The sequence below is a fragment of the Suncus etruscus genome, chromosome 3 (genome assembly GCF_024139225.1).
Source record: "Suncus etruscus isolate mSunEtr1 chromosome 3, mSunEtr1.pri.cur, whole genome shotgun sequence".
NCBI classification, from domain to species: domain Eukaryota; kingdom Metazoa; phylum Chordata; class Mammalia; order Eulipotyphla; family Soricidae; genus Suncus; species Suncus etruscus.
Window position 1 is genome coordinate 2,665,327 of NC_064850.1, and position 288,358 is coordinate 2,953,684.

Genomic DNA, 288,358 nt, shown 5'->3' on the forward strand with positions numbered 1-288,358 from the left:
CATTCTTTGGGATAGAATACATGCTGGCTCATAAAACATATTTCAATATAATCAAGAAAATAGAAATTGTGCAAATTATCTCTCAGATCATAATGCACTGAAATTAGAAACTAACTACAAACAGACACATAGAAAAAACTTTAAGATATGGAAATTAAATAGCTCACTACCAAACAACCAGTGGATCAGACATATAATCAAAGAGGAAATAAAAAGTTTCTTGGAAAAATGCAAACATAGATGCAAATTATCAGAATTTGTGGAACACATCAAAAGCAGTACTAAGAGGAAAATTTATAGCTTTGCAAGCACACATAAAAATGGAAGAGGGGGCCTTCATAAATAACTTAATGACACAGCTTATAAAATTAGAAAGTAGTAACCCTTGAGCATCACTGGGTGTGGCCCCAAAACTCAACCCCCCCAAAAAAACAAACAAACAAAACAAGATCAATAAATCACCAACAAAATTCTTAAAAGGGGGAGGGGAGAGAAACTAAATAAACCAAATTAGAAATGAAAAGGGGAGATCACTATAGATACTACAGAAATTTAAAGAGTAATCAGAGACTACTTTGGGAAACTCTATGCCACAAAACAAGAGAACCTGGAAGAAATGGAAAAATTCTTGGACTCTCATAATCTTCCATGGGTGAATTAAGACGATCTAGCATATCTAATACCCAGAGATGAAGTCTGGTTCTTCCACACATCTCAAAGAACAATCACTGTTGGCATGGATGAGGAGAGAAAGAAACTCTCATTCACTGCTGGTGGGAATGCTGTCTATGGAAAACAATATGGATGTAGAATTAAATAATTAAAGATGTTGCTGGATGGAGATGGATGGAGGCCTATATTCTTACGCCATGGCCACGTGGCTTCATCCTCCATCAACCGGCGGGTCTGGGGTCCAGGAAAGCGATGGGTATTGAACTCACTCACAGGCAGGCTTCAGAAAGCATCAACTTTATTCAGGCCCTATCCACCACATGTGTGGTCAATCTCAACCATTTATGCATGCTATCCTTAGCTTGCCCTGCATCTTAACTTGTCTGGCCATGTCTTTTCCTCATACCTCCATTCTGGTAGGAAGGGGCAAAAGGCCCTAATCCTCTCTGGTCAAAGCCTTATCTACCCTTCCCAGGACCCTTCCCAGGAAATGGGCGGGGTCTTGCAGGTATGGTTAACGTAATATCTGGTTCCCAAGGCCCCGCCCAGAAATGGGCGGGTCTCAGGTAGATACACCTAAACCCAGGGTGGAGTCACATATGGATATATCTTAAAATACTGGACATTGAGCTTTCATATGATCCAGCAATACCACTCCTATGAAATACCCTAGGAACACAAAAACACAATACAATAATGCCCTCTGCACTCCTATATTCATAACAGTGCTTTTTACAATAGCCAGAATGGGAAACAACCCTATGTCTGACAACAGAAGAGAGGCTAACGAAATAGTGATACACAGTAGAATACTCTGCAGCTGTTAGAAAAAAATGAAGTTATAAAATTAGCCTATACATGGATGAATTTAGAGACTATTATGTTGTGCAATATACATCAGAGGGAGAGAGATAAACATAGAATAGTCTAACTCATCTCTGTGATTTAAGAAAAATAAAAGACTGTATAGTAATAACACCCAAAAGCAATAGAGATGAGGGCTGGAAGGACTAGCCCAAGCTATGAAGCTTATCACAAAGAGTGATAAAGGCATTTAGAGAAATAACTACACTAAGGAATACCATGGCAGTGATAGGGAAAATACAATGTGATACAGTGATAGAAAAAAATACAATGCCTGTCTAGAAGATAGTCAGGAGATGGGGAGGAGGGAAATAGGGGACATTTTTGAAGGGGGATGTGCATTTTATGGCTGAAATCCAATTACAAACATGTTTGTAACCAAAATAAATAAATAAAATAAAACAATAGGATACTCTTAACCAAAATGTTGGTGGTAATGGGTTTGAGGGGTTCACACTGCATTTAATAATTACTCCTGGTGGGGGGGGCATATGGAATGCCAGAGATCAAATATTAGTCAAGCATTTTCAGGCAAATGCCTCTATATTATTTCTCCAGCCCCAACCAGAATTTTTTTTCCTAAGGAATAAGGTTTCAGGTGCTTTTATTTAATTTTCTTTTTTTTTTTTTTTTGAGACACTCCCAGTGATGCTTAGGGGTTACTTCTGACTCTGCACTCAGCAATCACTACTGGAAATCTCAGGGGTCATATGGGTTGTGGGCATTGAACCCAGATAGGCTGCATGCAAGTGCTATTGCTCCAGCCTCAAGGTTTTAGTTTCAAGAGAAGAATATCTTACATGTAAAATTCTTCATTTTTTCACCTGAGTTCAAATTGTAATCATTTTTATATGCCTTCATCAACTCCAGAGTAATTTTTTGAGATCTGACAAATAGCTTTTCTTACTATTTTTTCAGTTACATAGATATTACCAAATAAGCTCACCATATAAAAATAAAAATAACCTGCAAATATTCTCACTGTCCTGATTGTGTAATCATCAAGACAGGCTAAACATTTGCTATAATAAGACGATGCATGTCTCCCCAGATGTAGTTCTTTACCTACTTAGATCTGGATTTAGAAAGGATGGTGATAAATCAAATTAAATAAATAAAGCTTTACTGATAGAGTCAAAGATCCCATTGACCAAGTCTCTAAATTCTTTCTCCAGAATTAAGCATTAATGTTGTGTTAGGGTTACAATTAGGGTCTTCCACAATTTTTTTCACTGTATATACTTGTCTATATGTATACTCATAGAAAGCATTCCAAATTGTTTTGAGTGGTTTCTATGTAAGAGTGCTGTACTGTTCACATTTTTCTAAAAACTTGTTGAAGCAGTTCACATGTACAACAGTGACAACAGTTTACCTATTTTATTCCAAATACAGACATGTATTTTCTAATTACTCTTAACAGCAACTCCTTGATGTAGTTCTCGTTATCATTTGATGTAGAAATGGAAGCACAGAAAGAAGTAGGGAAACATGCTCCTACAGGCCTCCTTGTAGTCAAAGTGGAGTTAAAACTTACACTCCTCAATATTTTAAATTGCTCTTAACTAAAATTGAAGTGAGAGGTCAGCAGCTTCAATAGAAGGAGCCTTCAGCTCTAAGTGCTTTCCAAATAGGACACAGCGAATTAACAATTAACCTTTGTTTTGATAGGCAAGAAGGGAGGTTAGTAAATATTTAAATTCCTGTTATCATAAAGGTCAAAGAGAGCTGTAATTATTTTGCATCTTAACAGCATGCAATTTAAATTGTTGGTCTGTTTGCTCTAAATGGCAAAGAGCTTTAATAAAGTCAAAGACTTTGACTTACAGGCTTTGTAGAGGAAATGTCAATAAAAATAAAATTATATGATAGTTAGAATAGTATAGAAACTGTCACCTTTGAGCTCATATGGTTTACTCTGTGACTTGGATTCCACTGATCCAGTCCTAGCACAACAAACATCATCACTGAAAATTCAAAGCCTACTTCAAGGCACTCTGTTTATCGAAAAACATTCTTTTAAAAATAGAACAAAATGATTCTAACAAATTAAAGTCCGATTTCGGATTATCTTTCGTCTCCAAAGTTGAACTATTTTCAAACACGTTCTTATTCCAGAGCTCTTTTAACCAACACATGATCATATCACATGACTCTATCGTCCTTACTTTGTACCTTCAATATGATATCCCATAACATATAACCTGTTTATTCGGTCCACTGCCACAGATAGTGATTTAATTGCTTTTAAATACTTTGTAATTCATAAAAATGCTGTGAGTTCACTATGCTCCTTCTTCTCCAAGCCTCCTTGCTCTTGGACACAGCGTTTCTCCAGAGCAGCAGTTCTCAAAGTATGATTCCTAGAATAGAATAACTGCCAACAGCTGCAACTCCTTGGAAATAGCAGACTCTTAGGACAGGTCATAGAGCTAAGCATCTGTGTTTTAAGAAGCCTCTGGTTGGATTTTGATGTACGTGCGAACTTGAGAGCCACCATATTATTGGGGCTAGTGATTGGTACAACTGAGAGCTCTTACATAAGAAAATAAACCCTCCTGAAACAACAAGCATGAAGAAGAAATGCAAGAAATATTATGACTTAACCTAACTTTTTTCATTTTCTTGTGGAGAAGGCTTTAGACCACAGTTAGTGGTGCTCAGGGCTACTTCTAACTCTATGCTCAGGGTTGTTCCAGCAGGTGCTGAAACCAGTACTGACTTCACAAAAGGCAACAGATTGCCTTACTCCCCTCTACTATTTCTCCAATTTTTTGACTGTTACCAAACTTTATTATATTTTGTGTGAGTTTTATGAGAGGATGATTGTCTTTTTCAAAATTTCCAAATTTTTTATTAATAATTTTTATTTTGACCAAAGTGGATTACAAATCATTCACAGTAGTATTTTTGGTACATAGTGATATTGAATCAGGGGCATTCCCACCACCAATGTTTTCCTCTCTCCACCCCTGTTCCCAGCATGCATCCCATATTTCTCCAATCTTTAATCTGACTTTAAAGGGAAAAAAATCTTCTAAAAGTCAAACATATTATCTAATAAAATATAGAATAAAAAAGTAAATTTTCGCTCAGCATTTATATTCAAGCATTACTATTGTATTACAGAGGACTTGAAAGAACAGTCTAAGAAAGTCTTCTAATACATAGAGGGACTAGCCCACAGAAGTCTTAACATCTTTCTGAGGTTTTAAGCTGGTTAGTAGCAGAGGATTGAGATAAGAATCCTAATTAGACCTTGACTCTTAAGTTCATCAGAAATTCATCACTCAGTTTTAATCAAAAATATCACTTAAAGCAGGGGTCTCAAACTCAATTTACCGGAAGGCCGCAGGAGGCAAAGTCGGGGTGATCCTTGAGTGCAAAGTCAGTAGTAAGTCTTGAACATTGGGGGGTGTGACCCAAACCAAAACAAAACAAAACAAAACAAGATTCCTCTAGGGCAGAGCCACAAAATGTTGTACGAAGGGCCATTTGCGGCCCATGGGCAGCGAGTTTGAGACCCCTGACTTAAAGGTTTTACCACCACCTTGAAACATATTAATAGAAAATATCTTTGAAATAATTTTGAAAGTAATAAGAACTGTGTATGTTGGGCCCGGAGAGATAGCACAGCAGCGTTTGCCTTGCAAGCAGCCGATCCAGGACCAAAGGTGGTTGGTTCGAATCCCGGTGTCCCATATGCCTCCCCTTCCCCCTAGCCCCCCCCCCCCCCCCCGTGCCTGCCAGGAGCTATTTCTGAGCAGACAGCCAGGAGTAGCCCCTGAGCACCGCCGGGTGTGGCCCAAAAAACAAAAAAAAAAAAAAACAAAAAAAAAAAACAAAAAAAAAACTGTGTATGTTTAATCTAGAAGAATGTTGTTAAAATCAAATGATTCCACTACAAAGAAAATGTTATTCATATGTTTCTAAATAAAGTTCTTCATCAACTTCCTCAATCACATTCCCATTGTTTTTCTCACTCTATTTGACAATTTATATTGTAAAATATACTTATTTATATTAGAGCATAATAGGAAAACTCTAAATATCTCTAATACTTTTTTTTACCTACTTCTGAAATCTTTCCATTTCCTAACTATGGACATTTACCAGCTGTGACCCAGGAAACATACATGTTCCACATTTTTTTTATCTTAAAATATTTGGTGATTATTCTTCATTATTTCCTGTCGCTATGTAATAGTCATAATTTATGACAGTTTAGTGAAACTTTTGGAACCCAGGGCTCCAAAAGGAGGTTCTGATGAGATGAGAGTCTGGAAGCAACCATTGATGCAGGATACAATCCGCACAGTGAAAAGGTACAAGAATGGGTTCAGGAGATCCAGCACTCAAGCCAGGAATCCCACCACACAAGCCTTCTGCTCCTAAGAAGGAAAGCACCTCAGTGGTGGAGTGTCACTGACCCGTAGGTCTTGACACAAAGCAATCTTCTGGGGTCCCTTGAAAGATGTGTACCAGGGTTGGCAAATGGGTAGCAGAGACCAAGGAGTCAAGTTAGGTTTAGGCTCTGTTCCTTTTATTCAAGGCACAGGTGAAATACTTGTACTCAATTCTTGACAGATTATTAGGCCAATTTACCAACAACAACAAAAAAAAGGCATAGGGCCAAATTGTTCAAGGCCTATTTCTGGCGCAGGATAGTTTCCATTTTGAGGCTGCTTCTTGCAGCCAATAGTTTCTCAGTAACAAGGTCAGTTGAGAATTGTTTTGGTTTTATGCACACTGAAGTAACTCTTAGATGGCTGTACCTAGGCGAAGAGCAAAGTTAGATTTAAGGGTGACTAATTATTCTGTGAGACTAAATAAAAATACTAGAATCTACACAAATGTTCCTCATAAGGTGTGTTTATATATCTGAGTGATTTTTAAGAGAGGCTCTAGGAAAAGTGAGTGGTAACTGCTACACGAAGAGTATTTGAATCCATGTAAATATGAGAGCTGAGTCGTCTTAGAATGTCTCAACTGATATTTATGCTACAGACCTAGACTTTCTGAATGCCTCGTGGACAGGCAACCAAGGTATTTAAAGGGCCCTGTGCCTGTGAGGGCAGGTTATTTTTTTTTCAAGCATCTTTTCTTACAGGTGCTACTTTTTCAAACGTCCTCTCTGAGAGTACAGACTGCTTTGAAAAAGTTCCTGTAATAGTAGACAGCTTTAAAAAAAAAAAAAAAAGTCCCGGGGCCGGAGAGATAGCATGGAGGTAAGCCATTTGCCTTGCATGCAGAAGGTTGGTGGTTCGAATCCCAGCATCCCATATGGTCCCCTGAGCCTGCCAGGTGCGATTTCTGAGCTCAGGAGTAACCCCTGAGCGCTGCCGGGTGTGAGCCAAAAACAGACAAACAAACAAACAAAAATGTCCCTTAGGCAATTAGAGCCTTTATAAACTTGGTGCCTTCCTAGGTCTCAGGATTTGTTAACACAGGGGATGGAGCAGAGGAAGACTGAAGAATGAGCAAGCGCCTGCCTTCCTCGGACCCCTGCTTTTACTGTCAAGAACCAGGCACGGGTCGGTGAGGTGGCGCTAGAAGTAAGGTATCTGCCTTGCAAGCGCTAGCCAAGGACCCCGACATCCCATATGGTTCCCCCAAGCCAGGGGCGATTTCTGAGCACTTAGCCAGGAGTAACCCCTGAGCATCAAACAGGTGTGGCCCGAAAAAAAACAAAATAAATAAATAAATAAATAAAATAAAGAACCAGGCACATCCTAGGATGGGAGTAATATAATAATCCCATCATCATATCACACCTTAGGGTGGAATGTGAATTTGTGAATATTGATTAGGGTAGGACCAATAATCCAACAGAATTTTTTTTTTGGTTTTGGGGCCACACCCAGTGGCACTCAGGGGGTATTCCTGGCTCTGCACTCAGAAATCACTACTGGCAGGCTCAGGGACCATATGGGATGCCAGGGACTGAACCCAGGTCTGTCCTGGGCCAGTTGTGCAAGGCAAATGCCCTACCACTGTGCTATCATTCTGGCACTCAGACTAATTTTTAGTGTGTTTTTTGGGGGTGTCACACCCGGCAGTGTTCAGGGGTTCCTCCTGGCTCTATGCTCAGAAATCTCCCTGGCAGGCTCAGGGGACCCTATGGGATGCTGGAGTCTAACCACCGTCCTTCTGCATGAAAGGCAAATGCCTTACCTCCATGCTCTCTCTCCGGCCCCCCGTCAGACCAATTTTCATATCATAATCCTACTGTGACCTTTTTATACATTTTTCTTTCTTTGCTGAATTACTTCACTGGGATAAATGCAAAAAATCAGACCATGAAGGCATTGAGCATGAATATGATTGTGGTCCTTTCATCATTTCCCTTTCTCTTTGTTGTTGATGTAATGATCAGTGTCGCACATAAATAGTACAGAGAGATAGTACAGATCTTGGTTGCAGTGCATTAGAGATGGATCATTTGTGTTATGAGTTCACTGCCATAGAAATCCCACTAAGCACGTGAATGGTATTAGGAAGCCAACTCAAGACTTCACACCAGGCAGTCTATCACTGAGGGGAAAAAAAAAGCCCTTAAGTATGGTTCTTTGCTCAGGAATTCCTTCTGGTGATACTCAGGGGACCAAATGTGGTTCTAGGTATTGAACCCAGGACAACTTCATGCAAGGCAAGACATTACGCACTGTGCTCTCTCTCCTGTCCCTCCTGGTTCTAAATTTGAAATACCAAACTCATTCTCAGTGGCCCAGAAAAATGTTATCTGGGAGGCCAAGTGTCTCATTCTAGGAGTGTAGCAGAAAAGGAAAGACTGAAATCAAATTAGATTAAAAGAAACCATATTTTAAATAAAAAAAAGAACACTAATAATATCCTATAATACTTAAGTTAGACCCATATCACTATCTTAGATTCTATCTCTCAATTAATTTGGTTGATTAGTTATTTGGATTTTGAAGGGCAGCCTCCTAAATGTTGATCAGAAGCTCCAAGGACCCCTCCCCACAATTTTTGGCCAACTAGGAACAACAAGGTTCAGCGAGAGGGCAGAGGATAAAGTGATGCTCAGGCCCTGCAGTGCTGGGAAGTATCCAAGCCACAGAGACAGTGTTGGGGGCCTCCAGCACCATACTCTACAAGTTGTCTGGGGCATCCAAGGTCACACCAGCAACAGGGTCAGTAGCATGCAACTTTATGGAATTTAGTGAATCTCCCTTAAAAAAAAAAAAAGACATTTTCTCGATTTTTTTCTACCTTCAAAATGAGAGTAAAAAAATTTTCTTGTACACCCTAGAGAGAAAATAGAAATAAAGAGGATATTATGTTGATGAATACTTTCTAAATAAAAACACTATGAGTTTTAAAAACTATCCACCTCTATCTAGAAGTCATAAAACAAGATGGTGGTCAGGTTCCAGCATCTACTCCTCCAGCCCTGCCAGCAGGGGAAAATCCAGTCCTCATGACTTCTTAAACTAGGGGTGTTAGGAGGAGGGGTAACCCTATGAGAAAGTTGGAAATGAAAAATGTACTTACCATATTAAACAATTCATAAACCAATCATCTGTTACAAGAAATACTGGAATGATGCAACCAGCAGTTTATCCTTCTCTAGGTAAACTCTGCAGAGAAACCCCAATTATAACTAGCAAGAAGGCTGCTTGGGCGATTGCTTCTATGACTCAGTTGTTGGATAGCGTCTGCTCTGCTGCCTCCTTCTCTAGCGAGTCAGACTGAGCTGTGTCTTGAGGTCTGGGTAACCTCAGGACAGTATGACCATGTCAACGCTGGACTCAGAACTTTCCTGTCTGCTGCTCCCCTGGCCAACAATCCCTGCTTCTGAAAGACTTTTCCCTTCACAGAACATAATAGCTTAAATCAAGCTCCTGTCAGTGGTTATCTACCTGGGAAGAATTTCTTGCCATTAGGGACAACTGTGCCCATCTCTAACTTCATCTCTATTGACTGATGGTTCACACTCAGGTTAATGGATTGCCAAAAAAAATGGATCACCCAATATTTAATTCTATTCTACAACCACAGCAATACAAAAAGTGGCAACTCAGTGTTGTTAAACCAGGCCCTCGTCATGTTACTCCTGGCTCTGCACACAGGAATCACTCCCAGTGAGCTCAGAGATCATATGGGATGCCAGAGATATAATCAGGGCAGGCCACATGCAAGGCCAGCACTCTAACCTACCTACCTACCTACCTACCTACCTACCTACCTACCTACCTACCTACAAGAGCCACATCTCTTGTTATTTTTAATTCAACACAATTCAAATGATGAAAGATCCTAAATTAAGTGAATCCAAATTGATAAATTTTAGTATGGTTATTATACAAGCTTAAAACAAAACAAAACAAAACAAAACAAAACAAATTTAAACGATAATCTTTTGGGGCCAAAGTGAAACAGCTGGCAGGATGCTTGCCTTGCTCCTGGCAACCAGATTCAATTCCCAGCACTACATATGGTCCCCCAAGCACAGCCAGGAGTAATTCCTGAGTGCAGAACCAGGAATAACCCCTGAGCACTGTGGTTGTCATCCAAAGAGGAAAAAGTATATAAAAGATAATCTTTTATATAAATCTCTGCTTTAAATATGCCACCCTATTATAGCCCCACTATGAAATATTTGAAATAATATTTTTTTTTTTGTTTTTGGGCCACACCCAGTAACGCTCAGGGGTTACTCCTGGCTATGTGCTCAGAAGTTGCTCCTGGCTTGGGGGACCATATGGGACACCGGGGGATCGAACCGCGGTCCGTCCAAGGTTAGCGCAGGCAAGGCAGGCACCTTACCTTTAGCGCCACCGCCCGGCCCCTATTTGAAATAATATTACCACTTTCACTTTCACCTTAGGCAGAAATCTTATTTTTAGCATTGAAACTCTTGCCTTTTACAAGAAAGTAACTGAACTAAAAGCTAATTTCAGCTACTCTTAGTTTTTTTTTTCTTTCAAAATTATGGATAAAAATTTCATCTAGGTTTTATGAAGATAAAGTACATTTGTGATTAACAGGATCTGGAAAAGGAGAAATGAATATGTGGTTTTTAAGAGATAGTGGAAATATTCTTGAATTAGATCATTAGTCATGATGTGTATAAGCTTTTGAATATATGCTAAAGAATAGTGGTTGTGGTTAAAATCAGTTTTAAAGAGTGACTCTTATGATGTGTGAATTATGTATCAATTAAAATTAATTCAGTGGGTTGGACAGATAGTCCAAAGGTTAAGTAAGGTGTTTTCATTGCATCGAACTGACCCAAGTTTGATCCCCAGCACAGCACAGGCCAAAGCACTGCACAGTTCACCCCTGAGCAGAGTCAGAAACGGTCCCCTGTCATCTCTGGGTGTTTGCCCAAAACACAACAATGAATAAATAAATAATTAATAACAATTTGGGATTTCTGACTATTGCACTTGGGCATTGCTCATTATGTAGGTATAAAAGTTACTAAAAACTTAAAGAAATTTGTTTACTATGTTTAAATAATCTTGATTTTTTTTCGAAGGAATCTAAGTATTGATTAATAGAAATCACATTCTTTATTTTCCTTTTTTTTTTTTTTTTTTTTTTTTTTTTGGTTTTTGGGCCACACCCAGTGATGCTCAGGGGTTATTCCTGGCTGTCTGCTCAGAAATAGCTCCTGGCAGGCACGGGGGACCCTATGGGACACCGGGATTTGAATCAACCACCTTAGGTCCTGGATTGGCTGCTTGCAAGGCAAACACCGCTGTGCTATCTCTCTGGGCCCAGAAATCACATTCTTAGTAGGAGATTGAAACCTTTACCATTTTCTTCTTTGATGAAGATTTAGTCAAAAGCAGCAATCCACCGCCTGGACACTAGGCAGATAATAAGAAAGCAACACCATCTCTTCTCCAGATGGCAAGGTTTTGTATAGTTGCAGTGCTTTGTATTCAAGTCAAAACTTAGGGGCGGGGGGTGGGGGGCAGAGCAATGGTACAGCATAGAGGGAACTTGCTTTGCATGCAACCAACATGAGTCCAATACAGGCAGCAAACCAGGGTGCCAGAAGTGATTCCTGAGTGCAGAGCCAGGAGTAATCCCTGAGCACCACTAGGTGGTGTCCCATCCACCCTTTACCCCCCCCCCCCAAAAAGTCCAATGCAAAAAGAATGACATAGATATGCATTTAAGATGTTAGATTTATAAAAATGTGGTCTAATGGGATGCATACTGGGAACAGGGGTGGAGGGAAGACAACATTGGTGGTGGGAATGCCCCTGATTCAATGTCATTATGTACCTAAATTTTACTGTGAAAGATTTGTAGTCCACTGTGGTGAAAATAAAAATTATTTAAAAAAAGAAAAAAAGGGTCAGAGGTATGGCATTTGCCTTTTATGTAGAAGGTAATTGGTTCGAATCCTGGCATCCCATATGATCCCCCGAGCCTGCCAGGAGCGATTTCTGAGTGTGGAGCCAGAAGTAACCCCTGAGCGCTGCCGGGTATAACCAAAAAACCTAAAAAAATTAAAAATTAAAAATAAACAAAAAATATTTTTAAAATGTGGTCTGCAAATGATTTTTTAAGTGAATAGCTCCTCCAGAATTCACTTATATATCTCAAGTGCACTGGTAGAGAAGAGGGGGTTATATTTGACCTCACGTAATATTAAAGGCGGGTAGGAAAAATAATGCAGTGGGTAAGGGAGGCAGCTGACTCATGTTGGATCCCCAATACTGTATTTGGTCCCACAAGTAAGTAATTTATTCCCATAAGTAAGTAATTGAGTCCCACAAGTCCCACTGTATTTAGTTCCCTAAGGATCACTTCCAGTAATGATCCTAAAGCCCGGAGCAGGAGTAAGCCCTGACCACAACCAGATATGGACTCAAAACCCGAGATACTACTAATAATAATATTACAAATTATTAATATTATTATTTTAAATGGCCTGGGCATTTAGTAGGCAAACTCAAACATAATGTTTTCCAAATATTCAAAGGAAAAACATCAACTACATGCAAAATAAGTAGGGCTGAGTGCTTTTCTAATAAAAATAGGCGCATACACAGTTTTATTTTTTTCAGAGCCTGCCCTCTTTTTCAGATAAGAATGTGTAATTCACATCATACTTTTGTATGGTGTTAGGCAATTAATTATCTTTTTATTTATTTGTTTGTTTTTGTGCTACACCCGGCAGTGGGCAGGGATTACTCCTGGCTATGGACTCAGAAATCACTCCTGGCAGGTTCCAGGGTCCATATGAGATGCCGGAATTTGAACCCGGGTTCGTCCCAGGTCCTGGGTCAGCAGTGTGCAAGGCAAATGCCCTAATGTTGTGCTATCACTCCAGCCCCGCAATTAATTTATCTTAAACAAAGAAAAACTGAACGTATTTTTCATAGTGTTGTTACCTCTAAGAAATTATGTAAGTTATTATTATCACAATATATGGGCCCTGATGGACTTAAATTCATAAACGAAGAACTGCAAGCAGGAGGTTGGGTTCTAACAAGATTTGATACCGTTTAACCTATGTGTTTGATAAGTTTTTATGTTTGTTGGGGTTTTTGTGGGGGATTTTTTTGGGTTTTGTTTGGTTGGCTTGGTTTTGAGCTACATCCAGCAGCGTTCAGTCATTGCTCCTAGCTTTGAGCTCAGAAATCACTCCTGGCAATGCTCAGGGGACCACATGGGATGCTGGGGGTGGAACCTGGGCTGGCCATGTGCAAAACAAACGTCCTACCTGCTGTGTTATCTATTGCTCCAGCCTCCTGATGGTTTGGGTTTTGCCCGCCAGCAAATCCCAGCCAACAGAACCACATTCACGAGACCTGAAGGTGCTGCACTGCTCGCACCCTGCAGTGCCAGTATATGTAGACCACCCCAGTGCTCGGGGTCATGTTGTGCAGGGACTTTAAGCCCAGCTCAGGCATGCTCTCTAAACTCTGCCAAAAGAGTAGAGTGATAACTGCCGAGATATGTGAATGATTTGTAGTAGAATCATGACCAGTATTCTGTCCCTCAACCTAACGGTTTCATTTCCCAGAACAACCAAACTACTTTCATGATCTAATCGGGGGGCATCAGAGCAGGGCTCTTGCAGAAGGCCATATTCACAGTATTTGTTTTAGCATGATCTGTTTGTGTAGACAAACTCTTCCCTACCCATGATTGCAGACCAATCTTGTGTCTTGTGTCTTGTGTCTTGAGATAGACACAGAATGCAATGGTGAGAATGATCACAAACTTTCCTCATTAGGTAGCATAGACTGATCTTAATGCTTTGTGTTAGCTTTTTTAAATTCCTTTAATGAAGCTATTAAACTTATTATCTAGATCAGAAAAATGAGATATGAAGTAGTTAAATGAGTTTTGCCCTAAGTCTCATGTAAACTTTAAATTGTACCTCGGAGTGCCTGACTCCCCATTTGGCTCTGGGATGGAAGCCAAACAAGGTTTGTTGTAGTTGTTGTTTTAGTTTTGGGGTCACACCCAACAGTCCTCAGAGCTTATTCCTATTTCTGCACTGATAAATCAATTCTGGCAGGGCTCAGGGGACCATATGTGGTGTGGGAGATCAAGCGCAGGTGAGTCATATGCAAGTTACATGCAAGTCATATGCAAAACACCCTCCCTACACACCACACTGTACCATGGATCCAATCATAAATCAAGCTTTTTTGTGGCTTTCACAATATCTACTCTGCTGACTCACAACACCTGTTGTAAGTGGCAATGTTCTTTCTTATCTTAGTGCCATATAAAGTTTTCTGTGGGAGACTATATGGGAATAATTACTCTTTATGGAAATACTGCCTTGCAAGATATGAAAAGCATAACTTTCAAGAATCCAAGAACCCAGAAGACTGTAATCCCTAGGTTCCATTGTCTCCAAGGGCAACTATGAACTTCAAACACAAATCAACACTTCTACTGTATCTACATGCCTTTTTTCTTCCTAAAATTATAGAATAAATTTATATGTATATGCATACATACTCCCCCAAACCCTACATGCCCCACCACCCCTTCTTCCTTCACTGTTCTCTCCTACCACCATTAATACTCTTCAAAATAGTCCTGAGAACTTCTCCGCATAGCCCCCAAACAAAAACAAAAATGTGAAGGTTTTTACTCAAGCAATGTAAAGTTTACACTCAATATAAGAGGTAGCTGCAAGATTTCTTTTGATGAAGCTTCAAAAGTCTCAGAAAAAACAGTCTATCGTTAGTGTATTTTAATCAGTGAAACCAAGGAAACCTAAGAAATACAAAGTAGACTCCATCAGTCACAAATTAATTGGTGGCCTTCTTTAACCTCCCTAAGACGGGTTGCTAGACAAGCTTTCACACTACTCACATACCTATTGCCTACTTGGATCCAAAGGAAAGAAAAATGAGAAATTGAAACAAGCATTTGATAAAATTTGCAGTGCTTTCTTACCGTTTTTAGAGTTCTGGGAAAACCTGCTCTAAATTGATATAGAAGAAAAAGTGTCTTTGCCTTCACCAGCTGTCAACTGCTAGCTGATGGAGCTAGCCTGATGTTAAACTTCTCCTCTTTATTAAACAGAAGCAAGTGTCTTGGTTATATCAGTAAGTTTTCAGGACCCCATAAGCTCCCAGATATCCTGGTATCAATTTTCATTCTATAAAGAATTAATAAAAGTGCAAAAAAAATCATACACATCTATGTCAGAGTATACCCATTGGACTTGGTTCTGGAACTTGTTATAATACACGACTTGGAAGGCTCCTTGAAGTTTGTACTGAATAATGACTTCCAATAAATAATGTAAAAAAACAATTATCCTGATCATGTGTTGACAAGAACATAAGACTAAGGAAGGTGGAAATGATAGAAATGTTTTATAAAAATTGCAAGACCACAAACAATATAATCAGAAAAACCCAAAGGCACTTCATTAAGACAATAAAGAATGTGTGATTGAGAAATATTTGGAAAAAATTTGTCTTCTAAAGACCAGTATTGGAGGCCTCAGTGATAGCTCAGTGGGTGGGGCATTTGCCTTGTATGTGGCCAAGTCGATTGGATCTGCAGCATCCCATATGGTCCCTTGAGTCTTCCAGGAGCAATTCCTGAGCACAGAGCCAGAAGTAACTACTGAGCACTGCCAGATGTGACCCCAAAACCAAATAAATAAAGTTAACTATTGAACATAGAAAAACTGCCACTGAGCTAAGTTTCATAAAAGAAGTAGAACAAAGAGGATTCTGTAATAGCCAAGAGAAGGGTTAACCATCAAAAGCAAAACTAATGATATTATCATCGGCATCAGTAAATTCCTTGAACACCATGTATCTTTAGTAATCTGAAAAGAGCAGAAAAAATGATAGGTGGAGAGTAAATCAGAGAATTAAATTCTATAACAAATAATATGAAAGACCTATAGAGAAAAAAAATCTGTATGAGCGTCATAATGAAAACCTTGGTCCCTCACCTTATTTTTAAATCTAATTCAAGATAGAAAACTGGAATTTATTGACAAGGGAAAGCTATATCTGACTGTAGCAGAAATTTCTAGAAATACAATTTAATAATTTATTGAAACTCTCCCCCAAATATATGTATCTTTTAGCAAGAATAACCAAAAAAAATAGAGTAACTTTCTGGATAAAGGAGGATAAAAGGGAAAATTCAATATAATACTGAAATGCAGTGACTTCCTTTTTAAATCTTCTTTTACTTTTGTTTTGAGGCCATGCTCAGGGATTACTCCTGGCTATGCACTCAGAAATTACTCCTGGCAGGCTTGGGTACCATATGGGCTGCTAGGGATTGAACCTGAGTCAGCTGTATGAAAGGCAAGCACTCTATGCATTGTGCTATCACTTCAGCCCCCAAATTGACTTTCTTATAGATTGGGTGGATATATAATGTTAAATTGAGATATGTATGCTTAATAATTTATAAAAACCTTCCCATTAATTTCTTTTTGTTTGGGCCATACCTGGCAATGTTCAGGAGGTTACTCCTAGCTCTACATTCAAGAATCACTTCTGGCTGACTGACTCAGGGGACTAAGGGAGGCTGGAGAGAGAACCCAGGTCAATGGATGGAAAGCAAGCATTTGACCCAATGTACCACTTCTATGGCCCCTGCATTAATTTTTTGTCCTTTAAAAGAAAAACTAGAATAATAAGTTATATGGATGCTTCTGAAATCATTTCTATAACTTTGTAAGATAATAAGCCAAAAGTGATATCACATTTCATGTGGAATTCAGACCTTAAAATTGTCTTCAAAGACTTACAATCCCCATCAAGTTACTTAGATTATTCACTGAAAAAGCCAGATGAGTGAAGACAAAGCACTTCATAAAGGCTGCCATGAAATTCAAAAGCAACCCAACTGTCAATGTAGAATATCATGTACAGTATCTTCACTAGAACAAAGCAACACACTTTGATATTTGATATATGGCCACTGATCTAGCAAAAATTTTCATCTACACCTTTAACATAGAGTATCAAAGAACTTGCTTTTAATATAGGAAAAAGAACAGAAAACATACATTAGTTTCTTGTATAAAAACTCTCCCAATAAGGGCCAGAGCTGTGGTGCAAGCAGTAGGGCATTTGCCTTGCATGAACTGACCTAGGACAAATGGCAGTTCGATTCCCTGGCGTCCCCCAAACCAGGAATGATTTCTCAGTGCATAGCCAGGAGTAACCCCTGAGTGTCATCAGGTGTGGTCCAAAAGCCAAAAAAAAAAATCCTCTTCCAATACAGTCTACAAAAATGCCAATGTTAGCTTGATATACTGAAGATATCACATTTGTCTACCAATGACAAGTGAAGGAAACAAAAAATAAGCTACTATAAATATCTACAAAGAAATATGTATGCCAGAGATATTGAAAAACTCTACATATATTCAGAAATTTGCCTCATCGATAAAACCTTTAGAGGTATAAAAATCTGGTCTGCCTGGTAGATACTCTTTAAAGTATCTTTAAAGGATAAATTTTCATATGTTGTGTTAAAATGTAATTTAATTTAATTTAATTTTAATTTAAAGATTTAATGTTTAGTGGAATTCTTTGAATTTTAAAGATGCAAATATTGTACTTGGAAATGATGTTCCAATTCATACATTAAATTACTAAGAAGCTATTAGTTTTGAGTATCAGGCAAAAGGAAGATGCTTCAGTAAATCAAGAAAGCGTGGACTAGACTTCCCTATAATTGGGGTCATGTAACTCAGTGAGTTCAATGTGATAAAGATAATTATTAAAGATGAAAAATTTCTCTGGAGTATAAGACCCACTAGGAGAATCTTTAGTTTCAAAATTAAGCCACACACCTTCCAAAACAGAATATTTGCTTTTCTGAGAAATACCTAAAGAGCCAATAGACACTGGCAGAAACTGAGTTACTATTAGCCCATAGTTTCCCATCAACACTTGGGTATGTTCACATCCACCAAATCACATGATCAGCAAGTAAAATAGCAATCATTGTTCTATAAACTATACATTCAGAGTTAGGCTTAGTAGGTTCTAAAATCAAACATAAATTATATGGAGAGTTCACCCAGATTCCTTTGAACCATAAGTGTTGTTTCTTGGTATCTTTCCCTTAATGATTAGACCAATGGAAGAGGAAGACTGTCAAGCTCAAGACACAGGTTCTGCTCAATATAAGGATGACAACTCTAAAAAGAGTCCTAACACCATGATTACAAGCATGGTTGTAGTTGGGTTTCAGTCATAAACAGAACACCCTCCCTTCACCACTCTTCCCACCATCAATGCCCCCTTCTTCCTCCCCCACCCCTACCTGCATTCAAGACAGGCATTCTACTTCTCTCACTCATTAACATCGTCATGCTAGTTGTTCGTGCAGTTATTTCTCTAACTACATTCACCACTCTGTGTGGTGAGTTTCATATTGTGAGCCAGTTCTTTCAGCCCTCATCTCTATAGTCTCTGAGCATTATTACAATAATATCTTTAATTTTTCTTAAAGCCCATACATGAGTGAGACTATTCTATGTCTATCTCCCTCCCTCTGACTTATTTCACTCAGCATATTGAATTCCATGTACATCCACATATAGGAAAATTTCATGACTTCATCTCTTCTGACGGCTGCATAATATTCCATTGTGTCTATGTACCACAGTTTCTTTAGCCATTCATCTGTTGAAGGGCATCTTGGTTGTTTCCAGAGTCTGGCTATTGTAAATAGTGTTGCAATGAATATAGGTGTGAGGAGGCATTTTTGTATTGTATTTTTGTGTTCCTAGAGTATATCCTTAGAAGTGGTATAACAGGATCATATGGGAACTCGATATCCAGTTTTTTTGAGGAATCTCCATATTTTTCTACCATTTTATTTTTTCCAGTTTTTACATTTTAATGTAGATTAAGTTAGATGATTACAGTAGTGTTGATATTTATAGTTTTGCTATACAAAGTTACTGTATCTCCACTACCAGCAACATGCCCAGCACCCTTCACCACTGTCTTCTATGTCACTTTAAGTCTACCTTTTCCTTCCACCCAACCTACTTCCCCCACTGATTGGCAATATATTCAAAGGTCAAGCATTTGTCATGCATCATTTGGTCATTTCACTTTTTTTTTTTTTTTTTTGGTTTTTGGGCCACACCCGGTGACGCTCAGGGGTTACTCCTGGCTATGCGCTCAGAAGTCGCTCCTGGCTTGGGGGACCATATGGGACACCGGGGGATCGAACCGCGGTCCGTCCTAGGCTAGCGCAGGCAAGGCAGGCACCTTACCTTTAGCGCCACCGCCCGGCCCCGGTCATTTCACTTTTTAACAACTGGCCTATTAGGAGAAATTGCCCTGATGGAGGAATAGAAAAATAGTACTATCAATTTAGGAGTCTACTGTGAACAATTATACACCAAGAAAATTTGATATCCTAGAAGAAATAAATAGAAACACTTATCCTAACAAGACTGAATCATAATAAAATAGAAACTCTAAACAAACCAATAAGAATGAGTAAGGATGTTGAGTCAATAATAAAGAACCACTCAGCATACAAAATTCTAGAGCAGATAACTTTACTCATGAGTTCTATATAAAAAATGTTAAATATTTCTTTTCAAACACTTCCCAAAATATTGAAGTGAAGAAAACAGTCTCAAATTCATTCTATAAGGCTAGCATTTACTTAAAACAAAAGCCATATTAAGTACAATAGAGGAAAATAATAGGCAATATAGTATTATTTTAAGTTATTTTTATTTTAAATTTATTTTTTAAATGCTAGTGAAGGAGTCTTCTTCATATGGGAGGGCAGACTAAAAACATTCTCAAACAAAAATGATCTTGCATTATTTGCGGAAAAAAAAAACGATCCTAAACGACCTACTCAGAGACGAATTACAAAATCCAAACCCCCAATTGTAAAAACAACCACCCTACGCAGCACAACTGCTCAACAGTCCTCTCTGTCAATAATCTCCCTAAATGTTAACGGTCTAAACTCTCCCATTAAGAGACACATAGTAGAGAACTGGATTAGAAAACATAAACAGGACTTCTGCTGCCTGCAAGAAACACACCTACAACTACAGGACAGGCACAGGCTTAGAATAAAAGGATTAAAATTAATTATTCAGGCTAATAGAAACAAAAAAGAGCAGGGACAGCCGTTCTTATATCAGACCAAATTTTATTAAACCTCAAAAAAGTGATCAGAGACAAAGAGGGACACTACTTACTGATCAGGGGAACACTAGATCAAGAAGTACTAACCCTGGTCAATATTTATGCACCTAATGTAGAGCCAGCAAAATATGTAAGGCAACTGCTCACAAACCTGGAGAAACACATGAAGGGAAATGTGATAATAGTAGGAGATCTCAATACTCCATTATCACCACTGGACAGATTCACCAAACAGAAAAACAGCAAATAAATAAGAGTCCTAAATGAAAAATTAGAAGATCTAGGGCTAATATACTTATATAGGACCCTCCATCCCTAGAAAGCAGAGTACACATTCTTCTCAAGCCCACATGGAACCTTCTCCAGAATAGACCATGTCCTAGGATACAAATCTAACCTATATAAGACCACAAATGTACAGATCATTAGAAGAACCCTATCAGATCACTATGCAACAGAGGTCAAAATTGACTACAAGAAGAAGCAATGGAGAAAAACTAATACCTGGAGATTAAACAACATGCTGCTCAACAACAGCTGGATCAAAGAGCAAATCAAGGAAGAAGTAAAAAGATTCCTTAAGACAAATGATAATAAAGAGAATTTGCCAAAATCTGTGAGACACAGCAAAAGCAGTAATTAGGGGAAAACTCATAGCAATACAGGCCTATGTCAAGAAACAGAAAAATGACAAAACCAACAGTTTAAAGGATCACCTCAAGGAATTGGAACAATAGCAGCAAAAAAATCCAACCACAACCAGAAGGCAAGAAATAATAAAAACCAGAGCAGAAATAAACAACATAGAAACTAAGAAAACAATACAAAAAATCAATGAGGCCAGGAGTTGGTTTTTTGAAAAAATAAACAAGATAGACAAACCACTGGCAAAACTCACCAAAAAAAAGAGGAAAAACACCCAAATAAGTAGGATCACAAATGAAAGGGGAGAGATTACAACAGAACTCCAAGAAATACAACAAATCGTGAGATCATACTATGAACAACTATACTCAGGCTAGAGAACCCAGTAGAAATCGACAGATTCCTGGAGAAATACCATCTTCCGAGACTAGATAAGGAAGACCTAGAAAGCCTAAATAGACCAATCACTTCAGAGGATATTGAAGATGTAATTAAGAAACTCCCTAAGAACAAAAGTCCAGGTCCAGATGAATTTACAGGCAAATTCTATCAAACATTCCGAGAAGACTTACTACCACTTCTCCACAGGCTCTTCCAAACCATGGAAGAAACAGGAATCCTCCCCAACTCCTTTTATGAGGCTAATATCACACTCATTCCCAAAGATGGCAAAGCCACCACCAAGAAAGAAAACTAAAGACCAATCTCACTAATGAACATAGATGCAAAGGTTCTCAACAAAATTTTAGCAAACCGAATTCAGCACTTTATCAAAAAGATCATACATCATGACCAAGTGGGTTTCATCCCAGGAATGCAAGGTTGGTTCAACATATGCAAATCAATCAACATCATACATCACATCAACAACAAGAAAGACAATGATCATATCAGTCGATGCAGAGAAGGCATTGGACAAAATCCAACACCCTTTCATGTTGAAAACACTCAGCAAGGGCCCGAAGAGACAGCACAGCGGAGTTTGCCTTGCAAGCAGCCGATCCAGGACCAAAGGTGGTTGGTTCGAATCCTGGTGTCCCATGGGGTCCCCCATGCCTGCCAGGAGCTATTTCTGAGCAGACAGCCAGGAGTAACCCCTGAGCACCGCCAGGTGTGGCCCAAAAACCAAAAACCAAAAAAAAAAAAAAAAAAAGAAAGAAAGAAAGAAAGAAAGAAAACACTCAGCAAAATATGGTTAGAAGGAACCTTCCTCAAGATAGTTACAGCTATCTATGAAAAGCCCACAGCCAACACTATCCTTAATGGCAAAAACCTAGAAGCATTTCCACTAAAGTCAGGAACTAGGCAAGGCTGTCCATTCTCTCCACTCTTACTCAGTATAATCTTAGAAGTCCTAGCAATAGCAATCTGACAAGAGACAGGAATCAAAGGAATCTAAATTGGAAAAGAGGAACTCAAACTCTCTCTTTTTGCAGATGATATGATGATATACATCGAAAACCCTAAAGAGTCCACAGTAAAACTCCTAAAAACAATTAAACAATACAGCAAAGTGGCTGGCTACAAAGTCAATACACAAAAGCCAGTAGCATTTCTCTATACAAGTAACAAAGTTGAGGAGAGAGAGATTAAAAATACAACTCCATTTAAAATAGTATCAAAAAATATAAGGTACTTAGGAATCAACCTTACAACAGAAGTGAAGGAACTATACCAGGAAAACTTCAAAGCACTCCAGAAAGAAATTGAAGAGGATCTAAGGAAATGGAAGAATATCCCATGCTCATGGGTAGGTAGAATCAACATAGTCAAAATGACTATTCTACCAAAACTACTATATAAATTTAATGCAATCCCGATCCAAATTCAGACATCGTTCTTTAAAAAATTAGAACAATCAATCACAAAATTTATCTGGAACCACAAAAGACCCAGGATAGTCAAACACATATTGAAAAACAAGAAGCTGGGTGGCATCTCTTTACCTAATTTGAAACTATACTATAAAGCCATAGTGGTCAAAACAGCATGGTACAGAACAAAGACAGGACCTCAGACCAGTGGGTTAGAACAGAATTTCTAGACATAAACCTCCAGATATACAGTCAACTAATATTTGACAAAAGAGCCAAGAACTTGAAATGGGATAAATAAAGTCTCTTCAACAAATGGTGTTGGTACAACTGGAAAACCACATGTAAGAAATTGAAAATTGACCCATACCTCACTCATTATACAAAAGTCAACTCAAAATGGATCAAAGACCTTGAAATCAAACCCAAATCTATAAAGTTTATTGAAAATAAAATAGGTAGAACACTCAAAGACCTACATATTAAAAACGGTCTTCGAGGATGGAGCACCAATGGCAAGAACTTTAGCATCAAACATAAACAAATGGGACTACATCAAATTAAAAAGCTTCTGCATGGCAAAAGAAACCCTACTTAACACAAGAAGACAGTTAACTGACTGGGAAAAAATCTTTTCACTCTAACATATCAGATAAAGGGCTGATATACAGAATATATAAAGCACTCAGAAAGCTGAGCCCCCCAAAACCAAATAAAGCCATAAAAAATGGGAAGATGAAATGATAGACACTTCTCTGAGGAAGACCAAAAGATGGCCAACAAACACATGAAAACATGCTCACCTTCACTCATCAACAGAGAAATCCAAATCAAAACAACAATGAGGTATCACCTCACACCAGTGAGAATGGTTCACATTAAAAATAATGGGAACGGAGAGCATAAAAACCGGCTAACCTTTGCAAAAGCTGGCTCCCTGTGTGTGACACCAGGCGGGAAAAATCCGCGAAAGTACACCGGCCCAGTGGGGCTCAGCTGTGAAAGACTGTGAGTGTGACCTGTCTATGTCTGTCTACTGTCCTCTTGCGTGAAACTCTTGCGAGTGGGGCAAAAAGAGCCTCCAGAAACCTCGCTCGCCCAGACGCCATTTTCAGGGAGGGACTTCAGAGCATAAAAACCGGCTAACCTTTGCAAAAGCTGGCTCCCTGTGTGTGACACCAGGCGGGGAAAATCCGCGAAAGTACACCGGCCCAGTGGGGCTCAGCTGTGAAAGACTGTGAGTGTGACCTGTCTATGTCTGTCTACTGTCCTCTTGCGTGAAACTCTTGCGAGTGGGGCAAAAAGAGCCTCCAGAAACCTCGCTCGCCCAGACGCCATTTTCAGGGAGGGACTTCAGAGCATAAAAACCGGCTAACCTTTGCAAAAGTTGGCTCCCTGTGTGTGACACCAGGCGGGGAAAATCTGCGAAAGTACACCGGCCCAGTGGGGCTCAACTGTGAAAGACTGTGAGTGTGACCTGTCTATGTCTGTCTACTGTCCTCTTGCGTGAAACTCTTGCGAGTGGGGCAAAAAGAGCCTCCAGAAACCTCGCTCGCCCAGACGCCATTTTCAGGGAGGGACTTCAGAGCATAAAAACCGGCTAACCTTTGCAAAAGCTGGCTCCCTGTGTGTGACACCAGGCGGGGAAAATCCGCGAAAGTACACCGGCCCAGTGGGGCTCAGCTGTGAAAGACTGTGAGTGTGACCTGTCTATGTCTGTCTACTGTCCTCTTGCGTGAAACTCTTGCGAGTGGGGCAAAAAGAGCCTCCAGAAACCTCGCTCGCCCAGACGCCATTTTCAGGGAGGGACTTCAGAGCATAAAAACCGGCTAACCTTTGCAAAAGCTGGCTCCCTGTGTGTGACACCAGGCGGGGAAAATCCGCGAAAGTACACCGGCCCAGTGGGGCTCAGCTGTGAAAGACTGTGAGTGTGACCTGTCTATGTCTGTCTACTGTCCTCTTGCGTGAAACTCTTGCGAGTGGGGCAAAAAGAGCCTCCAGAAACCTCACTCGCCCAGACGCCATTTTCAGGGAGGGACTTCAGAGCATAAAAACCGGCTAACCTTTGCAAAAGCTGGCTCCCTGTGTGTGACACCAGGCGGGGAAAATCCGCGAAAGTACACCGGCCCAGTGGGGCTCAGCTGTGAAAGACTGTGAGTGTGACCTGTCTATGTCTGTCTACTGTCCTCTTGCGTGAAACTCTTGCGAGTGGGGCAAAAAGAGCCTCCAGAAACCTCGCTCGCCCAGACGCCATTTTCAGGGAGGGACTTCAGAGCATAAAAACCGGCTAACCTTTGCAAAAGCTGGCTCCCTGTGTGTGACACCAGGCGGGGAAAATCCGCGAAAGTACACCGGCCCAGTGGGGCTCAGCTGTGAAAGACTGTGAGTGTGACCTGTCTATGTCTGTCTACTGTCCTCTTGCGTGAAACTCTTGCGAGTGGGGCAAAAAGAGCCTCCAGAAACCTCGCTCGCCCAGACGCCATTTTCAGGGAGGGACTGCAGAGCATAAAAACCAGCTAACCTTTGCAAAAGCTGGCTCCCTGTGTGTGACACCAGGCGGGGAAAATCCGCGAAAGTACACCGGCCCAGTGGGGCTCAGCTGTGAAAGACTGTGAGTGTGACCTGTCTATGTCTGTCTACTGTCCTCTTGCGTGAAACTCTTGCGAGTGGGGCAAAAAGAGGCTCCAGCGGAGCACGGCCGCGTAGCAAAGCAGAGCGGCCATGCACTCTTTCTAAGGAAAGAACTCCATTGCAACAAGAAGAAAAAATCACAATAAGAACGGCGCTATATCACAGAAGCAAACATTTCTCTCTGGACTGTCTTCTCTGTTGCATGCTCGGGCCTAAGATTTGACCCAGTGTGAGGCTTCATCCACGGAGGACTCCCCTCCCTTAGAGGCAAGTCAGCCCATCCAGAAAGGGAGGAGCCAGAGGAGTGTGCTGCCTACATCATATAGACAATGAATACCACCACAACACGTAGAAAAACCCACAATACAAGTGTGACAATGGGGAAACAACGCAGGCCAGCATCAGACATAGAGAATGAAGATGACAATTCTGAGGACCAGATAATGACTGAACAACTAATCAACCTCTCAGATAAGGACTTTAGACTAGCAATATGGAAGGTGCTCAACAGACTCCAAGAAACCATGGATCGAGTTGAACAGAACACTAATAAGAACCAAGAAAATATGAAGGCAGAAATGACAAAACTCCAAACTGAAATAACATGTCAACTAACAGGACTGAAAAAGTCAGTAAACGAAGTGAATGACAAAATGGATAAGCTCTGGGACAGGGTATCAGAAGCTGAGAATAGACTTGGTGCTGTGGAAGATGAGATACATAACAATTCCATACAGCAGGAGAGATTGGACAAAAAACTTAAAGCAAATGAGCAGACAATGGAAAAATTAGTCAAAGAATGGGAACAGACGAAAATAGAAGTCTATGATAAGATCAACAGAAACAACTTAAGAATCATTGGAGTCCCAGAGACCCAGGAAGAAAATTTCCAGGAAGAATCAATGGTCAAGAACATCATTAAAGAGAAACTTCCAGAGCTAAAGAATATATGTGATCAAATCCTGCATGCCCGAAGAGTACCAACCAAAAGAGACCCCAGAAAAAACACCCCAAGACACATCCTAGTCACAATGACAAATCCCACAGATAGAGACAGAATTCTGAAAACAGCAAGATCAAAAGGGGAAATCATGTTCAAGCAAGCTTCCCTGAGATTTACAGCAGACCTGTCACCAGAAACGCTCAATGCCAGAAAGCAGTGGTGGGATATTGTGACAAGACTGAATGAAATGAATGCTTCACCCAGAATACTATACCCAGCAAAACTCACTTTCCGGTTTGATGGAAGAATACATGGTTTCACAGACAAAAAACAGCTCAGAAACTTCACAGACAAAAAACCAATCTTAAGAGAAAAACTGAAAGACCTAATCTAAGACAAGACTACCCAAAAGACACACCAAATTTTGAAATAAAGATGGCGTTAAATCCCAGGACAATTCTTTCTCTCAACGTCAATGGACTAAATGCACCAGTTAAGAGACACAGAGTGGCTAAATGGATCAAAAAACTCAATCCAACCTTCTGCTGCCTACAAGAAACGCACCTGAATAGTCAGAACAAACATAGACTCAAAATAAAAGGCTGCAGAAAAGTTATCCAAGCAAACAACACCCATAAAAAAGCTGGAGTGGCCATACTAATATCAGATAATGCAAACTTTATACTCAGGAAGGTTGTAAGGGACAAAGACGGACATTTTATATTAATCAAGGGGTACGTAGAGCAGGAAGAATTCACTCTCCTAAACATATATGCACCGAATGAGGGGCCAGCAAAATATTTAATACAACTGTTGACAAATCTGAAAAATAATATCAACAACACAATAATTGTGGGGGACCTTAACACGGCTTTGTCAACACTGGACAGGTCAACCAGACTGAAACCCAACAAGAATATACTAGACCTGAGGAGAGAAATGGAAGAAAGAGGCCTAGTGGATATATATAGGACACTCCATCCCCAGAAACCTGGATACACATTCTTCTCCAATGTACATGGGACATTCTCCAGGATAGACTACATGCTGGCACATAAAACATACCTCAATAAGATCAAGAGGATAGAAATTTTGCAGACTACCTTCGCTGACCACAAGGCTCTGAAATTATTTGTGAATTCCAAAGGGACTCAGAAGAAACACTTTAACACCTGGAAGTTAAACAGCCTCATGCTCAATAACCAGTGGGTCCGAGATGAAATCAAGGAGGAAATCAAAAGGTTCCTGGAAACAAATGACAATAAAGACACAAACTCTCAGAACTTATGGGACACAGCAAAAGCAGTACTGAGAGGAAAATTTATAGCTTTGCAAGCACACATCAGGAAGGAAGAAGGAGCTTACCTGAGTAGCTTAATGACACAGCTAATAGAACTAGAAAATGCTCAACAAAAGGACCCAAGAATAGGAAGACAGAAGGAAATAACAAAGCTGAGAGCAGAAATCAACGAAGTGGAAACTCAAAAAACAATCCGAAAGATCAACGAAAGCAAAAGTTGGTTCTTTGAAAAAATAAACAAGATTGATAGACCACTGGCAAACCTAACAAAGAAAGAGAGAGAGAGAAACTTGATAACTCGTATCAGGAATGAAAAAGGAGAGATCACTACTGATATGACAGAGATTCAAAGGGTAATCAGAAACTACTTTGAAAAACTCTACGCCACTAAAAATGAGAACCTGGAAGAAATGGATAAATTCTTGGACTCTTATAATCTTCCACGGTTGAAGGAAGAGGATGTAGCATATCTAAACACCCCCATCACCATTGATGAAATTAAAACAGTAATCAAATGTCTGCCGAAAAACAAAAGCCCAGGTCCAGATGGATTCACTAATGAATTCTATCAAACTTTCCAAGAGGAACTACTGCCTATCTTGGCAAGACTCTTTCATGAAATTGAACAAACAGAAACACTCCCAAATAGCTTTTATGAAGCCAACATCACCTTGATACCTAAACCAGACAGAGACGCTACCAAAAAAGAAAATTACAGACCAATATCACTGATGAATGCAGATGCAAAGATCCTCAACAAAATCCTGGCAAATAGGATTCAATGCCTCGTTAAGAAGATCATCCACTACGATCAAGTAGGTTTCATCCCAGGAATGCAAGGCTGGTTTAACATCCGTAAATCTATCAACATAATACACAACATCAATAACAAGAAAAATAAAAACCACATGATCATATCAATAGATGCAGAGAAAGCATTTGATAAGGTCCAACACCCATTCTTGATCAAAACTCTCAGCAAGATGGGAATGGAGGGAACCTTTCTCAATATAGTGAAGGCCATCTACCACAAGCCAGTGGCAAATATTATCCTCAATGGAGAAAAACTGAAAGCCTTCCCTCTAAATTCTGGCACAAGACAAGGCTGTCCTCTCTCACCACTCCTATTCAACATAGCACTGGAAGTACTTGCTATAGCGATTAGGCAAGAAAAGGATATCAAGGGAATCCAGATAGGAAAGGAAGAAGTCAAGCTCTCACTGTTTGCAGATGACATGATACTCTACTTAGAAAACCCTAAAGACTCTATCAAAAAGCTTCTAGAAACAATAGACTCATATAGCAAGGTGGCAGGCTACAAAATTAACACACAAAAATTAATGGCCTTTCTATATACCAATAGTAATAAGGATGAAATGGACATTAAGAAAACAACCCCATTCACAATAGTGCCACACAAACTCAAATATCTTGGAATCAACTTGACTAAATATGTGAAGGACCTATACAAAGAAAACTATAAAACTCTGCTCCAAGAAATAAGAGAGGACACACGGAAATGGAAACACATACCCTGCTCATGGATTGGCAGGATTAACATCATCAAAATGTCAATACTCCCCAAGGCATTATACAGATTTAATGCCATCCCTCTAAAGATACCCATGACATTCTTCAAAGAAGTGGATCAGACACTCTTGAAATTCATTTGGAACAATAAACACCCTCGAATAGCTAAAGCAATCATTGGGAAAAAGAATATGGGAGGAATTACTTTTCCCAACTTTAAACTGTACTACAAAGCAACAGTTATCAAAACAGCATGGTATTGGAATAAGGATAGGTCCTCAGATCAGTGGAATAGGCTTGAATACTCAGAAAATGTTCCCCAGACATACAACCATCTGATTTTTGATAAAGGAGCAGGAAATCCTAAATGGAGCAGGGAAAGCCTCTTCAACAAGTGGTGTTGGCACAATTGGATAGCCACTGCAAAAAATTAAACTTAGACCCCCAGCTAACATCATGTACAAAGGTAAAATCCAAATGGATTAAAGACCTCGATATCAGCCCCAAAACCATAAGATATATAGAACAGCACATAGGCAAAACACTACAGGACATTACAGGCATCTTCAAGGAGGAAACTGCACTCTCCAAGCAAGTGAAAGCAGAGATTAACAGATGGGAATATATTAAGCTGAGAAGCTTCTGCACCTCAAAGGAAATAGTGCCCAGGATACAAGAGCCACCCACTGAGTGGGAGAAACTATTCACCCAATACCTATCAGATAAGGGGCTAATCTCCAAAATATACAAGGCACTGACAGAACTTTACAAGAAAAAAACATCTAACCCCATCAAAAAATGGGGAGAAGAAATGAACAGACACTTTGACAAAGAAGAAATACGCATGGCCAAAAGACACATGAAAAAATGTTCCACATCACTAATCATCAGGGAGATGCAAATCAAAACAACGATGAGATACCACCTCACACCACAGAGAATGGCACACATCACAAAGAATGAGAATAAACAGTGTTGGCGGGGATGTGGAGAGAAAGGAACTCTTATCCACTGCTGGTGGGAATGCTGTCTAGTTCAACCTTTATGGAAAGCGATATGGAGATTCCTCCAAAAACTGGAAATTGAGCTCCCATATGATCCAGCTATACCACTCCTAGGAATATACCCTAGGAACACAAAAATACAATACAAAAACCCCTTCCTTACACCTATATTCATTGCAGCTCTATTTACCATAGCAAGACTCTGGAAACAACCAAGATGCCCTTCAACAGACGAATGGCTAAAGAAACTGTGGTACATATACACAATGGAATATTATGCAGCTGTCAGGAGAGATGAAGTCATGAAATTTTCCTATACATGGATGTACATGGAATCTATTATGCTGAGTGAAATAAGTCAGAGAGAGAGAGAAAAACGCAGAATGGTCTCACTCATCTATGGGTTTTAAGAAAAATGAAAGACACCCTTGTAATAATAATTTTCAGACACAAAAGAGAAAAGAGCTGGAAGTTCCAGCTCACCTCAGGAAGCTCACCACAAAGAGTGATGAGTTTAGTTAGAGAAATAACTACATTTTGAACTGTCCTAATATTGAGAATGTATGAGGGAAATGTAGAGCCTGTTTAGGGTACAGGCGGGGGTTGGGTGGGGAGGAGGGAGATTTGGGACTTGGGTGATGGGAATGTTGCACTGGTGATGGGTGGTGTTCCTTTTATGACTGAAACCCAAACACAATCATGTATGTAATCAAGGTGTTTAAATAAAAAAAATTATGCATTAAAAAAAATAAATAATGGGAACGGGGCCGGAGAGATAGCATGGAGGTAAAGCGCTTGCCTTTCATGCAAAAGGTCATCAGTTCGAATCCCGGAGTCCCATATGGTCCCCGGTGCCTTCCAGGAGCAATTTCTGAGCATGGAGCCAGGAATAACCCCTGAGCACTGCTGGGTGTGACCCAAAACCACAAAAAAAAAAAAAATAATGGGAACAGTCTCTGTTGGCGGGGATGCAGTATGAAAGGCACACTCATCCACTGCTGGTGGGAATGCCCCTAGTACAACCCCTATGGAGAAAAGTCGGGAGAGTGCTCAAGGAACTCAGAATTGAGCTGCCATTTGACCCAGCAATTTCTCTCCTAGGTATCTACCCCCAAGTTGGAAGGACATTCATCCCGAAGTATGTACGCACCCCACTATTTATCGTAGCACTCAGTATAATAGCCAAGTCTTGGAACCAACCTTGATGTCCAACAACAGATGAGTGGATCATTAAGATGTGGTATCTATACACAATGGAATACTACATGGCAGTCAGAAATGATACAATCACAGACTTTGCAGCAACGTGGATGGACCTAGAACATATTATGTTAAATGAAGTAAGCCAGAAGATGAAAGATAAACACAGAATAATAGTACTATTCTGAAGCACTTAGAACATATAACATATACACAACTAATACTCAATGATCAAATACAGGGTTTAACTGGGTAGAAACTCCAAACACTGTAACAGTCAACAGGTACTGGGGAGTAGTGCCCAAATCACATGAAAGAGGAACAACACAAACTCTTGACTACACATTATACCATAAAGAAACTAAAAACAGCAAAAACAGCAGCAAAGAGAGAACAGGTATGTAATCAGCCTTTTACTACAAAGGCCCATAATAATCTCTTAGGGATCCTATACAGGATTACAGGTAAAGATTACCATGGTAAATCACTGACTCCAATAGAAGCATTTCAAAATAATATGATTTAATGCCTTAGTCTTACTATATTTAAAATAACCTCTCAGATTTTTTTGTTCACAGGCGTTCTTGGATACTAAGGGTGGACAATGTAAGATGGCACCTTGGGACTCAATCACATGAGATACCATACCCAGCTCACGATATAAAGAGATCTCGATAAAAACTCTTTAACATACCCTTTATTTCTAGGTTATACCTTCTTTTAGGACCAGCCAGATCACTGAAGCAGCAACTGTGACCTACAGATTTATACTACAGGGCCTACTCATCGAACACATTCAAGCAAACTAACATGCCTATGCTCTTTTCTCCTCTTTTCTCACTATTTTTTCTTTTTTTCCTTTTTAATCTTTTTTGCTCTTTTCTTTTTTTCTGCCCCTTCCATATACTTCCCCCATTCCCCCCTGTTAGAAATCCAACTAACCCCTCACCTCTCAATCTCATCCAGATTTCCCACCTTATTAAAACTCTTCACCCTCAGTTCTTAATCTATTAGGCATCAAGACTGACCTCCTACCCCAACAAACCAGTATCCAGCACCCAAGCGGAGGGACACCCACTCAAACCCACACCACATTCCTGTCAAGAAAAGTCAACCAACACTCCTGCTGACACACCACCTTTGTGTGGCCCTCCTTACCAACTCTTCCTAATGCGGACTGTTGCTTGATACCGGACTTAGCTCTAAAAGGACTCCCAATGCAAAAACTCTACCCGAGACTTCCCTGCAGCAAATCTTTTGCCAATCTCAAGAAGGTCAGATTGTTAGATGAAAAGGTGCCCGGGAACCCACACCCCTCAAGAAAATCTCAAAAGACAATGGGGAAACCTATAGTTCCATTATAAGGATAAGCCTTGTATAACACTACCTCTTTACCTACTCTTCCCCAAATATAAGGTAGTCTCCTGCATCACTTTGTTCCTTTAATTACTTTTTTATTTCATTTATTATTATTATTAAAAACTTTTTCTTTATACATATATTTTTATCTCTATTTTTATCTTTTTTGGATGTGTGACTTGCTTCTGTTTTCATCTCTTTCCACCCCCAAATGCACCGGTAATATAATGTAGCACCATTTCTTCCTGCAAAGGCACACTAAAAAAAGGGGGTAAGGTTTCGTATAAAAACAAGATCTTATCTACTAGGGATAAGAACTCATACTTTTTTACACACAAGGGCATCTCCCACCTTGAATATATGTCATGTGGACCCAACTTAGACCCCAGTGATTAGACGCCGACCGTTCAACCTGGAACCTTGTATCCCAGGCATAGAAACGACACAGTTCTTCACAACAGCTACAAAAACAAAATCCCATCTGGGACATACTGCTCAAACACCAACATGACCAAGCTCTAATATGATATTAGGAAATTGGGAACAACTTGACCTAAGACAGGTTATCCTACCTCACCAGCTAACAATAAGACAAAATCAGAAGACTTGTCACCCTTTGGTCTGTGCAAAAGCCAAGATTGTGATCTACAGATGACTAGCTGATAGAACTATGACTGGGCAGAATGTATCCTGGAACAATAAAAAAGCCCTAGTCTAGGGTTTGATCTACGACCTGCACAACAACCATGATCTCTAACTCCAGAGGTCTGACTGAGACAGTAGCAACTGAATGGGTCTCCTAGTAGCATAACAAAAGACGCTATCCCAGGCACCATCGTAGGATAAGCCCAAGGACCAAGACCACCAACCACAGAAGACGGATTAAAATGACACTAAGGGAACAGAACTTCTAGAACCACAAAGAAAGACTTTATCATAAGTTCCATCCTTGACCTATGCAGAGACTGAGATCTCTAGATACAGAGACCTGACTTTACCACCCAGGACGGAGCAGAAGTCTCCCATACACCACAAAAGCACCAACAGGAGAGAAAATGAACTAGAAAGGACTCTATAGTTAATCCCATGACAATATACTCCAAGGATGGAGAAACCCTGTATCTCTTAGGCCAAGGGAATTCTTTTTCAAATGACCCCAATGTTTACTGTGCCTATGCAGGAGGGGAAAAAAATAAATATATATTTAAAAAAAGAGAAAAAGCACAAAATAATCTTTTTTTTAATCTATAGTTTTTGTCGATTTCTTTGAATCGGTGTGGATATTGAACTAGTTGATTCCATTTTTTTTTAATTATTTTTTCTTTCTTCTCTCTTCTGCTTTGTGCTGTCATGTTTTTATATCAGGTCCATGGCAAGTATATGGTGCCTATCTTTATTGCTGTAGTACTCACTGGATATTTTATTCGATAATTCTTTTTATACTGTTGTGGTGTTTCACCTTCTTTTTCCCCTTAGTCTCCCAAACCGAGAATGAGAGCCTCTAGAAGGGCTCCGCCCATTTTCGACATATTTGATTTTTACCTCATCTTATTACTTTTCTTCAAACAAAACCACATAACTTTAACTATCTAGTCCAGCTTCCCAATTAGAGGGGAATATAATGGAGGTACCATGACCAAAGAGTTGTAAGATTATTAAGTAGTAAGCTAGGCACAGAGGGGACCACTCATTCTAGCAGCCCCAGGGGTGAGGGTGGAGGCTATGGGAGGCAGGACGGGAATGGGGGTGGAGGGAGGACAATTCGTGGTGGGAATTCCCCTGACTCAATGTTAATATGTACCTAAAATATTACTGAGAACGATATGTAAGCCACTATGGTTAAAATAAAAATTATAAAAAAAAATGAAACTTGTCTGATAGACCAAATTTCAAGTTCAAAACATGGTTGTATTTCTTTATCACTAGAATGTGACTATTTTGGAGAGAGTCAATAAATAGTAAAATAGGAGAAAATTAGGCCATTACCTGGACCCTAATCCAGTCTGGATGGCATCTAATTTTAAAAATGTGGAGAACCAGGAGGTACCCTCAGAGGACTTGTGAAGCCTCACTGAGAAGAAAGCCATCAGCAAGACCAAGATCAAGGCCTCTACAGAAATCTACTCTAATGCCACTTTCATTTTTAATTTCTAGATATCATAACTGAGATGTCTTTTATTGAAGACACCCAGTCTATGGTATTTTGCTATGTAAACCTATGAAAATTAATACACTGAGAAAATAAATGTAATTCAGGAAAATAAAAGAGGAAAATCCTCAAGCAAAAAAAAAAGGGGGAGCCAAAATGGACCTCACACTTAAAGGATAGTGCAATAAATAGGATTTATGTCAAGGATGAAAGAATGTTCTGTAGGTATATCATTAGATATATTATTAAGATACACTACATTAAATGAAAGACAAAGATTATATAATCTCAATAATAAGCACAAAATATTTTACAGATTTTAACATTCATTTAATAACTAATTAATTAATAATGAATAAAAATTATTATCATATTCAAGAGTGAAAAACTGGAAGCTTTCATTCTAAGACAAGGATACCTACTTTTGCCAACTTTTGTCTTCCAACTTAGTAATGGATGTCTAAGCAAGAGCTACTAGGGAAAAAAAGAGGTAGAAGCATTCAGATCAGAGCATGTGTAAAACTGTTTAATTTGAGAGTAAAATAAAATAATGTAAAGATTTTATTTTCGGTTTCTGAATCACACCTGGCAACACTCATGAGTTACTCCTGGCTTTGAACTCAGATATTGCCCCTGCCAAGCTCGGGGATCACATGGGATATCAGGAATCGAACAACCATCGGCCCTGGGTTGGCTGCGTGCAAGGGAAATGCGCTAGCACTGTGCTATCCCTCCAGCCCTAATGCAAAGATCTTAAGCTTTGACAAGGGAGTCAAGAAAAATAGTCTCTTCAATAAATAGTGATGGGAAACATAATTTATATGTAAAATAAAGTCACCTATATATTCAAAATAAGTTAATATAGGTATTATACTGAGTGACATGTCAGATGAAGACAAATACCTTATAATATAACTATTCTGTGGACTCTGAATAAAAACTAAATTTATTTAAACAAAAATAGAATGACAGCTGCCAGAGGTTGGAGTTGATAGAAAAAGGAGAAGGAAGGAAGGAAGGAAGGAAGGAAGGAAGGAAGGAAGGAAGGAAGGAAGGAAGGAAGGAAGGAAGGAAGGAAGGAAGGAAGGAAGGAAGGAAGGAAGGAAGGAAGGAAGGAGGGAGGGAGGGAGGGAGGGAGGGAAGGAGGGAGGGAGGGAGGGAAGGAGGGAGGGAGGGAGGGAAGGAGGGAGGGAGGGAGGGAGGGAGGGAAGGAGGGAGGGAGGGAGGGAAGGAGGGAGGGAAGGAAGGAAGGATGGAGGGAGGGAGGGTGGGAGGGAGGGAGGGAAGGAAGGAAGGAAGGAAGGAAGGAAGGAAGGAAGGAAGGAAGGAAGGAAGGAAGGAAGGAAGGAAGGAAGGGAGGGAGGGAGGGAGGGAGGGAGGGAGGGAGGGAGGGAGGGAAGGAAGGAAGGAAGGAAGGAAGGAAGGAAGGAAGGAAGGAAGGAAGGAAGGAAGGAAGGAAGGAAGGAAGGAGGGAAGGAAGGGAGGAAGGAAGGAGGGAAGGAAGGGAGGAAGGAAGGAGGGAAGGAAGGAAGGAAGGAAGGAAGGAAGGAAGGAAGGAAGGAAGGAAGGAAGGAAGGAAGGAAGAAGGAAGGAAGGAAGGAAGGAGGAAGGGAGGGAAGGAGGGAGGGAAGGAAGGAAGGAAGGAAGGAAGGAAGGAAGGAAGGAAGGAAGGAAGGAAGGAAGGAAGGAAGGAAGGAAGAAGGGGAAAGTAGGGAAGAGGGAGAGAGGGAGGGAGGAAGGAAAGAAGGAAGGAAGGAAGGAAGGAAGGAAGGAAGGAAGGAAGGAAGGAAGGAGGGAGGGAGGGAAGGAAGGAAGGAGGAAGAAAGGAAGGAAGGAAGAAAGGAGGGAGGGAGGGAAGGAAGGAAGGAGGAAGAAAGGAAGGAAGGAAGGAAGGAGGGAGGGAAGGAAGGAAGGAGGAAGGAAGGAAGGAAGGAAGGAAGGAAAGAAGGAAGGAAGGAAGGAAGGAAGGAAGGAAGGAAGGAAGGAAGGAAGAAGGGGAAAGTAGGGAAGAGGGAGAGAGGGAGGGAGGGAAAGGAGGGAGGTATGTGGCTACCATATTTAACCACAGTTTTTTCATCATCATATAAGGTTCTTTTTGATGGAGCTATGAAATAGATACAGCATTTGGTCACAAATATATAAGCAAAAAAACAAGTATAATTCAAAGTTCAGAGAGAGAGAAGGGTTCTCCCCTATTTCTTGAACCTGATAATACTAACTTACTTCTGAGCTGTCTTCTCATACTGTGCCCTTGGTATCACCTCTGACAGCAGTGGCAGCAAAAGCAACAATATTCCATCCAATTGAAGAGAGATGGATATTTTTTCTTGGTAACATTTAATACTACTTCACATGAAACAATGACTCTTTTTCACATTTACTTTCCTGTGAGTTCAGAACAACAACCTGAACAACTGTCTGAGGTGGAAGTTGTTAGGATTATCCCCAGTTCAGAGATGAAGTAACTGAAGTCTAGTTGGAGCACAGAGTGGTGAGACTAGAAAGAAGGCTGTTCTTATGATCACTGATGTAATTTGGTTTTATTCTTACCAAAAAATTGGATCTACCATCTATGCTCTATGCATTCTCAATGTTCTGAACAAATAGATTAGTATCTGTATGTATTTATTTTTTGCCTGTCTTCATCTTTGAGGGCTGCTTTCTCCTTAAAAAAATTTTTAGCCGGGGCCGGAGAGATAGCATGGAGGTTAAGGCATTTGCCTTGCATGCAGAAGGACAGTGGTTCTAATCCTGGCATCCCATATGGTCCCCCGAGCCTGCCAGGAGTGATTTCTGAGCACAGAGCCAGGAGTAACCCCTGAGTACTGCCGGATGTGAACCAAAAACCAAAAACCAAAAAAAAAAAATTTTTTTTTAATCCCAAGACTTTGCTCTTAACAGATTTTTCCTGTTGTTTTTTGGGGGTGGGGCTACACTCTGTGGTTCTCAGGAGTCACTCCTGGCTCTACAATCAGAAATTATTCCTGGCAAGCTCAGGGGACCATATGGGATAGTGGGGATCGAATTCGGGTGGGCTGTTTGCAAGGCAAACACTCCCTACCCACTGTGCTATATCTCTTGGGCCCTCCTCTTCACAGATTTTGAAGCCCAAATGAATGTATTCAAAGACTGTATTCAGCAAGACTCTCTGATACAGAAAATAAATGCCGGTAAATTTGAAACAATAAAATCACTACCAAGTTATGTTGCATACACCTAAGAGAATCGTGTAAGTGCTGGGTTCGTTTTGGCAGCCATTTCTAGGTTTTTCATAAACACATAACTAAGGAACAAAATTACTATATTACTGCAATAGATTTTCAGGGTCTCGCCCTCTCTTTTTTTGCAAAGCAAAAGTGTGTTTTTATGAGTTCCCACCACCCGCCAATCATTAAGAATATCATTTAGGGCTCTTCCAAGACTAGCATCCCCGAAATGAGGCTTTTGCACAACTCTGGACCCTCATCCTCAAATCAAAAACTGTGTCAGCAGACATGATCAAAATGGGTGTACACACACACACACACACACACACACACACACACACACACACACACCTCTTGGGAAGATGTTTTCAAGGCAGATTCTTCCACTGCAGATGGGGTGGGGGGAAGGAGCAAACTTTGGGGATGCTGAATTGGCATCACTGAGCAGCCAAAACCTGCTGTCCCTGAAGAAATGGCTTCCAGACTCACTCTAGCCAACAATAGTTCAGTGTTGGTTCTGGAGTCTGTGAGGCTCAGAAACTTTAGGTGTTGCTTCCTGACAAGTATGTTATCAGCAAAAACAAAGCTGGACACTGCTGAAAGGGCTTCCTGGCACCAGCTGCGCCCACAGCTGCTCAGCTTCCCAGCTTCCCTGATGAACCAGCATTCTTCTTGGGGGCCAGGATGCTTCCTCTGTTCCCGAAAAGCTGAGAGCTGATCGAGTGCTGCAGGGTGCAAAGAAGCCAAGGGCAGAGGAACAAGCCAGAGCCTTGGGGAGGGGATGACATAAGCCAGGAAGAACATGGAACTAGTCTGGTGGTCTCAGAGATGTTGCCTGCTTTCTCCTTTGCTTCTGGGAGATACAGTAGCTTCTGAAAAAGTCAAGGCATTGTCCCATCAAGTGTGTTTGGACTGTAAGGCTCTGAGTTGACACCGAGTCGGCGCTGAGAATCAAAGACCACCTCGGCTAATGCAAAGCACAAAAGAAAGTTTATTCTGCTGGCCGAGGTTCGAGTCTCATCCAACCAAGGGAGTCTTGACAAGGACCCTGAGTCAAATCTTCAAGCAGTTTATGTAGAAATCACAAAGATTAACAGAACAATTACTTCATTGTATAGATGTCTTAATGCATCATTGTTTTTCTGGCTCAACTTTGACTGTCTAGGGATACTCTGATTCAAACCTGGCTGTCAGGGGATACTCTGATTCAAACTTTGGTTATTAAGGGAGCCTTTGGTTGTTGAGGGACTCTTATCAAATAGAACATTTCGAGCTCACTCAATCCCTAGTTCTCATCCCTGGAGGGCACCAACTTTGCTCTTATTTCTGAGTTAATTCTCTCGGCTTTAACCTGTCTCAAGAAGACTACTTCACTGGGGTAAGTGATTGAACCCAGGGGGCCTTGGTTCTTACAGGACCCCTAACCCAAAGTGTGTTTGGATCCCTTAAGACTCTCTCAATTGATCAGGGAAAGAAGATGTCAACCCTAGTTCTAGCTGTTGCTGATCCCATCCAACAACTCCCTGTTCTGCATGGTTTGGACTCTACTCGTAGAGATCCAGGCACCTGGTGCTCAGGTCCTGCCCTGTGGGTCGAAGAGGACAGGCACCTCTCTCTCCTTCTACCTGGGAATCACTCTGACTTATCCCTCTTTGATGCTGCCTTTGAACTTCAGGCTCACAGATATTTTGAATCTACCATACACAAAATTTTTCTGGCCTGATGTGACAGCCATCTTAGAGGTCTTAGTATCATATTATGATCCCCTAAAACTCAAGTGGCCCTATCCTTTGAATATCAGTGGTACTTTGAGATGGGATGGGGTTCAGGACACCCCATCCTGCCAGGACAATGAGGATGAATTTGACTTCAGAGAGCTATGCTGAATTTTGACATATATAAAATCACTTCTGCGGTATAAATGAGCATCTTAATGCTGTTTGGGGAAATTTGTGTGATTCCCCTTAGGGAATATATTTTATTCATTTTATGGGGCTTTGTTCTGAGTTTAGCCACTTAGGTGGAGGGCAGGAAATTTTCCTATTTCTGGGAACTTTCTTCCCTTCTCTTTAGGAAGAGAGGGCTTCACCTTCCTTCCCTTGTTCAGGAGTCTTGGTGTAGGAAGCTGTAACCCCAGGTCCATAATCCTCCAGACCAGGATCTTTCCACAGTGGCTGCCACGTGGAGCCACTGTCCACATGGTAGGGTGCACAGGATAAGTGGGGGAGATATATCCACTTCCCAGGTTTGTCTTTTCAGGTGGAAGAAGTAAGTTGGGTAATCTACTAAGAATGAAAGTGCTTGGAGAAAATTGCTATGCTTTACAAAGATAATAAAATCTGATAGTTAGATCACAAGACTGACTGTATGTTTTATTCCTGGGAAAGGCAAAGAACAAGAAAATGTGGGGAAGACGGTAAAATCAAATTTGAACATGAAACAAAACAGAAATTTTTGAAACGATAAGTGCACCAACCCATAAAACAACTGCCCCTAAACATAAATATACAGTTGTATCTTTCAATTTTTTTTCAATGGAGGGCAGTAACAATGGCCATTGACAGGGAGAAAGGATTGAGCTGACTTAAATGTTTTCTTCACCTGAGAAATTAAAAACTCAGCAAGCTGTTTTCTGATTAACAAAGCAGAAGTGCAACATGAAATTTCACCATTAATTTAAGTTGTATAAAAATTATGCCATGCTCTGAAAGAGTGCAAGAAGGAAATAGGAAGAAGTAAAATGTTCAATGAAAAGAATGGCAGGGTATTTTCTTTCTTTTTTTTTTTTTTTTTTTGTGTGTGTGTGTGTGTGACATTGGGCAAATTTTTTTTTAATTTATTTAAACACCTTAATTACATACATGATTGTGTTTGGGTTTCAGTCATGTAAAGAACACCACCCATCACCAGTGCAACATTCCCATCACCAATGTCCCAAGTCTCCCTTCGCACCACCCGACCCCCGCCTGTACTCTAGACAGGCTCTCCATTTTCCTCATACATTCTCATTATTAGGACAGTTCAAAATGTAGTTATTTCCCTAACTAAACTCATTACTCTTTGTGGTGAGCTTCCTGGGGTGAGCTGGAACTTCCAGCTCTTTTCTCTTTTGTGTCTGAAAATTATTATTACAAGGGTGTCTCATTTTTTTTAAACCCATAAATGAGTGAGACCATTCTGCGTTTTTCTCTCTCTCTCTCTGACTTATTTCACTCAGCATAATAGATTCCGTGTACATCCATGTATAGGAAAATTTCATGACTTCATCTCTCCTGACAGCTGCATAATATTCCATTGTGTATATGTACCACAGTTTCTTTAGCCATTCATCTGTTGAAGGGCATCTTGGTTGTTTCCAGAGTCTTGCTATGGTAAATAGTGCTGCAATGAATATAGGTGTAAGGAAGGAGTTTTTGTATTGTATTTTTGTGTTCCTAGGGTATATTCCTAGGAGTGGTATAGCTGGATCGTATGGGAGCTCGATTTCCAATTTTTGGAGGAATCTCCATATCGCTTTTCATAAAGGTTGAACTAGACGGCATTCCCACCAGCAGTGGATAAGAGTTCCTTTCTCTCCACATCCCCGCCAACACTGTTGATTCTCATTCTTTGTGATGTGTGCCATTCTCTGGGGTGTGAGGTGGTATCTCATCATTGTTTTGATTTGCATCTCCCTGATGATTAGTGATGTGGAACATTTTTTCATGTGTCTTTTGGCCATGTGTATTTCTTCTTTGTCAAAGTGTCTGTTCATTTCTTCTCCCCATTTTTTGATGGGGTTAGATGTTTTTTTCTTGTAAAGTTCTGTCAGTGCCTTGTATATTTTGGAGATTAGCCCCTTATATGATGGATATTGGGTGAATAGTTTCTCCCACTCAGTGGGTGGCTCTTGTATCCTGGGCACTATTTCCTTTGAGGTGCAGAAGCTTCTCAGCTTAATATATTCCCATCTGTTAATCTCTGCTTTCACTTGCTTGGAGAGTGCAGTTTCCTCCTTGAAGATGCCTGTAATGTCCTGGAGTGTTTTGCCTATGTGCTGTTCCACATAACTTATGGTTTTGGGGCTGATATCGAGGTCTTTAATCCATTTGGATTTTACCTTCGTACATGATGTTAGCTGGGGGTCTAAGTTCAATTTTTTGCAAGTGGCTATCCAATTGTGCCAACACCACTTGTTGAAGAGGCTTTCCCTGCTCCATTTAGGATTTCCTGCTCCTTTATCAAAAATTAGGTGGTTGTATGTCTGGGGAACATTTTCTGAGTATTCAAGCCTATTCCACTTATCTGAGGACCTATCCTTATTCCAATACCATGCTGTTTTGATAACTGTTGCTTTGTAGTACAGTTTAAAGTTGGGGAAAGTAATTCCTCCCATATTCTTTTTCCCAATGACTGCTTTAGCTATTCGAGGGTGTTTATTGTTCCAAATGAATTTCAAAAGTGTCTGATCCACTTCTTTGAAGAATGTCATGGGTATCTTTAGAGGGATGGCATTAAATCTGTATAATGCCTTGGGGAGTATTGCCATTTTGATGATGTTAATCCTGCCAATCCATGAGCAGGGTATGCGTTTCCATTTCCGTGTGTCCTCTCTTATTTCTTGGAGCAGAGTTTTATAGTTTTCTTTGTATAGGTCCTTCACATATTTAGTCAAGTTGATTCCAAGATATTTGAGTTTGTGTGGCACTATTGTGAATGGGGTTGTTTTCTTAATGTCCATTTCATCCTTATTACTATTGGTGTATAGAAAGGCCATTGATTTTTGTGTGTTAATTTTGTAGCCTGCCACCTTGCTATATGAGTCTATTGTTTCTAGAAGCTTTTTGATAGAGTCTTTAGGGTTTTCTAAGTAGAGTATCATGTCATCTGCAAACAGTGAGAGCTTGACTTCTTCCTTTCCTATCTGGATTCCCTTGATATCCTTTTCTTGCCTAATCGCTATAGCAAGTACTTCCAGTGCTATGTTGAATAGGAGTGGTGAGAGAGGACAGCCTTGTCTTGTGCCAGAATTTAGAGGGAAGGCTTTCAGTTTTTCTCCATTGAGGATAATATTTGCCACTGGCTTGTGGTAGATGGCCTTCACTATATTGAGAAAGGTTCCCTCCATTCCCATCTTGCTGAGAGTTTTGATCAAGAATGGGTGTTGGACCTTATCAAATGCTTTCTCTGCATCTATTGATATGATCATGTGGTTTTTATTTTTCTTGTTATTGATGTTGTGTATTATGTTGATAGATTTACGGATGTTAAACCAGCCTTGCATTCCTGGGATGAAACCTACTTGATCGTAGTGGATGATCTTCTTAACGAGGCATTGAATCCTATTTGCCAGGATTTTGTTGAGGATCTTTGCATCTGCATTCATCAGTGATATTGGTCTGTAATTTTCTTTTTTGGTAGCGTCTCTGTCTGGTTTAGGTATCAAGGTGATGTTGGCTTCATAAAAGCTATTTGGGAGTGTTTCTGTTTGTTCAATTTCATGAAAGAGTCTTGCCAAGATTGGCAGTAGTTCCTCTTGGAAAGTTTGATAGAATTCATTAGTGAATCCATCTGGACCTGGGCTTTTGTTTTTCGGCAGACATTTGATTACTGTTTTAATTTCATCAATGGTGATGGGGGTGTTTAGATATGCTACATCCTCTTCCTTCAACCGTGGAAGATTATAAGAGTCCAAGAATTTATCCATTTCTTCCAGGTTCTCATTTTTAGTGGCGTAGAGTTTTTCAAAGTAGTTTCTGATTACCCTTTGAATCTCTGTCATATCAGTAGTGATCTCTCCTTTTTCATTCCTGATACGAGTTATCAAGTTTCTCTCTTTCTCTCTTTCTTTGTTAGGTTTGCCAGTGGTCTATCAATCTTGTTTATTTTTTCAAAGAACCAACTTCTGCTTTCGTTGATCTTTCGGATTGTTTTTTGAGTTTCTACTTCGTTGATTTCTGCTCTCAGCTTTGTTATTTCCTTCTGTCTTCCTATTCTTGGGTCCTTTTGTTGAGCATTTTCTAGTTCTATTAGCTGTGTCATTAAGCTACTCAGGTAAGCTCCTTCTTCCTTCCTGATGTGTGCTTGCAAAGCTATAAATTTTCCTCTCAGTACTGCTTTTGCTGTGTCCCATAAGTTCTGAGAGTTTGTGTCTTTATTGTCATTTGTTTCCAGGAACCTTTTGATTTCCTCCTTGATTTCATCTCGGACCCACTGGTTATTGAGCATGAGGCTGTTTAACTTCCAGGTGTTAAAGTGTTTCTTCTGAGTCCCTTTGGAGTTCACAAATAATTTCAGAGCCTTGTGGTCAGCGAAGGTAGTCTGCAAAATTTCTATCTTCTTGATCTTATGGAGGTATGTTTTATGTGCCAGCATGTAGTCTATCCTGGAGAATGTCCCATGTACATTGGAGAAGAATGTGTATCCAGGTTTCTGGGGATGGAGTGTCCTATATATATCCACTAGGCCTCTTTCTTCCATTTCTCTCCTCAGGTCTAGTATATTCTTGTTGGGTTTCAGTCTGGTTGACCTATCCAGTGTTGACAAAGCCGTGTTAAGGTCCCCACAATTATTGTGTTGTTGTTGATATTATTTTTCAGATTTGTCAACAGTTGTATTAAATATTTTGCTGGCCCCTCATTCGGTGCATATATGTTTAGGAGAGTGAATTCTTCCTGCTCTATGTATCCCTTGATTAATATAAAATGTCCATCTTTGTCCCTTACAACCTTCCTGAGTATAAAGTTTGCATTATCTGATATTAGTATGGCCACTCCAGCTTTTTTATGGGTGTTGTTTGCTTGGATAATTTTTCTCCAGCCTTTTATTTTGAGTCTATGTTTGTTCTGACTATTCACGTGCGTTTCTTGTAGGCAGCAGAAGGTTGGATTGAGTTTTTTGATCCATTTAGCCACTCTGTGTCTCTTAACTGGTGCATTTAGTCCATTGACGTTGAGAGAAAGAATTGTCCTGGGATTTAACGCCATCTTTATTTCAAAATTTGGTGTGTCTTTTGGGTAGTCTTGTCTTAGATTAGGTCTTTCAGTTTTTCTCTTAGGACTGGTTTTGTGTCTGTGAAGTTTCTGAGCTGGTTTTTGTCTGTGAAGCCATGTATTTTTCCGTCAAACCAGAAAGTGAGTTTTGCTGGGTATAGTATTCTGGGTGAAGCATTCATTTCATTCAGTCTTGTCACAATATCCCACCACTGCTTTCTGGCATTGAGTGTTTCTGGTGACAGGTCTGCTGTAAATCTCAGGGAAGCTTGCTTGAACGTGATTTCCCCTTTTGATCTTGCTGTTTTCAGAATTCTGTCTCTATCTGTGGGATTTGTCATTGTGACTAGGATGTGTCTTGGGGTGGTTTTTCTGGGGTCTCTTTTGGTTGGTACTCTTCGGGCATGCAGGATTTGATCACATATATTCTTTAGCTCTGGAAGTTTCTCTTTAATGATGTTCTTGACCATTGATTCTTCCTGGAAATTTTCTTCCTGGGTCTCTGGGACTCCAATGATTCTTAAGTTGTTTCTGTTGATCTTATCATAGACTTCTATTTTCATCTGTTCCCATTCTTTGACTAATTTTTCCATTGTCTGCTCATTTGCTTTAAGTTTTTTGTCCAATCTCTCCTGCTGTATGGAATTGTTATGTATCTCATCTTCCACAGCACCAAGTCTATTCTCAGCTTCTGATACCCTGTCCCAGAGCTTATCCATTTTGTCATTCACTTCGTTTACTGACTTTTTCAGTCCTGTTAGTTGACATGTTATTTCAGTTTGGAGTTTTGTGATTTCTGTCTTCATATTTTCTTGGTTCTTATTGGTGTTCTGTTCAACTCGATCCATGGTTCCTTGGAAGTCTTTGAGCATCTTCCATATTGCTAGTCTAAAGTCCTTATCTGAGAGGTTGATTAGTTGGTTGGTCATTATCTGGTCCTCAGAATTGTCGTCTTCATTCTCTATGTTTGATGCTGGCCTGCGTTGTTTCCCCATTGTCACACTTGTATTGTGGGTTTTTCTACGTGTTGTGGTGGTATTCATTGTCTATATGATGCAGGCAGCACACTCCTCTGGCTCCTCCCTTTCTGGATGGGCTGACTTGCCTCTAAGGGAGGGGAGTCCTCCGTGGATGAAGCCTCACACTGGGTCAAATCTTAGGCCCGAGCATGCAACAGAGAAGACAGTCCAGATAGAAATGTTTGCTTCTGTGATATAGCGCCGTTCTTAGTGTGATTTTTCCTTCTTGTTGCAATGGTGTTCTTTCCTTAGAAAGAGTGCATGGCCGCTCCGCTTTGCTACGCGGCCGTGCTCCGCTGGAGCCTCTTTTTGCCCCACTCGCAAGAGTTTCACGCAAGAGGACAGTAGACAGACATAGACAGGTCACACTCACAGTTTTTCACAGTTGGGCCCCACTGGGCCGGTGTACTTTCACGGATTTTCCCTGCCTGGTGTCACACACAGGGAGCCGGCTTTTGCAAAGCTTAGCCGGTTTTCATGCTCTGTAGTCCCTCCCTGACATTGGGCAAATTAATTGCTTCATGCCACCAGTGTCCATACATAAAACAAGCTTAACTGTTTATAGTTAAGCCTTCCTAAGATTTTAAAGTGTAGATGTTTTCAGGACTCCAGATAGTACAGTAAGAAGAAGTACTTGAACACTTCTGACCTGGGATCAATCCCCAGCACCACAAGGCAGGGTATTTTCTTCTTTATTTTTTATTTGTGTGTATTTGGGCGGTGGTATTTAGGCCACACCCAGAAGTACTCAGGAATACTTCTAGCTTTGCTCTCAGAAATTGTTTCTGGAAGGCCAGGAGGACCATATGCAATGCCAGGAATCAAATCTTGGTTGGCTATATGCAAACCAAACCCCCTACCCACTGTGCTATAGCTCTGGCCTCGACATTTCCCTTTTATGCTATTAGAGCACCTAGAATATTACTGAGAATGCTGTGGCCTCTGACCCATAATTCATCCACTCAGAATAACATTGAAAACTTTATCCAGGAGGAAACTTGAGGGGGGGAACAACTTTTGGGGGGGTGCATTAAGGTAGTGTGCAGCTCTCACAAACTGAGCATATTGCCTCTGTGACCCAATGCTGTCCTCCACCCAGAAATACCCAAAGATGGGTATCAGAAAGAGAACCAGAGGGCTCCTGCTGACCTGTTTCATCCTGGGATCAAGCCATCACTTGCTATCTCATGGGGAGGCATGTTCCATCCATTAAGATCACCTCCAGTCAAATCCTTCTCACCTTGACAAAGAAGTTTCTAGACTACTACACCATGAGTCACACTATGGTCTCTGTCTCAATGCTGCCTTTGACTGCCTTTGGACTGATGTGAGTAGCTCAAGTTTTTTGGTCTTCTTTTGTACATAGAATCTTTTGCACATAGAATTCCATGGGCTTGGAAAGGATCTATGCTCTTCCAGAGCATCTGTGTTCTCTAAAAACATAAGTAATAAAACAAGCTACACATCTATTGCTTTACTATGTAATGTGGACTGTGTGCTGCAGTTCCAGATGGAGATCTTATTCTTTCCCTAAGGGCTCTACTTCCTTCCCTTCATCACATTAATAGCCACATAGTCACCAATTGCTGAGTTCTGGGGATACAGTATCCTTATTTTACAGTTGAAGGGGAAAAAAGTATTTATATCATGAAACTTGCCCACTGTCACATTTTGTGACAGGTTAGGAGCGGAAAGTGGTCAGGAGACTTTGGTCTCCAAAGCGATAAAACCATGCGACCCCATGTTGTCCTCGAGTGAAATAAAAGAACCAGAGTTGATCTGGTTCATGATACTGCTCATGTTACAACATTCCAACAGCGCCCCCTTCTCCGGATTGTCTGACCACCAGTTATTTGTTTTAAATTTCAGAACCCTAGCCCCAGAAGTGACTGAGAGATTATTTTATACATCTCTGTCCTTCCTTCCTTCCTTCCTTCCTTCCTTCCTTCCTTCCTTCCTTCCTTCCTTCCTTCCTTCCTTCCTTGCTGATTAGATTGGCCTCCTCACATCTCTGAACAAAATCCCTTTGTTCAACTCTCTTCAATTAAATTGTTTTCAGTTAACCATTTCTTTCCTGCCAGACCCCAGGATGAAGCAGAAACTTAATTTCTTGGTCAAGTTAGCACAGCTAAATGTAGTAAAACTGAGATTAGGAGTCTTGTCAGTTTGACTACAGTATTCGCATTTAAATCACTATTACTAGGTTCAAGAACAAAGTAGGGGGCTAATGAGATAGTACAGCTGGTAAGGTTCTTGTCTTGCCTCTGGCTGACCTGGACTCTATCCTTGGTAACATATATGGTTCCCTGAGTGCAGAGCTAAGAGTAAACCTTGAACACCCACCAAAAATAAATAAATAAAAGGTATTGAAAAAAAAATAAGACTCCACATTGAATGTAAATAAAAAATGGCCAAACCTAACTATCCCGCCCAAAGTCAATGACAATAGAATCAAGAGACCCAAACAACAACAAGATATACACAAAATACACCTGTTACACTGCAGTCCAGTGGCTAAAGGTGGAGGTCTTGGATGCAAACTGGGAACTATGATGGAGGGAGGTCAACACTGGGAGTGGGAATGACTCTAATTCACTGTCACATATACCTTAAATGTGACTGTGAAAAGACTTGGAATTCACATTAGTTTCAATAAAAATCATTTTTAAAAAATTTCAATGAGAAGGAATGCCCTCTATCCTTTCCCAGATGTTCTTCTTCAAGGAAAATATGTCAAGGCTGTATCCTAAGACTCACTGTCTCCCTTGTGCTGCCTAAGTTATCCCAATTTTCCCAGAAGACACAGAGCCATAGAGAATGACCTCTCCAAAGACACAAGAGGTAAATTGAGTTAATCTGGACATGTTCTCCTATTGCCAATTGTGATCAGCCAAACTAAATCCACCTTATGTGGATGAGAGGACAGCAAGCTGCCAATGTTTCTGCTGCTTCTACCCTAAACCACACTCTACAGAAGCCCCAAACACCCAGAGACTTTGGTGGATTCCGTTTTATCCCTAATATGGACTTCAGCTTCATTTGGAATACTTTTTTTTACTGCAGTCACAGTTCAAGCCATGGCCAGGTAAAAACTGGATAATGTTTTAGGTCACATTCATCCAAATATGAAAGAGTCCTATGACTTGATTTTCCTAAGCACTCTTTTCTCTGAAGCAACAAAAGTCGTTCCAGTTAGGCACTGAACATGCTGATCTTTAAGAGATTAGGATGCTCTAGTGTTACGAATTCTCACTCGTTGATTCTCTCCACACAAAACTCAATTTTCCACTATTTCTTGACACCACATATGGTTTCTTGAGCTTCAACAAAAGGTTTCACGATTCTCTTCCCCTTCTCTGCCTTTTTCTCCTATAAAAAAATAAAAAGCAAGTGATTTTGTCTTCTTTGTTATATGATTTCTGCATCTTCTTCAATGCAGAGCACTTTTTCATTACATTAAATTCATTCATTTATTATCATTACTAAAGCCACCTCTGTAAGAAAAAATTCTGGAAGCAATTGCTACATCTGTACTCAGATAATTCTCTAAAAAGGTACTGCAGCGTATTAGTGAGAATGGCCTACACCCAAAAGTCTAAAAATAGCCAGTCTTGGTGATGGTTTGGTTAAAAAACAAAAGGAATTCACATATTCACTGTTGATGGGGATATAATCTATGGAAAACAGCGTGAAAGTGTTTCAAAAAATTAGAGTTCACATATGAAACTCCTTAGCATCCATCTCAAAAATACAAAACCACTCCTTTGAAAAGATGTGTTCATGCCTATGTTCATAACTGTTCGCTTTACAACAGTGAGGACCTAGAAACACCAAGTGTTGAACAATGAATGAATAACGAATGAAGCTTAGTTATATACATAATGGCTTATTACTTGGCTGTAAGAAAAAAATACTACATTTTACTAAAACATGGATGAAAATAAAGTATGCCATGTTATACAAAATGAGTCAGGAGGACAAAAACTGAATGAACTCACTCATACATAAAGTATAAAGAAACAAAATCAAGGGAGTGGCTGGAGCAATAGCACAGCAGCAGGGCATTTGCCTTGCATGTGGCCAACCTGGAATGGACCTATTGATGCCTAGCATCCTAAATGGTCTCCCCCCTACCCCCAAGCCTGCAAGGATTGATTTCTGAGTGCAGAGCCAGGAGGAACTCCTGGGTTCTGCCTTGTGTGGCCAAAAAAATCAAAAAAGAAAAGAAAAGAAAATCAAAGGAATAGCAATGACCAGATAAAACAAACCAGAGACTGCCAGCAGAACAAGGGGTATGGGAGAAAGAAGGCTTGCTGAGAAGAGACCTAAGACAGAATTGGATGGTTATTGACACTTTGGTGGAGGGTGATACAATACTATGATATGCCTAAAAGATAAAATATTATAACTGTCGTTAATCATAACTCAGTTGAATTAGTAAAGATAAAATTGTCACCTCCATGATTCATTGCTGCCCCTGCCTTTACAAACTAGAAGGAAAGGTACATATAATTTCACTACAAGAAAAGAGGTAATTATGCAAATTAAATCAATCAAAGCCCCATACAAGCAGGTAGATATTAAAGAAGCAGGACCCATAGGGTCAGAGTACAGGGGTACAGGGGGAGGGCACTTGTCTTACTGACACAGCTGACCTGGGTTAAAAGGTGCCATCTCCCTCTTTCCTTTCATTCATTCCTTATTTTTCTTTCTTTCTTTACTTCTTGCTTCCTTTCTTCCATCTTTCTTTACTTCTTCTATCCTTTCTTTTTCTTTTTTCCTTCCTGTCTTCCTTTCTTCATAAAGAGTATGGTAGAGTGGGGAGGTTGGCCACATATGAGGGTGTCCAGGGACTTTTCCTGGCTCTGCACTCGGAAATTACCTCTGGCAATACAGTAGGAACTTGCAGTGAGAAGAATCCAACCGGGGTCAGCTACTTCTAAGGCCAGCACCTTAACTACTATGCTCTCTCTCAGACATAAATTGTAAACAAGGGTATATGGCACCTAATCCAGGCCTATTAAAGAAGGTCTTGTGCACAAAGAGCCCAAGCTGGGAGGTTCTAAAATTCTAATGTACATCAGGTTTAGAGGCACAATGCTAGAATTTGGGGGTCTATGCAAATGGGCAGTATTACAACAATGTTGTTTCCTCCCCAGCTTGCTGTGGAACATGAATGGTCTTTTCTTCTTGTCAGGAAGGGAGGAGTTTCAACAATTTCTAGTTTATGAAGTCTTCTAAGTGATTCTCGTGTATACTAACTTGTAAGAACTAGTGTTGTCAGATATGTTATGAAGGAAACTTTCTCACAGGGTTTTATTTTAATATTTTAACTGATTTTTTTAAGCACCGTGGTTACAAAATTGTTCATGTTTTAAGTCATATAGTGCACCCTTCCCATTACCATCACCAGTGCTAATGTCTCCCATTTCCTTCTCATCCCCCATCTCACCCACCCCTGCCTTTCTCTAAGGCAGGCAAATTGCTTCTCTCTCCATCTCTCTCTCTTTCTCTCTCTCTCCCCCTCCCAGATATTTTGAATAGTTTTGTATCCCCCCCCAAATGTCCAAACCCTCAGACTCTCTTTACTCACCTGAAGAGTAAAAGTACTACTTAGAGTGTTTCTACCTGTTCCCCCATCCCCTGTCCTTTGCTATTCCCAAGATCAGTTCTCTCACTAGACAAAGTCGGAGCCTTATAACCCACTTCATGCCAGCACACTGTTTCCCTAAGATGCCACAATCACCATGCTACCAATGATGTGCATGTGTTCGTCATCCTCTCCCCACCAAAATGTGAGATCATGAAGTAAGGACCACATCAATCTTATCTTCTGGTTCCTCAAAACTTAACAGTGTGCTCAGAATAGTCAGAACTGACCAACAGAACTTTCTGTGATGATGAAATATCACCTCTTTACTGTGTCTCCAAAAGAGTACTATAAACACAAGTAACTATTTAGGTGCTTAATATAAGGCTAATATTACAGAAAGTGAATTTTGAGTTTTAATTTGATTTCATTTCAAATCTGTATGTAGCTAGTTCCTACCCATACTGAATAATACAGCTTTAGACACGAAAAAATTAAGTGCATCAATATATCCCTTGTCAAAATTATTAAACTATTATATAATTTTTCAACTGATTGATTTTCAAATAACTTTACTTTCATTTATACAACTGCATTGCCTGCCCAAAATTTTGCTTTCCACTCTAGATAAGTGTCATCTTCTCTGTTTCAATAAATTTCTTTCCATCCTACACAACATCCTGAAAGGATTTTTTTTGCTGAGATAGGCAAAGAAAATACATGTTCAATTAACCACGAAAATAAAAATTAGTCCTATAAGAATTTAGGGGTGGAAAGAGCACAAGGCAGAATCAGAGATGTATCTTTACTGGATTCTGCTCACAGGTCCAGTAAGGCTAGATAGAATTTGTGAGGGTGGAAGAACTAGGTCTTTTGTTTGACAGAAGGAATAAGCTACGATGGCACAAAAGAATATAATAGAGAGTATTAGAAAGCAGAGAAATCATACAGGAAGTAAAGGAGTTGCCATTCTTATGGCCACTTCAACTGAAACTCTGATTCGAATTCCAGCACTGCACTAGTCTCCCAGGCACCATGTGGAATCACTCCTGAGCACAAAACTAGGAGTAGTCCCCAGATACAGCCCCTCCCCGGAAAGAAGACAAAAAAAATTTATGTATTTTGGAGGTTTTTTGTTTATTTTTTAATAATATCTTTTTTGGGGGGTCACACCTGGCAGCGCTCAGGGGTTACTCCTGGCTCCATGCTCAGAAATCGCCCCTGGCAGGCTCAGGGGACCATATGGGATGCCGGGATTCGAACCACCGTCCTTCTGCAAGCAAAGCAAACACTCTACCTCCATGCTATCTCTCTGGCCCCTACAAACATGCTTGTAGTTGGGTTTCAGTCTTAAAAAGAACACCCCCCTCCTTCACCAGTGCAACTTTCCCACCACCAATGCCTCCATCTCCATCTCCCCCATCCCCTGCTTGTCCTCGAGACAGGCATACATTCTATTTCTCTCACTCACTACCACTGTTGTGATAGTTGTTGGTGTAATTTCTCCAACTGCACTCACCACTCTTTGTGGTAAGCTTCATATCATGGTTCATCCTTCCAACCCTCATCTCCATTGCTTTAAATTTTAATTGTTTGAATCTTAAAAGTCTTCCTTATCTACAAAAAGAAAAAGTGTCCATTTTGCAGAACTAAATATGTCAAATGCTTGTCATACAGAACATGTTACTTCCCTTTCATGGCCCAAAAATATAATGCCGGAGAGAAATTCTATCTACTAGGAAAAAAACTCTCGCTCTTAATCTGCATTCACTGTATTTTTGAACAAAAGTCAGCCTTCAACTAAAAACTTGTCTAAACCCTATTTTACTTTTTCCTTTCTTAAAGATTTTTATGTATGTAAGACTTTGGGGAATAGGCATCATTATCTTGTTAGTACTATATGGTTTGACATACTGTAAAAATCTCCTTTATAAGATGTACTATAATATATACACAGCCCAAATTTCATTTTTTTAAATAAAGAGCTGGGCTAAAAATGAGATCTGAGGATGCTTCTAGCTCTAAAACTGCTAGATTCCTCTGGTTTCGGAGTTTCTAACAAGGAAGTATGTGGCCTAAATGTGTCACCTTCATTATTAGAGATATCACAGGCCTAAATTGGGCTCTGATGTCCTGAAATACTCCTTCAGTTTAATCACAATTCCTGTCCTTGCTCTATACTCCCAACTTGTGTGCTTTTTCTCTTTCATGGTCTAGGTTCTCCCCAAAACAAAGGCTAAGACAAACTCTTAAATACAGGAATATTTTCAGGGGAATTTTTGAGGGGGCCACACGCAGTAGTACTCGGGGATCATTCCCACCTAGGAATCCCTTAGGCTCAGGAGATTATCTGAGATTCTGGGGATCAAACTTGGGTCAGTTGCATGCAAAGTAAGCACTTTTCTTCCTGCACTATTGCTCCAACACCCTATTTTCAGATTTTTTTGTTTGTTGTTTTGGTTTTGATTTTTGGTATGGCCTCAGCAAACAGAAACAAAGATGCATTAAGTCAAACACTCTCTGGTCACTAGCTCTCACTTCTTAAGGATTCTTGAGGAGTTTTTTTAATTGTAACTCAAAACTCTCTGCTTTGCAAAGGAAAACGTAAGCATGGATCTAAGTCCTCAACCCCACTGGCCGAGGTGGCCTTACCAGTGTCAACTTGTGAGTGGAAGCAAGACTGAGCTTGAGTATTGATTTTATTCTGATGTGCCCAATATTTATTCAGGGTTTTCTCACCTTTATTCATCCCATATGCCTGACATTACTAGTCATGTTATGCTCATGTTATGCTATATTCCTCCAATTCCATTAAAGTTGCAACAAATTTCATAATTTATCTTTTCCAATGAGTACTTTTGTGTCTTAGGAGTAAATAAAGACAAAGAAGTGGAATCACTAGTTCACCTAGAAACTCTATTTTTTGTGTTTTGTTTTGTTTTTGGGCCACACTCATTTGATGCTCAGGGGTTACTCCTGGCTTGGGGGACCATATGGGACGCGGGGGGATCGAACCGTGGTCCGTCCTACACTAGTGCTTGCAAAGCAGACACCTTACCTCTAGTGTCACCTCTCTGGCCCCTAGAAACTCTATTTTTACTTTTCTTTTTTTATTATTTTTTTATTAAAAACTATGTGAATTACAAGTCTTTCACAGTTGTATTTTGGGTACATAGTGACTGACTGAGGGCCATTTTCATCCCCAGTGTTGACCTCCCTCCTCCATAGTTCCCAGCATGCATCCCAAACCTCCACCCTTAGCCCCCTGGACTGCTAGTGTAATGGGTTCCTTTTGTGGGTCTCTTGATTCTACTGTCATTAACTTTGGTTTGGGTATTTAGAAATCTCCATACTGTCTTCCACAGGAGTTAACCCAGGCAACAATTCCACCAGCAGTAGATGAGTCTTTTTTTTTTTACCACATTCCTGCCAAAACAAGTTGTTTCCAGTCTTTTTGATATGTGCCATTCTCACTGATGTAAGATGATATCTCATTGTCCTTTTGATTTGGATTTCCCTAATAATAAGTATTCCCTCATATACCTGCTTGCCATCTGTTTTCTTCAGAAAAATGTCTATGCATCTCCCGTCCCCATTTTTTTGAAAGGGGTTATTGCGGATTTTTGTTGTAGATCTTTGCAAATGCTTTGCATATCTGGATCTTAGCCCTTCATCTAAAATGATGTTCAAGTATTGTCACCTATTGAGTAGGGTGCCTTTTAATTTTTTAATTTTAGCCCATGTTTCTTGTCTTTAGCCAACAGAAGTTTTTTTGATGATGTCACATTCTGTTATCTTTGATAATGAAACCATATTGAAAACACCGTTGAGATTCAAATTCTGAAGGATTCTGCCTTTATTTTCTTCATTGTATTTTATGGATTCTGGTCTAATTTTAAATTCCTTTTATATCTTTGAATTGGCTTTTAAATGCAGGGTGTAAAGTGTGAAGTTTGGCTTTATAAAACTACTTTTAAGTGTTTGAATAAACTTATTTACAAGTAAACAAGCTTTTACTCATAAGAGTAAAAAATGTTTACAAATAAAAACCCATCATCATAAAAGGAAATCAAATAAAAAACTGCAATATTATTATTTATTTTATAAAATTGGCAAGGATTAGGGCCCAGAGAGATAGCAAAGCGGTGTTTGCCTTGCAAGCAGCCAATCCAGGACCAAAGGTGGTTGGTTCGAATCCCGGTGTCCCATAGGGTCCCCCGTGCCTGCCAGGAGCTATTTCTGAGCAGACAGCCAGAAGTAACCCCTGAGCATCGCCAGGTATGGCCCAAAAAGACCAAAAAAAAAAATTGGCAAGGATTAAGTAGTAAGGCAATGGTGTGTCCAAGGGTATAGAGAAATAGTCTGTTTTGTTCACTAGAGTCACTGGTCTTTAAGGGTCAGTTTAGCAATATTTACAATGGCAAGTACAAAAACCTTTTGACCAAGTATTCCATTATTGGGAACCTGAGGAATAGAAATATAGGTAGGGCAGCCAGATCCACTAGATTCACTCTATTCTTGAAAGAGATGTAAACTAAGCCATGAAAAATTATGGGTACACCACCAGACAGCCAAAAGCTGGCTATCCCTGAGGAGAGGGTAAGCCAAGATCCAGCCCTACCAAAGCCGTGTGTGTTGCACCCATCACTCACAATTGTCACTTCACCAATGTGTCTTCTTCACCACTACTCTATGTCTCTCTGCAGAGACACCAATTTGACCAAAACTCCAGGTATGTCAGTAATTGGACTGACATTAGCCGTACATTTTGGGAGTCTGTGGAAACTCTCCCAACTTCTCATACTTCAGAAAGTCCTGGAAGCCAAAAACACGCCCCACAAAAACTACATTGTCAGCAATAGGGCTTGAAAATCATATTTTTTAAATTCTGTCATTCCTGTAGAAACTCACCAATTCAGATACACTGTGTATCCAATGTATATCTGAAGCCACCGAATGTTCAGAAACCAAAGAAGTAACAGAATGATCAACTAGCAACAAGAGCTTCCTGACAATCATCGTGAAATACAATAATTTTCACATTTTTGTTGTTGTACTTTCTTTCTTCCCCCCTCTCCTCCTTCCCCTTCCTCCTCCTCCTCACCTTGAACATAAGTGGAAATAAGTGTCGAAACTCCTAGTGGTGATTCAGCCAGTTTAGCTGTACTAATTCCATCTTAATCATATCTAAAAAACACTTTATAAACAAGAGTTTTCTTTCACATTACAGAAACAACTTTTATGATAAAGATTAGAGCTAGTAGGATGCTTGCCTTTCATGCACCAACTCTAATTCAAGCCCTAATACCGCATATGGTCCTCCAAACCCCACCAGGAGTGATGCCTGAGTACAGAGAATGACAAGTAAACCCTGAGCACCTTTGCATATGGTCTAAAAAAAATAAAAATAAAAACTTAAGATAAAGTACATAGGTCTTAATCGTATGCCTTATTTGATTTTTGTGTTATTCTGAAAGAACTTTGAAAGCTTATAAGCTAATAAAGATACAAAATCCTGGGTCAAGTGAATGCCTAAGCTTTGTTAACCTTATTTTTTTGTTGTTGTTTTTTTGGGCCACACCCATTTGATGCTCAGGGGTTACTCCTGGCTAAGCGCTCAGAAATTGCCCCTGGCTTGGGGGGACCATATGGGACGCCGGAGGATCTAATTGTGGTCCTTCCTTGGCTAGCGCTTGCAAAGCAGACACCTTACCTCTAGCGCCACCTCGCCGGCCCCTTTGTTAACCATTTTTAATGGCATTTAATTTGCTAATACACAGGGCTAAAACAATAAAAGTGTCATTTAGTGAAAAGTCACAGCTGTACTCCCCTTCACGTCCAGGCTTTACAATCAATGGAATGGAGAGGCTGAAGAATTTATCCAGCAGTGGACAGAATGTCTTATATGTATGCGACTAATTTCCCTCCCTGGCACCACCAAAAAAGAATATGAATGGAGACGTTGGATGAAGAGCGTCCAGTGGAGAACTCAAGAACTGCATTGTGAAAAGCTATATTTTTCTTTTTAACAATGACAGAAGACGATAGACAAACAAGTAGATATTTTCATATCTGACTTTAGCCAAAGTGAAATAAAATACAGAAAATTTATATGTACCATTTTAATAAATAACACATGATGCTAATTAGATTGAAGAAAATTGATCTGAATGAATTTTTAATCAATTTAGGTCATTACAATAGGTGTTTTTTTGTAAGCCTGGTGTTTCTCACAATTCTAATATTATCTATGCTCATGTATCTAATTATACAAGCTTACGGTGCTCATTTTCATTACAAAGGTAAAGAAAGAAAAATATTATCTAATCTCTCGAGGCACAATTATTTGACATTTCTTTGCTGTGTTTTCACATCTAAGTAAGGAAATGCTTTGGACAAAACACTGGAGATAAGCGGACAATCATGGACAAGCAAATACCAAATAAATCTTAATCACAAATAAAAGAGTTGTTCATTCAAATACAACTTCAGAACTGTCTAAAGCTCCTTTTCTTCTCTTTATTCCTTTTTAAATAACCACAAAAAATTATAGCTACAGAAAGGGAACATAACAGGTAAACTATAATATTGATTATATGTAAAAAATACATGTATAACATAACCATAAATACACAGAGGGAAAATTAGAAAAATATAGACCAAAATGCTAACAATAGGAATCTCCAAGGGTAGGAGTAAAATGATCGTTATATTCTTATGCTTGACCACATTTTTTCAACTTTACATTGTCACACAAAGCCCTCCAGGACCAGCCTACATTGATATGCAATTTTGAAAAACTTGCTTTATTTTTTTATATGTTTTGGATGATAAACTACTGAATGATTGTCCACAGAACCATGCAAGGCCACAGATCCTCAGCACTGGGACATGAATTCTGCATTGTTCATAAGGTTCTCCAAATGAACCTCCAAATCTACACTTCAAAAGGCCTGAAGCCATTCACATGCAAATCTGAACATTATCCTCAGAGAAATTCACTCTGAGAGAGGTTTTTTATTTGTTTTTAAGTAAAAAAACGACAGTGAAAGGTGGAAAGTGGAGCTTCGATGTAAGCAGTCAAAAGGAATAAACTTGCAGTTATGTTAAACACCCAGAATGTCATATATGGCGTAACTATAGTCAGCTCTGCTATATGGTACATTTAAAAATTGCTAAGAGAGGGGCCATAATGATAGCACAGCGGTAGGGTATTTGCCTTGCACGTGGCTGACCCTGAACGGACCTTGTTTCGATCCCGGCATCCCATATGGTCCCCCCGAGCCTGCCAGGAGCGATTTCTGAGTGCAGAGCCAGGAGTAAGCCCTGAACACCACTGGGTGTGACACAAAAACAAAAACATAAAAAGTTGCTAAGAGAATAGCTCCCAAGAGTTCTCATCACAAAGAAAAATATTGTAACTAATAAGGGAATAAATACTTAGTAAGTTTATTGTGGTGACAATTTCACTCTATATGCCTACTGATTCCTTATATAGTATTTCTCATAATTACATAGAATTGTCAACTCAGTCTCAATAAAGCTGAAAATAGTGGGCCAAAGTGATAGTATAATGGGTAGGGATTTTTGCCTTGCATACATTAATTAGATTAGGGTTCCATCCCCAGCACCATCCTACTAAGAGTGCTCCAGAGCACTGGGAGTAAATCATGACTACCACTGGTTATGGCTCAAATACAGAAAAAAATAGGCTTTAAAGCACATTCCTAAGGATAACAGGTATCAATTGCTTCTAAATAGTAATGAATAATTTCATTTCCTAGAAAAGGAAGATGCAGAACTGTGTTTCCATTGAACTTATTTCTAAGAATAAGAAACTCTTGTGCTAGTCTTTGCGAATCAAGTGGATCCTCAGATACTAAATGCTAACCCATACTTAGAGCTCAACCAAAATAATAACCTGAAGATATGTGGAAGATTTCTCCCAGATATCTACATTTTATTATATTTAAATTTACTTTTTGACATATACAAAGAATGACTACATCGTCATCTCCACTTTGTAGTAAGTAGAAGCTTCCTCCATGTTTTGGGAAGAAATTCAAGTTGTGTTTCTCAGGTTTTCAGCTGTGGGATGATACAGAGTTGGTCTTCAAAACACAGACCAATGACCTCTTTGACATCCAGTGGCTCTTCCAAATACCCTGATTCTGCATAATTTATACCAGTCTTTCCCCTCATTTCTACATCTAACCAACCCCAAAGTTCCTACTGCTCCCCAATCCATCCAAGCATCTCCAAAACCTATCTTCCCCTCCACATTCACTCTTGCAGCATTGGTCGAGGACATGGTTACCTCTTAGCTGCCTGCTACACCTAATTCTGACCCATGTTCCTCACTTGGCTTTAATCTTGCTAATTCAGTTTTCCTATAAACTCTGCCCTGATAATATCATTTCTCAGTCTAACACCTTTCCACAACGTTTAGTTACAAAAAATAAAGTACTAATTCCTTGATATGACTTAATGAGGATCAGCCTCATTTTTTCCTGCTGCACATTCCCCAAAAACTCAACCCCAGTATTACTCCCAGAGTATACCCAGCACCCCATTTATATACTTAGCTGCTAAATTTCCCAAAATCTAGCTCGTTGGCTAATGCACAAAGCGTTCCCTTAACTGGAGTACTCTGCCCACTCTCTAATACCTAATCATCAAGTTAATCTCCGGTGTGAAATTACTGACTCTGAACAAACATTCCCCAATCTAGGCATAATTAGACCCTCCATTTCTAGATCCCATAATGCCCCAGTGAAGTGGTCCACTGGCTTCTGTCCCACCAGTTCACAAGTTCCTTCTTGCCATAAACTGTGTCTCAATAGCCTTATTAGCCCAGCACCAACTTCTTGAAACAAAATTGTTCTGATATAAATACTGAGACAGCCAAAAGCTACTTTCTCTTGGTTTATCAGAAAGGAAATTTCTAGTCTACCTCACTCCCCTTGACTCAGAACTTTGACATTTGATCAGCTCAATTACAGAACCATTTCAGATTTCTTCTTTTGTCTCTCACACAAAAAAGGGCATAAAAGAAACTGACCTAAGATTTCTATCAAAATTCCTGTTTGGGAAATAGTGTTTGGGTCATCAGGTAACCAAACGTATCTCCATATTAGAACACTGTATATACATCCCTATTTTTGTCTGTTTGAGCATTAAAAAGTCTGAAACTACACAAACAGCATGGTTGTGTTGTAAACTATAAACATATTGGAAATGTGTTTCAAATGCTATTGACCCCTTCCTTTATTTCACTATAAATTAGGAAAATAAAAGATACCCAGGACAATGGTTAAGAAAAAGTGACCTGACCTAACACCAGGACCAGAACAAAAATATGATAAAGTATATCATCTGAGTATGCCTTGACAATTCCACATGCCCATTTCTCCCTAACTTCAGAATTGAAGGAAATAAAAATGGGGCATCCCACCACATTAACTCTTGTGTCCACTCAGCTTCTCCTTCATTTCATGTTTATCCTCTCCAAAAAGTTAGTCTTGAGCCTGATCTGGAAGCTGCAATCTCAAGGTGAACATTTCTACTCTGTTTTACAAATTATAAACAATTAACATTCTATTATTATTCCTGCAGCTTTTTGGAAGGAAAAATAGAAGATCTTTGCTTGACTAAGTAGATTTGAGACTTTTAGCCTCCATTTTTTTTAAAAAATTAGAACAAAGGAGCAGACAATTTTGCTCTTTCTTCTTTTTTTGCTGCTGTTCCCCAAAATAAATTCCCTTATCTTACTTCTTTATTCCTTCTTCCTTTTATCCCTCTTCCTTTCTCCATTTTTCCTATATGTAATAATAAAATATGAGCTTATGAATGAAAATTAGATATAGAATAAGAAATGTCAATACATTTTTAGTGCTAACAGCGGCTTACAAAATTAATGCTGTTTTTTTTTTCCTGCTTGTAGAACTTATACAACAGAATTTTTCCAGCTCAGTTGATTGCCAAAGCTAGTAATTATCAGAGCAAAGAGTTAACTGTTTCTCCTCAGTCCATTCCACCTTGTCAAGCCCCCAAAAAGGTATGGGAGGGTTAGGGGGAAGAGTGTTAATTGCATGAATAAGGGGCTTTTATTAAGCCATTATTCCCTAATCCTAGAAATATATGCAAAACCAATTAAATCTTACATTATTAAAAAAGAAATTTAACTGGACATAAATTGATTTAAAGTTAGCAAACACCAGGCCATACCAATAGTACAAGGTTGCTTGCCTTGCATACAACTGATCTGGATTCAAACCTCAACTGGTCTCCCAAGTCCTTGCAAGGGTGATTGTAAACAAAATTTCTATGCCGTATTCCCAATGCCAGTGACCTGGTCTGAAGCAGGGCCGTGCACATATTAATAAGTCAAGCCAGTCAGGAGAGATTCATGGAGTTGGGAGGCTTCTTGCCTCATGGTTTCTCTAGACCTGCCAAACTGACCTTTCTTTATTCTATCAGCTCAAATTCAACCAGGGAGGAGGGTCAAGTGAGAGATAAAAATTCCTAACCAGACAACATCTGACAGATGCCTGACAACAGATGAGTGACTAAAGAAACTGTGGTACATTTACACAATGGAATACTATGCAGCCATCAAGAAAAATGAAGTAATGAAAATTTTCCTATAAATGGACGGACATGGAAACTATTATGCTGAGTGAAATAAGTCAGAGAGAGAGAGAGAGATAGACATATAATAGTCTCACTCATCTGTCTGATTGAAGAAAAATAAAATACATTATTGTAATAACACCCAAAGACAATAGAGATGAGGACTGGAAGGACCAGCCAAGATATTAAGCTTACCACAAAAAGTGGTGAATGTAGTTAGAGAAATAACTACACTGAAAACTATCATGACAATGTTAGTGAGTGAGAGAAATAGAACACCTGTCTTAAATACAGGCAGGGAGTGAGGGAGGAAGAAGATGGGAGCCATTGATGGGAGGAAGGTTGCACTGGTGAAAAGGTGTGTTCTTTTTATGACTGAAACACAACTGCAAACATGTTTGTAATCATGGTGCTTATATAAATATATTAATTAAAAATTATTATCCAGGTGGACTTTTACAAGTCAAAGGGCTTGGTGAAAAGAAAGAGGGAGTGAAGTTGGGGAATGTCTTTGCCCTGGGCAAAAGCAAACTGTAAACTAACAGGTGATTCCTCTGCACAGAGCAGGAATAGTAGGTGCTGAGCACTGACACTATAACCCCCTTCAAAAACAAAGTAAAAAATGAGATTACCGGGCCCGGAGAGATAGCACAGCGGTGTTTGCCTTGCAAGCAGCTGATACGGGACCAAAGGTGGTTGGTTCGAATCCCGGTGTCCCATATGTTCCCCCGTGCCTGCCAGGAGCTATTTCTGAGCAGACAGCCAGGAGTGACCCCTGAGCAACGCCGGGTGTGGCCCAAAAATCCAAAAAAAAAAAAAATGAGATTACCAAATACCTTGCATCTCATCCTTTCCTCCTCTTTCTTGAAATTCGATTCCCACACACCACCCACACATCCTGTCTGTTCTCCTAGAGTCAGATGACTTTCCTAGAACAGACACAGAAAGTTTTGGGGACCAAAAAATGAATTTTGTGTGGTTTTATGGTCTTTTCTCATGATTATAGATCACATCACTTGCTTTCTTGTCCTCATTTGTCTTTACCATTTTTCAAGAAATGGTCCAGAAAGAACTTTGGTTTCCTCCAGCATGATATTATATTGTGGCATTTTATTTTTTGAATAATATCTTTCTTTAAGCACCCAAATTACAAGCATGTTTGTAGTTGGATTTTAGTCATTAAAGAACATCCCCCTTCACCAGTGTTACATTCCCATCACCAATGTATGTCATTTTAACTTCGACTTGTATTCTATTTCTTTTGTCTTCTACGCATAATTTTCCCTTGAACCCCTGCCTTCAAAAAAATCCTTAAAAGCTGGCATTTTTATCCATCTACTGTAATCCTATCTTTTCATCTTTCCCCATAGCCAAAACAAAGCCTATCTTGCCAAAAGGCCATGTAGTCAAATGTCTTTTTTGCTAGAAATTGATTGGGCTCCTGGTAGAAATGTAAATGATTCATGTCTATGAAAATGTTGTAGATGACATGAATTTTGCCCTTCTTGGATTTGGTTTGAAATATGGGGTTTATTGGGAATTCCACATAGAGGAACTCTCTGGAAGTGAACAAAGGGTTTACTTAAAGAGTTTCTGGAGCTCTGTTTTGCTCTATTTTCCTTTCCAATGTATTTATAACATTAAAGTTATGCCTTAAGTCTTTGCTTTTCAGGAAATAATCAAAAAAGACCCCACATTATGCAAAAAAATAAAAACCTCTTTTTTTTGGTTGAGGGGTCACACACAGTGCTCAGGGGTCCTTTTTGGTTCTGTGTGTAGGATTTACCCCTAAGTCATTCTAGGATTAAACCAGGAGTGACCATATGCAATGCCAGAGATCAAACCAGGATCAGTCAAAGCACCCATGTGCAAGAGAAGTACCTACCTGTACTATCTCTCCAGTCCTAAAACTACTTGAAATCCTTTCTAAAACTGCTTTCACCTAAGAGATTCAGGTACTTGAAGAAGATATTTCTGGAAGATTGCATCTCAGGCAAGTTTATGAGCTGAAGCCAAGGCTAAGGCATCGCTTAGGGAATCTGTTTCCCTGGGATACTAATTAACTCTAAATATTACATATAAATTAAGCCAGCAGCCACTGAAAAAAGAAACTATGAGAAGGGGAAAAAAGCTAAAGAGGTTTCGAAGCAAACTAGAGTCTTCTGGTTAGAGAAAAAGACATGGAGTCCTAGAGGTTCCTCTCCTTCACAACATTCTTCCCTTTTTCTAAAAACCTCTTCCCTTTTCTCTTTTATTCTCTTTTACCCACTGCAGCAGGAGTGATCAAAGTTTGTTCCCCCAATGACCTGCTTGCGCCCCTGTTTCTTTAATAGGGAAGAGGCTTTCAGATGAGCTGCTTTCCTAGCCCTTATTTCCAACTCATTTGGCCATAAGAACCCCACGTTCTTCCCTTGCAGAATCTGATCCAGTAGATCTTGGCTGTCTTAGGGCCTGGGAATCTGCCTGTTTATCAGGTGAGCCAGAGAGTTCCCTCCCTTCCCTCTAAGAATGAATCATAGCCCCTGCACCCTGCAGTGGGGAAGGTTTTGGCAATGAACTCTATAGCCATCTTCCCTCTTTCCAGAAAGCTGGCTTGTTTTGCTATTAAATGTTTTGTTTAGATTAGTGGGGTTTTTATTTTGCATATATAAATACACAAATCCCATTTTCTAAATAAACTCAGCACTTCTGATTTGGTGCTTCAAATCACTACAATACAATGACCAGCACCCCTTTTGTGGCAGCACCCCAACTCCAGGTATTGTTTAGTACATATCAACATTTTCTTTTTGGTTTGGGGGCCACAACCAGCGATGCTCAGGGCTTCTCCTGGCTCTGCACTCAGGAATCACTCCTGGCAATGTTGGGGGACTATATGGAGGCCAGAGATGGAATCCAGGTTGGCTGCATGCAAGGTAAGAATGCTACCTATTGTACTATCACATACAACATAGCAACATTTTTTTAATTCTCTGAGTAAGTTAAACCAACTACGGAAAACCATGTGTCAAGGAAAATGGCCAAAGCTAATATGCCAGCTGAGCCCTACAAAGAACCTACCTCTTAACTGCGATGTTTAAACATGTTTGCTACAGAATTCTACAGAGATATAAGTAAACTTTCGTCTTGAAAAGAACTGCAGAAAAATTTCCGTTGATATTTAAGTACAAGTATATATCATCTCCACAGCCCTCAAGAAAAATGAAAATGGGGGGCCGGCATGGTGGCACTAGAGGTAAGGTGTCTGCCTGCCAGCGCTAGCCTAGGACGGACCATGGTTCGATCCCCCGGCGTCCCATATGGTCCCCCAAGCCAGGAGTGACTTCTGAGCGCATAGCCAGGAGTAACCCCTGAGCGTCACCGGGTGTGGCCCCAAAAGAAAACCAAAGAAAAAAAAAAAAGAAAAATGAAAATGGGATTTACTATTTGTAACTTTATTATAGCATAGTTTGGACGTTCAATATATTAGTTGGGTCTTAATAATTCTACAATTTATAAAGAAGTTAACCCTATGCCATTCTTGAATCAAACCAGAAGGGACTTTATGCAATGCCAGAGATCAAACCAAGGTCAGTCAAAGCAGCCACATGCAAGAGAACTTCCTATTTGTTCTACCTCTCAGTCCTAAATTACTTTAAATATATTCTGGGGGAGGTGCAAAGTGATAGCACAGTTGTAGGACATTTGCCTTCACAAGGCCAACCTGGGAGTGACCCAGGTTCAATTCCCAGCATCCCATATGGTTCTCCACCCTGCCAGGAGAGGTTTCTGAGTGCAAAGACAGGAGTAACCTCTGAGTGCCGCCAGGTGTGACCCAAAGACAAAACAAAACAAAACAAAATGTTCTAAAACTGCTTTCTCCTATGTAGAGATTCAGGTAAATGAGGAAGATATTTCTGGAAGATTGCACCTCAGGCAGGTTTATGAGCTGAGATTATTACAAAGACACATTTATGTCTATTAGTATCACCCACGTGTGTGAAGTAGACTATTGTGTTTTCTTTCAAAATAAAAAACTTGTAAATATACAAAGCCATCATGTTTACCTCCTCTTTCCCTGAGGAATCCTAACATCAGAGGCTGCTCATGGGACAAATAAACATTCCTTCTACACTATTCTACTCAAGAAATTATTACCATTTATGTGTGTGCAATGCTGCTAAATTCTATTGCTAAAACTTATCTTTGAGCTTCTTAATCAACTGCTAATTTCTATTTGACCTGCAGAGTCTTTCTGTATCAACTGCCAGATTTATTTATATATCTGGGCAAAAAATTTTTAAAGTAGTTGATGAAAACATTCTTATAAGTCAGCTAACATAAATGTTTCTCTATTAGTTATCTACAGGATATTTTTAACTATGTGACTGTAAAGGAAATAACTGAAATGAGAGCAGATGGGGCCCAAGTGATAGCACAGTGAGTAGGGCATTTGCCTTACACACAGCTGACTGGGTTCGATTCCTGGCATCCCATTGGTCCCCCTGCTCGCCAGGAGTGATTCCTGAGTGAAGAGCCAGTAGTAACTCCTGGGCACCCCCAGACGTGGCAAAAAAGAAAAGAAATAGGGAAGAATACATGAGTGGAAAAAAACATTAAAATGACACTGTTAAGAGCCAAGAGAATCAGGCTACCCAGGCACCTCACCAGGGCTCAATCTCCAGCACCATGTGCCTTCCAGTCCATCACTGGGTTTATCTCAGGAGACCCCAAAAATTGTTGACTGAGATCCTGGAGTCTCATCACTAACACAAAGCACGGCTGATCTCTGGCTTGACTGGTCCCTAGCACTGAACTGTCAGTGGCCTCAGTCTCCTTGGACCCAAGCATCGAACTGCTAACCTATTTGGCTAAGTATTCCTAAGGATAGTCCCTAGACTCCCTGGCACCACTTTGCAGGATTCCTGCCCCAAAGAAAACATTGGTCATTGAACAAAAGCAAGTGCTTACATGATATGTTTTGTGGTCCACCAAAGTGTCTTAGAAACTTAAGTTCAATGAATAACTCAAACATCACTGCTTCCTTGAAAGCATACTCAAAGGTGTGTTGACTGATGATAGGAGTGTGTGGTTTTGAGTCCAAGTGAATTCTAATTTTGGATGATGATTTCACTTCTCAGCTTCAGTCTTGTTTTCAGTTACATGGAATGTGGTTTTAAAAATACATGTTACATGATCTCTATCAGGAATAACAGCAACTGGACTTGAACAGAGTCAAACAGATTGTGTTCCTAATAAATACAAACAAATCCTACTTAGTATATAAAGTTCTTTGAGCAATGTGATTAATAACATTTCTGTGAAATTTTCTATGAAAATTAGCTAAGTCTTGAACCCAAAACTCAATTGAATGTTTCAGACACCCATATACAAAAGACAGGGCAAGGAATTGCATTCCTGGAAAACAAAGCCATTATCAAATAACAAAGTCCAACATCCCTGAAGTCAGATGCCTTAGAGAGGTTCCATAATATACTAGGACTGTTCACCCCCAGAAAGTGTGGCTTTCTAACTAAGCCAAAGACCAAGAGGGACCCCATCATGACTTTAGCTGTATAAAAGCAATGTTCTCAGTAATTCAGTGTCGATGTCATCAGAGCCACAGAGCTGAGATAAATGTTCCATGACATTATCCACCCTTATCTACTTTTTATATTCCTTCCTCACTTTGATTGAGCAAGTCAAATGATACAAAGGAGCTCTCATAAAAATAACCACTTTACAATGCATTGATAAGTTCGTTAAATCCAAGCAAACAATTTAAGAAAGCAAGCATATATTAAGACCGAGAGCCAATTTAATGGATTGTTTTTGGTGCACTTTTCCTTTGTCAAGAGAATAAAAACAGAAAATGAAAATAATAAAGCTGGGAACCTGATATACAGAATGCAAAATACATACAAATCTCTAGATGTCTAATGTGCTGAGGGATCTTCTTGGAGAAAAATTACTTCATTCCAAATTGCTACTGGTTGGATGCAAATGCAATATGTACCTTGGCCCCAGAGCCAATTAACTAAATAGCAAATAGTCATTATGAGTTATTCTTGTTAAGACTTCTGTTTCAGAGTCCAGTGTACCTTGGCAGCAGTGATCAATATATTTAGTGCAGATAATCCAGCCAAGGAAAAGGCATGGCGGAAAAATACAAAATAGTCTCTCTACCAAACCTAGCAAGTCCTACTTTAAACACATATGCTGCAGACGTCTGAGCTTTAGCCTGTGGTTATGGAAAAATTCAGTACAGAATGAAAACAAGCACGGGTGCTACATTTAGTGTACAACATGCCATTTCTGCTCAGAACAAGAAAAATCAACTATCCAACAGATAACAGGGACTGATAAATTGACAGCAGCCATGTGGTAGAATGTTGCCTCTTTTTTGTTTGTTTGTTTCGCCCCAAATAAAAAATAAAATGTTGACATTGTATATTCCGATTAAATTGCAGTCCGTGTCAAAATTCGTCTTCAGAACTGTCAGCCAGGAGCATCACGCGATCCTGCATGCTATTGAATTCTCTCTGCTGGAGAAAGAAAACAGAAAAGCATGAAAAGTGCCGCAGAAAGGCAGAAACAGCCCCCACTCCCGCCCCTTTAAGAGCTGCAGACACTGACACCAGGCAGAGGCAGCAGCCCTAACTAATCCCAACCACCAGGCCTGTCAATAGGTGCAGCATCATTAAGCCCAGTGTGCTTTATTAAGCAAATTAGAGAAGCCCCAGCCAAAGGTTCTGGAGCTGATTCGATTTGGCTCTGGTTGGTGTCGGACCTTTCTCTTATGCCTTTTGAAGCCATTCCTCCTTCGGCGATTCATAACCTTAAGGCTGTAGAGAGCGCCCAGGATAAACAAGGCTCCAGCTATCCCAACCCCGACAGGTACCAGCATCCCAGACATGAAGCCAGCCTGCAAGGAAAAGGAAGAGGCGTTAAGATGCGAAAAGACCGTTGTCCTGGGCTACTAACTTTTGCTGTGTAACAGCCAGGTTTTAGACATTCAGAATCTCCTTGTATGATTTGTTATGAAATAAAACAATACCTAGAAAAAAAGTGAAATTTTAAGGTAAATGGAAATTTTTTTTCCTAAAATGCTTACTTGTATGGAAATAAATCAGTCAGCCCTAGTGGCATCTTCAGCCACTTGCTCTTACTCACTTGTCAGCATCAGGTTTGGGTGACAGAAATATAATTTGTTCTAAAGATGGATGAAGTTAGCTTCTAGGGATGCCAGGGCCATTAAAATACTATAAATTGGAAATAACGGTCTGAGCCCAGCTCCGGGGGAGAGCATTGCCTCTAGAACCCTGCTTCCTGGAGGGCCAGTGACAGGACTTAACTTAGGAGGTCCACTCGTTCACAGCTTTAACTACGTGGCAGAAATAAGATAAGAGAGAAGAATTTGCAAGTGAGTCTAAACAGAGAACTTTTGGAAAGAGCAGGGGAAGAGGAAAACTGCAAAGAGAAAATGAGAGGATTGCAGATGTTGGAGCACCAGCAGAAAAGTCGAGGATGTGGAAAGGCCGGGCCGAGAAAGTGGGTTCATTTATATAAAGCAAATAAGTTGCCCCTTGGACAAGGCCAAAGTTGGAATTGGAAGGGAATTTTGAGCACCCCCCCCCAGCCCCCAAAAGGAAGATGTGGCATAGAGGACCCACAGGTCACTGCCAACAGCATCTTTTACCTGCCAAAATGCTTGGAGGTATCAACTCACATGTTGTCAACTGTGTCATTACAGACACCCCAGTCCTAAGATTGCTCTTCACACATCCTCATCTCAAGACTTAGCTCGGGGCCGGGTAGGTGGCGCTGGAGGTAAGGTGTCTGCCTTGCAAGCGCTAGCCAAGGAAGGACCGCGGTTCGATCCCCCGGCGTCCCATATGGTCCCCCCAAGCCAGGGGCGATTTCTGAGCACATAGCCAGGAGTAACCCCTGAGCGTCAAACGGGTGTGGCCCAAAAACCAAAAAAAAAAAAAAAAAAAAAAAAAGACTTAGCTCAAAGGAAGCCCTCGTGTTATAAGGGCCAGAGATAGAATTCTGTTGTGGAGTACTACTTGTCATGCAGATAGGAGGCCCTGATGTGGGGGGTGAGGAACACCACAATAAAAGTGCTTTCTACATCTGGACCTAAGAGATAGAAGGTATAATTAATGAGAGTCCTTTCCTGTGGAATCATAACACTGGTTTTCCTCAAGAATATTCCTTCTGTGACCAGAGAGATAGCATGGAGGTAGAGTAATTGTCTTGCATGCAGAAGGATAATGGCTTGAATCCCAGCATCCCATATGGTCCCCTGAACATGCCAGGAGTGATTTCTGAGCATAGAGCCAGGAGTAACCCCTGAGCTCTGCTGGGTGTGATCCAAAAACAAACAAAAAAAATATCCCTTCTGTGGTACATATACACGATGGAATATTATGCAGCCATCAGGAGAGATGAAGTCATGAAATTTTCCTATGTATGGATGGACATGGAAACTACCATTCTAAGTGAAAAAAGTCAGAGGGAGAGAGACAGACACAGAATAGTCTCACTCATCTATGGGTTTTAAGAAAAATAAATAATATTATTATCACAATGCTCAGAGACGATAGAGTTGAGGACTAAAAGGACCAGCTCATAATATGAAGCTCACTACAAATAGGGTGAGTTCAGTTAGAGAAATAACTACACTGACAAGGATCATGACAATGGTAGTGAGTGAGAGAAATAGAATGCCTGTCTAGACAGGCAGGGATTGAGGAGGAGGAAGGTGGGAGGTGCATTGGTGGTGGGAAAGTTGCACTGGTGAAGGGGGTTTTCCTTATATGACTGAAATCCAACTACAATCATGTCTGTAATCAAGGTGCTTAAATAAAAATATTATTTTTAAAAAATATGTACCTTCTAGAAATCTTTCAGACAAAACTTAAACAACTAAAACTTCTTGAAAGCAGCAATAAGGACTTTAGAAGGTTATTACTGGGGAAGTGACATGATTTTGTTCATTTCACTGTCTAAAAATTCTAATGAGGGGCCAGAGCGATAGCACTTCAGGGAGGGTGTTTGCCTTGCACGCAGCCAAACCAGGCTCAATCCATGGCATCCCATATGATTCACCCCCCTAAAAAAAAAAAAAAACCTGCCAGGTGTGATTCCTGAGTGCAGAGCCAGGAATAACCCCTGAGCACTACCAGGTGTGCCCAAAAACAAACAAACAAAAAGATAAAATTTCTAATAAAAAAACAAACTATTTCCTAAATCTTTCCAAATGGCACAAGAACAGAAAGGGGCAGAAAACAAGTTTTCTTTAAAAAAAAAAAAAGTATTCAGAGGCAAGCTGTAATGCCTTTAACAAAATATTTCTAGAAGTAAATCAAATAGATGAGACCAAGTGAAATTGCAGACCCTCTTCTTGTTCACAGCTGCTCACTAATTCTGCTCCCAAAGTCTGTTAAGATAAACTACCAACTTTTTCCATTATTTCTAGAACAATAGCATTGTTCATCACCATACGCGGTGTTTTTTTCCCCCAGTCCTTTTCCAAGAAATTAAAATGCTTTGCAGAAGCCCAACTTTGGCTCAAGTGCTACTTAAAGCTTACACAACGTTGTAATTTTCCATGTGGGAAAGCACTGGACAGCAGCGGAGATGAGGCTCTCACCAGAACTTTAACTTTTTTTTTCACAGTTTCTTTTGTGTTTTAATTGTATTTTTAGGAAAAACTAGACTCACCATCTGTTTAATAAATACACTTTCATTTTCTGCATTAGGATTACAACTTATCTTATAAACGAAGGATTCTCTAGGAAGACTGCTTCAAAGAGAGCATAGGATCGAAATAGAGCACTTGGCACCAACATGGGTAGAGAAATTGCCAAGCTGGGGAACCTACAGCCTGCCCTGGGAATCCAGTCTTGGCCCCTCCACTCGTTCCTTTTTGCTTTCTTTAAGTGGGGGTAGCCGGTGCCTCTTTTTTACCTACAGCCTGTGAGGAGTCTGAGTCAAGTCTGGAGTCACAGATTTCTTTGATTCTTCATTTCCCAAACTGAAGGGTTGTTGTTGTTATTGTTGTTGTTTTGGGCATTTTGTTTGTTTTCTGGGACACACTTGGCAGCACTCAGAGGTTACTGCTGGCTCAGTACTCAGAAATTGTTCTTGGCAGGCTTGGGAAACCATATGGGATGTCAGGGATCAAACCCAGGTCCACCCTGGGTTGGTCACGTGCAAGGCAAATGCCCTACCACTGTGTTATTGCTCCAATTCCAAACCTAAGGTTTTTAAGGACAAACCTAAAGCACTACAGTGAAGCAAATTGTACATATGGATGTGATCTCTTGATTTTTTGTAAACAATCTTTTTTCATCGACTGAAGTTTTTTTTTTTTTTCATTGTAAGGACAAATGACTAAAACAAAGGTAATTTAATAGAAATGGTGGTGATTGTTTTTAATCACCATTCCCTGTGTGTGAAATATCCACACATGTTCAAGGAGGGTCGACATGAAGTCCGGTAGATTCAACTTCACAGAACTGTCTTCAAAGGGTGATAGCTGCAATTCTGGAGACTTCATTTGATCTGTCTTTGTGAGAATTTCCTTATTCTGTGTCAATTAACATAAATTTTACTAGCTGCATCACTCTGACTATAAGTCTTATTTTTTACATTTAGAATTCCTGTTTCTTGAAATCCAGAGTGATAGCACAGAGGTAGAGCATTTGTCTTGCATGCAGCCAACCTCAGTTCAATTCCCAGCATCCCATATGGTCCCCCTGAGCCTGCCAAGATCAATTTCTGAACACAGAGCCAGGAGTGACCCCTGAGCACCACCAGGTGTGCCCTCCCCAAAGAAAAATATTTCCTGTTTCTCAATCAAGTGCCCAAGAACAGATGAGTGAATTAACTATGATGCCTCTATACAATGAAATGCTATGCAGTTATTAGGAAAAATGAAGTCATGAAAATTTGCTTATACGTGGATTGATGTGGAGTGAAATGAATCAGAGGGAGAGGGATAGACACAACAATCTCACTCATTGTGGGATATAGGAACAATAAAGATGAGGGCCATGGTAGGAGGCTTGTCACAAATAATGGATCAGTTTAATTAGAGCAGGGATCACTATGACAGTGATAGTTGGAATTAATCCTCTGGACTTGAACTTTGTGCTGAAAATAGAGATAAAATGATAGGAACAGTACCCTTCCATTATAATAGTGCAAACCACAGTGTCTAAGGAGAAAAAGGGGGGCAAGTGAGAGAAAGAAAAAGAGAAAGAGAGAGGAGTAAAATGTCTACCCTAGAGATGGGAAAGGGGGAAGTTGGGAGGAAAACTGGGGACCCTGGTGGTGGGAAATGTGCACAGGTGAAGGGTGATGTCCACTGTAAGACTGAAATCCAGTCAAGAACAACTTTGTAACCAGGGTGTTTAAATAAAAGGAGAGAAAAGAAAAAAGAAATATTTGTGTTGAAACATATAGGTTCTACCAAAAAAAACCATTTCTCCTCTTCTCTTTATTTTGCCCCTTGTGTATGTGTAGCTGCCTATCTCTGGTATTCACCTGGACTTTGAGATTACTAAATGACCACGAAGTCACCAATTTTCTTCAAATACAATTTAAGCATTTTTAATTTTGTCTTGCAGTGTGTGAAACCCTGATTCCATTTCAGCACTGTATAAGGTCCCTGTGCGCCTCCGAGGGTCCCTTCTGAGCAGAGCGACCCAGTGTGAGCCCAAACCATTTTCCCAAAGAAAATGGAACTAAGTTTCCAGTTAGAAAGAATTGTATGACTTTTCTTTGTTTTTTTGTTTTTTGGGTTGTTGTTTTTTTTTTTTTTTGGTGGGGGGGCTACACCCGGTGATGCTCATATTCCTGGCTCTGCGCTCAGAAATTGCTTCTGATGCAGGGGATCATATGGTATACCAGGGATTTAATCCAGGTCCGTCCTGGGTCAGCTGCGTGCAAGGCAAATGCTCTACCGCTGTGCTATCGCTCCTGCCCCAGTTTTACATAGTTTTTAAAGATAATAACTAAAAAGTCATTTTATTGATGGTTAGCTATCTACATCAAAAGATGAAGAGAATGGGACCGGTGAGGTGATGCTAGAGGTAAGGTGTCTGACTTGCAAGCGCTAGCCGAGGAAGGACTGCGGTTCGATCCCCCTGCATCCCATAAGGTCCCTCCAAGCCAGAGGCAATTTATGAGCGCTTAGCCAGGAGTAACCTCTGAGCATCAAACAGGTGTGGCCAAAAAAACAAAAAAAAGGATGAAGAGAGGAAGAGGGAGATAACCACAAAATGATCAAAAGAAAGAGGGATGGAAACGTGTATATCTATACCTATGTATACATATGAGTGCCCATTAAATAAGAACACATTACAAATACAAAGAAGGATTGATATCAGAAATATTCAAGTCAAACTATGAAAGCAGGAGGCATGAAAGAATTCAACCATAGCTGGAATCCCAACTTTTTCTTTCTAATTGAAAAAAATAATGGCTTCGCTGAAAAATATGAAAGGAAACTAGAAAAACTTAAAAAAAAATACCAGATGACACATAAAATTATCTCTCCAGATAAAAAGGGCAAGGAGAAGATGCTAGGCTTCTGAGATGAAATAAGAACAGACAACTGCAGTAAGAAAATAAGACTTTCACCAAAGCTGTAGAGATTTCCAAATAAAGCAGTGAAGCTATATAAATGGGTACGAAATTTTACAATATTCACCTCGTAAAGCAGACTACATGCCAAAATTTACCTTCTTAAGTCAGTTTATACATTTTGAAACCCAGAAGGATAGTGTCTATAATAAACAATGACAGCAGATTCCTAGATTAGCATATCAAAGCAAACCATAAAAATTCCCCCAAAATAACAAGACTGTACTACTAAACACCTTCCTTTTCCAATCCAAAATCTTGCTTGGGCTATCATGTTATAACTCACGTAGTCAACTGGATGGACCTAAGACATATTAAAATAACCTCTACTTACTTTTATGACTTAAGCTTTTCACAGTCACTTTGAAAATTTATTATTAAAAAAAAGTATTGGGGGCCGGAGAGATAGCATGCAGGTAGGGCATTTGCCTTGCATGCAGAAGGATGGTGGTTTGAATACCGGCATCTCATATGGTCCCCCGAGCCTGCCAGGAGAGATTTCTGAGCATAGAGCCAGGAGTGACCCCTGAGTTTTTAGGTGTGACCCAAAAATAAAAAAGTCTTATTCTGGGGCTGGAGCAGTGACACAGTGGTAGGGCATTTGCCTTGCATGTGGCTAACCCAGGACAGACAGCAGTCCGTTCCCCTGGCATCCCATATGGCCCCCCAAGCCAGGAGCAAGTTCTGAGTGCATAGCCAGTAGTAACCCCTAAGCATCACTGGGTGTGGCCCGAAACAAAAAAAAAAGTCTTATTCTAAAATATAGAAACTTCCCTTTTTTCCTGAAAATCAGAAAAAGAATAGTGAGGAGAATTAAGTAATGATATTATCTTGGGTAATTGGACATTTTCTTTCATTCTATAAAATTAAATTGTCAGAAGGGGAGGGGGTAAGGAGAAGAGAAAAAATTAAGTTGTCACAAAATAATTATTCAAAAAAGAAATATTTCAAGGATCCTTAATATTTTACTTTCGTTTTCTGGAATTGGGTTTTTATTTTACCTTATAACTGAGTTCATTTTGTGTTCTGTATGTGTCTGTTCAACTTGTAGCATTGACTATTATGGAAGTTCAGTGTTGTATGTCTCTGTCTACACTGTGGTCCACTTAGTTTGTGGATTTATTATACTAAAAATGTAGAATAACGATTCTTTTGAAGATTTAAAAAAAGAATTATTCATATTCAAACATGGAGAAAAATTTACCCAAATAATAAAAAGGACCTGTGATGCTAGTAGTAGAAGTATAAACTGAGATGGGTGTACTCAGGTAATTCTATATCTGAGTATGGAAAAGATTTTCATTTATTTAAACTCCCAGTTAAATCTGAGCTGAGATATAATAAGGGTATCTGACACCAACTCTCACCAAGGAATTCAGGATTCCGTTCAATATTTTTAGAAGTGATTCCAGCTTAACATTGCAAAGGTGAACAACAATGAAGACTTGTGAGAACGATGAAACTTCAGAGAAAATGGAAAAATCTGGAAGTCAATATTGTCGATCTCAGGTGTAGATGACAGAATTCACACAATAAAGAAAAATGCTTTTCTCTTGCTGGACATTCTAGACTAAGCTCAATCTTAGCTGGTAAAAATGGCAAAGGAATACATGACATAAAAGTGAGTCAGGAGGGCAGGAGGGAAGGTGGAAACACTGGTGATGGGAAATGTGCGCTCCTGACTCACTCTTATATCATGCATGGGATTGGTGTTGGACATTATATGACTAAAACTCAATCATAAGCAACTTAGTAACTATCTGATGGTGATTCATTTAAAAAATTATTTAATTGTTTTGAAAGTGGGTCTAGGAAGAGTACTCAGGTCTTGTGTTTGAAACCAAACCCACACTATGGTTTAAGAATTCCCTTTTCAAGGGCCAAAGTGATGTATAGCGCGTAGGGCATTTGCTTTGCACATGGCTCACCTAGGTTTAGTCTCTGGCACTATATACAGTTCTCCAAGCCCACTAGAAGAGATCTCTGAGTGCAGATCCAGGAATAAGCCTTAAGGACATGCAGGGTGTGGCCCAAAGGTGAGAGAGAAAGAGAGAGACAGAGACAGAGAGAGATATCTTTCTTGTTATACATCTGAAAAGGCCCTGTATCTTTTCATAGATTACCAGAATAAGAGTGATAAATTCACTACTTTGAATATCTTTTATCTGGCAATGTAAATCTTACTCTAAAAAATAATCCAAAGGAAAATACTTTTCTTACCTTGTCTTTTAGTTTTTCCATCCAGCTTCTCACTAGGGAAAACAAGAGAATAAAATGTAAATACTCATCATTTTACTTATATCTTGTTGAATTACTTTGGTCAATTTCTCAATTTTTCTCAATCCTGAGTTATGTTCTACATAGTTTCTCTCAAATCCCCAGAAGTAGGAATCCAATAATAATCCACCCAGGAAGACCCCTTTGTCTTGTTTCTCCACCTTGTCTTAGTATCTCACTTCCTCTCTCCCTCATCATTCTTCCCAAGGTCACCTCCAAAATAAACTTCTAGCACCTCAATTCAAACACAAGGCCTAGTTTTTAAAGAGAATTTAAACTATAATTCAATCTAATCTTGTCATAATTCAGGAAGGCCTGCCTTTTGTCATACCATTTTTATTTGAATTTTATTTAAATTTTTATTGAATCAAATTCTTAAGATGAATAGAAGTAAAGTAAAGGGTATGGAAGATAGCCTGAAGCCACTTACATTATGCAAATTAGTTCTAATTGAAGGGCTTAAAACTGCCTCAAAGTATATAAATGTACCTTTCTATATGCATTGTACAAGGTATACTGCATGGCTGTTTAATTCAGCTCCTGTTACATTTTGACTGGCTATACGTAGTCTATTAATCAAAATTTTAAGATCATTTACATCTTTCAATATTACATAAAATGATTTTTACCTTAATGAAGACAGATATATATGTTCTACTTAAATAAAAAATAAAATGTCAGAACACATCCTTTGTTCAAAATATATATAACTGAATTTCAATATTTCTACAATGTCAAGAAATAAATGAAAACTAGCTTTTTTTATACTTGTTATTTAATCGTGTCTCTTCTAGCCCCAAAAGAACAGACAAAGCTTTTTTCCAACTTACATAACACATTTAAGAATAATAAAATTTACCGACTTTTAAATATTGTCTGCATATTTTTTAAAACCTTGAATTTTTGCTGCTACAGACTATACACTAACTCTTCTAAATTTACCTGCTTTAAAACCACACAGAAACGCTATCTATAATCATTTGCTCTTCACATAATTACAGAACAGCAAGATCCTGATGAACAAAATGACCTACTTCTTTGCACCAGGCTAAGTGAGCAGTAATCGTGCATCTAAGAAGCAATTAATTCTGAAGGTTCTGCACTTAGATTTACAGAAAAGGGTACAAAAAGTCCAGATACCCTGATCTTTACTTTCCAGTAACATTAAGAATGTTTTTAGTTAACTGCAAGCTTTAGGAATGAAACTAAACACCCAGTGGGAAGATGCAAAGAGAACGTCTTAGAATCAACTGAATGTCTCGCTAAGCCATTTATCAAAGCTAGCCATAATTATCAACTCTAAATGGTATTTGTTGCCAACTCTACTGTTAAGAATCTGGAAAGACTTGTGCACAAATAAAAGTACTTTTGCATATATGCTTTCTTCCTCTTCCCACAAAAGGAAGCCTGGTCTCTGTGAGAAAATGACTAGTCATGTCCTTCCTCTACACCTAATTATGAGAAGCAAAAATCAATACTCTTTCATAAGAGCCCCTTGAAAGGTCTAGAGAGCGACTGGGCTTTGTGGCCTATGGTTTTACCACTCAGCGGCATCAAGGTCGCCCTGAAAAGCTCTTCAGCTCTGACTTAAATAGAGTCTCTCTTTGTGCCTGCATTATCTAATTTTCTAAGCCATGATTGAAGAAAATAGCGTAGCCTTCAGACTTCATTTTCAATTTTAAAGAAACGTATAGTTTCCTAAAGTGCAGCAGTGTGAGGCTAACAGGGCAAAGTCAAGTGTGTATGTAATGCTTGCCAGATCCACTGAATCTAAGACTTGCCATTTCCAGGTTTATGCGCGCCTTTAGCAACCCGAAGTCCAGTCACCCTTTCAACCACCCCTTATTGCCAATCATATATAAAGGGATAAACAACTACAGGTTTTGTTTGTTTATTTTGTTTTAAAGTTTAATACTTTTCAGGTTGGAGAAATAGCACAGCAGGGCATGTGCCTCGAATGCGGCCAACCCAGGAGGGACCCGGTTCATTTCCCAGCATTCTACATGGTCCCCCAGCCTGCCAGTGGCAATTTCTGAGTGCAGAGCCAGGAGTGATCCCTGAGCACTGCTAGATGTGGCCCAGAAACCAGTCAATCAATCAATAAAGTCTTTTAAAAATAATAAAGTTTAATACTTTAATCCAGGGGTCTTCAAACTACGACCCTTGGGCCACATATTGTATTTATTCCCATTTTGTTTCTTCACTTCTAAGTAAGATATATGCAGTGTACATAGAAATTTGTTCATAATTTTTGTTTTTACTATAATCTGGCCCTCCAACAGTCTGAAAGACAGTGAACTGGCCCCCTGTTTAAAAAGTTTCCATCTGCCACAAAGGTCCCCACACTGGCCAGTTCATGAGGAAAATTATATAGGGAAAGAATATAGGGAGGGGCCGGAGAGATAGCATGGAGGTAAGGCGTTTGCCTTTCATGCAGGAGGTCATCGGTTCGAATCCCGGCGCTCCATATGGTCCCCCGTGCCTGCCAGGAGCAATTTCTGAGCCTGGAGCCAGGAATAACCCCTGAGCACTGCCGGGTGTGACCCAAAAACAACAAAAAAAAAAAAAAAAAAAAAGAATATAGGGAGGTTCCAGGTTTCTGATAAATTTTTTAAGTGATTGGTATTGTCTAGGTCTAGGGGTACCTTCCTACTGCTCCCTTGTTCTGCCCTGATAGGCTACCTGGTATGACCTGGTAGTGAGGGGCAGTTTCTATGGAAATAGGCTTGTGAAGACCTACAGCATGTGAGTCTTATACAATGGCATCTCTCCCTGCTTGAAACCTGAGAAGAAGCCTACCATATGGCCTTTACAAAATGGCGTCCCTCCTTGTTCAGAACTCAGGTCCCACCATTCCCTCCTCTTCTTAGGAACCTGAGTCAAATCTTTGACTCTCCTTGAGGTTCCTCATCCTTGTCCCTATTTGTGGGCACATACTGGGACCTTCGCACAAGCATCTTAATCAGGGAGGTTTCCCAGCGTGATTGAACCTCTATTCATATCAGGTGGCAGAATCTTTCCATAGCCTTTCCTGCTCCTGCAAACTAGCCTTCACCTGATAGTTTCATGGGTGACTCCTGACTTAACATTGTTCCCGAGAGCCAAGGTCTAGTCCCTACCTGTTCTGGGGAGCAACTTCAGCCAACATCCTTATCAGCATCCACTTGTTGGAGAGTTCAACTTAGAATAACAACTACAGTTGTTTTTTTTGTTTTGTTTTATTTTTTTGTTTTTTTTTTTTTTTTGGTTTTTGGGTCACACCGGCAGTGCTCAGGGGCTACTCCTGGCTGTCTGCTCAGAAATAGCTGCTGGCAGGCACGGGGGACCATATGGGACACCGGGATTCGAACCAACCACCTTAGGTCCTGGATCAGCTGCTTGCAAGGCAAACGCCACTGTGCTATCTCTCCAGGCCCAACAACTACAGTTTTAAGGTTAAGTCTCTGAACAGCCCATGTGACGATGATGTGAATATGACGACTCCCATGATAGAAGACACAGCCAGTCTTAGGACTGAAACAGGAGTTTATTTACCGGCTAAATCTAGTCTCATTGGGGCCATATTCTTAAAATTTCTAGCATGTTTTTCATTGTTATTTTTTCTTTTTTTCCTTTTCTTTTCTATTCTTGTTCGGTTGTTTTTTGTTTGTTTGTTTGTTTGGTTTTTTGGTTTTTTTTTTTTTTGGTTTGGTTTTTGTTTTGTTTTGTTTTCATTTTTGTTTTTTGATTTGATTTGTTTTTGCTTCTTTTGGGTCACTCCTGGCGGCACTCAGAGGGTGCTCCTGGCTCTATGCTCAGAGATCGTCCCTGGTGGGCACAGGAGACCATGCGGGATGCCGGGATCTGAGCCACCGTCCTTCTGCAGGAAGGACAGATGCCTTGTCTCCATGATATCTCTCCTGGCCCCATTTTATTCCTTTAATTATGTCTTTTATTTAATTTGGGGGGGGCCACACCCGACAGTGCTCAGGGGTCTCTCCTGGCTGTCTGCTCAAAATAGCTCCTGGCAGGCACGGGGGACCATATGGGGCACCGGGATTCGAACCAACCACCTTAGGTCCTGAATCGGCTGCTTGCAAGGCAAACGCCACTGTGCTATCTCTCCAGGCCCTTTTTTTCTTTAGATATATGTGAGCAGACATATTCTTAGTTTTTGGCGGGTGTCTGTTTTCTTCTCTCCACCCCCAAATCCACCAGCAATATAATGTAGCACCACTTCTTCCTGCAAAGACATATTAAACAAAGGGGAAATTTTATGTGTAAAAACAAGCTCTTATCTACTAGAGATAAGAACTCATATTTGTTTACAACACGAGGACACCTTCCACCCTGAATATGTCATGTGGAAACAACTTAGACTCTAGGGAACTAGACACTGACCGTCCAGCCTCGACTCCTGGATTCAGACATAGAAACGACAGAGTTCTCCACAACAGCTCCAGGAGCCAAAACCCCTCCAGGACATTCATAATGCTGCTCTGACGCCAACATGCACCAGTTCTAAGTTGATAACCTGACAACGAGGAAATGGGAACACTTCATCTAAGAGCAAGTTGTCCTTCCTCATCAGCCAACGATAAGACAAAATCAGAAAACATGTCACCCTTTGATCTGTGCAAAAGCCAATATCGCTATATACAGATGACTGGATGTTACAACCAGGACTGGACAGTACGCATCCACGGTCCAACAACAACAACAACAACAACAACAACAATGACAACAGCAGCAAAAAGCTCTAGCCTAGCTTTTGGTCTATGATCTGTTCAATAAACAAGATCTCCAATTCCAGAGGTCTGACTGAGACAACCGCAACTGAACTGGTCTTCCGGAAACATAACAAAAGACTTTATCCCAGGATCCATCCTAGAAGTAACATAATGACCAAGACCACCAAGTACAGAAGATGGATTAAAACGACACTGAAGAAGCAGAACTGCTAGGACTACAAAGAAAGACTTCACCATAAGCTCCATTCCTCGAGCTGCACAGTCACCAAGATCTCTAGATACAGAGGTTTGATTTTACCATCCAAGACGAAGCAGAAGTCTTCCATTCACCACGAAAGCACAGAGGGCAGAGTAAATGCAAGGAGTTAATCCCATGACTATATACTTCAGGGATGGAGAAATTCTGTATCTCCTAGGCCAAGGGAATTCCCTCTATAACATCCCCAATAGTTACTGTGCCTATGCAGGGGGGGAAAGAAAAGGGGAAAAAAAGCACAAGGCAATCATTTTTCCACATATTTATTTATCGACTGATCGATTTTTTTTGGGGGCCACACCCATTTGACGCTCAGGGGTTACTCCTGGCTATGCGCTCAGAAGTTGCTCCTGGCTTCTTGGGGGACCATATGGGACGCCGGGGGATCGAACCGCGGTCCGTCCTAGGCTAGCGCAGGCAAGGCAGGCACCTTACCTCCAGCGCCACTGCCCGGCCCCCTGATCGATTTTTTTTTATGTCTTTATTTTGGTGTAGAGATTGAAGTTGATGTCTCCAATATTATTTTATTTTACTTTATTTTATCTTATCTTTCTCTTTCTTTTTGCACTTCGGCATGATTTGATTTCAGAACCGAGACTATTGTGTGGTGCTTGTCTTTATTGCTCTAGTGCTCACTGGATATTTAATTTGATATTTCTTTCTGCATTGTTGTGGTATTTCAATTACCTTTTTCACATCCTCTCTCAAATTGAGGTTGAAAGCCTCTAGCAGGACTCTGCCCATTTTCAGCGAATTTGACTTCTTTTTTTTTTCTTATTTTGTACCCCAAACTATTGCTTTTCTTTCCTTCAAACAAAACCACACAACTCTATTTATCTAGCTCTGCCTCTTAAATAGAGGGAGAAACAAGGGAGGGAACCAGGACCAAACAGATATATGATCACTAATAGTAAGCTAGACAAAGAGGGGCCACCTACTCTAGCGGCTCAGGGGGTGATGGTGGGGGATATGGGTTGCAGAAAGAGAATTGGGATGGGGGGAGGACAAATTTAGTGATGGGTATTCCCCTGATTCAATGTTACTATGTACCTAAAATACTACTGTGAAAGATATGTAAGCCATTATAATCAAAATAAAAATTTAAAAAAAATTTCTAGCATGGCTTTAGTAAACAGCACAAAGTTGACATGGTTTATAGTCAACACATAAAAATCACTTAACAGTGGAGAGAATACTAACTCGGTTTCCCAAGGCAACTTGGGTTTATGTCCAAAAGTTGCATTTAGAAGCTTATAATATGTCAATCCTTGCTCCAAAAACGGGCAAATACCATTCTTGGCTGAAATTAAAGCATCATTTGGGAAAAAGAAGACCTGACAATCACAACTGGCTAAAGGGCTGGAGCACCAGCTCTCCATGCAGAAGCCCTGGGATTGACCCCCAGCTCCATAGATTCCCCCACATTGCAAAGTAAATAATCTCCAAGTTCCTTGCAGGGCATTGTCCCCGAATACCACCAGGTTTGACCAAAATTGAATACTCGAGTACTTGAAAATTAAGTTGCCCAAGCTTTTCACCATTACAGGAAAAATCAAGAGGTCTTGCCAGACTATAACAGGATAGCTCATGATAAATCTGTTTCCACACAAATCTCCTTTGAAAATTTAGCACATATGGCCTTGGAGCAGTTTTTTCCAACTATAGATTCAAGAGTGAATCTCAATGTCCTATTCTTAAACATCCAAGCATACTATGTGGCCAAACTTTGAGCTGCCAACCTTCATATCTGTTATCTCTACTTACTTTCACTCATGCCAGAACATTTTTTGTGACATCTATGTTTGTGTAAACTTAGTTTGCAATGGAATTTGCATCTTGTGCCATGGACATCTGGCACACCTGTACTGCAGAAGTATCTTCACTGCACAAAAGCAGCTGTTTGAGCTGTGTTGAGCACAAGGAAATGAGCACATGGAATGAGCACATGAAATGGGGAGCTACATTAACTGTCATGTATGTGTTCCTATGTGATGACAGCAGGCTTGGCACTTTGACTTTCCTCTCTTCAATTCACAGCTCCAGAAAAAGGAAAATTCCCCTGATGTTTCCTGGCTTGTGAAATATTTTCTAGGCAATTTTCACCAGTGGAACAAGGGAACCTTCTTCAGAATGCATTTTTAGTATAATTTAGTTTAGGCTTTAGTTCCTGATCCCCATCCAACACCCACCCAAACTTAGGTTTGTTTCTTCATCTTATTGGCTCTTAAAACCCATTGTCATCCCAGTGTCTATGCATGATTCAGTGTCATTGAAGATTATGCAGCTTGAGCTCAGGAAGTTATATGGACTTCAAGTTTAAAATCTGGCCACAGTAAATTTTTAATTCATTTTTAATTCATTTCCCATTCCCCTCTGATAGCAGGAAGATAAAGTACAATGGCACATGATGCTACTGGAACTGAAAATCTAGCATCAATTCCTAACCAGGTGTATGGGTTTATTATTTATGGGGTGATTTACATAACTTAAATTTGACTAGTTTTAAGTACACATTGATAACATTCATAATGTTACACAGGTGTCATCTCTATCTAGTTTCTGAAATATTTTTATTACCCCAAACACATTCCAAAAGCAATGACTCTTCTTTTTATCCCTGGTTAGTCCCTGGAATCACCAACTTGCTTTCTGTGCAATAGATTTAACTAATCTGAGTTATTCATCTAAGTGAGATAATTTAATATGTGATCACCTGTGATTTAGCACCGTTTTCATGCCTCATCCATGTGATAGCATATACACCAAAAGCTAAAAAGCACAGAAAAATGTTTCTCGTTGTTAGTCATTCAAAAGAAAAAAAAACAATTGTTGGCACAATGTAGAAAAAAACAGAATCCTCATGCATTTCTGATGGAAAGGTCAATTAGTATAAACACTATGTAAAACAATTAAATACTTTACCCAAAAATTACCCAAAAATTATAATCAAATGCCAAAATTCTATACTTAGGTACTAATGTAAAGTAAATAAAAACAGGCCCTCAGATAAATATGTATTCATGAATCTTTATAATAGTTCAAAGAGTCCAATTCAATAGATCATTTAAAATAATCCAAAGATGGAAACAATCTTGTGTTTTCACCCATAAAAAGGAAGTCTAGTATCTTACAACATATAGACACATAGAAAAAGCATGTTCTGTGAACAAAGTAATCTAAATTATAGATGCTGAAATTAAGAGCTATTTAGGCCCTCTTGGTATTAGAAAGGTGCCATAGAGATGGGAAATAGTAGAACTCAGATTGTATCTACGCATACTCATTTTTTTTTTTTGTTTTGTTCTTTTAGGTCACACCCGGCAGTACTCTGGGGTTACTCCTGGCTCCATGCTCAGAAATCACTCCTGGCAGGCACAGGGGATCATATGCGATGCCGGGATTTGAACCAATGACCTTCTGCATGAAAGGCAAATGCCTTACCTCCATGCTATCTCTCCGGCCCCTACACATACTCATTTCATCATGCCCAACCTCATGTAATACTCACCCACCATACCATCTTGAACAAGTTCCAACATTACATTTAAGTCAGCCTGCCCTGATGACTATGAAACAGAAGTTCTCTTATTAGAATAATTTCCCTCAAACTATTTCTTTCTCTAGAGAAATAATAAAATGTACACAGTTGGCTAGGAAGCAAGAATGAGATAACGCAGAAGCAAGTCATACCTTGGTTTCTTATTTGATGTTTCATTCAACAAGGAAGGGACAAAAACAACATTTACTGAATATATGATTAGTACCAAGTACTGTTAGAAAAGATCTATAAAACCTTGTGTATTTATGAATTAAAATAAAGAATGCAGTAATGTTCAAAAGGGAAAAGAGAAATTGAATTGCATTTTTTTCAGGGAACGTAATTAAATCCCAAAGCTCTCAGCACCGATTAGACATTGGAAATAAAATTCTGATTATCCCAGAGACTCGTTTCCATACAAACACTTTTATGAGAAGCCTAACTACAAATGGCCTGGAATTAGCCATCAACCAAAATGAATTTGTCTTTACCTAGCAACAAAACCACCTTGAGCTCACTTATGAATTTCACAGAAAGAAACAACCAGAAATCCTTTGTCTAATTGCCAATATCCATATTATTAGTGATAAGTTTACTCTATCTTAATGTAGAAGCTTAATGGCCAAGAATTCTATGCCATATAACAAATGAACACTAAAAGAACCTAACCAAATAATACCCACTTTTTCCATGCCATAACACTAGAGAAATATTTTTTCCAAGATTCCTATGAGGTTTTATCTCTGCAAAAGCCCTCTCAATAGACTTCAGGGAGAACTATGGCTACTAGGAACACCTCAGCTCTAAAAAAGATCCCTCCAACAATAATGCAGTTTACATTAGACTAAAAATTGAAATTCAAGACCTAGGCTTTCACATGTAAACAAAAATCAATCAAGGAATTATAACCTGAGTTGTCTTCCCTTCTTATTGCCCTTGGGGAAAAAATGTAAACGTCACGTTGTATACAAGCTTCCATGATTTCAATTCTTACAATCAGGTTAAGTCTCTCTCACCTCTAATTTCTTTTGCTCTAATTCTCTGCCTCTACCTCCTGACTCTCCCAAACCATTCCTGTACATTATTCAGCTCATGCGCTAGACCTCTCTTCTGGGTCACCCAGCGTCCTGTTGTTACCAGATCCTTAACATCACAGGAGCACAATCCTAATTGTTCTTGGGCAATGACTGCTTTCCTGTAAGTAAATTAGACTTTCTTTTCTCTTTTATTTTTAATTAACAAAATTTTAATTGAATCACCATGAGATACAATTACAAAGTTGTTCATGATTGAGTTTTAGTCATACAATGTACAACACCTGCACTTTTCCTGACACCAAAGTCCCGTTTCCCTTCTGCCCTTCCCCGTACCTGCCTCTATTGTAGACTCTCTCAGTGCCTGTCTGTCTCTATCTGTCTGTCTGTCTGTCTGTCTGTCTGTCTGTCTCTCTCTCTCTCTCTCTCTCTCTCTCTCTCTCTCTCTCTCTCTCTCTCTCTCCCTTTTAGGCACTGTGGTTTGCAATATTATTACTGAAGGATAACTCACACTAATCCTGCCGTGCATGTCTCCTCATGCTTGTCTATCTGAGGACACAGAGCTGCTTGTGCTCCCTCTCTTTAAGCAATCTCCCCGACCTCTAACCACTGTGTGAAAAGGAGCCCTGTGGCTGTCACTGAGATAATGTTAATAAATGTATAGAACTCTAGAGAAATAATTCTACTTAAACACCATTATCAAAGCTTTTTAATTTTTTAATCTTCATTAAACCAAGAGATCCAGCAGTGGGTCAAATGACTGACATAATTTCAAATACTGAGCATAAATGACATAGTAAGATAACAGGGACAATTATAATATGGCAGGAAGCTCTCTGGAATACTTACTGGAGGAAGACACGCTGCTAATCATTTTGGCTAGCCCCTAATATCATAATAAGACAAAGTACTAAAGGTCATTTAGAAGTCAGTGAAAATGAGCATGTGATTTTTTTTTTGAGGGGGTGACACCATTCTGTGTTTGAGACTGACTCCTGGCTTTATGTTCAGAGATGATGTATGGTGGGGTTAGGAGAACCTAATATGGGGTACCAGGTATAATCAAATAACCTAATATGGGGTACCAGGTATTGAACCCAAGTTGGACAATTCCAAGGCTCAGCCCAGAGTATGTAACTTTTTAATTATTAATTTACTGAGGTATCACTAGTTTACAAGAGTATAAAGTTAATATGTTTTAGGGGTACAATGCTACTACTCTACACCCACAACAAAAAGGCCGATATCACTCCATCATATGCATGACACTCACTGCTTCTTCTCCCCACCTCCTGCTTAGGTTAGGTCACCTCAGTTTTGCTATCAGAATAAAAAAATTTATTTTCTTGATCACTATTCTGTGCTTCACTTCTGTACATACTGCACATGCCTGAAATAATCTGGCATTTGTCTTTCAATTTTTCAAGAAGAAAACAGCCCTGCCAACACTTGACTTCAACCTTTTTCATTGCAAGAGGGTGAGAGAGTTCATGTCTCCTTCTAAGGTACCCAGGAGTACTCTGGTTCTCTGAAATTAATATAATATATCTAGATAATTGTTGTTATTGTTAGGTACACTTGAAAGTTGCTAAAAAAAAAACTAGGTCTTAAAAATTCTCTTTATAGAAAAAATAATGAGAAAATATGAGTGGTGATGAATGCTAACCAGACTTACTGGTTTGTCAAATAAGACTTACTGATCATTTTTCAGCTGTCCAAAAAAAAATCATTCATGGGAACCTGAGGATGTGGCCCAGTCATGAAGTGCTTGTCTTGCAAGCATTCAGCCCAAAGATGGTTTCCAGCACCTCAACAACATGTGTGGCCGCTAACACTGACACTATAAAGCCAATTAGTATGAATAATAGCAGCAAAAGGCATGGCCTGTTCTATACACATTCTTGTCTATCAACTTACTTCTTTGCAAATCTTGGAAGACTCTCTCCAGCTTGAAAGAACTCAATTCCCCACAAAGGTGAAGGAACAGTCTTAAAAACACGACCCTAGGTGTCTCCCCACCACAAAGAACCCTATGAATAGCCAGTGATATTCTGTAAGACCTGTGATGCCTATTTATTCCTAGGGAACAACCTATGTGCTGTGCCTATTGGTCCCATTCTGGTTTCAATATTTTACATTTAAGTTATACTTTCTTCCAAGAATGGTTATAAAAATTGACTCATTAATTCTTACGACTCCCTTGTGCAGTAAGAAAGAGATAAGAGCCCTTAGTTCAATTTTGAAGAAGATTCTGAATGCTAGGATCTTGGAACCATGAGAAAATTGAGAGGCCAAGGCCAGAGTGATAGGACAAATACCCACCAGTAGGATATTTGCCTTGCATGCGGCAGACCAGGGTTCAATCCCTCGCATCCCACGTGATCCCCCAAGCCTGCCAGGAATGATTCTGAGCAAAGAACCAGGAGTAATCCCTGAGTACTGCTGGGTGTGATCCCCAAAAAATAATAAAATAAAATAAAATAAAATAAAAATAAGAAAAAAAAATTGAGAGGTGCTCCACAGGACCCAACCGAATCCAAAAAAAGTACAGAATGGTTAATTATTTCCCAACATACAGTCCCCCCAAGTACTACCAGGAGTAATCTCTAAGCACAATGGCAGGAATAATCCCTGAACACGTCTGGGTATGAACAAATATAAAAAATGCAGAGTTCCAGGCCTATCTCATCTACTCTCAGACACAATTAGAAATCCATGCCTTACTTCTCACAAGTTTTCCCCAAGGAAATATCTTTATAACACAGTAAACATCATTTGGGACCCACAGAGCAGTCTGGTCTTCAAGCTAAAGGTGCCAGAGTCCTTTTGCAAGATAAAATGTCTATGGTCCTTTAGTGCTCACAAATTATTTTTATTCTGCTGGTACTTAACTACAATCCTCAGACTAGATTTAAAAAAAAATCCTAAACCTGATATCTCTTTTATATGACAATAGGACCAAAACTAATTTGTAAATTAAATATAAATTTTGTCTGAGTAACTGCGAATGAGCAGCCCAGTCACTCTATGTACTAACACACTAGTACAGCACTGATTATAGCTCAGCTCTGTCTGCCTGAGAGCAAAAACGCTCAGAGTGCATGAGCTGCATGTCCTTCTCCCTGCTCCCTCTGAGCACCAAGGCTCCCTGGCTGCCTGCAGTTTACCTCAATGGCCTGTCTTCGTGCCGGAGAATGGATTATAAACACAATGCAAACGCAGGCTCGCCAGTCAGGTGTACCGAGTAGTGATAAGTAGCCATCAAAATAATAAAAAAAAAAACAAAAACATGTATTTGGGGCTCCAGAATAGAACAGAAATGCAGGCATCAGGTCACGGGTTTGATTCCCAGTGCTATCCTACTGGCTGAATATGATCTTTCTGTTTATTTGATTTTGCAGTTCTGTTTTTATTTGGTCTTGTTTGGGACCACAACTGGCGGTGCTCAGGGTTTACTCCTGGTTCTGAGCTCAGGAATCATTCCTGGTGGAGCACAGGGAATTCTAAGGGATACTAGAGATCAAACCCAGCGCAGCTTCATGAAAGGCAAGTGCCCCCCTGAAACACGATCCTTTCATTGTGAACCCAGCACCAGAACAGAGTGCTTTTTGGTTCTCTGCACAGTGCAATCATGTGTGTGTGAGAGTCACAACTTAAGTGTGTGAAGACCATTGAACACCACAACTGAAATAACCACAACTGGTGTATAAGTCCCCATGAGCACCGCAACCAAAATGTGTGTGAGCGCCGACCCTGAGGTGTGCATTCCTCAGCACACTCCACCAACAACAATGGGAGCACAATTAAGTGTGCAACCCTAGTCAAGCAACAAAAGAAAGTAAACAGAAACACACACACACACACATTCTATAATGTTGTTTACTTTTTCATCCAAATTTAAGCACAGGGTCAACGTTTCTCATAGTAAATTTGAGGCCCAGCCTTCAATAAACATTGAACGGATTCACTGCTTTCTTCCTGGCAACCATAATCCAGTGATTATGCACTACAATTTAATTCACAGTGTGGAGCAAGACACCCCATTCTAAATTCAGTACTCAATATCAACTACGTAAGGCATCACCACCATTATGCAAATGAAAAAAAGTGGGCAAGAAAACAGTGATTTCTCTTCACTGCTAATTACTTGTTAAATAAAGCATTTGTCAGGGCTGGAGAGATAGCATAGCAGTAGGGTGCTTGCCATGCAAGCGGCCAACACAGGATGGACCCTGGGTTGAATCCCAGCATCCCATATGGTCCCCCGAGCCTGCCAGGAGTCAGGAGTAACCTTTGAACACCACCGGGTGTGACCCAACCCCCCCCTTCAAATCAAGTATTTGTCTTCCACACTTATTTGGTGGAGTTTGAGGCAATGGGTCTAGGTTGGCATGCATTGCAACAATGAGGGGTTGGGAAAAGTGTAAGAGGTAGCATTTCATGGAGAATGAGAAAAAAGGCCCAAAGGACTCACCAAGTCAAGCCCAAAAAGCCAGACAAACTGCCCAATTCGTGTCCAGAAAAACTAGGTCACATAGGAGAGTCTGGATAGATATCAATAGAACAGAAACCAAGGAAACCAGAAGAATTAGCAGGTCTGAAGCTAAGTGAGGCAGAGTTTAGAAATATTATCTAAGCAGAAAAGGAAAACTCTCCTAGCCTTGGGTCTCTAGCCTTGGGTGTATCAGGGAGGAAACTGTTAAAGGCACCAATTTAGCTCCAGTAGAATTTGGGGAGAGAGGAACTGCAGGCAGCTGAGTATAAATTTCGACACGTTGCCCAAGAGAACTCCACAGAGAGGTAAAGGTGATACGAAACAACTCTCTAGGGTTCCTGTCACAGCAGCTCAGCACAGGAATAACTGAGCTCCCTCCTCAAAGACTATGGCACCTCCTCTTGCCTTCTTGCAGGTCCTTCAGCAAACTTTACTAGAAAATTCTCACATTCTAAAAATACAAATGCATTAGGCATCCAGGTCCCAATGAATTCAATCACAGATGCAGCAAGAAGAATATATCATTTCATTATTCAGGAAAATAATATGCTTTCCAGAAGGCTTATTGGGACATCATTAGGAAAAGTGAGTTTGTGGGGTGATAGTAACAAATATTCCTGTCATACTAACCACAGCAGCTCTCTCCTGCCCTTCACAATATCTGAATGTTCACCTCGGCAGTCAGCACGTTGTGCCTGTCTGCTTCTGGAGAAATCTTGGCATCGTCTCTAACAGAAGCACAATTTTCGAAGGGAAAACAACAAAAAATAAATGATAAGGGGGAATGATAAAAATGGAAAGAAATGAAAGGAAGAAAGAGTAGGAGCAGCTGAGCATGAGAAGAAACCTGAAGGAGATCTGTCAGCAAAGGGAAAGCTTCTCTGTGAGGGGATCATGTTGAAGAAGAGAAAGAAAGCTAGTTAATTGCAATCTGGAAAATGCTTTGTGCCCATAATTGAATCTTTTACTTGACAAATAAGAAAATCAACCCACAGTGCTATTTAATCAAAACAAGTAGGAGCCTCGCTGATGAGAGAGAAACTCACATAAAATCAAAGAAAACTACCACAGAAAATAGATTGCTTTCATATTTCATAGCTTCAAAATATATTTTTCCTAATACACCAAAAAAAAAACATGTCAGGATCATAGGTACTTACTTTCACTTTTTTCCTCTCTCCCTATCTTCTAAGCATTGAGTTTTATAGTTTGATGGTAGCCTACAAGTATCAATCTGTTTTAATTTACAAAAAGGATGTAAAAATCAAGACCCAGAAGAACTAAACAGTAACACAGAAGGCTCAACAAGCATCAACCACAACCCAGTAAATCCTTAGACACTGACTTTAGTAACACCATGGAGAGATACAACAATCATTTCACATTGATCCTAGTTGATCTAAGTTTTGATCATTCCATTTACCTGTGTGTTGTAATAAACAACATGAAGTAAAATTTTGGTGCCTGCATGAAGACAGGCAATGGTGGTGGAGATTAGAGACAATGATGTGGGATTTGGTGTTTTAACATTTAATGCTTTAAACAACTGTATTAGGAACAACTTAGTAAATCACAGTGAATAGAGAATAGAGCTATATGAATCATAGTGTTATAATAACAATTAGAAGGAAAAAAAGAAGGGAACAAAGCTACATAAGTGTCTAACATGATCTCTACTAATTAATGATATCATATTAAGCAGGAATAAAATGGGCATTAAAGATAATCATAAATAAAAATATCACTCACTTGTGCTAATATACTGAAAAATTCAGACTTTATTGAATCAATAACTTCACGCAGGAATACAAGTGTGGTTGAGCAAATAGCCCTATGGAATCCAAGGATTTATCAAATTGTTCCTTTGCCACTATCAATAATTAATGATGCAAAATCTATGTTGATTACCAGGCAAATACTCTGATTTGAAGAGGAGCATTTAAAGATGACAGTAAAATTATACATATCAATACTAGCATCCATTGATGATTTTTTTAAAATTGTGGGCCAAAGTAATAGTATAGTGGATAGAGCCTTACAAACAGCTGACAGCGTTCAGTGCCTAGTATCCTATATGGTTCCCTGAGCCTGCCATGGAAAATTATGAGTAACCCTGAATAAAATCAGGTGTTACTCAAAAACAAAAACAAAAGGTCTAAAAGAAAAACCAATGCCTGAGCATTGGCCTTTGGGTAGACTTTTGACTATCATTTCAATTTTTTTTTGGGCCACACCCAGCGGTGCTCAGGGGTTGTGTGCTCAGAAATAGCTCCTGGCAGGCACAGGGGACCATATGGGACACCAGGATTCGAACCAACCACCTTTGGTCCTGGATCGGCTGCTTGCAAGGCAAATGCCGCTGTGCTATCTCTCTGGGCCCTCATTTCAATTTCTTTGAGAGTGTTAGGTCTACTTAGATGTTCCATATCTTCTTGGTTCAGCCTTCAAAAGTTGATAGACATCTAAGAGTGTTTCCATTTCTTCTAGTTTCATTTCATGGAATAATGATTTTCAAGTCATCTCTGCTGAGTCTTTGAATTTCTGTGGTATATGCTAAGCTTGAATATTAGGAATAACTTCTAACCTCTCCATTCACTTCTACTCCTACCACACTGCCCAGTGTCTCTTCTTTCCAACAGCCATGGCTTTATCTCAGGCATCACAGGCGAGTAATCTTTGATCCTTTCCTGGTCTTGTAACCTCCACATACTTCTTTCTTTAAAGATCTCAATTATGACTTTTCTTCACAAATCTATTCCTTTTACTTGAAATGTTCTTTTCTCAATTCCCACAAGCAAATTTGCCTTTGCCTGCATACTCAAGTACAAATATATTCACTCCTCAGGGAAGGCCTCTGAACTTCCCCAAGGCAGGAACCCTGCTGAAACACTTCTCCTTATAGTAGCTCACATAATGGTAATTTAGAGTTGTATTAATGTCTGAAGTAACCTTCACACACACACACACACACACACACACACACACACACACACACTAAAATGCAGGTAACACAAGAACAGTCACTCTATCCAGAAGCATGCTGTATTGTCTCTAGTACTGATAGAGTCTTGCTTCAATTTCCACATTTTTGGTTAGCAGAGATTGTTTAAACTGTTCCAGGTCACACTGTAATTTTCCTGCATTTTTGCAGGGGTTCTCACTTTTCTATTCATAGTTTTATAAACCTGTCATCAAGTGCTAGGTAGCAAATTCTAGATAGCCAAAAAATATTTAGCATCCTAAAGTTGGATTGCTGATAAATTAATATTGAGAGTTAATATTCCTCTTTTTTCACAGAGTCTTTATTCTACTAGCCCTTTTTTAATGAGTAAGGAAAGCAAGTCACTGAAAGCAGAATATGCTGGACATGCTCACTCAGTTAAGTGGTAGAGCCAAGAACAAGATCATTGCCAGACCAAGAACACGGGCGATGATGAAGACAAGTTGTGAATTGGAGGGCAAGCACAGCAAGTTTGGTGTGAATGACCCCATTAAACATTTCATTTCTCATATGAAGATTAGTGGCACATAAATCATTGCCACTTTGCAGTCCTCTAAGTTTCTACATTGGCCGACTGAGGGATAAGAAAGTTTTAAAACCTTTCGAAACGTATAGTGAAGCGTTAACTGCCTACAGATCTGGAACTATTAGTTTTGACTACGTAGCCCAAAAAAGCAGTCTTTACTTTTCTTAAAACAGTGTGTGGGAATGTTTTTCCTAGTAAAATTATTTAGGGCTGCAGTATGACATAAAATGTGTTTGTGATGGTCTGAGCACAAAACACCACGTTAGAAATTCAAATGGGTTGGGCAAGAACTATAGTAGATCAGGGAGGGCATCGCCTTGCAAGTGGCCAGTCTGAGTTTGACCCCAACATTCCAGAAGGTCACACGTGCATCACCAAGAGCGATTCCTGAGTGCAGAGCCAGGAGTTAGCCCTGAATACCATCCAGTGGGACCCAAAATCAAAAGAAAGAGATAAAAATTAAGATGAGGCCCAGAAGATACAATAGCAGTCAAGGTGGATGTTCCTGGCCATGGTTTGACTTCAGCACCACATGGTTCCTAATAATCCCTTGCGGTTCAACATGGGCAAGTCAATCAATATCAACTAAAGGAAAATTAAGAATGACAAGATCATACCAATAGATGCCGAGAAAGCATTTTATAAGGTCCAAAACCCACTCATGATAAAAAAAAAACTCCTGACAAGATGGGAATGGAAGGAACTTTTCTCAATATAGTCAAGGTCCTTTACCACAAGCCCATGGCAAATATATTTGATGGAGGAAAACTGAAAGCCTTTTCTCTAAGATCTGGCTCAGGGCAAGGCTGACCCCCTCTCACCACTCCTATTCAACACAGTGCTGAAAGTTCTTGCCATAGCAATTAGGCAAGAAAAAAAATATCAAAGGCATCCAGATAGAAAAGGAAGATCAAGCTCTCACTGTTTGCAGGTGACATGATACTAAACTTAGAAAATTCTAAAGATTCTACCAAAAAGCTCCTACAAACAATAGATTCATTTCGCAAAGTGGCAGGATATAAAATAATGCACAGAATTAAATGACCTTCCTATACACAAATAACAGAGAAGAAAAATTACATTTAAAAAATCCATTCACAATAGCACCACAGAAATGCAAATACCTTAGAGTCGATTTAACTAGAGAAGTTAGCTAGAAGAAGAGAAAGAAGACTTAACTAGAAGAAGAGAAAATTATAAAACATTGCTTCAAGAAATAAAAGAGGAGGGGCCAGGCAGATAGCATGGAAGCAAGGCATTTGCCTTTCATGCAGAAGGACCGTGGTTCGAATCCCAGCATCCCATGTGGTCTACCGGGCCTGCCAGGAGCAATTTCTGAGCATAGAGCAAGGAGTAGCCCCTGAGTGCCGCCAGTTGTGATCCAAAAAAAAAAAAGCAATGGCCTAAGCCCCTGTTCTATATCTTGAGGCCGGAGAGATAGCATGGAGGTAAGGCGTTTCCCATATGGTCCCCAGAGCCTGCCAGGAGCGATTTCTGAGCATAGAGCCAGGAGTAACCCCTGAGCAATGCTGGGTATGACCCAAAAACCAAAATAAATAAATAAATAAAAAATAAAAAGAAATAAAAGAGAACACAAGTAAATGGAGATACATACCCTGTTCATGAATTGAGAAGATTAACATCATTAAAATGACAATACTCCCAAAGCATTATGCAGATTTAATGCAATCCCTCTAAGGATATCCATGACATTCTTCAAAGAAGTGAATCAAAAACTCCTAAAATTCATTTGAAAACAATAGATGACCAAGAATAGCTAAAGCAAATCTTAAGGGAAAAAAAAGAGGGGAGGCATCACTTGCCTCAACTTTAAATCATACTACAAAGAAATTACCATTAAAACAGCATGGTACTGAAATAAAGGCAGAACCTCAGATCAATGGAATAGACTTGAGTTTTCAGAAAATGACCCCAGACATACAATCAATTAACCTCTGACAAGGGACAAAACACGCAAAATGGATCAAGGACAGCTTTTTCAACACATGCAAAAAAGTGAACTTAGACTTCCATCTAACACCATGCAAAAGGTCAAATCCAAATGGATTAAAGATCTTAATATCAGACCTGAAACCAAAGGGCATATAGAAGAACACATAGGCAAAGCACTCCATGACACTGAGACTAAAGGCATCTTCAAGGAGGAAACACCACAGTCCAAACAATGGAAGCAGAGATAAGCTAATGGGACTACATTAAACTGAGAAGCTTCTGCAACTCAAAGGAAACAGTAACTAGAATACAAAGGCCATCCACGGAATGGGAGAAACTATTCACCCAATACCTGTCAGCCAAGGGGCTAATATCTAAAATATACAAGATAATGACAGAACTCAAGAAGAAAAAACATCTAACCCCATCCAAAAATGGGGAGAAGAAATAAACAGACATTTTCTCAAAGAAAAAATACAGATGGCCAAAAGGCACATGAAAAATATTTCATGTCTCTAATAATCAGGGACATGCAAATCAAAACAACAATGAGATATCATCTAATGCCACTGGCACTAAGACACATCACAAAGAATAAGAACAACCACTGCTGGCATAGCTGTGAGAAGAAAGGAGCTCTCATTCATTGCTGGTGGGAATGCCATCTAGTCCAACCTTCACAGAAAACAATATGGAGATTCCTTTAAAAGAAAACAGAACATTGATCTCCCATATGATCCAGCTATAACACTCCTAGGGATATACCTTAGGACCACAAAAGCACAATACAATAATACCCTCTGCACTCCTATATTCATCAGTGCTTTTTACAATAGCCAAAATGTGGAAACAACCCAGTTTCCCCAACAATAAATGAGTGACTAAAGAAACTGTGGTACATCTACAAAATAGAATACTATGCAGCTGTTAGGAAAAAAATGAAGTCAGAAAATTTGCCTAAACACTGGATACAATGGATGGATATGGAGACTATTATACTGAGTGGAACAAGTCAGAGGGAGAGACATAGATACAGAATAGTCTCACTCATCTGTAGGATTTAAGAAAAATAAAAGCCCATATAGTAATAATACCCTGAGACAATAGAGATGAGGGCTGGAAGGACCAGCCCAGGATATGAAGCTTCCCACAAAGAGTGGTAAGGGCAGTTAGAGAATAGCTACACTAACAGCTACCATGACAATGGCAGAGAGAGAAACAGAATACCTGTCTTGAAGACAGGCAGTGGGTGGGGGAGATGGGAGATGAGGGGCATTGGTGGTGGGAAAATTGCACAGGTGAATTTTATTTACAAACGTATTTATAACCATGGTACTTAAAGAAATGATTACTTAAACATTTAAAAGTAAACAAAAATAAGCCTTGAGTAAAAGCAAAAAAAAATAAACACTGTAGTTACAAGATTGTTCATAATACAGGTTTTTTTTTCCCTATAGTTATAAAGTTCTGTGTGATTGTGTTTTATCATATAATGTATAACTCTTTTCACTATTGCACATTTCCTACCAATTTCCCCTCCTGTCTCCCCTCCCATCTGCCTCTGGGGTCACATTTCTCTTTCCTCTCTTCCTCTCACTCTATTCCTCCTCCTCTCTCTTTCTCTCTACTCTCTCTCAGACACTGTGGTTTGTAATATTATTATTGAAAGTGTATCATGCATATCACTTTATCTCCTTTTAGCACCCAGTTCTTGTCCAGAGTGATCAGTTCCAACTATCATTGATATAGTGGTCCCTTCTCTGCACTCTAACTGCACTCCCCCACTATTTGTGGCAAGCTTCCAACCATAGACTGGTCCTCCTGAACTTCATCTCTATTGTCTTTGGATATTACTACCATACTCTCTTTTTTAATATCCCATAAATGAGTGTGATTATTCTATCTATCCCTCTCCCTCTGACTCATTTCGCTCAGCGCAATGCTCTCCATACCCAAAGAGACCTCTTGAAAGTGAAACTCTGAGGGATTTGTTTTAAGATTTAAATGTACAGGATGTGATTCAAAGGTTCTGAAAACTATATGTCCCTGCATTTTAATATCCTATCAGTACTCCAGCCCCTGCTGAAATACCCAAGGATTTAAAACTATAGCACATGGAGGTAAGACGATTTTCATGGAATGACTAGTGCATATTAAATTGACCTTGAAGAAACCACTGGAGGAGATGGGAACTTTCATTCAAAAGTTCAACTTGATAATAAAAAAAAAAAAACCTTTCAGAGAAAATGTCACAAGAGGGAACTAAGTGGGATCCTTCCCAACTTAAGAGCTGCTGAGTCAGAGAATAATAAAATGGTAGCACAAAAAAAGACCTTAGAGGTTATTTTATTTTCTCAGCTCTGCTTCATTCCAAAAGAAAATCATCCTGCAGAGCTTCATCTCTGTCGCTTCTATTTTCAATGAGTTCCAAATGATTCACATTTATCAACCAGCCAATCAACCAATGCATAAAGACTTTTTGACCTCCTGATGCCTGGAAAGTGCTGTGAGGGGCAGAAAGAAAACTGGGTTCCATGGCAGAGCACATAGCTTTATGAAATGGAATAAAAAAGCTCCTAAACAAATAGAGCTGTATGAGTTGTCTATCAAAAATTAATAATCAACAGACCTAAATACCCAACCCAAAGTCAATGCGACAATAGAATCAAGAGACTCACACTACAAGCTATACACAAAAGGGACCTGTTATACTAGCAGTCCAGGAGGCTAAGGATGGAAGTATGGGATGCATGCTGGGAAAAGTGGCAGAGGGAGGTCAACATTGTCAAAGGGGATTGCCCTGATTCACTGTCACTATGTACCTTAAATAAAACTGTGAATGACTTGTAATTCTCATTGGTCTTAATAAAAATTATTTTTAAAAAATGATGATCAAGAGATGCTATAGGAATGGTCCATTAGAAAGAATCTTGGAACCCTAAGACACAGGTACAAGACTTAGATGTTTTAGCCATGCCATATTTAAGCCGCTGGACAAATTGTGCTGGGATATGAGGACCCTAAGGAACTTCTTCTACCATTATATACAATCCCTCATCAGAGTGGACTTTATAGGATTAGTTTCTAAGGTCAAAATTACTGGCTTGACGTCACATTTTTCCTCCTAAATATAGCAACAGGACCACATCTAGACATATGTTGTCCAGAGGCCTTGATCTTCAAGTTTTTGCTTTTAGAGGCAGGCCTATGATTCCATTTGTCACTAAGTTATTCATGGAAATGATGCTGTGACTTCACAACCTGAACATGACCCCTTCATGCTCTCCATCCATTTCCACCAGCTACAACCCAGACAGCAACAAGACACTAGAGGGTGTCAGAGCAGCAACTTAAGAGGGAATCGATGTGCTGGAGAGATGTCTCAATGGACTGGAGCACAGGGTTTGCATGCAGGAGTCCCAGGTTTGATCCCTGATGCTGCATGGCCCTTCAAGCTTTGTCAAGTGTGCACCAAAACCAAGAAAAAGGAACAAATAAAGTTCCAGGAATCATACATGGATTAGAGTTACCTGCAAACCTGAACTACTTCTCCTAGACTTTTTTTTTAGGGGTGGGGGTTATTGGGCCACAATAACTCAGGGGTTACTCCTGGCTATATGCTCAGACATCGCTCCTGGCTTGGGGGACCATATGGGATGCTGGGGGAATGAGCATGATCCATCCTGGGTCAGCTGCATCCAAGGCAAATGCCCTACCGCTGTGCCACTGCTATGGCCCCTTTCTTGGACTTTCATGTAAACAGAAAACCAACATTTTTCTACGTCACTAAATTACTGTCGTTGCTCTCTTATAGTATCCAAACCATACTATGGTACTTAGCAACAAAGTTATACTTAGATAAAATGACTTCGTTTTCTTGATGGCTGCATAGTATTCCATTGTGTAGATGTACCACATCTTTAGCCACTCATCTGTTGTTGGACATTTGGTTGTTTCCAGATTTTGGCTATTGTAAATAGTGCTGTTTTGCCTTAATTTATGCATTAATACTCAGTGCCTGGGATACACAGATATACAGATATGTCCATACATTTATGGAGCAAGTAGACATGTTATTGGGCATTTCATAAGCACTAGCTAATTTGTCAAGCAACTTATGTATACAGTAAATTAATGAATTTTCATAGCAGTCCTATAACCTAGGTCCTCGATTGCGAACCTATGGCACATTTGCCAGCTGTGGCACATGAGGGTCTTGCAGCTGGCACTCAGGAAGATCCACAATTAAGATCTGTGGCGCAGCATGAGGTGAGTGTACCGGTGTCTGCTTTGCAGCTTACCTGGCAACAGGGCCAGTCTGGCCATTGGGAGGGCCGGGCATTGTGCGGCAGTTTGGGCACTCGGGCTCAAAAAGGTTCGCCATCACTGGTACTATTATTCTCTTCAGTTCACAGGTGTGAAGGAGCAGAAGTGATAGTACAGCAGATAGGCATTTACCTTGCATTCAGCGAATCCACATTTGATTCCCACCAATTAATCAATTAATCAATAAATAAAGTTCAAAAAATAGAAGTCCAACTTAAATATAACTGACTATAAAGCAAGTATTCTTTGCAAAAATGCTGTGTACTCTGCCTATGTGTACATGCATGTTGGGATCTGAACTCTGGACCCAAGAGAACAGCAATCATGGTGAGACTCCTGCTTTTGAGTTTGATTTTTGGCTCTTTTCAGTTGCAGTCAGCCCAAAATCTTGGGCTACCACGTGAAGCCATTGTCAAATATGACCGACACCCCTTCTGGGGGCAGAAGGGCAACTGAAACATGGGAGGTGGAAACTTGTATCATCCCCATCCCAGGCCCAGGCCCAGGTCTAAGACTTTGTTACAAGAAATAAAAACCTCGGCCTCCTCAGAGACTGGTGGAAAGCCTAGATTGGAAACGGTCAAGAAAAAAGACTGTATTTAGAATGGACTGATTTACTGAATGCGACTTACAGCTTGAATTTGGATTTCGACTTTGGAAATTTCGGACTGGACTTTTAGTTTAAACCACTTTGAACTCTTAACATCCAGATGTGCCCTATGGAAAAAGCTGCGGACAAGTTGCATTTGCAGCAGCGGTGGCAGCGGAGCCGGCTCCCAAAGTGCTTTCTGGAAAAAAGGCGGCTGCGATCAGCACAGAACGCCCGTCCTGTGGCAAAAAGCTATGGATAGGCCAGAAGTGGCGACACGTGCGGCCTGGCTCGGCTCAGCTCGGCTCTGCTCTGGTAAAGCTGCGTGGAAACAGCGGCGTGGAAGCGGCTTTTTGCAGCGAGCCTGGGACCCGCCCTCCAGATCAGGAGAATGAAATGGCTCAAGTGAACCCAGTTGAAACTCCAAGGAAGAAAGCCACGTGGAGACATCAGCCTGGAAGAAGACCAGCGTCTGGACTAATGGTTTTTAGGTGAAGGGACTAAGTGGGTAGCCACATATTTTACACATAGTTGGTGATGGGGTAAGTTCTAGTTAGTGGTGTAAAAAATGAGTTAAAAAAGGGGAGAAATAACAGTAAAGCCCAAATAAACAATCTAATTTAAAAACCGCCGCATTTAACTTTGATTCAGGTGCATCTCTTGATTAAGTCAGGTTCTTGCCAATTTAAATGTGTTTTATTGTTTTCCATAGTTAATGTTTTCAATCGCAAAATGCTTTACTGTGTATTTTAATGTATTGGTCTGTTTTCAAAAGGTACGTTCTGTATTTATGCCTTTGTTGTTGTGTGTAGGGATGGTTAATAGGAACAAGAAGGTCTCCAAAAATAGTTTAAAGGTAAAGAAACAAAAAGAAGTTCCAGAATAGTGCTTGGTAGAAAGCATTGAAAAAATTTTAAGTTATAGGTGTATGGTATATTTTGCAGAAATGTTATATTTTTGAAAAAAGGCTAGCATGTTAATTTTCACTTTATTACATTGTTGCTATGGAAATATTACCCGCCTTTGGCTAAAGGCGGAGTCAGGATTGCAAAAGGTTATTATCATTCTTTTATATTAAGGGAGGGGCACCCTGTGTTTAGGTTAGAAGTTTTTCTTTACATTTTTCTGTGATGCACTTATGCAAACAGCCACTCTTTTATTATTGACTAGTTTTTCCTTTAATAATTGTAGACAATATTGTTTGCTTACTAAAAACAAATGGGGGAATTGTTGTGTATGTAAATATTTTAGAGGATTATTATGTTACTGACCCTACCCTGATCGGTGATTGTGCCCTACCCTAGGGTGTGACCTGGCATTCTGCCCCCACCCTAGGGTGGTACCTGATTCTGCTTCCACCATTGGGTGGTATCTGATCCCACCATTGGGTGGTACCTGATTCTGGGGGATAAAAACAAGGGTCTGTGGAAGGTGAGAGGCTTTTGGCTGGAACTTATGCTACATCTTTAGACTTCAGTCTTATCCACCGAATAAAGCCAATATTTCCACAAGCCTGACTGTCTGTGAGCTGTTTACCCACCATTTCACCTCAGAACTGTTGACTAGACAGGGTGGCAGAGGCATGCTCCGAGCTGGAGAGGAAACACCTCATCCTCCATCCCTCCATCAGTCAACCTCTTCAGGGGCTGACTTGCAACACATGCATACATCATATTTTCATGAACAGGGACCAAGTGAATATGATAAATGAGAGAGCTAGATATGGAGACTTTATCTCTGTGTGAACTGGTTTTAACTCTGGACTAGCCATTCAATTTCTCAACACCTAAGTGTCATATCGGCAAAGTATGCCACCTGCACCTGAACGTCTTTATAAGCACAACTTATACACAGATCCAGGGTTTCCAATGCCCTGTCCAGTCTCTCTCTCTTGCTTTCAAACTCAATAAAACAGAAGACCATGTTAGAGAAGGCAAGACGTTATGTTTTCTCTGAAGGAACAGCCTGGTGTGAAAGTCTTGAAAAGCAACCACAAACACAAATGCATTTTTGATGGTCATAGGTTTCTATCCTTTTTACGCTAAAATCTGAAACAATTCTTTAAAAAAAAAATAAGGCCTAATACATAGTACCCTTGCTTTCCCTACAGCCTGCTTATGAAGCTGTAAAATTAAAGAAGTAAGAAGAGCATACACTATCCTAGACCACAGAATGAATAAACAAAAATTGAGGACTTCTAGGAACAAGCGATAACGATTCAATAAAGTGGTGGCTGATTTCTACTGCAGGAACCGTTTTTTTTTCTTTTTTTTTTTTTAACACCACCCATCACCAGTGCAACATTCCCATCACCAATGTCCCAAGTCTCCCTCCTCCCCACCCGACCCCCGCCTGTACTCTAAACAGGTTCTCAATTTCCCTCATACATTCTCATTATTAGGACAGTTCAAAATGTAGTTATTTATCCAACTAAACTCATCACTCTTTGTGATGAGCTTCCTGAGGTGAGCTGGAACTTCCAGCTCTTTTCTCTTTTGTGTCTGAAAGTTATTATTGCAAGAATGTCTTTCATTTTTCTTAAAACCCATAAATGTGTGAGACCATTCTGCGTTTTTCTCTCTCTCTCTGACTTATTTCACTCAGCATAATAGATTCCGTGTACATCCATGTATAGGAAAATTTCATGACTTCATCTCTCCTGACAGCTGCATAATATTCCATTGTGTATATGTACCACAGTTTCTTTAGCCATTCGTCTGTTGAAGGGCATCTTGGTTGTTTCCAGAGTCTTGCTATGGTAAATAGTGCTGCAATGAATATAGGTGTAAGGAAGGGGTTTTTGTATTGTATTTTTGTGTTCCTAGGGTATATTCCTAGGAGTGGTATAGCTGGATCATATGGGAGCTCGATTTCCAGTTTTTGGAGGAATCTCCATATCGCTTTCCATAAAGGTTGAACTAGACGGCATTCCCACCAGCAGTGGATAAGAGTTCCTTTCTCCCCACATCCCCGCCAACACTGTTGATTCTCATTCTTTGTGATGTGTGCCATTCTCTGTGGTGTGAGGTGGTATCTCATCGTTGTTTTGATTTGCATCTCCCTGATGATTAGTGATGTGGAGCACTTTTTCATGTGTCTTTTGGCCATCTGTATTTCTTCTTTGTCAAAGTGTCTGTTCATTTCTTCTCCCCATTTTTTGATGGGATTAGATGTTTTTTTCTTGTAAAGTTCTGTCAGTGCCTTGTATATTTTGGAGATTAGCCCCTTATCTGATGGGTATTGGGTGAATAGTTTCTCCCACTCAGTGGGTGGCTCTTGTGTCTTGGGCACTATTTCCTTTGAGGTGCAGAAGCTCAAAGTATTGCTTCTAGAAACAATAGACTCATATAGCAAGGTCGCAGGCTACAAATTTAACACACAAAAATCAATGGCCTTCCTATACACCAATACTAATAAGGAAGAAATGGACATTAAGAAAACAACTCCATTCACTATAGTGTCACACAAACTCAAATATCTTGGAATCAACTTGACTAAAAATGTGAAGGACCTATACAAGGAAAACTATAAAACTCTGCTCCAAGAAATAAGAGAGGACACGCGGAAATGGAAGCATATACCCTGCTCATGGATTGGCAGGATTAACATCATTAAAATGGCAATACTCCCCAAAGCACTGTACAGATTTAATGCGATCCCCCTAAAGATACCCATGACATTCTTCAAAGAAGTGGACCAGGCACTTTTGAAATTTATTTGGAACAATAAACACCCTCGAATAGCTAAAGCAATCATTGGGAAAAAGAATATGGGAGGAATTACTTTCCCCAACTTTAAACTTTACTACAAAGCAATAGTTATCAAAACAGCATGGTATTGGAATAAAGACAGGCCCTCAGATCAGTGGAATAAGCTTGAATACTCAGAGAATGTTCCCCAGACATACAATCATCTAATTTTTGATAAAGGAGCAAAAAATCCTAAATGGAACAAAGAAAGCCTCTTCAACAAGTGGTGTTGGCAAAACTGGGTAGCCACTTGCAAAAAATTGAACTTAGACCCCCAGCTAACATCATGTACAAAGGTAAAATCCAAATGGATTAAAGACCTCGATATCAGCCCCAAAACCATAAGATATATAGAACAATACGTAGGTAAAACACTCCAGGACATTGAGGCTAAAGGCATCTTCAAGGAAGAAACTGCACTCTGCAGGAACCTTTAAATGCTGAGTAATGTGGCCAGAAAGAGACGGAAAGAGCAGATGGTCCAAAGTGGAGCACATAACCCATTCTAGAGGCACAAAGAGAAAGATATAAATGATCATCAGAAAAAAACTGCACTGGAAGAAGCTAAGGCTGAGAGTCCTCGGATGCAGGAGGGAAAGCTGTAGAAAATACTGAAGTTGTCTTATTGGACCAAGCTAAAATATCATGTTTCCCAGAGAACCTATAAATCTGAGAGGTCAGACACTTAGAGGACCTGATGAATGGCAGCTGCTAGATCACTTTGCTAAATTCAGTGTTCAACTCACAACAGCTAGATTACTGGAGACAGGAAGTCAAAAATTCAAGTTTGCCCTGGTCGGAATACTACCGTATTTTTCGTACCATAAGACACAATTTCCCCCACCAGAAAAAAAGATGGGGGGAAATGTCTGTATGTCTTAAAGAGAAAATGCTGGCTCTAGCAATGAGGAGTTCTTGGGGTTCCCAGAAAACTAGAAGGGTCCTAAAAATTTAAACTCTCTCTATTTATTAATGATAGTCATAATGATTCTTAATGTCATGTTGACTGCTGTTCACTTAAGATAGTTGAAATATTATCCTGTTATAGTTTATTAAATATTTTCGTACACCATTTGCTTTAAAATATTTTTTGTTTTCCTTGTCTAAAAATTATGTGAGTCTTATGATCAGGTAAGTCTGATAGAGCAAAAAATATGGTAAATCACAGAGTGAGTTCCAATCTTAAAGTCATCGCAGGCAATCAAACTATTGATATAGTCTTACAAAATATGGGTTCAAAATGCTTCTTTGTTGCTGTCTGCAGATAGGGTCCCCCATGGATAATTAGGAAGGATTTAATGCTTAAGGCACTGGCCATTTCAGAAATACCTTGTAAATACCAATTTACACCACATCACTCACTAAAAATAGGCCATGGAAAAACCCTCTCAAGCAAGGACTCTCTCTACTTACAGTGTTTATGGGAAATTAATGGCCAGTTGCGTCTATAGATTTTGAGCAGGGCTGGCAGTTAGCATGGCATGGGGGAAAAAATGACACTGAGGTTGACTTTTTTTCAAAGGTAGCATCCTTCACTGTGTGCAGAGTAAACAATCCTGACTGTTGTTCTTTCTGTGAGTGTTTGGTAGTTTTGCACAAAATGCCAGAACCCCTTGGGACCACAACACCAGATTTCAAACAACCGTAAAGCTAAGTAACAGCATCTGTCAGGAGGATGTTTATAGTTTTACATCATGTCTACTAACACAGAAAATAAATAAAGTGAGATCCAGACAAACTAAAGCATAAAACTGCCCTAGAGGCTGCAAAAAGGTAAAGGTTTGTAAAGAAAAAAAAGCGTTCTGCAAAAAGGTAAAGGTCTCCATAACAAGTACAGCAGTGCATTTTAGTTTATAGTGGATTAGTGCTTGAGTCTTATCTGATGAGATCACAACTTTATCTTTATTTCTACTCTTCCTGAGCTACATTTTGTTCACTCTCTTGTCTGCCTTTGTTGAGAAGACTGAGAAATTCATCTCTAGGGTCTTCTAAACAGGAGAGTAAATGCAGAATTCGCAAGTCATCTATGCTGGTGTGCCTTATCATTCATTGTCACTAACAGAGACTAGCTAGTTCTTGGCTTGGTAACCACTGCACTAACCCTTCTCTTCACTGTAACTCCAGGAAACTTGTGGAGGGCAAGTTGGTCCTAATCCTAACAGATGGATTGAGTACTCTCAGCAAAACCTAGTTATGATTTAATTGAATGCAAGGATTTTTCTTAATATCTTCCCCCTTTAGTAGTTGGTACTCCTTTAAAACCTGATTTCCCTAAGACAATGAAACATCTGTGAGAATTAGATGTGCTTATAATCAATAGGAAAAACTGGATAATGATGACATTGATCTCATAGATTGTTATTATTCTTTTTGAACTGTGAGCTCACAGATGATGATGATGATGATGATGATGATGATGATGATGATGATTCTCTTTTAGAACAGTTTCCTGGAAATGTGAATGAATAGATCTGGGGAAAAGCTGCCACAAGAAACATTTCTGAGTCAAAATATCTATATCTGACAACAAAAATTATACTGAAGCTTGGAGACTTGGGACTAGGGCAAAGAATGTCTCTAAGCTTTTTGAACTATGCCGGTTATTGAACAACAAGGGCTATTCACAGAATGGGCACAACACAAATGCATAGGGAAGCTATAAACTGAGTCATAGATTTGCCAACTTCCTTCTATGTATTTTTAATAGTCAAAGGAAAAATAAATTATGCATTTGTTGTTTCATTTCTCCTGTACCAGAAGCAGCTGTTCTAAACATTCCTACTTGAGGTCTCTGGGGTCCCATTTGGTGAGATGAAGAATTAATTCACGGGGCTGGGAAGGTGGCGCTAGAGCTAAGGTGTCTGCCTTACAAGCGCTAGCCAAGGAACGGACCGCGGTTCGATCCCCCGGCGTCCCATATGGTCCCCCCAAGCCAGGGGCGATTTCTGAGCACATAGCCAGGAGTAACCCCTGAGCGTCAAACGGGTGTGACCCAAAAACCAAAAAAAAAAAAAAAAAAAAAAAAAGAAGAAGAATTAATTCACAATCCAGATTCCACGCAGCCTCAATCCATGAGCTTCCTCCATGATTAGGCTGGTCCGTTCCTAGCCATCCTAATTCTTTAACTCTATGTTGGCTTCCATACAAATATACAGTCTCTCAAATGTGATCCCTGCACAGTCTTTCACAATGCATATATACAATTCTCTGGCCAGTCTTCATACCAACCTAACCTGATTAATGCCAATTCCTCTTCCAACACTGTGATCCTGGCACCCTTCCTTCAGAGTCCAGTTTTCTTTCCTTGAATCCATACTCCCGATAACAGCCTTCCTTGTGTTTCCCTATCAATATAAGCCCCACTGGAAGTATCCCCTGCCTTAAGATCATTCCGGCTGAAATCAGAATTAAAATTTCATCAGCCCTAAAGACTGGTTCACCTGCTAACTGCTAGAGCCTGAGTCCAGTTTCTTCCCCAAAAGGACTTCCTACCAGCTATATAGAGAGAAACCAAAGCCATAGAACCTAAAAATCAGTAAAAATGCACTGAGTAAGACCCTGAAATTGGACAATCAAATATGACAATAAGTTGAATCCAGAAGTACTTCCCCCAATTCCTTATGAATATTCCATGAAGTACCAACCCACTCCTATTGGCATTCTGAGAGAATTCAATTGCAAGTCTTGTACAACTTTCCATTGGGAGGCCAGACTGTGAGGCTGAGATATAGGTGAAAGCCAGATCCCTGGGCAATCCCTGTGTCATCAAGATACATCATGCCACTGGCTCCTCACATGAGCTTAGTGCAATAAGCTAACCCAATTTATCCCCCCAAAACTGGAGTCTCTGCAAGTTAGCTTTTTTTTTTGTCTACGATTACTCCATACTTCCTAAGATTTGAACCCAGAGCTGCTCAATTCTAACACATAAGCTTTTTCTACTAGCTATAATCAAAGGGGCAATCAAACCAACCATAAGGCAACAGAATTCAGGAGCCATACAAAAACAAGAAGTCAACAAAAATCCTATGCTGCAAAGTCAGGCAACGCAAGAACTAAAAAATGACATCAAGGGGATGTCAAAATGCACTTGTTTCAGTGGATTTAAGTATTAGTCCAATGTCACGATCAGAGCTAAATGCCCTGCATTAACCCTTTCAGCATTACCCTACCTAATCCATAAGTATGGGATCATTTTATTGATAAGCACAAAATAAAACATGAATTAAACAGCTATTGTTGAATTCATGTTTTATTGTGTGCTTATCATATATATATTGGTTTTGGGGTCACGCCCGGCAGCGCTCAGGGGTTACTTCTGGCTCTATGCTCAGAAATCAATCCTGGCAGGCTTGGGGTAAGCAAACGCCTTACCTCCATGCTATCTCTCAGGCCCCAAACAGCTATATTAACAACTTAGGTGCATACAATCAGCAGAAAATGGAACCTGCACTCAAATCCAGGTAAAGGGTCTGGATGGTGTGCAGGCTTGAAACACCTCCTGGAGGTGCCTGAGGACAGCAGCAAGAATAGTTTTGGTGGAATGGTGCCATCTAGCTGCCCTGCAGCTTGCCTGTATGAAGGGAAGGAATGAAATCAAGTTGGAGAGCTCAAGGGAGTCTGAGAGAAACAGACAGACAGACAGACAGACAGCACACGGGAGCATTTTCTGGGTTTACCATAACAGTGCCACAATCTGGGTCACCAAAAGAACAGAAATGTCATCTCCCCATGCTGAAAGCTTCACATCTAGAACTCCGGTGTTGGTAGATCCATGTTGCCTCTCAGGAGGTTCCTTCTTTGCCTCTCCCAGTCTCTGGTAGCCCCAGATATTCCTTGGCTCACGGAAGCATCTCTCAACTCTATCTCAGTCTTCACAGAGCTCCCTCCCCTTTATATCTTCTCTCTCCACAGGGGCATTGTCCTTGCTGGTCTGGTTCTCTGCCTAAATTTCCCTTTACTTACATAGGGACAAAAGTTATATTGGATGATGGCCTATCCTAATGACTTTATATTAATTAAGTAAATCTGCGAATATTCTGCTTTCAAACAAGGTCACATTCATAGGACCTGAGGGTATAACTATAATATATTAGGGATATTCAACTTATAGCCATGAGTTTTAAGAGTGGGTCTTTTATGATGATAATGTAAAAATTGTTTATAGGCTCTTTTTTGTGAAGTGAGAGGTTAAGGGCCATACCCAGAGGCACTGAGGGACTATTTCTGTCTCATATTAGGGGGTTACTTGCACTGTTGCTCAAGTCCCCAGATGATGCTGGAAATCAAAGCAAGGTCAGTTGCATTTAAGAAAGCACCTTAACCCCTTTACTCTCTCCAACCTCCTATGTTCCTTTAAAATAATATTAAAAGTCAGAGGTAGGTCATGATTCTTTCCATGTAAGCAGAAAATCTAATTATCCACATCCCCAAAAAGGCTTTTGATGACTGGCATATTGTTTTTAGTATTCTGCTTTGATTTGATGAGTTGGAGAAGTACACAACAGCAAAGCTTTTCCAGAACAGTCTGGTTCTAACCATCCATCACAACCTCCCCCATCACATCTCTCTTGATCAATAAGAAAACAGAATTGATGCCCATGTCAAGCTGCCTGGTTAACTCTCAATCACACAGACTGACAGAGGCGATCAGTTGTGTAAACACTAAAACTAACGAACGGAAACTTTCCATCTGAATGGGGTTTGGTTGGATGTTTTCTAGTTTTCTTAGACAATTTTTAGAAATTGTCTGTAATTTCACAATTTACATTTAGATGGAAGCAGCCTAGAAATATATAGGAGAGCAAAAGGAACTCAACCTGGGAGCAAATAATTGGGGTAAATAAGCAATGCTCTCATAAAATATCGAAGGTAAGAGAGGTTGAGTGACATCCATTGGTGCTAGGGGCTACTTCAGGATCAGTTGCATGCAAGGAACACCTTAACCCTTATGCTATCTCTCCGATCCAATCCACACACATTTAACTACTGAGATGAATTTACATAACCAATATTTGGTAGAGTCAACACTCAAAGTACTGGCACTAAATTCCCATGAGACAAGCTATCATACAAAAAAAAATACCATTCATAATATATGTGCATTTATTTTCCTGAAGTATATTATCATATTTTTGCTCCCTGACCATAAGTCACACATAGATTTTAGATGCTTTTCTCCCCTGCACTCAGGCTTCAGTTCCAGGCAGCATTTGCTCCATAAGATGCACTTTTGGGGGGGGGGTGCATCTTACAGTACAAAAATTACGGTACTTGTTCCTTCCTAACTAGTATCTTCATGCATAGAAGTTAAGCAAAACTTAAATTTTTTTTTTAATTTTTATTTTGATCATAATGGTTTACATAGTGTTGACAATAATATTTTAGGTACATATTTACATAAAATCAGGGGGGATTCCCATCACCAAATTGTCCTCCCTACACCTCCATTTCTGTCCTACCTCCCATTTCCTCTTCCCTCATCCCAGGTCGGCTTGAATATGTGGTCCCCTCTTTATCTAACCCACAACTTAGTAGTCTTGCACCTGTTTGGTCTTGATGCCTCCCTTAGTTCCCCCTCTAACTGGAGGCAGGACTAGCTAGTTCAAGTTGCGTGGTTTTGTTTGAAAAAGAGAAAAGTAATAAACTGGGGTAAGGATCTAATACCCCGAAACTGGGCGGAATCCTTCTAGAGGCTCTCATCATCGTTTTGAGAGATGGAGAAAAAGAAGGTGAAACACTCCACCAGTACCAAAAGAAGTGTCAAATATCTAGTGAGGGCTTGAGCTGTATCGATAAGCACCACAAAAAAAAAAAAAAAAAAAAAAAACAGGCAAACAAACAAACGACAAAAAGCAAAACAAGCAAAAACAAACAAACAAAAAAAACACACCATGGTCTTGAAATGAGAAACATGGCATAGCACATAACGAAAGAAAAGAAAGGAAGAGAAAATATAAGTATGGTTGGGGACAGTTTCAATAATCACTCCCAAACAGAGAAATCGACCAAAATAGATAGGTGAATAAAAATAATAACAACAATAATAAATGGAGGTAAAAAATATATAGATAATAACCAAGGTTTTGTGCTTTTTGTATTTTTATTTTTTCCCTCCTGCCCTGGCACAGTAAATATTGGGGTCATTCGAAAAGGAATTCACTTGGCCTAAGAGATATGGGGTTTCTCTGTCCTTGGAGCATACTGTCATGGGATCAACACTAGACTTTGCTCAGGAGCCTTTACTCTCCCGGTGGTGGTTTTTTTTTTTTTTTTTTTTTTGGTGTGTGGAAGACTTCTGTTCTGTGTTTAGAGGTCTCAGTATCTGCACAGCTCCTGAGGTGGGACTTATGATGAAGTCAGTCTTTGTGGTTCTAGAGGTTCTGTTACCTCCGTATCATTTTAAACCATCTTCTGTGGTTGGTGATCTTGGTCTTTGTCACCAAGACCAAAACTTAAATTTAAAGCACCTATAAATAGCTCAGTAGTATGGTTCAGTGGTAGAGTGCCCACCTTGCAGGTATAAGGACCTAAATTTAACCCCAGCACTGCCTTATATGCCAAGTTAACAGTGCAGTGACAGCAATCAAGTTCAAGGCCTCACATTCTAGGTGTCTGCTCTGATACTTGAGCTATAATATTGACCACCAATGTACTAAACATACTTTAAAATTCATTACTAATTTAGCTAATTCTTATAAAGCAGCTGCCATGTGTATTATATAATGCTCAGTGTCATTGATTTATACAAACATGCAAGATAAGTTTGAATCAGACAAATGATATAAATGATCAAAGAAGGTAATATCTGGGATTAAAAAGCCAATAAAGTATTATTTAATCTTTACTATCATACAGAGCCTCTGAACGGCTTGAGGATTTCATCTTTCTTTCTTCTTTTTTTTTTGGTTTTTGGTTTTTGGGTCATACCCAGCAGCATTCAGGGGTTACTCCTGGTTCTGCACTCACTAAGAAATCCCTCCCACTAGGCTTGGGGAACCATATGGATGTTAGGGATCGAACCTACTTCAGCCACATGCAAGGCAGATGCCCTATCCACAGTGTTATTACTCTTGCCCATTGTTTGCTTTTTTAAACTTTACTAAAGGACCATGATTTACCAAGTTATTCATAACTGGATTTTAAGGCACACTATGTTTCAACACCAATCCCACCACTAGAGTCTTCTTCCAAAGACTGCAGCTGACACTGGATTTTCAAAAATGAACTCTTAGCAAACAATGCCATTGATTTAAAAGATTCTAGTGCAATGCCTTACTTGGTGATTTCAGCCACTCTGCTCCCAAAACTTCAAGTCAGATACTTAAGTTCAGCACTTAAGTAAATTCATGAGGCATCATCACCATTATGTCCATCTGAAACTACCATCTTTGTTACCAGTTTCCCTCAAAGGATGAAAACAAATGAACTGTTTTGGTGGCTCCGTGCAAATATATGGTGGATTCTCCTCAAGCCCAGACTATCCTAGAAAATGACCATTTTCTTACTTAATTCACTCTTTAAGAAAAGGCAAAAGTAAACCAGCTGTGCAGGCAGATGAGAGTGACTAGATGATGCATTTGTATAGCTATACAGTTCCGCATTATCCCCGATCTATTTAGAGATGTTTTATTCAGAATTCTGCTGCACCACCATTGAGAATGAACAGGTCTGAGATTTGATCATAAACAATGCGAATGTGTCAATGGTGTTGTGACATAAGATAAAGAAAATCAAATATGAGCAAATAAACAAAAGAAACCCCACAAGACTGGAGCAATAGTACAGCAGGCAGGGTATCTTGTGCATGGCTCAGGTTCAATCCATGGCACCACGTATGGTCCCCCAAGCCCACCAGGAGTGATTCCAGCACAAAGCCAGGAATAAATCCTGAGCACAGCAGAGTATGGCATAAAAACAAACAAAAACCCACACAGAGACTTAGAACCCAAATTATATATACTACTGTTAGCCAGTGCTACCTCAGTGAACCTTTCTAATGGAATGGAATGCCACTACTGCAATCCTGTCATAGGTGATTGCAAAGTCTGAGATAGAGAAATGGCTCAAGTTGCAGCCCTGGGTTCCATACCGATTGCTAAGTGGTACCAGTGCATCAAAATTGCATTATCTTCTCACTGGCAAACTTTTTATTTATTAGCTTTGATGAGAAAGCAATGTGGTATGTTACCCTGTAGTGATGTTTTGATTGAAGTGAAGGGGGTTAGGGAGTGGGACCAGGTAGTTAGTATATGTTACCCAGTATATATTATCCATGTATTACTAGTTAATACATATATTATCCAGTCATTTCAAATATCAGCAACATGAGGGGTAGCTAGTCAGATCACGGGCATGTGTAGGGGGCAAAGATAGCAAGTACCTAACAGGGAGGGGACAGAAGAGAGTACAGCATATAGGACTTAAACATGACCTTGAACATGACCAACCTGGAAAGCTCAATGAAATGAACACAACACCAAGGATAAGGTCACCAAAAATCCAGCTACATTACCATTCAGACTTGAAGAAATGATACAGAGCTTCAAAACAGGCAACAATTTAGAGAATTGATAATCTTGAAATCAGTCTCTCAAGTATCATTAAAAAAGTTTCTTTAAAAGGGAAAATAGGGGGCCGGGCGGTGGCGCTCGAGGTAAGGTGCCTGCCTTACCTGCGCTAGCCTAGGAGACGGACCGCGGTTCGATCCCCCGGCGTCCCATATGGTCCCCCAAGCCAGGAGCGACTTCTGAGCGCATAGCCAGGAGTAACCCCTGAGCGTCACCGGGTGTGGCCCAAAAACCAAAAAAAAAAAAAAAAAAAAAAGGGAAAATAAACGGAGAGATAGCACAGCGGCATTTGCCTTGCAAGCAGCCAATCTAGGACCAAAGGTGGTTGGTTCGAATCCCGGTGTCCCATATGGTCCCCCGTGCCTGCCAGGAGCTATTTCTGAGCAGACAGCCAGGAGTAACCCCTGAGCAACGCCGGGTGTGGCCCAAAAACAAAAAAAAAAGGAAAAATAAAATATTAAATAGATTTGGGGAACAGGAAAATGGAATAAGAGCTTGCTCTGTCTACTCCATGTATCCACCTTATATTCAAGTACCTCCAGGAATAATGCACACACACACACACACACACACACACACACACACACACACACGCAAAGGCAACACGAACTCCAAGATATATTTCACTCAAAATGACAAAAATTCAAAGACAGAGAACTCTTGTCAGCAGCAATATCAAAAAGAAATTTAAATACAAGGCAAGCCCACAAGATTCACAACATATCTCTCATATGAGACACTCTGACATGCCAAAGGAGAATAGAAGAATATAATATGAGGACTCGGTAAAATGAATACATCACTAAGAACAATATTTCCAATAATCCAGTCAGATTATCATTCAAATTTGAGCGGGCAATACAACAATGCCTCAGAGATCAGCAACAGCTTAGGGAATTCATAACCTTAAAGCCATTCTTTCAAGGACCATTAAAGAAGCTTTAAAAGGCAAGGCAAACTTCTCAGCACTTTGCCACTGAATCCGGCAGTCACTGGTGGTACTTTTTATCACCCTCTAGTAGATTAAGAAAGGTTTGCTTATGTCTGTACTGCTAAGGGATTTTATGTACTCTCAATAATGCATGAACGTTTCTTTTTTATATTGAGTGCTATATATCAGATCAGGGTTTCCTATTTACATTCATAAATATTTTTATTACAGTTATTTCCCCTTCTTAATGCAGAAACTTAAGCAGTATCTATAACATAATGTTTCTAACATAAAGTCAATATTCCTTTCCTTGGGCTAAAACATACTATTATACTTATACAGGCTGATTCAGATTCTTTCTTAATTAATTTAAGACTTTTCACTATTACTAAATTTTAAACGTGTAAGATTCATCTACTTCTGGAAATCATAAATTGTAACAGCTACACCCATACCCCATAGCTGCTGCCATGTAAACAATGGCCCAGCTTCACAACTTCAAGACGAATGTAAAGGAAGCTAAACCACTAAAACTCCTGGGTGCAATGTTCTTCAGGCTGAAAACTCTGGAATACCCAGAAGGTCAAGTTCCCACCTTGCAGAAGTACCAACAGCTGCACCCACACTCCACAGCCACCACTGTGTGAAAGGCCCAACTTCAATGCTTCATGACTAATCTCTCCAGAGATGCCAATTGATGAAAATTCCAGATACACCAGTTTTCAAGCTGAAAACTTGGGGGTCTTCTCGTAGTGAGGGTAAGCAGCTTCTCCCCAGCCCCATACTGGCAGAAGTCCAGGCAATCAAACCTACATTTCACAGACACCACCACATAAACAATGACCCAGCTTCACAGCTTCATGACGCTCTTGGAAGAGATGCCAGTCAACCCAAGTTGAAACTCATTCCCTTAGTTCTAAAGATCCTGGAATTCCTGGAGTGTGAGGTTACATATGCAGGAGCACAAAACTTCCCAATTCTACAAAACTGAAAGCCAAGTAGGAGCACAACAAATTAGATGGGAAAGAAGCTTAGAAGCCAACCAAGTTCAACAACCAAAGAATGCTCAACTTGCAACAGCTTAGTGACCCATTGATTTAAAGACCCATTGCAAGATATTATTTCCACTAATTTTCTTTTACTGAAGTATTTTTTCACAATCCCATTAGCCATTTCATTGTAACAAGAAATAAATAAGTTATTTTGTGCCTGCTAATGAGGTGGGCTTGGGGGATGAGAGGGAAGTGGGGACAATGGTGGAAGAAAAGTCACACTGGTAGTGGAACTGGTGGTGGAATATTGAATGCCTGAAAACCCTGTACTATGAACAACTTTATAAATCAAGATGCTTCATTTAAATAAATAAGTAGGTTTCTTAATGTAAAAAAAATTGTAAGAGATAGGAACCATGTAGGTAGAGCAATATTTTGTGAACCATTAGATCACTGGTGAGGCTGGAGCAATAGTAAGTACACTGGGTAGGATGCTTACCTTGCAAATGGCTGACCCAGATTCGATCCCAGAAATTTTTATGGTTCTCTGAGCTCTGCCAAGATTGATCCCTGAGTGCAGCACCAAGAATAACCCCTGAGCACCTCCAGTTGTAGAAAAATAAAAAGATCACTTGTACTAAGTGGGGAGGGCATTTGTCTTGCATGTGGTCAACCCAGATTCCATCCCCAGCACCCAGAAGGTTCCTGAGCCCCACCAGAAGCGACTGATAAGTGTGAGCCAGGAGAGAATCCTGAGCACTGCTGGGTGTGACCTAAACAAAAAAGTCACTAGAGCAACAGGGAAAGTACTCGCCTCGCATGCAGCTGACCCAAGTTCAATCCCCAGAAACCCATATGGTCCCCAGAGCACTACTAAGAATAATATTTAAGTGCTAAGCTCTCAGAAAAGCTATAAAACAACTGGGGAAAAAATCATTTTCGTGAGGAGAAAATCAAATACAACTCTTCTTTTTTTTTTTTTTTTTTTTTTTTTGGTTTTTGGGCCACACCCGGCGGTGCTCAGGAGTTCCTCCTGGTTGTCTGCTCAGAAATAGCTCTTGGCAGGCACGGGGGACCCTATGGGACACCGGGATTTGAACCAACCACCTTTGGTCCTGGATCGGCTGCTTGCAAGGCAAAAGCCGCTGTGCTATCTCTCCGGGCCCCAAATACAACCCTTCTACTTGATGTTCCAAATACTGTATTCATAGATCTTAAGAGATCATTGATTACAAGACTTCACAATTGTATTAAAAAATATACTAGGACCATGGGGCCAGAGCAGTGGAACAAGCAGTAGGGCATTTGCCTTGCATGCGCTAATGTAGGACAGACTGTAGTTTGACCCCCCACTATCCCATATGGTCCCCCAAGCCAGGAGCAATTTTTGAGTGCAGAACCAGGAATAACACCTGAACATCACCGGGTATGGCCCAAAAACCAAAATTATATAGATATATATAATATATATATATAATATATATAATATAATAATATATAATATATATATATTAGGACCACAAGACATCCATTAACTTAGAAGCATTGGAATGAAAAATTCAAAGGCATAAGAAAATACTACCATAGGGGCCGGGCAGTGGTGCTAGAGGTAAGGTGCCTGCCTTGCCTGCGCTAGCCTTGGACGGACCACGGTTCAATCCTCCAGCATCCCATATGGTCCCCCAAGCCAGGAGCAATTTTTGAGTGCAGAACCAGGAATAACACCTGAACATCACCGGGTATGGCCCAAAAACCAAAATTATATATATATATATATATATATATATATATATATATATATATATATATTAGGACCACAAGACATCCATTAACTTAGAAGCATTGGAATGCAAAATTCAAAGGCATAAGAAAATACTACCATAGGGGCCGGGCAGTGGTGCTAGAGGTAAGGTGCCTGCCTTGCCTGCGCTAGCCTTGGACGGACCACGGTTCAATCCTCCAGCATCCCATATGGTCCCCCAAGCCAGGAGCAACTTCTGAGCACATAGCCAGGAGTAACCCCTGAGCGTTACCGGGTGTGGCCCAAAAACCAAAAAAAAAAAAAAAAAAAGGAAATACTACCATAAATAAATTAAGCATGGCTTCCACTAATATAATTTCTATTTTACATAACTAATCTTAAATTTTAATATTTAAAATGTTGTTGTTATTGTTTTGTTTGAGGACCACACCCAGTGACACTCAGGGGTTATTCCTGGCTATGTACTCATAAATTGCTCCTAACTTGGGGGACCATATGGGAAGCCAGGGGATTGAACCACGGTCTGTCCTGGGTCAGCAGCATGCATGACAAACACCCTACCACTGTGCCACCATTAAGGCCCATAAAAATGTTTTTTTTATATCATCTTCAAGCAATTTTAAATTTTATAGCAATATAAGACCTCTTATTTTAAACTCTGGACTTCCAATTCACTATTGGTAGGAATAGAATCTTCTAATCTAAAACATCAGCACCATAATAAAAACTAAAAACCCCAAAGGCAATTAAGTTTTGCTTGTCTAGGTATATGTCTGTGAGAAAATTATTCAACAGAAATGTAATGAAGGTCTGTTACCCAGTGGCAGTGGTCTAGACAGAGAGAAATAACTGAAATACAAGAAATCTCTGTCCTTATATGTTCATTTTAGAAGGAGATAAAGGAATCAACTGAACCACACAATGCAAGACAGCATTTCAGGTTGGAATCAGAGGACCAAAGACTGAATCTGGAGCCCTAGCTAAAGAGCAATGAATTAGAAGAGGACAAGAGACTAAGAAAGATGAAGTTCTTCTCAGCCTTATAAGGAGAGTGAGCATGGCCTGAAAGGAAACCCAAAGAAAATAGTAAAAAACATCTATAATATTCTTTGGTCTTTAAGTGGCACTATGCTCTGCTCAAATAAAGGATCTTTCAGGAAGCAGTCAGGCTGTAAAACTACTCAATGTTCATAGGCATTATGCCAAACTTATACCCTAATCAAAAAGCTTTGCGTTGAGTACATATAACTTCATAGTCGAAATAAATAAAAGGACATCACCAAGAGTGCAAGCTCTGGGTCCCTGATTTCTAGTACTTCCAGAAGGCCTGGAATCTGAAACCAGACCCCACAGATGCCCCTGCCACGTATGCATTCAGCCAGCTCTGAAGACTCACCCTATTCTCAAAAGAGATGTAATCCAAGCCATGAAAAAATCATGAATACACATGCCTTACAGCTGGAAAAAACCTCAGGAGAAGTGGTTTGGCCAAGTTCCCACCCGGCCAAAGCCTCAACAGCTGCACTCAACACCCACATTCACCACTTCACGGATGGGATGGCCCAGCCTCACCACTTAACCACTGATCTCAGCAGAGATACCAAACTGACCTAAATTCTATGTATGCCAGTATATGAACTGACATCATTAGGACTTTATTGGAGTGAATGTGGGTACCCTTTCCCCACCATCTTGTATTTCTGGAAGCCTGGGAGCCATAGACATACCCCGCATAAGCCACAATATCAGACACAAGTAGCGGAGCTTAGAATTCCTGGACCATGTGGCTGCATGACAAATCCAATTTTTTCAACACTATCATCCCAGTAGAATTTAGATATAAGTGTGAATTCAAATGTTTACTTAATGTTCAGACAAATAACAGAAAGATCAACTTGTAACAAATAGGTTTCTCAGAATGACTTAATGACCTCATTGAGAGATACAATAATTTTCAAAGTTTCTCTTTCCTGTACTTTTTTGTTTGTTTGTTTTTGTTTTTTGGGGGGCCACACCCATTTTCTGCTCAAGGGTTATAACCTGGCTAAGCGCTCAGAAATTGCCCCTGGCTTGTGGGGGGACCATATGGGACGCCGGGGGATGGAACCGCGGTTGCGAGAACCTTACCTCTAGCGCCACCTCGCTAACCCCTGCTGTACTTTTTTTAAATAATTCCATTACCACTCACTGTAAATAAGTAATATAAAATATAGACTTTCATGCTTGCCAATGAGGCAATGGGTGAAAATCTAGGGATAATTGGTGGTGGGATTGGTGTTGGAACATAGAGTCCCAGAAACAATTATATGCAACTGTGTAAAACAGTTCTTTAAACAAAGTAATTTATAATTTAAAAAATAAATAATTAAACAAACATTATGAGGTAAGAAGGATTAACTAATATTAACCCCTGCCTTGTTTAACCAAGCAAGTGGTTTTAAGCAGTGATAGATCAGTATTTGTAAAATCAATGACCTTATTAAACAAAAGATAATAACCTCCAAGAGAAGTTTAAATTTCATACCCAATAAATAAAAAATAGTGAAAGAGGATGTCATTTTTCTCTTTGGATAGTGCTATTTATTTTCTGAATTCTAAATGGATTGTCTGTCATTGAAACATCACTTACGTGGGCTTTATAAGTTTTCTTTACTTATAATAAATGTGACCGATATACCACAGAACTAAGAAGAAGCAAGGATATGAGGAGAGAACTCACAATAACTTTGATGTATTTGTATTATTTGCATCCCTAAACATTGATTTGTCTGCAAAGTGATTATAAAAATAAACTGTCCAGGGGCCGGCGAGGTGGCGCTAGAGGTAAGGTGTCTGCCTTGCAAGCACTAGCCAAGGAAAGATCGTGACCGCGGTTCGATCCCCCAGCATCCCATATGATCCCCCCAAGCCAGGGGCAATTTCTGAGCATTTAGCCAGGAGTAACCCCTGAGCATCAAACGGGTGTGGCCCAAAAAACAAAACAAAAATTAACTGTCCATATGTGGAAATAACATGGTAGATTATCACCTCATTCCCTCATCAATCAGAAAAATTTTTAACTTTTAGTTGCTAATTATTTTGCATTAGAAGAACTCCTAATACTCCCACATTATGCTTTGCATAGACTACTCCTCACTGACTAGAGTAATTACCTTTAGTTGAGTAATGAGGTAGCCTTGAAAGACAGTCTTTGCAGTCCAGTACCCCATATCACCATGCCTGTCACGATTAGATAACAACATATTTTCCTTGATCAGCTGAAAAGAAGACATTTCACTAACCTTAATGGTGCCTGCTTGGCAGCCAACTCATTTGGGAATGATAAGCTTAATGATTTGTCATTGAGGAGCACAGAGGTAGATCAGAGAAATAAGAAAAGAGACAGTGACAAGTTATGTTGAGCAAAATACCCCGTTTCTCAGCCAGCAGGCAAAAGGAGTTCAAGGGAAACTATGCCAACTCTTAGATTTTAAGTGACTTGAAATGATCAAACAGGTTATTGGTGCCAGTTTCTCCAGGTGAACTCCAGGAAGATTTGCCATAGCCCCGGTCATTCTCCTACGCCTCTTCTTGGAGAGAATCAGAACCAGCACTGCCATTGCTCTTCCTGCCAACTTAGTTCTCTGAGGCCTTGCCACAAACCTGCCCAGCCCATGCAATACTGATCCAGAGAAAGAGTGCCAGAGTCGGTTCTACACAAGCCAGTACTGAATGCCAGACATCAGTAAACTCATAGTACTAGCCCAACACTGTGAATGGAAACACTGCTCAGCACCACTCTGCAGACCATTGGGACATAGAGGTCCTCCTTTAGCTCCCACACACAGTAAGAAGAATAAAAAAAATCAGCTATGCCAATGGGTGGAGACAAAAACTCCAGGATATGGAAACAACTAAAATACTCAATGACACATAAATAAATTGTGGCACATATACACAGTGGAATACTATGAAGCTATAAGGAAAGACAGCATCTTCACAAGGAAGTACAAGGATTGAGACATTGTTTTTGTATGCCACCAACGCATTTGGTCCCTGACATGATGTACCTGATATTTTTTTCATTCTTCTATATGGTACCCCCAAGCACCAAAAGAAACCTTTGGTGTTGCAACCCAAAGAAAGGGATTGGAAGTAGCCCCTGAGCACTGCCTCATAAAGCCCAAAACACCACCCCTGTACTCAAACAAAGAAATAAAAGAAAATGTTGCAGTTCTCTGCAACTTCAATGCAACTGGAGAGCTGGAGAGTGTCGTGTTAAGTTAAATAAGAGAGAGGAGGACAAATATCTGAAGTACTCACTCATCTGTAGGAGATAAACCAAGAAAATAGGCATGAACAATATTGAATGATGACCATCTTATTTACAAATTTGTGATTACCAAGCAATAAGAGAGAGAAATGAATAAGTAGGTTAGAAGTAACATAGAGACTATTTATGGAGATTCCTGGTCACATTGGTAGTGAAAATACAGTAATTGTGTTCAACAAAATCACAAACATCATTATTATAACCATGTTCTCTATATCACAATATGAAAATAAATTAAATTAAAAATAAGTTGTTACAATTAATACAGCTTTAAGAAGACTTGACATATCTATACCAAAGATTCCCTGACCATGATTTTAATATCAACTTGTTGATATTAATCCTTATCAGAACCACCAACTCTGTTGGAACTTCCACATTTCATTTTTATGCAGGTACTAAAATTTACATTGAGAAATGGCACAGTAACCATACCATTAGCATATATATGCATCTATATGCATTCGGTCTTTTCTTTAGACAATCGACAACAGATTGTTGTCTTGCCAGTATGTATCATACATACAGTAAGACACTAAAGGTAAGAAAATGATGAATATTGCATGATTTCCTGCAGATAATTTGACAATCTTATAAGGCATATGTCAACAAATATAACAGAGCCTGAAGAGATAGTATAGCACATAAGATGCTTGCCTGGCATGCAGTTGGCCCTGGTTGGATCCCAGATACCACATATAGTCCCTTGAGCTCTACTAGGAGTGGCCCCTAAGCACAGTACTAGGGATAAGTCCTGAGTATCCAGGTGTGTGACCTCAAGGATGTGCAGGACTGTTTTTTCCTGAGAAAAGAAAAAAAAATCATCTTTATTGATAAGAAGGTTATAGTGAACCAATAATGTTTCTGTGAGGAATAAAAACTTCATAACTCAGGGGCCGGCAAGGTGGCGCTAGAGGGAAGGTGCCTGCCTTGCAAGCGCTAGCCAAGGAAGGATGGCAGTTTGATCCCCTGGCGTCCCATATGGTTCCCCCAAGCCAGGGGCAATTTCTGAGCGCTTAGCCAGGAGTAACCCCTGAGCATCAAACGGTGTGGCCCAAAAAACAAAAACAAAAACAAACAAACAAAAAAAAAAAAAACACTTCAGAACTCTGGGTCTTTCCTTATTGAAATGAAATTGAGCCAAGGGCCCCTGTACCCACCATGCCACTGGAAAACCCAGCAGCCCACACCCACTGCCACCTTCTCCCCAGCAGATAAGCAATCTAGTTCCTCCACCAAGCTCCAAAAGAAAATAATGGCCAAGGAACATCTTTTTTTGTTTGTTTACCAAAGATTTCCTGAGATACACCACTTTCAGATAGAGATGAAAATCTATGTTTTCAGAGAGTTGTCACTACACATCATGTCAACTATGTATTTTAGGAAAATCTTTACTCTGAAAACACTATAAATTAAGAATTGGAAGTGGAAGCAACTTCAGGATAAGATACTAAAAGAGTAACAGATTGGGCAAGAAGTTATGCTGGCAGATAGCAAGAAAAGATGAGTTTAATGGCCATCCAGAAGACAAAATTTATGTATTTAGCCATAGAGTAGATGTTGGAACTAAGAGAAACTGGACTTAGAGATAAAACTTGATTTCTTTTTTGTTGTTTGTTTTGCTTATGGGCCCACCCAGTGGTACTCAGGATTTACTTCTGGCTCTGTGCTCAGGGATCACTCCTGGCACAGTTTGGGAAGCAAATCTAACTCATTCACATTAAAAAGAAGCACCTTACCTGCCGTTTGATCTTTCTGGCTCCAAAAAAAACTTAACCTCTAATTTAAACGATTACTATTTCCTTCTGTCTTGACTACCCTAACCAACTCAACTCAAGATGAGGAAGTAGTTAATAGAATCTTTATCATGGGTGTAATGCATATACACTTGGATTATATAAAATAAAAAAAATACAGATGGGGCCGGCGAGGTGGCACTAGAGATAAGGTGTCTGCCTTGCAAGCGCTAGCCAAGGAAGGACCGCGGTTGGATCCTCCAACGTCCCATATAGTCCTCCCAAGCCAGGGGCAATTTCTGAGCGCTTAGCCAGGAGTAACCCCTGAGCAGCAAATGGGTGTGGCCCTAAAAAACAAACAAACAAAAAAATACAGACAAATCCAGATACATTAAAAGTGACCACAAGAGGGGCCAGAGCGGTGACACACGCGGTAGGGCATTTGCCTTGCACACGGCAAACCTAGGACTGACCGCAGTTCAATTCCTCAGCATCCATATGGACCCCCAAGACAGGGGCAATTTCTGAGCACAGAACCAGGAGTAACCCCTGAGTCAGGGGTTACTTTTTTGGTGTGGCCCAAAAGGAGCCCCTCTATGGTGACCTCAGATCTGTCTGTTTTTCTTCATAGATGAAGAAGTAACAATTAAAATTCAGAGAAAATAAAGCAGTTATCCAAGACCATACTAAACATTAGGAGCAAAGCAAGATCAATAATAGTTTTCCTTGGGACTTTAATACCTTTTTAATTTTTTTTTGTTTTTGTTTTTTTTTTTTGGCAGGCACGGGGGACCATATGGGATGCCGTGATTCGAACCAATGTCGGTCCTGGTCAGCCACTCGCAAGGCAAATGCCCCACCACTGTGCCTATCTCTCCGGCCCCTGAGAAAAAGTTTTAAAACTCAATAGATATAATCTCCTAGCCAGTCTTGAAGCCCTGGCATTTTCCATGTAACAAATTAAGTGTCTTGAAATTAATTTTTAAAGGTGGGTTCAGATCCTTGCATTGAGTTTTTCAAATGATTTATTCTTGCCATTTAACTGAAAAGGAGAAAAGAAAGGTTGCTACTGATTAATCAGAATATATTTCTGCTATAGTACAAATTTGAGTCTGCTGAAAATGAGACATTCCAATTGGCTAACTTCTTTTTAATGATCCAAAAATCAATACTTGGGACTTTTAATAAATTGAAGTTGGGTTTTTTAAATGTGATTTATGAGTCATTAAGGATACAGCAAATATTGTACAGGATAGCTTCATGTTTCTTAGCACTATTTCTTTATTTCATTTCTGCTTAAAATATCCAAGACATAATACATGGTCAGTACTTTCCTCCTGCAGGTTCTTGTAAGTCAAAGTGGATCCTTATTTATGGGTCTTGTTTGCTTAGTTGGTTGATTAATTTGGGGGGCCATATCCAGATGAGTTCAGATTTTCTCTTGGTTCTGAGCTCAAGGATGGATCCCTTCTGGTGGTGGTCAGGGGACCACATGTAGTAGGGGGGATGGAACAGCTGGCCACATACTAAACAAGTGCTTAACCCCTGTACTATTTCTCGTCCCAGCCCCAAGTTGTATTTAAGTTAACTTCCACATTTTAATAAAAACATGAAACTTCTTTATTTCATCTGAACCTCCTAAGGAGTTGTGAATGTAAAAAATAGATTATTTCACTATTCAATTTTATCTTCTGAAGTACTATAGATTTGTAGTCAATTTATAATCAATTATATTCTATTTATAATCTATCATAATAAATATTATGTATTAATTATATTATTAGTATATCTGATATATAAAACACACTAACAGTTGTCAATATTTCAAGAGAAAAATAATGACTATGATAAAAAAAAATTTTTTGTGGTTTTTGGGTCACACCCACCAGTGCTCAGGGGTTATTCCTGGCTCCAGGCTCAGAAATTGCTCCTGGCAGGCATGGGGGACCATATGGGACGCCGGGATTCAAACTGATGACCTCCTGCATAAAAGACAAACGCCTTACCTCCATGCTGTCTCTCCGGCCCATAAAAATTATTACTAAGTTCTTAGGCATTTCAAATTACCTAAGTAAAATCAGGAAGTCTTCTTTTTGCATTTCAGATAGTGCTGGTGACATAGAAGATGAGTTGAAACACAAGAGAAATTAAGAAATTTTCACGACAGAGGCTCTGCTGGGCTCAGAACACTCCACATGCCAGGATTTCGTGTGCCTTTGACTGGTATGATGGGGGCTCTGGGCAGGACAGCTAGCCATAGGACCCCTGGGCTGACCACTTAGTCCAGGCGAGCATGACTTCCCCCACACCAGGCGGGTCTTCAGGGCCACGCCTGGTTAATCGGGCCCTGGGGGGAGGGGGGGAGAAATTCCTCCCTAGGCATCCAAAAACTACAGAACCGCGCGGGGGCGTACTTCATGTATTCAGAATATTCCTTATTCTTAAGTTATGTTTTGCGTATACAGAATGTTCATTTTGTATTCTGCCCTTTGCCACACCCCTACAAAGTTCTTTTTTACTCCTTAACTCTCTAACCCCCTCTCAAACTTCACCAACCTACATTACTCTCTTTAACTTAAGTAGTGTACAATCCTAATCACAGTCCAAAGCTGTGCATTTTGTGTGACAACCCCAAACTGTTTCAAGATACATAAAATGGACACGTATTTCTTTAGAATATTTTGTATTTTTTCTCTGACATCTATGATTCTTACTAAATGTTGTCTTATACAGTGACGATTCTATCTACTTTTTATTTGCTCTTTTTGAGCTGTTTAACAAGGAATTTCGGTGGAGGAATCCCCCAGTTTAATGCTTATGATTGAACCATGTCATGGGAATCATTGGAATGGTTCTTATGGCCCCCATATGCGCCAATAACACCACGTGGCATTGCTTCTTATTTGCATAGGCACATTAAAATGGGAAAATACTATACATACAAATAAGATCCTACCTAATAGATTTTGGAACACACAAATCTTGTAGTGCAAAGGGACCTTACACCCTGAACATTGACATAACGACCTGGCACAGACCTCAGAAGAAAGCGCATAATCCATTCTCCCCTGAAGCAGGGAAGCCATCCACGAAACATCCAGTCTGGTCTATAACATCACCTGGAAGCAATCCTTTACCACGGAAGACCTACACTGCTCAGACTTCGACCTGCTCAAAAGAGACTTCCCTTAACACTGAGAAGACTTAACAACAACAACGACCTGCTTACAGGACAGGGCTCCCTGCATTGCCCTTTGTTTGTGAGGTGAAAGGAGAGGATGCTCCACATCCTGACTTCAATGTAAGACATGCAGATTCCAGGATCTTTAATACAGAAACATGATACCAACAACAGAGACTGTGTGAAAAATGAAAGTGTGTTGGCACAACAGACAATATCTTGGATTGGACGATCTAGCTTGCCTGGAGCCTAGACTTGGTCTTGTGCCAGGAAACTTCAGGGGTCTGGTCTCTTTGTACTTAGGCCAAGGTTATTTCTTTCCATGTCCCTCATATTTTGGTGGGCCTATGCAAACAACAATTGCCACTCTAACACCATTTTTACTGTGCTCCTTTGACTCTAATCCTTAAAAAGAACTCACTTAAAATTTGAGGTTAACTTAAGCTAATATGCATGTATATGGAAATGTAAGAAAATACTATGCCTGTAATGTTTAAGGAGTTACGTAAGTTTTATGGCTTTAGATTGCCTTGTGTACTGTTAAGAAATATTATAATGTGTTACAATCTGGGGACTTGAGGGACAAAGTAATTGTACATGGATTCTGTCTTATTTGTCTTAATGTTCTTTGGCTGAAACTTCAAAGTTAAGATATCAGCAAGGGGACTTCTGAGAATTCTGTTTATGGGTGATTGTCCTTCCACTGTAACTTTACCTTGTCCTCTTTCTTTGCACCCTTGTTCTCATAATTAAAAATAAAAATTAAAAAAAAAAAAAAAAAAAGAAATTTCCTGATGGCCTAGCCAATTACAAAAAGACATTGCTCTCTAAATTGAAGTCAAAATATGCTATAATTATTCTTGATTCCAAAATTGTTATTAACATTTATTATTATTATTATTATATATTAACATATATAAATAACTTGTGACTCTCAAATAAAAAAAAAAAGAAATTTTCACAAAAAAAAAAAAAAAGACATTATCCAAGGGAGTGGAGAAACCCAGATGCTAGTTTTCCAACTGGTGCCTGAACAGGGGATGCAGATACCACCCAAAACACCATTCGATCCCAGAGAATGCAACCTGCATTAGACGCCTAGCTGCATTAAGTCCTCCTATCACTAACCTGCTTCAACTAACACATGCCCCCTGCTGCATCTAATCTTACAAAGCAATACTTTTCTGTTGCTGTTGGTTTACCTCTTTCATTGCCTATAAAGGGAGCTCCATAAAGCTAGCCTAGTTGTAAGGTTCATCCATAAAAGTCCAGAGCCTGGTCAGCTCTCACATATTGCAGATGCCTAAGAAGTTATTTCTGAAAGGAAGGACTTAGCAAATAAACAAAAGATGGAATGCAATAGTTTGTTGAACAATGTTTGTTTCCTCATGAGTCTTGTGCATTGTGGTACATACATGCCAAAAAAATAATAAAGGTAATATAGCATAAAGGTCTTGAGCCCTTTATGAAATGAGGAACAAAGACAGATGCTCACAGTTCACTCTAAGAGTCGCTAGTGTTCTGATGTTTTCACCCCAATAGAATCCTTTTAGTGTTCTGGCATTTTGATTATCTGCAGCGACATCTACTGCTAAGCCATGGAGAATGCATCTTTTGCTGATTTTTAGCGGTGCCAAAGACCAGATGAAAGCAAGCCTGCCATTCTGTTATTCCACATAGTGATTTTTTCACATAATGATTCTTATAAACGATCTTCATCTCAAAGATAGACCACTCGAGAGTGTCCCAGTGATATAGTACGAAGGGTAATGTGCTTGTCTTGCAAGCAGCTGACTTAATTCAATTCCTGGCACTCTATATATAGTAGCATGATCATTCGGAGTGATCCCTGAGCATCAGCCAACAGCAAGCCCTGAGCACCGTCGGGTGTGACCCAAACAAATCAAAATAAATAAAAGAAAATGTGAACATATGTTTCATTAACATATGTCCAGAAAAGTAAAGAAGTGATCTTAAAAGCAGCTCCCAGGTACAAAATGGCCCTGCTTGATGCCGTAAAGTGAATGAGAAAAGGGGGTGGTTATTCAGCAAATAGATTGCTAGAGAAAAATATACTGCTGGCATAACCTCTCTTTATCTGTATATAACCTCTACATTTATTTGACTTTAAGAAATTGAATTTCCACCTCTTTAAGAATTTGACCTCAGGAAAAAAAAACTTGGCATATCAAACTAAACCAGTGGTAACAAAGAAGTAAAAAAGGAAGAAAAAACCTAGACTAGTATAAGAAGTAGTAAATTCATATGTTTTAAAGAGCCCTTTTCAAAAAAATACATAATGGTATATTTCTAACATCCCCTGTTCACTTAAAAGTCACCCTACTGGGGCCAGAGAGATAGCATGGAGGTAAAGTGTTTGACTTGCATGCAAAAGGGTGGTGGTTCAAATCCCGGCATACCATATGGTCCCCTGAGCCTGCCAGGAGCGGTTTTCTGAGTGTAGAGCCAGGAGGAACCCCTGAGCGCTGCCAGGTGTGACCCAAAAAAACAAAAACAAAAAAAAGTCACCCTACAATGACAATAGAATCAAAAGACCCAAACTATAACAATCTAAGCTTAAAATGGGCCTCTTACACTGGAAGGCCCGGGAGTAAGGGTGGAAGTACAGGAACCACACTGAAAACTAGTGTGGAGGAAGGTCAGCACTGGGGGTGAGAATGGCCCTAATTCACTGTCACTAAGCTTGAAATCCAACTATGAAGGATTTGTCATAATGGTCTCAATAAAAAATTTTTAAAAGAATACGATGAGGGCCAGAGCAATAGCACGGTGGTAGAGTGTTTGCCTTGCACACAGCTGACAAGGACAGACCTGGGTTCAATCCCCAGCACCCCATATGGTACCCCAAGCCAGAGGTGATTTGTGAGCAGATATCATCCAGGAGTAACCCCTGTCACTGAGTGTGGCCCAAAAACAAAAAAGAAAATAAGATGATAAAGATCAGAAATAAAACATAAATGACAAAAATAAAATTTAAACTAAAAAAAAGTCACCCTTGGGCTAGGAAGACAGCTCACAGGATTGGTGTACATGTCTTTGTGTGCCTGAATTTAAATCATGGAACCTCGTGATCGCCCAAGCACTGCCAAGAGCAATCCCTGAGTAACACCCCCAAGAGACCCTGAAAAGTGCCAGATGTCACCCCCACAGCTAAAATAGGAAAGGAAGTTACTCTATTTTAACTTCCTCACTAAAGTCAATCTGCTGGTTATGTTACAGAACATGTATGGAGGTGGGGGGTGATATGGGATGCACCTGGAGAACATTGGTGGAGGTAAATCGACACTGGTGGTAGGATTGGCCCTGACTCAGAAACCCAACTATGAAGGACTTTGTAAATCACAATGGTTTTAATAAAGTTAAAATTTAAAAAAAGAACATGTAAAAAATAAAATGCTAGAGACACTATTGTTGTAGTTAGATATACCAAAAGTTATCGATTCCAGTGCTTACAAAATTCTACTATCGAGACCTGCATGAAATCCTGAAATATAGGAAAATGTCAGAAGTACTCACCCCATGTTGCTATCCCTTCCTTAAGCCATGCTATCAACAGATATATGCACAATCATGCTGAATGTTGGGCACCCAGGAAATAAATACATTTAGCTAGAAAGATAATAGTCTGAAGAAAGGAGCAGAAAAGACCCCACTAAAGGAATATAACTAAAGGAATATACCAGGTACAAACAATACTATCAATGATGTCCCTTGTTGTGAGTGCTGCACAGTCTATGACATTGATTGTCATAGGATGTTTTCATTAGTTTCTGCCAAATTTTCTGTCACTAACTTGTGTCTGCATTTAGTCCACAATTGGAACACTGGAATTGGACCCCATTCAACGCTTCTCCAAATAAATGTCTTATCATTAAATGTGATGTGTGAGCTACTTTTCAGCAATTCCTCATCCAAATCCAAATTATGGCCATTAAAACTGACGCTTCTCTCAGTTTTGGCACTAGGCAAAACACACTTTTTAAAATTTAATCTGCATTGCTAACATTTCCTCAATCACTTTAAGCCTCTATAATAACAGTAAATCAGTCCAAATTGGGAGCATTTTCCCATTTCCATGGTATTTATGGTCCCTCATGCTCAGCCAATATAATATCAAGATGCCAATAGAACATTACCAAATGCAAAGCTGAAAAAGAAATCCAGCAACACACCATTAGATAGCATTTTCACCCCAGACACAAAATGTACATAAACCAAGAGCAAGATAAAAGTGCATCAAAATAATCAAAAGGTAAAAATTCCTGAGTATATTTTCCTGTATATTTGTGGGAATCCAGACCTAGAAGTGCTCAGGGGACTATATACAGTGCCCAGGTTCAAACCAGGTTGTCACAAGCCAGGCAAGTGACAACCTCTGTACTATTTCTCCCACCCCAGAGTTAGTATAAGTGAAGCTTATAATTTGATTTTTAATAATGGCTGTACTTAGCTTACAAAATTCCTAAAACTGTCTCTCTTGCCTCTTAGTACAAGCTTGCTTCAGCATAGTACTGGAAAACGTTCAACACTATAAAAAATAGTTGGAATCATACATTTATGGCAGAATTTTCACAAACAAATTGATATAGGTTTAATTCTTGGCTCTGACATCTATTGGATATTAGACCTTGATCTTCAATTTCCTTAAATATGAAATGAAGAAATGAGTATTTCTTAGAGTTCGTATGAGGCTTTCCATCTTAACATGATAGTCAATACCTGGTAGATATTAAACATCAAGAACTGCCTAGTTCATATGACAAGTCATTTATCTGAACGTTAATGAAAACCGGAGAAATGAACTGAGGCATTATTAATGACTCCTAGAATTAAGATCAATTGTTGATTTCTTTTCCTGAGAAACTCTGCTATCTAGAATGACTTCATCTACTCTACCTTTCCATCCTATATATATAGCTCTATAAGAGGTAACTAGAACTGTATTTTCATTTTCTCCTGAAATGATATTCAAGATTGGTCAAAATCAAAACAAAACAAAAAAGATAAGAAAAATAGTGCATGGGGCTGGAGAGACAGCACAGCAGTAGGGCATTTGCCTTGCAAGCAGCCAACCCAGGACCAACATTGGTTCAAATCCTGGCATCCCATATGGTCCCCTGTGCCCACCAGGAGCGATTTCTGAGCACAGAACCAGGAGTAATCCCTGAGCGCTACCGGATATGGCCCAAAAACCAGAAAAAGAAAAAGAAAAAAGAAAAAGTAGGGCAGTGTCTTTAAAAAAGAGTGTATGCATTTTCTCACTATGTTAAATGTCATTAAAACAGGACCCACTGATTTCATTTCTACGTATCTACACAGTAGAAATGAAATTCTATATCTGCAAAATAACTTGTCATATGAATATTCTTAGCAGCAGTATTCATAGTTGCTCAAATATAGATTTAAATGTCTGGACTCCTAGCCCATTCATATGCACACTAATGTTCAAGAAGCAGTGTAGTGGAGGGGGTGGCAGAGTGATAGTACAGTGGATAGGGCATTTGCCTGGCACACAGCAGGCCTGGCTTCAATCTCTGCACCCCATATAGTCCCCAAGCCCACCCAGAGCGAGCACAGAGCACAGATCCAGGAGTGAACCCTGAGCACTGGTGGATAGGGCATAAAGAAAACAAAAATTTTAAAGCAGTGTAGGTTTTTTTTGTATTGATGATGCTCAGCCATGTATCATGATTAAGACATATATGATATAGAGAAATTGAAAAGTACAAAACACTAGATTTTTCCAGTCCATATCTTTACACTTTTGCCTTTATGCTCCATCTTCTGAAAGAGTCATTATATGATCTTCCTGTACCAAATCTGTGATCACCTAAAGATTATAAAAATTAAAATATATATTTAATGTGTGGACAGAAAAGAGTATTTATTTATTTATTTATTTATTTATTTATTTATTTTTGGTTTTTGGGCCACACCCGTTTGACGCTCAGGGGTTCCTCCTGGCTATGCGCTCAGAAATTGCCCCTGACTTGGGGGACCATATGGGACACCGGGGGATCGAACCGAGGTCCATCCTACACTAGTGCTTGCAAGGCAGATACCTTACCTCTAGCGCCACCTTCCCGGCCCCAGAAAAGAGTATTTAGAGGCAAAAAAAAAAAGTAAAAAGAAAATGTAGAAACCTTACCTATAGCTCATAGAAATAATACCTGCAAAGTGAAAATGTATAGGAGTGGGTCCAGTGGGTAGGGCATTTGCCTTGCATGCGGTTGACCTGGGTTCAATCCCTGGCATCCCATAAGGTCCCCAAGCCTACTGGGAGTAATTTTATAGTATAGAGCCAGAAGTAACTCCTATGCACTGCGAGGTGTGGTCCAAAAACCAAAAAGCAAAAAATAATGTTTAGGGGCCAGAGAGATAGTGCAGGGAGTTATGGTGCTTGCCATGTATGCAGCCAGCTCTGGTTGGATCCCTGATACCAGATGGTACCCTAGGCATCACCAGGAGCGGTCCTTAAGCGCACTCAAGCATGGCTCAAGTCTTGATTCACTGCCCCCCAAAACAGTGATCAATTTTGATTTAGTATTTGTGCTGCCTCTCAGCTGGTGGTCATGTGACTTGTTCTCAGGAACCGAATTTGAGTGTAAGGAAAGCAAGTCTGCTTCAGCCAGAGATCCTGAGTGCTCCCTTCCCTGCTCCAATCTGGTTGCAGAGAGCCCCATGAGGCTGCTTATACCCAGGAAGTCTATTGAGACTCTTGTGAGAAGCAAAAATTAGAACCAGTAGGAATCATAAAGAGAGCAAGTTACAAACCTCCTGTCTCTAACAAATGCAGCCACCTGTAGAAACTACTAAGCTGTAGCTGGCCCTGACAGATACATTCCCACTCACCAAAAGTATAACATTCAGGATATTTTTGGTTTGGGTTTTGGTTTTGGTTTGGAGACCACACCTAGCAGTGCTCAAGAGCTACTCCTAATTCTGCATTCAGGGATCACTCCTAATAGTGCTCAAGACCCCATGTGGTGCTGGATATCAAACTGGGGTCATGCAAAGCAAGCACCTTAGCCCTTGTGCTATCTCTTCAGTTACAGGGTTTTTAAATTACCAATCACTGTATTTCTCACTCTCTAAGATGCACCTGACCATAAAACACACAGTTTTTAGCTGCTCTCCTCCCCTGCACTCAGGCTTCAGCTCCGGGCTGCATTTGCTCCATAAGGCACACGATATGAAGCTGACCACAAAGAGTAGTGAGTGCAGCTAGAGAAATAACTACACTGACAACTATCACAATAAGGGTAGTAAGTGAGAGAAATAGATTGCCTATCTCGAATACAGGCAAGGGATAAGGGCGGAGGGAGATAGAGGGCATTGGTGATGGGAAGGTTGCACTGGTGAAGGGGGAGTGTTTTTTTTATAACTGAAACCTAACTACAAACATGTTTGTAATCATGGTGCTTAAATAAAGATATTATTTTGAAGAAAAAAAAGATGCACTTTGGGGCTGCATCTTATGATACAAAAGATACGGTAATTTGTATTCTTTCACAATATAAATGTTCCCCAGCAAATTAGGGCTGTAAAGAAGCTTTACTGTAGTGTATTAAAAAATAATTCACTTTGGATACTTGACTATCTTTGGCAATTACTGGATCTCTTTCAATGGCGCACTGAAGTCAATGAGCATTATCTGATTCCATTAGAACTCCGTACCCTGCACTGTCTGGAGACTATTTTATAATGCTCTCCATGGCAGAGAGCAGAGTGTAATGCAAATCATGCTCCTCTAGGCAAACAAATCAATTGTACACGGAAGCAGCTCTGATTCCTTCGACGAAATCAACTCTGCTGTCATTAGTTGGGTTAATTTCAACAGCCCTTTGTATAGGTCCTTCACATTTTTAGTCAAGTTGATTCCAAGATATTTGAGTTTGTGTGGCACTATTGTGAATGGGTTTGTTTTCTTAATGTCCATTTCTTCCTTATTACTATTGGTGTATAGAAAGGCCATTGATTTTTGTGTGTTAATTTTGTAGCCTGCCACCAAAACTCTGCTCCAAGAAATAAGAGAGGACACGTGGAAATGGAAGCACATACCCTGCTCATGGATTGGCAGGATTAACATCATTAAAATGGCAATACTCCCCAAAGTATTATACAGATTTAATGTGATCCCTCTAAAGATACCCATGACATTCTTCAAAGAAGTGGATCAGGCACTTTTGAAATTCATTTGGAACAATAAACACCCTAGAATATCTAAAGCAATCATTGGGAAAAAGAATATGGGAGGAATTACTTTCCCCAACTTTAAACTGTACTACAAAGCAATAGTTATCAAAACAGCATGGTATTAGAATAAGGACAGGCCCTCAGATCAGTGGAATAGGCTTGAATACTCAGAGAATGTTCCCCAGACATACAGTCACCTAATTTTTTATAAAGAAGCAAGAAATCCTAAATGGAGCAAAGAAAGTCTCTTCAATAGTGGTGTTGGCACAACTGGCTAGCCACTTGCAAAAAATTGAACTTAGACCCCAGCTAACATCATGTACGAAGGTTAAATCCAAATGGATGAAAGACCTCAATATCAGACCCAAAACCATAAGATACATAGAACAACACGTAGGTAAAACACTCCAGGACATTGAGACTAAAGGCATCTTCAAAGACGAAACTGCACTCTCCAAGCAAGTGAAAGCAGAAATTAACAGATGGGAATATATTAAATTGAGAGGCTTCTGCACCTCAAAAGAAATAGCGCCCAGGATACAAGAGCCACCCACTGAGTGGGAGAAACTATTCACCCAATACCCATCAGATAAGAGGCTAATCTCCAAAATATACAAGGCACTGACAGAAATTTACAAGAAAAAAAACATCTAATCCCATCAAAAAAATGGGGAGAAGAAATGGACAGACACTTTGACAAAGAAGAAATACAAATGGCCAAAAGACACATGAAAAAATGCTCCACATCACTAATCATCAGGGAGATGCAAATAAAAACAACGATGAAGTACCACCTCACACCCCAGAGATTGGCACACATCACAAAGAATGAGAACAAGCAGTGCTGGCGGGGATGTGGAGAGAAAGGAACTCTTATCCACTGCTGGTGGGAATGCCATCTAGTTCAACATTTATGGAAGCAATATGGAGATTCCTCCAAAAACTGGAAATCGAGCTCCCATATGACCCAGCTATACCACTCTAGGAATATACCCTAGGAACATAAAAATACAATACAAAGGGCCCAGAGAGATAGCACAACGGCGTTTGCCTTGCAAGCAGCCGATCCAGGACCAAAGGTGGTTGGTTCGAATCCCGGTGTCCCATAGGGTCCCCTGTGCCTGCCAGGAGCTATTTCTGAGCAGACAGCCAGGAGTAACCCCTGAGCACCACCGGGTGTGGCCCAAAAACCAAAAACCAAAAAAAAAAAAATACAATACAAAAATCCCTTCCTTACACCTATATTCATTGCAGCACTATTTACCATAGTAAGGCTCTGGAAACAGCCAAGATACCCTTCAACAGATGAATGGCTAAAGAAACTATGGTACATATACACAATGGAATATTATGCAGCTGTCAGGAGAGATGAAGTCATAAAATTTTCCTATACATGGATGTATATGGAATCTATTATGCTGAGTGAAATAAGTCAGAGAGAGAGAGAGAGAGAGAGACGCAGAATGGTCTCACTCATCTATGGGTTTTAAGAAAAATGAAAGACATTCTTGCAATAATAATTTTCAAACACAAAAGAGAAAAGAGCTGGAAGTTACAGTTCACCTCATGAAGCTCACCACAAACAGGGATAAGTTTAATTAGAGAAATAACTACGTTTTGAACTATCCTAATAATGAGAATGTACGAGGGAAATAGAAAGCCTGTCTAGAGTACAGACGGGGGTTGGGTGGGGAGGAGGGAGATTTGGAACATTGGTGATGGGAATGTTGCACTGGTGATGGGTGGTGTTCTTTACATGACTGAAACCCAAACACAATCATGTATGTAATAAAGTTGTTTAAAAAAATTTTTTTTAAATTTTCAACAACCCTGGAGCCCATGGAAATCTCTGGTTCTTTGATCCCTCATAGTTGTGGCAAATGCTTGATTCCTTATTAATGAGTCTTAAAATATATTTAACACATGGCCTGTATATTACTGGATGAGAAGCATCCTACTTTTATAAATGTTCTCTTTTATTAATGAGTTTTAAATATATTTAATATATCTTAAATATATTATTAAATTATTATATCATATATTATACATATATTATTACATATATCTAAGGTACATATTAAATATATTTAATAGATGACCTGTATATAACTGGATCTGATATCTTTTTTAAGTTTTCTTTTTTAACCACTCAGAGTAATTGATGGTGCCTGAAAGTCTGAGAGAGAGCTTAATGGCTTCAGCTCATGCTTTGCATACATACTAGAATTTTTTTTCTTGTTTTCTTCATCTAAAAACTATGTGCCTCTTATGGTCAGGTGCGTCTTTTAGAGCGAAAAATACGGCAAGTGATCTATCTTAATTTAGCATCCTGGAACTTAAAAGAGTTAAGGACACTCTTGACTGCTTCCTCAATTTTATTTTCATAAAACTGGACATTTTTAACATCTTCATTGACTTTCCTCTGTGTTTTTCAAAAAGGACTCATCATACTTAAGCTTTCCTTTCTGTAAAATAACTCACTTCTTTCGATATTTCTTGTTAACTCTCAGAAGAGTCAATGAGATGCTTTCACATGGTAAAACATCCCCAACTGAGCTTACATGTGCATTTTGATTACAGAGAAATTATTCACAGCATTCGCCTCCAATGTAATGCAGCTTATTAATGTTTTTATTAACTGTAAGTGATGAAGAGATTATTTCCTGGCTTCATTCCAAGATTCCTTCCTCCAAAAGAAAAATTACTGTTGAATTATCACATTAAAAATTCATTTCTACTGAAAGAAATATAATTTTCCAACTCCAATTCTCTAATTCAATATAAGTTAATTATAAAAATAATTAAAATAAAAAAATACAGATAAGGTATTTTTGCTTCTGGAGCTCATTATATTTATTATCATTTTAAAAGAAAAATAATAAATAAAGATGAATAATCTGTAGCTGAGATACTTTGGTTTGGGTTTGGAAGGATCTTTCTAATCAACTTAAAACTTTTAATTTGGGGGAAGTTTATTGCTATTAGCCAATTTCTAGGACCTCTTACAAGGCATGAAAGATAAGAAAAGAGAAAAATATTATTTTATTTTAATTGCTTTATTTAAACATCATGGTTAAAATTTGTTCATTGTTGGTTTAAATCATACAATGGACACCATCTTTCACCATTGAACCCTTTCTTCACCATCACCAGTGTCTTCCGCTTCCCTCCCACCCTCTACACCCCACCCCTGCCTTGCTCTAAAGCAAACTGCTTCTTTCTCACTCTCTCACTCCCCCTTTCCTTTTTATGACTCTGTGGTTTGCACTATTGTTAACAGATGGGTGCCTTGTCTATTAGTTTCTCAAGGTAAAAGATTTTTCAAAGCTGGAAGTCCCAGTGCACCTCATGATGCTCACCACAAAGAGTGATGAGCTTAGTTAGAGAAATAACTACATTTTGAACTGTCCTAATAATGAGAATGTATGAGGGAAATGGAGAGCCTGTCTAGAGTACAGGCGGGGGTTGGGTGGGGAGGAGGGAGATTTGGGATTGGAGATGGGAATGTTGCACTGGTGATGGGCGGTGTTCTTTACATGACTGAAACGCAAACACAATCATGTATGTAATCAAGGTGTTTAAATAAAATACATTAAAAAAAAAGATTTTTCAAACCAGGACCTGAAAGCAATAAAAACTCTATTTTACTATAATAATGTTGCTTCATGGGGCCGGAGAGATAACACAGCAGTAGGGTGTTTGCCTTGCATGTAGCCAACCCAGTTTAGACCCAGGTTTGATTCCTGGCATCCCATATGATCCTCTGAGCCTGTCAAGAGCGATTTCTGAGCACAGGGCCAGGAGTAACCCCTGAGTGCCACCGGATGTGGCCCCAACCCCCCCCCCCAAATGTTGCTTCAGCTAGAAGTAAGATACAAAAAGACAGTTTGATTCTCTGACTTGAAGAATGAATGCACTGATGGCAAAAACAGTCAGATTTAATTAATTTCTAATTCGAACTAGGTTATGCTCTGGCTGTTTATATCAATCACAGTCCTTCTCAATGATTATTTTTGAAATGGACATCGAGCTAATCCCAACTAGTTAAAGGCCAAAGATTTTTTAGAAACTTTCCCACTTTTAAGTACAGAATACAGAAAAAAAAAAAAAAAAGTTCATCTTCACTCTCCAGACAGTGTCTTGTCTGCCTCTGACCAGACATTGCAGCTATGAGAAGGTCTCCTTAAGAACACAGTTAACTGGGCCCGGAGAGATAGCACAGCGGCGTTTGCCTTGCAAGCAGCCGATCCAGGACCAAAGGTGGTTGGTTTGAACCCCGGTGTCCCATATGGTCCCCCGTGCCTGCCAGGAGCTATTTCTGAGCAGACAGCCAGGAGTGACCCCTGAGCACCGCCGGGTGTGGCCCAAAAACCAAAAAACAAACAAACAAACAAAAAAAAGAACACAGTTAACCGAGAAGGCGTGGAAGCAAGATGAGATGAACTTGGATCTATCAAAGGGCTTGTCTCTTCAAGTCTGAAGTTAGAAAACAGTGGATCACTATCTCTTATGGAGTCACATAAGTTTGTTTAAATTTGTTTTATAAACAATTCCCTTATGATTTCTTATCAGTCAATAATAAATCATATGTTTGACTTATACACAAGCTAGGTAAAAAGGGGTCACAATGGAAAAAGTATAAGAAGTTCAATTTGGGGCCAGTGAGGTGGCGCTAGAGGTAAGGTGTCTGCCTTGCAAGTGCTAGCCAAGGAACGGACCATGGTTCAATCCCCCGGCGTCCCATATGGTCCCCCCAAGCCAGGGGCGATTTCTGAGCGCATAGCCAGGAGTAACCCCTGAGCCTCAAACGGGTGTGGCCCAAAAAAAAAAAACAAAACAACAACAACAACAAAAAAAAGAAGTTCAATTTTAAGGATCTGGAACGTTCCACTGTGGGTAGGGCATTTGCTCTGCACTCGGCCAATCTGGGTTTGATTCCTGGGATCCCATATGGTCCCCTGAGCTTTCCAGGAGCGATTTCTGAGCACGGAGCCAGGAGTAACTCCTGAGCACTGCCAGGTGTGGTCCAAAATAAAAGTTCCATTTTAAGTTGCCTTATTGTTAGGGAAAAAAACTGTATTATGACTGATTATTGTGAGGATGTGATCATCTGCCCCTATCTGATTCAGATGTGAAGATACTAAAGGCAGTTGGCTCAACATTTCCCAGGCCTGATCGTTTCCACAGTGTAGAATCAAAGTGTATTATAAAAACATTCTAAAAGGATAGACCACTAAAAAGAAATGGTAATTCAAAGACGAGTACGCAACGGAAGTAACCGTTCTGCAAAATGTAAGTATCAAGTCAATATTATCACTCTTAAATTTATGTAATGTTATAGTCAATAATATTACAATAAAACTGGAAAAGTCAAACAAAGTTAATGTTATGCTTCAGAAAAATTTAGTCTCCAAATGCCGACAGTCACACTGCAACCTACTGACTCTAGCACGGAGTTTGAGACAGCCAGTTTCTGCTTCAAAGGTGAATGAGCATTTCCGAGGTGGCTCCGTCCTTCACTCTACCAGTCATATAATCGATCACGCTGTCCTTCTCAATGATTATTTTTGAATTGGGTATCGAGCTAATGCCCCCTCGTTAAAGGCCAAAGATTCTTGAGAAACTTTCCCTCTCTGAAGTACAGAATACAGAAAGAAAAAAAAAGTCCATCTTCACTCTCCAGACAATGTCTTGTCTGCCTCTGACTGGTCACTGCAGCTAAGAGATGGTCACCTTGGGGACATAGTTAACCAAGAAGGCATGGAAGCAAGATGAGATGAACTTGGATGACTGATGGGAGTGAAGTTACTATGTTACCTAGCCCAGGAGCACTAGCTCTGCACTTAAGTCTTGAATGAAAAGATCAAAACAAGATACTTTTATTTCAAGAATAAAAAAGTGTCTTTGGGTGGGGCACATCCAGCAGTGCTCAAGGGTCACTCCTGGCTCTGTGCTCAGAAGTTGCTCCTGGCAGGCTCGGGGGACATTATGGAATGCCAAGGATCTAACCCGGATCCATCCCAGATAGGCCATGTGCAAGGCAAGTGGCTTATCGCTGTGCTATCACTCTGGCTCCAAGAAGTGTCTCTTTACTCTTTAAACATCTTTAGACTAAGTTTTCCACTACCTAAAACCAAGAAAGAGTTAAAGAAAACATGTAATAATTACATTGGAAATGTTTGTTTGGTTTTCATTTGGGGGCCAAACTCAGCCATGCTGAGGGCTGATTCCTGGCTCTGGACTCAGGGATCACTCCTGGTGGGGAGCAGGGAACTATCTAAAGTGCCAGAAATCGAACATGGGTTGGCCTTAAGTCACCTTACCCACTGTACTATCACTCCAGTTCCAAGATATGTTTTTGCATTAAAACGGCAAAATATACTCAAGTGTAGTGATACCAATTTTTGTTGTGATGATAGAATGGAGTCCAGAGTCTTTGATCATGCTGACTTTAGACTAGCCCGGTGCAGCCCTGGAGGTACGCAAGCCCCACTGGGGTGACTCTGGGGTTCCTGGCACACAGGCCCAAGCAGCACTGAATTCTTGGGCCTTCGTGTTTAACTGCTGCCTGGCTCTCAGAGAATTGCCAGGAATTGCCAAGATCCTGGGGCCTTCTGAGCACCACTTGGGAAATACAGACCCCCCAATAAATAAAATAAAAATGTAAAAATGGGGGCCAGTGAGTTAGTATGGAGGTAAGGCATTTGCCTCTCAAGCAGAAGGTCAGTGGTTCGAATCCCGGCGTCCCATATGCTCCCCTGAGCCTGCCACGAGCAATTTCTGAGCCTGGAGCCAGGAGGAACCCCTGAGTGCTGCTGGGTGTGACCCAAAAACCAATAAATAAATAAATAAATAAATAAATAAATAAATAAATAAATAAATAAATAAATAAATAATGTAAAAAATAAAAATGTGAATGTAATTGTGTAAATCATTGTAACAGAATAAAACAGGATATAAGCCAGAGTGTCTTTTCAAAGTGCAGGTTCTTGTCAGTAAAGCTTCTTCTTTTTTTTTTCTTTCTTTTTTTTTTTAGTAAAGCTTCTTAGGTCAGAGAATAAGCTGATTCTATATATTGGTGAGAATAGATTCCTGTACACTCTCAGCATTTTACCATTCTTCATTCTTCCTTAACTTTACAATGGAACTTTCAGTCCTGGTTCCATCTCAACCAACATACAATTGATCCCAGAATCCCACATCTCTACTGAAAAATTTAAAAACTGAGATCTACCTCTCCAAACTTTTTTCGGGAGGGGGGTCACACCAGGTGACTCTGCGCTCATAAATCTTCCCTGGAAGGCTCAGGGGACCATATGGGATGCTGGGATTCAAACCGGGGTCTGTCCTGTGTTGGCTGCATGCAAGGCAAATGCCCTACCACTGTGCTATCTCTCCAGCCCCTTTTTTTTTGGGGGGGGGTTTCACTCCAAACTTTAAAAGCAAAATCTACATGACAAGACATAAAACAGAAGTTAAAAACAATTTTTTTTTTTTTGGTTTTTGGGCCACACCGTTTGATGCTCAGGGGTTACTCCTGGTTATGCTCTTAGAAATCGCCCCTAGCTTGGGGGGACCATATGGGAGGCCGGAGGATCGAACCACGGTCCATCCTACACTAGCGCTTGCAAGGCAGACACCTTACCTGTAGCGCCACCTTCCCGGCCCAGAAGTTGAAATTTTTGATGTCATGAACCCCCAGCTTTGCCTGAGGAAGTCGTTTAAGTTTTCTTTTCTTGTTATTTCACAGGAAATGAGACTCTAATCTATTCGGGGCTCACATTATTTTTAGTCAATCCCAACTACCCACTTCAATCTGTTCATTTTTAAGGTTTATGTGGGTTTTAACATTCGCTGTAGAATACTATTCATATTGTAAAATAGAATTTGGTTATCCATAAATAAAATAACGTGCTTCAAAATGGGAATGAAGGAGGTGGCCAAGTAAAGTGAAATTAAATCAGACTACTCTCAACAAAATTATCTTTTAGAGGCCAAACTCAGTTGACTCTGCATAGAGTGCCTGCCTTGCAAGTACAGCCTTTGCAACTTCATCTTAGGTACCACCACATGAGATAAGCATGACCCCAGTCTCATTAACAAAGCGTATGAGCTTTGGTGCACCACCATCGAATCTGTACAACACTGCAATTAAACGTGTGACCACCAGTAAAAGCAAAAACAACACAGGGAAGGAAAGTGAGAGGTGGGGAAGAATGCTTACACTGGAACAATGAGACGGAACAGCAAGACAACAGGAACAACAAACACATCCTTAAACTTTGACTCTTAGCCCCAAACTGGAACAACCCAAGTTAACTAGATATACAAAACATAGAATAGCTATACAATGGAATTCTTTGCAACTATAATGCGGGGAGGAGAATCCTGAAACAGGGGCCATTTTGAGACACAAAATCATGCTAAGTGAAAGAAGTACAAGCTATTCCATAATAGCAAAAATGCATCTGAGGTTACCTGGCACTGAGGACTGAGGGCAGAAAAGACCATCTAGGGCATGTGAAGAATTGGGGTTGTGTGAAAAGGGAGGGGTGGAAACATATTCTATGTTTTGATTGTGAAAAAGCTGCGTGAGAGTGTATGGATCAGTGAATTATATACTTTATGTGAAGGCAGTATGTTGTACAAAATTTATAGTATACTAGAAGCAATTGGTTAAAAATTTGACTACCATTCTGTGAAAAAATATATGTTGAAGAACATGATAAAATAAACTCCAAAATAGTAATCATAGCCTTAAGCTGTACTTTCTCTGCATTTTTCTAAGCTCAAGGGCTGCTCCAGTGATTTATAATTGTTTAGAAATGGTAATCCAATTTCATCAGGAAGAAAATTTATTTCTTGGCTAAAATCAAGAGTGTATGTCGGGGCTAAAGAGATAGCATGGAGGTAAGGCGTTTGCCTTTCATGCAGAAGGACAGTGGTTCGAATCCCGGCATCCCATATGATCCCCCGAGCCTGCCAGGAGCAATTTCTGAGCACGGAGCCAGGAGTAACCCCTGAGCACTGCCGGGTGTGACCCCCCCCAAAAAAAGTGCATGTCATATGACCTCTGTTCTCTGTATAGAGACAACTTTCTCCCTCTCTCCCTTTCTCTCTTTTTATCTCCCTCCCTTTCTCTCTCTCTCCCTATCTCTCTTTCTCTCTCTCTCCCTATCTCTCTCTTTCTCTCTCTCACTCTCTCTCTCTCCCTCCCTCCCTCCCTCCCTCCCTCCTTTCTCATAAAGTGTTAGAGTCCCTGAATATTCATCTTAGAAGCAGGAACTGATCACAGAGCAACAGAGCCAGGAGTAAGTCCTAAGCATTGCCAAGTGTAGTCCAAAAAAAATAATAATAATAAAGCTTCCATATTTTGTGTTTTATTTTGCTCAACTCAAATCAGTTCTTGTAGGATGGTACTATTTCAAACTAAATGTATCTCCATGGGTTCAGAAGTTAGTGTTTATATGAGTTTGTTTTCTTCACATTAAATTTTGATAGTCACATGGATATGTTTTCAAAGTAATTACTGCTTGATTTTATGCTGAGTTTATTGAGAAAATAATTCAGCATGAGCTGTCAGTACATTACTGCTACCCTCTGCATAACCACCTGAAGCTCATGGACAGGAAATAACAGCAATGAACAATTCCATGCAATCTATGAGCTATAATTCTAGCATCCCAGAATTCCCACTCATGCCCAGACTTTCTTTCCTAAATTATTCCTGAGCATCCCTCAGCCTCCTCAAATTCAACATGGCCTGGACTAACTCATTGTCTTCATATTTACCCATATTTACCCAAAGCCTAGGCTCAACTTCCATTTTTCACCTCTCTCCTCCTCCCAAATTAGTCTCTAAGACCATCACCAGGTCTCAGGTCAGCCCTGATTTCTCCAAGCCAGGACCAATTCCCCTTAGCTCCAGCCTTCATTTCTCACTGGTCTCCAAAGGGCCTTTTTCTTCTTTCTAATCCCAATTTTTTCCTCTCCATTTTGCACTTTACTCTCACCAGATCAGCTCTCATGAAGAACAAGTTAATATTTCATCGAAGTTCAATTCCCTGAACCACGTACAGGATTGGCACTCACCCCAAGAATTTATCCAGGAATAATATTGTAAATAAATAAATAAATATATAAGTAACAATAAATAACTAAAAAGGAATGTGGTTTAAACCTCAAACATAGCATGGAGAGATAGCATGGAGGTAAGGTGTTTGCCTTGCATGCAGAAGGTCATTGGTTCGAATCCCAGCATCCCATATGGTCCCCCAAGCCTGCCAGGAGTGATTTCTGAGCATAGAGTCAGGGGTAACTCCTGAGAGCTGCCGAGTGTGACCCAAAAGAAAAAAAAAATCAATACACAGAAGGTGCAACTCTCTCACTCCATACTTATTTTTATAGGAAAATTCACCTCCTTCATTGGAATATAGTTCTGTAAATTTTGATAAATGACCATTATAAGCAACATATTAATCATCTCAATCATCCCTGAAGGTCCCTTTCAGTTTATCCTTACTTCATCACTGCCCCCAACCCAATATTAGGCAGCCCATTCACCCCTAAGTGTTTCTTTTACCAATTGTTTCTTGATTTTTTTAATCTATCTTCCCACTTTTTTATTATTGAAACAATTGTGATCTAGAGTCCTTCATAGTTCAATTTCAGATGTACAATGAGTCAGGGCCCTTCCCACCACCAAGGTCGACCTCCCTCCACCAATGAGCCCAGCGTGCATCCTATACTACCACCCTTTGTTGCTCTGTCCACACTCATTTTGAGGCACTCACCCTTTCGCACCACTGAACTGAATGAAAGAGTCCTAAGAAAGGAGAATTAATGTTTCGTAAAGTTTATGTAAAGGATAATAAACTGGAACTTCCAACCAACATACACTAATATATTTAAAAGTGAGTCCTAAACCGGGACCGGAGCAATAGCGCAGAGGTGGGGCATTTGCCTTGCACACAACTCACCCAGGACAGAATTCGGTTTTATCCCCAGCATCCCATATGGTCCCTCAAGCCAGGAGTGATTTCTAAGCACATAGCCAGGAGTAACCCCTGAACATCACCGGGTGTGGCCAAAAAAACAAGCAAACAAACAAACAAAAAAATGGAATCCTAGACCAACCACCAAATTCTCAACAAAATACTATTCAACATAATAACATAAATCTTTAGCTAACATTTGCATGCTGAAGGCATAAATGACTCTACCTAGTGTTTCACACGCTTTTTCCAACCATGGCTCCTTTCAGCCTTCCTGTGCCCCTCAAATCTTACCAGGTGCCCCTTGTCTTCTGCCATAATTCCTATTTAGGCAATTTTCACCTGTGTACCCCTTGAAACCTCCTGGATAGAGCCGATGGACTCACCTGTCAAAAAAAAAAAGCCAGAACTTTTTTTTTTAGTTTATTTGCTTTGGATTTTGGGTTTGGGGCCACATCTAGTGGTGTTGAGGGCTTATTCCTGGCTGTGGATGCAGGGATCACTCCTGGCAGTACTCAGGGGACTATATCAGATGCCAAGGATCAAACCCAAGTCAGACTGTGCCAGGTAAGCACCCTACCTGTTATTATCTCTCCAAGCCCAAGAGTAGGGATTTCTTTGGAAAAGAGTTGACTTGTCCTCAAGTCAAGATGAGGCCTCAAAGAACCACCCAGAACTTAACAGTGTCTACCTGTCTTGCAAAGGCCAAAAGAAGAGAAACAAGAGGGAATCTCTGAGAGCCAAGTGAAGGTCTCTTGCTGAAGACAGGCTTTACAGGAGAGCGTGAGCACTGGTCATTAAGGCTGAAAGGACACTGTGCTTATTCGTGAAACCAGCCATAGACATGAAGAGAAACTTCTTACTTTAGTGGTTCGTGTAGCCTTGTGGAAGAGCGCGCGCACACACACACACACACACACACACACACACACACACACACACACACACACACCCTCCCCACCCCCAGCAAATTCCAACATCAAAAAAGTGAGCAAATGTACCTGCTTTTAGACTCCATCTGCTCACAAAGCTTGTCTAGCCCCCTGGTGCCATGTCTCTCATCCCCAGGGGGAGGGCCTTGGGACCCCATGTCCCTTCCAGTTGGAAGGACAGGCAGCATTCTTTCCATAAGGCAGGTGACTATATTCTTTTTTAATATAAATCTTTACTTAAGCACCATGATTACAAGCATGTTTGTAGTTGAGGTTTCAGTCATAAACAGAATACCCTCCCCTTCACCAGTACAGCATTCCCACCACCAATGCCCCCCATCCTCCCTCATGACTGTGTTCTTAATGAGTACTTGGAAACTGGAGTCAACTGCTTCAGAGCATGAACAAAGAGCCAAGAAAATGGCTCAAAAGGCTGGAAGGCAGGTGTGGCCTGAAGGACACCACACTGCATGGTCCCCTCTGTGCTGGCAGGAACAACCTCTGCATACAGATTCTGAAATACTTTCAATCACTGCTAGGTATGGCCCAAAATCAAAATAGTGATGAATAAATAAATAACATTTTCCCTGATGAGTCACTCATTCCCAAAAGAAAAATCTGCGTTGCTCTATAGTCAATGCCAATAAAAGATATTCTTTTTCCCTCCCGCTTCCCTCCCTCCTTCCTTTCTTCCTCCTTCTTTCCTTCCTTTCTTCCTTCTTTCCTTCCTTATTTTCTTTCTTCCTCTTTTCCTTCCTTTCTTATTTCCTTTGTTTTTTGTTTCTGGTCACATATTTTTAATATTATCTTTATTTAAGCACCTTGATTATAAACATGATTGTAGTTGGATTTCAGTCATGAAAAGAACACCCCCCTTCACCAGTGCAACCTTCCCACCACCAAGGTCCCCCATTTCCCTCCTCCTCATCCCGCCTGTATTCAAAACAGGCATTCTACTTCTCTCACTCATTGACATTGTCACCATAGTTGTCAGTGTAGTTATTTCTCTAACTGTGCTCACCACTCTTTGTGGTAAACTTCATGTTGTGGGCTGGTCCTTCCAGCCCTCACCTCTATCGTCTCTGGGCATTATTACAATAATGTCTTTTTTTTTTTTAAACCCATAGATGAGTGAGACTCTCCTGCATCTTTCTCTCTCCCTCTGGCTTATTTCACTCAGCATGATAGATTCCATGTCCATCCATGTATAGGAAAATTTCATGATTTCATCTCTCCTGACGGCTGCATAATATTCCATTGTATATAGGTACCACCATTTCTTTAGCCACTCATCTGCTGAAGAGCCTTATTTCCTTGGTTCCTTCTTATTTATTTCCTTCCTTATTTCCTTCTTTTGTTTCCTCTATCCAAAAAAGATAGGAAAAAAGAAATTCTCCCCATGGTGACAGAGAGGAGAAAGGTGAGAGGAGAGAGAGAAGCAGGCCGGACTTACCCAGGCCCTGATTCTGCTGCTCCCACTCAAGGCTGTCCGGCACCTGGTACGTGGCTCCTTCTGCTGGGTCCACAGGTCGCCGCTCGAGGCCAGGCTCCTGGGAGGTCAGGCCAGGGAGGGTGAACCCGGGCAGCTCCCCATCATCATCCAAGCCCTCGCCCAGTGAATCTGCATCTTTCTCTTCCTCGTCGTCCTCCTCGTCTTCCTCATCTTCATCCTCCTCCTCCTCATCCTCTTCATCCTCATCTTCTCCTTCTAGGCAAGCAACAACAAAGTCAAAGGGAAAGAGTGAGAAACAGTGTATGAACCAATGTATTTGCGAAACTATCATTGGTAGACTTTTAATCATAGCACCTCAGTAAAAACAGAAAAATAAAACTTGGGAGAAAAATTTAATAAAATTAGAAATTAAAAAATAAAAGCAAATTGGGGCTGGAGAAATAGCATGGAGGTAAGGCAGGTAAGTGGTTCGAATCCTGGCATCCCATATGGTTCCCTGTGCCTGCCAGGGACGATTTCTGAGCATAGAGCCAGAAATAACCTCTGAGCACTGCTGGGTATGACCCAAAAACCAAAAACCAAAAAATAAATAAATAATTAAGTAAAGGAAATTAATTCGCTTTATTTTTTTAATTTTTAACATACATTTATTCACTTATTTTAGGTTTCTGGGTCACACCCGGCTGCACTCAGGGGTTACTCCTGGCTCTGTGCTCAGAAATCATTCCTGGCAGGATAGCATAGAGGTAGGGTGCTTGCCTTGCAGAAGGACGGTGGTTCAAATCCTGGCATCCTATATGGTCTCCCATGCCTGCCAAAGGCGATTTCTGAGCACAGAGTCAGAAGTAACCCCTGAGCGCTGCCGGGTGTAACCCCCTCAAAAAATACTCAAAAAAAAAAAAAAGAAAGAAAGAAAGAAATCTTTCCTGGCAGGCTTGGAGGACCATGTGGGATGCCGGGAATTGAACCCGGGTCTGTCCCAGGTCGGCCACATGCAAGGCAAACACCCTACTGCTGTGCTATTGCTCTGGCCCCAAAATTAATTCACTTTAATACATAAATTTACTTAAATAGGTGAAGGACTGCAAAATAGGCTTGACCTATTTAAACAAATTTTATTTGTTTCATACTTTTATTTTATTTCATTTTTGTTTGCTTGCTTGTTTGTTTTATGCTTTTTGGACCAAGCCTGGCAGTGCTCAGAATTGCTTCTGGCTCTATATTCAGCAATTACTCCTGGCAGTGCTCGGGAGACCATATGGGATGCTGGGGATTGAAGACAGTTGGACACTTGCAAAGAAAGTGCCCCACCTGCTGCACTCTCCTATCAGCTCAAAGTTGGCCACATAATCACACTACTACGTGCCCACAGTTACAACACATAAATTTGGAGTCAAAGTTCAAATAACATAGAATTTTTATTAAAGTCATAATTATTTCCATATGGGATAGAAAACAGCCCGTATTTTCAGGAAGCCATTAGATAGAATACAGAAAACAAACAGAATGTAACAGAGCTTCCCCTAACCCTTTATACCAGTAACCAAGAGAATAGACTATTCTAACACAATCTGCTTCCTGGTTTGTGTCCACATCAGCAAGTTGAACTCACAGTAGTAAGAGAAAAAAGAAAAATCTGCTCCTGAGTCTGATGCCCTTACACAGGCGTGACAGAACCTGGAAGCCATGGCATCATTTTCTCTACACTAAAGGGCTGAGAAAAGAACAGTTGATCAGTCAGAAAAGGCAACTAAAAAGCACACTAGACAGTCAGAAATGCGACCCAGAAAAGGCTCCAGAGAGACTCTCTGCTCAAGCAAGATGTAAACTGAGCCATAAAAGATCATGGCCAGGTACACCGACCCACAAAGCAGAAAGCTGGCCATCTCCTGAGGAGAGGGTGGACCAAGCCTCTATCCAGTTGAAGTCATGCTTAATGCCTCCATCACCCAGAATCCAGAGGGGGCAGTGGTGGTGGATTCTGAATGGCAAGCAAAGCTCCTCTCGCCACTCAGTGCTTTTCCCACAGCCAAACATACATGCTATGTTTATATGTCAGACACTTTAACAAGTACACTCCCAGCGTCTGCTCCAGGCACCCTCAGAGCATTCAGAACACAGAGCCATGCCCTGCCAGGCTGGGGCCTCTGCCAAGCTGCTAAGGGACTTTTCCATGACGGTCTTATTCAACTGAGTACTCTTCGACCCTCAAGAATACTAATGCCTGCACCCAACTAAAAGAACAAATAATGAGTGCTGAAGAGATAATACAGGGGGGAGAGCACTTGCCTTGCAGGTGGCCAGCCAGGGGGCAGCCCCTAGCTCTGCATAGGATGCCCTCAGCACTGCCAGAAGTGTCAGCGCCAGGTGGGTTCCCAAAACTCTACCATAAAAAAAAAGATGTAGGAAACAATGCCATATGGCTGGAAGATGTACAGTGCTATTAAGTAGTATGTTTGAAGCTTAAATTTGTTTAACTTGATTGATGGATGGATGGATTGGTTTCTGGGCCATACCCTGCGGCACTCAAGGGTTACTCCTGGTTCTGCACTCAGAAATCACCTCTGGCAGGCTGGGGGATCATATAGGATGCTGGGAATCAAACTGGGTCCCTCCCTGGTCAGCCCAATGCAAGGCAAACACCCTATCTCTCCCGCCCAAAGCTTACACTTTAAATGAAGACTTCAACAAAGAAATGGCCTGTAGCCAGTGGCAGAGAGAAGAAATGTGTCAAGTAACCTATCTAAACCCTAGTTCCTCTATCAGCTCTGCCTTGACACAGTATCTTTGCTGCTTTTTTATCAGCCATAACAGTACTTCAGACAGGTGCGGCTTTTCTATGATGAACTCAAAATTTGCAGACACTGGGACCTGAGCGATAGCATAGCAGCTATGGCATTGTCTTGCATGAGGCAGACCTGAGTTCTATCTCCGGCATCCCATATGGTCTCCCAAGCCTGCCTGGAGTAATTCCTGAGTGCAGAGCCAAGAGTAACCCCTGAGTGCCACCTGGGTGTGGCCCAAAAGCAAATAGATATAGATATAGATATAGATATAGATATAGATATAGATATAGATATAGATATAGATATAGATATAGATATAGATATAGATATAGATATTGCAGACATACATGCTGGCTACACAGAAAAAGCAGGTTTGGGGCCCGAGAGATAGCATAGAGGTAAGGCATTTGCCTTGCATGCAGAAGGACGGTGGTTTGAATCCCGACATCCCATATGGTTCCCTGAGCCTGCCAGGGTCAATTTCTGAATGTAGAGCCAGGAGTAACCCCTGAGCGCTGCCGGGTGTGACCCAAACAAAAAAAAAAAAAAAGAAAGAAAGAAAGAAAGAAAGAAAATAAAAAGAAAAAGCAGGCTCTGCTTACAGGCTTATAAGCTAGTATTACAATTCCACTGGGTGCACTAATATCACTTTAGCACAAATCAACAGGCTTGTCAAAGCCAGAATTTTACACCTGAGCTAGAGAGATAATATTGAGTCTAAGTGATTGGCTTACACTGCTGGGTGTGGCCCAACCCTCAACACCCCGCCAAAATAGAAACCCAGAATTTTTAATCAATGTCAGACCTGAATTTTCTTGTTTATTACAAATACATCTATCAAAGGCAACCAACACCCAGAGTTTTAATACAGTGAACAGGATGCCAGGTAAATTCCCAACAAACCAGTAGAAAATGTGAGAGAAAGTTTGTCCTGTGGTCTTGGCCTGAGTCATTAGAGACAAATACATTTGCTTTTTAATGGTTCTCATCAAAAGCTTCTCTAATGAACGTCTCTAATTCCACTGCTATCACTGTTTTATATAGTCTTAATATTTCCAGAGGATAAATCAGAAGCTAGCCTCCCCCAAAATAATATTAATGCATCAAGGGGCACCCTTGAAAGAGTTGTCTCACTGCATCAATATTGCCCATTTATTCATTACTATTCTATTTCAAATCTCTTCTTATATAAGACTTTCTTTTTATAGTGGTCTTTTCTCAATGATACAGTTTATATATCATTTTATGTATCAGTTTATGTATCATTATGTATCATACCTGTGACACACACACACAGTTTAAAATTAAGTTTGAGAGGCCAAAGAGATAGATCAAATGGCTGGAGCTCAGATCTCACATGTGAGAGGTCCAAATTCAAAGCCTAACCCCCCCGACAGCTTCCAGGAATGACTCCTGAGCACTGCCAGGTGTATTCCCAAGGTGCCCCCTAAAAATAAAATAAAATATAATAAGTAGAGCCAAAGATCCTCAGAATTCCCTGGGAGTGATTTTCTGGCTCAGAGCCAGAATAACCCCAAAGCTGCTGGGAGTGATCCATTCATCCCAGAAATAATAATAGTGATGATAAAATTAAATCCAGAAAAGAAACTGGATGGTTTTACTGAGGAGAGTGTGAAATTTTCTCCCACGTCCCATTTGAAGAAAGTGCCTCTTGCTTTGAATGCTCCTCAATCGGTTTCCTGCCACCACAGTCAGACATGTAACACACATTTTTTTTTAATCAAAACTGGACCCTGTATAAGACTATCTCAAAATTCACGCCACACTTTTTATAAGTCAAAAGCTTGCTGGTATGTGTGTTTTTTGGCTTTGTGGGGGAGGGCCTTTATGAAAATATTATCAAAAACATTGTAGAAAGACTATTTCCACATTTAAGGAATCACTGAAACACAAGTAATGACACTGCTTTTATCTTCCGATATTTTTTTCCAATATATATATATATATATATATATATATATATATATATATATTTGTTTGTTTGGTTTTTTTGGGCCACACCCGGCGGTGCTCAGGGGTTACTCCTGGCTGTCTGCTCAGAAATAACTCCTGGCAGGCACGGGGGACCATATGGGACACCGGGATTCGAACCAACCACCTTAGGTCCTAGATCGGCTGCTTGCAAGGCAAACGCCACTGTGCTATCTTCTCTGGGCCCTTTTTCCAATATTTTTTAATTTGGACGTCTGATTGGTCACCCAAAAAGGGGGGGGCGGATTTTTTGGGCTGTCATGAAATAAATTTCCAGCAGATGGCACTCTTGAATTGGAAGAGATTGAAGAGTAGCACATACTAACTACAAATGGAACAAAGTTAAACTAAGAGTGCAGTTAGAGAAATAACTACACTGAGAAATATCATAACAATGTGAATGAATGAGGGAAGTAGAAAGCCTGTCTAGAGTACAGGCGGGGGTGGGGTGGGGTGGGGTGGGGAGGAGGGAAATTTGTGACATTGGTGATGGGAATGTTGCACTGGTGAAGGGGGGTGTTCTTTACATGACTGAAACCCAACCACAATCATATTTGTAATCAAGGTGTTTAAATAAAGATATTAATTTAAAAAAAGAATATAGAGAATTTCACTACATTTCTAAAACCTTAAATATTCCTGAAAACTACATTATTTTGTATTTTGAGCATATGCTATCCTGTCAAGCTGCACAATATTAGTTGTGAAGTTTAATCATGAAATCCAGAAGTTACCAATACTATTATATCTAATAGCTATTCCTTCTTCATCTTAATCAGATCTTTCCCTTTAATGCTTTAAAATTGCTGAAGGTTATATTCTGAAATATTATTTTTCCACTCTAAATTCTGGTCTTAATTTTCACACATTTTGTACAAACAGATATGTGTTCATTTCTCTAGTTTAAGCTCTACATTTAGAATTTGGTATGACAGGGTCTCCCAAGCAATGCCAAGGGGATATTCAGCCACCAACATCAGTCAACAATGTATTACAGGGGCCTGAGGATGAGGTGCCGTTCAGGCCCTGTAGTGCTTGGGAGACCTTCAGGGCTACACCCTGAGGTGCTAGGAGACCTATGATGTCTGGGATTGAACTCAGGTCTAGTGTATGGTGGATATGTACCCGAACCACTGTACCACTTCCCAGCCCCTCATTACTGCTTTTTAAGAACCTTCTGCTAATCTATAGAATATGTTTGAGAATATTTTACTCAGCACTCATAATTTCCATTAAAGCCATAATGCTAAATAAAAGAGAAACGTCATCATTCTGAGTCTTACAATATTTTAAAAGTATAACCAGGGAACAATTTAAAAAGTTTAAATAATATTATGTATCCACTTCCAATACTGATCCGACCTATTCCAGATAGATATTTAAATATCATCACCTGCCATTAACTCTGTTCTTTAAATTAGAAGTGTCTGCTCTTGTGATGTCACCTTCTAATCCGATTAGCAGGGGGAAAAGAGTCTGTGTCATTATTCTCGCGTGTACCAGTCTGTTCAGACAAGAACCCACGCGATTGGTGTGTGTTCTCCATCGTATTCGATAAAGCCTGGTCCAAAGTAAATTGAATTATCTTAAGAGGGCCCAAGAGCAAAAGTGGAAGGTTTAGAACCTAATTCCTGTTCATTAAACTTCCATTTCCTTTTGATTCAGATGACAGCCTCTCTTGAATTTCCCTCTGAAAAATGAGACCAGAGCGAGACTGTTCTCGCTTTTAGACTTATATTAGAAAAACGCAAAAGCGTTGTAAACTATTGCATTTATAAATTCTGAGCCCTCCAGAAAGAAAGCATTTATCTTCAGTAATTCATAGCCCTCAAGTAACATTTGCTTTAACTGATCATTTAAAAAAATTGTAATATGGGGCCGGCGAGTTGGCACTAGAGGTAAGGTGTCTGCCTTTTGCAAGCGCTAGCCAAGGAAGGACCTCGGTTTGATCCCCCGGCATCCCATATGGTCCCCCCAAGCCAGGCGCAATTTCTGAGCGCTTAGCCAGGAGTAACCCCTGAGCATCAAACGGGTGTGGCCCAAAAAAAACAAAAAATAAATAAATAAAAGAAAATTTGTAATATAAGATCTGCATACACTCAAAAGATAAATTCTAGATTAGTTGGGCCCATTATTAATTTTGAAAAACTGAATAAAAGTAGATTTCTTTTCAAACTTTAAAAGCATGTCTCAACAAATTCAAAATAAGCTTTACACATTCACTTGTAAAACTAAAATAAACATCTGATGTTTTAATTACATCTGTGTGTGATCTAGAAACTGTGTGTGTGTGATCTCCTAGAAACTCAGAGCTTATCTTACTCTCCTATGTGCCCTATCCCCACCTCCTCGACATCCCATATGATCCCTGAGCAACACCAGGTGTGATTCCTGAGGGTAGAGCTAGGATTGACTACTGGGAATCGCCAGGTGTGGCCCAAAAACAAACAAAAATAATTTGGCAAGAAGCTCAAAACCAGTGAACAATGATAAAGATTCATTCAAGCTGTGCATACTAAGAAAAAATGAAAAAGAATGGATAAACACTTAAACTGATTTCCAACACTTTGTTGTTTCATCAACACATACGAAAAAGCTTAAGTCTAAAAACATTAAATAATTTGGCTCAGATCAAAGTTGCTTATTCATGGAGGAGCTAGGATTTAAACTCCGGTAGGTCCATGTGAAACCAGACGAGCATCCATCCCTCACTGACTGTCCCATTGAGGATGGGAAAGTCCGAGGCTCCATAAAAGTGGGGGAGTCTAAGCTTTATTACTTGTTCCTCTTTCCGGTCCTCTTTTTAAGTTCAAAGCCTTGTGTCTATGGGGTAATATGGCTCTGGGCCTTAATTGCTATAGTAAGAGACTAAATACCCTGTTATTACACTAATATAGTTCCTGTACAGTGTGAGCAGTCTCATGATGCCAAGACATGAATCATAGCAAGCTATGAACAGAGTTAGCATTTCCTCTGAAAAATGAATGACCTGTCACTCATAATTCTGGTTTGACCGTCAAAAGCTTAGGGGTGGGAGGTATATCCTTAAGCCTAGAGAACAGCCTAGATAATATGTACATGGGCCAGGAACCCACCCATGGCAGTGACTCCTGATATTGGTCCGCTATGTGGAAGCAGAAAAAGGATAAGATGATAAGTTATCCTCTGTGCAGGAAACCAGCCTAGAGTCCAGAAGCCAGAAAGCCTGAAGATGTGCCTGAAAAAAATAGTTGCAGTGCTTTGGATACACACTATAGGGAACTTTCTCAGGTAGTGCAAGGAAGAGGCCAAAACCTGGAGACTCTGGGGTCTTGTTAGCGAAAGTAAGATCAAAAGGAAATTGGTACAATCTAAATTCAGCTCAGTTTCTATTTCTTTGATTTTCTTGACACTTTACCATATTTTCCAGTGTATAAGACAGCATATAAGATGACCCCCTACTTTTCCTGTTAAAATATAGGGTTTGAGCACTGGAAAGCCGCATACCAGCAATGGCACCCGGTGGCTGGATGGGATGCAGCGCCCAGTAACTCAGCTCCTCTGTGTGCCCTGAAAGATGAAGCAGGACAAGCAGAGGACTGAGTGATGACGCCTGGCAGCTGGATGGGATGCGGCAGTAAAAGGGGGGCAGATCACTCGTCCCTGAAGCTGGAATAAGTTTCAGCATGCCATATACTGGCGTATAAGATGACCCCCAACTTTTAAGAAGTTTTCATGGGTTAAAAGTTGTCTTATAGGGGCCAGCAAGGTGGCGCTAGTGGTAAGGTGTCTGCCTTGCAAGCGCTAGCCAAGGAAGGACCACGGTTCGATCCCCCAGCAGCCCATATGGTCCCCCCAAGCCAGGGGCAATTTCTGAGCGCTTAGCCAGGAGTAACCCCTGAGCATCAAACGGGTGTGGTCCGAGAAACAAAAAAAAAAGTTGTCTTATAAAAAAATAATAATAATAATAATAATAAAGTTGTTTTATGAGGCCAGAGAGATAGCATGAAGGTAGAGTGTTTGCTTTGTATGCAGAAGGATGGTGGTTTGAATCCCAGCATCCCATATGATCCCCCGAGCCTGCCAGGAGTGATTTCTGAGCATAAAGCCAGGAGTAACCCCTGAGCAGTGTGACCCAAACACCAAAAAAAAAGGCATTTTATATTTTATATGCCGGAAAATACGGTACTATTAGGTACTATTAGTATTTCTTTAGGTTTGAGTCAAGTCTTTTTAAAATTTCTACTAATTTCAGCTGAAACAATCGCTGCCTATCTGCAGTAGAAATAAGCACACTCAGAGAGCTTGAAGAAATAAAGAAGCACAGTGAAAGGCCTTCTGCCCTCCCAGAGAATCTCCATCTTGGCTAAAACAGGGGTCTTAGAGATGAGGTTTCTGAAGAAAATTATGACTGGAGGTGCTGAAAATTCAGAAGTCATAAAATAGCTAATGAAGAAAAGGCAGTGTAAGACTTGCAGGACAGGGCCAGAGAGATAGCACAGCGGTAGGGCATTTGCCTTGCATGCAGCTGACCCAGGAGGGACCCGATTCAATTCCAGGTACCCATATGGTCCCCCAGCCTGTAAGAAGCGATTTCTGAATGCAGAGCCAGGTATAACTCCTCATCACTGGTGGGTGTGGCCCAATAAACAATTAATCAATCAATCAATAAATAAAGTATAAAAAAAGACTTTCAAGACAAATTTAACATTCCCAGTTATAAATATATTTTTATAATCATTTTTGGGAGGGTCACAGCCAGCAATGCTCAGGGGTTACTATTGGATCTGTGCTCAGAAATCACCCCTAGCAGGCTCAGGGACCCTATGGGATGCTGGGAATCGAACCACCATCGGCCCTGAGTCAGCGGCGTGCAAGGCAAACACCCTACCACTGTGCTCTCTCTCCAGCCCTGTTTACACTCTTAAGGTCATTCAAACTGATGCATTATATTTTCTTTAATTTTTCCTCTGAGTATGTGTATGTATGAGATAGGGCCCTACAGGAATGGAGAGTCAGTATAGAAACTCACTTGCCTTGTAAACTGTTATTCCCAGCTTCATTGTCTGTACCACATAGCATTCCCTGAGCAATACCAGAGTCACTTCTAAGCACAAAGCCAAGAAGAGGGGGCTGAAGTGGTAACACAGTGGTAGGCCACTTGCCTTGCACACAACCGACCCAGAATGGACCCAGGTTCGATCCCCGACATCCCATATGGTCCCCCAAGCCTGCCAGGAGCAATTTCTGAGTGCAGAGACAGAAGTAACACCTAAGCACTACTGAGTGTGCCCCCCCCCAAAAAAAAAAAAAACAAGAATAGCCCCTGAACACCACTGTTTTTGGTATGGTACCAAAACCAAAAACCAGTGACTGAAGAGATATTATATTATTAAGATTATTATTAAATTAAGATGTTTGCCTTGCACCTTTGATTGAGCCAGGTTCAATCCCTAGCACCACATTTAGTGCCCCAAGCAAGATGGGGAATAGGTACTGGATACCAACCAGGTTTGGCCCCAAAACAATTAATAAATAAACATTAAAAGATAGCCTGATATCAAAAAACTTCATGATTCTAAATGCAACCTGAGAAACCGTTGTTGATAACATCAATTTATTTTGTATGTTGTTAAGGTGTGTGACTACACTCTAGACTAGAGCCTCGATGGCGAACCTATGGCACACGTGCCAGCAGTGGCACGCAAAGGCCTTGCAGGTGGCACGAGGGGAGGTCCGCAATGAAGATATGCGGCGCGGCGGGAGGCAAGTGTGCCAGCGTCTGCTTTGCAGCTCACCTGGCAACAGGGCCGGACTGGCCATTGGGAGTACCGGGCATAGTGCAGCAGTTTGGGCACTCGGGCTCAAAAAGATTAGCCATCACTGCTCTAGAGTATTATAATTCTCATGTATATACTAGTAAAAGGTCAGTGAATACTCACATTGAAAATCAGGTGCTTACAGACAAAGAGGGGTCCACCTACTCTAGCAGCCCGGGGGGTGATGGTGGGGTATATGGGTTGTAGAAAGGAAACTGGGATGGGGGGAGGACATAGTTGGTAATGGGTATTCCCCTGATTCAATGTTAATATGTACCTAAAATACTGTGAAAGATATGTAAGCCATTATGAAAAAAATTTTTGTGTTTTAATCAGAAACTTTCTTTGACTTACATGTATTATTATATTATATTAATCATATTATATGTTATGTTATATTACTATGTTATGTTATGTTAGTTTACCTCATTATGTCAATCAATTTTGTCTCTTGAATAAATTCTTACAATAAAAAAAAAGAAATTAGGTGCTTAAAAAAATGGCTTAATTTTGGCCAGAGAGAGAGCGAGCTCAAAGGGCTGGAGCATATAGCTTACATGCAGCAGTTCAGACTCAATCTCCAGAACCATAAGGTCCCCAGAGCACCAAACCAGGAAGAAGTAGCCATTAACACCATCGGGGTGACTCCAATAACAACAACAAAGTCTTAGGTCCAGAGATAGAGAATAAGGATGAGAGTTTTCTCCTTACACGGTTCCATGAAAAAAATCCCTCCTTGCAAGTGTGAGTCTGATCCCAGCGCTACCCTCATGCTCTAAAACCAGGCCCACAGCAGCACTGCAACTGAACCCTGGTGATTCTGCAACTGAAGATGCGCGAGCTGCCAGGAAAGCAGCTCAAGTGGTCACGGACATTGTCATCTACGTGAAGCCCAGGCATTTCAGGCACCCTGAGTTCTATTACTGGATAGCTGGCTGGGGTCTGATTCCTGGCATCACATATGGTCCCTTGGTCCCACCAGGAATGATCCCTGAGCACATAGCCAGAAGTAAGCCCTAGGCACAGCTGCGTGTGGCCCAAAATGAGAGAGAGAAAGTGAGAGAGAGAAAGAGAGAATAAGAGTGAATGTCAACTATATTTCTTCGCCAGCAAAATTTGTAAACCAAGCTTTATAGTAATAAATCACAGCACTAATTTTAGATAACTTTTAAATACCACTAACTAGACAAGCATGGGGTAAACATGCTGAGTGCCAAGTGTTTTACAATCCCATCCTACAGAGAATAGCAAAAAAAGAGATGAAGACCAGAGCGATAGTACAGCAGGTAAGGCACTTGTCTTGCACAAGTTAGACCTGGATTGAATCTCCAGTCTCCCATATGGTCCTTGAGCCTTCCAGAGTGATTCCTGAGCATCACTGGTGGGGCACACAAACAAACAAAAAGAAAGCACAGAGAACAGGGCCAGAGAGACAGAAGAGTGAGTAGGTCACCTGCCTTGCAACAGCTGGCCTGGGTTCATTCCTGCCACTGCACACATGATTCGCAAACACTTTATTGAGTGAAGCTAACTGAGCACTGCTGGATGTGAACCCCCTCACCACAAAGAAAGAATATAGATCTATCATACAGAAAAGAAAGACATAGGAAATAACAAATGAGAGAGAAGTCATCAATAACCAGAATCATCCTCTTCGTTTCGAATTATGTCATGTAATAAACTTGAAAATGAGCACACAGACACAAGAGAAAATGAAAATGAATACACACAAAACTCTATTTTTCACTAACATATTTACTATAGAATTAGGTGTCTCGTGTGTTTATGTTAACAGAATTATAAATGTGTTTTGTTTTGTTTAGGGGGGGCCACATTGGCAGTGCTTAAGCCTACTCGTGGCTCTGCACTTAGGTATCACTCCTGGCAGGGCTTGGGGAACCATATGGGTTGCCAAGGATTGATCCTAGGTTGGCTGTGTTCAAGGAAGTGCCCTGCACACTGAACCATCTCTCCAGCCCCTAAATGTATTATTTTTATTAAACTCCCACTGTTTTTGTCAGAATAGGCATCTGAAAGAAAAAGGGAGAATCCACTATTTAATTCACTACTGAAATTAAACAAAGGCCATGTTCTATCAAATACTGTCTTCTGGGGCTGGAGTGATGGCGCAGCAGTAATGGTGTAGCGATAGGGCATTTGCCTTGCACACACTGACCTAGGACAAACCACGGTTTGATCCCCAGCGTCCCACATGGTCCCCCAGCCAGGAGTAACCCCTGAGTGTCATCAGGTGTGGCCTAAAACTCCAAAAAAAAGAAATATTTTCTGCATCTTCTCCATTGTATACTATTTCGGTGGTTCTGTTACTAGGATAAAATGAAATCCAGAGTTGATTTCAGGACTGAGACTATTGTGTGGTGCTTGTCCTTATTGCTATAGTGTTCACTGGATATCTGGCCATTTTCAGCCTATTTGATTTTTCTTTTATTTTTTATTTTTTTCTACCCCATTCTATTGATTTTCTTTCCTTCAAACAAAACCACATAACTCGAATTATCTAGATCTGCCTCTCAAATAGAGGGAGAAACAAGGGAGGGCACCAGGACCAAACAGATATATGATCACTAATAGTAAGCTAGACAAAGAGGGGCCACCTACTCTAGCAGCCCGGGGGGTGATGGTGGGGGATATGGGTTGCAGGAAGGGAACAGGGATGGGGGGAGGACAAATTTGGTGAGGGGTATTCCCCTGATTCAATGTTAATATACCTAAAATACTACTGTGAAAGATATGTAAGCCAATATGATCAAAATTAAAAAAATGAAATCCAGAGCATTCCCAAGAGCAAAGGCCAAAACTTGTCCCCATTCTAAACATAATCAGGATGAATGTCCTAAATCTCATCCACAATATCTCAAGCAGCAGTGACAGTTCAAGTCTGCCACACTGCCTGGTTATTCGTATTATACTCTACAGTGCAGCTGTAGAAACTTCGTTTCATAGATACTGTCTAGTCATGAAATTCTAAATAATCTTACCAAATTACTCATTCCAGATGCATTCTGTGTTGAAAGGTTACACAAAACTTGCAAAAATACTCTCTGAAAAATGTGCAAACTGAAAAAAAAATTACTTAATAAATTAAAGTGCAGATGAAAAGCAAACATTTATCTCATAAAAATTACATAAACTCTAAAACATCCTCAAGGGAACTATTAAGGAAAAATGTCTGAAACTGGGCCATAATACCACTTTACAAATGCATTTACCAACTCACTTCTGATAGATTAATGAAAGAGACAAAACAATTTCAGAATCAGCAAGAAAAGTCCTACCCTGCCCATTCAGACAATCATTCGGATAAAGTCACAGCTTTCAAACATTACTTTTCCCTAAAATTTCTATCTGATGAGTTGAGTTAGAGCTAACCAACCAGGGTTAGATCCCTGGCATCCCAGAGCCCACCATAAGTACAGAACCAGGAGTTAACAACAGACCCAAAAACTAAATTGTTTTTTAATCTGTTTTAAAAACAAACAAACTGGGCTGGAGCAACAGTAAAGTGAGTAAGTATTCACTTGCCTTGCACACAGCCAATCTGCGTTCAATCCCCAGCATCTCAGATGGTACCTAGAGCCTCCCATAAATGATTCCTGAGTGCAGAGCCAAGAATAACTCCTGAGCACTGTTGGAGAGCTCAAAACACAAAAATGAAACAAAAACGCCAAGTAAACTATATTAGGCAAGATGACGCGTAAACCACTCTCTCTTCACATTTCACACTGCATTTTCATTAACATGTTTAAAAGACCTGCTGAAAGACACAACAGGTGTAAGACACTTGAAGCAGATTCCCATTGGTAGCTGAGAAATAAAAAGCACCCCAAACTTACCTATCCACCCAACTCGCAGCTGTCAGGTGTGCGACAGAGCAAGTGTGCCTTCAAAGACAGCTGGCAAGCGGATCTCTATCCAGTGCTAAACTGTCCCCTTAAACATCTTGGATCTCTAATCGTGGGGCTGGAGAGATAGCACAGCTGTAGGGCGTTTGCCTTGCATGTGGCTGACCCAGGAGGGACCTGATTTGATTCCCGGCATCCCATAAGGTCCCCCAGTCTTCCACGGATGATTTCAGAGTGCAGAAACCAGGAGCAGCCCCTGAGCAACGCTGGATGTGGCCCCCAAACCAACCAATAAATAAATAAAGTTTAAAAAAAATAACATCTTGGATCTCTTATCCATTGTTACTGGCAAATGGGACCTTGTTTAGAGACAGGGTGTTGACAAATGTCATCAAGGTAAGATGAGGTATTGAGGTGGGCCCAAAATCAAGGGTTGGTTTCTTTGTAAGAGCAGAAAATTTGGAGGGAAAAGACACAAAGACAGACAATAGTTGTGTCAAGCTGGAGGAATGGCTGGCTGAAGCAGTCACAAATGAAGGGCCATTTGTGCTCCTAGAAGCAGGCAAGACAAGGGACAAACCTGCCATAGAGGCTTCTGAGGAAGCATGGCCAGAATAATCACTGATCGCAGGCTTCTGGGCTCCCCAGGGAACAGGGAAAAAAAAACCCTGCTGCTTTATACCAACTCACTTTGTAATACATCACTATGTCAGCCAGAAGAAACATATCTGTCACCCCAGCCACTGGGTCACAGAATTTATCTGATGATGTGGAGGTAAAGAGCATGCCAAAAATTGTAGATGCAAGAGTTAGGCTTGTCCCTTAAGTGATAAATATTTAGGAATTCCCCCCACAGTCTTCTCTCCTTAGATGACCAGTATCTAATAAAAATTAGTCTCTTGTCCATACCCCTTTGATAAAAAATAATCCGTTCTCTGGAGAAATGCTCCCTGTTTGCAAGGAAAATACTAAAATGACATAAAGTTGTTTCATTGAAAACAGTAATAGAAGGGCTGGAGCAGTAGCACAGAGAGGACGGTATTTGCCTTGTACGTAGTGGACCAGGGTTCAATCCTGGGCATCCCATATGTTCCCCCAGAGCTTTCCAGTAGTGATTTCTGAGCACAGAGCCAGGAGTAACCCCTGAGTGCCACTGGGTGTGGCCCAAAAACAAAACAAAAAACAGTCCTAGAAGTAAATAAGCATTCTTGCTAAACAAAAGAATTATGTCAACTGAGATTAAACACATAATTGAGGTTAAAATAACTAACCAGAGCTATGATACAGTGGACAGGGCTTTTGCCTTACACAAGGCCAACCCAGGTTTGGCTCCTGGAACTCCATGTGGTCCACAAAGCCTTCCATGAGTGATCTCTGAATGCAGAACCAGGAGGAAGCCCTGTCACCACTGGGGTGTTTTTTCAAAAACAAGAAAAAACTTGTAAGATCAATAAATTGATATAAGGGAACCAGTAGTCCTTAATTCCTCACCCTTTGAGAGTAGAATGATCCTAAAGTAGAATTCAAATGCTTTGGATCGGAGCTATGACTGAATGATACAACACTTGACTTGCAAGGGTGAGGTCCCGTGTGCAAGACCCAACACCACCACTCCCCAAAACAGCTTCGCCCAAAGCCCTAACTGGCAGTTAAATTCCTCGTCAAAGTGGGAAAATGAAGACCTTTTTATATGCAAATATATCCATGACTTAAATGAGTTTATCACCTTAAAAATATACTTATTTCAGCTCTCAGACTATTAGATAAACCAGATAAATCTAATTATGAGGCTGGTAACATATAGTAATATTTAAATATAAATGACACACCCCAGTATTTATGAAAAGTATATCTATTCAAAGTTTTGTCTTATACCTACAAGCGATAGAAAAGATTTGTGTGGGCCGGAGAGATAGTATGGAGGTAGGGTGTTTGCCTTGCATGCAGAAGGTCGGTGGTTCAAATCCCAGCATCCCCTATAGTTCCCTGAGCCTGCCAGGAGCGATTTCTGAGGGTAGAGCCAGGAGTAACCCCTGAACGCTGCTGGGTGGGACCCAAAAACCAAAAAAAAAAGAGAAAAGTTTCTGGTGTTTTGTTTTTATTTTTGGTTTTTGGGCCATACCCAGGGGTCGTGCTCTGGGGTGACTCCTGTATCTGTGCTCAGAAATCTCTCCAGGCAAGCTAGGGGGGACTATATGGGATGCTGAGGATTGAATCCGAGTCCATGTCTGGTCGGTTGTGAGCAAGGAAAATGCCCTCCCACTGTGCTATCTCTCCGGCCCCTAGAAAAGTCTTTTTAAACCACCAATATCCTTTCCTTGACAAGGATCAAATTCATATCAAAACCTAACAAAAGATTACTCCCAAATAACTAGCATTGAATTGTATAGGCAGAAAAATTAAAACTCTTAAGATATTTTACGCAAGTCAGAAAGATTCTCAAATATTTCAATATAACTGTCATTATCTACTAAACTTAGAAAATGTTGGCAGTTTCACAAGTATATATTATTCACAATTATATTTTTCTCTGATTTAGTAAGTTCTGCCGGGAAAAGCTATCATCTCTAAATCAGGCTAATTTGAGGACACCTGTTCTTCTTAGATGGCATCAAGGCATAGCCAGCTCGTATGACAGGGAACTCAAAATCAGGTGGTTTATCTGTTTTAGGGGTGGGGAGATTTAGGTGACACCCAGAGGTGCTCAGGGCTTGCTTATTTGTGGCTCTACGCTCAGGAATAACTTCTGGAGGCGCTCAAGAAATACTATATGATATTAGGGATTGGACCTAGGTCACCTTCCTTGTCTGCTGTACTATCTTTCTAGCTCCCTAGGGTCTATGTTAACCTCTTGGCTCCTTTTGACTTATTCATTTTTTTGAAATATATTTTTTATTTAAGTAACATGATCATAGTTGGGTTACAGTCATAACAAGAACACCCCCTTTCACCAGTGTAACATTACCCCTACCCCCCTTCCCATCTTCTGCCTGTATTCAAGACAGGCATTCTACTAGTTACTTGTTTTTAAGTTCAGTAAGTTGTATCTTTTTTTCCTTAAAGGATAAGAGTAAAAAAAAATACAGTAAAGGTGTGATAGTGGCAATCGCCGTTGTTTGTATAGGTCCAGAAAAATGGGGAAAATGGAAAAAAAAATCCTTGACCTGATTACAAAAAGGCCTCACCCCAGAAGTTTATTGGCATAAGAAAGACTCCGGGTTCCAGGCATACCAGTCTATCCAACTCCAGTCATTCTCAAGGCCCTGGTGAAACTTTTTCACACTTTAGCTGTTGTTGGTATCAGATTATTATATTTAACGACTCTGGATTCTGTGCATTTCTTTCATCGATGTCAGGCTGATGTGGAGCATCCTCTAGTTTCAGCATACCATTCAATGCGGAGCAATCTGCCCTGCATGCAGACTATTGCTGAGTCGTCTGGGTGTTGGGAGCACTCTTTGGAGTAAGTCACTGCCAAAGCAGTGGTAGGTCTTCCCTGGTAGAGGCTTGGATCCTGGTAATGTTATAGACATTTGTGGTTGTTTCCATAGATGGTATCCATTGTTCAGGTATGTGTGGGCGATGCCCTTTCTTCTGAGGCCTAAGCCAAATCATTATGCCAATGTTCAGGGTAAAAGGCCTAATTACATTACCAAATTTGTGTTCCCATCTCTATTAGATAAGAACTTGTTTGCATATGTATTATTTTCCCATTTTAATGTGCCTATGCAAAAGAGAAGCAATGCCATAAGATATTGTTGGAGCATCTGGGAGCCAACGAATAAAGTCCAACATTCCCCATAACTTGGTTCAAACATGCAATCTATACAGAGATACCCTTCTACCAATATTGCTTACAAAACAGATCTCAAAGGGGGAAAATCAAACAAAAAAAAAGCCAGTTGGCAAAATTGTCACTATATGAGGATGTTCGAAAAGAGTTATAGATGTTAAGGGAATACATATGAGATATACAAAGGAGATACACATGTTCCTTTTATGTTTTAAAAATAGTCAAGAGGGAGGGTGTTGTTTCCCAGACACCACTTTGGTCTGTGATTTGGACAAACGAAGAGCACATGGAGCCGTGTCCTCCCCTTGTTGCCTGCTGAAGCTTCCGACTCCCCGAGAGGCGTTTGCTTCCTAATTTCTGGAAGTTGAAAGTTCACCAGTCCCCTCCCAGCCCCTTGCAGGGACAAGGAAGCCTGGGGTCTCTTTTAAATTGCACCTCGCTAGAACCCACTTGCTGGGACCCTGAACAGGTGTCTAGGAATAACCCTGGGGACGGGGAGGAAGGAGAGAGAAGGCTGTGGGGGGCAGCCGAGACTGCATCTTCACCTTATCTTGGCAAAAAAGCCTACAGCATGGAACCTTGCCACGACGTGTTGCCTGCTGAAGCTTCAGACCCCACCCAAAAAATTACTGTGAACGATATGTAATCCACCTTGGCCAAAGCAAAAATCCTTCATACAGAAAAATGGTTAAATATGGGGTAACAAGAGATGGGAGTGAGGGAGTAAAGGAATAAAACAAGCTCCTGGACAACTTTCAGATTATGACAAGCAGATGAAACACATGTTATCCAAATATTTGTCAATATGTTCTGCTTGGGGGTGCTAGCTCCCACGCAGTTTCACAATGGACAGGTTTAATAAGAAAACTTTCCTGATAAGTCCTAAAGCTAGAACCTATTGTGCTGCTATTCCCACCTCGCTGGCTTGCCCAGCCATGTGGCCAGGAAAAGCCCTGGAGTTCCGGAGGAAGGAGGTAGAGGGGTGCTGGGGTGACCCAAGTCCCGCACCCCTTCCTAGGCCTAGATAAAGAGGCCTTTGGCATGGCAGAGGGCCGCCAAACTGGCAGCTGGCAGAACCTCCCAGCTCCCAGGAAGGAAGAAGATCCTTCCCGAGCTAGAAGGCCGAAAGGTCACGACTTATTCATGTTTTTAAAAAACTTAATAGATTGATTGGTTTTTGAGTCCCAGCTAGTGATGCTCAGGGGCTCTTGCTCTGCACTCAGAAATCGCCCCTGGCAGGGTGGGGGACCATATGGGATGCCAGAAATTGAACTGGGTCACTCCTGAGTTGGCTTCATGCAAGGCAAATACCCTACCGCTGTGCTATCTCTTCAGCCCCTTAAACCTAAATCCCACAATAGCATTTTCCACATGGTCACATTTCTCTGTCATAAAACTATCAGCAATAGCCTCAAAAATTGCAATGAGTCTGCAGAAAACTTGGATGAACCCCCTTTCCTGGATTACAGTAAGCAAAATACAAAATAATAGCGCATCTCTATTGTAACTACATCAAACAATTAACTCATTTTCCCTCTCAAAGCTTTCCTGTCATCTGGATTTCTTTAAGCAACCAGACCATAAAAAGAAATGAACAAAGAAAACGCTCTACGAACCTCTGAACATTTGCACCCCCAGTCAGGAGCTATTCACCTGCCAAAATGCTGATTAATTTGATGACCTTTCCATGTATTTTCAGTCTTCTGGGTTCCAGTTGCACAGCTGTGCCTCACATCTTTTTTGCAGATGTGTCACTTTTTCATGCTCAAAATCAGTGACTTGGAAAGTACAATTTGGCAGGAATTTCTGTCTTCATAAATGAGAAGACTGCCTGCCTAATGGTTGAATGATCCTAGCCCGGCAGCATTACTAAGAGTGAAGGACCCAGCATAATGAGCAGAACAGTGTTAAGAACATGGAACTCATGTGAAAACGTTCATCCAAGACCTAGGGAGATTGCTCGATGGGTTGAGACTCTGCTTTTTGTGTGCAGAAGGCCCAGGTTCTAGCTCTACACAAAATGGCCCCCTGCACACCATACTGGTAATAGACTCTGAGACACAAAAACAAAACAAAACCAAGCAAAAATAAACACCAACGTCCATGCAAGAAATCTGGTGCAAGGCAAAAGCCCTACCACTGTGCTATTTCTCCAACTTTTCTATTTAAATAAGTTTTCTCAATCCAGCCTTCTTGTTGAGTGGTTTAAAGTGTTGTTTAGGGGCCGGAGAGATAGCATGATAGGGCATTTGCCTTGCATACAGAAGTATGGTGGCTTGAATCCCAGCATCCCATGTGATCCCTCAAGCCTGCCAAGAGCGATTTCTGAGCATAGAGCAAGGAGAAACCCTTAAGCGCTGCCAGATGTGACCCCAAAACCAAAAAATAATAATAAATTAATTAATTAAAATAAAATAAAAAAGTGTTTTTAAAAATGTTGATGCCAGGGGCTAGAGAGATAAGACAAAAGGCAAAAACACTTGCCTTCCATGTAGTGACCCAAATTCGATCCTGGCACCCCATATACTTCCAGGGCATCTCCAGGAGTGATTCGTGATTATAGAGGCAGGAGTAAGTCTTGAGTACAGCAGGGTATGGCCCCAAAAATCAGAAAAAAAGAAAAATATCAATGTCAGACCCAACTGAAAGGTCTTGGGTATGAGGGTTTTTTTTTTTTTGGGGGGGGGTCACACCCGGCAGCACTCAGGGGTTACTCCTGGCTCTACTCTCAGAAATCACTCCTGGGCGCCGGAGAGATACACAGCGGTGTTTGCTTTGCAAGCAGCGGATCCAGGACCTAAGATGGTTGGTTCGAATCCCAGCATCCCAATTGGTCCCCAGTGCCTGCCAGGAGCTATTTCTGAGCAGATAGCCAGGAGTAATCCCCTGAGCACTGCCGGGTGTGGCCCAAAAACAAACAAACAAAAAAGAAATCACTCCTGGCAGGCTCGAGGGACCATATGGGATGCTGGGATTCGAACCATCGCACCTTCTGAATGCAAGGCAAATGCCCTACCTCCATGCTATCTCTCTGGCCCCAACGGGTTTTTTTTCCAACCACAAACATGTTTGTAGCCAAGGTGTTTAAATAAAAAATATATTAAAAAAATAATAATAAGATTTGCAAGTGATTGTCATGTAGCTGAGAATCTCTGATCCAAACCAGGTCTCAGCAAGTTGTTTTTTTTTCCAATCAGGAGTCATAATACCAGAATTGTAAGCCTCATGATTACTAAATTTATGACACATTCACTCAACTCTGTTTGTGGCACTAAATTGCCATGAACGACATATTAACAAGTATCTGTGGCTATATTCTAATTCAACTTTATTCGAGAACACCAAATTTTTAGTTTTATATCACTTTTAAATGTCATACAATAGTGCTTCTCTTTTTATATTTTTTTCAAGTAGTTAAAAACAGTAGAAACCACTCTCAGCTTACAGGTCACACAAAAACAGATGGCAAACCAGATTTGACTCAAAGAATACTGAGCCCCAAGACTGAATATACTAGTTCTTGATCTTCACTCAGACACCATATGCTCAGTGACTCACGCAATACATACTAAAAAGAAAAAAAAAGGTGGGCTGCAGCGATAGCACAGTAGTAGGGCGTTTGCCTTGCACTCGACCAACACAGGACTGACCCTCGTTCTATTCCCAGCATCCTATATGGTTCCCTGAGCCTGCCAGGAGCTATTTCTGAGTGCAGAGTCAGGAGTAAAACCCTGAACACTGCTGGGTGTGACCCAAAAAGAAAACAAACAAACAAACAAACAAATATATTTCAACGTTGGAAAAAGATCCCTTCACAGATACCTTCAGATCCAAGTTGGTCCAGCCCATAGGAGGCAGCCGTGTTGACATGGTGGACAGACGGATACGTGGTTCTTCTCTCCGAAGAGGCCTCAGCATCGAGAAGGGCTGGGAAAATGCTGGGTGTCTCCTCTGTGAACCCAGAGGGTGTCCCTGGGGAGTCCAGAACTGGTGTGAATGGTGTGATTGGCGTGGTGACTGTGTCCATTAGGTCTGCCAGACACACAAGACAGGGCTTGAATCAAAGAGGAGCACTGTGGGAAGCGTGCACTGCAGTTCTTTCTTTTTTAAGCAAAAAATAGTTTATGAAACACCTTATTTGTGTTAACCTGGTATCTAGACACCCCTCCATCTCCCACCCACATCATTCTAGATACCCAAAGAAAATATATTATCTTCCAGGAAAATATTCCTTTCTTCTAACAGGGACTGGAGATACAGCACAGCAGGTATGACACCTTGATATGACTAATCCCTGGCACCCTATATAAGATCCATATAGTCCCCTGAGGATTAGGATTGGTTACGTGCAAGGAAGATACTTTAACCCCTTGCTATCTCTCTGGTCCTCTGTTTTTACTTTGGGGGCCACACCTGTTGGTGCTCAGGAGTTGACTCTTGGCAGTGCTCTAGGAACCATATGTGGTAGAGTTGGCTGTCCAGACAGGAAAGATTCCTGAGCAGAGGGACAGAAGTAACTCCTAACACCTCTATGTGTTCCCCAAAACCAAAGAACCAGAACTCTGTCTTTAGAGGGGCTTCCTCAATCATAGGTGAGAGTTTGGGGACACTCCTGGAAACATAGCAGGGTAGGCCTGGTATTTGGAACCCAGGCCAGCAATGCAATGCTGCTTGGGTCTGGCAGCTCTAAGGGCCACAAGGGCGCCCTGGTGGTATCTGAGCATCATGTGGTGCTGGGAATTGAACCTGAGATCTCACACAAGGGCCTTATGCTAAATAAAATAAACAAAGAAAGACAAATTGATGATCTCACTTATATATGAGATTATACATGAGATCTTAAAAGGCCAAACTCAAAAAAATAAAAACAATGGTAGTTCATAAGAATGAGGGAAGTGGAGAAATAATAATCAGAGGATATGCAGTTCTAGTCATGTGATAAATAAATAATATATAGCAATCTGGGGCCAGAGAGATAGCACAGCAGTAGGGTTTTTGCCTTGCACGCAGCCGACTCAGGATGGACTCGGGTTCAATTCCCAGCATCCCATATGGGTCCTCCGAGACAGCCAGGGCAACTTCTTAGCACAAAGTCAGGAGTAACCCCTGAGCACTGCCAGGTGTGGCACAAAAAAAATTAAAAAAAATATATATATATATATAAATCTAATGTATGTGGTGATTATAGCTAATAAAACTATATGATTTTCTTGGAAGCTTCTTAGAATAGATGTGAAATGTTGCCACCACAGAAAAAGAAATCAGACGTGACTAGGATGGACATGGGAGCTAATACTAGTGGTAATCATTTTGAAATATACAAATATTTCATGCATGCACATACATCTCATATTACTGACATAATGTTTTTTGTCAATATAGCTAATAAATCTGGGATCAAAAGCTGCAAGATGTATCGGAGATAGCAGAAAAGGTAAGGTGCCGTGCCTGCATCCTACCAACCCTATTAAAATGTCTAATACCACATATGGTTTCCGGAACGTTGCCAAGAGTCAACTCCTGAGCAAAGAGCCAGGAATAACCCCTGAGCACCAACAGGTGTGGCCCCAAAAGTAAAGACAGACATCTAGAGAGATAGTAAACGGGTTGAAGGACTTGCCTTGCATGTAACCAACCCTAGATTAAACCCTGTCACTGCATACTGTCCCCCAAGCACCACCAGAAGCGATGCCTGAGCAGAGTCAGGCGTAAGCCCTGAGCACAGCTCAATGTAGCCCCCAAAATTACTCTCAAAGCATTTAAAATCATAATGTATATAAATTACATCATATACATTATTTCAAATCTTTGACATATCCAAGGCAGGAATTATTTAAGATGAAGTCAATGCTTTGACTTTTAGAAACCCATTCAAAGACAGTTCTAATGAAGATCAAGATTAGAAGGCTCCAAATCCAAAGGATTCAACCCTAGATCCTTCATCTTTTCCCTTCATCCCGCTGGCTCCTCTCAGCCAGATTGCCGCAGGAATATTGTTAGAAGGGGCCCCAGAGATACGTTTCCAAGAGATTTTTCTTGGGAGCTGCATCGTGATCCTTTTGGGTGGTGCCACTCTCGCCAAAGAAATTTTAGCTACCTTTCCTATAAACTCTTCAAGTGAACCCCTTGTAGGGACCTGATACCAGAGATCTCTGTTTAACTTGCTTTGCTTCTTATCAACCCACTGACAAAATCATCCCGCAGCCCTGCACCCAGTTCCCTCCCTTTCAGACCTTCCATGGCAAGAGTGACTTGGTAAGATGGAGAGATGGTTGTCGGTGAGACTGTTGCAGTCAGAGGCTCCCCTTGGCTGGAGAGCTGAGTAGCCCCAGGGACGGCAGACATGAGCGGGACGGACTTCTGGCCTTCCTCCATCTCCTTGTCGTTCTCTTCTGCAGCCTCCCGGGTAGAAACCTGCTGTTCTTCTGTCACTGATGATGAAGCAGCTTCTTCTTGAACAGCTGTTACCTCTTCAGTGACAGTGTCTTGAAAGGGAAAACAACGTTTTAAAACAGTCCACTTTATAAAAGACACGATAAGCTGAGAATGGAAAAATAGTAACCGCAAGTTAGGCACTTGCGTTGCACTTGACCGACCCTGGTTTGATCCCCGGTATCCCATATGGTCCCCCAAGGATACCAGGAGTAATTCCTAAGTGTTGAACCAGGAATAAGCCCTGAACCAAGTGTGTCCAAAAAACAAACAAATAAAATAAAACCCTCAAATGTATTTGTTTATCTTAACTATCACATTCACATTTCTGCAAGGGAAAGGGAAGTTACTGTTTTAAAGTAAAGCCATAATAATTCTAAAAACCAATGTTTACTGAATTTCTATAATTACATGTGACACAATCTTATTTTTTTTTTTTTTTTGGTTTTTAGGTCGCACCCGGCAGCACTCAGGGGTTACTCATGGCTCTATGCTCAGAAATCACCCCTGGCAGGCTCGGGGGAACATATGGGATGCTGGGATTCGAACCATGCCTTCTGCATGCAAGGCAAACACCTGTCTACATGCTATCTCTCTGGCCCCTACGATCTCGTTTTTATATTCCCACATGTGCTAGTGGGAGGCAGGTACTAAAGTTCAGTATATTCCACCCTTCCCCCAAAAAGAATTAGGCATGAAAAATTCATTCTTCTTTTATCATTTTGATTTGATTCCAATAAGATCTTACAAAAGATATCACCAGTTGGATACTCTCCATTAACCGAGTTACTAAGTTGAAGTCACGCGGTGCATCTTATTCTAAAACAGCTTGGAATAAGCATGTGCAGCTGATCATCTCTCATTCCTCAAGCTGTTTTTTGTGACCAAGTACACAAAATAAAAAAGTTGTCCCAAGCAACGAACAAGGCCTGTCAACGCATGACATCCACTGATGGAAAGGTCCAAAGGACGTAGAAAGTAGAATCAAGCCAGCTGTTGAATTGCCTGCACTGACTTCCCCCCTTTTATTTCTAGATGTAATTTTTCAAGAAAAAAATCAAAATTCTCACATGGTTTGAGAGAAAGAGAAGAAGAGAGAGACCAAGATAAAGACAGCAGAGAGAGAAACAGAGGCAGAAGGAAAGTGTCTCCCACAGAGGAAGGCTGGAGTGGGGAGCTGGAGGGAAACCGGAGACATTAGTGGTAGGAAGTGCACACTGGTAAAGGGGTGGGTATAGGAATATTGTAGGACTAAAACTCAATCGTAAACAAGTTTGTAACTTATCTCATAGTGATTCAGTTAAAAAATGTAATTACCGGGGGGTGGGGAGAGAAATAGCATAGAGGTAAGGCGTTTTCCTTTCATGAAAAAGGACGGTGGTTCGAATCCCTGCATCCCATATGGTCCCTCATGCCTGCTAGGGGCGATTTTCTGAGCATAGAGCCAGGAGTAACCCCTGAGCACTGCCGGGTGTGACCCCCCCCAAAATGTAATTACATATGATTAATAGATGAGATAAATATTTATCTACAATTTGTGCTAAGAAATGCCAGGGGTATGGTATTGTCACAATATACAAATAAGTATCCTGTATAATCTATTTAAACATATAGTTAGTTCTTGGGGCTTCAACGGACAGAATAGGGGTTAAAACACATCTTTCAGGCAGTCAACCCTAATTGAATTTCAGGTAGCACATATGTTCCCCCAAACACCACCAAGAGTGATCCCTGAGCACAGGAGTAACCCATGAGCATTACCAAATATGGCCCAAATCCCACCCAAAAAATTAATGTATTTCTAATTACTTCACATTTTCCAGTAAGTTTGTACATTTTTAAAAAGAGTTTGAAAAACTTGGGCCCGGAGAGATAGCACAGCGGCGTTTGCCTTGCAAGCAGCCGATTCAGGACCAAAGGTGGTTGGTTTGAATCCCGGTGTCCCATAGGGCCCCCCGTGCCTGCCAGGAGCTGTTTCTGAGCAGACAGCCAGGAGTAACCTCTGAGCACCGCCGGGTGTGGCCCAAAATAAAAAACCAAAAAAAAAAAAAAAAAAGCGTTTGAAAAACCTTAATCTATAATAGGATTTCTCAACATTAGAACTACTGGCATTTTGCCTCACATAAATCTCCGTTTTGGGAGCTATCCTGTCCACTAGAGACTGTCTGGCAGCATTGCTTTCCTCCTTGCCCCAAATCTCAGAAACACTGTTCTGTTGGGACAGCCCAAAATAACTGTAAACATTGCCAGTATTGGAGGGGGTAGGAATTAAAACCATTCCCAATGAACTACCAGCAGCTTCCATGCAGAAGTTATATTTGGACTCATCTTTAAATAAACTATTTCATTTATTTGCTTTTAGTCTTCATTAAAACTGAATTAAGGGCCTGGAGCAATAGCACAGTAGCAAGGCACTTGACTTGCACACAGCCAACCTGGGATGGACCTGGGTTTGATTCTTGGCATCCCATATGGTCCCCTGAGCCTGCCAGGAGCGATTTCTGAGTGCACAACCAGGCGTAACCCCTGAGCGCTGCTTTTTGAGTTTGACCCAAAAACAAAGACAAACAAACAAACAAAAAAAAACCTGAAATAATTTCATTCTAAATTAACATTTTACGAAAATATAAAATCAAGTTTCTCTTTTTTTCCTCTCTCTTTCTTTCACTTACCATGAACTATATTTCCCAATGGTTGATATGCCTCAGATGTATAGTCTGAGATGGAAACCGTCTCTGAAAAAAACACGGCATCACCTTCCTTGGTGGAGTCCCCGAAGTCTCCAGTATTTTGAAACCAATTTGCAGAAGAAACATTCATATCTTCCATAAAACTCGTGGGAGTGAAGGAGCTCTGATCGATGAAGGGAAGCGATCCCTCCTCCCCAGGGATCACTGACCCAGTTTGTGTTTTCCCTTCAGGCTGCCCCAGAGACACCTCGTCTGCCTCTGTCAGGGGCTCACCCCCTGCCACGCCATCATTCGCCACTTGTGCTATCTGAGAAGTCTCCAATCCCACCTGGGTCTCTGCATCGTCTCCCAGTTTGGGCATCTCTATTTGGCTGGCGCTCTCTAATTTGGTGTCGTCCCACTCGTCACTTAGGAGAGAAGCAGCTGCAGTAGCTGTGCTGACACTCAGGGTGACTTCTGGGGTTCCCAGCAGGCTGTCAGTTTCTAGCTCAAAACTCAGGGCATACTCAGAGGTGGCAGGCCCGAGTTTGGAGGCAGGAGACTGGGTATCATCAGATGTCATCTGTGATGCTGTCTCCATGCCCAGCATGAGGTGTCCAGGTTCCACGCCTTTCGTGGGCTCAGCCTGGGGAAAAGCTGGCCTACTGCCCGTGTCTGCTTCTGATTCCTCAGTCTGCAGCTTCACGGTTATCATTTGCTTAGTAGTCACATAGGAATCCGGTGAAGGTCCCAGACTAATTCCTTCCTGACTTTCAGTTGTAAATGACCCAAAATCCACATACTCCTGAGAACCTGGTGCTGTTTCTGTGGTCCCTGTGTCAACAGATTGAATGTTGGCATCCCTGAAGGGTCCCTCCTTCTTATCGACATTCAAAGAAGCAGCCGCAGTGGTCGGACTAGTTAACAGGGCCTTGGAGAGTTTGCTTTCAGATGTTCTCACTGGCTGGCTGGGAGCAAACACGTCTGCTGGGACCCCTGGTTCAGTCACGGTGTAAACCCTGGGCCTACTTGGCTGCTGAGGCCCAGTTCCAATAGGCAATACTTTTGGGGATGGTGCTGCAGATGGTCCAGCCTGTACTATCTTTGGATACTCAGAGACCACCGGTTCAGGAGAGTCCTGTGAAGCCGCGGAGTTATTTTGGGGCTCAGCTGTGATCACACTCTCTGGTTGTCTTTCTTCTGCGCGGCCACGTGCTAGGTCTTTTTGTGCTATCTTGGGGAAAGCCAGACATGGTGTGACTATGTGGAGAAGGAGAAGACTACAGAAAGTCAGGCAAAAGTGCGACCCATGAAGTCTGTTCATAGTGGAAGAGAAATGCACACACAGAAATGGGCAGTGGTGACAAGTCCAGTGATGGATTCCTGCAGGGAAAAAAACATATTGCACTGACATATGTTTTGTAGATAAGCCCCTTTATTTTTAAGCAGTTTTTTTATTTATTTGTTTGCTTGTTTGTTTATTTATTGGTTTTTGGGCCACACCCAGCAATGCTCAGGGGTTACTCCTGGCTCTGTGCTCAGAAATCACTCCTGGCAAGCCCGGGGAACCAAATGGGATGCCAGGAATCAAACCTGATTCGTCCGGGGTTGGCAGAAAGCAAGGCAAATGCCTTACCGCTGTGCTATCGCTCTGGCCCCACATAAGCCCCTTTAAATGAGACCAGAAGTAAGGCCATGAGCCTCCTTCACTTCCCTCGTGCTCAGAGATGATACATATAGACAATTGTTCTATTTCTTTGTACCTCTGAGACACGGTTAACCCAGTTCACTTTTCCCTGCTGAATTCTGCAGCTGATCTGACTGGAAGCTCTCTAGAAGAAGGTAACACAGTACATTGCTTTATAAATATCTACTTGAAAGAAACTACACTTGAAGTCATATTTGCACTATTCTTCCCCCAGTTCTTCTAGTAATCGTGGAGTCAAATGACTCAGAAATAGCAACATTTTCAGGCTCTGTAAGGTAAATCTTTATGTTTTACCTATATTACGTTCAAAAATATTATAAGTATTTCAAAAGTTATAAAATGGCATCATAAAATACTGTCAGTTACATTCAAGAGTTCTTAAAAGAGTCAGTATATTCTCAATTTAAATTTGTACTTAAAATGATCACACCACTTTCTCTTCTACAGCAACAATAAAAATATGGATCCGAGCAGAGAGATGGCTCAAAGGGTTGGTGTACATACATTGCATGAGAGAATTCCAGATCCCTCAGCACCTCAGGACCAAGGACCAATAGCCTCAAAAAAAATCATGTTTCAAATTTTAAAAGATAGAAAGTAAAACAGGTTAATGTTAATTAAAATATTTTTAGGAAAAAATATTTTAGAAGAACAAAACCATGTTTTTAAATTATTGCGCTTTGGGGGAAGTTGTACTGCTCCTAAGCAGTGCCCAAAGGACCAAGGGTTACTTCCAAGGATTGGCAATGGGACCTGCAGTAGAACACTAGAGAATGCAGTACCTCTTGGGTCTAATGTGCTAGAGAGAAGCTGCAGCGATTGCAGAGTGGTAGGGCATTTGCCTTGCACACAGCTGACCTGGCTGGGTTCAATTCCCCGTATCCCATATGGTCCCCTGAGCCTGCCAAGAACAATTTCTGAGTGAGGAGCTAGAAGTAACCCCTGAGTGCCACCAGGTGTGGCTCTAAACTAAACAACAACAACAACAAGAAAAAGTACTAGAGAGGGGCTGGAGAGATAGCATGGAGATAAGGTGTTTGCCTTTCATGCAGAAGGTCATCGGTTCAAATCCCAGCGTCCCATATGGTCCCCCGTGCCTGCCAGGAGCAATTTCTGAGCATGGAGCCAGGAGTAACCCCTGAGCACTGCCGGGTGTGACCCAAAAACCACACACAAAAAAAAAAAAAAAGTGCTGAGAATACCAGGGCCAAGGCAAGGGTACTGTGAAAGGTACCAGGAATCAAACCAGCGTAAACTGCAAGCAAGGCATAGCCCTAACTCCTATATTTTCTCTGTTTCATAAATTAGTAATTCTTACTGAAAACGCAAGACTGTAAGATTAAGATTGCTTGTATTTTTAAAGCTTAGAAATAGCATCAATACAACAGAGCACTGGACTCACATATATGAAGACTTGGGTTCAATCCCTGGCATAGCAAAATAAATAAACAAAAAGTGCTTATTTGTTAAGAAAACAAAAAATCTATTTACTCTTATTACAACAAAAAATAAGATCAAAACTGATCATTTTTCCACAAATTTAATAGTTTGAGTTTTTAACTATTTTTTAAAATAGGCCTTTTCTGTACCCCTCATTGAAAATTTCTCAGATACTATAGGTTTACTAGAAACTCATAGCTCAAACTTAAAATTCTAAAAGAACTACCTTGTAATGGCTTTTTCTTTTCTTTTTTTTTTTGTTTTGTTTTGTTTTTTTGTTGTTTTTGTTTTTTCTGGTCACACCCGCAGTGCTCAGGGGTTACTCCTGGCACTACACTCAGAAATTGCCCATGGCTTGGGGGGACCATATGGGACGCCGGGGGATCAAACCTCGGTCCTTCCTTGGCTAGCGCTTGCAAGGCAGACACCTTACCTTTAGTGCCACCTCACTGGCCCTGTAATAGCTTTTTCTTTCTTCATCATTAAGGCACCCAAATTAAGACTATAATATGGGCTGAAAGATAGCATGGAGGTAGAGCATTTGCCTTGAATGCAGAAGGATGGTGGTTTGAATCTCGGCATCCCATATGGTCCCCTGAGCCTGCCAGGAGCCATTTCTGAGAATAGAGCCAGGAGTAACCCCTGAGAGCTGCTGGGTGTGACCCCCCCCAAAAAAAAAAGAATATAATATGTGGGCTGAAAAGATAGCATGGAGGTAGGGTAGTTGCCTTTCATGCAGTAGGTCAGTGGTTTGAATCCTGGCATCCTATATGGTCCCCCGAGCTTGCCAGGAGCAATTTCTGAGTGTAGTGCCAGGAGTAACCCCTGAGCGCTGCGGGTGTGACCAAAAAAAAAAAAAAGAATATAATATGCTTGATGGGGGCCGGAGAGATAGCACAGCAGTAGGGCATTTGCCTTGCACAAAGATGACCTAGGATGAATGATGGCTCAATATCTGGCATCCCATAGGGTCCCCAGAGCCTTCCAGGAGTGATTTCTGAATGTAGAGCCAGGAATAATATCTAAGTGCCACTGGGTGTGACCCAAAAACCAAAAACAAACAACAACAACAACAAAAAGAATATGCTTGAGCCAGAAAGACCAAACATTGGGTAGAAAGTTGGCCTTGCATACAACCAAAATCTGTTCAATCTTCAGCAGCTCAATTCATCTCCCCAAGTTCCACCAGAAATGGTTTTTGAGCATAGCAGGTATAGATCAAAACCAAAACAGTAAACAAAAATAATACGGTGTGCTTACATACAATCTAAAACTATTTTTTAAATCTTAAAGTGTGTATTTTATTCCATAGTGTCCTCTTAATGGATTCAAGTTTTAGTAGATTGGGTATTTCTGAGACAAAGAAAAACTCAAGGACATAATCTAGGTGGCAGAAAAGAAAAAGGCTCCTTCTCTCTGCGTAAGGCAAGAAGACTCACAGATCAGGAGCTGAGGACTCCTGCCAACCAGCAGACCTTGTGCCTGAGTCACCTCAGACGCACACTCAGCCAGGGGCAAGTCTGCAGTCTCAGCTGACATCTTGCCTTGTGCCTTCTCCAGAGCCTGAGCAGAACCACCCCATTTAATTACTTGATCATTCCTCAGACTCAGAAAAAAATATTTATTCCAACCAGAGTCGGGGTCATTTGCCACACAGAAATCTAGGGTACAGTATTTGGGGAGAATGCTGGAAAAAGAAACAGCATTAGGAGATCACGTGCAAAAAAGGAACTGCAGATCCAAAACTAGTTTGTGTAGCAGAAGAGTAAATCCAGAGATGAAACTGAGAAATATGTGATTTCCCCCTCCCCAAAACAGGAAAATTCTCAGAGATAGTAAGTAGGATGTTAAATTTCTCCCACATAGATGACGAGAGCTGGAAATCGCTTATTTAAATATTAAATTTCACACAGGTAGTTGTATTATTTTGTAAGTTATTTGTTTGTTGAGGCTTCCCCAACAATATCCAAAAGTCTGGGAGTATTCCCAGGAATACTTAGCTCAGCAAATGGACATTTCGGGGCTCATCTCGGTGACACGAGGCTGTTGGGTCCAGCCAAGCAGGTCTAGGATAAGGGGAACAGATCATGCCTGAGATTGAACTTGGGGTCTTGAGTATGCAAGGCATTTGCTCTGTCTACTTAATTCCAATAACTGTTTTTTAAAAAAGAAAATACAGTTTTTATTAAAAAAAAAAAAAAAGGAAAATATTTTCCTGAGGCCAGAGCGATAGCATAGCAGTAGAGAATTTGCCTTTCACACAGCCAACCCCAACAGACCTCAGTTTGATTCCCCCGAGCCTGCCAGGGGCTATTTCTGAGCACAGAGCCAGGAGTAACCTCTGAGCACTGCCAGTGTGACCCAAAGACCAAAAAAAAAAAAAAAAAAAAAAGAAAATATTTTCCTTCCCCAAAACATATAAACACACACACACACACACACACACACACACACACACACACACACACACACACACACAAGCTACAGACCGCTAGTTCATTTCTGTGCTCTTTAAGAACAGCCTTTTCCTGAACAAGTATTTTTCCCACTCAGTGAAATCTTACTAACACCCCAGCCTATGGAAAGTGTGGTCCTTAGAGTTGGATCTACAATAAGCCCATGCCTCTAGATTAAACTCTGAAAAACACAGGCCAGGAGGAGTGGCAAGAAAGTAGAAGGATCTGAGCTGAAGCAAAATGGGATTCCTCAATACTAGTTGTTTTTTTTGTTTTGTTTTGTTTTTTTGGGCCACACCCTGTGGTGCTCAGGGGTTACTCCTGGCTGTCTGCTCAGAAATAGCTCCTGGCAGGCACGGGGGGCCCTATGGGACACCGGGATTCGAACCAACCACCTTTGGTCCTGGATTGGCTGCTTGCAAGGCAAACGCCGCTGTGCTATCTCTCCGGGCCCATCAATACTAGTTTTGATGTTGAGTTTGTGGTGCTGGGATGAAACTCAGGGGTCTCAGAACTGTAAGGCAGGTTCTCTATACTGAGCCACATTCCCAGCCCACAGTTTTGATTTTTTTAAGGCTTGTTACATAAAACTAGGCTATGGTCTCAGTCTCTCACTGAACAAAACTAGGTCATCTTTTAGTTTTGTTTTGAGTTCACACCAGCAATATTCAAGGTACTCCTGGCTTTTTATCATAAATTACCATATTTTTCTTACCATAAGACACAGTTTTTTCCCCCAAAAGTGAATCTTATGGAGCAAATGCTATCTGGAGCTGAAGCCTGAGTGGAAGGGAGGAGAGCATCTAAAAGCTATGTGCATCTTATGGTTGGGTGCGTCTTATAAAGCAAAAAAATACTGTACTCCTGGCTGTGCTGAAGACCATCTGGGATGTGGTGAATAGAACTCAGACTGGTCCCAAGCCAGGCAAGCACCCTATTTGCTGTACTATCTCTCCAGCCCCAGAGTAATCTTTGAGTTCATTTCTACCACCTTGATTGCATTTTCATAGTTACCTATACAACATAAAACAAGAATAGAAATTTCATATCCTTGCCATTTCATCATCAAGAAGGTAACATCCAAAATTGAAAGACCACTTCACATTTTATTTATATGGCCTGCAGTCGTAACATTTTTATGAGAAGAATTTTGTAAGCAGATCAGATTGAGGAAAGAAAATCAATAAAGATTGAATAGAACTTTGATTGCCTTTCTAAAACAAAATTCTCCTTCAAATCTTTATATTATTTTTCTGTTTGTTTAGGGGTGTTGTTTGTTTGTTTGTTTTTAGGCCACACCCAGTGACACTCAGGGGTTACTCCTGGCTATACAACTCAGAAATTGCTCCTGAATTGGGGAACCATAGGGGATGCCGGGGATCAAACCCAGGTCTGTCCTGGATCAGCCACATGCAAGACAAACACCCTACCACTGCACCATTGCTCAGGCCCTCAAATCTTTATTTTCACTAGCTCTTGAGATTTAGAACTCTGGAGGGATTTCTGCCATTGCATTCAAAGACTCCCTTCTGCTAGTAAGTGCTGGCCACCTGCTTTCTAAATCCAATTATGACAGGAAAAAAAAAAAAAAAGATGGGTGAACCGCAAGCCTTCATCTATGACTGTGGAATTCAGCCATATGCTCCTTTTCCCCACTATTCATGGTACATGAACTTTAAACACAGCAGAACAGAGAATCTTTAGAACTACACGGAAGAACAGGTCTGAAACACCAATTGGCAGATGGCCTTCAAGTTCCAGATCTTTCTCCAGCTTCAAAGCACAGCATAGCTCAAGGGGCCTCCCAGGAGTCTGGTGACAGCCACTTAAATTTAGCCCTTGAAGTTAGGGAACAAAGGAGACTGGTCACTGTTAAAGTGATGCCAATATTACAGATCTTGGTAACCATATGTAATTATATTTTAATGCAATCCTATTTTAAAGGTCTTTGGGCTTTTTCTTTCTTCCTCGATCCTGAATCCTTTCCCTGGCCAAGTGCTTCACCCAGAGGAAGCACTCAGTAAATATTAGCCAAACAAATAACTGACTATCTTGCACATACTTAGCTTGCTGAGAAAAGGGAGAAGTTTCATTGTTTATCAGAATTGTGTTATTTTTCCTGCTGTATCTTATCTTAAATTCACTCACATTTTTTAAGTTAAGTACTTAACAAACAAAAATAATATTCCCTAGTTTTTCCTTCACTCTGTATTGATGGATGCTGAGTATAGTTTGGGGTTTTTTTTCCCCAACTATATTCATCAGAACAAATTAATCCAGATAAACTCTAGCCAAATTGCTAATTAATAGTGGATTTAACTTCTAATCGTTTATAAAGTGCCCTTTTCAGAGCAAGTCTGCAACGCTTTGTTTGTTATTTACTCTCTAAGTTTGCTAATGGCTCAGCAGTCCTCTGGACAATAGCCTGCCTGCAGTGTTGCCACCAGTGGGCAGATAAGCTGCTAGGTCAAGCATAATCTTTGACAATCTTAAATCCAGTGCAGTTTCTTTGTCAGTTTCAGTATAGCCAGGCTTCAAAGTCAAATGAGGGGCCGGCGAGGTGGCGCTAGAGGTAAGGTGTCTGCCTTGCAAGCGCTAGCCAAGGAAAGGACCGCGGTTCGATCCCCCGGCATCCCATATGGTCCCCCCCAAGCCAGGGGCAATTTCTGAGCGCTTGGCCAGGAGTAACCCTTGAGCATCAAACGGGTGTGGCCCGAAAAACAAAAAACAAAACAAAGTCAAATGAAATACAAATTTTAGGGCTGGAGCAATAGCACAGCAGTAGGGCGTTGCCTTGCACACAGTCCACCTGGGTTCGATCAGCATCCCATATGGTTCCCAAGCCTGCCAAGGATGATTTTTGAGCACAGAGCCAGGAGTAACCCCTGAGCGCCACCAGGTGTGGCCCAGAAAGAAAAAAAAAAAAAAAGAAAAGAAAAGAAATATAAATTTTACAAAAAACAGCCGCAGAAGCCTTGTCTGATAACAATCAGGCATTTTTAAACACCTGCTCAAAATTTTTTGAACTAAAATGCCTGTGGTTTGGGGGCTGGAGTGACAGTGCAGCAGGTAGGGCACTTGCCTTGCATGCAGCCAGCCTAGATTCAATCCCATTGTTCCATATGGTCCCCTGAGCCTACCGATAGTGATTCCCCTGAGCATTGCCAGGTATGACCCAAAAAAACAAAAAATAAAATAAAATGTCTATTGTTCAGGTGCTACATAAGGTAAGGAAGACACACAAAAGAATCCATAAGTGGAAATACTGTCTTCAGTGACAAGGTTACCATTTCCAAAGCAAATTGAGTTCCATCTGTGATATACAAGGACCAGTAATACTGCCTTTAGAGTAGTCAAAACGCAGGAGGGCTGCAGGTGGTGAAACATCTCAAGCACACCATCTTCTTTATATCATGTATAAACCTCCAAATTTACAGCTGCCAGGCTAACGGGACAGTACCATGCCTTGCATGCAGCCAGCCTAGGTTCAATTCCCAGCATCCCATAGGGTTCCCCAAGTCCACCAGCCAACCCATGTTTGATTTCCAGCACTCTTTATGGTCCCCTGAGCACTGCTAGGATTGATACCAGAGCGTAGAGCCAGGATTAAGCCCAAGAACACCTGGATAAGGCCCCAAAACAATAACAACAAAAACAGGGGGAGCAATAGCCAGCAGGTAAGGTTCTTGTCCTGCACACAGTCAACCCAGGTTCAATTTCCCAATATTCCAGAGGGTCCCCAGAGTCCACCAAGAGTAATTCCTGAATGTAGAGCCAGGAGTAACCCCTGAGCATTACCAAGTATAGCCCAAAAACAAAACAAACAACACTTTGTTTTGTAGTTTTGTAGTTTTGTTCACGCACCAAGTCAACTTGGGTTTATTCATGGGTTAACTTTCATAATAGTGTTAAGCTCTAAGTTCTTGTGTTAGCTAAATTTAGTTTAGAAAGTATTTTTTTTTTTTTTTTTTTTTTTGGTTTTTGGGCCACACCCTGTGACGCTCAGGGGTTACTCCTGGCTATGCGCTCAGAAGTTGCTCCTGGCTTCTTGGGGGACCATATGGGACGCCGGGGGATCGAACCAAGGTCCGTCCTAGGCTAGCGCAGGCAAGGCAGGCACCTTACCTCCAGCGCCACCGCCCGGCCCCAGAAAGTATTTTATTTTGTAAAACTTTTCAACAGAAACAAGTCTCAGAGTTTCAGATCAATTTGTCCCCCAATCGTCATCATACATCTCAAAATGGGGGTCTGAGGAATAATACAGAGGGTAAAGCGTTTGTTTTGTATGCAGCCAACAAGGGTTTGAACCCCAGCACACCATAAGGTCCCTGAGCACTGTCAAGAGTGATTCCAGGGTATAAAGCCTGGAATAAGCCCCAAGCATCACAGGTATATTTAACAAACAAACAGGTATGCAAAAACAAACAAACAAATCCAGTTATTAATTCTTTGATGAGAGAAAAGGAAACTCTTTTGTCTTTCTTTCTCTAGTTTATGTTTTTCCCCAATCCTCAATGTTTAATTTGTCCTTACCTCACCTTTTCTTTTTGAAATCCTTAAAGTTCTCTGTACTCACACTATTTTTGTTTAAAGCTGAGCTTATCAAGATTTAGACCCTTAAACCCAATCATGGCACATAACTTTAAGGTACTGCATTTAAAATTCACTGTGCTGCCGTGACAATTGTTACTGGCCTGGAAGATTGATGTTAAGATTTGGCCGCGTTCATCCTTCACTACAAATTAAATAGCTGAAATGATAGATAAGATTTCAGCCAGATGTTTGACCAGAGCAGTTGAAGAAAATACAGAGGAATCACAAGGAAAAGCAGGGGCCCCAGGAGAAAAGCATCATCAGTACTAACAGGGAAAGGTGTAATAGACTGGGGTCAATATAGTTACTCTGGGGACAACCCCAAAATATTTTTCCATGTCTACAGACCATGACTCTGTTCTGAGCAAAGAGCCCACAAATTTGCCATCATTCTATTCCTAGAAAAGAACCTATACTTGAAGATTTGAAAACTCAAGTTCCAGCTTCACATTAGCCTGGGACTCAATTACTTGCAAAACAGAGATGCTAAACATTCTATTTCTTCAAAGGATGGAAGGCAGACCAAAGTTATGTTAATAGATATGAAAAGGATTTGAGGAAAATATTTTTAAATACTCTGCAATGTAAGGCACACTAGTGTGGTGTCTGGCATGATTCCCCCTCGAACTAAAAAATGTACTTAATGCAAATGTATTTCATCCAAAATAAGCAAACATCTGGCACACTTTCCTTTTGAGCTAATGCTTCCTCTTGGAACCAGATCTGTCATACAGTAGGTAGGGCACTTGCCTTGGATGTGCCATTCCAGGTTCATTCCCTGGCATCCCAGAAATATAGTCTTCCAAATACCACCAGAAATAATTCCAGAGTGCAGCATCAGGAGTAACCTCTGTGCATCTCTGGCTGTGCAACTCCCCACCAAAAGATATAGCTTTTTCTTTTATATAGTTTGTGATCATAGATTCACTGGATATTGCAAAATTAACCCCTGATTAATCTTCATCAGTAAGTCCACTAGTTCTTTTGACATTTCATTTCTGTTCACTGTGGTCAAAGCAAAACTTCATTTGCTTGAGATTTCTCCAGGCTACTTGGCATTTAAGGGAGAACGCAGCCCCAAAGCAATCATTTCAATGAATAAACACAATCTCAAACGTTTCAGGATGAAAGATGCTTTTCTTATAATCACCAAGTAAAGACCAAGTGGAAAACCATGATTGGCCACGCACCTTAATTGGGGAAAAGTGTCGCCTAACCCAAGTTTCCTCTAAACAAGTAGTTTTCTTATATAAGAATAAACAAAACTAAAAACCCAAAAATTCGTTCCATATCATGACTTTTCCAGCAAATAGCTGCTGATTTGAGTGAAGCACACCTTTAGCTGGAGTGGGAATTTTCCATCAACACACTTTCTTCATTTTTGATTCCAGTCTTACATTTGGTATCTAACCATTTCTGTAGAGTCAAATAAATAGCCAGATTGAAAAGTGAAGCAGGAAAAGCTGGGGATGGCGATAAGAAGCCGCCCCTGAAAACAAAGACCAACTGGCATCTCCCTAATTGGTTCGGTTGCTGTAGCTACCTCACCTTTGGGGAGTCTTGGGAATTTTGTAAATAAACGTCATCAGCACCAAGTCTGCAGCCCAAGTGTCTGGCTCACTGTGACGGGAAAAGTGGCTTGTTGCAGCCCTACTCACGAGTCAAATGACCCTTAAACCTTCACTGTGTGTAAAATGTGCCAAGGTTCTAATACTCTGAAAACCTCCACCGTGTTGGGATCTTTTTTGCAATCCACGTTACATAGGTCTACACGGGCAAAAGAGCAGAATTCGGTGTCCAGAAGTGAGTCTTGGATGCCAACAGCATCTCTGAATAAGAAAAATGCACAACAAAAGAGGGAAGCAGATTCTCAGGGCCAACCTCGCCCCATGTTACACCCTCCCTATGAAACCTCCAGAACTCCCTGGATAGTGCTGAGATGGGCTCCCACTCCCCCCGAAGTTTCAGAGGAAAAGTTCCCCCAAAATAATCTCCTGCCTTCTCTCTCTCTCTCTCTCTCTCTCTCTCTCTCTCTCTCTCTCTCTCTCTCTCTCTCTCTCTCTCTCTCTCTCTCTCTCTCTCTCTCTCTCTCTCTCTCTCTCTCATATCAACTTGGGATGTCAAAGATTTCTCCTCCTGGTGCACACCAAACCTAAGAGCTCCTGGATCGTCTGCACCTCCACATCTGTCTCCTGTCTCTCCTCTCCACCCACATTTAGGGGCGACACACAGGTCCAGTCCCATCAGCGACCACGACACCCAAGCGCCATCTGGGCCCCTCCAGACTGCACCTCGCAGCCATTCCGGGGTCCCCAGCAGAGTCCGACCTGGGGTCGCAATCGAGGCTCTTCCCAGCTTAGTTCCCTCTGCCACCGGCGAGCTCCACGCTCCAGCCGCGTCCAGAGCCAAGGGGTCGAACCTGGGCCGGCCGGGGCGCCGTGATACCTCCGTGCCAAGAGCATCCAAGTGGCTGCTTTCTGCAAACGAGCAGGACGCATGGCGGGGCTCACCGCCGCGCCCCTGCACTCCTCGCCTGCTGCTGGGCACGACTGGGGCCAAGCTGATCACTGCGTAAAGGACAAAAGCATCCAGTCGGGGAACTTCTCCATCACCACTGCGAGGGGGGAAGGAAGGAAGGAAGGAAGGAAGAAAGGAAGGAAGGAAGGAAGGAAGGAAGGAAGGAAGGAAGGAAGGAAGGAAGGAAGGAAAGGAAGGAGAAGGAAGGAAGGAAGGAAGGAAGGAAGGAAGGAAGGAAGGAAGGAGAAGGGAGGGGCAGGGAAAGAAAGGAAAGGTAGGGAGGGAGGATGGAAGAGAGGATAAAAGGAAGAGAGGAAGGAGGGAGGAAGAAAAAAGAAAGGAAGAAAGAGAAAGAGTGAGAGAAAAATGAAAAAGAAAAGGAAGGAAGGAGGGATGGGAAGAAAAAAGAAATGGAGGGAAGAAAAAGGAGAGGAAAGAAAGAATAAAAAAAGAAAAAGAATAGGAGAAAGAAAGAGAAAAAGAAGAAAGGAGGAAGAAAGAAAAAGAAGAAAAGAAAGAGAAAGACAGAAAGGAAGAGAGGAAGGAAGAGAAAGAAGGAAAGAAAGAAAGAAAAAGAAAGAAGAAAGAAGAAGAAAGAAAGAAAGAAAGAAAGAAAGAAGAAAGAAAGAAAGAAAAAAGAAAGAAAGAAGAAAGAAAGAAAGAAGAAAGAAAGAAGAAAGAAAAAGAAAGAAAGAAAGAAAGAAAGAAAGAAGAAGAGAAAAAAGAAGAGAAGGGAAAAAGAGAGAAAGCCAAAGGCAGCTCAGCCCATCCAGCCGAGCGCACACAAAGCGGCCGGCTCGGCCAGCACAAAGGCCGGCGCGGCTGTCGGTGCGCGTCGGGTCGGGGGTCTGGGCCAGCGCTAGGTTGGGGGAGCTGGGGGCCCCCGTCCGCCCCCCGTTGCCCGCCCGCCGGCCCCGCGCTGGCCCGGCCTCGGCGCATCCCGTCCCCGTCCCCGTCCCCGTCCCCGTCCCCGTCCGTCCCGCGCGGCTCCTCCCGGCGCGCCCCGCTGCGCTGGGGACCCCGGCCTCGGCTCCTGCCCGGCTCGGGTCCAGCGGGTCCGCGGGGCCTGGGGACTCGGCGCGGCCTCACCTGGGCGCCTCAGCCCGCGCCTGGCATCCCCGCGGCGGCCCTGCAGCTCGGGGCCGGGCGCCGGCTGGTCCAGGAGGCCGCGGGCAGCGGCGCGGATTGGGCGCCCGGCAGCAGGACCGCCCCAGCCCGCGCCCACGCGCGCCCGCGCCCACCCACGCCGCCGGCGGCGCCGCCTCCAGACCTGGACGGACCCCGAGGCTCCAGGGCGAAGTGGGCACCGATGCCCACCCGCCCAGGAGGCCAGTGGCCGTGTCCCCCTTGGCACAGGGCGCGCAGCTGCTCTGGGGTGTCTGCGAGAGATGCCGAGGACTGGGCTGTCTCCCCAAGTGGAACCCACCCAAGCGCAGAGACCCACCACACAGAGTGCTCCTTTCTGGGCCACTCTGGAACTTGGAAATGGCACTTATTGGGCATTTTACTTTTGCCAGCCACAATGGTCCACTCACGGCCAATAGCTTTGGCAGACAATGGTCCGAGAATGCCCCAAATGCAGGAAGGGATGTTAAGGCTCCACTCTGGGTGACTTTGCCAAGGTCTTGTTTATAGCCGGTATCATTGGCCTGGAATGACCCCTTGGACCTTTCCTTCTTTTCTTTTCTCCCCCCCCCCCCCCCGCTCCTGAAAGAGGGTAGAAGAGTTCTGAGAAATCTAAAGATTCATTCTAGAATAATTCTCATAACTCTAGACATGTACGCCACCATAGTTTTCCACATGTGATCATCTCATGCTGATCAACTTCCTTCTTTATAATTACTAGTTGGTCCTATTTTGTAATCAATTTGAAATCAGAATGAATCTTGTTCATCTTTGACTCCAAGTCTGTATATGATAAATGGACACAGTTATCCAGCCTATTCCTTTTAAAAGCCCCCTTTCTTTGCTTGTCTAGAAAAACAGGCACAATAATAGAGACATGGATGTATTCACTGTCATATAAGGCCCTGTACTATGGCCAGTACCAGCATTCAGTAACCAAGAGACTGTTAAGCCCAGCCAAGTTTCTTTGTAATATTTTACTTATAAATGTAAAAGTAAGTTACTTCAAAACTCAGGACAGTACTCATTAAAAACAATGTTATATCATATAGTGACAGTCCAACTCGTCCACAAAACTGACCCAAATACAGGTAAATAAAAACACTGATTTTTTATTTTAATGTTATCGAAACTACTGCAATTTACAATGTCCTTCGTAGTTGGGTTTCAGGCACACGATGAATCAGGGCCAGTCCCACCACTGGCCCCCACCTCGCTCCACCAATGTTCCCCAAATGCATTCCATGCAACCCCTCCTGCCCCCCAGGCTGACAATATAACAGGCCCATTTAGGTTTAGATTGTTAAAGTTTCGGTCTCTCGATTCCTGATTGTTGCCTTGGGCCTGGATATGTAGATCTGTCCTTTTTTAATACCATCAATGTACCTGAGACCACACATCTGACCCCTATCCTTTCATATATGCTTCTCCTCTTCCAATCAGTTTCTTTCCTTCTCCTCCTAATGGTGTTTGAGACAACTCGCATTTATACCATTGTGTTTCTTTATGCAGTTATTCTAAATACCACATATAAGTGACATTATTCTGTATTTATCTTTCTCCTGGAAAAGCACTAATTTTCAAAATAAAATTAAAAAAAAAAGAAAGACTAGCGAATCAGGTTGGATCAGAGGAATAAGACTAGGAAACAGCTAAAAGAAATTTCAGCTCCTGGCATTTAGGGCCAGCCCTACACCCACTCTTGAAATATTTTTTATATATTTTATTTAAACACCTTGATTACATACATGATTGTGTTTGGGTTTCAGTCGTGTAAAGAACAGCACCCATCACCAGTGCAACATTTCCATCACCAATGTCCCAAATGTCCCTCCTCCCCACCAACTCCCGCCTGTACTCTAGACAGATTTTCTATAACCTTCATACATTCTCATTATTAGGATAGTTCAAAATGTAGTCATTTCTCTAACTAAACTCATCCCTGTTTGTGGTGAGCTTCATGAGGTAAGCTGTAACTTCCAGTTCTTTTCTCTTTTGTGTCTGAAAATTATTATTGCAAAAATGTCTTTCACTTTTCTTAAAACCCATAGATCAGTGAGACCATTCTGCATCTTTCTCTCTCTCTCTGACTTATTTCACTCAGCATAATAGATTCCATGTACATCCATGTATAGGAAAATTTCATGACTTCATCTCTCCTGACAGCTGCATAGTATTCCATTGTGTATATGTATCACAGTTTCTTTAGCCATTCGTCTGTTGAGGGGCCTCTTGGTTGTTTCCAGAGTCTTGCTATGGTAAATAGTGCTGCAATGAATATAGGTGTAAGGAAGGGATTTTTGTATTGTATTTTTGTGTTCCTAGGGTATATTCCTAGGATACACTTGAAATATTTAAAACCTTTATGTTCCTGCTTTGTTTCTTTATAACTTTTTTCCTTCTGCACTCCTCTCTAACATCCTGCCATTCTCCTCCTTACAAACCCAATATACTCTTATTCAAACTCAGAACTCCACACCCCAGACCTGCCTCACACTGTTTTCCAACCCCCAAAATCACCCTTCTCCTATAATAGATATTCCTAGTTCCTTTTTTCTCAATACAATTTCAGGTATACAGTAAGTAAAACAATTGTATCAAACTCATTGATAATAGTCCTTTGACCTTCCAGAACTGAAAGGAAAGAAGTTGTATTTTTTTTGTTTTGCTTTTATCTTTTTTGTTTTGTTGTTTTTGTTTCTTGTTTGTTTTGTTTTTGACTGGGGGCTTCACCAAACAGTACTCAGGCATACCCCTGGCTCTGTGGTCAGATTTTAGTCCTAGCAGTTTCAGAGACAATATGGGATGCCAGGGACCCAACCTGGGTGGGCAGTATGTGAAGCAAAGGCCCTACCTGCTGTGCTATTGCTCCAGCCCATTTGTATTTTTTTTACTTTATTTATTTATTGTTTCATTGATTGATTGGTTGGTTTCTGGGCCTCACTCACCATCGCTCAGGGGTCACTCCTAGTTCTACACTCAGAAATCACCCCTGGCAGGCTGGGGGACCATATAGGATGCCGGGAATCAAATTGAGTCCCTCCCAAGTCAGCCACATGCAAGGCAAATGCCCTACCGCTATGCTATCTCTCCAGCCCCATGTATTTCTTAAACAACTAATGGCAACAGTTTATGTCAACAACCACTATTGGTACTTGGCAATAGACTAAGATCCAGTTTTCCAGTCTAGCACCACAAATTTTAAATCAGGGAAAGCTGCTCTCAAAAAAAAAAAAAAATCACCATATGAAGGTATAAGTTCTCCATGCAAAGCAAAACTACTGTGAAGCCTGCAGATAAAGTAAGAAATGATGCACATGTCAAAAAAATTAAAAAAAAAAAAAACACCAAAATCCAATCAAGATAGAAAGGAAGCCCAAGAAGTCAGTTTGAGGGCTTTATAAACAAAAATAGATCATTTATGGGGCCAGAGTGAAAGCATAGCAGTAGGGCCTTTGCCTTTCACGCAGACAACACAGGACAGACAACCGGTTCAATTCCCAGCATCCCTTATGGTCCCCTAAACCTGCCAGGAGCGACTTCTGAGCATAGAGCTAAGAGTAACCCCTGAGCACTGCCAGTTGTGACCCCAAAACAAAACAAAACAAAAAAAAGAACCAATGTCCATTCAACTGCCACCCAGATGGGAGAGTCTCATCTGAGCATTATGGTGTCCTCAGTTATCATTAAATGGGATGAAAAAGACTTCACAGTACATTATGTAATTTATTATATCAACTACTCATTAGATCAGGTAGTTACTCTGATTCTCAAGTACTAAATTGATATCTAACAGCTGGGTCCCCCACTTATATTGCCCATCAGAGACAGCTCAAATGTGTCTCTGAGCTGGAGTGTTAAAATAATAGACCTTTTTCCAATGTCAGCAAAAACCAGGATTCTGGTCTCACAGAAGTGATAACAAGGACGGATGTCAGCAAGATGACCATTACTTTATATTGGCTCCTGGAAACTAACTCCAGCCTAAACAACTCAATGCAGACCAGTACAAAATAGGATCATTAAACCATGCCCTATTCCCATTAAGACGTTAATAAATAAGCATTACTAAAGCTTTTCTGAGCAAATATCCAATAAATCCTCTTGAAGCTCTTCTCCTTCAAAGGAGTCTATTATAATTGTGAAAGCAAAATATTCTATCCCTTACATTCTCTTCTTTTTGAAATATTTTATCTTCTATAGCCATGTGTCTTAAACAGCATTAGATTCATTGAAGGTCTCAACTTTCTGATACAGTTCTAACAAAAGGCATGTTGTCTATTGCCTTGAAAAAAACTAGATAAGAGCGAGAAGAGATACCAAGACGGGTACAAAAACAACGTTTCTAAACAGCACAGCCATTTAAAAAGAAACTTTCAAGATAAAGTCAAGAATGAAAACTATTACAAGAAATAAATCTTGTCTGATTTTGGTTTGGCTTTTGGCTATGGTTGATTTTGTCGTTTGTTTCTTCATTTTTTTCAATAATGAATAATGTTATTGTGGAATATTTTTAAAATGATCATTCTTGTTATGGATTTGGAGATCAAATGTCTAATCAACATCTCCTGTGGAAAATGCCCATTAATTCTAAATGAATTAATCCTGAAAACTACCATCAAAATGGCATCTAGAAACTAGAAATGATATAAATTTTCTTTTACCATGGAAGAGTCTCATCTCCTTCTTTGCCACTCTTTTTTTATGCCTATTGACAAGTAAATCAATTGCATCAATAGACTCCTTGTGTTAATTTGGGGGTGTGGGGAATGGGATTGGAACTGATCCAGACATGTGCAAATCAAATGCCCTTCCACTGAGCCAAATCCCAGCCCCTGGACTCCTCTTTGCAAATAAAAAGTATCAGATATTTCTTCTGACATCATGGTATACATATCTAACACATAGGCTTCCAAGAAAGGTTATTTACTCTTCACTGCTTCCACCAAACAAAAGTGGATTTATCAAGGAAAAATAAAGCTTAGACTTTAGGACACACTCTTGTCAGAAACTTCTTCAAAACTGGAATAATCTAAGTCTCTAGCCTCTTTAATGATAAGGTTTTGTATTCTCTTTTGTTCTGGGTTTCTTAAAAAAAAAAAAAAGATGTTCTGGTTATGACTGTAACCCAAATATGATCATGTTACTTAAATAAAAAATATATTTAATATAAAAAAACTCTTTATGGCTGGGTGGTGGGTTTCTGATGGAACATCTAATATTCAATAATAAAATTAAGAGGACCAGAGCAATAGCAAAGTGAGTAGGGTTTTTGCTTTGCATGCTGCCAGCTGGGGTTCGATCTCCGGCATCCCATAAGGTTCCCAGAGCCTATCAGGAGTGATTTCTGAGAGCAGAGCCGGGAATAAACTCTAAACACTACTGGCCATGATCCCAAAACAAAAAATAAATAAACAAAAGTTAAAAATAAAAGAGATGGTTCAGTATTAACATCACATTCAGAGCAAAAGTGCATATATATTTTATTTCAGCACATTAAAGGAAAAAAAATAACTTTACAATGAAGACATACTTGAGCTTCCAGCTAGAATAACACCAACAATTTGGACACTAGGGGCCAGAGAGATAGCATGGAGGTAAGGCATTTGCCTCGCATGCAGAAGGACGGTGGTTCGAATCCTGGCATCCCATATGGTCTCTGAGCCTGCCAGGAGCGATTTCTGAGCATAGAGCGTGGAGTTACCCCCTGAGAGCTGCCGGGTGTGACCCAAAAACCAAAAAAACAAACAAACAAACAAACCAATTTGGACACTAGTTTACTTAGGTCTTTACCTTAAATAAGGCATGGGTACCAGAGCCAAACAAACAAAAAATGCTTGACTTTAACTCTGAGCTTCCTGCTAAATTTCTTGTTCCTCATTCTAGCTAATTCTTCTCCCCAAACTTGCTTAGATGAGAGTCAAATTAAATTTGAATTTTGTAGTTATTAAGAAAATAGTAATTAGAGGTTGGAATGTAGCACAGCGGTAGGATGCTTGCCTTGCATGCTGCTGACCCAGGATAGACCTGGGTTTGATCCCCCATGCCTGCCAGGAGCGATTTCTGAGTGCACAGTCAGGAGTAACCCCTGAGCTTCACCAGGTGTAGCCCAAATACCAAAAAACAAACAAACAAACAAACAAAAAAAGTAGTACATTATGTAATGAGGACTAGGCATTCATTATAGAATTGTTAGCTCCATGGTTAATTAATCAACCATGCTTCTATTTTGTGAAAATTATGTGGGAATCTAAGATCTGTCAAGAAAATTGGGTTTCATTATAGATTTTACATTTAGTTAAGAGGAAACAGTTATATACAGAAACATTACCAATAATACTTAGTACGGTAGCCAGAGAGATAATGAGGAGACTAAGGTGCTCGCCTTGATTGTAGTCAGCCCAGTTATATCCATAGCATCCCATCATGTCCACTGAGCACTGCCAGGAGTAATTACTGAGCAGAGAGGCAGGAAAAAGGCATGAACAGGTTTGGACTTGACTTCACCCCCCCCAAATAATAATACTACATAAATAAAATTTCCCATGTATTTCTTTAATAACCAAAAAGTCATGCTGATACCCATCATCTTTTATTTTTCAAGCCACTACTACAGAGATGAACTACCTAACAAAGTCTCTACGGAAAGCTATGTCTTAATATAGTTAGTACCTATTATATAACCACCTTCCTCCCCAAACTGTAGACCGAGTTAGACATTGCGTTTTTAGAGTCTCACATCTCCCTCAACACCTACAGCAGTCTTGACATAGCAGCTGTTCAAAAGCATTTGTTGACTGTTTGACTATGGCCATATGTTTATTTTAAAAATAAACACAGTAACACTCATCATTTTACAACCAGGAACCATCAATTAAATACTACTAACAGAAAAGTGGAAATTTTGCCAGCTTTCAGATGAAATATATTAAATGCACACAAATCGGAGAAAATCTCTTCCAATGTAAGTATCTCTGGGATCCAGGGCTTAATTATTTTTTTACATTGCATGAGCTGAGGTTAATGTATGTGTTCTACCTGCTCAGAGCTATTTTAAGTCCCCTTCTAAATTCAAATCTGCAGCATTTTCTTTATTCCTCTTCCCTTCTCTTTTGTTGTGATAACCTGAGCCCACATAGCAGTTTCTCTGCTCTTGCTTCTTGGTTGTGCAGCTAACTAGAGATGAAACTCAGCCTACCAACCTCCAATTTGCAATCTCCAAACCCCCCTCTACAACCTTAAAAAATAGCAAATGTCACATTCATTTGAAGAGGAGTTTCCCAAAAACAAAAAATACCTTGAGCTTAAGATTGGAAAAAAATTATGCTTCAAGGGTCTAGGAATGTTGACATGTCTTGCACCAAATGTTCTTTATGCCTCAGCACCATTATTTGTGCCCTCCCACAACCCCAGGTTTATTTTTTTAAACTACTTCAAGCAGAATTCAAAACTTATATTCTTCCTTTTCTTTTTTTCTTTTCTTTCTTCTTTCTTTCTTTCTTTTTTCTTTCTTTCTTTCTCTTTCTTTTTTTTCTTTCTTTCTTCTTTCTTTCTCTTTCTTTCTTTCTTTCTTTCTTTTCTTTCTTTCTTTCTTTCTTTCTTTCTTTCTTTCTTTCTTTCTTTCTTTCTTTTCTTTCTTTCTTTCTTTTCTTTTCTTTTCTTCTTTCTTCTTTCTTTCTTCTTTCTTTCTTTTTTTTTTTTGGCCACACCCGGCGTTGCTCAGGGGTGACTCCTGGCTGTCTGCTCAGAAATAGCTCCTGGCAGGCACGGGGGACCATATGGGACACCGGGATTTGAACCAACCACCTTTGGTCCTGGATTGGCTGCTTGCAAGGCAAACACCACAGTGCTATCTCTCCGGCCCTCTTTCTTTCTTTCTTTCTTTCTTTCTTTCTTTTTTTTTTTCTTTCTTTCTTTTCTTTCTTTCTTTCTTTCTTCTTTCTTCTTCTCTTTTTCTTTCTTTCTTTCTTTCTTTCTTCTTCTTTCTTTCTTTCTCTTTCTTCTTTCTTTCTTTCTTTCTTTCTTTCTTTCTTTCTTTCTTTCTTTCTTTCTTTCTTTCTTTTCTTTCTTTCTTTTTCTTTCTTTCTTTCTTTCTTCATCTTTTTTCTCTTTCTTTTTCTTTCTTTTTCTTCTTCTTTCTTTCTTTCTTTCTCTTTCTTTCTTTCTTCTTTTCTTTCTTTTTCTTCTTCTTTTCCTTTCTTTTCTTTCTTTCTCTTTTCTTTCTTTTCTTTCTTTCTTTCTTTCTTTCTTTCTTTCTTTCTTTTCTTTCTTCTTTCTTTCTTTCTTTCTTTCTTCTTTCTTTCTTTCTTTCTTTCTTTCTTCTCTTTCTTTTCTTTCTTTCTTTATTTCTTTCTTTCTTTCTTTCTTTCTTTTCTTCTTTCTTCCTTCTTTCTTCTTTCTCTTCTTTCTTCTTTCTTTCTTCTTTCTTATTTATTTATTTATTTATTTATTTATTTATTTTGGTCTTTGGACCACACCCAGCAGCACTCAGGGGTTACTCTTGGCTCTGTGCTCAGAAATCACTCCTGGTAGGCTCGGGGGACCATATGGGATGCTAAGGATTGAACCCAGGTCCATTCCGGGTCATCTGCATGCAAGGCAAATACCCTACACTTTGCTATAGCTCCAGCCCCAAAATTTATATTCTATCCAGGTCAATATTCTTTTAAATTGACAGATAAAATGTTTAATTTTATTTATTTATTGACAAAATTTAAAACAAAAAGTAAACATAAAAAGATGCATTTTGCAGATTCGGTTCAAAGCAAGTCATCTCAAATTTCTTTATGAAAATAGCCAAAGGGGGAGGAATTGCCCTCCCTTCAGAATCAGAGTAATTGAAAGTATGTCTCATAAAAGGAAATTATTTACTTTTGGACTGGTCTAAAGCATGAGGCACCACCACAAAAGAAGAAATGAATTTGACTACGCAGATTTTCAGTAAAGATACATGAAATGACTGTACAATGTTCTCTTTTTCCTGTTCCCCGCTTTCTGAACTTTCTATAAGTGCTTTTTAGTGGCAGTGACATGTTTTTTTTCCATCCATTTTTCTTTTATAAAAGGCACTTGAAAGCCCTCACCACTGCCAACTAATGTTCATTTTATGACATTATTCTCAGCAGTCATTGAAGTAGATGAGCACTTTTCATTCACATCATATTTTGCTTTGTTCACCAAAAAAAGGATATGCTTCTTTTATTAGACTCTGTCACTAGCCTTGAAGTAGCCCCCAAATCATGAAGGCCAGATCAACTTGTGAAATCAGAAACTGAGGTAGATAAGACTTGAACTAGAGCCAGCACTACTCAGAGAAGGCAGAATCCTAGTAGAAAGAAGAATCAAAAGACTGTGATAAGAACATGAAAGCTGACCATCTAAAGTTCAAAGTTCTTCCCTTGGACAACACTTTAGCAATGGATTTTTATCTGCATGGGAAGCACCAACTGGGGAACAGTCTGGGAGAAAAACCTAGAAAACTTACTTTGCAAAGAAAAGAGGCAGATTTTTTTTTTTTTTTTTGGTTTTTGGGCCACACCAGCGGTGCTCAGGGGTCACTCCTGGCTGTCTGCTCAGAAATAGCTCCTGGCAGGCACGGGGGACCCTATGGGACACTGAGATTCGAACCAACCACCTTTGATCCTGGATCAGCTGCTTGCAAGGCAAACACCGCCGCTGTGCTATCTCTCCGGGCCCCGTTTTTTAAATATCTTTATTTAAGCACAATGACTACAAACATGTTTGTGCTTGGATTTTAGTGATAAAAACACACACTTTCACCAGTATAACATTCCCACCACCAATGCCCTCCTTCTTCCTCCTCCCCGACTTCTTGCCTGTATATGAGACAGGCATTCTATTTTTCTCACTTACTACCATTGTAATGATAATTGTCAGTGTAGCTTTTTTTCATTCTGAAGGTTTCCTTCACTTTAACTTAGGATGTGTATTTTTTATTTAACGTTATGGGATTCCAGATCTTCCAGATTTCTTCTCCCTTTGGAGAAATCTGTGTTCTCTCTCTCTCTCTCTCTCTCTCTCTCTCTCTCTCTCTCTCTCTCTCTCTCTCTCTCTCTCTCTCTCACTCTCTCTCTCGTTCCTTTTGCATAATCTGTAAATGAAACTTGTATTTAACTATTTTGGCTCCTCCTGACATCTTTTCTTTGAGGTCATGTAAATTGACTTGAAAATAACTGGGGGGGGGGGGCCTGGAGAGATAGCATGGAGGTAGGGCATTTGCCTTTTATGCAGAAGGATGGTGGTTCGAATCCCAGCATCCCATATGGTCCCCTGAGCCTTCCAGGAGCGATTTCTGAGCCCAGAGCCAGGAGTAACACCAGAACGCTGATGGGTGTGAGGAAAGCAGGAAAGCAAGAAAGAAAGCAAGAAAGCAAGAAAAAAAAATAACCTGGACAGATAATATGGTGTCTTCAGTTTTCTGCAGAGAGCAACTCCTCACTCCGACCTGAGTTTCATGGCTGTCTGAGAAATCAGTAGTGTTTCCCACACTATGTAGATCAAGTGGGACTCAGTCAATAATTGTCATGTGGAACTGGCAGAATATAAGTGTTCAAGCTCATATGTGCTGGTTGCAGACATTATCAGTCCAGACACAGAAGGGCACTAACATGACTCAGATGGGTAAAGAAGAAAATGGCAGATCTTCCGTTCAGGGGTACCACCTCTCTCCTACTCATTTCATATAAATGACCTGCAAAGATCTCATTATAGTGCTTTGAGGAACTAGGACCAGTCTCCATGATACGCAGTTCAGTGGTATGAACCTGATGAATCTATGCTTGGGGACTACAAGAACCACCCTTCAGCAGAGCTCAGGTGTGTGTGTGTGTGTGTGTGTGTGTGTGTGCATGTGTGTGTGTGTGTGTGTGTGTGTGTTGTGATCCAGGTAGGGTGAGGGGGGACTGAATTTATGTGCTCATACCTTCATACCTTCTTGGTACATGCTCCCTGACTCTGGGTTCATTTTTTTTTTCTTTTTTGGTTTTTGGTTTTTGGGCCACACCCGGCGGTGCTCAGGGGTTACTCCTGGTTGTCTGCTCAGAAATAGCTCCTGGCAGGCACGGGGGACCATATGGGACACTGGGATTCGAACCAACTACCTTTGGTCCTGGATCAGCTGCTTGCAAGGCAAACGCCGCTGTGCTATCTCTCCGAGCCCTTGGGTTCATATTATTTTTGTTTGTTTGGCAGTGCTCAGGGGTTAATCCTGGCTCTGCACTCAGGAATTACTCTTGGCAGTGCTTAGGATGCCACAGATCAAATTTGGGTAGGCTATGTGCAAGGCAGGTGCCCTAGCCACTGTACTATCTCTCTGGCCTCATAGGTTCATATTCTTTCATACAATTTTAACTGTCTTCCTTTGCTTTTTTGCATAAAAACTGTCCCTGATTACCTATGCTGAAAGGAGGTACCATCGGGCTATGGCACTCTTCCGTTGCAGTCCTTGGGTTGAGTTGCTACAGCTCAGGCACCTCATCTCTTCATTGGTGCTGTGCCTACTTCTTCCATACTCTTCCACTCTCATCACTCTTCAGGTTTGCATACTCCTAAGGCCTGCATTTTGGGGGGTGGGTCACACCAGCAGCACTCAGAAGTTATTCCTGGTTCTATGCTCAGAAATCACTCTGGTCAGACACGGGGGACCATATGGGATGCTGGGATTGGCTACATGCAAGGCAAACGCCCTACCACTATGCTATCTCTCTAGCCCTGTGGATGGCGGTTAAGGCCTGTATTTTCCCTTGGTCCCAACCTCCACTCAGCCTGTATCATGCCCAGACAGCAACTCTCCTCCATTGTGGCACCCCCCATACCCAAATCCTTCTCAGCTTATTCTCCCAGCCTGTATTTTTCCCAAATTGAATACTTAAAACCTATCAACCAGCCAGTATTAGTGTCAAATCAGTTGTTGTCCCAACCTCTTTCTAGCTGGCCCCCCATCCTGAATGCACGTTCCATCATCTCTCACAGCAGATTGTATCCTCCTACCTCTAGTCTCTGTGACCCCTGTGAAAACAGAGTTCCAAGACATCCCTGAAGACTCCTGAGCCCTGACAGGCACATACTTCTCCCAGTAATCTAATCAAACTTTGGTCTAGAGGTGCTGTTGTGAAAGGATTTTGAAAATATACCATATTTTTCATACCATAAGACGCACTTTTTCCAAAAAAATATGTGTCTTATGGAGCGAATGCCATCTGGACCTGAATGAAGCCTGAGTGCAGAGAAGAGCATCTAAAAAGTATGTGTGTCTTATGGTCAGGTGTGTTTTATAGAACAAAAAAATATGGTAATTAAGTCCTAAGTCAGCTGACTTTAAACTAGGGAGATGATCTGGGAGGTAAAACAGAGTTAATCACATGAACCTGATAAATCAGGTTGAGAGGTTAGAGACAGAAAAATGAGCTGGGAAGCAAGATAGAGACCATGACAAGGGCCACATGACAAGGAGTGCAGAACCCCTTTTGAGAGAGCCCCAGACAACAGTTAGCGGGAAACCAAGGACCTTGGTTTTACAGCCACAAGAAATTGAATCCTTCCAACAATGATGATCTGTCTATTCACAAAAAGGAACTCAGATCCGTGGGCCTGGGGATGTCTCCAGGCCAAACAGGGTTTGCCTTGCAAGTGAAATAAAGCCAAATATTCAATCCCTGTAGCCAGATCATGCAACTTGCTGTTTGGAAGGCCCAGCCCTGCAAGAAGAATCAACCCCGGCCAGCACCACAAGAAAAACATGCGAGCACTTTGCCCCGAGTGTAGTAAGGATAAATAACCTTATGTATATTATAGATTCCCAGATATGTCATCACCTTTCTTTACTTTTCTTGATTAAAAAAAAAAAGTGTGAGCACCACAGCAATCTTCGCTGATCCCATGTTCAAGTGCTGCATCAAAAGTATACAATCCTGGGCCGGAGCGGTGGCACAAGAGGTAGGGTGTTTGCCTTGCTACATGCTAACCTAGGATGGGCTGCAGTTCGATCTCCCGGTTTCACAATGGTCCCCCAAGCCTGGAGCAATTTCTGAGCATATAGCCAGGAGTAACCCCTGAGTGTCACCGGCTGTGGCCCCCCCCCAAAAAAAAGTGTACAATCCTGGGGTTGGAGTGATAGCACAGTGGTAGTGCGTTTACCTTTACACACAGCCAACCTGGGGCTGACCCGAGTTTTATCCCTGGCATCCCAGATGGTCCCCCCAGCCTGCCAGGAGTGACTTCTGAGCACAGAGCCAGGAGTAACTCCTGAGCACCGCTGGGTGTGCCCCCCCCCCCAAAAAAAAAGTGTCCCCTAAGCACTTCCCGGTGTGCCCCCTCTACACACACACACACACACACACACATACACACACACACACACACACACACACACACACACACACAACTTGGGTTAGGTCCACTGCGTCCTCATCTGCAAGGCTCCAGTCTGAAATGATTTAGCCCAAGGAACACACAAGTTCTTTCACAGTCTGCTTTCATTACCAGAGGGAAAACGTGTTTCCCTTCCAAGATCTGGGAGCAAGGCTGGGCCTCTGAAGAGGCAAACTGTCCTCTGTTTTGCTTCCCTCCCTCCAGCCTCAAAACAGGTCAACTTGCTATGCTCAGAGTGTGACAGTAGTGTCCATAGATTCCAGAATCAGAGGACCCCAATGAACTGAAGTTTCTCCTTTCCAAAGGAAATAAACTGGGCCTCAACCCCACTGGCCATAAAATCCTTTTATCTCTTAAAGGGCTGAAGCAAATGCTTTGCACGAGGGAGCCAGTTTTGATCTTCAGCCCTGCCAGGAGCAACCTCCGCCCCCACACCTCCACTTCCCAGCACCAAGCAGGGATTATGGCCTGAGCCCAATTGGGAGCCACTCAACAACAAACAAAAATACTTTGATCTCCCCTTTCTCTGCATCTGAAAGTCCTCTTGCTCCAATGGTTTACTAGTATTTTGACCATCACCGCCCTAACTCCCACCTCTAGTCCTGGCCCAAACAGGTCTGTCCTTTTCCATTTGTAAGATGGTCAGTTTGATTTCTCCAAATATACCCCTGTATCTGTCTCAGGCATTTGGGATAAGTGGGATATGTAGTCAATAGAGCTTTAGAATATTACCTTTAAAAAAGCAAATAGAGGGCCCGGAGAGATAGCACAGCAGCGTTTGCCTTGCAAGCAGCCGATCCAGGACCAAAGGTGGTTGGTTCGAATCCCGGTGTCCCATAGGGTCCCCCGTGCCTGCCAGGAGCTATTTCAGAGCATAGAGCCAGGAGTAATCCCTGAGCAACGCCGGGTGTGCCCCCCCCCAAAAAAAGCAAATATAATATGTACCTAAAATACTACTGTGAAAGATATGTAAGCCAATATGGCCAAAATAAAAATTATATAAAGAAAAAAAGCAAACATTGAAAGGTCCGGACGTCCTAATCTAGCTGCCCGGCGCAGAGAAATGAAGAGGCTGATGAGTCCCAGCAAATGCTTTGAAAAGTGCTTTAATACTGACCATTCGGAATGGCCAGGGTCAGTGGATTCCCAGAATAGGACCGGAACCAAAGACCGCGTGGTTCCCTGATCACCCCCTTATATAGGATGGGAAGTGGGAGGGGAAGGAGAGTCCTCGAGGGCTGGACTTCCCCTACGGTAACACGAATCATTGGTGAGGTAGGAGTAAAGGTGGGGCCGAGGCAGTGACGACTTCCTTAAGGGGCGGGACACCCGCCAAGGTGGGGGGGGGGCTTATTTCCCTTTTCAATCCCCACTTCTTGTACTTGAGGCTTCTAATCCTAGAAGCCAATGTGATTAGGGGCCTCCACTTTCTGATATTTCTGGCTGGAATTATCTGCATGAGCTAATTCTTGACATAATACCATAAGTCAACCTGGGCTTGTATGAATGTAGTGAGGCAATTATGCATGGGCCAATGGCTACCAGAAATAAAAAGGCCCAGGAGGGGCCCCAGTAGGGGTATTAGATAGGGGAGAATCCCACCCCATAAAGACATAAAGACCATAAGGGACCATTTAGTAGCTCCTTATCTTGGCCAGCTACTTTTAATGGTGCTTGATTGTTTCACACATTTGAAATTAACTCTTGTGAGAGTCTGTTATTCCTGTTTAGCCCTGCTGGCCCTGCTTCCCTAGTTACCAATTTACTTGCTACTTCTGAGCCCTACCAGTAGAGTGCTTACCTACAAGACCTAGGAGTGCCTCCTGAGTGATTTATGCTAGGCAGAGGGATGGGCTCTGTTCCCGGGATGATGTCAATGTTGGGGAGCACTAATGCTTGGACGTATAAGCCAAATTTTTACCACATATTTATACCCATTTCGGAGGTAAATACCCTGGGCTAGAGGGAGCAGGCAGGACTTCTGAGCACTGAGTACCTTCTACCTGACTCAGGTCTACAGATTTGGTGCTGTTATGCGAATTTGAGATTCAAAGCTAAAAAGGGGCTACCTTTTGACATAAGTACAGCTAGAAGAAGCAAAGGTTAGATTACCTAGTCAGACAGGGACAGCCAGAGGCCAATTCCCCCCCCCAAGAGGGAGGCAAAGGCTGAGGTTTTGCTTTACACACCCATTCCGGCTCCCCCCCAAACACACACATGGGAAGAAGTAGAGGACCGGAGGTAAGCAGTTCTAGTTTCACAGAAGCCTACTGATGATGCCCCCCACCCTTCAGTCACAGGGGTTTCCATATAGTCTTTTTACCAGTTCATCTGGGTGTACGACCTGATTAAATTCTTCCTCAGCAAGTACCAGGGAGAGCATTGCCAGAGTCAGTGAGTGCATTAGGGCTGAAGTGTGCCCGCCGGACCCGTATCTTGAGGGGATCCTCAGTGTGCTCCACTTTCCAGGTTTTAGATGGAAGGCATGAACCCAGGAAGCATGCAGTTCACCTTGACAGCAGTTCTTTCCACATAGGCTCTAGTGTTTGCGAGAGGTACCGTTTTACTAGGACCTGGTCTCTCGGCTTCTGGGGCTCATATGCCTGTTGAGTCCCTTTCAGAATTAGCTTTGTAGGGGGCATCGATGGTGGCTGGCCGAGCTGCTAGGAGAGTGGAAGGGGGGAGAGAAAAACATTATAAGACTCAGAAAACATTTGCACTGGGCGGGGCGTCATATGGTTGCTGCTGAAGGAAGACTAGGACCTTTATTCTGGTCCTATGAGCCGACTCAGCTGGGCCTTCAGGGTTTTCTTCTCATAGGCTGTGAATTCCACAACGAAAATAAGGAGGTTTCTGCTTCCTTTTTTTTCATTTCTGCAACTTAAACAGCTGTTGGGGTAGAGAGGACAGTAGAGCCCTAAACTCCAGTTGCCTTTCCTGCACTGGGTTAGACAGAGATGAAGAAATTTCATTTTTATTAATGACTGTTTTACTTTTAACATTACCAAGAGAAGCATAATTTTTGCTACCTGCTCTAACCTCTGGGATAGATAGGCATAATGTTATTCTTAGTAGTTAACTTGGCTTATTAATTCCTGTGGCCTTTCTTTTCCCCTTATTTCCCTTATAGCTTTTTCTGATGACCATTTTGCTTTAGAGATTTCATCACCTTAGAAGTTATTAGAGGGAACGTGGTCAAAGATTAATCTTCTGTAGCTACTTCAGGCTGACAGGGGACTGCAGTTTCAATCTCTAGATAGGGTGAAATCTCATATTTCCCTAAAGGAGCAGTTAACTGGTTCACTTTTGCAGTTTTAACACCTGAAAAGGATCAGATTAATTATACAGGGGAATATTACTTAACCCACTCAGGCCTTGGAGCAGTAAATAGCACAACTTGAATGGCACAGCTGTTCTTATTGTCTGTAATGATAGCACAAATTAATCAACAGAAAACAAAGCATTATAGCATTATGAATAAACACAGTTTTGATTTACTTTAGTTAGACTAACATTTGCATAACAATTTATGATCTGGTTTAATACAACTAGTAAGAGTATTTTTACATAAGTTACTTTAAGGAAGTGGGTTTTAAGTTAGGCCCACTAGAATTTTAATTAGCTACCAAAAATGGTTTTTCTCTCCACCTTTACCTTGTACCTTACCAGGAATTTGAATAACTTGGCTTTTTCCTTTGCACATATACAGCACTGTTGGAGAAATCTCCATCTGGGGCACCCCCATTACTTACAGAACTTTTCTGAGGATAGGTTGTAGACACAGCAGGGTTTTCACAGTCACTCAGGTTTGGCTGATGAGATGGTTGGTTCAGCATGAGGATTTCTGGCTGGGCATCTCACCCTCTGTAGGAATTTTTAGAGGTGATTTGTCTGTTCCACTCCTCTCCAGGTTTGGAAGAGACTGACCTCAAATTCTCTTTTCCTGAGATTGAGGGTGAGAGCAGGGCCCACAGGCTGTGATGATCTTCTAGGAAAATCTTCAATTTCCTTACTCAGGCCATTTATCTCAGTCTCTCTCCGGTCTTTTCAGCCAAATGTTTAAGGATGCCTGCTTGTCAAACCACTTCAACTCCAATTATTCCTCTGAAAGAGGGCTTTGGGGTCCCCTCACTAATTTTTGGATTTTCTGTCTGCATGGGGGGTCACTCCTCATGCAGAGAGGAAAGCCATTTGCTTGTATCTTATGCAAAGCAATATGATGCCATGACATAAATGGTACTAAAAGGTTCTGGGAGAAGAGAAAAAGCAAATATTAAATTACTTAGATAATTTTAGAATCTTTTTCTGCAACGAAATATTTCATACATTTTTTCTTAATACCATGACCAATTTTATAAAACCTCCTGTGATACAAATATTAATGTTCTTGGTAACATATAATGAAAAATTGCAAAATAATATTTTAATCATGCTTAATTTTAAATATAGAAATTTACCTAGTTTTTTGACCTTGGTTTGCAGACAGAAAACACCTTACTGGCAGAACATGCTTAAAAACATTTACACTTTCTTTTAACCTAGAGACATATTAGTAATTATTTAGTTTGATTATACAGATTTTTTCTATTACACATTTTTAATTTTTGTTGCACCACTTTCCTTTTTGCATGCAAGGCAAACGCCCTACCATCCGGCTCCTTCTCTTTCCTTCCTTTTTTTTTTTTAAACTTCTCCACTCATTCTTTAGCAGTGGTTCCGCTGCTAAAAATCTCCACGTGCACCGAAAAACAAACAAACAAAAATAACAACAGTAATCTGCAACATCCTCTTATTATTTTTTTAAGAAACCTTTAAGTTGGAAATTTAAACGCTCAAAATATTTTCCTGACTTCCAAACCATTAGCTAGATTTTTCTTTGATATGTAAATGACCCACATACCCCAGCCAGGTGAGTTTGGGACAATGGTTTGCCCTGGGGCATGGTGAATTCCTTCAGGCTGGAGAGTTTAAAAAGCACAATTTTTTTTTCTTTCGGCTAGAAAAAAAAGCGGCCAGTTGCTCTTTTTGGCCTGAACACATGGCAGGATAGTTGGGGATCGCAAAGTCCAGAAATTCTCCAGGGAAAATTTATCCCCGATGGCCATTTGAGAAATCTGGGGTTTGTAATCTCCAACACCCTCCGCCATGTCCCTAGCGTGGCCCTTGCACGCGCCCGCTCCCTGGTTCGGGGGGAGTGGGTTAGGCAGGTTTCGGGTGCCCTCTCGCCGCACCACGGGTGGCGGGGGTCGAGCATCCCGCTGGGCGTGGTTGGGTCGACGGGTGAGGGAGACGCGGGCTCGCTGACGGTCGGCCTCTTTCCCCAGGGGTCGGCCCGCGAGAGGGGGTCGTGCACGTCCCGTGGTCAGACCAAAGAAAAACATAGAACACACAGACAAAAACAAACAAACAGACAGACAGTGGCGCCACACTGAAACAACCCAAACGAATGCGTTCAAGTAATCTTTCCCCAAAGTTCTAGTGTCAGAGTAAGTGGGGTGGATTGAATTTGTCTCATCAAACTTGTAGAATTGCCAGGAAGGCGGACAGGCAAAGGAGGCAGTCAGAGGGGAGTCAAACGAACATTCAGAGACACAACTGTAAAATTCAGATTCCTAGACAGACGGCTATGCCAATAACAACCAAGTTTTTGAGCTCCACAAATCACAGGCAGACAACCTCTCCCAGCAGCAGCGGGAACGTCTTCCCGCTGCTCTTACTGAACCCCTGGGGTACCACCAGGGTCGTGACCTAAGCAGCCAAAGCTCGTCAACTTTCCTGCCCACCTGGTAAACGCGTCAAGTGGGGGACCACACACACCTGGAAACACATCAGGTGGAAGATCCCTAAGTCACATGGGGGACTCTAACCCTCCTATTATACAAAGTCTGCTATCACTCACTCGGTTTCCACATCGAGCAAAGAGCTCATAACATCAGCCACTAAGTCACCACAAAACAATTTCCCACTGGACACAGAATACAGACAGACACGAAGCAAAGCACTCTCTCTCTCTCTCTCTCTCTCTCTCTCTCTCTCTCTCACACACACACACACACACACACACACACACACACACATCAGAGCTCACCAGATCACCTGTTCATGGCTCTGTACCGGGCAGAATGAGGACTCCTGGCTGGCTCGCCAAACTGAAAGGTCCGGACGTCCTAATCTAGCTGCCCGGCGCAGAGAAATGAAGAGGCTGATGAGTCCCAGCAAATGCTTTGAAAAGTGCTTTAATACTGACCATTCGGAATGGCCAGGGTCAGTGGATTCCCAGAATAGGACCGGAACCAAAGACCGCGTGGTTCCCTGATCACCCCCTTATATAGGATGGGAAGTGGGAGGGGAAGGAGAGTCCTCGAGGGCTGGACTTCCCCTACGGTAACACGAATCATTGGTGAGGTAGGAGTAAAGGTGGGGCCGAGGCAGTGACGACTTCCTTAAGGGGCGGGACACCCGCCAAGGTGGTGGTGGGGGGCTGATTTCCCTTTTCAACATAAGGGGCTGGAGTGATAGCAAATATAAGATAAAGACTAAATATCTGCAAAAGGATAAATAACCTTATATATATTATAGCTTCCCAGATATGTCATCACCTTTCTTTACTTTTCTTGATAAAGAAATTGAAGCTCCAAGAGGCTAAGAAAGTGTGAAAGGGCACACACAGCAAATTTAGTGGTTTCTTTTCATTCATTCCCATGTTCCCAAAACCTGCCCTTCTGCCTTGTAATTAAGATGCAAATTCCTTGGCTGGTGTTCTGAGCAGCCTGTGATCTGGTCTTGCTTATCTCTCAGTCTTCTTTCCCACAACTCCCCTTTCAGAATGAGTGGCAGAGCATGTAGGTTCCCACTTTTCCCGTTTTCCCAACCTTTATGCCCCATATTTGTAACCCTGGGCCTAATTTTCCTGTCAAGCTGGTTCAGATGCCCCTTTGTGTAAATTTCTTCCAATCACTTCAGCACACAGTTCTCTGTTTTTTGTCACATTAAGCACACACACACACTCTCTCTCTCTCTCTCTCTCTCTCTCTCTCTCTCTCTCTCTCTCTCTCTCTCTCTCTCTCTCTCTCTCTCTCTCTCTCTCTCTCTCTCTCTCCTCTACTTAGCACATGTTGCAAAACAGTTCTTAGGATGACCTTGGATGGTGGATGGAGGCCTTTGTTCTTAGGCTCCAGCCTGTGGCTCCATCCCCCATTAACGGAAGGGTCTGGGTCCAGGAAAGCGGTATTGAACTCACTCACAGAGAGATAACATCTTTATTGCCCAGGCCAACAGATGTGGCTGCTAACCATTTACGCATTCAGCCCTGCATTCTCGCTTCTCCCTCAGCCATAGCTCTCCATCCAGGTAAATGCCAATTCCTCTCCATCATGACCAAAGACCAAAAGCCAAAAGCCCTTAATCCTCTCTGGTCAAAGCCTTATCTAACCTTTCCAAGACTCCTCCCAGGAATGGGCGGGGTCTTGCAGGTAAGATTAAGTTACCTGGTTAGAATGGAGGGTGGGGCCACAAGCACAGGAATTCTGGTGCCCAGTTAGCGATCAGCATTTAACTAAGGAGGTGCTATCCAGAAGCCACCGAGCTTGCTTCCCCTATGCATTGTGCATTTTCACACTTACTGAGCCACTCTGAGCTTAATTAGCATTCAACAGATATCCCAAAGATTTGTTGCTGCTTGGGGCCTGAAGTGCCAGGGATCATACGGTCCACCAAATTGGTGTTTGGATCCTCCAACAGTGGTCCTCAAACTATGGCCCGCGGGCCACATATTGTATTCGTATCTGTTTTGTTTCTTCATTGCAAAATAAGATATATGCAGTGTGCATAAGAATTCGTATAATGTTATCGGATAAATACAAAAGAAAATCATATCTAGGAAGAAGAATGTGCCATTAATCAGTATGACACCCACTGAAATAGCCCACTTCTTGTTTGTTTTCTCCCCAAATGCCTTTTCCTATATCCAAGAGAGAGTAATAATCCAAAATCTCAAAATATCTATCCATGGGAAGTCTAAACCTGGTTAATTGTTTTTATAAACCATCTGACAACAGTCATATTAAAGGCCAGAACAAAAAAAAAAAAGGATCAAGAGAACTTGCTCCTTCAGATTTTACTAGGATATACCTCAGTGTAATTTATTTCTTTGTAAGCATTTTACTGTGCAGTAGTAATTTAGAGCAACAAGGTTGGATCTCTCATCTGAAGGTTAATTGGCTTGTCTTACTGGGCTATTTATTATAAAGGGGGGATATTTTGCAGGTTCTGTTTGATTCATTCAGTTTATCCTTCATTCGTTATTTTATGAACCATTAATTATTTTATGGGAGGAAAGGGAAAGGCATGGGCTACGGTAATGCTATTTGAAGGCTATTCCGGACTCTATGCTCAGAAGTGACCTCTTGGTGGTGCTCAGGGACCACAAGCTGTGCCAAGGATGTGAACAAGGTCAGCCACACGTAAGACAGGTGCTTATCTCCTCTTCCATCTCTCCTTCCTGGTCCACTTATGCTGGGAACAGGGTGGAGGGAGGACAACACTAGGGGTGGTAGGAATGCCCCTCATGTATTGTCATTATGTGCCTTAAGTATTTCTGTGAAACAATTGTAATTCACTTTGACCACAATTAAAATTAAGACAAACAAAAAACAACACAAGGGGCCCAGAGTGATACCACAGTGGATTGGGATTGTACAGGACTGACCCAGGTTTGATCCTGGCATTCCATATGGTCCCCTGAGCTTGCCAGAAGAGAGTGAAGAGCCAGGAGTAAAGCCTGAGCACTGCTGAGTGTGGCCCAAAATTAATTAATTAATTAATTAAAAGCCAAAACAAGGTACATCTGGAAGGCCTAACAGCCAAAAATATACCCCATGAATTCCGTTGCCAGGTCTACATTTGGCCAGTTCCATAGTCCTAATCTATTCTCAAAAGACATGTAAACTGAGCTGTGAAAAATCATGGGTACACCCGCTAGGCAGCCAAAAGCTGGCAATCTGGGGAGGAGAGGGGGCCAGTCCCAGCCCTGCTGAAACCGAATTAGATGCATCCACCCCCGTGCCCCCATAACCACATCACAAATGTAGTGGAGTAGCAGCTTCACTACTGATCGATGGCTCCTGGAAGAAACCAAACAGGTCTGCTGGTATTTGGGCTGACAAATTTTTCACATTGAGTGGGAGCAGCCTCCCCGCTCCTTCTCATACTTCTAGAAAGCCTGGCAGCCAAAACCAGGCCCCACAAAAGCCTCAGTGTCGGCCACCACAATGCTTGGAATTCCTGGACTGCTTGACAACTTCTTACTATGTTTTTAATTTTTATTGTGAACAAAGTGAACTGCGAGTCTTTCACTGAAATATTTATGGTACATAATGACAATGAATCAGGGGCATTCCTACCATCAGTGTTGTCCTCCCTCCACCCCTGCTTGTTTTTTAATGCTGTCACCCTAATAGGAACACAGCAATTTAGACGCCAACGTGTATTTGAAGTCACCGAATTCAAAAACGAAAGGAGTAACAGAAAGATCAACCAGGCAAAAGGAGCTTAGCAGACTTGACAGTGATTAATGGCCTCATTGTGAGATCCGATAATTTTCACAAATTTTCTTGTTGCAATATATTTTTCTATTTTCTTTCTTTTTCTTTTTAAAATGATTTCACTCCCACTATCTGGAAACAAATGCATTATGATCAACTATGTAATGCATGGTCTTTAAATAAAGTAATTTATAAAATTAAAATTTTTTTTTGCTTTTTGGGCCACACCCAGTGATGCTCAGGGGTTACCCCTGGCTCTTCATTCAGAAATCGCTCCTGGCTTGGGGGGACCATATGGGACGCCGGGGGATCAAACCATGGTCCGTCCTAGGTTAGTGAGTGTAAGGCAAATGCCTTACTGCTTGTGCCACCACTCCGGCTCCCAAATTAATTTATTTTAATTTTAATTTAATTAATTAATTTTAATTAATTAAAATTTTTGGATTACGCCCGGCAGCACTCAGGGTTAACTTCTGGCTCTGTGCTCAGAAGTCGCTCCTGGCAGACACAGGGGACCATGTGGGATGCTGAGATTCAAACCATCATCTGTCCTGGATCAGCTGTGTGCAAGGCAAACACCCTACTGCTGTGCTATCTCTCTGGCCCCCTACATTTAATTTATTAAAATTTTTTGTATCTTTTCTATTTTTTAGGAAAGTAGGAAAGGATGGAAGAAAGGAAGGAAGGAAGGAAGGAAGGAAGGAAGGAAGGAAGGAAGGAAGGAAGGAAGGAAGGAAGGAAGGAAGGAAGGAAGGAAGGAAGGAAAGGAGGAAGAAGGAAGGAAGGGAGGAAGAAGGGAAGGAAGCAAGGAAGGAAGGAAGGAAGGAAAAGGAAGGAAGGAAGGAAAACATTACTTTTTTATTTTATTTTATTTTATTTTATTTTATTTTATTTTATTTTATTTTATTTTTGGTTTTTGGGTCACACCCGGCAGCGCTTAGGGATTACTCCTGGCTCTATGCTCAGAAATCGCTCCTGGCAGGCCCAGGGAACCATATGGGATGCCGGGATTCGAAACCACCTCCTTCTGCCTGCAAAGCAAACTCCCTACCTTCGGCCCTGACACTAAAATGTTTATTAAGACACGTTATATGTTTAGCTTTGGGAGTGAAATTTTTAAATGCTATTCCTAGACACAAAGATTTTGCCAGTCGGAAGTAAATAAACAAGGGAAAGAAAATGAAGATGGGCCCGGAGAGATAGCACAGTGGTGTTTGCCTTGCAAGCAGCCGATCCAGGACCAAAGGTGGTTGGTTCGAATCCCGGTGTCCCATATGGTCCCCCGTGCCTGCCAGGAGCTATATCTGAGCAGACAGCCAGGAGTAACCCCTGAACACCACCAGGTGTGACCAAAAAAGAAGATAATATAATGAAAGGATTGTACAGAAGGCGAAGGAAAACCCAAAGAAGGGATACCTGGAACAAACTAGAAAGACTAGGAAGAACTTCTCAGCCAAGGAATGTCTGAACTACATCCTGCAGGAGGAGGGCAGTGTTGATAAGGAGAGGGAGCAGAATACAATATCTAACAGTGACCTGCCAAAACAATTACTTAGGGAATTTCTCATAGTTCAGGAGCATCAGAATCCTTCTCAGTGGGAGCTGGGAAAACAAGGGAACCACTGATGAGCAGAAACTGGGTTTTAAGAGAATTTTTTGCCACACTAAGTAATCTAGAATTTACCCTAATTCTTATGAGTATTTAAGTTGTAAAACTACATTAGCGGCATTTGTATTTAAAGAGATCTCTTAGGGATTTGGGGAGCACAGTAGGGAGGGTGCTTGTCTTGCACATGATGACCTGAGTCAGATCTCCATCATCCTGTAAGGTCCCCGAGTTCTGCCAAGAGTGATCCCTGAGTGCAGTGTCAGGAATGAACCCAAGCACCACCAACTGTGGCTCCAAAACCATCAACATCATCATCATAATCATCATCACTAGAAAGATTTCTTGGTCAACACTGTAAAGACATAAAGTTAGAAATGTGAAAGGATAGGACAATATTTAAAATAGAAATATAGAGAAAATGCAGTTGCATGTTCACAGAAAGATGTGATGCAATTCTTTTGGTTTTATTAGAGACCTCATCAAATGGCAGAGATTGGGCCAGACCTGTAGTACAGTGGGTAGGGCACTTGCTTTGCATGTAGCTGACCAGGGTTCGAGCTCCAGAATCCCATATTGTTTCTTGAACTCTGCCAGGGAGTGATCCCTGAGCAGAGAACCAAGAGTAATTCTTAAGCACTTCTAGGTGTGGCCTCTTCAAAAAATGACAAGGGAAGCCACCAGGTCCTTAAGTTGATCCCTGAATGTTCCAGAAGGACTCTGAAGGTAGATTAGTCTATGTATCGAAGCATTTAGTGGTGATTTCCACATCCTTGGAAGCAAATCCTAAACTAAAAAAAATGGTACTTGGCATATAAACTGAGGCACTGACCAAGGTCAGAGAGTTTACATCTCTGGAGATCTGTGCTCTCTGTCCATCAAAGAACCTGAGTGTGTTGTATTGTGTGTGTGTGTGTGTGTGTGTGTGTGTGTGTGTGTGTGTGTGTGTGTGTTTGAGTGTTGCTTTTTGGCTTCGTTTGATTTGGTTCAGCTTTTTGTGTTTTGGACCACACCGTGTTATGCTCAGGGCTTACTCTTGGCGCTGCACTCAGTGATGATTCTTTGGTGGAATTTGGGGACCATATGGGATCCTAGGGATGGATCCAAAGTTAGCTGCATGAAATGCAAGCACCATACCTGCTGTTCTATCATGCTAATGCCTGAGATTTATTATGCTTTCTTAAATACCCCCAAGACCTGAAGATCTTTTACAGTATGGAATATACTCAGATCATAAAATGACTCCAGATAAAGGGGATGTGTTTGTAGATCATTGGGTTGATCTGGGAATCCAAATTCCCCTTAAAAAGTGAAATACAATGGTGGATCTTTATGGGGTAGGTGTGGATATGTAGGAACATAATGAAGAGACTTATACATAGGTATGATCACTCTTATCAACATACCTTAAGTCCTATGCAAAGAGGCTACTTTAGGAGGAATAAGATTACTAAACCTGTCATTCTTGCAAGGTAATATTCTCTTTCCAAGGAGACAGTGTTCTGTTTCTCATTGAGGCTTCACATTATTTCTGTCTTATATGGAACTGACTTCATCTCTCTGATTTCATGCCTAAGAAAATTCTGCTATGACTGCCATAGAACACTGATACTCTTCTGCCAGGTGTTGAGATTTGGGTAACTTTGCTAAGATCATCTTTGATGCACTTTGCAAGTTCGGCGGCTATCCAATTCTCTGGATTCTGCAGAGACCATCTTTAGCAAGTTGCCCATCGCAACAACCCTATTCAAAGGAGCCAGAGTGAATCCTTTGGAACTTTGTTAATATACTTGCAAAATTAAAGAGTAAGCGAAATATAAAGAAGATCTGAAGTAATGTAGCAGTAGTAAGAAGGGAAAGTACCTAAGCTATCAAGGAGAAGAAAACAGACATGAAGTGAGAGAGAGAGAAGTCAATGATGTTTATTTTGGGATCCTGCAAAGAGATCCTTCAGAATAAGAAATGCAGGGTTATAAATAATAGGATTTAGGTTAGGATAGTTGAGGCAGAACCAGAGGAATGTATCATCAGGCAGTTGAATAATAAATGTTTTCAGCTCAGGCAATAGATCTGAGCTGCAGATCCAGATCGCTGGAGAGAATGTGGGTGGACAGATAAGATGGCAAATGAAGCTGTCAAGAGAATGAGATGACTCAGAGAGAGTATGTTCGAGGTGAAAAACGGAGTGAGCCCAAAGACAGAGTGGTAGACAATCTCTGTTAAGTGATAACAATAGAAAACTCCAAGAAAATATGCAAAATAGTTCCCCAAGAGGGCCCAAAAGAGGGAGATAGCTCAAGGGATGGAGAATACAGGCCTAACGTATGCAAGGCCAACTTCAGTCTCTGGCCCCACATATCCCCACTCACCCCAATTCTCCTGGTGACCTGAAGAGCATTACAGGCCCATGTCATGCCATGCCAGAGGAGCTCTCCTTGGAATGGCCCTGGATCCCAGCAATGCCAAGTGTGGTGCCTACTTAAAAATAATAAATACAAATAATGCCTAAAGCAGGGAATTATTACAAAAGCTAAGAAAAGAATGTTTCATTTTTTGGTGAGGGAAGGGATTGTATTTATATCTAGCAGTGCTGGGGATGGAAAATACATGGCCTTTGTAATCTCATAGAAGGCAAGAATCTTACCTCCTACACTATCTCTCTGTCCCCGAGAAGAGAAAGTTTCAAGGAAAGGGAATCAGTCATTTGAAAGCTTACAGAGAAATCATTCAAGTTGCACACTTATTTTGCAGTTAAAAAAATCACTGATGTACTTGCTGATTGAGAGAATAGTGATCAAGTGGCAAAGTGAAAGGGAAGGGTAGGTAAAAGGGAAGAACAAAAAGAATATAACACAAGAGGTAAATATGACACATAAGTTTAAAAAACTTAGGTTTGGGGCTGGAGAGATAGCATGGAGGTAAGGCGTTTGCCTTTCATGCAGAAGGTCATCAGTTCGAATCCCGGAGTCCCATATGGTCCCCCGTGCCTGCCAGGAGCAATTTCTGAGCATGGAGCCAGGAGTTTCCCCTGAGCACTGCCGGGTGTGACCCAAAAACCACAAAAAAAAAAAAAAAAACTTAGGTTTTTTAGGAGCTTGGGGGAACCAGAGCCCAGGGGCACTGGGGATAGTCATGGAAGTAATTAGGCCAGCTGCTAGTGCCTGATATTTCCTGCTTGAGTCTGGGGGGTGGAAAGCCAGGAGAGTGGGAATCACAGGGACAAATCTGCCTGGGTTAATGGGCAAATGTGTGGTGCCTACTACTAGGCTTGGGGCTTTGTGTACAAGACATGTACTCTGGCCCTTTGAGCTATTTCCTCGGCCTTTCCTCTGCCTTTTCAGCTTTCCAGAGTAATACCATTTTTACTCTTGGGGCTAGACAAGTAGTACAGTGGGCAGCGATTTTTAACTTGCATGCAGCCAGCCAAGGCTCAACTCTCAGCTCACTATATGCATGGTCTCTCTAGGGTAGTGTATTTCCGTAAGATTGTTCTTTGCCTGTGGTCCCACCTGGATCTTCCAATTGTTTACTATCTTGCATTATTATTTGTCATGTCCAAAACAAGAAAACATAAATGTCCATCAACAGATGAATACATGGTTTATCTTTCTGCTATAAAAATAATGAAATTGGGCCCGGAGAGGTAGCACAGCAGCGTTTGCCTTGCAAGTAGCCGATCCAGGACCAAAGCTGGTTGGTTCGAATCCCGGTGTCCCATATGGTCCCCCGTGCCTGCCAGGAGCTATTTCTGAGCAGACAGCCAGGAGTAACCCCTGAGCACCGCCGGGTGTGGCCCAAAAAACAAAATAAATAAATAAATAATAATGAAATTATAACAACATGGATATACCTTAAAGACATGAAATAATGAAATCTGCCAAAGACAAATATTGTAGATTTTTTATTTATTCCATTTTTTAAAATGAACTCACAGATACAGAGAATACATACCGATTGGTAGTTATCAGAAGTATAGGGTAGGGAACTAGGTAGGGAGGAATCATTAAAAATATTTTTAAAAAAAAATACAAGAGCTGGGGGCCGGAGAGATAGCATAGAAGTAAGGCGTTTGCCTTGCATGCAGAGGGACAGTGGTTTGAATCCCGGCATATGGTCTCCTGAACCTGCCAGAAGTGATCTCTGAGCATAGAGCCAGGAGTAACCCTTGAGTGCTGCCTGATGTGACTCCCCCCACCCCCAAAACAAGAGCTGAAGCAATATCACAGAGGGTAGGGCGTTTGCCTTGCATGTGCCTGACCTGGGTTGGGGGGGGGTGTTCCAATCCTGGCTTCCCTTATGGTCCCCCTGAGTCTGCCAGGAGTGATTTCTGAATACAGAGCCAGAAGCAACACCTGAGCACCACCAGGTGTGGTCCCCGCACAAAAAAAGAAATAAAAAGGGTCCACAGAGAGTGTATATGAAAGGAAGATATTTGTATCCAGTTTCAATCCCCAGCACAGTACATGGAACCTGTCGGGGTTACTCCCGAGCACAGGGTCAGGAATAACCTCTGAGCACAGCCAGGTAGAGTTCAAAAGCAAAATGTAACAAAAACATACAAATTTTAACTTACTTACAAGTCCTAGGAATGTAATGACATGATAACAGTTAATAACAGTATGTTCTATATTTTAAAGTTACAAAGAGTATATTTTGGGGGATTTTGTTGCTTTCTTTGTTGAGGGGGGGCCCCACACCCGGTGATGCTCAGGGTTATTCCTGACTATGCTCTCAGAAATCGCTCCTTGCTTGGGAGACCATATGGGATGCCGGGGGAATCAAACCACAGTTCATCCTAGGTTAGCGCATGCAAGGCAAACGCCCTACCGCTTTCGCCACCGCTCTGGCCCCGAAAGTATATCTTTTGGTTTGGGATCCATACCCTGCTCAGGGACTACTTTCAGCTGTGTGCTCCAGGGTCACTCTTGGCTGTACTTAAGGGACCAGGCATCACTGGAAATCGAACCCAAGCCTCCTGCCAAGCATGCACTTCAGCCCACTGAGCTATCTCTCTGATCTAAGAGAATAGATCTTTTGCTGAATGCTAACTGAACTAAGATACACAGTTTTCAACACTAATAGAAAATTATGTTATGAGCTGAGTATGGAAGTTTAAAAACTTGTTTTGCTTTTAGTTTTTTCACTTTTTATTGAGACCATTGTGAATTCCACATCTTTCACAGTTGTATTTCAGGTACATAGTGACTGTAAATTAGGGCCATTCCCACCACCCATGATGACCTCCCTCTGCCATTCTTCCCAGCATACCTTCCCCATACCTTCACTCTTAGCCCCTTGGACTGCTAGTGTAGCAGGTTCATTTTGTGTTTAGCTTTTTATAGTTTGGGTCTCTTAATTCTATTGTCATTGATTGACTTTGGATTGGGCACTTAGATCTGACCTTTTTTTTTTTTCCCACTCAGTGCTCCTGAGACCATTTGCATCCCATCCACATTTTTTTTCCTTTTCTCAATTTGTAGGAAGACATAGAAATATGAGGCAGGGTCGAAGAGCTAGCAATGGAGGTAGGGCTTTTGCCTTGCAGGCAGAAGGATGGTGGTTCTTTTTTTATTATTTTTTTTTTATTTCTCTTTCTTTCTTTCTCTTGGTGGTGGTGGTGGTGGTGGTGGTGGTGGTGGTGGTGGTGGTGGTGGTGGTGGTGGTGGTGGTGGTAGTGTTGTTGGTGGTGGTGGTGAAAAGAAGTGGTGGTGGTGGTGGTGGTGGTGGTGGAGAAGGATGGTGGTTCAAATCCTGTCATCCCATATGGTCCTCAGAGCCTGCCAGGAGCGATTTCTGAGCGTAGAGCCAGGAGGAACCCCTGAGCACTGCCGGGTGTGACCCAATAACCAAAAAAAAAAAAAAAAGGAAGAAATATGAGGCAGAACAAAATGGTTCATGTGCTAAGGTTCTATAAACAACAACAACAACAGACCAATAGTCAGTCTTCTGTAATTAGAGATCTTGGTTTTTGCACAGAGCCTATGATGGAGTGTCTTCTGATTTCAGCTCACCGTTAGGTAGTGAGGTCGGGCAACCTGCCCTTAGATCAAGTTGTTGCTGAAAAAACTTGTTTAGTATGTGCTGACCCTGGTTCAATCCCTGGCATATGGTTCCCAGAGCACAGAGCCAGAAAAAAATTCCTGAAAACCTCCCACCAAGTAACTATGTTGTATATATAAAACTAAAACAAAATTGTATTCTAATTATACCGCACTCGAAAATAGAAAGTGTGTGGAGGAGATAGAATGATATGGTAAGTGCTTGCCAGGTTCAAGCCTCAGTACACATGGTTCCACGAGCAATGTCAGAAATGACTTTTGAGTGAAGAGCCAGGAGTAAGCCCTGAACACCTCTGGGTGTGGCTCCAAGTTTAAAAAATAAATAACAGTCATTAACACCAAATTCTTTTTTTTTTTTTTGGGCCACACCCGTTTGACGCTCAGGGGTTACTCCTGGCTATGTGCTCAGAAATCGCCCCTGGCTTGGGGGACCATATGGGACGCTGGGGGATCGAACCGTGGTCCTTCCTTGGCTAGCGCTTGCAAGGCAGACACCTTACCTCCAGCGCCACCTACCCAGCCCAACACCAAATTCTTAGACTTTGTTACTGTTCTTTGCCCTTAAAACCTAAAGTAGTAAGTCCAGTTGACAAACCATCCCAATTAGACTTGAAGAAGGGCTCAGCATTTTCTGATGGGCTGATTGGAAACACCAATGGTCCTTCGCATTACCAAGTGACCTCATTGGGCAGTGACCAAGGACTAATGGGGAGGCAAAAAGAAGCTGGAAGAATGTGGCATATAGACTTGAAAGGAATACTCTCCCCTTTTCGTGATGAAGTGACTAATTAACTATTTGTAGCTAGAATGTTTGGGATCTTTTTCTGAAAATGGAATATCTTTCCCTGGGCATATTGATAAGACAACCCAGACTGCCTGGGAATAGTGTCTCTGAGCAGAACAAATCACACCCTTCAATATACTATTTATTTTTAGATATATCTTGTCACATTTATTTAAATGTGATTTTTTAAAATGTTCTGGATTTTTCCCCTTTAGGCATGCCTGATGTCCACATTTATAATTTCGCTGTCATTTTCCCCCAAAAGGCATTGTGGGGTAACTGCCAGTTTTATTATAGACAAGCATTTGACCTTGTTCAAGTTAATCACTTTAAGAATCACTTTTCTTATTGATTCATGCAGATGTATAGATTAAATAAAATAAGTTTACTGATGGTACTAGATAATTAAGAAATCATAGCTTTTTCAACAAAAGAGGAATTTCCTATCACAAAAATGGATAATGTGGGGCTGGCGAGGTGGCGCTAGAGGTAAGGTGTCTGCCTTGCAAGCACTAGCCAAGGAAGGACCGTGGTTCGATCCCCCGGTGTCCCATATGGTTCCCCCAAGCCAGGGGTGATTTCTGAGCGCTTAACCACGAGTAACCCCTGAGCATCAAACGGGTGTGGCCCGAAAAATAAAAATGGATAATGTACAAAAGTTATACTTTGTTTTGTTTTGGGGTCACACCAAGAAGTGATCAGGGTTTTCACCTGGCTCTGCACATGGATCACTGAGAGTGGTGCTCAGGGGTTCATATGGGATGCTGGGGATTGAACCCAGGTCAACCACGGATAAGGCAAATAAGTGCCCTATCTGCTTCAAGCCCACTATAATAGCTTTTTCTTTAGCATTCTTTTGACTCAACAAGATGATTTTTCCAGGTATGAATTGAATAATGTAAGGGATAATAATGTGCCTCACTTATGGCCTTAAGTATAAGCAAGTGCACAGAGTAATAGAGGTGTAATGGACATTTTAATCATTCAACAGGCAGTCCTGCTTGGTATTGGGTCGATGAAAGAGTCTAAGATGCGGTGAACCTTCAGGTCCTGCCTGGAGTACCAGAGAGACCTAGGCCACTGAGGTCATTAATGTTCAGGGTCCTCCCAGGCTACATCAGGCAATTCTCAGTGGACCATGCAAGGCCAGAAAAGAAACCCTGCACTACAAAGCATCTCTTCAGTGACAAGACACATTTCTTGTATTTCTAGGCAGTGGCAACAAGCCACACCTCCCAGCTCCATATGCCTCTGAGGATAAATCACCAATAATTCACACTCCATTGTCTATATATTTATCTTATCATGTCTTTCACTTTCAGTACAGTATTTAATATATGTGATATTCAGTCTTATTATAAATTACTTTGTGGGCCCGGAGAGATAGCACAGCGGCATTTGCCTTGCAAGCAGCCGATCCAGGACCAAAGGTGGTTGGTTCGAATCCCGGTGTCCCATATGGTCCCCCATGCCTGCCAGGAGCTATTTCTGAGCAGACAGCCAGGAGGAACCCCTGAGCACCACCGGGTGTGGCCCAAAAACCAAAAAATAATAATAATAATAATAATAATAATAAAAATTACTTTGTGTGACATGAATTGTCTAAACTATTAGCAGATATGTCCTACTTCAAATAGGCCAGATAAACTATAAGGTTTGGTAGGTATATTAATGGTTTTTTGTAGGTATATTATATATCTATATATTGTTTAGGAATATTAATGGTTCTTTCTTTAATAAGGCAAGTGCCTTAACCCCTCGACTATTTAGTTGACCCTAAAATATATTTAATATTTTGCTCAGTTTTCTCTTCCTTTACACGTAGATTGGTTTTGTTATTGATGTAGTTGATACGGCTGATTGTTCAAAATCCCATTATATTTCACAGTGAACAATAATTTTCATTATGAAATTATACAGGAACCAAGAATGTGATAAGCCAGCCCAATGGTGCCATGATCTTGAACTTAATTCCTATTCCAATCCTCTAGAAAATCTTTTCTATTTAATTTTATATCTCCCTCCTTTGCTCTCTTTATTGTGTTGTGTTATTGTGAAGATCAAGCTGTTTTGTTTTGTTTTGGTTTGGTTTGGTTTGGTTTGGTTTTTGGGTCACACCTGGCAGTGGTCAGGGGTTACTCCTGGCTCTATACTCAGAAATTGCTCCTGGCAGGCTCGGGGGACCATATGGGATGCCGGGATTCAAATCACCAACCTTCTGCATGAAAGGCAAACGCCTTACCTCCTCCTATCTCTTCGGCCCCAGACCAAGATTTTTAAAATGTTATTATTTTATTTTATTTTACCAAACACTCTAAGCTGTTTTGTTTGTTGGGAATTACATGTGGTGCTTGTAGGAGTCACACACTTAGTTGCTGTCCTTGAATATATGCTTGCCAAGGGGTGGTACTTTAGTTGTGGCGTTCACACGCATTCTGGCTGGTGTGCTTGCCAGCAGTCACACACCTGACCATAATGTTTGCACTTTCCAGTTGCCAGTTACACACTTTTAAGTCGTGGTACTCATGTACACACTGGTTATAGAGTGCCAGAGATAGCATACTGTTCCAACAGCAGAACTGCTGCGATCATTCAACACAAGTAGGTGGCGCCAGGATCAAGCTTTCATTACATGCCTACAAAGCTGGCCTTTTGCCGTCCCAGGGCTCCTACCTCTTTCTTAAAAGGGGACACACTACCACAATCCAGCTATTTGTAAACTGATTCATTTCATGAAGCTTTATTACAATGTGTCATGTGTTCCCCAAATGCAGGAACTATTCTTTGACAGGACAGCTTCAAAAGCATCACACAGGGCAGCAGCATGATGAATCTAATGCGCTGAGTCTAAGTCCCACTGTCCTTTTATTGGCAACACAGCAAACTGGAGCAGTTCAGCTGGCCGGCCACCTATTGATTCCAGAAGAATTACTATATGGGAACAAGAGAGAGAGTACAGCAGGTAAGGTGTTTGTACTGCACGCAGCTGACCTAGGTTTGATCCCTGTTACTGTGTATGGTTCCCCCAAAGCCAGACCAGGTAGGATCCATCAACATAGTGTTAAGGGCACTGCCAAGTATGGACCAAGAAACAAAATGCTTACTTGATGTTTATGCCACACTTGGTTTTATATTAGGTGCTAGTTAAATAAAGCATAGTAAACTATGGGTTATATTGTGATAAGCGCTATTAAAAATAGTTGCCTCAAATCTACTATTTGCTCAGAGCTCTGTTGGGTTCTAGTTCAAACACAATAGTAGACAGACAAAAAGACTTTAATTTGTCATTGTAATCGTCATAGGATGCAACATATACCACCTGGATATCTAAGTTAGGGTTATTTTATACCAGATTAGGTATTATAAAATAAAATTTGAACACAGTGATATGCACAAAAGATGTTGGGAATCGCTTCTGGCTCAGGAGACCATATGGGATACTGGGGATCAAACCTGAGTCGACTGTGCACAAGGCAAAGGCTCTACCCACTGTTCTATCACTCTGGCCCCACCATTTGAACCTTAGAGTTACAACTGTGCTTTTTTTTTTTTTTTTACAACTGTGCTCTTTATCTTGACTTTGTACTCCCCCTAAAGTATATGAGAACAGGTGGCTACAGTTTTGTTTTTGTTTATTTGTTTTTGGGCCACACTAGGCGGCGCTCATACTCCTGGCTCTATGCTCAGAAATCGCTACTGGCACACTCAGGGGACCATATAGGATGCCGGGGATAAAACCCAAGTCCGTCTTGGGTCAGTAGCATGCAAGGCAAATGCCCTACCACTGTGATATCACTCTGGCCTCAGGTGGCTACAGTTTTAAATCAACCATTTGAGGCACCCAAAGGCCTCTCCCAGAGAATCGGGCATGCCATTGGGAAACACCCTTCAGCAAAGGACCAGGAGTAGCTACCCCCACCTTTAGCACTTTGGGTGACTCCAAAACCACAGGGTAGATAATGACACCTAACAGGTTCAATTTCAGTCAAAATAGGACCTCTGTTGTTCATCAACTACCTTGTTAAACATAAGTTGTTGAGCCTTGGCAAAAGGTGGCAAGAAAAGAAAAGAATTGAAGCTCAAGCTAAGGTCTTGTTTAAAGATGAGCCCAAGTGGGCTGGAAAGACAGTACAGCAGGTAGGGTGCCTGCTTGCCTTGCACACAGTGGACCTAGGTTCAATTGTAAGCACCACCTAAGTCTTCTGAGCCCAGAGGAGTCTGTTTGCTGAGCCCAGAGTGCAGCAGTAAGTTGTTTGTTTTGGTTGAATCCCCTCAAAAAAAAAATAAATAAAAAGGAAAAACTCATTAGCAATTAGTTACCTAATTCAACCCCAATAATAACACTTAAGGACTGGAGCGAGATAGTACACACAGCTGATCCAGCTGCATCCCTGGCAATTTATATGGTTCCTGTGTATCACCTTGAGTAATTCCTGAGTACAGAACCAAAAGGGAAAAAGAAAGAAAACACAACAACAATAATAATAAACTTCCTTTCCCTTTATGTTTGCTTTCCTTATCACAACTCAAGTCCATCCTCTTATGTCATGGCCTCTTTGACGCTTCAGGGAGTTCTCCGGGTCCCCAGGAAAGAGAGTTCGAAGGAAGTAGATACACTGTTGTTGTGGTGGATCACAATTGTGTATTTGTTTATTGAATGTTACAGGGGTGTATTTAAACATAAAGTTTACATGTGAGAGACTGCCTACATCTGCTTTCCTGCAAGGTTAAAAAAATTTTACTTTCTTGTTAGCAACAAGCTTATCAGTACATATTGTTTGATCTGTAAGTTTCTTCACAAGAGATAATTCACACGCCTTTAGTACGGGTTACAAATCTTCTGAATAAGTTCCAATTAAAAGACAGAGGGGAGTTGAGCCAGAGGCTTCTCTGGTATCTAAGGGTAAATGCCTCAAAGATTTTTACTCCTAGGATGGACCTTGGGTGTCAATTCTGATATAAGTAAAAAAATTAGCAAGTTTGCCAGGTGTTCCTACAAAGGGCTCCTTTCATCTGAGTGAGCAGAATATCTTTTAAAAGACTAACTAGTAAAGTTGAGAATTACATAGTTATTTTTATGTTTCTCTTGAGTGATATTTAGTCAAGGACATGTTTGTATGTACTAATTTTGTCATCTAGAAGGAAATGTTCAACTATATACATACTTACCACAGCAGCCGGAAGATTCTTATTAGGCCAAATATATATTTGCAATTATTGTTTGAAACTATTACTAAGCTTGAGAAATACCACCCTCACTTTTCAAGGAAGCAACCTCTCTTTAGGCCTTTTCTCAACCATCCAAGCAGGGGGAGCCCAGCGGGACTTCTGATTTTAACTTTCCTTAAATTATGGCAGCAGTATTCTTATATCTAGCAATTTTGCTTTCAGGAGAAATAAAGAAAACATAATAATAATAATAATAATAATAATAATAAAATTAACTTCCCTTCCTACTCTTAAGTTTGCTTTCCTTATCACAACTCAAGTCCATCCTCTTATATCTAGCACCCCAATTTTCAAGAGCAATTTCAGCAGAAAAGGCTTTACTGGAGAATTTCTATTGTGTGTATACAGTCACACAAAGATCTAACTTTTCCCCGAGTTCTACAGCTATTGTTCTATGCACAACTTGGTTCCGAGTTCCTTTTCCATGAAACCACCCTAACTTTCCTATGAATGCTTTTAGATTAAAAAACAAAACAAAACAAACAAACAAACAAAAACAGCTTTCCGTGAGTAACAGCCAAATAAACCACCGCAGTATTACCAAGCAAACGGTATTGGTACGTCTTTCAGCCAAGACTGATTTCCAAGGTGACAGTGTTGAAATCAGTACTCATCTTGGGTTCCAAATTTTCGTTTTCCTGTGCGGCACAGAGAAGGCAATGCAACTCCTCTGAGCTGAGGTTTCGGTACTTTTCCCTTTCCCTTTCCCTTTTATGCCTAGAGGAGGCCTAGGCGCCCACACTCTGGGTTGCAGCGTGACTCCCTGCAGGCAGCTCCAGCCTGTCTCAGGCCCCAATTTTTTTTTTTTTTTTTTAATATTAGCCACCTTTTCAAGATGTTTTTCTTTTCTTGAAACCATTGCGAACTACTAAGTCCTAGTTGCATGTCAGATCTCCAGTGAATCCAGGCCATTCTCACCACCAGGGTCAACCTCCCTCCATCAAAGATCCTAGACATTCTTCCAGGTTCCAGTTTGGGCATTTCCAGCGAAGAATGCATCATAGGAAAAAAAAAAAAAAAAGAAAAAAACCCTGGCACGGCAAATTATGCCCAGAAATATCATGAATCAATGCTTCTTGCTTTGCAACTTTGCAAGGGAATTTAAGGACTGCACAGGGGGAAAAGAACTGGAGGGCTGGCACAGGCGCCCTGGAGTGCTCAGAGTGGAGAGACCAGGTGGGCCCCATGTCCTGATGGCCTTGACTCCACTCCCACTCCCGCCGTGAATCGGCCTCCGGGTCGCCCCGTCCCCAGACCCCGGCCCGGCGAGCGAGGAGCCGACCGTGACTGCAAGGAGCCCCAGGCCCAGGCCACCCGGAAGCAGCGCGCGCGAATCCGCGACGACGCATGCGCGCGACGGCGACGCATGCGCGCAATGACAGCGACGCATGCGCGCCGCGGCTTCTGCGCGTGCGCACCCGGCTCCGGCGCCTCCCTCCCTGCCCGGGCCCGGCTCCCCTGTCAGTTTCTGCAGCCCGTCCTGCTCCGGCGCCATGCCGCTCTACGAGGGCCTGGGCAGCGGCGGGGAGAAGACGGCCGTGGTGCTCGACCTGGGCGAGGCCTTCACCAAGTGAGTCCCGGCCGGGGAGGCGGGGCAGCCACAGCCCGGGGCCCACCTCGCCCCCATCATTTCTGCTTGGGACCTGGGGCAGCTGTCATGGCTGGTGGTGTTGCTTATGGTTCATGTTTAGTGTTTGTATTATTGGCCATGTGATTGTTTATTGTGTTGTTCATGTTTATCATCTGTCATGGTTTATGTCACTGTTTATTGTTTATATTTATTGTTTATTGATTGTGCTTATTGATCATGTTATTGTTTATGCTTGTTATTGTCCATGTTGTTTATTGTTTGTGTTGTTGCTTATGTTTATTGTTTGTGTTGTGTTTATTGGATGTGTCATTCTTTGTTGATGGTGTTGTTTACTGCTTGTTTTATTGTTATTGTTTATTGTTTGTGTGTGTTATTGTTTATGATTTTGTGGTTAATGTTCCTTGTTTCTCCTTGTGTATTGTTTATGTTTGTTGTTTGTGTTATTGTTTAGGCCCACCGGGCTGACAGATGCCTCAGAGACCCAGGAGATCTCAGGGCCATTGACTTGGGTGCTCAGGCCCACCTGGGGGATGGTGCTAGCTTGGCAAGAGATGACACAGCAGTCGGTGGTTGGGACCCACATTGACAACAGTCATGACTGCCTTGGCTTGTCTGCTGTGCCAAGGAGCAGTGCAATCTGATCCTCTTATTTTTTAACATTTCTATTTATTATTTTTTAATAATGATATCTTTGTTTAAGCACCATGATTACAGACATGTTTGTAGATGGATGTCAGTTATTAAAAAGTACATCCCCCTTCACCAGTGCAACTTTTCCATCACCAATGCCCCCAACCGCCAATACCTCCCATCTCCTTCCTCCCCCATCCCCTGCCTCTCTCTGAGACAGGCCTTCTATTTCTCTCACTCACTACCATTGTCATGATAGTTGTTGGTGTACTTATTATCGTGAGCTTCATTTCATGAGCCGGTCCTTCCAACCCTCATCTCTACTGTCTCTGGGTATTATTACAATAATGTCTCTCTCTCTCTCTCTCTCTCTCTCTCTCTCTCTCTCTCTCTCTCTCTCTCTCTCTCTCTCTCTCTCTCTCTCTTTTAAAAATTCCACAGATGAGTGCGACTATTCTATATCTTTCTCTCTCCCTCTGACTCATTTCACTCAGCATAATAGCCATCTATGTATAGGAAAATCTCATGGCATCATTTTCCTAACAGAGTCATAGAATTTTGTTGTGTATAGTATATACCACATTTTCTTTAGCTGCTCATCTGGCAGCCCACCTCTTTTTTTTTTTTTTTTTTTTTGGTTTTTGGTTTTTGGTTTTTGGGCCACACCCGGCGTTGCTCAGGGGTTACTCCTGGCTGTCTGCTCAGAAATAGCTCCTGGCAGACACGGGGGACCATATGGGACACCGGGATTTGAACCAACCACCTTTGGTCCTGGATCGGCTGCTTGCAAGGCAAATGCCACTGAGCTATCTCTCTGGGCCCAGCCCAACTCTTGATGATGCTTATCATTAATCATTGATTAATGGGTCCAATTATTTGGTTGCCTGAAATCCAAATGTGTGGAAGGCACAATCATTGCTTCCCAAGAGTTGGAAATTAAAAGAGAGCGACTGAATTCATAAAAGTGAATGAGACCTGTAAAAAAATAAATAGATCCTCCAGATCTATTGTTGCTTCTGAACTCTCAGGGAATGTAATGTGACTTAAAGGGCAATTTATATCTAGTAGTAATCCTCAAAGGAGATGCACTGGTCTTAAGAAGTTTTAGCACCGAAAGAAAGCCACAGATGTGCAAACCCTAAAATATTGGCAGATCATGCTAGGGCTCCTTACATATCTTTCATCACTAGCTGGCACATAATAAATAGGTTTTTTATCCATTATTGAGACACTGACTAAACGTAGATGGTGGTCACATAGAACAATGTTTTCAAAGTAGTTTTGTTAGGAGTGGAAATATCTATGCAGGTAAGGAGAGTGTCATTAAAAAGTAGCATTTTTAAAAAATGATAAAAATGGGCCCGGAGGGATAGCACAGCGGCGTTTGCCTTGCAAGCAGCCAATCCAGGACCAAAGGCCTGAGCAACGCCGGGTGTGGCCCAAAAACTAAAAAGAAAAAAAAATGATAAAAATGAAAACGAATTTGACAGAGGCTTAGTGTATTAGTTCATGATTAGAAACAGCATGATTGTAACTTTTTTTTTTTTTTTTTTTTTGGTTTTTGGGCCACACCCAGCATTGCTCAGGGATTACTCCTGGCTGTTTGCTCAGAAATAACTCCTGGCAGGCACGGGGGACCACTTGGGACACCGGGATTCGAACCAACCACCTTTGGTCCTGGATCGGCTGCTTGCAAGGCAAACATCGCTGTGCTATCTCTCCAGGCCCCGATTGTAACTTTTTAATATGAATAGCATAAATAAGCAAGCAAGCTCATCACTGGGAGCAAAATATATTAGAATTCGGATGACGGAATTATAAATGACATTTGGATTTTATGAATAAAGTCGTGTTAATGGTGTATAGGGCCAGATTTGCAGTGATACGTTGCCTTTATTCTATTGATTAATTTGGATTTGGGGCCACACCTAGTGGTGCTCAGGACTTATTCCTGCCTGAGCTTAGGTATTACTACTGGTGAATGTGGTGAGCCAACTGTGGTGTCAGGGATAAGCCGAGTGCAATACAGATGTCCTCCTACCCACTGCTATCACACCGTCCACACATTTTAAAATTTATTTTAATTGAAGTTCTGTGATGTACAATACTGTTTTTAGTGGTCTTCTGTTCACATAATTCCGACAGCACACACACACACACACACACACACACACACACACACACACACACAAACACACACGTACCACCCCGTACTCAAGACTCCAACACCTCTCCTATACAGGTAAAAATTTAAAACTAGATTAAAAATAATACTGTCTTGAGCCCGAGCGATAGTACAGCAGGTAGTGTGTTTGCCTTGTATGTAGCTGACATGAGTTCGAGTCCCAGAATCTCATATGGTCCTCTTACCTTGCCAAGAGTAACCCCTGGGCACTTGGGGTGTAGCCTAAAAAACAAACAAAATTATAGTAATGCCTTAAAATAATAGATATTTGAAACATTTTCCCTTCAATACACCATTATATGAATAAATGACAATCTTTTTCTTAGCTACCCTTCTTTTAATGCATTAGCTATTTTTTAATGATCTAGACATTTTTGTGGCCAGTGTTTTGAAAATTTATGGGAAAACTTTGTTCTGGTAAAAATATGTGGGGCCAGGAAGATGGCGCTAGAGGTAAGGTGTCTGCCTTGCAAGTGCTAGTGTAGGACGGACCACGGTTTGATCCCCAGATGTCCCATATGGTCCCCCCAAGCCAGGAGCGATTTCTGAGCGCATAGCCAGGAGTAACTCCTAAGCATCAAACGAGTGTGGCCCAAAAACCAAAAAAAAAAAAAAAGTTACAGTTTTCTGTTTATTTACAGGTGTGGATTTGCTGGAGAAACTAGTCCAAGATGTATAGTTCCCAGTGTGATTAAAAAAGCTGGCGTTCCTAAGGTAATCTTTTTAACATATTATCAAAAACTATAAAATATGTTTAAATTGGGATATCAAATAAGATTAGCAAAACTAGTTATAAATATATGACTTAAGAAAAGGAATTGTTGGGGCTGGAGAGCTAGCATGGAGGTAAGGCATTTTTGCCTTGCATGCAGAAGATTGGTGGTTCGAATCCCGGCATTCCATATGGTCCCCCAGCCTGCCAGGAGGAATCCCTGAGCGCTGCTGGGTGTGACCCAAAAACAAAACATACAAACAAACAAACAAACAAACAAAAAACCAAAAGAAAAGGGGGGCCGGGCGGTGGCGCTAAAGGTAAGGTGCCTGCCTTGCTTGCGCTAGCCTCGGACGGACCGCGGTTCGATCCCCCGGCATCCCATATGGTCCCCCAAGCCAGGAGCGACTTCTGAGCGCATAGCCAGGAGTAACCCCTGAGCGTCACCGGGTGTGGCCCAAAAACCAAAAAAAAGAAAAGAAAAGGGACTGAACAACAAATAAAAAAAAAAAAAAAAGAGGGGCCCGGAGAGATAGCACAGTGGCGTTTGCCTTGCAAGCAGCCGATCCAGCACCCAAGGTGGTTGGTTCGAATCCCGGTGTCCCATAGGGTCCTCTGTGCCTGCCAGGAGCTATTTCTGAGCAGACAGCCAGGAGTAACCCCTGAGCACCACCAGGTGTGGCCCAAAATCCAAAAAAAAAAAAAACAAAAAAAGAAAGAAAGAAAGAAAGAAAAGGGAATGAAGCTATAGCACAGTGTGTAGGGCATTTGTCTTGCATACGGCCTGCCCTGGGTTTGATCCCTGGCATTCCATATGATCCTCTGAGCATTCTGGGAGTAATTTCTGAGCTCAGCCATGAGAAAAGCCTGAGCATGGCCAACTGTAGCCCTAAAACAAAACAAAAAGTCTGCTAATGATCTATATATGTACTTAGAGATCTTTGAGGATAATAAATAGGTTAAACACATGTTTCATACTTATTATTAAGAAAGTTTGAACTGCTTTAGTGCTAATGACTTGAGTGTGATTTATTTTTGTTTTTTTTTTTGGGCCACACCCAGCTTTGCCCATGAGCTTAGTCCTGGCTCTGCTCAGGGATCCCTCCTAGAAGGGTTTAGGGAACTATATAAGATGCCTGGTTGCTACAACCCAGGTTGGCTTTGTGCAGGGCAAGCACTCTACACCCCTGTACTAATGCTCTGGCCCTTAAGTTTTTATTTTTGCTAACATAATTTTGAGCTGTATTTTGTAAGGCAAACGCCGCTGTGCTATCTCTCCGGGCCCTGAACTGTATTTTGTGCTATATTTTGGCACTAAATCAGCTGAAGGAACTTAAATCATAAGTAAACCAGAACCAATTCTTGGCCCTGAAACTTAGAATCTACCAGAAAGGTAGGTTTTTTTTTTTTTTTTTTTTTTTTTTTTTTTTTAATTTTGGAGCCATACTCAGCAGTCTTGCCAAAATGATAAGTCAGAGCCTGGTGTGATAGTACAACAATAGTACAAGCTTGCCTTGTATGAAGTCGTATGTATTGAGCCAGGCTCAATCCTTGGTACTCTACATGGTCCCCCAACATCACCAGGAGTATTCCCTGAACACAGCCAGGACTAAGTAAGCCCTGAGCATCACTGAGTGTGGTTCTAGAACAAAACACGAGGACAAGTCAGATGCAGGAAAAATTGCACAGGAACATGGACATACTTTTGGACATTCACTGTTAGCACAACAAACCAAATATCCTTCATCTCGTATATGCCAGTTTTTAGAGATTCCTAATGTACATGATTAACCTAGTGTTTACATTTATTCTACATACAAAAAGTTTTTTTAAGTAAAAGCAGGTTTTATTTGAAGGTATTGAGGAAGGGCATGGAGAGGATAAGAAAGAGCATTAAGTTAAATAAGTCCACAGAGAAGACTTACATCTCAAGAGGGGAGACGCAGGTGGACAGGGTGCATGCAGAGGTCATGTTCATGGGCCCAGGGAGCACCTGTGCACCTACAAATTTAGTTGTTATTACTAGAACAATAAGTTTATGTTAATTTTATTATTTCATTGTTCAAACTGAATTGTTTCCAATTTTCTATAGCCTATCAAAGTTGTTCAATATAATATCAATACAGAAGAATTGTATTCCTACCTAAAGGAATTCATCCACATACTGTATTTCAGGTAAGTGCAGTTGTTTATTCGGTTCCCCAGCTTCTAGGAGCCTTCCTTGCTAAAACCAACCAACAGTGATATTTATTTTATTACATGTATGCAAAACAAAAAATTGGACTCCCATTCTGTTTGCTTGCGTGTTTTCAACCTTTTCAAAAATGTACTTGAAGATTAGAAAACTGACAAGCATAAAGGGGATAATTAAACTAGCAGGCCATTAATAAAGTAGAATAATCTATGTTCACTTACGTTAAAAAGAAATATTACACTGCTGTTAAAATAGAGTTATAAGAAAAGGTTCAAAATGCTGAAGCAGGGCCGGAGCGATAGCACAGCGGGTAGGGTGTTTGCTTTGCACTCAGCGGACCAGGGACCAACCTGAGTTTGATCCCTGTATCCCATATGGTCTCACCAGCCTGCCAGGAGCGATTTCTAATCACAGAGTCAGGAGTAACCCCTGAGCGCCAATGGGTATGGCTCCCACCCCACCCCCAAAATGCTGAAGCATGTATGTTGTTTTCGCTTTTGATTTTGGGCCACACTCAATGAGACTCGAATTACTCCTGGTTCTGCACTATGGAATCACTCTTGGTGGTGCACCATGTAGTGGTATCAGGGATCAGACCTGGGTTGGTCCTGTATAAGCACCTTTCAAACTATGCTATCTTTCTGGCTCCTGAAGCACATAGCACATGTCTTTTGATATTTTTTTAAGAATGTAGAAAAGTGGGCCCGGAGAGATAGCACAGCGGCGTTTGCCTTGCAAGCAGCCGATCCAGGACCAAAGGTGGTTGGTTCGAATCCCGGTGTCCCATAGGGTCCCCCGTGTCTGCCAGGAGCTATTTCTGAGCAGACAGCCAGGAGTAACCCCTCAGCACCGCTGGGTGTGACCCCCCCCCCCCAAAAAAAAAAAGAATGTAGAAAAGTTTACTAGAAAGTGGAGAAGAAAAGAAAAGGAACTTCCTGTGTAGGGAATAATTTAATATAGTTTTAAATTGAAACACATGTCTTGCCTCTGCTTGAACCTGAGTTCAGTTCCTGATACCGCATAGCAGACAGCACCACTCTATATGGCCCTATTGACCCCAAGCACTGAAATATCAGGCCTCACTGCTGAGTATTGGGGTGAGTCAGCCCCAGCCCCTGAGCACTCTGCAGGAGTCTCCTCACCCCCTTCAAAAACTTAATTCTAACTTCATATGTACTGGCCCACAAAGGCATCTTAGTTAAATTGATCATGAATAAAGCAAATTGCTGAGGACTGGAAAGAGCTCAGTGGCTAACATGCTTCATGTGCTGGAGACCAGTTTGAACCCCTTGCACCACATGGACTCCTGGAGCCCTGAGCACCAACAAGAATGATCCCATGTGCAAGCCAGGAGTAGCCTTGTGTAGCTCTCTGTGACCACAAACCGAATATTTGTGTATGTATGATCAAGTAGACAAAAATCAACGGGATAAATATTTCTATTAAAATATGTGGAAGGGGGTGGCCAGAGTGATAGCTCAGTGGTAGGGCACTTGACTCGCACGCGGCTGACCTAGGATGGACCTGGGTTTGATCTTCCCTGACATCCCATGTGGTCCCCCAAGCCAGGAGCGATTTCTGAGCACAGAGCCAGGAGGGACCCTCGAGCGTCAATGGGTGTGGCCCCAAAACAAAAAAATAATGTGGAAGGGGCTGAGAGATAGTACAGCAGGTAAGATGCTTGCTTGCCTTGCACACTGCTAGCCCAGCTTCTATCTCTGCCGACCCATATGGTCCCCTGAGTACCACAGAAGTAATTTCTTTTTTCTTTTTTGGTTTTTGGGCTTCTCTGGGGGTGGTCCAGAAACCAAATATATATACTGGAAATGGCAGATATTTGTACTTGAAAGCTTTCTGAGTTAAAAATTTTTGAATATTTGGAGTTTGGCGAGCCTATTTAGCTTAAATAATTTTCTTTATTTCTCCAGTGTTTATTTGGGGCCAAACCCAGTTTCTGTGCATGAGCACTCCAGAGGTGCTTAGAGGTCTCTCCTTGCAGTGCTGGAGATAGAACCCAAGGCTCATGCTCAGAAAGCACATGTTACAGCTCTTTGTACTATCTACCTAGTCCCCATAGATGATTTTTTTTTTTGGTTTTTTTTTTTTTTTGGGTCACACCCGGCAGTGCTCAGGGGTTACTCCTGGCTGTCTGCTCAGAAATAGCTCCTGGCAGGCACGGAGGACCATATGGGACACCGGGATTCGAACCAACCACCTTTGGTCCTGGATCGGCTGCTTGCAAGGCAAACACCGCTGTGCTATCTCTCCGGGCCCTCCATAGATGAATTTTTAAGCTGAAAAGAGTGATTTCTTTTGGGTCTGTTCCTGATGGTACTCAGGACCATCTCCAGGAGCATTACCTGGGAGTGCCTGGGGAGCCCCGTAGTACCAGCAGTCAAACACAGACCTCCTAAGCACAACTGCACAATACAATCAATTAGTCCTTTGCATTAACTTCTACACCTGAAGAAAGAACTTTTTTTTTATTTGTTTGTTTGGTTTTGGGGCCACACCCAGAGGTGCTCAGACCTTACTCCTGGCTCTGCGCTCAGAAATTGCTCCTGGCAAGCTCAGGGGACCATATGGGATGCCAGGACCCTACCACTGTGCTTTCACTCTGGCCCCTGTAGTCCTTTTCTTACTCCTAGAAAACTAGATCATGTACCAGAGTAAAATGGGCTTTTGCATATCTTTAACAAGATTATACTTTGCAGGCATTTGTTGGTGAATCCCAGAGACCGCCGAGTTGTGGTCATCGAATCCGTGCTATGTCCTTCCCACTTCAGAGAGACACTCACGCGTGTTCTTTTCAAATACTTTGAGGTAACTATTTTGCTGTTCTTGGTAGATACTCAGAGCTTAAATTTTTATTTCCTTTGATTGTATATACTACACAGTTGCATTTAATTTTAACAAATTTAGAGACAGTAAATTGAAATCTCAGCTAATTGAATCTGTACTTTTTAAATATAATTATAAGTAATTATAATTGTTGATATCGCAATCAATACTTAGATAATTGTTTTAGTTATTAAAGCTTCTGTAACTTACTTTAATGTAGGTTCTTCTGTTAGGGGTCTTTTTTCAGAAGTAAAACAATTTGTTCTAGATTTCATGATGTTGTCTTTCATTTTTAGAATTTTCATCGCTTTACCTTTGTTATTTTGGCAGGGTCCAAGCCCAAAATGCAGTGCGTAAAGGCTGCTCCCGGCTCAGTCCTTAAGGGTCATAAAGCTCTTGGTCCATTTGTGGCCTTCCCTGCTTCAATCCCCAACACTGTGTATGGTCCCCAAAGCATTGCCAGGAGTGAACCCTGACACTGCAGGGTGGGACACAAAATAGTGTACGTCTATGTAAGAGGGAACTGCAGAAATGATTGTGTCTTGATATCACTTATATGACTTATATTAAAAAAACAGCATCTGTATGAGATAAGTATAATTAATATTAACAGGTTAGTTTGGCAGAACAAATCTGAAGAATGTATATACTCCTTTTTGATGCCATCGATTTAGGAATTTGGTTATCAGTAGTGAGAACGTAAAAAACAGAAAGTCGGGGGCCGGGCGGTGGCGCTAGAGGTAAGGTGCCTGCCTTGCCTGCGCTAGCCTTGGACGGACCGTGGTTCGATCCCCCGGCGTCCCATATGGTCCCCCAAGCCAGGAGCAACTTCTGAGCGCATAGCCAGGAGTAACCCCTGAGCGTTACCGGGTGTGGCCCAAAAACCAAAAAAAAAAAAACAAAAAACAGAAAGTCATATCCGTTTTATCTGTTGTAGCACAAGTACCTATTAATAAAATAGGCAGGTGCCACAGCAAGTCAAAAAACAATAGACAGGTGCCTACAATTTACATGCTAGCATTTGGTTTTAGTTGTGTATGTAACTGTCTTTATTTATGTGACTGGAATACCTGCCCTGTCTACTTAGAGAAGGGAAATACAGCAATTATTTTATTTGCTATTTGATTATGAAGAACTTTCTGTTTCATTTTGTTTTTGTTTTGGGGGCCATACATGGTGCTGCTCAGGGGTTTCTCCTAGCTCTGCCCTCAGAAATTACTCCTGGTAGGCTGGGGGACCATATGGGATGCCAGAGATTGAACCCAAATCAACTGCACGCAAAGCAAACACCCTACCCACTATGCAATTGTTCTAGCCAGTGGTCGGCAACCTGCGGCTCGAGAGCCACAGGTGGCTCTTTCCACTTTTAATTTGGCTCTTCTGTGTGAGAGCCGGGCGACTGCTCCAGGAGTCAGGACTCTGCTCCTAGCCTCTGTCAGTGCGCGCCCTGTGTGGCTCTCAAAATACATTTCAATCGCGGTTTTGGAGAGCTTTGGCTCAGTTGAAAAAAAAAAGGTTGCTGACCACTGCTCTAGCCCTACTTTGATATTTTAATTGAATATTTATCTGACATTTGTGTTTTGCCATATCTAACAAGTTTTCTTTTTTGTTTGTGGCGTTATTTGGTTTTTTAATTTTCTTTTAATTCTTGTTTTTGGGCCACAGTGCAGCCTGTATGGGGATACTCCTGACTCTGTGCTCAGAAATTATTCCTGGCAGGCTCAAGGGACCATATGGAATGCCAGGGATCAAACCTAGGTTGGTGGCATGGAAGGCAAATACCCTACCCATTATGCTATTGCTTTGGACTTAAATACAACAAGTTTTCACTAAAAAAGGTCACACACAGAGCCAATAATTTTTGTAGCCCTTCAGTTTTGTTTTGGTGGTTCATCTCATATTTTTTTCTCTTTCCCTTTCCTTTGTCATCTTTACTGTGATGACTGAGAGGCCCGTTCCACTTGGCTGAGGTCTTCACACCCTCGTTTGTGCTATCACAAGAGTCAGAGGCTGTGCACATTTTGATTACAGTGCTAATTAGGGGTCGCACCCTTAGTTGTGCTCGAACTAGACCACGCTTGGTTTTAGCATTTTGGTCACACGCTTTATTATGGCACCAGGGATATCAAAAGGCAGTTCTGGGAACTGTGTTTCAGCAAGTGGGGTGGGACTGAGGGTGGAATCTGGCGGTCTTATGCCTATAGGACCTATGAGTTATACCTTCAGGTGCCTGTCTTATATTAGCTTTTTTGTTCAATTTTTCATTTTTGGGGGGAGAGAAGCCTTCCCACAGATTCTCAGCCATTCAGGCTGCTGACAAAACTTGGACCAGAGGATGCAGCGCTTCTTAATTTATTGCTATAAAAAATGGTTGGAACAATCTCATAGGGGCATGTAAAATCTTCCTGTGAATATTTCAAACACATTTGAAATGTAAAGAAACAGCTGTGACTACTGAGACTTAACAATTTTTCTGGTTTGTTGATTTTTTTAGGTTCCATCTGTCTTGCTTGCTCCGAGTCATCTAATGGCCATTTTAACCCTTGGGATAAACTCGGCTATGGTCCTGGATTGTGGCTATAAAGAAAGCCTGGTGCTACCTGTATCTTTTTTTCTCGGCTTGCTAATTAATTATTTAGTTTGCACTCTCCTTTGAATTAAATTTAAGAGATTACAGATGGTTTTAATTGTTTTAAATTATTTTGGATTACTGCATGCATATGTGAATTACTATGTGGGAAAAACATGTAAGATGTGATACTTAAATTTCTTGTTGTTGTTGTTGAAAGTATTAGTTGGCAATCCAGGGATATAGTTCCACTTTCATGTATGAGGTCTTTTAATTCCATACCACAAATTAATAATAATACAGAAGTTGTTCTGCTTCGTCTCTGTCTCTACTCCAAGGATTAGACTTCATAATTCTTGTGTTCAGGTTTTTAGGAGGTGATTAGTTCCCCCTTTTTTAGTTTTCTTGGTCACATCTGGCAGTGCCAAGGTATTAGTCTTGACTCTGCAATCAGGAATTACTCCTGGTAATGCTTGGGGGAACCAGTGGGATGCCAGGGATCAAACCTCTTCAGCTGCATATGAGTTAGCTCACTAACCACTGTACTGTCACTCTGACCCTGAGGTTGGTTTGTTTTGTGTTTGTTTGTTTGTTTTTTGTTTTGGGGTCATACCTGGCAGTGCTCAGGAGTTATTTCTGACTCTGTGCTCAGAAATTGCCCCTGACAGGCACAGGGGACCATATGGGATGCTGGGATTTGAACCACCGACCTTCTGCATGAAAGGCAAATGCCTTACCTCCATGCTATCTCTCCATGCTATTTTGTGGGTCTTAGGTGCATGTGCTAAGGATCGAAACCAATGCATTCACATGCAAAACAGGACCTCTGACTTTTAATATATATATATATCTATATATATATATAGATATATATATATATATCTTTTTGTCTTTTGGGCCATACCTGGCGGTGCTCAGAGGTTGCTCCTGGCTCTTCACTCAGATATCACTCCTGGTAGGCTCGGGACCATATATGATGCCGGGAATTGAACTCAGTCCATCCCGGGTTCGTCCTGGGTCAGCTGCATGCAAGGCAAATGCCCTACCATTGTGCTATTGCTCCAACCCCAAGATCTCTGACTGTTTTAATAACTCCCAGCACTGTGTGCAGTTTTTAAGAGAAATATCAGCTAATTAAGATTTATTAGGAGGCTGAAGTGATGGATAACAAGACAGGGCACTTATTTGCCTTGCATGCTACCAACCCGGGTTCGATCCCCAGTATCCCATATGGTTCCCTGTGCACTCTCAGGAGTAACTGTTGGGTGTAGCCCCAAAACCAAAAATAAGAAGAACTAAAAGAAATAAAATATAACCAGAATCTGTCATCATTTAAAAAAAAGTTGGGAGCTGGAGCAATAGTACAGTGGGTAAGGCATTTGTCTTGTAAGCAGCCTACCCAGGTTTGATCTCTGGCATCCTATATGGTTCCCCAACAGTGATTCCTGAGTGCAGAGCCAGGAGTAACTCCTGAGCATTTCTGGATATGTTCCCAAAACAAACAAACAAACAAACAAATTGACTAGGAGAATCATTTTCTAGGAAATATTCTACCCTGATATAATTACAGAAATTGAAATGATAAGAAAAAAATTAATTTTAGTTTTGTTTTTCTGAGCCACGCCCACTGTGCTCAGGGCTAGTTTCTGGTTCTGTGCTCAATAATTATTCCTGACAGGGCTCAAGAACCATGAAAAGCCAGGGGCCCAACCCACTTGAGTGCGTGCAAGGCAAGTGCCTTACCCACTATATTATCTCTCCACCACTTTATTTTTCTTTTAGTTTGTTAATAGTGACTTTATTACTATTTTTTTTTTTTTTTTGGGCCACACCCGGCGGTGCTCAGGGGTTACTCCTGGCTGTCTGCTCAGAAATCGCTCCTGGCAGGCACGGGGGACCATATGGGACACCGGGATTCGAACCAACCACCTTTGGTCCTGGATCGGCTGCTTGCAAGGCAAACGCCGCTGTGCTATCTCTCCGGGCCCTTTATTACTATTTTTGGGTTGAGGTCACCTCCAGTGGTACTCAGGGATTACTCCTATTTGAGTTTAGGATTCTGTGGTGTCTAGCAGTCTCCAGGCTCACCCCTTGCCAGACAGGCATCTTATTACTCTCTGTTTGTTCCTAATCAAGAAAAATTAAAGCTCAGTAGTGATTGATGTGAAGTCTGCTTTCAAATAGCTGAAGGGCTCGTTCAGAAATCGAGAATCCTTTTTTTTTTTTTTTTCTGTTTTCAGAAGCTGTGCTTCTTGCTAGTTATTTGAGGATGATTAAGTAGCTTAATTTTTTTATTTATTTATTTTTTTTTTTTTTTGGTTTTTGGGCCACACCCTGCGGTGTGTGGGTTACTCCTGGCTGTCTGCTCAGAAATAGCTCCTGGCAGACACGGGGGACCCTATGGGACACCGGGATTCGAACCAACCACCTTTGGTCCTGGATCGGCTGCTTGCAAGGCAAACACCGCTGTGCTATCTCTCCGGGCCCAGTAGCTTAATTTTTTTGTCTAATTTTTTTTCCTTCAAAATGGGAATCAAACCTCATGTGGTGGCTTTGGGATGTTTCAAGTGAGGTAATTAATGTACATAAAGTGTTTGACACAGAACTTGGCAAATAGTAACTTGCCCCAGAAATATTATAGTTTATAGACTATCATTGGGAAGAATGTTCTAGTAATTTATTTGTCCCAAAATAAAATTACTGACCCTGTCTTATTTCATTTCTTGTCATTAAAAAACATTTAAGCAAAGCATAGGTAAAGGTCTCTTAGCATCATATTGGCTCTTAGTTCACTGAGAAGATTAATGTGCATGAATACAAGACTTGCAATTTTGAGAGCTACATGTATATTTATTTATTTATTTATTTATTTATTTATTTATTTATTTATTTATTGTTTTTTGGGCCACACCCGGCGGTGCTCAGGGGTCACTCCTGGCTGTCTGCTCAGAAATAGCTCCTGGCAGGCACGGGGGACCGTATGGGACAGCGGGATTCAAACCAACCACCTTTGGTCCTGGATCGGCTGCTTGCAAGGCAAACACCGCTGTGCTATCTCTCCGGGCCCAAACTATATGTCATTTTAAATTGCCAGAGGGTGGTGTGCTTGTGCTTGCCTTGTACACGGCCAACCCTGGTTCCCTCCCTTGGTGTCATGTATGGTTGCTTAAGTCTTCCAAGAGTGATCTTTGAGTACTGCCAGGTGTGGCCCCCAAAACAAGAGCAAACAAGAAAAAAAGGAGGTGGTAAGTCAAAGAAATTTGGTTACTTCAGATTTAGAGCAATGCTTTAGAAGGTGACTCTCTTAAAACAGTAATATCCTTAACTACCCTGTAGATATATGAAGGGATCCTAGTTTTGAATTGTTGGGGAGCTCTTCCCCTAGGAGGAAAAGCTCTTCACAAGTAAGTTTCTTGGAATTTAGCATATTTGTTTCACTTGTACCACAAAAACAGAGGCCCTTTTTTTTTTAGTGAGCAAGAGGACTTGTAATATGGCATTTAATTGTTTGTTCTCTCTTTACTTTGAGTATATTAATCTTTCAAGAGTAAAACCACTTAAAGAATAAAGATCTAGGGGGCTGGAACCATAGCACAGCGGGTGGCACCATTACCTTGCACACAACCAACTCAGGTTCAATTCCCGGCCTCCCATTTGGTTCTCTGAGCCTGCTAGGAGTTTTTTCTGAGTTCAGAGCTAGGGGTGACCCCTGAGTGATGCCGGTTGTGGCCCAAAAACAAAGAAACAAAAAGAATAAAGATCTGTTGTAAGAGTATAAGGTAATAGCAGATTGGGTATTTTAATTTTAGTAACCTTTTGCTTTCTGACCTTCAGAGAACTGGAAACTCAACTGCTGGAGCAATGTACTGTTGATACAAGTGCTGAGAAAGAACAGAGCCTCCCCTCTGTGATGGGTAACACATGTGAAGCTTCCATTCTCTTTTCATTTTTCAGCCTTTCACCCCATTCCATAGCTGTCCTCCTCTCCCCTACGTCAAACGTCATTCGAAACATTTTTGACGACGTGGCTTATATTGAGCCCTTTCTTTGTTTCTGTTCTTTATTTTTATTCATTCTGATCCTCCATCTTCTCATTTGCCTTCCTTTATGATATTGTATTATTTGTTATTTTTATTTTTTCCTGTTCTTGATTTCTGTAGTGCTCTGTTTCTAGGGATCAGTTTTTCTGTTGCTCTTTTTACTTGCTACGAGCTTTTAAAAAGTGATCTAATCTCCTACAAGGTTTGCTGTTGGTTGTCAGATGTATCCCTAAACAGGCCTTAAACATGTTTACTTCTAAACTTGACGATCATATTTTTAAATGACCATATGGTATAAATTAGCTATGTCCTTAGGCAGCTCAAATTTAAAACTCCTTAAAAAGTAAACATCAGGGGCTGGAGCGGTAACACAGCGGTAGGGAGTTTGCCTTGCACGCTGCTGACCTATGTGATTCCCAGAGCCCCCCTAGATAGCCCTAAGGTCAGAACTGGGGTTGTGTAAGCACAGCTGGGAGTGACCTCAAAATGAAAACAAACAAACAAACAAAAAAAAAAACAAAAAAGAGAACATCAGTGACAGATAAGGTAGTTCCGATGCTAAGATGTTTGCCTTGCATGTAACAGATCTCCCATCTTCATGACCTCCTGTGATCTCCCACGTGTCTCAGCACCATTAGGTGTGCCTCCCACCCCAAACATCAGTGTAGAAAATTTTGCATTTCAGAACTGTTGAAAGAATCAGTTCACGGGGCCAGAGAGAGAGCACAGAGGTAGGGCGTTTGTCTTACGTGCAGAAGGACAGTGGTTCAAATCCCAGCATCCCGTATTGTCCCCCGAGCCTGCCGGGAGTGATTTCTAAGCCTAGGGCCAGGAGTAACCCCTGAGCACTGCCAGGTGTGACCCAAAATGTGCCTGCCAGAGTTGACCCTAACATCGAGGTTTCTTGCCCTTTGCATTTTGGAGCTACCCTTGGCAGTGCTCAGGAGTCACTCTGAGACAACCATCTACCCTTGTGGTGTCTCTTCGGCCCCTAACCTGTTAATATTGTGATGATGTTTATTTGTAAAGAGGCAGTGTGTCATCTCAAGCTATTTTTGTTTTCTACATTTTGAGGGGGGATGAGGCTGGGGGTTGGTGTTTTCGGCCACACCCAACTGTACTCACGATATACTCCTGGCAGTACTCAGGGTCGTATGTGGTGCTTAGAAACTCAGTTTAACCGCTTTTTATTCTAGTACCTGGCGTAAGGGGAGCGCTACATAACACTGGGAGATACAGAATGGTGCTTGGGGGTATGCGATGCCAGGTAAAACCTGCATCTTCTGGGGCCGGAGTGATAGCACAGTGACAGGGTGTTTGCTTTGCATGTGGCTGACCCGGGACAGACCCAGGTTTGACCCCCAGCATTCTGTATGGTCCCCCAAGCCTGCCAGGAGTGATTTCTGAGTGCAGAGCCAGGAGGAACCTCTGAGCACCGCCGGGTATGGCCCAAAAACAAAAAAAAGAAAAGAAAAAAATTTTTTTTTGTTTTTTTTTTTGAGCCACACCCCTTTTTGTTTTGGGGTCATACTTGTTTTGGGGTCAGTGATGCTTAGACTTACTCCTGGATTCGTGCTCAGGATCACTCCTGGTGGGTTCAGCATACCTTATGGGATGCCAGGCATTGAGGCCAGGCTGGCTATGCAAGGCAAACTCCCTACCCACTGTACTATCACTTTGTCCCCAGCCTTGCGTTTCTTTTTTAAGTACTTTATCCCAAGATAAGCAACACGTTTTTATAGGAGGAAAAAATGTATTTGTCATTCCCTACGTAATGTTCATTATCTTGTGTTTTCAAGACCTTGTTTTTCAATCTAATTTTCAAATCTGTGACATCTTGTAATCTTGTACCACCTATGCCTTCAACACTTGTGGGGTTTTTTTATTATATACACAAAATTCTTATTTAAGCACCATGATTACAAGCATGATGGTAGTTGGGTTTCAGCCATAAACAGAACGCCCCCCTTCACCAGTGCAACATTCTCACCACCGATGCCCCATCTTCCTCCTTCCCCACCCCTGCCTATATTCGAGACAGGCTTCACTTGGAATGATATTTCTTTTCACAACTTATTATAGCTTACTTAATATTATTTATTAGGGTTTATTATAATATCAGTCATTCCACAGTATTAGGAAGTTAGGATAATGTTCATCTGTATGGTATTGATATATAAACTTACTGCACCCGCAACCACCATGTTCCTACAACTTCCCACCACTGTCTTCTCGTCTCATCTTCCGCACCCCAAGCTCCTTTCCGTTTGCTAGCTCAGTGGTTTGTCATTCATTACTCAGTCCTGTCTCTGTTATCATTTTTACTCTTTATTCCACAGGAAAGTAAATCATTCTGTGCTTTTCTCATACTCTCATTTGAAGTGATGATGACATTTACCTAAAACCAAATGTAATTTTCTATTTAGCTTTTTTTTTTTTTAAATATGGAACGCTTCACGAATTTGCATGTCATCCTTGCACAGGGGCCATGCTAATCTCTGTATCATTCCAATTTTAGTATATGTGCTGCCAAAGCAAGCACAATTTTCTATTTAGCTTTTAAAAATACAATATGGTTTTGGGGGCTGGAGAAACAGCACGGTGGTAGGGCATTTGCCTTGCATGCAGAAGGATAGTGGTTCAAATCCCGGCATCCCATATGGTCCCCTGAGCCTGCCAGAAGAGAGTTCTGAGTGTAGAACCAGAAGTGGCCCCTGAACACTGCCTAGTATGACCCCAAAATCAAAAAAAAATGCAGTATGATTTTTATAGTTTTTGCTGAAATGGACAGTGGAACTGTGAATGCCAGTTAATAAATTTTGCTGATAATAAATTTTCATTTCTGCCTTTAGGTTCTATTCCAGAAGGTATCTTAGAGGACATTAAAGGTAAACTGAGTTGCATTTTTGTTTATTTTATCTTCAGTTATTAGCATGGATAATGTGTATCTCTAAATATTTTCACAGATACAAAATATTTTTATTATGTATATTCTAAAATTATATACTATTTAGACTTTGGAAAATTGGAAATAAAACTTTTTGTTTAGGGCCAGAGCGATAGCACAGAGGGTAAGGTGTTTACCTTGCATGCAGCCAAACTGGGTTCATTCCCTGGCATCCTATTGGTTTACATGAGAATTTGTTTGCATATTATGAAATATTAGTTATGTTGCTTAATGAAGCTACTGGTTATATTTTGTATATTGTTAGAGTTTTTTGGGGGGGTATGCTGAAGTTTTCTTAACATACATTTTTATAAGGTTAGTCACTTTGCTGACTTCAAAAATTGTACAGTTAAGATTCAAATATATTAGGAGAGACATCTAGGAGCAATTTCTGAGTGCAGAGCCAGGAGTAATCCCTAAGTGGAGTAACTCCTGAATGCTCTAACAAATATGTTAGAGTCAGGGCTGGAGCAAAGTGAATAGAGCATGTTACTTACATGCAGCAGACCTAGTTGGTCCCTTGCACACCGTATGGTCCCCCAGCGCACATGAGTGATCTGTGAGTGCAGTGCCAGGAGGAAGCCCTGAGCACTGCCAGGTGTGACCCAAAACCAAAAATAAATAAATAAATAAATAAATAAATAAATAAATAAATAAATAAATAAATAAATAAATAAATAAAATAACAATATTGAGTAGATTTGGATTGAATTTAACAAGATGGAAATTGTTTTTACTGTATTGGACTGTATTTTTATTATAGTGTTTAAATGGAATTTTCTGAAATTTTGTCTCACTGAGCGCCATGAACACAGAGCATTAGCTAAGCCCTGACCACTGCTGGAGGGTCCTAAAATAAACCACAACAAAAAAGAAACTTAGGGGGCTAGAATGATAGCACAGCAAGTAGGGCATTTGCCTTGTACATGGCCTACCTGGTTTTGATCCGAGGCATCCCATATTTCCCCTGATCAGCCAGGAGTAATTCCTGAGCACAGAGCCAGAATAACCCCTCCACGCCACTGGGTGTGGCCCAAAACACAAAAGAAAAGGGTGAAGAATTGATTAACTCGAACTAAATGTACAATTGTTTTAACTGGGTGTAGATTGAGTCGATCACAAATCATAACAAATTCTCTTTTCTGTTTAAGTTCGTACTTGTTTTGTAAGTGACCTGAAGCGTGGATTGAATATCCAAGCAGCAAAATTTAATATTGATGGAAATACAGAGGTAAGTTAAAAATAAATGTATTTTTCTTTACCATGCGTTATAAGGCATATACTTATTCTTGTTACTTGTGTTTCAGCGTCCCACACCACCCCCAAATGTTGATTACCCACTGGATGGAGAGAAAATTTTACATGTTCTCGGATCAATCAGGTTTGACCTTAATTTCATGAGTAAAATAATTAATAGATTTTTATTTTATTTTATTTTATTCATTTTTGGGGTTTTATTTGGGGGGGGGGTCACACCCGGCAGCACTCAGGGGTTCCTCCTGGCTCTACGCTCAGAAATCGCTCCTGGCAGGCTCGGGGAACCATATGGGACGCCATGATTCAAACCACCGTCCTTCTGCATGCAAGGCAAATGCCTTACCTCCATTTTATCTCCCTGGCCCCTAGATTTTTATTTTTAATTTTAAATTTGGGTAGGCCTGTGCTAGAGTGATAGCACAGCATGTAGGACTTTGTTTTCCATGCAGCCAACCCTGCTTGGATGCCCAGCATCCCATAAGGTCCCCTGAGCCTGCCAGGTGTAATTTCTGAGCGCAGTGCCAGGAAAAATCCTGGTGCCGACAGGTGTAGCCCCAAAATAAAAATAAACAATAAAAATACTGTACCATTATATCATGTCAACATAGCATCTCTTTTTTACTCTCATTAGAGATTCAGTTGTGGAAATTCTTTTTGAACAAGATAATGAAGAGCAATCAGTTGCTACTTTGATATTGGATTCTCTTATGCAGGTATTTTTTTTCATATTAAGTTTCAATGTGTGACTATTTAAAATTTTAATTTAATCCTTTGGATTTTACCTTCGTACATGATGTTAGCTGGGGGTCTAAGTTCAATTTTTTGCAAGTGGCTATCCAATTGTGCCAACACCACTTGTTGAAGAGGCTTTCCCTGCTCCATTTAGGATTTCCTGCTCCTTTATCAAAAATTAGGTGGTTGTATGTCTGGGGAACATTTTCTGAGTATTCAAGCCTATTCCACTGATCTGAGGACCTATCCTTATTCCAATACCATGCTGTTTTGATAGCTGTTGCTTTGTAGTACAGTTTAAAGTTGGGGAAAGTAATTCCTCCCATATTCTTTTTCCCAATGATTGCTTTAGCTATTCGAGGGTGTTTATTGTTCCAAATGAATTTCAAAAGTGTCTGATCCACTTCTTTGAAGAATGTCATGGGTATCTTTAGAGGGATGGCATTACATGGATGTACACGGAATCTATTATGCTGAGTGAAATAAGTCAGAGAGAGAGAGAAAAACGCAGAATGGTCTCACTCATCTATGGGTTTTAAGAAAAATGAAAGACACCCTTGTAATAATAATTTTCAGACACAAAAGAGAAAAGAGCTGGAAGTTCCAGCTCACCTCAGGAAGCTCACCACAAAGAGTGATGAGTTTAGTTAGGGAAATAACTACATTTTGAACTGTCCGAATAATGAGAATGTATGAGGAAAATGGAGAGCCTGTCTAGAGTACAGGCGGGGGTCGGGTGGGGCGAAGGGAGACTTGGGACATTGGTGATGGGAATGTTGCACTGGTGATGGGTGGTGTTCTTTACATGACTGAAACCCAAACACAATCATGTATGTAATTAAGGTGTTTAAATAAATTTAAAAAAAAGGAAAAAAAATTAAAAAAAATTATTCCAAAAAAAATAAATAAATAAAATAAAATTTTAATTTAAATGTATATTTAAATTTTATTTCATAGTAAGTTCCAATGTGTCTCCTTTAAAAAATAACATTTAAATGGCATTTTCTGTATTATTTAGGTATTACTCCTTGTCTTTATGTTTAGTGTTATGTTTAATGAATTTTACTTTAGTATTTAAATATTGTGCCTACAAAATTTAAAATCCAGGGATAAGAAGTTATAAGGAGATAACATGCATTGTTTCCAGAGCAAGGATATTAGTGTGTGTGTGTGTGTTTTTCTTTTTTTTTTTTTTTTTTTTTTTTTTTTTTTTTTTTTGATTTTGAGCCACACCCGGCGGTGCTCAGGGGTTACTCCTGGCTGTCTGCTCAGAAATACCTCCTGGCAGGCACGAGGGACCATATGGGACACCGGGATTCGAACCAACCACCTTTGGTCCTGGATCGGCTGCTTGCAAGGCAAACGCCGCTGTGCTATCTCTCCGGCCTGTGTGTGTGTGTGTTTTTAATACATAATGTGACTTGTAACTTTTTGGAAATTAGGATTGTATAGTATTGAATCTTAAATTTCAGCCCATTTTGATCATTTATCTTTGTGTTTAATGGCTGGTATAATGGTCATGATACATAAGGTATCATTTCTTTGGACGGTAGCATTTACCTCTAGGGCCCCACGCAATGATTTTATGAAAAAAGACATCACACCAGTGAAGAACTTTGACATTTCTAACTCTTAGAACTGATAGGAAAACATAATTTTTAGGGGAATGGTGTTTGTGGGCTGGAAGGTAGCTCCATTGCTTAGAGCATGTGCTTTGCATAAAGAAGGTCCAGGCTGGGGGCCGGGCGGTGGCGCTAAAGGTAAGGTGCCTGCCTTGCCTGCGCTAACCTTGGACGGACCGCAGTTCGATCCCCCGGTGTCCCATATGGTCCCCCAAGCCAGGAGCAACTTCTGAGCGCATAGCCAGGAGTAACCCCTGAGCGTTACTGGGTGTGGCCCAAAAACCAAAAAAAAAAAAAAAAGAAGGTCCAGGCTTTACCCCATGCAACACGCAGGCCCCATACACTGCCAGAACCCCCCAAAACAAGGGGAAACAAGCTGAGATATTAGATTGAGGGGAATTGTTAACCTTCGCACTGAATTGACTTGGATATCATATTCTGAAGATAGTACCTTAGAAAAATTGTTTCATTTCTGTGAAAAATTGTATTTCCTTAGCGGTGTGGAGAAATAGTACAGCATTGTCTCGCATGTAGGTGAGCCAGGTTCAATCCCTGATACGCCTGATAGTCAGTCCCCTTCGCGCTGCCAGGCGTGAGTAAGTGCAGAGCTGAGAGTAAGCCCTGAGCACTGTGGTTGTGGTCCCGACACAGAAAGTAAGTAGAATTTCCTTTTAGCCCTGAAAATTAGAATATTTTTATGTTATTGGCAGCCAGATCAGTAGTACAATAGTTAGGGTGTTTTCCTCAGATACAGCATATCTGAGTTCAGTACTCCACTCTCCTCTGGCTCCCAGAGCCCTGCCAGGAGTGACTCAGAAGTAAATTGGACAAGGTCTGACCCACAAAGAAAACTAAAAAAGAGTGCATATTACTGCCTCCCCTGCAGAATTTAAAATTCTACATTGGCCAAAGATTAAACTCACTTGTCGAATTGTGCTTCACAGTTGTGAGTCACCAGATTCTCTTCCCTGGCACCAAAACCAAAGAAAGCACAAAAAGTTCTATTAGATTTTAAAAAACATCTAAAAATTTTAGGGATCTTTAAGCATATAGCAAATTTACTATGATGGATGTATTTGCTACATGAAAATTCTCTTGGGGCTGGAATGACAGCACAGTGACTGGGTGTTTGCCTGCACTTAGCCTACCTGGGACACACCCAGGTTCGGTTTCGGTATCCCATACGGTCCCCCAGCCTGCCAGGAGCGATTTCTAAGCACAGAGCCAGGAGTAACCCCTGAGTGCTGTGGGTGTGGCCCCCCCACCCCCAAAAAAGAAAAGAAAAATTCTCTTATCAGAGAAAACTTGGCTGTGATCTTTTTAGCAATATTTCACTTATTTAATTCATAACAATAATAATACAATTATTTAAGTCCAAGCATTATTTATATATTTAAAATTAATTTTTTCCCATTTCTCTTTGATGACAGTGCCCAATAGACACCAGGAAGCATTTAGCCGAGAACTTGGTGGTCATCGGTGGCACATCTATGTTGCCAGGATTTCTCCACAGGTTGCTTGCAGAAATAAGGTATTTGGTAGAAAAACCAAAATATAAAAAAACACTTGGCACCAAGACTTTCCGGATTCATACCCCACCTGCAAAGCCTAATTGTGTGGCTTGGTTGGGAGGTAAGTACCTAGTTTTTAATCTGTAATGCTTAAAATAATAATAATAATAATAATAATAATAATAACAATAACAACAACAACAACAATAATGGTTAGATTACATTGAGAGATCTTGCAAGGGGAATTCACTTGCATTGCATGTGACTGACCCAGGTTCAATCCATGACACCCCATTTGATCCCTCAATCCTCACCAGGAACTTTTGGGATTTAGGTAACCCAAAAACAAAATCTCATAATTATATGGTTCCTCAGTAGCATTATTAATCTTTTAAGCAATTAAGTATTCAAATTGTTCACTTAATAAACTAGAGTTTTGGGGCCGGGAAGGTGGCGCTAGAGGTAAGGTGTTTGCCTTGCAAGCGCTAGCGTAGGACAGACAGCGGTTCAATCCCCCGGCATCCCATATGGTCCCCGCAAGTCAAAATAAACTAGAGTTTCACATTTTCTTTAAAGATTGACTTTTTGGGGGCTGGAGAGCTAGCATAGAGGTAGGGCATTTGCCTTGCATGCAGAAGGCCAGTGGTTCGGATCCTGGCATCCCATGTGGTCCCCAGATCTTGCCAGGATCAATTTCCGAGTGTAGAGCCAGGAGTGACCCCAGAGCGTTGCTGGGTATGACCCAAAAACCAAAAAAAATAAAAAAGATTACTTTTTCCTTAGTTTATTAATCTTCAGAATTATATATCTATTACTGGGGCTAGATTATTGTCATTTCATTTGACAAACTCAAGTTTGATCCTTGGTATCACAGATGGTCCCCGAGCCAGAGAGATCCTGGAGTGCAGAGCCAGGCGTAATCTCTGAGCGCTGCTGGGAGTGGCCCAAAACAAACAAACAAAAATACTGTTGGTCATATTTACGGTGGTCTCCTTATCCCTGTACTATCTTTCCAGCCCAACGTGGCCCAGTTTATGTTCTGTTTGTTGCTGCTACAGGAACACGGACTCGCTCTCCCTTTTTAGCCATCACAGCCCCTCCTAAACTGTTTTTGGGGGAGGATGGTTTTAGGTCACATCCAGTGATGCTCAGGGGGTTACTCTTGGCTCTGCGCTCAGAAATTGCTCCTGGCAGGCTTGGGGCCCATATGGGATGCTGGGAAATCAAACCCAGGTCCGTTCAGGTTGGCCGTGTGCAAGGCAAACTTCTTGCCACTGTGCTATTGCTCCAGCCCCTCCTCAGCCTTTTTTTTTTAGGTGGGGAGGCCAGACCCGGTGACACTCGGGTTACTCTGGCTCTGCGCTCAGAAATCGCTCCTGGCTTGAGGGACCATATGGGACTCCGGGGATGGGAATCGAACTGCAGTCCATCCTAGGCGCACACAGGGAGATGCCTTACTACTTGTGCTACTGCTCTGGCCCCATCCTAAACTTTTTGTTTGTTTGTTTGTTTTTGGGTCACACTCAGTGGTGCTCGGGGATTACTCTTCGCTCTCTGCTCAGAAATTGCTCCTGGCAGGCCTGGGGGACTCTATGGGATGGCGGGATTCGAACCACCATTGGTCCTGGGTTGGCCACTTGCAAGGCAAACACCTCACCACTGTGCTATCTCTCCGGCTCCCTAAACTGATTTTTTTTTTTTTTTTTTTTGGTTTTTGGGCCACACCCAGTAACGCTCAGGGGTTACTCCTGGCTATGTGCTCAGAAGTTGCTCCTGGCTTGGGGGACCATATGGGACGCTGGGGGATCGAACCGCGGTCCGTCCAAGGTTAGCGCAGGCAAGGCAGGCACCTTACCTTTAGCGCCACCGCCCAGCCCCCCTAAACTGATTTTTAAACAGCTGACTTCTACGAGTTTAGTCTGACCCACAATGTCCTCCCAAACAGAATGATTTGTAGACCTTTTTAAATTACTCAGATGCTTATGATTTCTAGTGATGCATATAGTGTATTTATTGATATAATCAAAACTCTGGCATAATCACAGTTGTGGCAAAGTCAGCATGCTGTCGATTGTGTTACACTTTGTTGAGAATACATTGCACCCTCTCTAACTCACCTGCCTGTAGACAGTGCAGTGCTGTTCAATGTTCTTTAATCTGGCATATTTGTGTATACTTTCATATAGTACTTAGGAGTTCACCCTGTCATTTAAAATCTAGATTATAAGACATTTGGATCTGTATGTGAAAAGTATGAATAGGTATTCCAGAGTGATAGTACTGTGGGCAAGACCTTGCAGTACCTGGCTTATTCACTTTTTTTGTTTCGTTTTGGTTTGGTTTTTGGTCACACCTGGCGGCATCACTCAGGTTCCTCCTGGCTCTATGCCCAGAAATCGCTCCTGGCAGGCTCAGGCGACCATATGGGACGTCTGGGATCGAACCCAGATTTGTTCTGGGTCAGCCACATGCGAGGCAAACACCCTACCGCTGTGCTATTTCTCTGGCCCAAAGCCCATCTATTTCTGATCCACGGCACCTCATGGCTCAAAGTGAGTCTTGAGGCCTAAGCCCTGCCAAGAGTGATCACTGAGCACAATTGGATGTGGATCCCCCCTACCCAAAATAAAAGTTTGAATTTGTTGAGTTTTGCCAGTTAATTTTTGTCATAATGTTGTAGATGTGTGCATATGTAAAGTTTTCTATTGATACTTTTCAACTGTTAATTAAAACTCTTTCCTGCACAGGGGCTATCTTTGGAGCACTGCAAGACATCCTTGGGAGCCGTTCCATCGCCAAGGAATATTATAACCAGACGGGCCGTATTCCGGATTGGTGCTCTCTTAATAACCCCCCTTTGGAAATAATATTTGATGTTGGGAAAGCTCAGCCTCCACTGATGAAGAGAGCATTTTCCACAGAGAAATAAAAGTTTGGTTAAAATTCAACTTTGGGGCTGGAGTGATAGCACAGCAGGTGGGGCATTTGTCTTGCATGCCCCAACCCGGATTTGATCCCCAGCATCCAGGTGCTCCCCCGAGCACTACCAGGAGTAGTTTTTGAGCGCAGAGCCAGGAAAAAACCCTGAGTGCCGCCAAGTGTGGCCCCCAAACCTAAATAAATAAATAAATAATATTCAACTTTGCTTTTATTTTCAATGTTAATCCATTACAGATTGTACAGTCTTGGGAGTTTTGCTAGAGGTGAAATGAAGAAGATGGGGGCCCGGAGAGATAGCACAGCAGTGGCGTTTGCCTTGCAAGCAGCCAATTCAGGACCAAAGGTGGTTGGTTCGAATCCCGGTGTCCCATATGGTCCCCCGTGCCTGCCAGGAGCTATTTCTGAGCAGACAGCCAGGAGTAACCCCTGAGCAACGCCGGGTGTGGCCCAAAAACCAAAAAAAAAAAAAAAGAAATGAAGAAGATGGAAATGAAGGCATTTCTGTAACTTTTGCTTTAATATTTCTTTTACCTTGTTTGTCTTGGATAGTGCTCAAACAGTAGCTGATGTTAATGAGGTTTGTTGTAGTTATATTCAATAAAATATAATAAATCAATTTGACTTTAGAGGTTTGTTATACATTCCCTCCACATTCACATACATATTTTCTGGACACCAGAAACGACATTAATTTCATTATTTTCAGCAGCTACTGAATGAAGAAATGAATAACTATTACCAGTTATTTTAAATATCAACATGGGTTCTGTTTCTAAAATTTCATTTGATAGAGGCTGGAGAGATAGCACAGCGGCAGGGTGTTTGCCTTACTTGCAGCTGACCCAGGACAGACCCTGGTTCGATTCCCGGCATCCCATATGGTTCCTGAGCCTGCCAGAAGCAATTTCTGAGCACAGAGCCAGGAGTAACCCCTGAGTGTCGCCAAGTGTGGCCCCAAAACAAACAAACAAAAACGCATTTGGTAGGGTGTGAGCAATACTACAGCAGGTGAGATGTTTGTCTTAGACGTGACTACCCTGGGTTAGATCCCCAGCATCCCATGTGGCTATTTTCTCCCAAATCCTGCAGGAGTAATTCCTAAGTGCAGAGCCAGGAGTATTACCTGAGCACAGTGGGTGTGACCTAAAAGTAAAAAAAAAAGAAAAATTTATTTTGGTCTAAGTATGTTAGATAGTATAATATCTTGAAAATACCAATACATGGGGCTGGGTAGGTGGCGCTGGAGGTAAGGTGTCTGCCTTGCAAGCGCTAGCCAAGGAAGGACCGCGGTTCGATCCCCCGGCGTCCCATATGGTCCCCCCAAGCCAGGGGCGATTTCTGAGCACATAGCCAGGAGTAACCCCTGAGCGTCAAACGGGTGTGGCCCAAAAAAACAAAAAAAAAAAATACCAATACATTAAATATATATTTGTTTTTATTTTATTATTTAATGCTAGTAATTATATGTTACTGCCTTCTACATAATTATGTTTTATTTCATGTTTATAGTTATAGTTTCTCCTTTGTATGTAAAAAAAAATAATAATAGTGGTGGGCCCGGAGAGAGATAGCACAGCGGTGTTTGCCTTGCAAGCAGCCGATCCAGGACCTAAGGTGGTTGGTTCGAATTCCAGTGTCCCATATGGTCCCCCGTGCCTGCCAGGAGCTATTTCTGAGTAGACAGCCAGGGCTAACCCCTGAGCATTGCTGGGTGTGGCCCAAAAACCAAACAACAACAACAAAAACAAAAAAACAAAAAAAAGAACAGTGAGTTCAGTTGCTATCTATGGCCATGCAGAAAGAGGATGGGTGTGTTACAATGATCACAGCAATGGTAGTACCTTTGCATCTGCCTTTCCCTTCTGCTAGTACAGCAGGTCCAAAACTTACCTTGTACATGTGTCAGTTGGTTTCAATTCCCAGCACCCCATATATGGTACCCTGATCACTGCCAGAGTGTGGCCCCAAAACAAAAAACTTAGAACTAAGGGTTGGGTTTTGTAATTTTAGATAGAGGAAATAATGGCATATTTGTATATTAAAGGGAACAAAGAAGAAAGAAAAATTAGTGGATTTGTGGAAAGAATGGTGGTGGGTGATTTGTTGCAGTAGAAGCCTAAAATAGGAACATTCCTGGCTCACCAGGACAGTTTGGCAAAATCCTGGGCAAAAGGTAAGTATTGTTTTCTCTTTCTCCTTATGGCACCAAAGATCCCAGTGAAGAGCGAAGACGTTTTATTTGTTGCAAAATAAAGATCTAATTATCCAACTGAGTTTTTATATCTCATTTCTTTCCCTGCTGTCTCAAAGAATCTCACCACCCAGGCATACTGACTCTAAAATCCATGCAATTGGATGGATTAAAAAAAAAAAAAGTCCCAAGAACAATGGAAGAAAAACCTTGGTTATATGGATACATTGATTATATGGATATTACGACACAAAAATTTCTTTTTAAGCAAAATTTTTAAGTGACTTTCAACCGTTCATAGTATCTTATCGTAAAGTACAGCATCTACATCAAAAAGAATTCTTGATTTACTAGCAGAAGCCTAAGCGACAGCAATGCAGGCGGGGCGCTTTCTTAGCACAGGGCCAGCCAGGGTTCGAAACTCAGCATCCAAAGCGGTTCCCCCAGCCCCACCAAGAAGGAATCACCCCTGAGAATCACTGGGTCTGCCCCAGCCCCCCTCAAATGCCAGTCATTTCATGCGTCTTAAATTGTCGTGGTTTGTGCTTCCTTCACACATCAAGGGTTGTTTTCTTTTGTTTTTATTTTAGGATTTCCTCCAGGGTTTAGTCCAGGCTCACGAGAAGCAGACTTTATATTAAGAAGAAATTTAAAAAAAAAATTAAAAAGAAATAAAAAAAAACAGCAACAGGGTAGGGGAGGAGGGAGATGGGGGGCATTGGTGGTGGGAAGGTTACTTGTCAATGGGGGGTGTTCTTTTTATTTTATTATATATTAACATATTATTTATATTATCATTACATTATTTATATACTGTATATATTTTCATATTATGACTGAAACCCAACTACAAACATGTTTGCAATCCTGGTGCTTCAATAAAGGTATTATTAAAAAATAAAAATTAAAAAAGGAAGAAAAAAATCAAGCAAGCAAGGAAGACGCGCTGGAGTCCTGCTTTGGGGTCTTCCAGCAATATCAGACCTAAAATAAAACACAGGATCCGGTCGCTCCCCACTTGGCCTAGAGACAGCGAGCAGAAAGTGTCCAGAGCCAGTGGCAGAAACCCCTAGGCCTAGTAACTAGTCAGTTTCACGCGGCGACGCGGCGACTTCCGCTTCCGGGACGCTCCCGTCGCTATGGTGACGGCGGAATCCAGGAAGTGAGGATTCCAAGTGCGCATGCGCCGTGGACACCAGCAGCGCTTGATTGAAAAAAAGAGAGGGGGAGGTCTTTTGTTTTAACCAGCGATCTGCTTAGTAGCAGAGAGTATTTTAAATTAATTTTAGTTCGGGGAACTCGCCCTCATCACGATATTGTGAGTCTGTTTGAGAAAGGCGTCTTCCTCGCAAAAGCTAGAACCGCCCAACGTGGGGCTCGAACCCACGACCCTGGGATTAAGAGTCCCATGCTCTACCGACTGAGCTAGCCGGGCGCCTGGCGCTGCTGCCCGTTCTGCATCCCTTGGTGACTGCTTGTTCCATCTTGTAAGTTTTTGCTTTTTGGAAATTGCATCACAGTAGCCCATCTGCATCCACCACACAGTTTTGCTTTGGGGACTATTTCAAGGAATTTCTCCACTTGCACCCAGTTAGTTCCTTGGCCCGAGGATGTCCACATCTCATGCCAGTGTTGCATCACGACAAGCATTTGATTTTGGGGGGAAGTCTTTGGAAATACTTAAGCCCTGTGTGTTATTCTCTTTACATAAACACATAGCACATGACCTTAATTTGATATTAATGTGAATGATATGAATGAATATGACCTTAATTTGAAGGAGATTCTGGTTCAACCCGATCCAAGTGGATTTCAGGTGAACTGGAGGTGGAGATGGGACCTTGTAGGTGGTTTTTATGGACTCACTCCAAAGACAGACCTGGGAAGTGAATGATTTATGGGAAACATCTTAATCTGAGCGAACATAACTGATCTTGATGAAATGATGACACTTTGAGGCGCTGGAATCTTCTATAACAATGTTCTGACATGCTGCTGAACTTTAGATAAGGAATTCTGCTCAGTGCTTTGGGGGGGGTTGGTGTCTACCCAGCTACTTCCAAATGACTGTTAAGACCCAATTCTAATAGGTCTTAATAATAGATAATAATAAATAAAAAATTTATACCTATGCTTAATAGGGTAGGAATAATGAGGATTTAATTCTTCGTGTATCATTCCTAACAAATGGTATTTAGGGGACATTTCCTGAAGTATCTTTTTAAAATATGGCAAGCCATAAAATATACATGTAGATTCCCCCAAAGTGAACTTAAAATTAAAGCACAGTTTTCTATTTAAAGCATTAATACAAATTATCTCTAATTTTTTGAGATTTTTTTGGGGGGGGGAGGTGGGGATACCCCCTGCAAGTCCTCAGGGCTTACTCCTCAGTTCTGCATTCCTTATTCCTGGGACCATTTGGGGTGCTAGGCATTGAATCCAGGTTGGCCTCACATAAGGCAAACAAATACCCTACCTGTTGTACCTATCCTCTAACTTTTTTTTTTTTTGCAACTGTAAGCATTGTTTTATTTTTGAGTATTTCCTAATCTAGCAGAAGAAAATGTGCAATGAATGTGTATATGGTTGCATAGATGACAATTTTATTATCAACGTTGTGCAAAATCACTATGTAAAATATCTAATATATATAAGAAAAAGCAGATTAATCTAAAAAACCTAATCACTTAATAAAAATATAAACTACTCAATCTATTTTGCAATACCTGAATAATACTCATTTTATAACACTGTTTCTTCCCAAAGTGGGTTGATTTAATGAATACAAATAGTTTATACCCATACCGTATACTTTTCCTGATATGTCAGTCATATAATTGGAAATTTGATCAATTCCATGCTCTGAGATTATTCAACAGTTCAGACAAAATTAAGTAGTTCGTCTGACAATGAGTTCAGAAGAAACTTCAGATTCTTAAACCAGGTTCTCAAATTGTGTTAATCACACAACTAATGACATTAATTAAAAGTTTAATTTAATCTCACTAAACCCCTAACAAGTTTTAAGTCATTGTGGTTCACCTTTAAGGTAAACTCTTTAATGATAAATCTCTTCAGTTTCCTTCTGCACTTCCTTCGCTTAACCCGATCTAAATTAGGACCCTTACTGGGAAAATTGCAAATAGAATATTTCAATGAAGATTAATGTCCGTGTAAATTCAATATTTTTATTATTTAAAATAAATTTTTTTTGTTTTGTTTTTTTGTGCCACACCCGGCAGTGCTCAGGGGTTACTCCTGGCTGTCTGCTCAGAAATAGCTCGTGGCAGGCACGGGGGACCCTATGGGACACCGGGATTCGAACCAACCACCTTTGGTCCTGGATCGGCTGCTTGCAAGGCAAACACCGCTGTGCTATCTCTCCAGGCCCTATTTAAAATAATTTGTATTAATTTTTGTTTGTTTTAAGGCCACAGTCAGTGTTGCTTTGGGGTTACGTGCTCAGGGGGTGCTCATGGAGGTAACTGGGGAATCATGGCCACCAATCAAATCCCAGCAAAGCACGATCTCAGCCCATTAAGGCATCTTTGTGACCCCATTAAAAATAAAACTTACTGGTTAATTATATGCTTCACTATCAGGAAGAACCAAATAATTTTCTCTATTTTCCTTACATCTATATCCATTTTTTTTTGTTTTATTTTTTTGCTTTTTATCTGTTTTCTTTTTTTTGTTGGGGGGTTCCACACTCAGCAGTGCTCAGGGCTTACTTCTAGTTTTGCTCTCAGGAATCATTTGGTAGGGACAATGTGGGATACTTGGGTAGAACCTGAGTCAGAATCATGCAAGGCAAGTGTCGTTCCCATATCTCTCAAACTCCTGTATGGTTCTTTCAGAAAGCTCTGTATTTCTAATATACACACATGCATTTTCATCTATTGTCATTAATCTAGTCAAAATCACTCTATTATTGCTCTCCCAAAGAAATAGCTTTTCAATTCTTTGCTTTCTTCATCTTATTATTCTTCATAGAGAAGCAAGAACTCACTTAATAACTTAAGTTGGATAATATAACTCTGCTACTTAAAAAATGCTCATCACCTTAAAGAATAAAGCTTACACTAGGTGTGGAAGGAATGATGAGATCAGAAAATAATCATTTGGTAGCTGTCATAATTCATTTCTTGTCACTCTCCCATTACTAAATCACTATGACAGGCCATAATGATTTGATCTTGATACAAGCCTATCTCTTGCCCTGTGCTTACTGTTTCCTTAAACATTATGCCTTCTCAATTAACTTTGATTTAGGGACTACATCCTGTGGTGCTCAGTGCTTACTTCTGGCTCTATGTGTGGTGCTGTTGGAACAGAACCCAGATTTCTGTTGGGATGGAACCCAGATTTGCCAGTGCAAGGCAGCACCCTATTTTTGTGCTCTCTCTCTCTCTCTCTCTCTCTCTCTCTCTCTCTCTCTCTCTCTCTCTCTCTCTCAAGTGTGATGAAACTTCATACAAAATTCATCAAAATTTAAATTGCCCTTCTCTAAGAATAAGTAACCTCTTCTACTTAGTCTTCCAATCAAATTGAAATGAAAGCTTTACATTTATTTCTTTATATTTAAATGAGTTAGATACCTGAAATTTCTGTCTTACTAAGTTTAGCATGATTACCACAAATTCTTGCCATGTCGTCACAAATGCCAAGATTTCACCTTTAAAAAAAATATACCTACAAGTAGTGGTCCCTTCTTGTATAGACACTCCAAATGGCCATTCTTCATTTTTCCCTCCATGGATATTTTGATTATTTTAAAACTTTCATATTCGCAAACTTTTCTCATTTCATTGGCTTTCGTTTAAATAAAGCAACAAGACTAATATTTACCTCCCCATTGGCTCTCTTCTTTAGCGCAAGGTGCAACTACTTTGCCTATTTACCTATTTCTTCCCGTTGAATGTATACTCTGTGCAAAAGGGCTTGTGTCTCGTTCCCTGTGTGGAGCAGTTGTGTTTTCAAATTTAACTGAAACATATTAGCACCCGGGAAGCCTCTTAACTATTCTGCAGAGCAATATTCATCTTATGAGGCCTCATCCATGTGTAAATCCCAACCTCAGTGTACAACTTGCTGTTTTGAGGTCTCACTTGGGATGGGATTGGTTACAGCCGTGAGGGGATTGGGCGGGGGAGAAGGACCCCTAGGAGCCCTAGAACCCCTAGCCAGTTTTCTGGAGGCCATGAGTCTCTGGGATGCCTCAGTGAGCACCTTTCAGACCTCAACTTGTTCTCTTCGGAAGAGGGGTGTGTGCTGATGGGGCCTCAAGCTAAAGGATCAGAAGGAGAGGGATGAGCAGCAGACTGGAGTTTCTGCCTGAGGCTTTCTCAGTTTCTATAAGGCTGATGCAAACAGTTTTTTTTAGCTAAGGATGGATTTGGTAGGGAGGGGGGAGCAATATAATAGATATAATAAATGAAGCTTTATTTATTTATTTTAGTGAATTCATTTTAGCACAGTCCTGCGAAAAGAATACGTTTTAAAATAATAAATAACAAGTTAAAATAATAATTTCAAAGTAATGAAATGTATGTTTATATCATACATAATAGATACGAAGTAATAAAAATAGATTTGTATTTGGGTATAATTTCAAATTAATAAAAATATGTACATTTGTGTATAGGTATATATAGATATGACTTATAATAGATATAATGTAATTTTAAAATAATAAAAACATAGATTTGTAGATAGGTATAATATAATCTTAAACCAATAACATTATATGCGTTTGTATATAGATATAATAGGTATAATTTGAAAATAATAAAAGTATAGATTTGCATATAAAATAATTGTAAATAATAAAAATAGATTTATATATAAACATCATACAGCTATGATATATAATAGATATGGTTATCAGTAAGTTTAAATAATAAAATATAGATTTTTATATCTAATACAGAATAATGACACCTATAGATTTATATAGGTATTCGATAGCTAGCTGTCATATGTAATAGGTCGTAATCAGACTCCTAGTTGAGGGAAAGGAGCGCTGGCTTCCCCAAGCCACCCACTGTCAAAGCGCTGCCCCAATGCCTTCCGCCCTCCCGGTGCCTACGACTCTGCGCAGGCGCACCCCTCCCACTCCCGCTCCCACTCCCTCCTCCGCCGTCCTTTTTCCCAGAACCCTCCGCGTCTCGCCGGCGGCCTGAAGACCGCGGAAGCAGCTCCGCCTGGAACGCCGTGGGCCGCGCGGCGACCCGTGAGACGTCCCGAGACTGGCCGCGCGGCAGCCAATGGGGAGCCGCGATGCTGGCGCGACGCGCGTGCGTGCTGCGTGACGCGCTTGCGTGCTGCGTGAGGCGCCTGCGCCGTCCGTCCGCGCGTCCGCTGTCTGATCGGTGGCCTCGCCGCGCCGCGCCGCTCCGCGCCATGAGCTCCATCGGCACCGGGGTGAGCGCGGCCCGCGGCGCCTGTGCCGCGGCGCGTTCGCGGTCGGGGGGCGGGCTCGGGGCCGCTCGGGTCGCCCGGGGCGCGTGGGGGTGCGGCACGGGGGGCCGGGGACGGCGCGGCCTGCGTGGGCGTGGCGGGCGCCGCTGAGTCACTGCGGGGAGCGGAGGGCGCGGAGGGAGCGGAGGGCGCGGGGCCGGAGCGCGGGACCCCGAGCCTCTCCCGGAGTCTGCGCCCGCCCGGGCCCTGCCTCCCCTCCGCGGGTCCGTTGCGCGAGGGCCCCGCTGCTCCTGCACGCTGGAGGCCGCGAGGCCTTGCGGGTGGGTCGCGCTGCCTCGGGGCTGCTTGGCTTCCCGGCACACACACGCACACACGCAGACACACACGCACACACACACGCGCACACACACACTCTCTCTCTCTCTCTCTCTCTCTCTCTCTCTCTCTCTCTTCCACAGAGCAAGAGCTGCACACACACACACACACACACACACACACACGTCTCTTAATTTTGGTTTCTAGGTTGTCCTTTTTATTCCACATAGCAAGAGTTGTTCCTATACACACACACACACACACACACACACACACACACACACACACCCACACACACCCTCTGGATTTTGTTTCCTAGGTTGTCATTTTTATTCCACATAGCAAGAGTTGTTCCTACACACACACACACACACACACACACACACATACACACACACACTATTCTTCCACATAGCAAGAGTTGTATACACACACACATCTCGATTTTGGTTTTTACGTTGTCATTTTTATTCCATATAGCAAGTTATTCCTACACACACACACACACAATTCTTCCACATAGCAAGAGTTGTACACACACACGTCTCTTGATTTTGTTTTCTAGGTTGTCATTTTTATTCCATATAGCAAGTCATTCCTACACACACACACACACACACACACATTCTTCCATATAACAAGAGTTGTACACACACACACACAGGTCTCTTGATTTTGTTTTCTAGGTTGTCATTTATTTATTTATTTATTTATTTTTGTTTTTGGGCCACACCCTGTGACGCTCAGGGGTTACTCCTGGCTATGCGCTCAGAAGTTGCTCCTGGCTTCTTGGGGGACCATATGGGACGCCGGGGGATCGAACCGCGGTCCGTCCTAGGCTAGCGCAGGCAAGGCAGGCACCTTACCTCCAGCGCCACCGCCCGGCCCCTAGGTTGTCATTTTTATTCCACATAGCAACAGTTGTTCCTACACACACACACACACACACACACACACACACATTCTTCCACATAGCAAGAGTTATATACACACACACAGGTCTCTTGATTTTGTATCCTAGGTTGTTCTTTTTTTTATTCTTCCACATAGCAAGAGTTGTTCCTCCACATTCAAAGCTTGGACTCGGCTGGCATGATGAAATAACAGTAAAGCCCTTCAGGCTACTGCTTCCTGTGCCTTGCCTTTTATGTGTCTGGTATAATACTAAATATAATACTTCAGAGTGTCACCACCCGCTGGGATTGGTTTGGATCATTGTACGCATGGAAATAATGAATGACTTTGGAACGGATTCATGGTGATCAAAAAAAATGAAAGTGAAAAAGAAAAGGGGGCCGGAGCAGTAGTACAGTGTTCCGATCAGGTGATTGATGGATGGCCTTGCCTGTAGCCAACCCTGTCTGATCCCTCGCATCCCTGCTAGGTCCCTTGAGCCCTACTTGGAGTGACTCCCGAGTGGGATAATCGCAGAGCATTGCTGGGTGTGGCCCCCAAACAAAACAACCTCCGAAACAGACAAAAAATTTCAAAATGAAAACAACAACAAAACCCTGTCATTGTCAGCTCCAGTTATTCAAGACAGCTTGAAAATGAAGAACTTAAAGAACGAGATTTTCTTTTTTGTATTACTACATTGAATAGCATGGAGAAATAATTTAGTATTTGAAAGTCCGTGGCTCTTCATCTTGAAAATGTCTCATGACCATCTTAAAAATCATATCTCGGGGCTGGAGAGATACCATAGAGGCGGGCCGCTTTGCCTTCGCAGCTGACTCAGGATGGACAGGGGTTCGAGTCCCGACATCCCATATGGTCCCCTGTGCTTGCCAGGAGCGATTTCTAAGCGCTGAGTGAGGAGGAACTCCTGAGTACCGCTGGGTGTGACCCCAAAACAAAAACAAACAAAAAATATATATCTATGTGCTGGAGCGATAGACAGCACAGCCAGTAGGGCATTTGCCTTGCATGCAGTCGACCAGAGTTCATTATTCAGCATCCCATATAGCCCCCTCCTCTCAAGCCTGCCAGGAGTAATTTGTGTGTGTGTGTGTTGTTGGTTTTTTTTTTTTGTTGTTGTTGTGTATGTATGTTTTGTTGGTTTTCTTTTGTTTTTTTGGGCCACACCCGGTGACACTCGGTGACACTCAAGTTATTCCTGCCTATGTGCTCAGAAATCGCTTCTGGCTTGGGGGGCTATCTGGGATGCCAGGGATCAAACCAGGATCAAACTATCCTGAATTGGCTGCGTGCAGGGAAAATGCCCTACCACTGTGCAATCGCTCTGGCCCCCAGGAGTAATTTCTTTTTGGTTTGTTGGTTTTTTGGGGGAGGCGGTCACACCCCGTGGCGCTCAGGGGTTATTCCCGGCTCTGCACTTAGAAACCGCCCCTGGCAGGCTTGGAGTTCAAACCACCGTTGGTCTCCGGTCAGCCACTTGCAAGGCAAATGCCCTACTGCTGTGCTATCTCTCTGGCTTCATCCCAGGAGTAATTTCTGAGCGCAGAGCCTGGAGTAACCCTGAAGTGTAGCTGGGTGTGGCCCCAAAACGAAAATATATACGTATATTTTTCTTTTTGTTTCATTTTGGGTCATAGGCGGTAATGCTTGGGTTACTACACAGGCTTTGTCTGCACGAGTCACTCCAGGCAGTGTTCAGGGAACCAAATGGGATGCCAGGGAATCTTAACTCACGTTGGCTATGTGCATTGCAAGACCCTACCATGTTACTATCCCTCTGGCCCAGCCAGTGTGCCTTAAAATATTGACTCCCATGCTAATTACCTCATGTAATATTGTTTTACGAAATGAACTTTTTCTTCTACATGAAGAAATTCTGACTTTATATAGTTTTCAGTAGCAGAATCTGAAGTTTCTCATATGCTGCTCTGACATGCTTCTTCAGTTTTCTGATGACTATGTCGTTTAAAGGGGGGAAAATCAGGTTATATCGCCAGATATATGCTTATAAACAACTTATTGTTGCTTTTTGCTTGTAGTATGACTTGTCAGCTTCTACATTCTCTCCAGATGGAAGAGTTTTTCAAGTTGAATATGCCATGAAAGCCGTGGAAAATAGCAGGTAAGAAACATTCTTTTCCTTGAAATAGTATGGGTTAGCCAAGTATTAAATCTTTCCCCATGTTTAATGGGAGGGCACACCTCGTGGTGCTTAGGCTTGACTCCGGACTCAGTACTTAGTACAACTGACAAACCTTGGGGGACTGTTTGGGTTCCTAAGGATTGAACCGTGGTTGGCCCTATGCAAGGAAAGCACCTTACCCACTGTACACTGTAGCTCTGGCCTTTCAACAAGGATCTCTTAATTTGTTCTCATCTGCTACATTTCAGAAAGTGTAGAATTGCTAACATACTTTACTGAATTCCCTGCCTTTACTGGTGTTCTTGTTTGTTTGGTATTTGGGCCACACCCAGCTCAGGTTACTACTGGCTCTGTACTCGAGTTACCCCAGATGGACTCGGGGGACCTTATGTGGAACGATATTGGGTCTCAGGGCAAATGCCCTACCCAATGGACTATCACTTTGGCCCTGTTTTTTGTTTGTTTGTTTTGGTGTGTTTTCGATTTTATTTTGTTTTTTTTGGGGTGATACCTTTCTGTGCTCATGGCTTACTCTTGGCTGAGATCACTTCTAGAGGGTTTCAGGTGCCTATATATGATACCAGAGATGATACCAACCCAGGTTGGCCACACACAAGGTAAGTTCCATTCCCTACCTGCTGTACTATATCTCTCTGATCCCTGCCTCTTTTTTTTTTTAACTTTAATGCACTAAAATGATTCCATATACCTTATAGCTCATTGACAAATTTAATTAGTCTTTTATTGGTAACATTTTTCTGTCAGTTATACTTCTGTCATCTTTTTAAACAGCTGTGTGAAAATTTTATTTTATTTTTTTGGTCACACTTGGCAGTGCTCCGGACTTGACTTATTCCTGGCTCTGTATTCAGAATTCAGTCCTGGCTGGCTTGAAGGACCATATAGGGATTGGCCACATGCACTGCAAAGTATCTCCCCTGCGATACTATTGCTGTGGTTCTGTATGAGATTTTTGGGGGAGGCACTTCCTAAGAAACATAGCATGTTCAGCTTCAGGGCTTCTGGCTCTGTGTTTACTCCTGAATGAGCACAGGGTTTGTTCCTGGCGGAGCTCTAGTACCTAGGCTAGAACCTGGATTAACTGCAAGCAAGGTGAGCTTCGTATCTGCTGAACTATATATGACCCCCTAAATTTTAATTTATAAAATTTCATTAAAATTACTATTTCTTTTTGGGCTGTGCTCAGGGGTTAACTCCTGGTTTTCTGCACTCAGGGATCTTTCCTGGTGGTGTTGGGGGACAATTTGGGGTGCTGGGAATTGACTGTGGATTGGCTGTGAGCAAGGCAAGTGCCCACTCTACTACTTTTCCCGACCGGCATTGAAAAAATTTTATGTTTACTATGTACATGCTTGCAGAAAACCCAACTGAACAAAAAATAAAAAGAACCATTATCTTTGCGCTCTTGATTTTGGTAATAACTATTATATATTTGGTCTTTGGGCTATAACCATCTGTGTGTGCCCGGGCCTGCTTTGGCCCTATGCTCTGGTATCACTCTTGGTAGGGCACAGGTGACCAAATGTTGTGTCGGGTATTGAAACAGGTGTTGGACACTTGCAGACAAGACAGGCCTCTTAACCCCCATACTGTATTACATCTTTATTATTCAGCATTTTGGGGATCCCACGTTCTGATAGTGCTGGGGTACCACATGCAATGCCGAGGTCATCCGGGGTCACCCTATGCAAGGCAAGCTCCTTCTCTCCTGTACCATTACTGCAGCCTTGTGGGTCCTTTATTTTTTATTTTTCCTCTTCCTTTCCCTTGTTGAAATGACTGGGCTAGTGCTCTTGTCACTTCAGCTGAGGTGCTTGTTGGGATTCAGACTTAGTTTTTTGAATTGTTATGCGCTTGCACATTCTGGTGGTTGTATTATTCATAGTTCTTTGTAGGAGGTTTTGTGCTCACTGAGGTTCCCAGTGGGGATTGCATTCTTCAGCAGCACACAGAATTTGTATAAACTATCAGTCGCAAGAGAGATTATTTGGAATAAATGCAAATAACATTGGAAATATTGAGGATGTACAGGGGGTAAAAAGAAGACATGATTTAGGAAAAGCTGTACAACATGTTGAAAGGCACAGAACTACCCCCAAGTTTAATATATGTATTTTTGTCGTCTTGTGATTGTTGTTCAACCAAGCACTAGGGGGTCCCAGAGCTTGGCTACTTAGGATGGAATTGGCCTATAAATTATTGATCCACACATCGGAAAAGCTAAAACCTTAGTTACCCAGGAAGTAAAATGGGAGATTTTTGACAAAGTGCAGTTCTAAATAGACATTTAAATGAACAAAGCAACAAAAGGAAAAGTGAAATGATGCTATTTTTGGCTGCTGCAGCCTTAGGTCATGGATTTAGCACTGATGTAGGTCATGCAGAGCGCTGGGTACTGCCTGGGACCACTCCCTCTTCTCCCAGTCAGAGAGGCCCAGGCAGCCCTGCTGATGGAGGTGGATCCCATACATCCTGGCAGCTGCACAAGGACCTGGGCTCTTGAGAAAGACTTTATTTTGATTGGTTGGCTGATTGATTGGTTTGGGGGCTATACCCAGCGGCGCTAATGGCAGTGCTCAGGACCATATGGGATCAAAAGCAAGTCAGGTGCATGCAGGGCTGTAGTTTCTTCAGCCCAGTTTTCATTTATTTATTTATTTATTTATTTATTTATTTATTTATTTATTTATTTATTTATTTTGTTTTGCTTTGCTCCTTGGTGCTAAGGGCTTCCTTCTGGTTCTGTTCTTGGCAATTATTCCTGGTGGGGCTTGGGATTGTGGTACCAGGGATGGCAACCAGATGAGCTCCATGTGAGCTCTGAGCACAGCTGTGTGTGGCACTCTTCCCCCCAAAACAAATCAGAACAAAAACCTAAATGTTGGGCCGGGAAGGTGGCGCTACAGGTTAGGTGTCTGCCTTGCAAGCGGATGGACCGCGGTTCGATCCCCCGGTGTCCCATATGGTCCTCCCAAGCCAGGGGTGATTTCTGAGCACATAGCCAGGAGTAACCCCTGAGCGTCAAACGGGTGTGGCCCAAAAACCAAAAACCAAAAAAAAAAAAAACCTAAATGTTACATATTTCAGTGGGTTTTATTTCTTAAGTTAGTTTAGTGTTTATTTTCAGTTATAAATTGCGATATCCTCTTGTTTCAGTACAGCTATTGGAATCAGATGTAAAGATGGAGTCGTCTTTGGGGTTGAAAAATTAGTCCTTTCTAAACTTTATGAAGAAGGTTCTAACAAGCGACTTTTTAATGTTGACCGGCATGTTGGGATGGTAAGATCATATGTAAAACTCTTCTTTTTGCATTGTAATTTCTTATGAAGTAATTGCAATATATTAAAATAGATTATAAGAACTTTTTTAGCATTGAGGCAAAAGTACATCAGAGAGCAGCCTCTGAAGTAATCAGTTACTGGCTTGTGATGTTTTCTATCTAAAAGAAATACAGTATTTTTATAATATTATATAAAATACCAAGTGATTTCAGAATAGGGTGAAGATTACAGATGTGGCTCAGTGGTAAAGTACTTGCCTTGTATGAGACTTGTGACTGAACCTTAATTTCACTGGAAAAGAGAAAAAGGAGAAAAGGGAGAAATAATGTGAAAAAAGATTTTGGCAGCATAGTTTGCCAGGTCAAGGCAAACTTGAAGAAGCTTTACATTTCCAGGGTTTTTTTTGTTTGTTTGTTTTTGTTTTTGCATTGCTTATGAAAATTACTGTCATACTGAAGAAATGATTTAAAAAATGTGTCTAAAGGGCTAGAGACAGAGTATAGCAGGTAGGGTGCTTGCTTTGTATGTGGCTGACCTGGCTCAATCCCCAGAACCACATACTGCTCCCTCAGTCTCTGCCAAGAGTGATCTCTGTGCACAAAACCAGGGGTAAGCCCTGAAGACTGTTGGATCTGACCCCAAAACAAAAAAAGGACATTTTTAGCATAAAAGCAGGTTAGCGGGCTTTTCTTTTAGCCACTCGTGGTACTCCTCCCCTCCCCTTGTTTTATGCTTTGTTTTTGGACTGCACCTGACTGCTTAGGGTTTATCCCTGGGTCTGCACGAAAGGGATGAGGGAGAACCCCCTGCTGGTGTTTGGGATGCCCACGATTGAACCTGGTCCAGTTGACAATCTGTAAGGCAAGTCCCTACCCACTATACTACTCTGACTTATCAAGTAAAGACCAATCCTAGAGAGGACCGGTGTTTTCATTATTTTTTGCTTTATTTTTAATAATAATATAAGTAGGGAAGACAGAGATTTTATTATAGATTATGTCTGGATGCGGATAATAGAGTTACACTTGGAAGTTGTACTTGGTAGATTTCCAAATTATAATTCTGTACTCAAACAGCAACATGCCAGAATGCCTTGTAAGAACTTGAGCCAAAAATTTATTTTTGATGGCGATGCTTGTTGCACTTGACTTGTAATAGAACTGTGTTTATTAAATTGATTCTTTTTTTTTTAGGCAGTAGCAGGTTTGTTGGCAGATGCTCGCTCCTTAGCAGACATCGCAAGAGAAGAAGCCTCCAACTTTAGATCTAACTTCGGCTATAACATCCCACTGAAAGTAAGTTGGTAACTTGTTGAGCATTCTGAAGAGTAATAGGAGCTTATTAAGAAGCCCTTCTGTTTCCTTCCCTCAGCATCTTGCCGACAGAGTTGCCATGTATGTACATGCATATACGCTCTACAGTGCTGTTCGACCTTTTGGCTGCAGGTATGACTTTTGAGGAACTAATTTATATCTATACTAACGGTATTTGTTTCCCCTTAAAAGTACTGTTACTAGGAAATATTAAGGCAGTGACTTTTTTTAAGATGTATATTTGTGGGAAAGATATAACCAGCAAAGCTTAGTGTGACTTCCCGGTGGAGTTCGGTCATGAATCTAGATTTGGCCAAAATAAGTCATTGATTAAAACGATTTACCAAATGTCTTGAGTTCTTGTTGCTAATTAAGTTTATAGAAAGTAAATTTCAAAAAAAAAAAAAAAAGAAAGTAAATTTCTTAGTTGTCGATTGATCTTTGAGTTTATAAGTTGTATATTTAAATGACTAAGGAGGATAGATGTTAAGAGACTCCGGAAATGGTTCTACTAGATTATTGTAGGTGCGGACAAGTGCCTTACCTGCTGCGCTGTATTATGGCCCCTGGCCTGTTATTTTCTGTAAAAGAGATTACACTTCTTTTTTCCTTTTTGGGGGAGGGATGTCAAAGCACTTAAGGGGGGTGGGTCAGAAGCTGTCACCCTTATCTCCCTGGGATCTTCCACAGCAGTACAGCTGCAGGGCAGAGCTTGGGGAGACCTCTTTTCTATTTTCTTGTTTTTGTTTTTTTTGGGGCCACACCCAGTGACCCCAGCTCAGGGCTTACTCCTGGCTCTGCGCTCAGAAAAATTGCTCCTGGCTTGGGGGACCTTATGGGACATCCCGAGGTCTGTCCTAAGCTAGTGTGAGTGAGGTGGACGCCTTACCACTTGCGCCACTGCTCTGGCCCCTCTTTTCTACTTCTAAAGGAATGAAAATCAATTTTAGAAAACCTGAAGTAAGTTCATATCTTAATTCAGTAACCTGATGGCCTAATCCAGATTCCTGAACATAAAAATGTGCTGAATTAATTTAGACTATTACAGAAAAATACCTAAGACTGCCAATGAAGATGATGAGCTTGTCACATTCCCTGTCCTCAACATCAGGAATTTTGCCTGCTTGGCTCTGGATGTTTGTGGTTCTTGATAGGTCCCTATTCAGTCCTCTTTCTTTGTTGTATTTCCCATCAATGAGTACTCTGTGATCTGCTCTACTGTCTCCTAACAAATACAAACAGTGGCCAGGGAAATAGTCCAGTGGGTAGGTCGGATGCTTGCCATGGTTCTGACTGGGAATCAACCCATTTCTAACACACCATCTAGTCCTCTGAGGTGAATGATCTCTGAATGCAGAGCCCGGGAGTAAGTCCTGAGCAAAAACAAAACAAAAAATTCAAGGAAAGTTTAATACGAGTTAAAGTTTTGAACAATTTCAAGTGTTAGTTTTATAAGGAACTACCTTATCAGAGTAGTTCTTATGAATTATAGTTAATATGTTAAGTTTATCTGTAAAAGTATAATTGCAGGGGCTGGCAAGGTGGCGCTAGAGGTAAGGTGTCTGCCTTGCAAGCACTAGCCAAGGAAGGACCCCTGTTCGATCCCCCGGTGTCCCATATGGTCCCCCCAAGCTAGGGGCGATTTCTGAGTGCTTAGCCAGGAGTAACCCTTGAGCGTCAAATGGGTGTGGCCCGAAAAACCAAAAAAAAAAAAAAAAGTATAATTGCAGATTATTGCTTTTTAGTTTTGCTTTTATGCCAAAAAGAGCCATAATTTAAAGTATTAAATTTTCTGCAGTTTCATGCTCGGGTCTTACAGTGCGAATGACGGTGCACAACTTTATATGATTGACCCATCAGGTGTTTCATATGTGAGTAATCTTGTATTCTCTGCGATTCTTTTTTCTAGTTTAATAGTCTTTCTGTAGCACTTAAAGTATTTATTGGAATTATATGAAGTTTCTCTAAAATTCACTTAAGTGACCAGAAAGATAAAAATAGAATAAAATGGAATTCAGTAAAAGTGACGTTTTATTAACCAAAGATAATGAATTTTCAATATACTAGTTACACAAGCTGCATACTGAACATGCTTTGGATGTAGTATTTCCTTTAACCCTATAAACATTAGAATGTCTTAATGAATTTACTGTGTTCCTTTTTAAAATGGGGTTGCTTGGACTTTCCACTACCTTAATTGTCTTGGACAGTTTTAGTTCTTCCTTCTCCCTCCCTTCCTCCCTCCCTTCCTCCCTCCCTCCCTCCCTTCCTCCCTCCCTCTCTCCCATTTTTCGGTTTGGGGGCCACACCCAGTGGTGCTCAGGGGCTACTTCTGGCTCTGCACCCAGAATTAGCTCCTGACAGGTCTTGGAACTGAATTAGGATGCCAGGGATTGAATCCAAGGCCATTCCGGGGTGGCCATGTTTGAGGCAAACGCCCCATTGCTGTACCACTGCTGTGGGCCTCTTGAATTTTTTTTTGCTTAAACAGGTTTTGCTGTTTTTTTTAAGTGAGCACTGTATTATTATTATACATAAATATAAATTAACATCCCTATCTTAAAAAACTTTGTTAATAAAAAATGAGATTTAACATTGAACTCAAAATCTTTCTCTTAAAAATGATTTTTTTATTTGGGGCTAGGGAAATAGTATGTAGCAGCCAGTGGGGATCCCACAGCAATGTCAGGATTATTCCTGAATATGGAGCCAGGAGTAACCTCTGACCATCTCTGGGTGTGGCCCCAAAACAAGACTTGCTTGAAAAATGTTGGCCAGAGCGGTAGGTAGCACAGTAGTAGGGCATTTGCCTTGCTTATGGCCAACTTGGGTTCCATCCCCAGCATCCCAGATGGTCCCCTGAAACTGCAGAACTAGGAGTAACCTGAGTGCTGCCAGGTGTGGCCCAACCCTCCCTCCAAATGTCCCTAGTTTATGAAATGTACAATAAGCTTTGAATATTCTAGATATTTCTAGGATTAAATTGGAAATTTCTTGAGCCTCTTGGTGTTATTAAAGTATTTTTCATATATTATTTTTGGTCAGTAATTATATTTTGATGTGTGTTCTTTTGAATAGGGCTATTGGGGCTGTGCCATCGGCAAAGCCAGGCAAGCTGCAAAGACAGAAATAGAAAAGCTTCAGGTAACACATTTGTAATATTCTGCATGTCTGAAAAATTGCTATTAAAGATTTTATTATACTGTAAATAATCATTTTGTTCAAGGATATTGTGTGGTTTGCTGTTTCAAAAAGGGGCTTTCTCAAGTTACTAAGATATATTACTTACAACTAAAAAAGAAATATGGTGACGTTGCTGGGAATGTGATTTTATTGGAAGGGGTTTGTGTGAGCCCTTGGGTTCGATACATCATGCTTTAGGAGTGGTTTCAGGGCTGGAGAGATAGCATGGAGGTTGGAGGTAAGGCGTTTGTCTTGCATGCAGAAGAACGGTGGTTCCAATCCCAGCATCCCACATGGTCCCTCGAGCCTGTAAGGAGGAACCCCTGAGAACTGCCGAGTGTGACCCCCCCCAAAAAAAAAAAAAACAAAAAAGAGTGGTTCTAACTTCAACAATAAAAAAATTTTTTTTTGGCATATACTCTTTCAACACCAACCCCATCAGCAGTGTCAACTCCCATCACACCCTTTTCTGGAAGTGAAAAATCTTTAATGCACAACTGGTTACACATTTTCTTATTGCTAGAAAGACAAATTAAAAGATTACTAGAAATTAACAAAATTTAAATATTTTATGATATCTTTATTTAAGCACTATGATTACAAACATGTTTGTAATTAAGTCTTAGTTTTAGTTTTTGGGCTATACCCAGTGGTACTCACGTATCACTTCTAGCAAGCTCAGGGGACCATTTGGGATGCTGTGGATCAAACCCACTTGGCTGTGGCAAGGCAGACACCCCAGTGTGCTGTGCTATCGCTCTGGTCAAAAATGAACTTTTTAAAGAAGCTATTTGGTAAAATCGCAAGGATGTCAAATGTATACCTTTGAGCTGTAATCTGGAAACTACAAATTTCTTATATAGTTCCACAAATCTTTGAAACTCATTTGTGGTAGTACTGTTAGACTTCAGTGAGAATTTTGGTGCTTTGGCCCTATCATTTTCTCTGAAGTATAGCTGTTGGCAAAGGAAATCTATTTCCATAAAGACTATACTCTGTGGGGCCGGAGAGATAGCATGGAGGTAAGGCATTTGCCTTGCATTTAGAAGGTCAGTGGTTTGGGCCCGGAGAGATAGCACAGCGGTGTTTGCCTTGCAAGCAGCCGATCCAGGACCAAAGGTGGTTGGTTCGAATCCCGGTGTCCCATATGGTCCCCCATATGGTCCCCCGTGCTTGCCAGGAGCTATTTCTGAGCAGACAGCCAGGAGTAACCCCTGAGCACCGCCGGGTGTGGCCCAAAAAAAACAAAACAAAACAAAAAAGAAGGTCAGTGGTTCGAATCCTGAGCCTGCCAGGGGTGATTTCTGAGCATAGAGCCAGGAGTAAACTCTGAGCGCTGCCAGGTGTGACCCCCCCCCAAAAAAAAAAAAAAAAAAAAAAAAAGACTATACACTGGAGCTGGAGAGATGTTACAAGATTGAAGCGCTTGTCTAACACACAGCTAGAACTAAGACCCTGGTGTGACTCTGAATACCACATGTGTTCCCCTGCCTGAACACCACCAATGGATGGCCAAACCCAAAAGCATAAACAAACCCACAGACTGGACTCTTGCATTTAGATAAAGGGTTATTCCCTGGCACCACCATTATCCATATGTAAATACACTGTCCTATAGTTTCCTTTATTTATTTATTTTTTGAGCCACACCCATTTGGTGCTCAGGGGTTACTCCTGGCTAAGCACTCAGAAATTGCCCCTAGCTTGGAGGGAACATATGGACACGGTCTGCTTGCAAGGCAGACAGACACCTTACCTCTAGTGCCACCTCACCAGCCCCAGTTTCCTTTATTTTGTTTAAAAAAAAAAAAAAAAGCCTAATCTTTTTCCTTCATTCCTATCTAAAGTATGTTCCTATTTTGTTTTTACTACTCAGATTTTCTTCTATGAATGAAAATTTCCTTTAAAATGTGCTGATTTTCCTTTTATTTATTTATTTATTTATTTATTCATTTATTTATTCATTTATTTATGTTTGGCTTTTGGGTCACACCCGGCAGCACTCAGGGGTCATTCCTTGCTCTACGCTTAGAAATCGCTCTTGGCAGGCTTGGGGGACCAGATGGGATCCCGGGACACGAACCACCGTCCTTCTGCATGCAAGGCAAATGCTATCTCTCTGTGCCCCATTTTCCTTTTATTCATAAATTGATTACCTTAATACTGAAACCATTCATCCATCCCATTCCTCTTTATTCCATTTTGCTGCTGCCATCATGTGTTGGCTTTGGGGAGTGGGATTGCCACCTACATAGCTGTGGCGCTCACTAGAATCATGTACTTTAGTTACGGTACCAGTTATGTGTGCCCAGTTATAGCACCAGTTATGGCACCAGTGACAGTGCTGCATGGACAAATGTTGGGGATATGAGCTATCGTGGAGGATCAAACTCAGCCTCATATTTCTAAGCTTGGCATTCTACACGGAACTATGGAGGAATCCTATGCCAGTCCCTCCATTTCTTTGCTTTTTTGTGTCACACAATGTGGTTATTCAGGACAACCGTAGGCTCTGCTCTCGGGTCGTTCCTGGCAGGTTGGGGTGACCTTCTGTGTGTTGGGGATTGAACCCACGCTGTCTGTGTGAAAGGCAAGAGCCCTACCCACGGCGCTATCGCCCTAGCTCCCACTCCACGCATTCCTTGTAGCTTAAAAAGTTTTCCTGCAGGGGCAATGCCCCTTTCTGCATGGACGGTCACAGTTCACTGCTTGAACCAGTGCCATATCCTACTTGTTCCGTCAGAAATGGCCCAGCTCCCCTACTTAACTGTAACAAATAGCCAAGCCACCAAATTTGTTTCAGGTCTCTGAATTCTGGAGTGTGCAGCCACTTGCAGGCTTGTGACAGCTCAGACTCAGAATTCTAGACTATCCCAGGAAATCTGATGAGAAAGTCACATGGTCAAGTAGCAGCTCAGTGAGCCGGAAGTGTAACACAGAGGCTCATCAGCACCGACTACAGCTCAGTGAGCTCTTAAGTTGGCTTTTGGAGCGCCATGGAGAGATAGAGCAGCCATTTCAAATGGCCCTGCTTTAGTTCTCATTCGGTTGCCTTTGTGTTGTGACCAACCATGTCAAGTGTGCTTGTGGAGGTGGATGGAAATCGGGCACACTGGTAAAGGGAAGTTCTCACTGGTGGTAGGATTTGGACATTTTTTTGTTTTTGTTTTTGGGCCACACCCGGTGACGCTCAGGGGTTACTCCTGGCTATGCGCTCAGAAGTCGCTCCTGGCTTGGGGGACCATATGGGATGCCGGGGGATCGAACCGCGGTCCGTCCTAGGCTAGCGCAGGTAAGGCAGGCACCTTACCTTTAGCGCCACCGCCCGGCCCCGGATTTGGACATTTAATGCCTGAAACAACTATATTATGAAGAATGATTTAAGAAAAAAAAACCTACAATAAGATGACCTGTCACCGTTGTGGTAAATTGCAGCAAGGGGAAAGTGTTCAATCATGTATTAAGACTCTATTGGAAACTTGCTTAACCATTTATTCAACCTTGTAAAGCAGGTTTCCAGAAAATATTTAGTGCTTGACTTTTGGGGAGGGGGGTGTTTAGTGGTGCTTTTATGCCATGCCTGGCTTTGCTTGGAGCTTATTAGGGGCTCTGAGTTCAGGAATCATGCCTGGATTACTTGGGGACCATATAGAATGGCCCTTCTTATAAGCCAAAGTACTTTATCACTGTTTTCTTTATTGCCACAAAACTTTGGCATATGATATCATTATTGACCTATAAAGCTTAATTCATGTTTAATATATATTTTGAATATCGAGGGGCTGGAGCGATGGTACAGTAGGGAAGGCTCTTGCCTCGAGGTGTCTGACTCGGTTTTGGTTTCCCCAAGCCTGCCAAGAGTGAATCCTGAGTGCAGAACCAGGACTAAGACCTGAGCAGTGCTGGGTGTGGCCCAAGAAACAGAAAAATAATCACAGGATTTCTTTTTGGGCTTTTGGACCATCCCCAGTGATTGATGCTCAGCGGTTACTCCTGGCTATGTGTTCAGAAATCACTCCTGGTTTGAGGGACCATATGGGATCCTAGGGATTGAACCCAGGTCTGTCCTGAGCAGCCGTGTGCAAGGCAAACAGTTATCGCTCCAGCCAGATCACAGGATTTCTTAAGATTTTAAGACCAAGGAGAGATAGCAATTAGGTAAGGCATTTGCCTTGCATGCAGAAGGACAGTGGTTGGAATCCCGGCATCTCATAGGGTCCCCCGAGCCTGCCGGGAGCAATTTGTGAGCATAGAGCCAGGAGTAACCCCTGAGCACTGCTGGGTGTGACCCAAAAACCAAAAAAAGAAAAAAAGTAAGTAAATAAAAAGACTAAGGTCTAAGCTCAACCATGGGTTAAACACAGTGGCTAGTGCAATAACGTGAACAGAACTCATTCTTTTTTTTTTTTTTGGTTTTTGGGCCACACCCGTTTGACGCTCAGGGGTTACTCCTGGCTATGTGCTCAGAAATCGCCCCTGGCTTGGGGGGACCATATGGGACGCCGGGGGATCGAACCGCGGTCCGTTCCTTGGTAGCGCTTACAAGGCAGACACCTTATCTCTAGCGCCACCTTCCCGGCCCCAGAACTCATTCTTGACTCCACATTTAGTCATTTCTGGGCTAGACAAATACTACAGTGGTCAGGGCACTTGCCTTCCATGTGGCTGACCCAGTTTTGATCCCTAGCGTCCCGTATTGTCCATGAGTCCTCAGGAGTGATTCCTGAGTGCAGAAACAAAAGGAAAAATAATATTTTGTTCCTTTCAGTCACATAAGTCATGGTTGTGCTGGTGTGATGTTTCCTTTTGTCTGGTAATTAAATTAGGAGAAACAGGCGTACTAAAAATTCTTGCTAAGACTGAAGAAAGTCAGGTCAGCTGGAAAATACGCCCCTAATGATAAGTTCTGAATCTGAGGTCAGCCAAGTGATGACTTACTACAGGGGGTTTGGAGATTTGGGTAACACCTGGTTGGCTTTTCTGTGTTTGTGCTTAGGAATCACCCCTGGATGTACTTGGAAGGGGTGTAATATGTTGTTCAGGATTGGCTGAATGCAAGGAAAAGTGCCTAATCTCTTTTAGCCCTGCACAAACATTTAAAGTGTTAACATACATACATAAAACATTTGAAATATCTTGCAAAACTTATGTATTAAATGAAATCCTGTATAGGCTATTTGTAGCACCTGCAGTATATAAATTCAGACTGACAAGGAATTATCTTCTGGTTTATTTTTTGGCTACACTAGGCAGTGCTCAGGAGTTACTCCTGGCAGACTCAGGGTACCATATGGATGCTGGGGATTAAATCGGGGGTGGAGGTGGGGGGTGGAGGGACTGAATCTAGGTCAGCTGTGTGCAAGGCAAATTAATGCCCTACCTGCTATAGTCTCTCAGTGACCCCAAAGGAATAATTTTCTACTAATTTTCAAATATTCACCAGGCACCTTGTGGTTCCCTGAACATCCATAATAAACCCTGAGCAGTGTCAGAGAGTATCCCAAAACTAACCAACCATTCCAACAAAACGCGGCTTAGTTTCTTTAAATTTTGGGTTTCCTTCATCTGAGAAGCCATTCCACCAAAACGCGGCTTAGTTTCTTTAAATTTTGGGTTTCCTTCATCTGAGAAGCCATTTCAAGTGAGTCCACAAAAGTCAGAAGTTAAACAGTGGAAAGAAACAGCCTTTTTTTTTTTTTAAGGCTTTAATCTAATTAACAATTATCTTATTTTTGCAGATGAAAGAAATGACCTGTCGGGATGTTGTTAAAGAAGTCGCGAAAATGTAAGTTGCAGTTTTCCATACAGTAGCTCAATTATTTTACTTGAACACATTTAATCTTAAGCAGTAGTGCAGTAGTACAGCTGCTTTGCACGCAGCTGACCCAGAACAGACCTCAGTTCGATCTTCGCCGTCCCACCCCAGGCCAGTTGCGATTTCTGAGCGCAGAGCCAGGAGTAATCCCTGAGAATCATCGGGTGTGGCCCAAAAACCAAAAATAAAAATTTTTTTAGGCTGTTTGGCTTGAAAGTAACTCAGGGCATGTTTTCTCTTTAAAATATCTCTAAAAAATAGATTCAATGGAATTAACAATTTAGAGTTATTCATGATTTGAGTTTCAGCATACACTGCTGCCTTTTTTCTTTACAACACTGGTTTGCAGTACTATTACTGAAGCATATTCCACAGACCACTTTACCTTTCAGGAAAGTTTTCATCCGAACTGACCACTTCCTGTTATGTTTATCATAGTTGGTCCGTTCCTTATCCTAACCCTCCTCTTCCCACTGTGGCAAACTGTTTTGTTTTATTTGGTTTGGTTTTTGGGTCCCACCTGGCAGCGTGCAGGGGTTCCTCCTGCCAGGGGTCCTCAAACTTTTTAAACAGGGGGCCAGTTCACTGTCCTTCAGACTGTTGGAGGGCCAGATTATAGTAAAAACAAAAATTATGAACAAATTTCTATGCACACTGCATATATCTTATTTAGAAGTGAAGAAACAAAATGGGAATAAATACAATATGTGGCCCGCGGGCCGTAGTTTGAAGACCCCTGCTACGCTCAGAAATCGCTCCTGGCAGGCTTGGGGGACCATATGGGATGCCGGGATTCGAACCACCGTCCTTCTGCATGCAAGGCAAAAGTGCCCTCCTGCCACGCTCTCTCTCCAGCTTGCCAACTTCTTTCAACAAAGTATTCTCCAGTTTGTTTCTATCCCCACATTAGTGATATGATCTGTTTGCCTCTCCCTTGACTCATTTCAGTCAGCAGGAGACTCCAGATCTAGGCTTGATCAGATTTCTTGACTTCTTAGCTGAGTACTTCTTTGTCTGTATCATAACTGCTCTTGGGCACTTGAGTTGTTTCTAGATTTTGGCTCTTGTAAATAATGCCCCAACAAACATAGGCAGTGCAAAGGAACCTTTTGAATCATGTGTTTGGCCTCATGTGGCATGACTGGATTATATGGAAGCTTGATTCCTAAAGATACTTGTATTTTCCATAATGGCTGGAGAGTCAACATTCTTATCAACAGCGAATGAGGATCCCGGGGCGTAATTTTAGAAGGTGAATTCAAATATTCTTAGAGGAAGATGGGTTTCGAGCCAGTGAACTTGTTTCGGTGGTAGAAGGCTGATTGAAGATGAGTGAGAACAGTCTCGTGGACCTCTAAGGGGATTCACTTGCTAACTCTCAGTTACATATCTCAGTATCTCAATTACAGGAATAGTAACTTTCAATTTTTATATTATGGGGTGGGAGATACCTCAAAGGCTGAGAACAGGATGCATGCAGGAGATTTGATTCAGCCCTGAACACGCTGGATATGGCCCGCAAACAGAAAAAAACATAAGCTGTTCCATTCGCTAAGATACATTAAAAGTTCTTTTAAGGGGCCGGAGCAGTGGCGCAGGGCATAAGGCATCTGCCTTGTGTGCACTAGCCTAGTACGGACCACAGTTCGATCCCCCAGCATCCCATATGGTCCCCCAAGCCAAGAGTGAGTTCTGAGCGCAGAGCCAGGAGTAACCCCTGAGCATCACCGAGTGTGGCCCTAAAACAAAACAAAAAAAGTCCTTTAATTAGAAGTTTTAATAATCAATATAAAAATTTAATACATTAAAACTTCTTTTAGTGATTCAAGTTTTTTTTAATAAGATGAGCAAAGGGACAAGAATGATAGTGCAGTGCAGTGGATTGGATGATTGCCTTGTCTTGTAGGGTTCAATCCCTGGCACCCCAGGTCCTCCATTTACTGCCAGGAATAATTCCTGAATAGAACCCAGCTGCAAATTTGGGTGAGAGCACAGATGCCAGAACGAAGATGCAAATTTGTGTACAATGGTCAGAGTGCTTGCCTTACAGCAGCCAATCGGGTTTGATCCCGGGCATCTCTCGAGGTCACCTGAGCCTGTCAGGAGTGATTTTTGAGTGCTGCCAGGAGGAACTGCAGTGATTATCGTTGGGTGTGGCCCAACCCCCCTCCCCAAGTGGAAAAGGCTGAAGAGAAGAACGCCTGCCTATGTAACGGTGACAGTGAGCAACAACCAACTAAGCTTGGAATTATATTTCAAAATTCATGATTCTTGATCCAAGAATGCAGGCATTTGGTATATATTTATTTTTGGTATTTGGGCCACACCCACTGACGCTCAGGGGTTACTCAGGGCTATGCACTCTGAACTCCTGGCTAGGGGACCATATGGGATGTCCGAGGATCTGACCATTGGATAATTTTGATTTTAAAAAAAATAGCACAGTGTTAGGTCATTTGCCTTGCATGTGGCCGACCCAGAACAGACCGAGTTTGATCCCTGGCATCCCACATGCACTCCCGAGCCTGCCAGGAGTAACCTGAGCACTGCTGGGTGTGGTGCGGCCCTCCCCGACCCCCCCTCAAGTTCCAGGGCCTACATAATACCATGGGGTACTGGAATGATCCAACAGGGCAGCCTTGCCTGCAGTAGCGTGCTTTGTTTGCGTCAAGGCAGGCAACTTAGGGAAGGACACTGAATGATTGTTCCACAGCCCCGTCTCAGGAAGTGGGCAAGGATGTCTGAGTCTGGCCTTCGTCGTGTCCAAGTACAGAAAAGGGCTAACAGGCAGGCATTTTATTCCTAGAACCACACGGTCTCTTACGCACTTTCAACCGTGGGGTGGTGGTGGTGGTGGAGGGGATGATAGCCAGTTAATAAGTGGTATAAAACATACTTAAAAAAGCTTTAGGTGGGGCCGGAGCAATAGCAAGCAGTAGGGTGTTTGCCTTGCCAAACCAGGAAAGACAGTTATTCGATCCCTGGCATCCCATATGGCCCTCTGATCCTGCCAGGAGCGATTTCTGAGTGCAGTGCCAGGAGGAAACCCGAGCACGTGGGTGTGGCCCAAAAACAAAACAAAACAAACAAATGAAAGCTTTAGGTAATGACAATTCAAACCTCTTCACCCGAATCTTTAGTTTTTTTTATATCTTTTATTCACTTCTTTGAAACACTGTATTAAAAATGGGCATTAGGGGCCGGAGAGATAGCATGGAGGTAAGGCGTTTGCCTTTCATGCAGAAGGACAGTGGTTCGAATCCCAGCATCCCATATGGTCCCCTGTGCCTGCCGGGGGCGATTTCTTTTTTTTTTTTTTTTGGTTTTTGGGCCACACCCTGTGACGCTCAGGGGTTACTCCTGGCTATGCGCTCAGAAGTCGCTCCTGGCTTGGGGGACCATATGGGACGCCGGGGGATCGGACGCGGTCCGTCCGAGGCTAGCGCAGGCAAGGCAGGCACCTTACCTTTAGCGCCACCGCCCGGCCCCCAGGGGGGGCGATTTCTGAGCTTAGAGCCAGGAGTAACCCCTGAGGGCTGCCAGGTGTGACCCAAAAAAAAAAAAAATGGGCATTAAAGTATATTGGATTGTTTTGTTGCTTGTATGGTCTGCGTATTGTATTGTCTTTTGCCATTAAGGGGGGCAGTAGTTGGTCCACGGTGGTTCTCGGGTCACTGAGAAGTGCTTTGGTACCATAGACAATTATGCAAGGCAAGATGCCTCAAAGAAAGAGGGGCTAACAGGGATGGGTGTGTGTGTGTGAACAATGTCTTAAGTGAATATATTCCTCCTCCTTCTGTTCTAGAATTTATATAGTGCATGATGAAGTCAAGGATAAAGCTTTCGAATTAGAGCTCAGCTGGGTCGGTGAATGTAAGTCATTTTTAAAGTATGTCACAGAAAATCAGATGTACAAATAAAATGAGTCGTCATTCCTGTCACTAGAGCACACGGCTTTCCAGGAGTGCTCCCCTTCATGAAACCAGTCCTCCTCCACTCTGCCGAGTTCCAGTTCCATTGTGTATAGTGTTGCCTGCTACTGTATAAATGGAATCTTGCAGGACACTTGGTTGGCTCTGCTGTGACAAAAGTATACGAGGGGATCTGTCTCAGTCTTGCACCCCATGTCGTCCCTCAAGTACCTCCAGGAGTAATTCCTGAGTACAGAAACAGAAATAAACTCTGATGAAAGCCTATGTGACCCTCCCACCCCATTAACCCCCCCCCCCCAAAAAAAAAACCCACAACTAGATAAGATGGTTGCCTTTCATGGCTGACCTGGCTTCAAGTCTCTTAATCCCATGCAGTCACCAGAGCCATCAGAAGTGATGTCTGAGCAGACCATGCAGGCTGCCCAAGTTTGATCTCGTGGTTCTTAAAGCACTTCTGGGCGTAGCCCGAACATGGAGAAAGAAACCAGGTGTGCCCACAAAATTGTCACCTACCAGAAAATATATGGTCTAGTAGAAAATGCTAGAATAGATTTACCAAGTAATACCCGGAGATCAAAGATCTGCTTATTAATGAGTAAAATGAATGCTATTTGCTTTTTATCGAAACATCTTTATTCTCCACATATCCTGTAGCTATAGAAATATATTGAGTTGCTTAAAAAAATCATAATATGCATTAATGAACACTCAAGATAATAGCATAACTACTGCTTCCATAAAATCTCAATTTATGCTAATCAGATCTGTTAAAACAATGAGTTTAAAGTATCTCCCCCAGATTTACAGTATTTTTGGATTGGTATCTTGATTTGTATTCTGTACAGTATTGCAAATAACCTATCTAGTTTTTACTTCTAATTTACTGAAAATATATCTCACCCCACAGTAACTAAGGGAAGACATGAGATTGTCCCAAAAGACATCAGGGAAGAAGCAGAAAAATATGCTAAGGTAAGCCACAATGTGATACGTTTTTTTAGCTGAGTCTTATGGAACAGGGACTTGGTCAATATTTAACGACTGAGTTAAGCTGTAAGGAAAGACTTTTCTCGGCTATCCTCAATGGCATAAAGGTGCCCTGGGTCCAAAAGTTTCTGTTAAAGGTTAAGGATATTGTCAGAACATTCATACTAATTTAGTAATTGTTAGAACAAAAATAATTCAACTTATATGTAATGAACCAAGTTAGGAGTGTTCTCAGTTCACTTGGATGCCTTACTGTTTGTTAATTCTTGGTAGGGATCAAACTCATGGCCAGCAGTGCTCTTGGTTATATAAAGGATTTTATTTAATAGCAAGTACTTAATAGAATTCAGATTCCAACAGATTTAAAATGATTTTTTCTCTTAACAGGAATCTTTGAAGGAAGAAGATGAATCAGATGATGATAATATGTAAAATATGTAGCTAAATTTACTTCAGCATTGTTACCTTTTCAGTTTCTAGTAACAGTCTTCTGTAAGTGTCTGGCCCTGTGGATTATTATATGCCCCATACCATTTTCATTAAATTTGTCTTACGATTAGTGTTTTACTATTTGCTTGCTTTGTGGGGACAACTAAGTGTGTAGCAATGAAATTTAGTTTCTTAAAAGTACTGTGAAAAAGGTTTTTCTGAATTTGTTATTCAGATTGTTATTAACAATGTAAGGTTTTGTGGAGAGGGGCCAGAGATAGCATGGAGGTAAGGCGTTTGCCTTGCATGCATACAGAGTCCCGGCAACCAAAAACCAAAAAAAAAAAAAAAAAAAGGACCCCAAGTTTCTATTAGGCCATGGTGTAAACCCACCGTCTTATTTTGAAAAGAAAAAAAAGAAAAACAATCTGAAGTCAGAGTGAAACTTTGTATTGGGTTCAGGCCAGTTTCTCACATTTTACATGGAACAATTTCCTCTGCTTTCCCTTTTCTTTTTCATTCTTTGGAAACAACCACAGCCAGCAGTGCTTCAGGCTTACTCTTAGCTCTGCAATCAGTGCTTCTCGGTGAGGCGCAGAGGACCTTCTGGAGTCAGCCTGTGCTATGCAAACTACTTCTGTCCTATCAGTTTGGCATGCAACTGTCCTTTTCTTTCTCTTTTTGATGTCTGGGCTACATCTGGTGATGCTCAGGAGTTACTTCTGGGACCACATGGGGTGTTGGGCATTGACTCTGGTCGGCTGAATGCAAGGGCAAAATGCCTTACCACAGTACTATCTCAGGCCCTACAACTGTGGCTTTCTGCTTTTATTTTTGTTTTGGTTACTCATGGAGTCCCTATAAGCTGCTGGGGATCAAACCCAGCTCAGCCTTTTGCTGGGCAAATGCCCTACTTGCTATGCTATCTCTGCAACTTTAGTAAGCTAAAGCCAAACTCTAGCTATCTATACTTTCTTTTTTCTTTATTGGTTTTTAGGCCACACCAGGTAGCATTTGGGTTACTCCTGACAGGCACAGGGGACATATGGGATGTAGGAATTGAACCTAGGTCTGTCCTGGGTTGGCCTCTTGCAAGGCAAATGCCCTACCACTGTGCAATCTCTCTGGCCAAGCTATCCTATACTTCCACATTTTTAAAATGTGAATACCACACCAATGTTCTTATGCTTGTACAGCAGGTCTCATTTCCATCTGAGAACACTTATTACCCTTTATCATAGGTATCATAATTCTTTCAGGTAAATCTTAAAGCAGAGCAGTTTCAGATATAGTATACATTGGAATTAATAAAATAATCTGGGTCCCAACAGAAAGCACTACAATGTCAGCAGTAAAATTAATCTTCTGAGGGTGGAGAGAGTAGAGTGGGTAGAGCATTTGCCTCAGAGCAGATCTGGGTTTAATCCCTGACACCTCATAAGGTCCCCTAAGCAGCACCTAAGAGCTCACTGACAGGTATGCTCTCTCAAATAGCTAATGCTGAGGGGCTGGAGGGGAGGGGTGGGAAAATGGCACAATTTACCTTTACAGGAGTGGGTTTTTGGGGAAAAAGCTGGCCATATGGGATGCTGGAGATTGAATCTGGATTGGCCACATGCAAGGCAAAATGCATGACCCACTGTTGTATTTGTTGTTTCGACCCCTGACAGGAATATATTTTTGAAAGATGGAGTACTTTATTGCTATGAACCTTCTTGATACTGGCACCTAAAAAAAAAAAAAAAAAAGATAAAGCTTTTAAAGAATCAAGTTTTAGTTTAAAAATGCCAAATAACTATTTAGACTACAAAAGACACTTATCTGATGACTATCCATTTGTTTTCAGTTTTATCAGCAAGTCACCTGAAAAATAAATGAGAAAATTCAAGTTGAAATCAACGCTTAAAGTACTAAGATCCCCCCTCCCCAACATTTAAAAAATACATCTAGATGCTTTCAAGGAACCAGAACATATTCAGATGAAATGTCAGTGTAGTGAGCATTTAATAAAAGATAAATTTTTATTTGGCGGTGCTCAGGAGATACTCTGGCTCTGCACTTAGATGTCACTCCTGGAAGACACTCTGGGACCATATGGGATGCTGGGAACCCAGGTCTGTCCTAGGTTGGCCACGTGAAAAGCAGACCCCTACCGCTGTGCTATCGGTCCAGCCCTCAATTTTTTTTTTTAAGCTATTAAATTCTTATGTTAAATGTAGGAAATTTTGTTTGGTTTTGGGTCACACCCAGCAGTGCTCAGGAATCGCTCCTGGTAGGCGAGGGGGACCATTGGGATGCCAGGATTCGAAAAACCATCTATTAGAATCAGCTGTGTTCCCTACCACTGTGCTATCTCTCGCGCCCAAATGTAGGAAAATTTTAAACATGGAACCTAGTTTGTTATAGTTACCTGCACTATATAACCATATCTGTATTGTATGTCTGCTTATTTCTTAGCTGCTTTTATTTTGGAGGCGGGCATACCCAGAGCTGTTCTGGAG

At 41.3% G+C, this 288,358-nt stretch overlaps 3 protein-coding genes and 3 non-coding genes across 7 annotated transcripts; 3 read left to right on the forward strand and 3 right to left on the reverse strand.

The window, feature by feature from the left end:
* The first annotated feature begins 2,502 nt into the window (after positions 1-2,502).
* LOC126004963 (small nucleolar RNA SNORA72) lies at positions 2,503-2,638 on the forward strand. Its single transcript, XR_007494163.1, has one exon. It is a non-coding gene; the product is annotated as a small nucleolar RNA SNORA72 (small nucleolar RNA).
* A 46,549-nt stretch (positions 2,639-49,187) lies between these two features.
* ARMH4 (armadillo like helical domain containing 4) lies at positions 49,188-190,534 on the reverse strand. 2 transcript variants are annotated; one of them, XM_049770360.1, is made up of 8 exons: positions 190,490-190,534; positions 176,690-178,069; positions 173,819-174,070; positions 171,408-171,617; positions 149,354-149,608; positions 77,021-77,052; positions 68,934-69,068; positions 67,944-68,688 (listed from the first exon to the last, which is right to left on the reverse strand). In XM_049770360.1, exons 2-8 carry the CDS (start codon positions 178,008-178,010, stop codon positions 68,620-68,622), a joined length of 2,274 nt encoding a protein of 757 aa, XP_049626317.1. In that variant the 5' UTR covers positions 178,011-178,069; positions 190,490-190,534; the 3' UTR covers positions 67,944-68,619. The 2 variants fall into 2 exon arrangements, with proteins under 2 accessions (XP_049626318.1, XP_049626317.1); XM_049770361.1 differs by lacking the exons at positions 67,944-68,688; positions 68,934-69,068 and adding an exon at positions 49,188-49,311.
* Positions 190,535-228,583: 38,049 nt separating this feature from the next.
* On the forward strand, positions 228,584-254,927 carry ACTR10 (actin related protein 10). The gene is made up of 13 exons (XM_049770438.1): positions 228,584-228,704; positions 232,182-232,254; positions 234,345-234,427; positions 237,161-237,269; positions 239,782-239,889; positions 243,193-243,260; positions 243,691-243,770; positions 246,749-246,784; positions 247,995-248,074; positions 248,151-248,224; positions 248,732-248,813; positions 251,885-252,086; positions 254,713-254,927. The coding sequence occupies exons 1-13, from the start codon at positions 228,628-228,630 to the stop codon at positions 254,892-254,894; spliced, it is 1,254 nt and encodes a 417-aa protein (XP_049626395.1). The 5' UTR covers positions 228,584-228,627; the 3' UTR covers positions 254,895-254,927.
* LOC126004705 (U6 spliceosomal RNA) lies at positions 246,335-246,438 on the reverse strand. Its single transcript, XR_007493968.1, has one exon. It is a non-coding gene; the product is annotated as a U6 spliceosomal RNA (small nuclear RNA).
* A 3,531-nt stretch (positions 254,928-258,458) lies between the features above and the next one.
* TRNAK-CUU (transfer RNA lysine (anticodon CUU)) lies at positions 258,459-258,531 on the reverse strand. Its single transcript has one exon. It is a non-coding gene; the product is annotated as a tRNA-Lys (tRNA).
* A 4,921-nt stretch (positions 258,532-263,452) lies between these two features.
* On the forward strand, positions 263,453-285,987 carry PSMA3 (proteasome 20S subunit alpha 3). The gene is made up of 11 exons (XM_049770481.1): positions 263,453-263,522; positions 266,792-266,874; positions 270,073-270,196; positions 271,392-271,493; positions 271,570-271,643; positions 273,310-273,382; positions 274,590-274,655; positions 280,433-280,479; positions 284,315-284,382; positions 285,349-285,413; positions 285,816-285,987. The coding sequence occupies exons 1-11, from the start codon at positions 263,502-263,504 to the stop codon at positions 285,858-285,860; spliced, it is 768 nt and encodes a 255-aa protein (XP_049626438.1). The 5' UTR covers positions 263,453-263,501; the 3' UTR covers positions 285,861-285,987.
* Positions 285,988-288,358: the final 2,371 nt, after the last annotated feature.

Coding starts and splice junctions, on each gene's coding strand:
- ACTR10 (XM_049770438.1), top strand. CDS start 228,628: ATGCCGCTCTACGAGGGCCTGGGCAGCGGCGGGGAGAAGACGGCCGTG. Junction 248,075..248,150: donor ATATTGATGGAAATACAGAG/GTAAGTTAAAAA, acceptor CTTGTGTTTCAG/CGTCCCACACCACCCCCAAA. Junction 248,225..248,731: donor CATGTTCTCGGATCAATCAG/GTTTGACCTTAA, acceptor TACTCTCATTAG/AGATTCAGTTGTGGAAATTC.
- ARMH4 (XM_049770360.1), bottom strand. CDS start 178,010: ATGAACAGACTTCATGGGTCGCACTTTTGCCTGACTTTCTGTAGTCTT. Junction 171,618..173,818: donor AGTCACTCTTGCCATGGAAG/GTCTGAAAGGGA, acceptor TGTGTCTGGCAG/ACCTAATGGACACAGTCACC. Junction 69,069..77,020: donor TGGAAAAACTAAAAGACAAG/GTAAGAAAAGTA, acceptor TTTTCCTTGCAG/GCTGGCTTCATGTCTGGGAT.
- PSMA3 (XM_049770481.1), top strand. CDS start 263,502: ATGAGCTCCATCGGCACCGGG. Junction 270,197..271,391: donor TTGACCGGCATGTTGGGATG/GTAAGATCATAT, acceptor TTTTTTTTTTAG/GCAGTAGCAGGTTTGTTGGC. Junction 271,494..271,569: donor GCTATAACATCCCACTGAAA/GTAAGTTGGTAA, acceptor TCCTTCCCTCAG/CATCTTGCCGACAGAGTTGC.